At 43.7% G+C, this 288358-nt stretch overlaps 4 protein-coding genes and 1 pseudogene across 9 annotated transcripts; 2 read left to right on the forward strand and 3 right to left on the reverse strand.

Annotated features, from left to right (window-relative positions):
* The first annotated feature begins 18951 nt into the window (after positions 1-18951).
* Positions 18952-47032, forward strand: LOC106576750 (E3 ubiquitin-protein ligase TRIM35). 3 transcript variants are annotated; one of them, XM_014154121.2, is made up of 9 exons: positions 18952-19498; positions 19697-20442; positions 23987-24594; positions 25329-25424; positions 25592-25822; positions 25923-25945; positions 26037-26155; positions 26276-26451; positions 46622-47032. In XM_014154121.2, exons 3-9 carry the CDS (start codon positions 24118-24120, stop codon positions 47015-47017), a joined length of 1518 nt encoding a protein of 505 aa, XP_014009596.1. In that variant the 5' UTR covers positions 18952-19498; positions 19697-20442; positions 23987-24117; the 3' UTR covers positions 47018-47032. The 3 variants fall into 3 exon arrangements, with proteins under 3 accessions (XP_014009596.1, XP_045556710.1, XP_045556709.1); XM_045700754.1 differs by lacking the exon at positions 46622-47032 and having other exon boundaries at positions 18955-19498; positions 19697-19795; positions 19865-20442; positions 26276-27553; XM_045700753.1 differs by lacking the exon at positions 46622-47032 and having other exon boundaries at positions 18955-19498; positions 26276-27553.
* Positions 47033-47772: 740 nt separating this feature from the next.
* LOC106576749 (uncharacterized) lies at positions 47773-53291 on the forward strand. The gene is made up of 3 exons (XM_045700755.1): positions 47773-48042; positions 52322-52420; positions 53002-53291. Exons 1-3 carry the CDS (start codon positions 47997-47999, stop codon positions 53085-53087), a joined length of 231 nt encoding a protein of 76 aa, XP_045556711.1. The 5' UTR covers positions 47773-47996; the 3' UTR covers positions 53088-53291.
* A 3432-nt stretch (positions 53292-56723) lies between these two features.
* Positions 56724-169541, reverse strand: eml4 (EMAP like 4). 4 transcript variants are annotated; one of them, XM_014154117.2, is made up of 24 exons: positions 168968-169541; positions 93377-93559; positions 80819-80960; positions 80039-80260; positions 77492-77632; positions 77113-77138; positions 76693-76728; positions 74957-75080; positions 74562-74711; positions 73759-73828; positions 72409-72519; positions 71412-71507; positions 71144-71278; positions 70697-70832; positions 66948-67099; positions 66575-66700; positions 65820-65951; positions 65526-65593; positions 65302-65390; positions 65097-65194; positions 62778-62865; positions 62453-62551; positions 60944-61074; positions 56724-60618 (listed from the first exon to the last, which is right to left on the reverse strand). In XM_014154117.2, exons 1-24 carry the CDS (start codon positions 168990-168992, stop codon positions 60097-60099), a joined length of 3102 nt encoding a protein of 1033 aa, XP_014009592.1. In that variant the 5' UTR covers positions 168993-169541; the 3' UTR covers positions 56724-60096. The 4 variants fall into 4 exon arrangements, with proteins under 4 accessions (XP_014009592.1, XP_014009590.1, XP_014009593.1 ...); XM_014154115.2 differs by lacking the exon at positions 168968-169541 and adding an exon at positions 115962-116492; XM_014154118.2 differs by lacking the exons at positions 80039-80260; positions 168968-169541 and adding an exon at positions 115962-116492.
* On the reverse strand, positions 116934-120275 carry LOC106576748 (eukaryotic translation initiation factor 5A-1-like; annotated as a pseudogene).
* A 65297-nt stretch (positions 169542-234838) lies between the features above and the next one.
* Positions 234839-269566, reverse strand: pkdcca (protein kinase domain containing, cytoplasmic a). The gene is made up of 7 exons (XM_045700756.1): positions 268507-269566; positions 254533-254655; positions 250488-250762; positions 249962-250041; positions 248200-248307; positions 237154-237327; positions 234839-236634 (listed from the first exon to the last, which is right to left on the reverse strand). The coding sequence occupies exons 1-7, from the start codon at positions 269305-269307 to the stop codon at positions 236549-236551; spliced, it is 1647 nt and encodes a 548-aa protein (XP_045556712.1). The 5' UTR covers positions 269308-269566; the 3' UTR covers positions 234839-236548.
* Between the last annotated feature and the right edge of the window lie 18792 nt (positions 269567-288358).

The following is a 288358-nucleotide window of genomic DNA, read 5'->3' on the forward strand; positions in this document are numbered from 1 at the left end:
TGAAATATTTCCACAGGTACACCTCCAATTGACTCAAATGATGTCAATTAGCCTATCAGAAGCTTCTAAAGCCATGACATCATTTTCTGGAATTTTCCAAGCTGTTTAAAGACACAGTCAACTTAGTGTATGTTAACTTCTGACCCACTGGAATTGTGATACAGTGAATTATAAGTGAAATAATCTGTCTGTAAACAATTATTGGAAAAATGACTCGCCAAAACAATAGTTTGTTAACAAGAAATTTGTGGAGCGGTTGAAAAACAAGTTTTAATGACTCCAACCTAAGTGTATGTAAACATCCGACTTCAACTGTATGTATTGTGATTGCTTCAAAATTAATTGCGTTATTAAGTACATTACAGTTTTCTGATCTGATCGGATAGTGTAAATTATAGTGTTATTGAAACATAGTCATAGAAAAGCATAGTAGGTGAGAGTGGGGTAAGTTGAGCCCTTTTTTACATTCAGCATCACTTCGTCAACTGAAACATAGTATTCTTTCTAACAAATAGATCTACATATATTTCAGAATGTTGAGTATCCCTAGAAATAATCTTAATTCTTGTAAACATTACAGTTTTGAAAACATAGCTTGTCCAACAAAAGTGGTCTCTTGGAAAACGTACCTTGGTTATGGGATAAATTGAGTCGCGGGACAGTGTAAGTTGCCTACACATTTCTGTACTGAATGAAATATTACCACTACCTTTTTAAAACAATGTCAATCTTTACTTCCCAAACACAATTCAACATAATCGCTTTTGTGTCTTTTATTACATTTTAAGCATTTTTTAACACTAGCTTAACACACGTAAAACACGTTTTACTTTTCTTTTTACACTTTTAACATAAGCCAGGCCCTGTTGTTACCTCATATCCCAGCGATAGCGCCTTGCATTACACCTGTGAAGAAAACATTTCAATTGGCTCAACTTGCCATTGGCTCAACTTACCCCAAGGCAAACATTTTGATTGGCTCAACTTGCCATTGGCTCAACTTACCCCAAGGCAAACATTTTGACTACATTAACTCACACAGCTACAACGATGCACTTTCATGCTAGGTTTAGGACCTCATCTTGAAGCTATAGAAACCGCAAATGATGTATCGAACAATCTTGAAATTATATAGCAATAACGATGAGGATCTCTGTGGCAACCCTCCTCTCCTTTCTAAAGACATAATGAAATGGACACCGTTCCCTCTATGTAGGGCAAAACCTCACAGAGAGCAGGATGTCCATTAATACAGTGACACCAAGATGGCCTGTCTCCTCCTGGACACTCCATTGCCATGGTTACCACCCTCATGATTACAGTATGTCACCCATCAGCGACTCTGAGCCAGAGGGGAATCCCCCTGAGGATGCCATAATGCAGCCTCAACACCACCACCACTCTCTGTTCCAGTTGGAACCACAGAAGCTAATTGCTCATCTCATTACTGGCCTGTGAAGAATTGGCCATTCCAGCTAATTAGGATAAAACAGTGACAGTCATTTCCCCGAGCTGAAATGACATCATCGTCGGAGACTCGCCATCTGTTGTCAGTCTGGGACCAAAGGGTCAAAGGTTGTGGGTGAGGATGGGACTGATGATGATGCTGTGTTTATATAGACTCCGTAAGGAACTGACCTACGCTGTGGTATAATACAGTGGGGCAAAAAAGTATTTAGTCAGCCACCAATTGTGCAAGTTCTCCCACTTAAAAAGACGAGAGAGGCCTGTACTTTTCATCATAGGTACACGTCAACTATAACAGACAAAATGAGAAAAAAAATCCAGAAAATCACATTGTAGGATTTTTAATGAATTTATTTGCAAATGATGGTGGAAAATAAGTATTTGGTCACCTACAAACAAGCAAGATTTCTGACTCTCACAGACCTGTAACTTCTTCTTTAAGAGGCTCCTCTGTCCTCCACTCGTTACCTGTATTAATGGCACCTGTTTGAACTTGTTATCAGTATAAAAGACACCTGTCCACAACCTCAAACAGTCACACTCCACTATGGCCAAGACCAAAGAGCTGTCAAAGGACACCAGAAACAAAATTGTAGACCTGCACCAGGCTTGGAAGACTGAATCTGCAATAGGTAAGCAGCTTGGTTTGAAGAAATCAACTGTGGGAGCAATTATTAGGAAATGGAAGACATACAAGACCTCTGATAATCTCCCTCGATCTGGGGCTCCACGCAAGATCTCACCCCGTGTGGTCAAAATGATCACAAGAACGGTGAGCAAAAATCCCAGAACCACACGGGTGGACCTAGTGAATGACCTGCAGAGAGCTGGGACCAAAGTAACAAAGCCTACCATCAGTAACACACTACGCCGCCAGGGACTCAAATCCTGCAGTGCCAGACGTGTCCCCCTGCTTAAGCCAGTACATGTCCAGGCCCGTCTGAAGTTTGCTAGAGAGCATTTGGATGATCCAGAAGAGGATTGGGAGAATGTCATATGGTCAGATGAAACCAAAATATAACTTTTTGGAAAAAACTCAACTCGTCGTGTTTGGAGGAGTTGCATCCAAAGAACACCATACCTACTGTGAAGCATGGGGGTGGAAAATCATGCTTTGGGGCTGTTTTTCTGCAAAGGGACCAGGACGACTGATCCGTGTAAAGGAAAGAATGAATGGGGCCATGTATCGTGAGATTTTGAGTGAAAACCTCCTTCCATCAGCAAGGGCATTAAAGATGAAACGTGACTGGGTCTTTCAGCATGACAATGATCCCAAACACACCGCCCGGGCAACGAAGGAGTGGCTTCGTAAGAAGCATTTCAAGGTCCTGGAGTGGCCTAGCTAGTCTCCAGATCTCAACCCCATAGAAAATCTTTGGAGGGAGTTGAAAGTCCGTGTTGCCCAGCGACAGCCCCAAAACAACACTGCTCTAGAGGAGATCTGCATGGAGGAATGTGCCAAAATACCAGCAACAGTGTGTGAAAACCTTGTGAAGACTTACAGAAAACTTTTGACCTGTGTCATTGCCAACAAAGGGTATATAACAAAGTATTGAGATAAACTTTTGTTATTGACCAAATACTTATTTTCCACCATAATTTGCAAATAAATTCATTAAAAATCCTACAATGTGATTTTCTGGATTTTTTTTCTCATTTTGTCTGCCATAGTTGAAGCGTACCTATGATGAAAATTACAGGCCTCTCTCATCTTTTTAAGTGGGAGAACTTGCACAATTGGTGGCTGACTAAATACTTTTTTGCCCCACTGTATAGTCACAGTCCCCATAGACTATTATGAGAGGAATTCAGGTAATATTCCCCTTATGGTGTTCTGTTTTAATGTTGAAGGCTGGGAAGGCCTGCAATTAAGCAGAAATATTGCATGGGGATAGGGAAGTATACAAAGAGGGAGAGTAAATATGTGGATACACAAAACATTTCGAGCACCTGCTCTTTCCATGACATAGACTGACCAGGTGAATCCAGGTCAAAGCTATGATCCCACCTGTTAAATCCACTTAAATCAGTGTAGATAAAGGGGAGGAGACAAGTTAAAGAAGTATTTTTAAGCCTTTAGCAATTGAGTGAGGGAATGTGTATGTGTGCGATTCAGAGGGTGAATGGGCAAGACAAAATATTTAAGTGCCTTTGAACGGGGTATGGTAGTAGGTGCCAGGCGCACCGGTTTGTGTCAAGAACTACAATGCTGCTGGATCTTTCACGCTCAACAGTTTCCCGTTTGTATCAAGAATGGTCCACCACCCAAAGGACATCCAGCCAACTTGACACAACTGTGGGAAGCATCAGAGCCAACATGGGCCAGCATCCCTGTTGATTAGCTTTCGACACATTGTAGAGTCCATGCCCTGACGAATTGAGGCTGTTCTGAGGGCAAAAGGGGGTGCACTCAATATTAGGAAGGTGTTCCTAATGTTTTGTACACTCAGAGTATGCGTCTGGATGTTTCATGGATTTCAGCAAAGACGAGCTGCTGAAATTTCACCGAGCGGTTGATATGGGGTGCTCAGAATATAAACTACTGTAGCTAGCTAGGTGAATAAAGAAAATGCTATAGACAGCAACATCCCTTTAATAAAGTTTGTTAACTTTTTCTAGTGAGTCAGAAAATCTACTCTAATTGAATGGAAGGTGCTGTCCTGAAATCTGTCTTCTCGACAAAGTAGTTTAAATCCCACACGTTGAGCAATTACTTATAGTCTGAACAAACACACAAACAAACATTTCTCACAGTGAGCCAGCACAGTCTCAACAAGGAAAACCATAGAACGCAATGATGCAGTTCTCCCCGCCTCCCGTGTACACAGAGATCATTTATCACTGCTTATCAGTGGTGAACATAAAGCCTCGGCTGTTGACAGTGTACCTGATGTTTGTGACAAGGTAATTCATCAAACACATCACGGATCGCTTTGTCAGAAAACAAACGAAAAACAATTAGATACCCTCCTGTTCCCTGTCACATTATTCAAATTGATTGGATAGCATAGCAACATAGACAAGCGCACAAAGTAAACCTCTAACCTTGACTACCTCTCTAGTGAGGCTTACCTTGCTTGTTGTTTAAAAGATCAACAACATGAGAATTCAGTGAGATTGACGTAGAACTGAGTGGATATGTGGATGCCACTTACGGTAATAACTACGTTCTTTAAGTGCTCGCTGTCCATTGTCTGTCACGCACCACATCTCCCAAAAGATAACTCCTGCTCTACCTCTCCCTCCCTCCTTTCTCTTCCCGTCCCTCTATTTCTCTCTCCTTCACTTGTTTGAGAGATGAGGTGGATCCAACATTGCATTTTCAAATGTTAATTAATTATCCTCTGTGTCTAACCCATCCAATCCTTCTCTCACACCCCCAAACCTCTTCTATAACCACCCACACGTGTGGGCCTCATTAAGCCTCCATGGTCGGTGGCTTGTCATTCCCCTGTGGAGCACCATGGGTACTTGGAGGTGAGGGAGACACACTTGAGGGATCAGAGAGAATCTTCACACTCCTCCAACCTCGTCTCTCAGCGATAATAGTGTCAGACCATTTTCCTTAACAAGTGACTGTGTATCCTGTGTCCCTAGAGCCAATTTGCAGTTTGCCCTAGTAAAAAAGTCCTATAGGATTCCGAGAAAAAAAATCCTATAGAATTTTGGAACCTATCTAATCTAATTTTTCTATTGGATTCTTGTATTGGAATCCTATAAAATTGTATAGCATAAAATCATATAGGATAGAATTCCATAGGAGTCCAATAGGACTGGTTCCAAAATCTGATAGGATTTTGTTATTGGATTCTTGTATTGGAATGCTATAGGATCCTATAAGATAAAATCCTATAGGATAGAATTCCATAGGATTCCAATAGGACTGGTTCCCAAAATCTGATAGGATTTTTTTTATTGGATTCTTATATTGTAATTGTAACGGCTGCTTCCAACTCACACTCTCAAACACATAGATCCCCTGAACGCAGCTCACTCTCCAGATCCCAATCACCTGAATTCTGATCACCTGTTCACACACCTGTATGTCATTATCACACACTATTTAGTTCAGTTCTTTGCACCCCATCGCTGTGAGGTATTGTTTGTTTTGTGACACGCTTCTATTCAGAGTGCTGGTTTTCCTGTAATTTAATCCTCCCGTGTATGATAGTGTTGGCCTGCCTCACGACGCCTCTTCCCTGCCTGTACTTTAGCCTATCGGATTTCCTGTTATCAACCCATTGCCTGATCTCCCGGATGACGTTACTAGCCTTTTCTCTGCCTGTACTGTTACCTTTTTGGACCCCTCTGCCTGCCCCTGGACCCAGCTACCTTCCTCCTCCTGTTTTCCTTCACAATAAACACCTGCTGTGCCCTGCGCTTGAAACCAGATCTCTGTCTCCTATTGTGTTCATTACAGTAATCCTATAAGATCCCATGAGATTCAATATTATAGGATAGAATCCCATAGGAGTCCAATAGGACTAGTTCCAAAATCTGAGGATTTTTCTATTGTCATACTGCAAATTAACTTGAAGCCTTGACTTATTCCCATATTGTGAATATGGGTTGAAGAGGTTGAGAACCTCAGGGAATTATCACTGGTGTGAGTAGGTAAAGATATGGAGATTGGGCTTTAGAGACCTTGGGAGAGAGGCTGTTCCACAGTTTACTGGTCTTTCATCTTGATTGCAGTTTAACATAAATGTTCCGGTTTCTGTGTGATATTTAGCTGTGAGAACTGTGTTTATCCAATTGTAGTGTCCATACACTGTGGTCTGAAATAACAACGAATAGAATAATATCAGTACTATGGCTTGACAGGTTATAATAACTAAGCAGGGTGAATGAACGGGCTGCTGCACAGTCACTACGGGAGCTCTTTCTAGAGCGGCAGATTAAATTGTGCATTAAAGCATTTTTTACTCTGTAAATGGGTAAACTAGTGAGAAATACAGTGCATTCGGAAAGTACTCAGACCCCTTGACATTTTCCACATTTTGTTACGTTATTCTAAAATGTGTTACATTGATTTTATTCCTCATCAATCTACACACAATAACCCATAATGACAAAGCTAAAACATATTTTTTTTGTAAATGTATTTACATACACTACCATTCAAAAGTTTGGAGTCACTTAGAAATGTCCTTGTTTTCAATGAAAACATACATGAAATGAGTTGCAAAATGAATAGGAAATATAGCCAAGATATTGAAAAGGTTATAAATAATGATTTTTAATTGAAATAGTAATTGTGTCCTTCAAACTTTGCTTTCGTCAAAGAATCCTCCATTTGCAGCAACTACAGCCTGCAGACCTTTGGCATTCTTGTTGTCAATTTGTTGAGGTAATCTTAAGAGATTTCACCCCATGCTTCCTGAAGCACCTCCCGCAAGTTGGATTGGCTTGATGGGCACTTCTTACGTACCATACGGTCAAGCTGCTCCCACAACAGCTCAATAGGGTTGAGATCCGGTGAATGTGCCGGCCACTCCATTATAGACAGAATACCAGCTGACTGCTTCTTCCCTAAATAGTTCTTGATTAGTTTGGAGCTCTGCTTTGGGTCATTGTCCTGTTGTACGAGGAAATTGGCTCCAATTAAGCGCCGTCCACAGGGTATGGCATGGCGTTGCAAAATGGGCCTTCCTTCTTCAAGATCCCTTTTACCCTGTACAAATCTCCCACTTTAACACCACCAAAGCACCCCCAGACCAACACATTGCCATGCTTGAAAGATGGCGTCAAGCACTCCTCCAGCATCTTTATTTTTTTTCTGCGTCTCACGAATATTCTTCTTTGTGATCCGAACACCTCAAACTTAGATTTGTCTGTCCATAACACTTTTTTCCAATCATCCTCTGTCCAGTGTCTGTGTTCTTTTGCCCATCTTAATCTTTTCTTTTTATTGGCCAGTCTGTGATATGGCTTTTTCTTTGCAACTCTGCCTAGAAGGTCAGCATCCCGGAGTCGCCTCTTCACTGTTGACGTTGAGACTGGTGTTTTGCGGGTACTATTTAATGAAGCTGCCAGTTGAGGACTTATGAGGCATCTGTTTTTCAAACTAGACACTCTAATGTGCTTGTCCTCTTGCTCAGTTGTGCACCGGGGCCTCCCACTCCTCTTTCTATTCTGGTTAGAGGCAGGTTGCGCTGTTCTGTGAAGGGAGTAGTACACAGCGTTGTACGAGATCTTCAGTTTCTTGGCAATTTCTCGCATGGTATAGCCTTCATTTCTCAGAACAAGAATAGACTGACGAGTTTCAGAAGAAAGTTATGTGTTTCTGGCCATTTTGAGCCTGTAATCAAACCCACAAATGCTGATGCTCCAGATACTCAACTATTCTAAAGAAGGCCAGTTTTATATCTTCTTTAAGCAGAAAAACAGTTTTCAGCTGTGCTAACATTATTGCAAAAGGGTTTTCTAATGATCAATTAGCCTTTTAAAATTATAAACTTGGATTAGCTAGTACAACGTCCCATTGGAACACAGGAGTGATGGTTGCTGATAATGGGCCTCTGTACACCAATGTAGATTTTCCATAAAAAAATCTGCCGTTTCCCACAACAAAAGTCATTTACAACATTAACAATGTCTACACTGTATTTCTGATCAATTTGGTGTTATTTTAATTGACTTTTTATCCCTTTGTGACCACAAACCTTTGAACGGTAGTGTAAGTATTCAGACCCTTTGAAATTCAGCTTAGGTGCATCCTGTTTCCATTGATCAGTCTTGAGATGTTTCTACAACTTGATTGGAGTCCACCTGTGGTACATTCAATTGAATGTGCATGATTTGGAAAGGCACACAACTGTCTATATAAGGTCCCCCAGGTGACAGTGCATATCAGAGAAAAAACCAAGCAATGAGGTCAAATGAATTGTCCGTAGAGGTCCGAGACAGGATTGTGTCGAGGCACAGATCTGGGGAAGGGTACATAAAATATTCTGCAGCATTGAAGGTCCCCAAGAACACAGTGGCCTCCATCATTCTTAAATGGAAGACATTTGGAACCACCAAAACTCTTCCAAGAGCTTGCCGCCTGGCCAAACTGAGCAATTGGGGCAGAAGGGCCTTGGTCAGGGAGGTGACCAAGAACCCGATGGTCACTCTGACAGAGCTCCAGAGTTCCTCTGTGGAGATGGGAGAACCTTCCAGAAGGACAACCATCTCTGCAGCACTCCACCAATCAGGCCTTTATGCCAGCGTGGCCAGATGGTAGCCACTCCTCAGTAAAAGGCACATGACAGCCCGCTTGGAGTTTCCCAAAAGGCACCTAAAGGACACTCAGACCATGAGAAACAAGAGTCTCTGGTCTGATGAAACCAAGATTGAAATCTTTGGCTTGAATGCCAAGTGTCACGTCTGGAGGAAACCTGGCACCATCCCTATGGTGAAGCAAGGTGGTGGCAGCATCATGCTGTGGCGATGTTTTTCAGCGGCGGGGACGGGGAGACTAGTCAGGATCAAGGGAAAGATGAATGGAGCAAAGTACATCGAGATCCTTGATCAAAACATGCTCCAGGACCACAGACTGTGACGAAGGTTCACCTTCTAACAGCACAACAACCCTAAGCACACAGCCAAGACAACGCATGAGTGACTTCTGGACAAGTCTCTAAATGTTCTTGAGGGGCCCAGCCAGAGTACGGACTTGAACCCGATCTAACAACTCTGAAGACACCTGAAAATGGCTGTGCAGTGACGCTCCCCATCCAACCTTGCAGAGCTTGAGAGAAACTCCCGAAATACAGGTGTGCCAAGCTTTTATCGTCATACCCAAGAAGACTGAAGGCTGTAATCGCTGCCAAAGGTGCTTCAACAAAGTACTGAGTAAAGGGGCTGAATACTTACGTAAATTTCATTTATTTTTATTTTTAATACATTTGCCAACATTTCTAAATATCGGTTTTTGCTTTGTCATTATGGGGTATTGTGTGTAGATTGACGCATAAAAAAAAAGATGTAATAATTTTTAGAACAGGGCTGTAACATAAAAAAATGTGGAAAAAGACAGAATACTTTCTAAATTGCGCTCATTTCCTGTACGTGGACTGTATGTGTTACACAACCTCATGTTTTGACCACATCGAATGGAAGATAATTGCTCATGCTTTTTTTCCTCAGATTGGTAATATTAGTAGAAATGTTTATAGTTATCACAATGACGAAATCGATTGGTTAAAACAGATCAAAATCATTGGTTTTGTTCCTTTGATTTTGTCACGTGCTGACGATCTTAGGAGTTGGCATTCTACTATTATTTCTATCTGAAATGGCAGGGAAAATGTATGGTGCTCTCTGTATAAAAGTCGTTGTCCTCACGCCTATACAGTGCATTCGGAAAGTATTCAGACCCCTTGACTTTTTCTTCATTTTGTTTAACGTTACAGCCGTATTCTAAAATTGATTAAATTGTTTTTTCCCTCATCAATCTACACACAATGCCCCATAATGACAATTAACCACAGGTGGACTCCAATCAAGTTGTACAAACATCTCAAGGATTATCAGTGGAAACGGGATGCAGCTGAGCTCAATTTCGAGTCTTATAGCAAAGGTTTTGAATACTTATGTAAATAAGGTATTTCTGTTTTTAACCATTTGCAAACATTTCTAAAAATTTGTTTTTCGATTTGTCATTATGGGGTGTTGTGTATAGATTGATGAATAACACTTTTTATTTAATCCATTTTAGAATAAGGCAGTATTGTAACAAAATGTTGAAAAAGTCAAGGGGTCTGAATACTTTCCGAATGCACTGTATACAGTATACTGTATATTTTTTTGATACATACAGGGGTCCTAAAATTCCAAATCAAATAGCTTAATAATCCATGATGTGTCCACCTTAAAACAATTCCATATGTTAGCTTAGTAGACTCATTATGTGCCCATTGAATGACAGATGTCATTATGTAGGAAGCCTATTTAAAAACAACAAGTTGTGAAAAAGTCTGCTTACTGTTTTACATTGATCATTTTGTTTAAAATAATTAATCTTCACTGTCCTCTGTTGAACTTAAAAAGGTCAAATCACGGGAATTCTGATACCGAAATCCGAATGCAATGTGTTGGCTAATATTTGAAGCCAATGAATTTTTTTTAGATGAAAAACTGGATATAACTAGGCCTATTATAGGGTTACTGTATGTATTTAATAAACTAGTAGGCCTATCTTCAACAGATAGGACAAACATTCATGCTCTCCTGCCTGAGTTTATGACGACGCTACATCAAACACAGTAACTTGAAGCAACCACATAAAAAGCTTCGAGGCAGGTTTTCATTGGCCAGTCAGTGATCAAGCCCCTCGTTACACCTACAACTTATTTATTCGTAGAAAGCCTGCCTCTTTACGTTAACGCCAGGAGCGTGTCCAGCAGGACACAACGTCTTGGAACATTCAGATAAAAAGGTGTTATGTCGAACGAACATGGCTCTATTGTAATGTGATGAAGTTGGACCCAGGAGCAGAGAAGAGACCAGACGAGGAATCAGTGGATTAGGATAAACATAAATATTTCTGACACACCCACAACTCAACTGTGTTGAGTGAGTGCACTAAGATTTACTGTTGGTTTGTTGAAGTAAAGCCCTGAGACTGTACATTCACAGGAGGGAAACATATTTCAGAGAAACTCTTGCTGCCACTTGGCTGAGGCAAGGATGTCCCAGCTCTGAGTGTCACAGTGAAATGTATACCATATATTAAAGGCCCGGTGCAGTCAAACACTAGATATTGCTGTGCTTTTACATAACTTTCCACACTAATACTGTAAAATTGTGAAAACGATGATAATGCCCTTTTCATGTAAAAGCTGTTTGAAAAGACCTGCTGAAATTTCAGCCTGTTTTGGTGGGATGGAGTGTTGGCCTTTCTGGTACCATCCCCAGGCGGCAAATGAGTTAATAGACCAATAAAAAAGAGAGTTCCAAACCTCTCTGCCAATAACAGCTAGTTTTAACAATAGTCCTAGCTAAATTCTTGCTTGTGAATTTGCTCTTTGCTAAGAAGCTATCTTTGTTAATTTTTTTACCATTTTAATTGAAAACGATCACATTAAAGTACTTAATATTACCCAGAAATGATTTGATGTTGAGATAAAAACAGCTGCATTGGACCTTCAAAGATATACAAACAGTGAAGAGAGACAGGAAAGTCAGAAGAAGAGACGGTTAGCTAGTAGGGCGTGGGCCAGACTCAAACCCACGCCAGCATTGGCGTACATGGGTGCTCTGAAGGCAGCGGCAGTAACCACTAGACCACCCTAGGCCATGGAGATGTGCTTATCTTATCAAACGCCTGTTTTCATGCTGCCATTGTTGAATATGATCAAATCTGAAGCTTTGTAAGTGTGTAACGTGGAGACTGCTCCTTCTATGAACTGTACTGTAACTGCTGTACCAAAACCAACAACAGGTAGAGCAACAGCCATGCATCAAAGTTTAATTACATTTTATTTCCAGTGGCCAGTTCTGCTCCACTTCACCGCTCTCAACCCTGGCAACTGTGAATGATGCATAGCCCAGTCTTGGCTAAACTTAAAGCCTTTCAATAAAATATAACCTCATATTTCACTGTGAATTATTCATGATCTCTGTTCACAAGATCCGGGGGGTTGCGGTTCAGACGTGAGCTGCTATTGAAATTCTCTCCTCTTCCCCAGACGTTGGTAATCTCCATCTATTAGTGAGTGTTCTGCCCAGCCTTTCACCCATGGTCACAATTCATTTCAACGTGTTAATAAACCTCTAGCCAGATTCACAGGCTGAGAAAGAAAACAAGCCTTTCACTTAATGTCGGTTCTATTACTGGCCTGCTGAGAGTATTAAATACTGTGGGGCTGATATTCTATTGAAATGTGATATTAATCATGGACTCTGCTGGGCCACGTCCACAGCACAGTGGCAAAGGACCAGGGACTCCAGGGATTTTATTATTATTGCCATTTTATTCTTTATTGCTTTGTGAATGTGGTGTTTTTTGATGTGTGTGTTGGAGTGGGTTCAGTATGATGGGAAAAGCACAGTGTACACAGCAGTTGGTCGGTGCGGTTTGTTAGTGATTAATGGCTAGTGGGGATATGTGGCAGGTTGACGTTTATTGTCATGAATCTTGCCATGGAGGCAGAACTGAGCGATTTCCACTAGATGGGCCAGCTGCAAAGTCAAAGTTGTCGATACTGTCCCTTATTCATACCCCTTGACTTATTACACATTTAGTTGTGTTACAGCCTGAATTTAAAAAAAATTATAATTCTCACCCATCTACACATAATATCCCATAAAGACTAAGTGGAAACATGTTAAGAAATGTTTAGCATAGAACAAAAAAATGAAATACAGAAATATCAAATTTACATAAGTATTCGCACCCCTGAGTCAGTATGTTGCAGAAGCACCTGTCTTTCTGGGTAAGTCTCTAAGAGCTTTCCACACCCAGATTGTGAAACATTTGGCCATTTATTATTTTCAAAATTCTTCAAGCTCTGTCAAATTGGTTGTTGATCATTGCTAGACAAACATTTTGAGGTCTTGCCATACATTTTCAAGTAGTTTTAAGTCAAAACTGTAACAGCTACTCGGGAACATTCACAGTCTTCTTGGTAAGCAACTACAGTGTAGGCCTTGTGCTTTGGGTTATTGTCCTGAAAGGTGAATTCATCTCCCAGTGTCTGGTGGAAAGCCCACAGTTTTCTCCTATCACAGCCATTACACTCGATAACTGTTCCTGCAGTCAAATGACCAAATCGCCCTCTGGTGGCCTCATGGGTGGAATGTCATTAATATTTTTCATGATTAATAAACATTATTTTTTACAAAAACCCGGTGTTTTTGTGTCAAACGGTTTTGTTATATTTCAGTCTTCTGTGATGTATATAAAGTGTAATATTGGGATGAAACCTCAAAATGTAATACATTTCAACTCTATATCTGACATGGTACAGGTGTCTTCTTTTTTTAAACCTATAACCATATGTGTAAGGTGTATACTTTTGTTTCAAAGTAAAAAAAAATATGAAATTCACTGATTGACTGAGGGACCGTACAGATAAATGTATGTGTGGGATTCAGAGATGAGGTAGTCATTCAAAATGTATGTTAAACACTTTTATTGCACACAGAGTGAGCCCATGCAACTTATTAAGTGACTTGTTAAGCAAATTTGTACTCCTGAACTTATTTAGGCTTGCCATGACAAAGGGGTTGAATACTTATTGACTCAAGACATATCAGCTTTTAATGTGTTATTCATTTGTAAAAATGTCGAATGACATAGTACCACATAATGTCAAAGTGGAATTGTGTGTAGGCCAGTGACAAAAACATCTCAATTTAATCCATTTAAAACTCAGGCTGTAACACAACCAAATGTGGCATAAATCAAGGGGTATGAATACTTTCTGAAGGCACTGTATTGTTGATCTCAACATCAACTGTTCAGAGGAGACTTCGTCAATCAGGCCTTCATGGTCAATTTGCTGCAAAGAAACCACTACTAAAGGACACCAATAATAACAAGAGACTTGCTTGGGCCAAGAAACATGAGCAATGGACATTAGACCGGTGGAAATCTGTCCTTTGGTCTGATGAGTCCAAATTTGAGATTTTTTATTCCAACTGCCGTGTCTTTGTGAGATGCAGAGTAGGTGAACGGAGGATCTCCGCACGTTCGGTTCCCACTGTGAAGCATAGAGGAGGAGGTGTGATGGTGTGAGGGTGCTTTGCTGGTGACACTGTTGGTGATTTATTTAGACTTCAAGGCACACTTAACCAGCATGGCTACCACAGCATTCCACAGCGATACGCCAATATCCACATTTTGTAATGGTACTGTATTTCCAATTTATTTATAGAGTCAGTTATGTAGCCTCTCCCACCGTCTACCAGACAATACAAAGCCTTTCAGAAGACCATATTTGAGTTTACCAACTTTTATTATTGCTTCAGCAATGTAAACATCTGAACAATCACCAGTTACACTCAACCTTGAAAGCGAGGGGATTCAAATCATCAATACAAAGTAATACATCTCCTTGAAATAAACTGCTTTGGTTGTGCCACTACATGACAAATGAACTCAAGTAAGCAGTTATAGATTGGAAAGTGAGTGGTGGACATGAGCAGCTCAGTAGAAACCCCCAAACAGCATGTCTTAGCTTGTTATAGGAGGCCAACGGTGCTTAATGCTGGGCTGCATTCACAGGGCTCTGTCTGGGGCGAACACGCTTCACTGATTCCGAGGAGAAACAGAGCACAAATGAGAAAGACCACAGTCATTCTCTCTCTAAAACTCTCCATTAGTCCTCCCTCTTTTGTGAGTAAGTACTGAGACTGCCCAGTGTGTCCAGGAGCACTATCCACTGTTCCCCATCTCTCTCACATGAGCAATTTGTCTGTCTCCTGGCCACTGTACGGAAGAAAGCTCCACTGTCAAGACGTGTGTGTAGGTGGCAGAGAAGTCAAGCGCAGGAGGAACAAGCTAGGTGGAACTGGAGTAGTTTAATAAAATATAACACCAAAAACACCAAAACTCCAAAAACCAAAGTACAATAAAAAGGAAACATGGGTACCAAAACCCTGTTGCGCACCAAAAATGACAACACGCGCAAAACAACAAACAATCTCTGACAAGGACATGAGGGGAAACAAAGGGTTAAATACACAACATGTAATGAATGGGATTGGAACCAGGTGTGTAGGAAGACAAGACAAAACCAATGGATAATGAAAAATGGATCAATGATGGCTAGAAGACCGGTGACGTCGACCTCCGAGCACCACCCGAACAAGGAGGGGCATCGACTTCGGCAGAAGTCTTGACATCCACTCCATCATTCTCCACTCATTTTGTTAAAAAGAATCCCCAGACCAACACATCAGCTAAAACACAGAGGCACACACACAACTAAACAAGACACGCAAGCGGACTTGCACACGCACACACAGACATACACAACCACACACATGCATGCGCGCACAGACACACAGATGTTGCTGAGTGTAGCTTCACTATCTGGCAGTGCCGCTAACTGTGTATTTCAGATTGATTATTTCTGCGTTGACATGTGTTGATTAAGGGGTTAGAACCTACTGTATGGAGTGACGTTAACAGGTGCTCCACCTGCAGTGGAGGCCATCACTCACGTCACACAGTACGGTACCAACACTAGGCTGTACCAGGTTGGGCTTTACATCACTCCTCAGTCAGTACTGCTGATATCATGATATGAGAGAGAGAGAGAGAGAGGGAGAGAGAGACAGAGAGATAGACAGAAAGAGAGAGAGCGATAGACAGAGAGAGAGAGAGAGGGAGAGAGAGACAGAGAGATAGACAGAAAGAGAGAGAACGATAGACAGAGAGAGAGAGACAGAGAGAGAGACAGAGAGACAGAGAGAGAGAGAGACAGAGAGATAGAGAGAGAGACAGAGAGACAGAGAGATAGAAAGAGAGAGAGCGATAGACAGAGAGAGAGCGATAGACAGAGAGAGAGAGACAGAGAGAGAGACAGAGAGACAGAGAGAGAGACAGAGAGAGAGACAGAGACAGAGAGGGAGAGAGAGACAGAGACAGAGAGAGAGACCGAGAGAGAGGGAGAGACAGACCGAGAGAGACAGACAGAGAGAGAGAGAAAGAGAGAGACAAAGAGAGACAAAGAGAGAGAGATACAGAGACAGAGACAGACAGAGAGAGAACAAAGCCTCACATAGAGCCAGTAGAAAAGGAATAGAATTTCTGTTTAAATCTCAGAACTCCGACTGATAACACCCAGTCAGTCATGTCATGTCTCATCGGCAAAACACTAGTTTCTGATTCTGAAAATCACTCTGCTCTCGGTAGCTATTGGCTAATACGGCAAAGTTGCTACAGCTAGCTCTTAGTGCAAGCTTGTTTGAATGGCCATACGGTAGCTATTTTGCCAGCTTGTTGATGAAGTTGTACGGCACCAAAGTTTTGGGACTGTTAAAAAATCACATGTATCTGACTCTGAAAGCTGGCACTGTGCCTTGCTACTTTGTAATATTTGACCAACGCGATAACGTTGCGGAAAGCAGTCAGCTGTGCTGTAAAACTCAACGCACTACTCACGGCAGAACAGATATAATGAAAGCTAATTCGTGCATTAGCTAGAACGCCCCTACACTAGCTAGCTAGCTAGAGGGAGTATTCAGCATTGAGTGAACTGGCGTTGTTAGCATCACTGCCTTTCATTTCATATGGATTGATTTGATACTGGTTCAGACAGCAAGCAGACATTTTTGTGCACATTTCAAACTTCATAAATACTGATTCTACCACCACAAAACATATTATTTTATATAGAATTAGGTAGACTTGCTCATGAAAAAAAAGTAAATATTAGCTACAGATTAACTCTGACTCTTTTGAGGATCAAAGGGGGTTCAGTGGACGATGTCCCCTTGGTAACATTTTGAGGATGAAAGGAGGTTCAGTGGATGATGTCCCCTTGGTAACATTTTGACGATGAAAGGGGGTTCAGTGGATGATGTCCCCTTGGTAACATTTTGAGGATGAAAGGAGGTTCAGTGGATGATGTCACCTTGGTAACATTTTGACGATGAAAGGAGGTTCAGTGGATGATGTCACCTTGGTAACATTTTGACGATGAAAGGAGGTTCAGTGGATGATGTCCCCTTGGTAACATTTTGAGGATGAAAGGAGGTTCAGTGGATGATGTCACCTTGGTAACATTTTGAGGATGAACTATCAGACAGATCAGTGCAGACGGCCTTCACACTTTCTGAAATATTTTTTTACATGATTGTTTAATTTAAATGTTTTACCTTTATTTAACTAGGCAAGTCAGTTAAGAACAAATTCTTATTTACAATGACGGCCTACACCGGCAAAACCCGGACGACGCTGGGCCAATTGCGCGCCGCCCTATGGGCCTCCCAATCACGGCCGGATGTGATGCAGACATGAGACAATGATGTAGACTCAACAATATGTTTGTCTGATCAGAATGGGGACAGACATTAGTAGTATTAGAACTACTAATAACAAATTGGTCGTCAGCTTATTAATGCCTTCTATACTTCTGACTACTTTAGTCCCCTGTGTCCCAAAACAGGATCCTATCATGATCTCACTAGAACTACTAATACCAAATCCTGTTCAACAAGAAATGATGACCCACACTTATGGAGCACTAATATTACCAAAGGGATCAAAGGTCAACTAATAATAGGCCTACAGGTAGACTGTAGAGAGGTCATACATCACAACGAAGATGGACACAAATCCGAAATAAACTGACCTCACTAATGGTGTCAAATGGAAATGAAATTACCATTTGAGTGGTACTGGTAGCGGAATGAACATACATGGCAAAATCCCTTATGTCTGGATCACTTAGGGAAAGAGAAATTACTCCGGTGTGCAATGTATAAATGGGTATTTCAGACTGTTACAATTAGGTGTCTGTGGCAGAGAATGGAAAATAAAAGCATTTGGGTGAGAGATAAAGAAAAAGAGTATTTGGAAGAAAGTTAGACGGAAGAAGATGGAGCCTGTGATAGATTGCATCAGAACATTTTAAGTATCCCATTTAAAATAATAATGTGACTAGACGCAGTATTGTGTAAAACACTTGATTTGATTAGATGCTCTCATGTCTGCCTAGAGCTGTGCCCTAAAAAGTAACATGGGATTTCATCTGCCAAATAATCAATATTCACTTAATAGCCTCTTAAGAATGGGCCCCAGACATCATCCGTTGTGACTGACTACAATACAGCTGCCATAGCAGTGCTGTACTACCCCCTTTTGGCAGCTTTCACAACTGAAAGTCACAACAGAATCCTGAGGGTCTGCTGACTAGCTGAGGGTCTGCTGACTTGTGAGGCTACTCTGAGCCTGACAGAGCGTGTTCTGCCGGGTTGCAGTTCCTATGGTGCTGGGTTACAAGACGCCAAAGCTTTTTAACTGGTTCTGCTATCAGAATCCATGCGTTATAGCTGATCACAACAGACCAGAATCACCTCTCAGAGTAGAAGCTTTTTGAAGTTGATTTGGCAGTGTGTCAGACTGGCAGTTATGGCTGAGGCTGTTACCACCTCAGTGTCAAATTAGTGCCAACCAGTTATTATTGGTTAATCAGTGCCAATCAGTTATTAGTCCTACAGTAAAAAAAAATAAAAATCCATCAAACATTTTACAAGACAGCAGATACCAGACATCTACACTGCTTTGTTCAGTGCCTTCGATCTGTTGTACATGGCACCTAGTGTGGCTGTTTCTGTCGGGGTGTTGCTGTTGAACGACTGAGGCACTAACACTGACTTGAGATTCAGCAACATGTGCCAAAGGAATTACTTCATTGCTATGTTGTGCGACCTCTGCCTTGGCAGGAATTGGATAACTGGGATAAACTTTGATCACAGGTACAGCCTAAATGTTAATAGGTAATCAAGCAGTGTAAACCTACATTCCGTGTGGTGGGTTGGTGAGCAAGAGGTTGAAAAGGCAGAAAGGGTACGGTTGTAATGACGTATGTACAAGTCGCTAGTTCATACTGTATTCTGAAGAGAAAGGCCTTTACCTGACTCTACCTGAGGAAGAGGATGCTCCAGCAGGGACCTACAGCAGCTCTGGAGGACGAGCTCAGCTGTCCCATCTGCTTTGAATTCTTCCAGGACCCAGTGAGTCTGAAATGCCCAACACAGCTTCTGCCGCGGCTGCCTGGGAGCACCAGCATGGATACAACAAAAGCTGCGCGAATGCCCCGTCTGCGGGCGAAGGCATTCCGTGGACGATTTACATCCCTCCATGTCCAACATGAAACTAAGGAACATAGTGGAGGCCTACCTGCAGAGAGAGGAGAAGGAGGGGAATGAGGGGAGAGCAGTGTGTCTTGTGCTGGGTTCCATACATAACAAGAAGCTCAGGTTTTTCTGTAAGGAGTGTGAGGAACTTGTTTGTGCTGTGTGTGTGGAGACCGAGCTGCATGCCAAGCATACACACCTGTCAGTGAAGGAGGAAGCGCAATGGCGTAAGGTACTGTTCTCGCAGGAATACACATCTACTTGCAGTCTTTTCCACTTGCTAACCAAGTTCCCTTCGGAACTCAATATATTCAATATACTGTAAACACAGAATAGTTGAGAAACTCGTTTTTATTTCCATCCTTCTTCTACTGTAACCCCTCCTTATCTCTCCACCACTATCCCCCACTCTCTTCCGTTATCTACCCAGAGGGAACTCACGGCACTGCTCTACAACCTTCCTGAGAAACTGGAACTGGACATAAAGCAAGCGAGAGCATCAAGAGAGCGTGCAGCACAATACATCAAGGTATGTCGCTAGCTAAATAACACAAAGATATTTACACAGATACATGTCTATCTTATTGTACTGTTCCAGACCCAGGCCCAGACCACAGCAGGACAGATCAAGAATGAGTTTGCGAAGCTCCACCAGTTCCTGAGAGCGGAGGAGGAGGAGGCCAGACAGGCAGCTCTGAAACAGGAGGAGAGCAAGAAGACAGGGTTACTGACTGAGAGGATCAACCGCCTCACCAGCGACGTGACTTCCCTCTCTGAGAGAATCTCAGACGTACAGTACAGGATGTTAAACAGATGATGTCTCATTCTTGCAGGTTCATCTCACATATTTTAACAACGTTCTATATTCATGGTACAACTGTTAAATGTACTGAGGCTTTCTCAAATTATTTTTTTAATTTTTTACTGAGATCCACGTGTTTTTTGTTTCAGATATACAAGGACTTGAAAGACACGTATGCAACATTACAATGATCATCATAAGTCAAATATTTGATCAGTCTCCAACATTATTGACACAAAATGTGTGAACTGTATGTAATTTCAGTACACTGCAGGATCCAGAGCCTTTATCAGGAACACTGATAGATGTGGCCCAACACCTGGGCAACCTGAGGTTCAAGGTCTGGGAGAAAATGCAGAAAATGGTGCAATACAGTGAGTACACAGATTTTATAAGCAACAGTCCACATTTTGAGGTTAACCATTGACTTGCTTCCATGGCGCAGCACATTGATCCATTTATAAACATTACAGTCCAATATCCAGGCTCCAGCCTATAGCACTCTTTCATAGCCTTGAATACCAAGTGAAGCAACAACAAAATGTACCTTTTCTGAGCCAGTCTGATTTCTCACAAAAAGCTGACTCATGTTGGGATTCCTGACTGACCAGTGATGCAAATTCCTTAAATAAAAATAATTTTACTTAAGTCGTATTTTGGGGTGGATGCATTTTTTTTATTGAATCGCATTTATTTTGGTTAACAGACATATACAACAAAATGTACAATGTGAACAAACTTAACAGTATTAATGAAAATGCTTGTCTACAACGTGGTCCTCATTGTTTTTACCTTTAACATACAGTTGAAGTTGGAAGTTTGCATACACCTTGACCAAATACATTTAAACTCAGTTTTTCACAATTCTTGACATTTAATCCTAGTAAAAATTCACTGTCTTAGGTCAGTTAGGATCACCACTTTATTTTGAGAATGTGAAATGTCAGAATAATTGTAGAGAGATTTGTTTCAGCTTTTATTTATTTCATCACATTCCCAGTGGGTCAGAAGCTTACATACACTCAATTAGTATTTGGTAGCATAGCCTTTAAATTGTTCAACTTGGGTCAAACGTTTTGGGTCGCCTTCCACAAGCTTCCCACAATAAGTTGGGTGAATTTTGGCCCATTCCTACTGACAGAGCTGGTGTAACTGAGTCAGGTTTGTAGGCCTCCTTGCTCGCACACGCTTTTTCAGTTCTGCCCACAAATGTTCTATAGGATTGAGGTCAGGGCTTTGTGATGGCCACTCCAATACCTTGACTTTGTTGTCCTTAAGCCATAGTGCCACAACTTTGGAAGTATGCTTGGGGTCATTGTCCATTTGAAAGACCCATTTGTGACCAAGCTTTAACTTCCTGACTGATGTCTTGAGATGTTGCTTCAATATATCCACATAATCTTCCTGCACCAGTCCCTCCTGCAGCAAAGCACCCTCACAACATGATGCTGCCACCCCCATGCTTCACGGTTGGGATGGTGTTCTTCGGCTTGCAAGCCTCCCCCCTTTTCCTCCAAACATAACGATGAACATTATGGCCAACCAGTTCTATTTCTATTTCATCAGACCAGAGGACATTTCTCCAAAAAGTAAGATCTTTGTCCCCATGTGCAGTTGCAAACCGTAGTCTGGCTTTTTTATGCCATTTTGGAGCAGCGGCTTCTTCCTTGCAGAGCGGCCTTTCAGGTTATGTCGATATAGGACTTTTGTACCTAGTTTTGTACCTGTATCCTCCAATACCTTCACAAGGTCCTTTGCTGTTGTTCTGGGATTGATTTGCACTTTTCGCACCAAAGTACATTCATCTCTTGGAGACAGAACTCATCTCCTTCCTGAGCGGTATGACAGCTGCGTGGTCTCGTGGTGTTTATACTTGCGTACTATTGTTTGTACAGATTAACGTGGTACCTTCAGGCATTTGGAAATTGCCTGAGGCCTTGGTTGATTTCTTTTGATTTTCCCATGATATCAAGCAAAAAAGCACTGAGTTTGAAGGTAGGCCTTGAAATGATGACTCATGATATCAATTAGTCTGTCAGAAGCTTCTAAAGCCATTTTTTTGAATTTTCCAAGCTGTTTAAAGGCACAGTCAACTTAGTGTATGTAATCTTCTGACCCAATGGAATTGTGATAGAGTGAATTATAAGTGAAATAATCTGTCTGTACTTGTGTCATGCACAAAGTAGATGTCCTAACCGACTTGCCAAAACTATAGTTAGTTAACAAGAAATTTGTGGAGTAGTTGAAAAACAAGTTATAATGACTCCAACCTAAGTGTATGTAAACTTCCGACTTCAACTGTATATAATGATTAAAAGGCAAGACAAAATTACAAACAACCATAAATACATTCATTTAAATTGACATCCTAAAAAGTGCCACTATTCACTGCACTTTTCCCTATCCTTAAAAATCAACCATATATTAATTTCACATTTCAACCTTAAAAAAACTATTCATTGCACATCATAACTATTATTCAAATACTGTGACGATCGTCATAAGGAGCAAGGTGCAGCGTGTTGAGTGCTCATGATAAATATTTATTATTATACTCAGAACACAATACAAAAACAATAAACAAAGAAACACGAATGTCACGTTCTGCAGGCTTCACTGAGCAATACAAAAACAAGATCCCACAACACCAGGTGGGAAAAACCTACTTAAGTAGAGACAACGATTAGAGACAATGAGGACCAGCTGCCTCTAATTGGAGATCATCCCAAACAAAACCAACATAGAAATACAAAACTAGAACATGAACATAGAAATACAAAACATCTAAAAACACCCCCTGTCACGCCCTGATCTACTCTACCATAGAAAATAACATCTTACTATGGTCAGGACGTGACAAATACATACACCTGACCAGCAGTAGGGGGGGCACAAGGGGCAGTGGAGTGGTTTCTCTTACTTAGACAACCTTGTTCAAATGAAAACCTTTGCCTGCTTTTTAAAGCTATTTTAAATTGTTCTTTGCTTGATCTCCAAGGGGAGGCTATTCCATAGACCAGGTATTCCCAAACTGGGAAAAAATTCTTCACATTTTCAAACAGTATATTTATATTTTCCATCGGGGCTATACATTTGGGTGAGTTTTTTCCCTCGCCTGAGTAGCCTCGTTTCACTGCCAAAAATAAAATTAAACTATCTAGTGTTCAACAAAATAACAACACAATGTCAAATACAGGTAGCCTAGTCCAATAATTAACATCCAATCACATTAACCGTTACTCTCTTGTGGGAGTTCCACTAACAGTCCGTATGTAGCCAAATGTAGCTGCTGCTCATTCTGTTTGCTCGAAAATTGATAAATGGTAAAAAAAAAAAAGTAAGGCCCACGTCCATAGACACACAAACCAGCTCTACTGGTAGTACTGCTACTACCAGCAGTACTACACCTGCACCTGTCAACGACACAAGTTGTTCTGCTTCCACGAGCACATCCAATGCTAGCATCAGTAATTCTACATTTGTTGTTAGCTCAGCTAGCATGGACACTGACAGTTGTGAATCTGATGCAGCTGAAGAGCTACTGCCCCCTTACCCGGGAAAGCACTGAACAGCAGACAGGGACGTTGGACCATCGAAGAGGCGCAAATATGATGAGAACTACATTGAGTTGGGGTTTCTTTTATATTGGGAGTAGTGCCTTTCCTCAGCCACAGTGTGTTGTATGTGCAAAAGTACTATCTCACAACTCGATGAAACCTTCAGTCATGCGCAGACATTTAGAAATAAAAAATGGCAATTTGAAAAATAAGCCATAGGACTTTTTGGAGTGAGAATTAAGATGACTTTCAAATAGTAAGACATATATAAAAGCAACAGTACTACTACTATTGTGGAGGATTTATTGGTGTCATGTTCAATAAAGGTACAAATTCTGTTTACTTCGATTCCATGCCTCAGTCTTTAAGTGGAGCAAATCAACACCAAAACACTGGACCAGTTTGCCAGCATTCCAGACAGCGTCATCAGTCCCTAGCCCAGCCACCCTACGGTAGGTACACCAGCTCAGAACAAGCACACATCTCTCCATCATGGCTGCCACCTGGACCCTGGAGGATGACATGTCCTGCCCTGTGTGCTGCGATGTTTTCACTGACCCTGTGGTGCTGGGCTGCAGCCACAGCTTCTGCAGGAGCTGCCTGGACAACTACTGGAACACTCAGGTCATCAAAAAGTGCCCCGTCTGCCGCCTCCATTCCCTAACCGACGCTCCACCCAGTAACCTGGCTCTGAGGAACATCGTGGAGACCTTTGCGAGGGAGAGGAGCCACAATACCACCAAGCAGGAGGAGACGAGAAAGGGGGAGAAGGAGAGCCAGGGAAGGAGGGAGTCAGGAGGGAGGAGTGGGTTGGTACGGGATGGGGATGAAAGGTGCAGTCTCCATGGGAAGAGGTTGTTGTTGTTCTGTGTGGAGGACCAGGAGGCTCTGTGTGCGGTGTGTCAGACCTCCAGGAGACACAGGAGCCATCAGCTCTGCCCTGTGGATGAGGCTGCTCAGGAACTCAAGGTATGGCTAGTACTGTCTGTCATTTCAGGGCCAGCAGCTGCATGTCACTTCGCTAGGCTGGTCTGGTTGTGTTACAGTAATTCGTCTGTTTACTGTTTTACTGTAGTTTTGCAATTACCGTGAGTAGGTACTGTAAGTCATTTATGATAAACAGATGAGCCCGTGTGACTCACTTCGTAGAGCAGCTTACAACGCCAGGTTGTGGGTTTGATTTCCATGGAGGACAAGCACGAAAATGCATGCACTCACTACTGTAAGTCACTCTGGATAATAGTGTTTGCTTAATGACTTAAATGTTATGTAAAATTCCACCTTATTGGGATTATTCACTACACTGAAACTATAGTTCTGTTTGCTTAGTCTTGTTATTTAGCAATGTGTTGTTCTTTTTCGTGTTCTTATCTGTGCATCAGATGAGCTCATGCGTTTTGCAGGAATGTTGGCATTGCAGTTTCTGAGAATCAATCAAAACGGTTTCGCCGTAGGTAGAACAAATATGATATATTGACATTAATTCTGTCTGTTGTGTCTAATAGCACACAGGCGCCTCAATACCCGAAACTGTATGTGGCCTAAACCCCTTGACTTCTCTCGTCCTCTCTCATCGCCTCCTTCTCAAAACCCATTGGAGGAGAAGGTCCGAGGGGAGGGACCTCTGACTTTCTCGTCCAGTGGAGAGAGGACACGAGGAGTCAAGGAAATGCAATTGAGATTTTCCTCTGGTATGTGGCCAGGAGGAAGTGAAAGCATCTATCATCCCCCTGAGGAGGAAGTTGGAGACATTCCAAAAGTTGAAGGAGGATTGCATGAAAACAGCAGAACACATCAAGGTAAGTACTATGGAACAAACAATTATACGGAGAAATAAAGTTTACTTTACTCTCAACATTTTGGTTTCCTAGCCTTTTTCAACAGTTTTGCACTATGAAACCATTTTCATATTGTATCAGAAAGTATGAGAGGTCACCCACTGACCCTTTGACCTATTGACCCCCAGAGCCAGGTCAAGCAAACAGAAAGAAAGATAAGAGATGAGTTTGTGGAGCTGCATCACTTTCTGCGTCTGGAGGAAGTTGTCCGGCTGTCTGCCCTCTCTGAGGAGGTGGAGATGAAGACAGTTATAATGACAGAGAAGATTGAACACCTGGCCAAGAAGATGACCTCCCTGACCAGCAACATCAGAGAGATAGAACAGAATATAGAGGCAAACGACCTTCAATTTCTCCAGGTACAGAGACACTTACTGTAAACATACACATTCTAAAATACTATACATTTGATTTTCAAATTTAGCCATTTTATCTCACACAACTATGTTCTTTCCCCAGGCTTACAAGAACAACAAAGCAAGGTAAGGTACTACTTTTTCAAACACATTCTGCCTGCTTTGAGGTTACAGTCCTTTACTACAACAGCCACTCCATCTGTATTTTTTGCTTCAGGGCCAACTGTACATTGCAGGATCCAGAGCCTGTATCGGGGGCATTGATCGATGTGGCCCAACACCTGGGCAACCTAAGGTTCAAGATCTGGGAGAAGATGCAGGAGAAGGTGCAATACAGTGAGTAGTAGACCAGAGCAAATGAATGGTTATCAGATCCTAGATGCTCAGAGTACCACACTTTAAAATGTAAATTGTTATATAGCATTGCAGTCATAGCTGTTTGTCTTTCCCCCCCAGCCCCAGTGACTCTGGACCCTAACACCGCGGCCCCCTGGCTCTCTCTCTCAGACGACCTGACCAGTGTGTGCGTCAGTGGAGAGAAGTCTCACATCCCCAACAACCCAGAGCGCTGTGACACGTGTGTTTGCGTGCTGGGGGCCGACCCCTTCAGTTCCGGCAGTCACTGTTGGGAGGTGGAGGTGGCGGGTAAGACCAGATGGGACCTGGGGGTCCTGAGAGAGAGTGTGCGTAGGAAAGGGGTCCTGAGTGTGAACCCTGTCCACGGGTTCTGGGCCCTGTCCCTGAGGGACGGCGGCCAGTACAGCGCCTGCACCATGCCCTGGACCCGTCTCACTCTGAAGAGGAGGCCCAGGAGGGTCAGAGTGTGTCTGGACTATGACGCGGGAGAGGTGACTTTCTATGACCCCACTGACATGTCACTCATCTATACATTCAGGGACAAGTTTAAAGAGCCATTGCTGCCCTACCTCTGTCCCTGTGTGAGTGACAGCGGCCGCAATGCTGAGCCACTAAAGATATGCCCTGCCAAAGTGTCATTGGTTCATGATGTTGGTGATTGTCACGTCCTGACCCTTGTAAGAGGTCATTTTCTATAGTAGAATGGTCAGGGCGTGACAGGGGGTGTTTTGGGTGGTTTTTCTATGTTGTCTATTTCTATGTTTTAGTTCTAGTTTGTCTATTTCTATGTTGTGTTTGTTTGGGTTGATCTCCAATTGGAGGCAGCTGATCCTCGTTACCTCTAATTGGAGGTCATATTTATGTTGATGTTTGTCCCTCCTGTTTTTGTGGGTGATTATCTTTTGAGTAGTGTGCTTTCCTCTCTGCGTCACGGTTTGTTGTTTTTTGGGTTTCAAGTATTTAGTGTATTGCATTTAGTTTCACGGAATAAATAAATGTGTGGAACTACGAACACGCTGCATTTTGGTCCAATCCTTTGAACAGCCGTGACAGTGATAAAGTTTTGTAGATTACAATATGTATTTTTTAGAGGAGACATTGCTAATGCATCCATATGTCTCACTATCTATTATTAACACAATGGATGTATATTTTCTGTATATATATGGATGTATATGTGAATGGAACAATTCTTATCCTATATCATAAGTCATATTTGTGTCATATGTGTCAAATGGCAAGATAAATTAAACAAAAAAGGTGATCATTACTCAACATTAGTGTTAATATTCTGTAAGACTTGTTCTAAATGCTTATGAATGATCATGCTTATAAATGCGTATAAATACAACAATTAAAAACTTTTATGTTTATGAATTACATGATTTATTCATGGTTTATTGTTTATTCGTGAAAGTTCTTAATAAAGTGTTTCTTGTCAACAATGAGCTTTGTCAGCCTCCTGGAGGTGAGTGACAGATGGGTGTCCCAGCCTGTGCCTGATAACGCTGAGCGATTCGACAGCTCAGTGAGCGTGCTAGGCTCTGTGGGTTTCTGCTCAGGCATTCACAGCTGGGAGATGGAGGTGGGGCCTAAGAAGGCCTGGACTCTGGGCGTGGCCAAAGAGGGTGTAGCCCGGAAAGGCAATGTGATGGTCAGCCCAGAGGGCGGGATCTGGGCGATGGGGCTGTGGAACGGGGAGCAGTATAGCGCTGGAACTGCCCCCCTGGGTACCCATTTGGTTCTTAAGAGGAAGCCCAAGAGGATCATGGTCAAGCTGGACTATGAGAAAGGAGAGCTCTCCTTCTACGACTCCAGTGACATGTCACTCATCTATACGTTCGAACACAGGTTCACAGAGAGGCTGTTCCCCTACTTCTCTCCCTGTCTCAACTCTGATGGCACTAACCCTGGAGTGCTGAGGATCTGCCCTGAGAAGGTCTCTGTGACTGTGGCACCTATTCACTGAGGATATAACCTGGTGATTCTATTTCATGATCACATACTGAAGCATCTGTATTGGTAAAGTCTGTCACAGTGACTCCAGTGTATTGATTTTGTCTGTCTATCGTTTTGTATATTGAGGTGAATATCCTCACCTCCACTGGTGACGTGATGTCTGTGACACCAATGTGTATTCCGGAACTTTGTCTGGAGCAAATATAATATTTGCTGTTCATTTATTTATAGAGAACAAGTGTCATAATTTAATTCCCTACTTCTTGGTGTCATGTTCAATAAAAGTACATATTTCGTGTACTTCGATTCCATGCCTCAGTCTTTAAGTGGAGGAAGTCAACACTGGACCAGTTTGGCAGTATTCCAGACAGAGTCATCAGTCCCTAGCCCAGCCAACTTACGGTATGTACACAAGCTCAGAACAAGCACACATCTCTCCATCATCAAATCAAATCAAATCAAATTTATTTATATAGCCCTTCGTACATCAGCTGATATCTCAAAGTGCTGTACAGAAACCCAGCCTAAAACCCCAAACAGCAAGCAATGCATGTGAAAGAAGCACGGTGGCTAGGAAAAACTCCCTAGGAAAAACTCCCTAGAAAGGCCAAAAACCTAGGAAGAAACGTAGAGCGGAACCAGGCTATGAGGGGTGGCCAGTCCTCTTCTGGCTCTGCAGGGTGGATATTATAACAGAACATGGTCAAGATGTTAAAATGTTCATAAATGACCAGCATGGTCAAATAATAATAATCATAGTAGTTGTCGAGGGTGCATCAAGCACATCCGGTGAACAGGTCAGGGTTCCATAGCCGCAGGCAGAACAGTTGAAACTGGAGCAGCAGCACGGCCAGGTGGACAGCAAGGAGTCATCATGCCAGGTAGTCCTGAGGCATGGTCCTAGGGCTCAGGTCCTCCGAAAGAAAGACAGAAAGAGAGGCTGCCACCTGGACCCTGGAGGATGACATGTCCTGCCCTGTGTGCTATGATGTTTTCACTGACCCTGTAGTGCTGGGCTGCAGCCACAGCTTCTGCAGGAGCTGCCTGGACAACTACTGGAACACTCAGGTCATCAAAAAGTGCCCCGTCTGCGGCCTCCATTCCCTAACCGACGCTCCACCCAGTAACCTGGCTCTGAGGAACATCGTGGAGACCTTTGCGAGGGAGAGGAGCCACAATACCACCAAGCAGGAGGAGACGAGAAAGGGGGAGAAGGAGAGCCAGGGAAGGAGGGAGTCAGGAGGGAGGAGTGGGTTGGTACGTGATGGGGATGAAAGGTGCAGTCTCCATGGGAAGAGGTTGTTGTTGTTCTGTGTGGAGGACCAGGAGGCTCTGTGTGCGGTGTGTCAGACCTCCAGGAGACACAGGAGCCATCAGCTCTGCCCTGTGGACGAGGCTGCTCAGCAACTCAAGGTATGGCTAGTACTGTCTGTCATTTCAGGGCCAGAAACTGCATATCACTTCGCTAGGCTGGTCTGGTTGTGTTACAGTAATTCGTCTGTTTACTGTTTTACTGTAGTTTTGCAATTACCGTGAGTAGGTACGGTAAGTAATTTATGATAAACAGATGAGCCCGTGTGACTCACTTCGTAGAGCAGCTTACAACGCCAGGTTGTGGGTTTGATTTCCATGGAGGACAAGCACGAAAATGCATGCACTCACTACTGTAAGTCACTCTGGATAATAGTGTTTGCTTAATGACTTAAATGTTATGTAAAAGTCCACCTTATTGGGATTATTCACTACACTGAAACTATAGTTCTGTTTGCTTAGTCTTGTTATTTAGCAATGTGTTGTTCTTTTTCGTGTTCTTATCTGTGCATCAGATGAGCTCATGCGTTTTGCAGGAATGTTGGCTTTGCAGTTTCTGAGAATCATTCAACATGGTTTCATCATGGGCAGAACAAATATTACACAGTACCATTCAAAAGTTTGGACATACCGTGGAGAGAAGCCTCACACCGACACACGATTGTTACATTGTAGAATAATAGTGAAGACATCAAAACTATGAAATAACACATATGGAATCATGTAATCCTGTGTTTGGCCCCAGCCCCAGTGACTCTGGAACCCAACACCGTGGCCCCCTGGCTCTCTCTCTCAGACGACCTGACCAGTGTGTGAATCAATGGAGAGAAGCCTCACGTCCCCAACAACCCAGAGCGCTGTGACACGTGTGTTTGAGTGCTGGAGCCCGACCAGTGTAATGGGACATTTCTATTGTATGTGACCTCATAACTGAGGATGTGACTAACTTCATGAAACTGTGTGAAACTATCCTATTACAAGTTTCTGTTCTTGGGAGTATCATCCTGTGTTGCAAACCAGCTGCACCTGTGTCCTTGTATAGATAAAAAACAAGAACTAAGAGTTCCGTTCAAGAACCGAAACTATTAAGATATGTGTTTATCACCCAATGCTTCGGAATGCAGACGGTCTGCATTGCGCTGTGTAACTCTGTTATTCTCCTGAACTTAGAAAAGTAAAGAATCGTACAACATCCACCACAATTTGGTGACCCAGATGGGACTGACGTATCGTTGACCAGTGGCTCCTGCGGCTATGAGGGTAAACTGCCGGCAGAGGCTCGCTGCGCTGTGAGTCTAGGGTAAATTCCTCCTCGTCGAACGAGGGAATGGAGAGACCCGCCTGACGTCCACGGGAGTTGAGGGTCAGCGATTGCTCAGTAGATTTTTTACTAAGCTTGTGAGTCACCAGTCGAAGATGCTTTATGAATGAAATCACTTTGCGCTAAGTGATAGAGAAAATGATCATTGAAATGAGAGGAATTGTGCATTCCTAAATCACTTCGCGCTCAGTGATTGAGAGCTCTACCGCATAGTGTGATGCGGGTGGACTGGTTAGGACGTCATGTTAGACTAGAATATCAGGTTAGGGATAGATTAACCAGTGGACAGGAAGAACTGTTTGTCATACAGTTGAAACTGAAGTTCATAGCAAAACTGTGTTTACTTTTTATGCAGGTAAGATACCAATTTGGATTAGTTCTCCAGTGGTTCAATTATAAGGGCACAAGGCGAGACCCAGATGCAGATGGTAGAGTCCTTGTAGTTCATTTATCATACAAAAGGAGTAGGCAAGAGAATGGTCGTGGAAAGGCAAAAAGTCAAAACCAGATTCTGAGTCCAAGAGGTAAAGAGCGGCAGGCAGGCTCGGTGTCAGGGCAGGCAGAAGGGTCAGGCAGGCGGGTACGGAGTCCAGAAAAAACAGGCAAGGGTCAAAACCGGGAAGACTAGAAAAAGAGAATAGAAAACAGGAGCACGGGAAAACACGCTGGTTGACTTGAAAATGTACAAGACGAACTGGCCCAGAGAGACAGGAAACAAAGGGACAAATACACTGTGGAAAATAAGCCACATTGTCAGTGTCAGTATAGTGGAGGTGAGGATAGAGTCAAGCGCAGGACACCGAACTGAGTAAAATAATGTAATTTTCTCTAGAAAACTGATAAGTCAAAATCCACGCAGGGATAAACAATCTTGACAATACACAACTAACACGACGAACAAGAAAACAATAACGCACAAAACATCATGAGAACCAGAGGGTTAAATAGGGAAAATAATCATAACGAGATGAGAACCAGGTGTGAACAATCAAGACAAATGGAAAAAGAAACATGGATTGATGGTAGCTAGAAAGCCGGTGACGATGACCGCCGAACGCCGACCGAACAAGGAACAAGGAGAGGCACCAACTTCGGCGGAAGTCGTGACAGTAACCCCCCCGACACGCGGCGCCAGCAGTGCGACGACACCGGCTTCGGGGACGACCCGGAGGACGAGGCGCAGGGCGATCTGGGCGGCGACGGTGAAATTCCTGCAACAAGGAAGGGTCCAGTATGTCCTCCGCCGACACCCAGCATCTCTCCTCCGGACCGTACCCCTCCCAATCCACGAGGTACTGAAGACCCCTAGCCCGACGCCTGGAGTCCATGATAGTTCTCACAGTATACGCCGGGGCCCCCTCGATGTCCAGAGGGGCCAGGAGAACCTCCCGTACCTCAGATTGCTGGAGAGGACCAGCCACCACCGGCCTGAGGAGAGACACATGGAACGAGGGGTTAATACGATAATTAGGGGGAAGCTGTAACCTATAACATACCTCGTTCAGTCTCCTCAGGACTTTAAATGGCCCCACAAACCGCGGACCCAGCTTCTGGCAGGGCAGATGAAGGGGCAGGTTTCGGGTCGAGAGCCAGACCCGGTCTCCCGGTACATATACCGGGGCCTCACTACGGTGGCGGTCGGCGCTCGCCTTCTGTCGCCTGATGGCCCATTGCAGGCGTACATGGGCAGCATTCCAGGTTTCCTCCGAGCGCCTAAACCAATCATCCACCACAGGTACCTCGATCTGGCTCTGATGCCACGGTGCCAGAACCGGCTGATAACCTAGTACACACTGAAACGGAGTGGAGGAGTGGCGGAGGGAATTTTGGGCCATCTCTGCCCAGGGGATAAACACCGACCACTCCCCCGGCCGGTCCTGGCAATAAGACCGCAGAAACCTACCCACATCCTGGTTAACTCTCTCCACCTGCCCATTACTTTCGGGGTGAAAACCCGAAGTCAGGCTGACCGAGACCCCCAGACGTTCCATGAACGCCCTCCAGGCCCTTGATGTGAACTGGGGACCCCGATCAGACACTATATCCTCAGGCACCCTGTAGTGCCGGAAGACGTGTGTAAACAGGGCCTCCGCAGTCTGTAGGGCCGTAGGGAGACCGGGCAAAGGAATGAGACGGCAGGACTTAGATAACCGATCCACAACTACCAGAATCATGGGGTTTCCTTGTGACAGAGGAAGATCCGTCATGAAATCCACCAATAGATGTGACCATGGCCGTTGTGGAACGGGTAGGGGTTATAATTTCCCTCTGGGCAGGTGTCTAGGTGCCTTACACTGAGCGCACACCGAGCAGGAGGAAACATACACCCTCACGTCCTTAGCTAAAGTGGGCCACCAGTACTTCCCACTAAGACAGCGCACTGTCCGATCGATGCCAGGATGACCAGAGGAAGGTGAAGTATTAGCCCAACAGATCAATCGATCACGAACATCAGACTGAACGTACTTACGTCCAACTGGGCACTGGGTGGGAGTGGGTTCCGCACGTAATGCCCGTTCGATCTCCGCGTCAACCTCCCATACCACCGGTGCCACCAGGCAAAGAGCCGGAATTATGGGAGTGGGATCCATGGATCGTTCCTCTGTGTCATACATGCGAGACAGTGCGTCTGCCTTAGCGTTCTGGGAACCTGGTCGGTAGGATAGAGTAAACACAAAACGGGTGAAAAACATGGCCCACCTTGCCTGGCGAGGATTCTTTCTCCTCGCTGCCCGGATGTACTCCAGATTGCGGTGATCAGTCCAAATGAGAAAAGGGTGTTTAGCCCCCTCAAGCCAATGCCTCCACGCTTTCAGAGCTCCCACTACAGCCAACAGCTCCCGATCCCCCACATCATAGTTTCTCTCCACCGGGCTGAGCTTCTTCGAGAAGAACGCACAGGGGCGTTTAGGTGGCGTACCCGAGCGCTGAGACAGTACAGCTCCTATCCCAGCCTCGGACACGTCCACCTCTACTATGAACTGTAAGGAGGGATCAGGATGAGCCAACACTGGAACCGAGGTAAACAGAGCCTTCAGTTGATTAAAAACCCTGTCTGCCCCAGCTGACCACTGCAGTCGCACCGGTCCCCCCTTAAGCAGTGAGGTAATGGGAGCCGCTACCTGCCCAAAGCCCCGGATAAATCTCCGGTAGGTTGACAAACCCTAAGAACCGCTGCACCTCCTTTACCGTGGTTGGAGTCGGCCAATTATGCACGGCTAAAATGCGGTCATTCTCCATCTCCACCCCTGACTCTGACAGACGATACCCTAGGAAGGAGACGGACTGTTGGAAGAACAAACATTTTTCAGCCTTCACATACAGGTTATGCTCCAGCAGTCGACCAAGCACCTTGCGCACCATAGCCACATGCTCGGCGCGTGTAGCGGAGTAAATTAGAATGTCATCTATATACACCACTACGCCCTGTCCGTACAGGTCCCTGAAAATCTCGTCAACAAAGGATTGGAAAACTGGTGGAGCATTCATCAACCCGTACGGCATGACAAGGTACTCATAGTGCCCAGATGTGGTACTAAATGGCGTCTTCCATTCATCTCCCTTCCGGATACGCACCAGGTTGTAAGCACTCCTGAGATCCAATTTGGTGAAGAAGCGCGCCCCATACAATTACTCAGTCACACTGGCTATAAGAGGCAGAGGGCAACAATACTTCACAGTGATCTGATTTAAACCCCTATAGTCAATGCACGGGCGCAAACCTTCATCCTTCTTCTTCACAAAAAAGAAACTCGAGGAGGCAGGTGAAATGGAAGGTCGAATGTATCCCTGTCCCAGAGATTTGGCGACATATGTTTCCATAGCCGCCGTCTCCTCCTTAGACAGAGGATACACGTGACTCCTGAGAAGTGCAGCGTCTGCCAAGAGATTTATCGCACAGATTAAATCGGGTACGTTTTTTATCCAGCCGTGAAAATACTGCCCCCTAGCCATAACAGGTTAAGGGGGCTAGGGGGCAGTATTGACACGGCCGGATAAAAAAACGTACCCGATTTAATCTGGTTACTACTCCTGCCCAGTAACTAGAATATGCATATAATTATTGGCTTTGGATAGAAAATACCCTAACGTTTCTAAAACTGTTTGAATGGTGTCTGTGAGTATAACAGAACTCATATGGCAGGCAAAAACCTGAGAAGATTCCAAACAGGAAGCGCCCTCTCTGACAAGTTGTTGTACATCTTGGCTCTTTTTATTGAAGACTGAGGATCTTTGCCGTAACGTGACATTTCCTACGGCTCCCATAGGCTCTCAGAACCCGGGAAAAAGCTGAACGATATCGAGGCAGCCTCTGGCTGAAACACATTATCGCGTTTGGATAGTGGCTGGTCAGAGTACTCTGAGACCCACGCTCGTGCACGAGGGCACGAGATGTATTTATTTTCTCTCTCTTTGTACGTATACACGCTTTCCCGGTCGGAATAGTATCGCTTTTTTACGAGAAAAATGGCATAAAAATTGATTTTAAACAGCGGTTGACATGCTTCGAAGTACGATAATGGAATATTTAGAATTTTTTTTGTCACGAAATGCGCCATGCTCGCCACCCTTATTTACCCTTTCGGATAGTGTCTTGAACGCACGAACAAAACGCCGCTGTTTGGATATAACAATGGATTATTTGGGACCAAACCAACATTTGTTATTGAAGTAGCAGTCCTGGGAGTGCATTCTGACGAAGAACACCAAAGGTAATCAAACTTTTCTAATAGTAAATCGGAGTTTGGTGAAGGCTAAACTTGCTGGGTGTCTAAATAGCTAGCCCTGTGATGCCGGGCTATCTACTGAGAATATTGCAAAATGTGCTTTCACCGAAAAGCTATTTTAAAATCGGACATATCGAGTGCATAGAGGAGTTCTGTATCTATAATTCTTAAAATAATTGTTATGTTTTTTGTGAACGTTTATCGTGAGTAATTTAGTAAATTCACCGGCAGTGTTCAGTGGGAATGCTAGTCACATGCTAGTCACATGCTAATGTAAAAAGCTGGTTTTTGATATAAATATGAACTTGATTGAACAAAACATGCATGTATTGTATAACATAATGTCCTAGGGTTATCATCTGATGAAGATCATCAAAGGTTAGTGCAGTATTTAGCTGTGGTTTGGGTTTATGTGACATTATATGCTAGCTTGAAAAATGGGTGTCTGATTATTTCTGGCTGGGTACTCTGCTGACATAATCTAATGTTTTGCTTTCGTTGTAAAGCCTTTTTGAAATCGGACAGTGTGGTTAGATTAACGAGAGTCTTGTCTTTAAAATGGTGTAAAATAGTCATATGTTTGAAAAATTTAAGTTTTTGCATTTTTGAGGTATTTGAATAACGTGCCACGGGATTACACTGGCTGTTGAGTAGATGGGACGCAAGCGTCCCACCTAGCCCATAGAGGTTAAGAGCCTTCTGTTGCCACGAAATAGTGGGGTCATGATAAGCCAACCAGGGAAACCCCAATACCACTGGAAACGCAGGAGAATCAATCAGGAAAAGACTAATTCTCTCCTCATGACCCCCCTGCGTTTTCATGCATAGTGGAACCGTGACCTCCCTAATCAGACCCGATCCTAAAGGACGACTATCTAAAGAATGTACAGGGAAGGGCACATTAACAGGAACAATAGGGATCCCTATACTACGAGCAAACACACAATCAATAAAGTTCCCTGCTGCGCCTGAATCTACTAGCGCCTTATGCTGAGAATTCGGGGAAAAGTCAGGGAACTCTATAGATATATACATGTGCGCAACAGGAAGCTCTGGGTGAGTTGGGTGCCTACTCACCTGGGATGATCCACCAGTACCCTGCCTGCTGCCTCGATTTCCTGGGGTACCTCTCCAGCACCGACCAGCAGTGTGTCCTCTGCGGCCACAGGTAGGGCAGGAAATAGCTCCATAGGTGTAGAATCGGAGGTACTGGGGGATGGAATGGATGGACCCTGATTTGGACGTCCGCGGGTAGCCAACAGGTTATCCAGCCGGATGGATAAATCCACCAGCTGGTCGAGGGTAAGTGTGGTGTCCCTGCAGGCCAGCTCTTGACGGACGTCCTCTCGTAGACTACATCGGTAATGGTCGATCAGGGCCCACTCATTCCATCCCGCGCTGGCAGCCAGGGTCCTAAAGTCCAGTGCAAACTCTTGTGCACTCCTCATCACCTGTCTGAGATGGAATAAACGTTCACCCGCCGCTCACCCCTCAGGTGGATGATTGAAGACTGCCCGGAAGCGGCGGGTGAAATCCTCATAGCGGACCAACGTAGCGTCTATACTCCGCCTATTCCGCGTTGGCCCACTCACGGGCTTTCCCAGACAGACGGCGGACATGCTCTCGTATCTTGAGGGCACTGAGTGAACGGTCGCCAGGTATAGTTTCATCTGGAGCAGGAAACCCTTGCACCCGGCAGCCGTTCCATCATAAGCCCCCGGAAGCGAGAGCCTAATCCCACTGGGTCCAATTGACGGAGGGGTGGGCAGCGGTAGGGGTAGTGGTGTTGGTTGAGGTGATGTGGATGAAGTTGTGGGAAAACCCCCTTATTCCCAACGCTCCATGGTGAGCAGCACGCGATCCATGGCTGTGCCAAGATGTTGTAGCATTGTCGAGTGCTGCTGGACTTGTTCCTCTGCTGGTACCGGAGGAACTGATACGCCTGCTGACTCCATAATATGGTGCGTTATTCTGTCTGTGTCAGTATAGTGGAGGTGAGGATAGAGTCAAGCGCAGGACACCGAACTGAGTAAAATAACGTCATTTACTCTAGAAAAAGTCAAAATTGACAATCTTGACAATACACAACTAACACGACGAACAAGAAAACAATAACGCACAAAACATCATGAGAACCAGAGGGTTAAATAGGGAAAATAATCATAACGAGATGGGAACCAGGTGTGAACAATCAAGACTTAATGTTGCATCACAGCGTGGCGCGAAATACAAAAACCTCAAAAATGCAATAATTTCAATTTTTCAAACATACGACTATTTTACACCATTTTAAAGATACGACTCTCGTTAATCTAACCACATTGTCTGATTTCAAAAAGGCTTTACAGCGAAAGCAAAACATTAGATTATGTTAGGAGAGTACATAGACCAAAATAATCACACAGCCATTTTCCAAGCAAGCATATATGTCACAAAAACCCAAAACACAGCTAAATGAAGCACTAACCTTTGATGATCTTCATCAGATGACACTCCTAGGACATTATGTTATACAATACATATATGTTTTGTTCAATCAAGTTCATATTTATATCCAAAAACAATTATTTTAAGAATTATAGATACAGAACTCCTTTATGCAATCGCTATGTCAGATTTTAAAATAGCTTTTCGGCGAAAGCACATTTTTCAATATTCTGAGTACATAGCTCAGCCATCACGGCTAGCTATTTTGACACCTGCCAAGTTCGGCGCACACTAAACTCAGAATTAGTATTAGAAATATTATATTACCTTTGCTGATCTTCGTCAGAATGCACTCACAGGACTGCTACTTCCACAAGAAATGTTGTTTTTGTTCCAAATAATCCATAGTTATGTCCAAATACCTCCGTTTTGTTCGTGCGTTCAGGTCACTATCCAAAGGGTAACGCGCGAGCGCATTTCGAGACAAAAAAGTCAAAATGTTCCATTACCGTACTTAGAAGCATGTCAAACGCTGTTTAAAATCAATTTTTATGGTATTTTTCTCGTAAAATAGCAATAATATTCCAACCGGACAATAGTGTATTCATTCAAAGAGGAAAAGAAAAAACAGCGTGCACGTGGGACCGCGCATATCCAATCTCTTTGTCCCCAGGCAGACCACTGAGAAACTGAGCTACAATACTCTGCCCGGAGACAGGAGACGGCTCAATCCGCTTTCTGAAGGCTTTAGACAGCCAATGGAAGCCTTAGAAAGTGCAACGTAACCCCACAGATACTGTAGTTTTGATAGAGGATCAAAAGAAGAACTACAAATTCTCAGACAGGCCACTTCCTGCTTGGAATTTTCTCAGGTTTTTGCCTGCTATATGAGTTCTGTTATACTCACAGTCACCATTCAAACAGTTTTAGAAACTTCATAGTGTTTTCTATCTAAATCTACTAATAATATCCATATTCTGGGCAAGAGTAGTACCCAGTTTAAATCGGGTATGTTTTTTATCCGGCCGTTAAAAATACTGCCCCCTATAGCGAAGAGGATAACAAATGGAAAAAGAAACATGGATCGGTGGTAGCTAGAAAGCCGGTGACGATGCCCGCCGAACGCCGCCCGAACAAGGAGAGGCACCACCTTCGGCGTAAGTTGTGACACACATCTGGAGGAGGTTGGTGTCAGACAATCACAAGAACAGGTGAAACAGATCAGGGCGTGACATCAATGACAAATTAGGCAATATTTTAGCAGCCATGCAATTATGTGGTTTAGGTTGTAGGAACTGATCACTCCTCTATTTTGTGTGTGTGTGTGTAAGATAGGAACTCAAGATGGGATCATCCTGGAGAAAAAAGTGTTCTCCAGCCACCACATGCTACACAGGGCCGTTGAAGGGGATGGTAAGCAAATGGGGTCCGAGTGTTGTCGAGGACGTGTCACAATGGCACCGCTTAGCGAATGGAGATTTTCCATCAGTGTCGCTAAATTGAAATTAGTCAGAGAACAGTTGGAGAAAGTAGGGAAAGGCAAGAAAAATAATACACGCTGGGATAAAGTGGGAAGTTGAAGCCGAGACAAGGACAGAGAGTGAGAGAGAGAGAGAGAGAGAGGGGAAAAGTGCAGAGAAGTTTGCAGAGGTAAGGATGAAAGCTGAAGAAAAGGCAAAGCAAGTAGGAACAGACGTAAAGATGAACCGTATCAACATCATCCATCACCCACCTCAACAGCTACCACCTCCACAACAAGAACCCCCAGCAGCAGGAGTACGGGCTGTGGGGGCAGACGGCGGAGAATCTGAGGATGACGAAGAAGGAAAAAGACACGACGCTGGTCACCACACACACTGAGTACCGGGGTAAAATACCAACACCTCAGAGCCGCCCCCGCCGAGACCCTAAGCCTCCCCAGCGACTGGTCACAGAAATGACCTGTGACTTTATCCAGACTTACCCCTCCCCTGTTTTCACACCACCCTCTGTCGCACTGTTTCCCCTCATGTCAATACCAAATCCAGTGGCGGGCCCTGATGTGAACGCCACTCCGACCATCCTAGTCCAGTGGAATTGGGAAATGGGGGAGATGATGCATCGTGAAGAAGCTTCCCCCTCCCTCTCATAGCAGGGCACAGCGGTGGACCCAGTTTACCACCATGATAAAGCATTAGCTGGGCAGTTGGCAGTTTATGAGGGAGGGTACAGAGGGAACTCAGGAGACAGTTGAAGAGGAAGGGGGGCTGGAAGAGCAAGAGGAGGAAGGGGCCGCGGAGGAGAAAGAGGTGGACCATGGAGGTGCTATAACTGCCAACAGCCTGGCCACATTTCAAGAAATTGAAATTGCCCCCAGAACAGGGGTGATGTGGGTGGCTATGATGAAGCTGAGGACAGTGATACATACTATCCACCACCACCACATGTGACAGCATCTAACCCACAGGGTAGAGGGGGAGGCTGGAGATAGGCTGTGGAGGAGGTAGAAGGAAAAGACAGCCAACAATGCCACTTTGGTGAGTACCCGGTTTTATCTTCTAACAGCGCAGATTCACCTAACATGGATGTGTGTGGGCGGTGTGAAAATGTCTTTCCTGGTCGATTCAGGGGCAACCACCTCTATTTTATCTAAATGCAACAATTTAAAAGATCCATTATCAAGAGATGTGTCACGTCTACTCCCACTCCTCCCCTCCGGCGTTCGACGTCGCCGTTTTACTAACCACCGGTCCTGACATTCACCATTATGCGCACCTGCGCTTCATCATTAGGCACACCTGGACTCCATCACTTCACTGATTACCTCTCCCATATCCGTCACCTCCTTAGTTCTATTCCTTAGGCAGTATTTACTATGTTTCCATGTCTGTACACTACTCCTGTGTCTTGTTTTGTTCCATGTTCCATGTTCCGTTTGTTCCAGGCCATGATTGGTATTATTCATGGTATTCCTCTGACCCCTTTGACCTACTGAATGCATTTGCTCGACCAGGCCAAACTAACCCGACCACTTACACTGCACTGCCAGATGTAGTAATGGTCGAAGGGACCATTTGTTTTTATCACTGTGGCATTGTGTGACAGAGCAGGAAGAGTTGACAATAGGTCATGTGTATGAAGAAACTTTGGGTGTGGTAGCTGATGTGAACAGTTTTTCTCTGGGCCCCAATCAGTTCCCCATGCAGTATCTCTATCTCCAAGATGGGGGATACCAAATGGGAAGAATTTGGTACATGCGTGAGGTTTGGCAACAGACTGGGAGGCTCAGCCATACGGGAGAGCATTCTCCTCTGTGGTTGGGGCTCACAGAACGTATGTGAACAGCACGCACACAGTGCACAGAGGGGACAATGAAGCCCCTGTTCCTGTTTCCCTTGCACCTAACCAGCCCGCCCCTGACAGCGCGCTGTTGACTCAGGTTCTGGAATGTTTATGGGCAAGGGCTAAATATGACATAGGGGAAATGAGAGGAGCAACGCCTGTGACCGTCTCTCCTAAAGGCACATATCGGCCCCACAAAGCACTGTACCGCTTGCAAATGGAGGAGGAGCCAGGCATTGGCAAAATCCTGACCTCTCTGTTGAGCAGGGGGGATGTTGTCACATGTATGTCATCACCTTGCAACACGCCAGTTTGACCTGTTAGAAAATCATCTGGTGAATGGAGAATGGTACAAGATAGAGTTGTTAACGACGCAGTGTGTGGCAGGGCCCCAGTTTTGCCAAACCCAGTCACTATCCTTTCTTCTGTCCCGCCAGATTCAAATTGGTTTACAGTTGCTGATTAGGCTGCACTGCTACATTTCCTGGCTGATAATGGCCACAATGCCTCGAAAAACCAATTACAATGTGTCCAACAGACTGTTAAATATTTGGGACACGTTATCACACCAGGAGGCAGAAGGGTGAAAGCTATTTTAAAAGTTCCTAATCCAAACACCAAGGAACATATGTTGTCACTGCGAGGAATGGCAGGTTATTGTAGAGTTTGGTTCACCTCTACGGGATCGGTATTTACCTGGGGGACAATACTGCTTAGCCCTATTTACCTGGGAGACCATACTGCTCTACGAAAGAAAAGAAACGATGTAGGAGAGGCAAGCGGTCGAAGAGGAGACCAGGATCACAGGCCGTGGACACGGAGCTACAACAGGACGCGGTAATTAACCTCTCCACAAAAGACATTACTGACGCTCAAGTCTCAGTCTTATCTAAGGGTCTCTCTTTTGTACCTACATGTACAGATAAACCATTTGATACGAAAGTAGATCTGTTCAAATTCTTCCGTAAGATTAAACTTAAGCATGTGTTTTCACAAAACACTGTTTCGGGCCAAGAAACACATCAACGAACTGGCACACATTTTAAGCCCAAAAGCAAATTCTGTCCCATAGTTAACAACTCTTCGATTAATACCTATTGTAGGTTAGTCGAACAAGAAGCCATGTCAGTGTATACGAGACAAACCAACCACATTCAGAAAAATCTCACTAGAACAGAAGAACAGGCACTTAATGAACTAATGAAATATTCATCGTTGGTTATTAAACCTGCAGACAAGGGGGGTGCTGTGGTTGTTTTAGACTATGAAAAATATAAAGAAGAAATTCAGAGACAACTCAGTAATGAACGTTTCTATAGAAAACTAAGTGTTGATCCCACACAGGTGTTCCAAAGGGATATATGCTCTAGTTTGGAGCAAGCCCTATTAAACCACCTTATCTCAAAACCTGAATATGAATATCTTTGCTGCAAATGTGCCATACATCCATGCCTTTACATTTTACCGAAATTACACAAACCTAAAACACAACAAGGCAATTATCCAGGCAGACCAGTGGTTGCAGGAATAGGCTCAATGCTAGAGCCATTGTCGAACTTTGTAGACGCTTTTATTAAAACTCATGTGCAAGCATTGCCATCATATGTAAAAGACTCTATAGACTTCATAAACAAGATCTCACCAATAACGGGTTTGAAAGAAGACTGTATTCTGGTCACATTAGATGTCGAGAGTCAATATACCAGCATTCCCCATGCGGGGGGGCTGGCAGCACTAGCTCACTATTTGGGAGACAGAGATACTAATGAATATCCACCAACAAACTTTATTTTAGAGCTGGCAGAATATGTTTTGAAGTATAACTATTTTAGGTTTGATGATGAATACTACCTCCAAACGAATGGAACGTCGATCGGCTCCAAAATTCGCTCCGAGCTATGCTAACCTTTATGTGGGTCTATTTGAAGAACGTTTTGTCATTAACAAAAACGAAAATCCATTTTTGAATAAAATCCTGAAGTGGTATCGATATATTGACGACATTTTTTGCATATGGGAAGGAACTGAACAAGAGCTGTCAGATTTTATGGCACTACTCAATGACATGGATCCCAATCTCAAATGTACTATTGAAAGTGACACTCAACATGTTCATTACCTCGATATGTGGATTGAGAAATCAAATGGAACCCTGTTTACAACTCTGTATCGAAAAGAAACAGACAGAAATACTCTACTACAGGGGGACAGCTTCCACCCTGAGCCATTAAAAAGAGGACTTCCTAGAAGCCAGTTTTTCAGACTGCGCCGTATATGCTACTCCAATGATGATTATCTAGAAAAAGCAGCGGAGATGCGCACTAGGTTTCTAAGAAGAGGCTATTCGCCACAATGTGTGGATGAAGCTCTTCATTTGGCATTGGGAAAAACACGAGATGAATTGTTACAAAAAAGACAAGCTAAAGCAAAAGAACAGTCCGTTATGTTCACAACCACATATACTTTGAATTCGCGAAAAGTGGGAGGTGTGGTTAAGAAACATTGGCATATTTTATCATCGGACCCAGCTTTGCCGGCTGAATTTAAGAATCCACCACTCATTGTGTATAGGAGAGGTCGCAATTTACGCGATAAATTGGTTCATGCCAACTGCCAGCCACGAAAGAAAATCAGCCAGGCTCTTTTACGCCCTCTACCAAATGGTAGCTATAAATGTAGAGGATGCGCACAGTGCAACAATATGATGAAGTGTGAATATTTCTGCCACCCACACACAGGAAAACGGTTTCAAATTAACGATATCATCACGTGCACCACCACCCATGTTATTTACATTATTAAATGTCCATGTGGGCTCTGCTATGTCGGTAAAACCTCCCGCTCTCTCAAACAGAGAATTAGTGAACATAAAAGTTAAATCAGGAGAAACGACAGGGATTATCCAGTCGCAGTACATTTTAATGACCGAAAGCATGACATTTCTACCTTTAGATTTTGTGGTATAGAGAAAGTCAAGATATCAGACAGGGGAGGTGATATTAATAATACTCTGAGCAAAAGAGAATGTTTTTGGATTTTCACCCTCCAGACATTATTTCCTAAAGGACTTAATGATGAAATGCCTATGTATGTTATGTTGTGAATTTAAAATATGTTCCTATTTAAGATTACTTTGTTTTTTCGTATGATGTACCCAATGATTAATGAAAACTTGCTATGCCCTCGTTGTGATTTTATGGACGTGTTCGGTGCGTCTTGTCTATACACTTTTGTAATATTTGTGAAATGCATATTGTTATGTTTGGTAGCACTTATTTTTTCTTTGCCTCCAACCCCTTTCCATACGTGGAACGGATGTGGATGGGGCTAGGTCTACATAGAGGTGCTGTTTTCAGAAAATTCACAAAAGCTCTGACGAAGGCCGTTAGGCCGATACGTAAGCTTATTAAATATCAGTGATACTATCAAGAACAGTGTGCGGTTTCCTTTTTCCTTCATCCTGTTTCAACTGTTGCCATGCACCTGCAATAAGATTGCTCAGATGTGCAAGCCACTGCGAGGAATGGCATGTTATTGTAGATTTTGGTTCACCTCTACGGGATCGGTATTTACCTGGGGGACAATACTGCTTACCCCTATTTACCTGGGGGACCATACTGCTTATCCCTATTTACCTGGGGGACAATACTGCTTACCCCTATTTACCTGGGGGACCACACTGCTTACCCCTATTTACCTGGGGGACCACACTGCTTACCCCTATTTACCTGGGGGACCACACTGCTTACCCCTATTTACCTGGGGGACCACACTGCTTACCCCTATTTACCTGGGGGACCACACTGCTTACCCCTATTTACCTGGTGGACCATACTGCTTATCCCTATTTACCTGGGGGACAATACTGCTTACCCCTATTTACCTGGGGGACCATACTGCTTATCCCTATTTACCTGGGGGACAATACTGCTTACCCCTATTTACCTGGGGGACCACACTGATTACCCCTATTTACCTGGTGGACCATACTGCTTATCCCTATTTACCTGGGGGACAATACTGCTTACCCCTATTTACCTGGGGGACCACACTGATTACCCCTATTTACCTGGTGGACCATACTGCTTACCCTTATTTACCTGGGGGACAATACTGCTTACCCCTATTTACCTGGGGGACCACACTGCTTACCCCTATTTACCTGGGGTACCATACTGCTTACCCCTATTTACCTGGGGGACCATACTGCTTACCCCTATTTACCTGGTGGACCACACTGCTTACCCCTATTTACCTGGGGGACCATACTGCTTACCCCTATTTACCTGGGGGACCACACTGCTTACCTCTATTTACCTGGGGGACTACACTGATTACCCCTATTTACCTGGGGGACCACACTGATTACCCCTATTTACCTGGGGGACCATACTGCTTACCCTTATTTACCTGGGGGACCATACAGCTTACCCCTATTTACCTGGTGGACCACACTGCTTACCCCTATTTACCTGGGGGACCATACTGCTTACCCCTATTTACCTGGAGGACCACACTGCTTACCTCTATTTACCTGGGGGACTACACTGATTACCCCATTTACTTGGGGGACCACACTGATTACCCCTATTTACCTGGGGGACCATACTGCTTACCCCTATTTACCTGGGGGACCATGCTGCTTACCCCTATTTACCTGGGGGACCATACTGCTTACCCCTATTTACCTGGGGGACCACACTGATTACCCCTATTTACCTGGGGGACCATACTGCTTACCCCTATTTACCTACCTGGGGGACCACACTGCTTACCCCTATTTACCTGGGGGACCAAAACATGGTTTATGTGCTCAGCTGAGCTACCCTTTAATGCTGAAGACAGTAATGTTTGACCTGTTGCACACTTACAAATGCGCTTGTTGTAGACAGAGGTTTGTCTCAGTGGGAGTGGAATATTGGCTGAACATCCAGACTCTGCGGTGGCCAGGTGTTCTCTCCTAAGCAAACACACTCTGAGAGCAATTGCTTTGCTGAGAAAGGACGCACTTTGCTGTCTTTGTTTTACCTAATCCTTAGCAGAAACGGGCAAGTTGGAACTGTACATGATGTGTGAAGGGTTGAAGGTTTTAAACTCAGTTTCACAAAGGATGAGATTTACATGGAAGAATTGCTACATTTACATTTAAAAAAATTATTGTTAAGGAATTAACAACAGGGAGGAGTGTAAAGGGACATTTTAATTGTATGTGTCCACATAACCGAGGATGTGACTAACCTTGTGAAACTGTCCTATTATAATCTCCTGTTCTTGGGAGTATCATCCTGTGCAGCAAACCAGCTGCACCTGTGTTCTGTCTAAGAACAGAAACTATGAAGACATGTCCAAATCCTTATTTTATAATATCCACCACAAGAGGTGGAGGTGGCGGGTAAGACCAGATGGGACCTGGGGGTCCTGAGAGAGAGTGTGCGTAGGAAAGGGGTCCTGAGTGTGAACCCTGTCCACGGGTTCTGGGCCCTGTCCCTGAGGGACGGCGGCCAGTACAGCGCCTGCACCATGCCCTGGACCCGTCTCACTCTGAAGAGGAGGCCCAGGAGGGTCAGAGTGTGTCTGGACTATGACGCGGGAGAGGTGACTTTCTATGACCCCACTGACATGTCACTCATCTATACATTCAGGGACAAGTTTAAAGAGCCATTGTTGCCCTACCTCTGTCCCTGTGTGAGTGACAGCGGCCGCAATGCTGAGCCACTAAAGATATGCCCTGCCAAAGTGTCATTGGTTCATGATGTTGGTGATAAAGTTTTGTAGATTACAATATGTATTTTTTAGAGGAGACATTGCTAATGCATCCACATGTTTCACTATCTATTATTAACACAATGGATGTATATTTTCTATATGGATGTACATTTTTGGGGTATATGTGAAATGAACAATTCTTATCCTATATAACATCTGTGAAAGGCCGTACCTATTCACTGACGAAATCCTAGGCGGGACAGCACGAAATGAGACGCAGAGACGTGACTTCAACAAAAAGAAGGAAACTGTATTGGGAGTTCTTCTTTCAACTCTCTCCCCCCCCCCCCCCCTCTGCCCCTTCAGTCAGGCCCTTAAGAGAGCACAAACAATAATCAGTCAACTGGCCCCAGGTGAGCTCATCAGTAGTGGCTGTACTGTGGCCCACCTCCAGGAGAGAGCGCAGTCGGACCACTTGATCCGGCTGATCCCTCACACACGTCATATTTTCTTCCTGTGTTTGTCAACGACAACAGAAATTAAACAGAAATGGTGATCATTACTCAACATTAGTGTTAATTTTCTGTATGACTGGTTCTAAATGCTTATGAATTATCATGCTCATTAATGTGTATAACTACAACAAGGAAATACTTTTATGATTATGAATAACATTTATTCATACCTTATGAATGGTTTATTGTTTATTCATGAACATTATTAATAAAGTGTTTCTTGTCAACAATGAGCTTGGTCAGCAAACATAGGTGAAGTCTTATTTGAGTGTTCCAAGACTCCAACTGATAATGCCACAGTCATGTGATGACATAAGACACCATTTCCTTATATGGAAGACATTTTAGACACCATTCTTTAATCCTGAAATCCACCCTTGTCAAAACTGAGTGTATGCCGTGCCTGTCACTGTGTGGGTGTATGTGTTCCTGTCTGATCACACAGTATAAAAGCAGAGGTGCTCTCTGCCCCTCCAACACTTTAAACCTCAGATTTATCCATTGCTAAGAGAAGTCTTCGACTGAGACCAACAATGAGAGCCTACCTGGTCCTGCTTCTGCTGCTCCCTCTGTGCACAGGTAAGTCACACTTACTTACTTCACTTAGTGCGTTGAGTTCCTTGCCGAACATAGGTCATCAACGAACTGCTTCCAACCCCTTCTATCTCACAGACAAACTGCTTCCAACACCTATCTCACAGACAAACTGCTTCCAACCCTTTCTATCCTTAGCCAGTTGTTTGAGTTATTGTTGCCATGTCAGTCGCTCTATCTTAATGCCTTGCTCTGTGAGGATGCGGGTGGAGGAGTAGATAAAGGTGGTCTCGGGCCTTTCTCTCTTGCGTTTAACTTGTGGGCTAAAGGTAAGAGTCTGTTTGTTGATCCACGCAACGCACATTTCTTCTTAGAGTGTTGCCTAACCAGCACCACTTCCTCCTCTTCATTTGTGCTTCAATAGGTTCTTGTTTTTGATTTCCACAGTCAAATGTTGCTGATGGTATCTGATGGTATCTGTCTAAGTAAGCTTTAGAGGCATCGGTTGGTGAATGTTTGTACTTTTTAAAACCTCTTAGATGTAAAGTTCCCTATTTAGGGGAGTTTGAGCGGTTCTGGACCGGTTCCGACCCCAATTGTTGCGCTCCGTGAACGGCGCTCCGTGAACGGCGCTATCTTTGGTTGTCCCACTTCCCATGCTGCTCTTAGCTCTCAGCTGAGATGCAGTATGTGAAATCTGACACCTCATTTTGCATAAGGAGCGACATATCACACTTTCTGGCCGATCCAGACAAAGGATCAAGTTCCTCTGGCTGGGAACCTCGCAGCTCCGCTCTAAACCAGATGGATTTAGAGCTCTCAACGTGAAAGAATATCAAATCATTTCGTCGAATTGAAACAAGACCAATTTCTCATGGTCACAGAGGGACGATCACTTTGTGCTTAAAGCTGAAGTTGTAACGAGGCAGCAGGCATTTGAACGGCGTCTCTGCGTCGCACAAAGTTTGTTGGGCAGAACTCTCTGTGGTCAGTTATATGAAATGGTCCCAATTTTGTACTGTCACCAAGTATGATCATATTTATTTTACAGTTATAAGGTGCAATCTTATAGTTAGTCATTATAATTAATACAATATTTAGAAAGCATTTCAATCCCTATTCACACTTTTATTGAACATTTTAAAATATGATTTTTCATATTTGTATTTGTATAGTGTACTTGAGATTGTGTCCTCAAAAGTGACTACACCTCAGCAATTTATTACTATTTTTACCAGAAAGGTGATATTTTTATCTTTCTGACAGTATAAGAAATGCTAAGACCAATGTTCTCTTTTCCAGATGAGCCCTGTTTAGTACATCAAAATACAATATAGACAAACTACACATCCATATACACATTAAAATACACTTTTATTATTCACAGCAATACATGAAAAGCGAAACACAATCATAGAAAACGGACAAATTCTTCAGTAAAAAACTTTGCATGGTAGGTGTTCTTGAAGGCTTCCCTGGCATCTTTCAATCTATTTACATTTACATTACATTTAAGTCATTTAGCAGACGCTCTTATCCAGAGCGACTTACAAAATGGTGCATTCACCTTATGATATCCAGTGGAACAACCACTTTACAATAGTGCATCTAAATATTTTAAGGGGGGGGTTAGAAGGATTACTTTATCCTATCCTAGGTATTCCTTAAAGAGGTGGGGTTTCAGGTGTCTCCGGAAGGTGGTGATTGACTCCGCTGTCCTGGCGTCGTGAGGGAGCTTGTTCCACCATTGGGGTGCCAGAGCAGCGAACAGTTTTGACTGGGCTGAGCGGGAACTGTGCTTCCTCAGAGGTAGGGGGGCCAGCAGGCCAGTGGTGGATGAACGCAGTGCCCTTGTTTGGGTGTAGGGCCTGATCAGAGCCTGAAGGTATGGAGGTGCCGTTCCCTTCACAGCTCCGTAGGCAATCACCATGGTCTTGTAGCGGATGCGAGCTTCAACTGGAAGTCAGTGGAGAGAGCGGAGGAGCTATTTCAAAGGCTTTCTCAAAGTTCCAATTTATGGGTTGTTTTATGATAATCCTGAGGTTGGCAATTTGGTCTCTGAAAGATCTACCACTTCTCCGGGGTTGGGGAGTAATCTGTTACATGTAAGGGATTACAAAAAAAACGGTATCTGTAATCCGTTACATTACCAGCAAAAATATTGTAATTAGATTACAGATACTTTTGAAAAACTAGATAATGACTTTGAGGATTACTTTTACATTCACAATAGATGTTTGCAAAAAAAATCGGAGACTTCTCTGTTTTCTCAAGGACATTCAAATAAGCATTGAAAAAAGGCGCAAATTTAAGTTTGTTCCACCTGAGCGACTCTGACCACAAGTCAGAGACCACTATGATGACACACCAAATGTGCTTGATGGATCGTGGGAAAAGGGCAAAATCCAAGCTATGTCTTCCAATGGTGCGACTGCTGTCGGCATCCAAAGATGATCCAACTTGAATAAACGTTTGGTAAGGATAACAGCAGTGGTGTAGTCTACGGCAATACGGATATCACTTATTATTGATATTTACATAGCGCATTGATGTGATTGTGAATAACACTGCTACTCTCTGATTTAGCTATTTGCGCCTTACGGATTGTGGTTGTTGAGGATGGCTGTTCACAAATTCAAATGTGTATTTGAACCCAATAATAGTTGAATTCAAGAAGTTTAAGCTGCCTATCAATCATTGTTTTTGAAAACAGTGGACAGCCAGTGAAAAATGCACTCTTGCAACAGATGCATAGTGCGGATCCCAGCCTATGAGCAATGAAAGCCCCACTTTTTTCCCCCAATCTAATTCAGGCTGGTAAACATCAATAATCCATAGATATAATGGACACAAACTCAAAAGGCAATCTGTAGTTGCTTCAGCCATTTTTGGACTTAAATTATATATGATATATATATCCATTGATTCTTGAAGAATATAATTTATGTCTCATGAGCTTAGTTCAACTGTCACGCTCCATGAGAACCCAAAATATAAGCTTGTTTTTCTCTGTTTGTAAACATTGTAAATGTAAACAAACACTGTATAGCCTCATAACATGGTTAAAACAATAATTGTGATATCATGGATGGTCAGTCCTTGCATCTATAGCTCTGTCTGTTAATCCGAGAGTGGTTACATTTCTCCAGGCCCATCACTCTTTACCAAAAAAACAAAACGGTTTCCCCGCCTCTTATCTGTGGATTTGCCCTTTAAACAGCTGCATATTGTCAAGATATCAAAGTGTCACCAACAAAAAGGTGAACAATAGGCCTATAGCAAATGTAGCATATGACATTCACTTTTCACATGTAAATAGCACTTTTCAGTAGTGCTCAAACATGCCATTCCATGAGCGCAGCATTTATTTTTCAACTTGAATCAATGAGCCCAATCAGTCCTCCATGACAACAAGATCATAAACAGAGTAGGGCTGGCTAATAAGTCCTTAGTTTTGAGGTTATCCTCAGGTAAGACAATTAGGCTAATCTATACATTCATATTTCCATGTCCTATTCTTGAAGATCAAGAGATATAACATTTATTGGAATGACTGGAATTCTGACTTTGGCTTTTAATGTGAAGATATAATTTAATCATATTATTATCTGTAGTAGAAAGTGATGGGTTAGAAGAAGCCTAAATTACCAATAAAGTAAAATTTAACATCCATATATGGCCAGCTATGTAAACTTGAACAGATTTATCCTGCAGTAGATGTCGTTCAATTGGTAACATACATTTTTGTCTTCTTCTAATGCCTCTTAAGGGGAAAGTAATCTAAAAGTAACTTAATGTAATCAGATTACGTTACTGGGTCTGGGTAATCTAAAAGTGATGTTACTGATTACAATTTTGGACAGGTAACTGTAACGGATAACATTTAGAAAGTAACCTATCCAACCCTGCACTTCTCAAACCAGCCTAATGTTTTTCATCCACCACCATCCTATAGGAGGATGTGATTGAACACGTTTCCTGGTGTTGTCCAACATTATCCTGAGGTAGCTTTTACACTCCCTTAGGTCTCCTTTCTTCTGTATTTTGAGGTCTAACACATAACCCAAAGCACACACACACACACACACACACACACACACACAGCAGCTCACACACACGCAAGTACAGTACACACATGCACATCTGAATTCCTGCTCTGCATCATTCATAACCGTGCTGGCAAGAGATTGAAGTACTTCCTCAGACCACATCATTATGCCATTACGTTGGTTGTCTCTGGTGATCTGTGAACCAGCCTAAACATACCGTAGTCATTGATGAGACCTAACCCTGACCCTCTTCCCTCTCCCTTCCCTTGTCATAGCCGACTACACCATTGAGTGTTACGGTGAGGACTTCCTGATGCTGAGGAACCAGCTCCTACAGTGCTCAAGCAAAACAAAGCAGGCCTGCTACACCAGGAGTGAGTATCACCACCAATAGTCCTTCACTTGGCTCCCGCTACACAAGGGCCGTGTCCATCCCTCTCTCTCTCTCGTGAGCTCATTGGAGGAGAGGAGAAAAAGGGGCCCACCCCTTGGACTTCCTTCACCAATAACCTTTCGAAAGGGAGGCGACGAATTCAGAAACGAGGACGGCGGAAGCGAGGATTTGACAGCTAGTCACGTTTTCAGACAGCCCAGGACTGAGCAATATTACTTGTTCTTGGCAAGGCTGGTTCTTTGGATCAATTGGTAGATGACATTGGCTATCAGATATGCCCATAATTACGATGGATTGCAAAATACAACAGTTAACACAACGTTTGGACCTTCAACAGGGCAACATCCAATTATCATGGACTTCTGACCATAACAAAATCAGTGACACAATAATGAATTATTCAACTGGGATACAAAAAACATAAGTGATCAAATCCGTAGCCTAACAATAAGTCTTATTGAATAAAACAGTTTGTGATAATAAAATCCTTGATCCTAGTACATCTTCTGATAAAGACCTTCATCCTACTACATCTCCTAATATGTTGTGCCTCCTCTACAGAGTCTGGGGAGAAGGGCTGTGCTAGGCTGGAGTTATGCTCTCGAACAGGCTGGAAGTGCTGCCATCAGAACCGCTGCAATGCCTAGAACTGATTCAAGGGGACACTAACTCCACGGCCCAGGACAGGCAGAGGAAGAAGAGCAGGACAGATGAGAGAGGATCTGTGATATCAGCTGACAGTGACTTGCTGTTTAGCACTTGGTGATTGAATGCGGTTGTATAAATAACTTGAGAAAAATTACTTTAATTTGATGTAAAGTCACATGAAATAAAGTCTTACGAAATTTTAACAACATATCTCGGGTCTGAAATTCTGCTATAGTATACATCATTTCATCAGTGTTTTGTAAGCATGCAGAACTATTCAAGCAGGACTCACAGGGTCACTTTACTCAAGTTATTCTTTCAAATGTGGCATGCTGAATCACGCTGCTCATAGGGACGCTCTTGCATCCTTCCCTTTAGCGGTACAGAAAGACAGAATTTTCTCCTGTGTGTGTGGTGCCTGGCAGTCTGTGTGGTAGTCAGTCAGCAAGATCTGCTGAATCAGAACGACACCACTCCTCGGTTTACCCACAGAGTCTAATACCACAGCCAGAGAACTGTCCACTGTTTACCCACAGAGTCTAATACCACAGCCAGATAACTATGTCCACTGTTTACCCACAGAGTCTAATACCACAGCCAGAGAACTCTGTCCACTGTTTACCCACAGAGTCTAATACCACAGCCAGAGAACTCTGTCTACTGTTTACCCACAGAGTCTAATACCACAGCCAGAGAACTCTGTCCACTGTTTACCCACAGAGTCTAATACCACAGCCAGAGAACTCTGTCCACTGTTTACCCACAGAGTCTAATACCACAGCCAGAGAACTCTGTCCACTGTTTACCCACAGAGTCTAATACCACAGCCAGAGAACTCTGTCCACTGTTTACCCACAGAGTCTAATACCACAGCCAGAGAACTGTCCACTGTTTACCCACAGAGTCTAATACCACAGCCAGAGAACTCTGTCTACTGTTTACCCACAGAGTCTAATACCACAGCCAGAGAACTCTGTCCACTGTTTACCCACAGAGTCTAATACCACAGCCAGAGAACTGTCCACTGTTTACCCACAGAGTCTAATACCACAGCCAGAGAACTCTGTCCACTGTTTACCCACAGAGTCTAATACCACAGCCAGAGAACTCTGTCCACTGTTTACCCACAGAGTCTAATACCACAGCCAGAGAACTCTGTCCACTGTTTACCCACAGAGTCTAATACCACAGCCAGAGAACTCTGTCCACTGTTTACCCACAGAGTCTAATACCACAGCCAGAGAACTCTGTCCACTGTTTACCCACAGAGTCTAATACCACAGCCAGAGAACTCTGTCCACTGTTTACCCACAGAGTCTAATACCACAGCCAGAGAACTCTGTCCACTGTTTACCCACAGAGTCTAATACCACAGCCAGAGAACTGTCCACTGTTTACCCACAGAGTCTAATACCACAGCCAGAGAACTCTGTCTACTGTTTACCCACAGAGTCTAATACCACAGCCAGAGAACTCTGTCTACTGTTTACCCACAGAGTCTAATACCACAGCCAGAGAACTGTCCACTGTTTACCCACAGAGTCTAATACCACAGCCAGAGAACTCTGTCCACTGTTTACCCACAGAGTCTAATACCACAGCCAGAGAACTCTGTCCACTGTTTACCCACAGAGTCTAATACCACAGCCAGAGAACTCTGTCTACTGTTTACCCACAGAGTCTAATACCACAGCCAGAGAACTCTGTCCACTGTTTACCCACAGAGTCTAATACCACAGCCAGAGAACTCTGTCCACTGTTTACCCACAGAGTCTAATACCACAGCCAGAGAACTCTGTCCACTGTTTACCCACAGAGTCTAATACCACAGCCAGAGAACTCTGTCCACTGTTTACCCAAAGAGTCTAATACCACAGCCAGAGAACTGTCCACTGTTTACCCACAGTCTAATACCACAGCCAGAGAACTCTGTCTACTGTTTACCCACAGAGTCTAATACCACAGCCAGAGAACTCTGTCCACTGTTTACCCACAGAGTCTAATACCACAGCCAGAGAACTGTCCACTGTTTACCCACAGAGTCTAATACCACAGCCAGAGAACTCTGTCCACTGTTTACCCACAGAGTCTAATACCACAGCCAGAGAACTCTGTCCACTGTTTACCCACAGAGTCTAATACCACAGCCAGAGAACTCTGTCTACTGTTTACCCACAGAGTCTAATACCACAGCCAGAGAACTCTGTCCACTGTTTACCCACAGAGTCTAATACCACAGCCAGAGAACTCTGTCCACTGTTTACCCACAGAGTCTAATACCACAGCCAGAGAACTCTGTCCACTGTTTACCCAAAGAGTCTAATACCACAGCCAGAGAACTGTCCACTGTTTACCCACAGAGTCTAATACCACAGCCAGAGAACTCTGTCTACTGTTTACCCACAGAGTCTAATACCACAGCCAGAGAACTCTGTCCACTGTTTACCCACAGAGTCTAATACCACAGCCAGAGAACTCTGTCCACTGTTTACCCACAGAGTCTAATACCACAGCCAGAGAACTCTGTCTACTGTTTACCCACAGAGTCTAATACCACAGCCAGAGAACTGTCCACTGTTTACCCACAGAGTCTAATACCACAGCCAGAGAACTCTGTCCACTGTTTACCCACAGAGTCTAATACCACAGCCAGAGAACTCTGTCCACTGTTTACCCACAGAGTCTAATACCACAGCCAGAGAACTCTGTCCACTGTTTACCCAAAGAGTCTAATACCACAGCCAGAGAACTGTCCACTGTTTACCCACAGAGTCTAATACCACAGCCAGAGAACTCTGTCCACTGTTTACCCACAGAGTCTAATACCACAGCCAGAGAACTCTGTCCACTGTTTACCCAAAGAGTCTAATACCACAGCCAGAGAACTGTCCACTGTTTACCCACAGAGTCTAATACCACAGCCAGAGAACTCTGTCTACTGTTTACCCACAGAGTCTAATACCACAGCCAGAGAACTCTGTCCACTGTTTACCCACAGAGTCTAATACCACAGCCAGAGAACTGTCCACTGTTTACCCACAGAGTATAATACCACAGCCAGAGAACTCTGTCCACTGTTTACCCACAGAGTCTAATACCACAGCCAGAGAACTCTGTCTACTGTTTACCCACAGAGTCTAATACCACAGCCAGAGAACTGTCCACTTAACGGACCCAACTAGAGACTGAAACATCCAGAATTGACTAGGGAAGACCGTGAAATGAATAACCTCTCCACTATACAGACATAGACATACACATGGACGCATGCGTGCGTGCCCACATACACAGTCAGCAGGTCAGGTATCAGAGGATTCAGATTGTTTTGTGTCAATCTCGTCACAGTTTGGTTTTCAGGATCAGTGACTTGTCGTCAGAGCTTGACAAAGTCCACATTTAATCCTTCCTCAAACATCTATGTCCCTGAGCCTGTTTCAGGGACATAGAGATGTTTGAGGAAGGATTAAAAGGTGGACTTTGTCACGCTCCGACAACAACTCAATGTTCCTGAAAACACAACAGTGACTCAATGTAAACTGAAATTATGTATTGAAGCGAACCCTTTCATACCACAAAACATTCACACCAAGATCAACACATAGATCAGTGGAAATACTCAAACATAAAAGCGTCTCTCTGTTTTAAAATGTTTATTTGCATTTTTTTTTTTTTAAATCTTCAGTATTTTTCTAGAGACAGAGCGTCTCAAACATTGTCACGTGAAACATGTTTTTTTTTGTTTTTTGTCGTCATTCATACAGTATCTCATCACCATCAAATCATTTCAACATTTCATCAGTATCCCCGTCATCGTGGATGGTCACAACCATGTTTATTTTGAATATCACAAAAGGTTGTACATGTCTGTGTCCCACCCCCCCGCGCTCCTTTATGCCCTCCCCCATTCCAACCACGGTGTCCCTACCTCCCCCATCCCCCCCCCAGGACACTTAGACATTCATTCACAAGGCTGAGGTTTCAGACCAGTCAAGGAGCTTTGTGTTTTCAACTCACTTCTCTCCTTCCCCTTTTTTCCCTTTGTGTCTTTTGGATACTAGCCATCTAACTCAAAAAACATGGTTCTATACAAGCCCTTCAGAAAAACTTCCTCTAAAAAGATGGTTGAATAGAAATAATGGCCCTCTACCTCTCAAAATCCTTAGATCCTTGTCAGGGCCCAGTACACGGGATGCCCTGGTGTCCAAACCCTCCACACCTTACTAATCCTCCCTATCTTCAAAAAAAACATTTCCCCTCCCTTTAACCAACACAGGCAAAACCTACCGAACCCCCACCCCCGAACCCCTCTCAACGTGGACATTATGTCAAGGCCATTCGTCAGAGCAACATTCAAAGTACATAACGGCTGTAGGCCCCCCGATTGGTAGACCACTAACCAAGTCTACAAGGGCGAGGTGATTGGCCATGAATACACTGTAAAAACAAGAGGAGCGACACCCCCCGGAAAGCCAGTTCACTGTCCCCACCATAACAACCTGTCATGGTAAGAAGAGCACATTATGCGGACTCGAGAGAGACATTATTTCACACTGTATTGTACGTGCTTGGCCTGTGGATGAGCTGGAGGAGTGTGCCCCCTAGTGGTAAAAGAAAGCAATGAAAAACGGTTCAGAGGATCTATCTATATCTCAAGATGAAGAGACCAGATATATACACACAGGCATACCATTATATACATAAAGTAGCCACACCTGAAAGTACAAAATGAATGAGTATGGGAGGGGAAGATCTAGCAAGACCACATGCCCCCCCCCCTGGGAAAACTGCTTTGTAGCGTTCCGGAAAGACTCCAGATATCGTAAGGTACGAGTTAGTTTATAGATTGACACCTGTAATTGAACGAGGTTCAAAAAGCGTGTTCACGTTCCATGCACTCAGCATTCTGGGAAGGAAATCCCATGTTCACTACAACCACAGAACCACAGGGGGAAACAAACTACAGGACCAACTACAGAGAAAATCGACCTATAGAAAAGCATTCCCAAGAAGGAAAAAAAACAGTTGATTTGCAAAAACAAAAGAAATCTGAAAATGCTCATAATATAAAAAGAGAAAGAGGTTCTTTGTGGGCCAGCTGGAAGTCTACATATTTGAGGGCAACGCTAGAATAACATCGGCATAACATCGACACAACCATGCCCTCATGCAGTCTTTCACTACGATTGATAACGTCTCTACCTCTTCACTGCAACCCTGTCAATGCCACATTACCGACTTTAGTACACCATTACCGACATGCACTTTACCTTTCACAGTCAGTCCCATGTTCACTACAACTACACCGTTCTACACCACATACCTTTTTACAAAGTCCTCCCGCTTCCTTCTGATAATGACAAACCTGGAAAATGACTGTACTTACTATCAAAATCTTTACTGTGCATTGCCACATAGGCCTTAGTCATGGGTATGCATATCCCTTCTATCGTCCTTCAGTCTTCCTTGCTATAGAAAGCCTCCACTTTCTCTCCCTAGTCACGGACGGACAATTAAAACGCAATCTCTCAATTCTCTATCCTCTACTTCCAGGCGACAAACAGAAGAGTCTCCCTCTCTCTCTAAATGTACCAGCGCATTCCCACCGAAGGGAGACAGAGAGGGCTGTGTAGAAAAACACAGAGGGGGCTCTCTCCCTCCCTCTGCTGGCTGTGTATTCCTGTGAGAGTGATCCAGTCCTGATTTCTGCAGAAAGGGGGGGGGGGGGGGCGATGAGCCGGAATGACACAAATGTAGAAAACGGCGGTTCGCAGACTTTTAAGACTTTTTTTTTTCAAATCTTTTTTTCTTCTTAAATACATCTCAGTCCATTCCAGCAGAGAAGGAACAGTCCCCAGGATAAGATTTTAAAAGGTATAAATCCAAAAGGGAAATAAAAATAAACAGGAAAAAAATGGTAGCATGTTATTGTAGGGCGAGCAGGTGAGAGTCTGCTGGGCACTGGTGGCTGGTGGTTCAGTGTGGTCATTGTGTCCATGGTCACAGGATATCCTATGGCTCATTTTTAACCTTTCTGGCCACTACGAGGCTGGATGGATGAGTTTCCTGCAGGGACTCTGCTAGAGAGAACAGCTTATTGCCATGGAAAGGCAGTCTGCATGCATGTCAGCCCTTACACACACACACACACACACACACACACACACACACACGTCTTGCGCAGCTAACCTTGTGGGGGACATACAATTCAGTCCCATTCAAAATCCAATTTTCCTTAACCCCTAACCTGTACCCTTACCCAAAAACCTAACCCTAGCTGCTAACCCTAGCTGCTAACCCTAAACCTAATTCTAACCCAGACACTAATTCTAACCTTAACCCCCTAGAAATAGCATTTGACTTTGTGGGGATCAACAGTTGTTCAAATGTTTGTTTGTTTACTAGTCTTGTGAGGACTTCTGGTCCCCAGAAGTATAGTTAAACACGCGCGCGCACACACACACACCTGTTTGAAAGCCCAGAGTGATGGAGTATGTTTTCATCAGCTGTATGTGATGGTATATGTGATGGTATATTACTGGTTGTATGTGGTCGCAAATGATGCTATGGTGTGTTATTGCAGGTTGTTGCATTCTCGAGTAAGGATTAGATGAGTATACGTTTCTATGGCAACATAGCTTAGACATGTGATCAATATTGAATAAGGGCTGGACTGAGGAGTGAGCATTAGCAGACACGACTTAACCGTATGAACCAGAACAACCACAGCATTCTCTCCTCACACTCTCACAACGTCGGGTGATCATCTTTAAAACAACATAAACCACTAATATCACTGCCTTGTCTCACGTACACCCTCCATCCTTCTCCAAATAACGCAGACATCAAAAAGAAACAAAAAGAAGAGCATGAAGATAAAACTAAAACTGAAAACAAAAAGAGACCTGAACAGAGATGGAACCCTCCTGAGAGACGCAGCGACATCGAGGCGCCTCCAGGGGGGAGCGCTGAGCAGGTGTGAGAGCTGGGCTGCGTCACAACTGAGGCTCTTCACGAGGGTGGGGTGAAAGGGCGGCCCTCGTCGCTAGGCGTGGCCGTGTCGTCGCTGGGGTCCAGGCTGTCCTTGAGGCTCAGCGTGCTGTCAGAGGGGGGCGGGGTTAGCTCGGCGGGGGGAGGGGTTTCGGGGGAGCTCTCCTGCCGTCCGTTGGTCGTGGGGGAGGTTGGCGTGGGGGGAGGTGTGACAAGAGCCACTCCCCCGCAGTGCGCCGCTGTGGGGTCAGAGGTCAGGTCGAGGACGGTGGGCGGGGTAGGGGTTGGCGTCGCGGCCGGCTTGGTGGGGGTGGGCGTCAGAGGCACCGCTGGGATGGCGGCACGGAGGATGGAGTTATGTAGGAGCCCCTCCCCTAGAGAGAGGGAGGAGTCACTGGGGACCAATGAGGGGGTCTTCTCCACCAGACGCCACTGCATGACACTGGTATCCTTCCCGCCCGTGGACACCAGGTGACTGTCGTTGTGCATGAAGGTCACATTGGTCACGTGACTGCTGTGGGCGCTGTATTTGTGGCTAGGTGCCTGCGGAGGAAGGAGCCATGTGAGCACATTATATTAGGATTTGAAGCCAATATTACAGTAGGCAATACTACATACAGTATGTATACCACAGGAGGTTGGTGGCACCTTAATTGAGGAGAACGGCCTTGTCGTAATGGCTGGAGTGGAATGGAATAAATGACATCAAACACATGGTTTCCATTATTTGATGCCACGCCATTCGCTCCGTTCCAGCCATTATAATGAGCCATCCTCCCCTCAGCAGCCTCCACTGATGTATACCGGGACAGTACTGTTGAGTAGTAAGGGGACTCTGCTGGTGCTTAGGGGCCAGGGCCTGGCTTACCTTAGGTCTTGCGCAGGGGTACTGGAAGAGGTGCACTTTGCAGAAGTCATCAGCCAGAGCGATCACCTTCCTGTTGTGGGACCTGATCAGGGCGTTGATGTCTGTACCATCGGAACCCTCAGGCCACACTCCTGGAAGACACACACACGGGTTGTTTTGACCCGCTATCGTAGCAGTGAAACCTGCCCTGAACTTTAGCCTCTGTTACTAGCCAGCTATCAACTGGTACTCTACCCTGCACCTTAGAGATATGTACATAGTCATTGAACACTGGTCACGTTAATCATGTTTACATACTGTTTGACCCACTTTATATGTAGATACTGTATTCTAGGCAAGTGTTATCGTATATAACTACTGCTGTACACAGATTTTCTATTCATGTACTGTCCCTACTGTCTATACACACCATCATACACATTTATATTCAGGACTTTGACATTGCTCATTCTAATATCTGTATATTTCTTATTTCCTTTCTTACATTTTCGGGGATTTGCGTGTATTGTTAGGTATTACCGCACTGTTGGGAGGAACATAAAGATTTCACAACACCCGCGATAACATCTGCAAAATGTGTGTACACAACCAATTTGATCGGATTTGATTTAGTGTCCTATCCACATGTTCAAGTACGTGAAGCCATGTGAAAAGCACACCACCAGGGGGCAGACCAACACTATAGGGGCCTTCATCCACACTAACGTGCACAGTAAACACTCCCCATCTTACCTTCTCCCTCTCACAGGGAGATACAGGTACATAGAAATGAATAGTGATCCCTTTACACACATATGCAATCTCTATTCTCAGGGGTCTTATCAGTTCCAGCATAAGCGAGGGACAATCTACTGGCTGAGAACTGAGGAATCTGACAGTTGAGAGATAACTATTTTTCCAGCCTCCTAAAGAACTAAAATATGTGGAGTCGGGGGGGGGCTGGTGTCGGGCTCTATTTTTTTGCTGGGACTGTCCCTCCCGAGACAATGAGAGAAGAAAGGGGCGGGGAGCGATAGAAAGAGATGGACAGAGAGAGAGAAAAAGAAAGAGGGAGGGAGGCAGACAAATAAAGACGGAGCTAGGGAAAGATGTGGGGAAGCACTGCGACGCGCCGTACTGCAGTGGGACAAAACCTGTAGTGAAACAGAGCAGGGTGAATTCTGGTAGCAGAGTTCAAACGGAAAGGACACGCGTTTGCTGCTATGCGCCGTTACAAACTTGCGTAATACGGATACTTTTTTTTTTTTTTTTTGAAACAGATTGAGAAAGAGAGCAGAGGAAGACAGGATGAAGAAGAAAAAAAATAGGGAAAAGCAGAAAGTCAAAAGTGCGTAGGGCGAGTCCCAAACCACACTTTCTGTTCAGTAGCAGGTCTCACAGCCACAGAGGCTTTATCCACCCACAGCAGTGAAAATAAAAACACACAGTCTACACAGATCCGGCATAGCACAGCCACGAACAGAGCCAAAGCATTCCTGCCATATCCCTATTGCCCAAGTAGATACTGACCGAAGACATGGTAGCCCAGCACACAGGTATAGGTGGTCCAGTCGATGTCCTTACACTCTGAGCGGTTACGGATGTACTTGCAGCCGTTTGGAATGTCCCCTGCAAAGAGGATAGAACCAGGGCATAGGTTAAGGGAAATCTTCACAACAGCAGCGTTGGCTATTACGTAGGCTGTTTAAGAAAAAGTTCATGGGAAAAATAATCATTTGTCTGATTGCTAAACATCCCTTCGTGGATCACTAATTTAGCACCATGCTCCATCAATGAAGCTGCTGCTGCAACCTTACTAAGGCATGACACTCATTCGAAGGTGTGTTTTACGCACAGTAGAGGATCTCGTAGTCTCCTGAGTTGGACATGATGAACTTGTTGTCGGGGGACCAGTCAAGATGTGTGATGTAGCTGGAATGTCCCTGTTAAACCACACAGAAGGCTGGGTAGGTGATTTTAGGAGGAGAGATTGAAACAGTTCACGGTACATTCATGGAGCTAGAGACAGGTACAGCATGCGCAGCGCGGGCTAGCTTCGTTTTGCTAATCGTTTCAGAGGAGATTGTTTGCCTTTATTAAAACTAGCCCACGCAGCGGTTAAGTGCACTATCCTGGGAGCGAGCTCCAGTCTTCCATCACAGCCCATTGGAGGAGACACTGTGTGCGGCTGTCCTCCCCCCACACTCAGAGTCAGGGAGGGAATCTCTGTTTGCCTATCTTGGCACGTTGTTTGATTTCCTTCAGGTCTGCAGGCTTCCATCCAACACACAGACCCATACACACATGGAATCATATCATACACACAACATGGAGTCATACACACACACACACGTCTCTGACATCCTGCCAAGTTAAGGCTAGTCACTCCACAGCTGCTGAGCTCACTTTCTCACACAAACGCATACAAATCTGAATCCCATACTGACCGAAACACACACACACACACACACACACACACACACACACACACACACACACACACACACACACACACACACACACACACACACACACACACACACACACACACACAGAGTAGATGTATTTCTGTCTTGATGCATTTCCCTAATTATACATGCAATCCTAGGCACTTCCTTATCTGAACTAGAGGACTCGTATACATATTTGCATGTGTCCCTAGAAATCCCTACAAATAACTGCATATACTTATACTGTATATCTGCTTGTCTCGCTGCTTTGCTGTGGAGCTGTGGTTACAGACAGGGGCCCGGTCCTCTGGCAACGCCAATAAAACCTCAAACCAACCTTCCCACAATGTCTTTATTCCCTCTGGAGCCCTGAGCCTTTGAACCGTACCAAATGAGAATCTGGCTTTAATGCTCTCTCATGCAACCCCAAGCTTGTTTTTCAAAAATCTAAAATGTAACTGCTGTGCTCCTGATCTCTGATCTGTTATTAAACTACCCAACCCAAAGCGCTATACTGCCGCATGCTCTGCTGTGGCTGCCAGGCTATGTACGGTAAGTTGCCTGGGGGTTAACATTGGTAACGTTACGTCCCACAATAGGGTACCAAGACCATAGTGGTCAAGCACCAGAAGCAATGACCGTGACCACAACCTGAGCACCGTGGTCCTGGCCATTGGCATCCAACGCACAGATGACCAGAACTCCACAGGCATGGAGAGGGGGGAGAGAGAGAGAGAGAGAGAGAGAGAGAGAGAGAGACGGACGAAAAGAGAGACTACATGAATAACGGGGACATGAAAGAGAGGGAGAAGAGTGAAACGGGGGAGAAAGAGCGCGAGAGAGGCGGGAGCCACGAGTGAGAGACACTACATACAGAGAAAGAGAGAGGAGAGAGGGAGGGAGACCACATTGAAAGAGAAATAGAGAGGTCGCAGACTGAGCAGCAGCCAAGCGGAGGCTAGAGGAGGTGTAAAACAACAGTGGAGTGATTCACACGGGCCCTGTGGGTCTCCAGACCGCTGTAGAGTTGACCTACTGGAGTCCCAGCACAGCGTACTGATCACCCTCTGTATACAGCCACCTCTACCCTGCTGGGGGTCGCGTCTTTCTCTCTGTGTATGTCTCGCTCTTTCTCGCTCGCACTTCAAAACAATTCAAGTCAATTAAAACGAGCTTCGCTGGCATAAAAGGAGCAACCCGACGGTGCCAAGGCAATACAAAATGTGTTAATAATTCATACTCTCTCTCCCTCTCGGTTTTCTCTCCTGTTGCTTTTCCTGTGATTAATACACTGTGAAAGCACTGATCAAATCCATCTCTCCAGCTGCAGGGAGACAGCACTCCCCAGGGCCCCCCCAAACACACACACACACACACACACACACACACACACACACACACACACACACACACACACACACACACACACACACACACACACACACACACACACACACACGTCATTCAACACACCACAGCAGTCTGCATAACTCACTTTGATGAAATGCCTTTACTGTGGCTATATTTCTAAGCTAAAGGCCTCTTCCATGCTGGGTACTGAACTACTCCATTTCCTGTCATCACAGGTTCACTGAGGAGGTCAAATATACAGTCAGTAGACAAAGACAGAGTCTCTTTGAGGAAAATTATCTTCACACATGCATATAGGCACACACACACAGAGACACACACACACGCACACACGCAAATGGTGCTGTACTCACAATGCACTTCCCGCATCTGGTGTACTTGCGGCCTTTCTCCGACACGGTGTGGAGGTAAATGAAGTTGTCATGTGATCCCACTGCCAGCAGGGTGCCATCTGAGGAGGGAGTGAACAGGATTGTGGGTAAATGATCCACCGCGTTCTATTATCCTCCCAAATCCAATGCTACAGTTTGGATAGGATGTAAGACCAGCTCCACCCACCTACGGAGAAGCGCATGACTGACAGCTGCTCGTTGCCGTCTGTGTGAATGGCCACCAGGTCTCTGGTCTCTGCATCCAGAGCGTACCACCTGGGACACACGGGGGAGGGGAGAGAACAACACAAGAGGATTCAGAAGAAGGGACTTTTCCCATACAGGAGGAGAGATGGGACAGATAGACACTAATGTGCTTCAGAGTTAGAGATGGGGTTCAGCTGAACTTACTTTCCTGAGTGAGTACCGATGGCCACAACAGCACCACTGGGGTGAAAGTCGGCACAGTGGCCATGCTCCTGAGGGAAAGAAAGAGCAAGGGAGAGAGAGAGAGAGACACAAAATAAATGTACGTTTGAAATGTAAGGCCTGACTCCTAACTTGAGATTTGTTTGCATCTCAACGGAAAACTTAGATCAACATTTCAATTTTGTCTGTGAATAAAATCAAAAGGGTAGTGGATGAGTGTGGATTCTTAAATCTGATGTACAGAATAGTTCCCGAAAGGGAGGTATAAGTTCTTACATCCAGGAGCCTGTTCCATTCCAGGGAGTGGTCCACAGAGTTCCACAGGCACACCTGCCTGTCCTGGGCACAGGTTAGGAACAGGTCCTTGAAGGGGTGCGACGCCAGCCCCCATAGCTCGTCTGTGTGTCCCTGGGGGCGAAAGGTCAGAGGTTAGAAAATAATGCTGATGGGGTTATGCTTTCATTCAAAGTGACTTAAGTACTTAACACGACCTACTGAGAAGTAAACACATATTCTGCATATTCTGTATGTTGCCCATTTAAAGTGGGAATCAAAACCCAGATGGCCTCCTTCCCACGGGGCTAGCGTGCCTCAGAGGACAGAAGAGGGCGGGATCAGTTGGGTACCCTCAAAAGACGGGAGAAATACCTCCGCCTAGGCTGTTTATACAGCGTTCAAATCACTGGGAATAAACGAAGACAGTTATACAACACGGCTCTCTGGAAAATAGCAGCGTCTCGCCCGCTCTGCTCTCTGGGAAAGCAGCTAGTGAGGTGGCCGACACTGGCATCCTTACAACAGGGCTGGTATAGCAGGGCCCTGCAGTCCTGAGATGCCTTTAGCTATGTAGCTAAAGGCCCCGGATGTTTCAGGCGTGCCACACCAGGAATATTTAGCGGTGGTGGTCAGCTAGTCAACAGTGAGAGATAGAGAGGACGAGAGAGAGAGAGAGAGAGAGAGAGAGAGAGAGAGAGAGAGAGAGAGAGAACGAGCGAGCGAGCAAGAGAGCGACATAGAGTGAAACCTCTCACCTGCACTTCCACCTGGAAACCGTCATTAAATGTCCCCCTCAGGATGAAGTTACGCGAAGTGCCCACCAAAAACTGCTCCCCCTTGCCCTCGGCCACAGCGCGAATGGTTCCATATTGATCGGGGACCTGCAGTGGAACAGATGCACCGAGATGTATAACAAACATCTTCCCAAAACAGTTCCCAAATCTGATCAACATTGAATGATAGGTTTATCATCCTATTGAACATGTGGTATTTGACATATATGATACACTGTATATCAGTAAGTATATATGTTTGTGCATAATCCATGGTGTTCTGGTGTATATGTGCCTGTGTTGTATTCTGTATGGCTGTGACTGGCAGCATTATGTTCTGTGTGGCCCACTGCACCTCTATGTCCCTCTCTGGGTTGAGGTCGTGGTCCCAAAGAATGATCTTGTGGTCCTTGCCCCCTCCGGTCAGCAGGGTCCCGTTCCTCATCTGACACAGAGTGAACACACTGCCGTCATGGGCCTTGATCTGACGGCTGATCTGGTACGCACCTACAGGGGGGACGAACAGAGGGGAGGGGAGAGAGAGGGAGAGGGAGAGGAGAAAGAAAATTGCCCAGAAGGAAAGAAGAGGGAGAGAGGAATGAGAAAGGGAGTGAGGGTGGTCGTAAAACAGCTCACAGCGGAGAATTCTGGGAATAGGATACAACAGATATTTGACCTTTGCTAATGTAGTTTATGTGCCACGGTACAGGCCAGCTCATTGTTCCCTCTAAAACTCGGTTGCTCAGTGACTTTCAACGTGGCACAGTCATAAGAACAAATCAGTTCGTCAAATTTCTGCCCTGCTAGAGCTGCCCCGGTGAACTGTAAGTGCTGTTATTGTGAAGTGGAAACGTCTAGGAGCAACAACGGCTCAGCCGTGAAGTGGTAGGCCACACAAGCTCACAGAACGGGACCGCCAAGTCCTGAAGCGTGTAAAAATTGTCTGTCCTCGGTTCCAGCACTCACTACTGAGTTCCAAACTGCCTCTGGAAGCAACGTCAGCACAATAACTTTTCATTGGGAGCTTCATGAAAGGGGTTTCCATGGCCGAGCAGCAGCACACAAGCCTAAGATCACCATGGACAATGACAAGCATCGGCTGGAGTGGTGTAAAGCTCGCCGCCATTGGACTCTCTGGTGTGATGAATCACGATTCACCATCTGGCAGTCCCACAGACGAATATGGGTTTGGTGGATGCCAGGAGAACGCTACCTGCCCCAATGCATAGTGCCAACTGTAAAGTTTGGTGGAGGAGGAATAATGTCTGGGGCTGTTTTTCATGTTTCGGGTTAGGACCCTTAGTTCCAGTGAAGGGAAATATTAATGCTATAGCATACAATGACATTCTAGACTATTCTGTGATTCCAACTTTGTGGCAACAGTTTGGGGAAGGCCCTTTCCTGTTTCAGCATGACAATGCTTCCGTGCACAAAGCAAGGTCAATACAGAAATTGTTCATCGAGATAGGTGTGAAAAAACTTGACTGGCCTGCACAGAGCCCTGACCTAAACCCCATCAAACATCTATGGGAAAAATTGGAAGGCAGACTGCGAGCCAGGCCTAATCGCCCAACATAAGTGCCCGACCTCACTAATACTCTTGTGGCTGAACGGAAGCAAGTCCCTGCAGCAATGTTCCAACATCTAGTGGAAAGCCTCCCCAGAAGAGTAGAGGCTGTTATAGCAGCAAAGGGGGGACCAACTCCATATTAATGCTTGACGAGCAGGTGTCCACATACTTTTGGCAATGTAGTGTACTTGCAGATTATCACTCCTCCTGTAATAATACTAAATTCTATGCTAATAACACGAACAGATGCACAGCAAGAGGCCCATTCCTCGAGTCTAGCCAGACTGAAACTGAGGCAGTGGAATTCTCAATGGAGGTAATATTGAGTGGCAGAGGGAGGTTATGTGCTAGAATGAATATGCATCAGACAGCGTTTCAGTCTCCGTATCGCTTCTGCTCCCCCACGTTGGCATGACCTCCATCCCTGCAGAGCTCAGACAGATGTGGACACACGCACACACACACTCTCCCACCATCTAACCAGCAGGAGGCACTGTGGCCCAGCTCCACTACAGCAATTTGAGCAGAGTTGGTCAATAAAGAGATGAACAGTTTATCCCTGGCATCTGGCCAAAGTTCTGTTCATCCTGTTCTGCAGCATGCCAAGCAAAACCATTACTGCTCAAAACCCCCAACACCCCCCCCTCCCCAGGCACTCTGGCCTGCCAACAATCACACCCACTATTCTTCTCCTCTACCCCACTTTTCTTTCTACTTTTCTTCCCCGTCTTTCTCTTTCTGTGTCTCCTTCCAGGCGGTATTTCTTTTCTCCGATCTCGAATCACCTCTTTCAGTTGCTCTTCTCCGTGTCTTTGAGACTCACTGAGAAGGTAAAGCGCTTGGTATTACTCATTTGGGTATGTCTGATACGGTCAGACGGTTCTACCAAAGTGACTAAGTTGAACACAAATATTCATATGTACGTGGATCATGAGGGACAGCGCCATGGTCCAACCAACTGTGCCATCAGTGGCACTATACGGGCGGGTGAAGGGATTGTGTGAGGAATAAATTACATTGTATTGTGTAAGGTGCTGGCTCCACTACGGGCTGGCTCTATTAGGTCTAGAGGCCTGTTTGTGAGGTATAAATTACATTGTATTGTGTAAGGTGCTGGCTCCACTACGGGCTGGCTCTATTAGGTCTAGAGGCCTGTTTGTGAGGTATAAATTACATTGTATTGTGTAAGGTGCTGGCTCCACTACGGGCTGGCTCTATTAGGTCTAGAGGCCTGTTTGTGAGGTATAAATTACATTGTATTGTGTAAGGTGCTGGCTCCACTACGGGCTGGCTCTATTAGGTCTAGAGGCCTGTTTGTGAGGTATAAATTACATTGTATTGTGTAAGGTGCTGGCTCCACTACGGGCTGGCTCTATTAGGTCTAGAGGCCTGTTTGTGAGGTATAAAGTACATTGTATTGTGTAAGGTGCTGGCTCCACTACGGGCTGGCTCTATTAGGTCTAGAGGCCTGTTTGTGAGGTATAAAGTACATTGTATTGTGTAAGGTGCTGGCTCCACTACGGGCTGGCTCTATTAGGTCTAGAGGCCTGTTTGTGAGGTATAAAGTACATTGTATTGTGTAAGGTGCTGGCTCCACTACGGGCTGGCTCTATTAGGTCTAGAGGCCTGTTTGTGAGGTATAAATTACATTGTATTGTGTAAGGTGCTGGCTCCACTACGGGCTGGCTCTATTAGGTCTAGAGGCCTGTTTGTGAGGTATAAAGTACATTGTATTGTGTAAGGTGCTGGCTCCACAAGGGGCTGGCTCCATTAGGTCTAGAGGCCTGTTTGTGAGGTATAAAGTACATTGTATTGTGTAAGGTGCTGGCTCCACAAGGGGCTGGCTCCATTAGGTCTAGAGGCCTGTTTGTGAGGTATAAAGTACATTGTATTGTGTAAGGTGCTGGCTCCACTACGGGCTGGCTCTATTAGGTCTAGAGGCCTGTTTGTGAGGTATAAAGTACATTGTATTGTGTAAGGTGCTGGCTCCACAAGGGGCTGGCTCCATTAGGTGTAGAGGCCTGTTTGTGAGGTTTAAAGGTCGAATGCAGCCATTTTTATCTCAATATCAAATCATTTATGGGTAACAATTAAGAACCTTTATTTCTATTTTATTACAATGATAAAACCTTAATAGCTTCTTAGCAAAGAGCAATTTCTCAAGCAAGAATTTAGCTAGGACTGTCTGGGAGTGGTCTTAGTGTGGAAGGGAAAACTGAAAACTAGCCGTTATTGGCAGAGAAGTTTGTTACTCTTTCTTATTGGTCTATTACTATTAACTAATTTCCCGCCTGGTGATGTCACCAGGCAGGCCAAAACTCCATGTCACCAAAACAGAATGACATTTCAGGCAGTCTTTTCAAACAGTTATTACACTAAAAGGGCATTATCATAATTTTCACAATTTCACAGTATTAGTCCAACCTCATAGTGTGGAAATATCAACAAAAGAAAACACAGGAAAATCACATTTTTGACTGCAATGGGCCTTTAAGGTAGTGTAAGCTAGAAGGTATAAAAGGTGTGTAGTGTACCTTTGGGTCCCTTCCCTGGGGTCGGCTCCACTGTGCTCCTGCTCCATATCAACATGACGCCTCCAGAGTCTCCAGTCAGGATGTCCCCGTTGTTGAGGAAGGCCAGACACTGAACAAACTTGGGTTTCTCGTATTTCTGAGCAGGAAGAGAAGTTGAACGAGTTATTTCATAATAATTGCATTGTGGATGTGTTTAAGGGAGACTAGAGAAAGAGCAGGTGTACGTGTAATGTTATATTACGTAAGGGATGCATCCTTTTCTGACATCACACCATTATTCAAGGCACTTAAGGTGACACGGTTATTGTGACGCCAATCTGTGAAAACAACCGTTAAGTGTACTTCTCTGTTTTGCTCGGCTCACGCAGATCTTTACGCGCTTTTAAGTCCTGAACAAGTGAAATACTATACAAGTCCTTTTTAAAGAGTATTAAGGTGTGTCCTCACCCCGAAGATGCCCTGCTTGCGTGCCAGCGAGGTGCCAGCCCAGGTCCAGAAGAAGATGTGGGACTTGCCACAGGTTACTATGGTGTTGGCATCAGTAGGGTGGAACTCCACCACAAGCACCACCTCATTTGTAGACTAGAGAAGGTGAAACAGAGATCGTATACAGTTAAAAAGAAGATCCATTTTTATAACCCAATCGTCAAAAAGGCAACGATTGACGTATTTTACGCAGAATTACACAGTATAAAACACCCCAGGTATCTCTGACCTTGATTTCAGCGATCTTGGATTTCTTCTGCCAGTCCCAGACAGTCAACATGTGGTCGTTGCAGTCATCAATCACCGCCAGGTGTGTGCCGGAGTCCTGTAGGAGAAAGCCAGGAGGAAGCAAGGTGTCTTCATGTCAGTAAAGCTTGTACCAAACACAGATCCTATTGTCTGCAATTCAATAAATCTGCCATAACATAATTCCAGTTTATGCCTGCAACTCTTTGATAGTGCATATTAACTGTTATATAGTGTAGGTCGGTGAGAGGGCATGGAAGATTCTAAACATGAATCAACCTGTTGCATAAATGGCCATAAAGCTAGCAGGAATAACCAATAAACTTCTGAGCGGTTAACCATTAAGTCGACTTGGCATATGGTATCAGCAACGACATACGATGATGGCTCATCATCCTTCATTCAGGATGTACTCGTCTTTAACAAAGCAAATCCACTGCTTAGCTAGACCTCCGATAGCATAACAGGATAATGATTCACTTAACCTAGAATGTGTGTGTGTGTGTGTGTGTGTGTGTGTGTGCTCGTTTTTATGGAAATGGGTCATGGCGTATGCGTGTGAGTGTGTGCGTGCGTAGTTCGCTTGTGAAGGGAGCCAGACAGTAAAAACAGAGTCCTGGAATGTGCTAACGGAGGACAGGGAGAGAATAGTAACGGTAAACTACTACTGATTAGAGAGCATATGAGGTGCTCAACACCACAACGACACCACTCGGGACCCGCGAGCCTGATCACGAAATGGCTCGGTTCAGAAACACATCCCCCAGAACCCCAGACCTGATTCTAGAACAGCTTATCTAGACCCACTAACCACTGGCTGCGATGTGATTATGTTGAACTATGATATGTAGGATCTGTACACATCCCAGGATGGGGTCTCACATGAATTACTACACTATCGTACCCATATTTCCCATAATGACTAAAACGTCCTGGATTATATCATTAGAGGTGTTAGGATTGGTGCTAGTGGTGCCCACCGCTTTGGAGAAGGCCAGGGAGCCCACCCCTCTCTCGAAGGTGCCCAGGCCGATGACCTGCAGGGTGGACAGGCTGACCGAATCCCACACTCTCACATGGGGCTGCAGTGGCTGCAGGGGGAGAAGAAGAGAACGCACACGTCATTGAACTCTCAGTGTAGCCAAACTCAGACCCTATGGTTGCATTTAAAGTGTATTCTTCTTGACAGCATCCTTTCCTTGTTTCCTTCCCTTCACAATCAGTGGCAGATGAGGAGAGGCCAACACAACATTTGACCAGCTCTCAGCTTTTCACTGTGTTCCCTAATCAGAAACGTGCGTGTCTGTGTCTCGGTTGGGTCGCGATACTCCTTTCCAACTTCCTTTGCTTGTCTCCTCATCTTCACAAGCACTGGTAGATAAAATAACTGGATTGAATCACACCCAATTGCTTTTTACCTATCGCATCCTCTAAAGATCAGTGATCATTAAGGAAAAGTGGAAGGAGGTGAGGAAAGGAAGCCATTTTGAAGTCTTGAGAAAGCATTCAACAGTTATAGTCAGTTAGTTGTAAAATATCTGGCTCACTGACAGACAGGATCCTCGCCTAGGGAATCATTCGAGGAAGGTTAGAGCCAGTTTGACATGTTTACACCCAGAGAGCTTAAATATAATGAGTTGCATTAGAGAATGGATTATTGGTATGCTTGAGTAAACATGAGGTACCGGTGTCTGGATGTGCCCGTCAAAGACATGAGTGAGCCTGATTGTGCAACGCAAGCAGAAATACTCATACTGTACACAAGAAGAGACATTGTGCAAACAAGGATTATGTTTTTAAATATGACCACAGAGAGACATGTCATTCTGTATTTGGCAGGCTGGTATAAGACTACTTAAAGGACTGCTCCCATTTATTTGGGTATTTGTTTCGTTCGTCCATTGTTGACATAGTCCCAAAATGTTTTGCTCGTCTGCATTCAGGTTTTCAAGATATGTACGTTTCAATATGATGTAAAATGCATCATACAGGGATGATTTATGTATTTGCGTATTTTGAAACTTACATATCTTGAAAACTTGAATGCAGACGAGCAAAACATTTTGGGACTATGTCAACAATGGACGAACGAAACAAATACCAAAATAAGTGGGCGTTTTCCTTTAAGTTCCTTGGAAAAACCCCTTGGTGTCACCTAGGTGACATGTGAAGCCCTGTGACTTGCCCAGTTGCCTGTGTGGATGTATGACGGGGAAGAAAACAGGTTGAACAAACATGAAACGTCACACTGCCGATCATATTACTAAAAGACTTAGCAAGCAGAAAGATGAGGGGTGAGGAATGGGTGAGGAGGTGGGACAGTGACTCACCCGCCCATCCTTATCCACTCCTGCAATCTGTCCCGTGGCAATGCGGATCTTATCAGGGTGAACAGCAAGGCTGAGAGAGACACAGGGAGAACGAGATCAACAACAAAAAACAACGAGACATGTCTCGTGCGGAGGAAACTACCTCCCCGTTGAAAACACCCACAGTCAGCAACAATCAGTAGTGATAAGTGGAGCACGTCAGGTGTAAAACGAAGCCAGATGAGAGATAGCTGTTTGACTGAGCAGGCCTGTGTGCATGTCTGGCCCACGGCCTGATGGGAAGAAGCGAGGCGTATCGTTTCAAACGTAACACAGGTCTGAGTCAGCGCGCCGCTATCGCAGAGACTCATTTGACTCCCCCCCCACTTCTCGCTCACCTGGACAGAAGACATTTACATCTCATTTGCATAGTGTGTTTATCTGAAGAGGCTCCTGAGAGGCTGGGAGCCGGAGCCGGTGGAGCTGGAGGTGTCAGTTACACGGGCGGTTAGTGTAGGAACCATTGTGTCTGTGGCAGGTACTTGCTTAATCCGGATGAAAGGTTTTGTATGAAGTGTTTATACAATATTCAGACACTTGGGGACATATCATACTACCTTCTGTATCTAGCGTCTCTTATCTACTGTCTCCAGGATACGCAGCCCATGATACCGCGTAGGTTACCGTATGAAATGGACACCATACTGCACAACCGAGTCTGACCAAAACTCCCAGTTGCCACCAACTCGCCGTTTTGTGTAAAAACAATTCAAAACAAAACAAACCAAAAAAGGAAATGACAGTGGAACAGGATACCAGCTCACCATTTGACGCTGTCTGTGTGGCCGAGGTAGTGGCGCTGTGTCCTCTCCTCACAGTTGAAGAGCACTACCACAGAGGCAATAAAGTAAACACTCTCCCCTGTAGGGAGCAGGTACACGTTGGCTCGGCAGTCTTTCCCCCTGTAGCCATACCTGACATAGGGAGTCAAGGAAACACAAGGGGCCTCAAACGGGACATCTTAATAGTATAACTGGCTCATTCTACTAGTCTCCTTTTGTTCATCTGCAATGTGAAAACAACTGGAAAGGTGAAAGTGAAGACCTAGAAGACATCCACCATTTTGTTTTGATCCACAGACAGACAACAGAAGGACCGAGGTCAGGGACATACAGAGTGAGAGCGTTTGGGACCAGACCCTGCTGAGACGAAAGGATACACCCACTCCAGTTTGAGTCTCTCCGGAGGCAGCTCTGTGCGCACGTCCTCATAGTTCTCCACGTCGGCGGGGATGAACATGGTGATGGGTCGACCTCGCATGAACATCTTGATGTAGTCTCCCTCTGCGGAGGAGACCGACAAAAGAATGTCGCTAGCTTGCTAAATCACGACCGCCATTTTGACTTGTTACATACAGAGGAAATCTGTTGGTACTAAACCCATGCTTTCGCACACACATTCAACATTCAGTATTCGGCACAGGTAAACATATTAGCAGGGGCAGACCTGGGTTCAAATACTATCTGAAATGATTGAAAATACTTTTGAAGTATTCAGGCAGGCTAGAGCAAACACTCAAATAAGTATTTGAACCCAGGTTGGGGTGGTATTTCTCACACAAGAAAACGCTGTTAAGGTAATAAAGGTTAAAATGTCATGAGACCGAGACTGTATGACATGAGTTTAGTCCATTAACAGAAGAATTTCAGCAGCCTGACTGCTCACCACTGCACACATAATCACTTGGTTTGAGAACACTTTTTTTTTTCCTTTTTTTTTTTTTACATAAACACCTCAAAAAGCCTAGAAAAAGCCTTATGAGTTTGGTATATTTCTTTTTTGTATTATTATTTGATATACTGTTCAGTTAGTGTGCAGCACATGCTTTCCACTCGTCGAGGGATGAGATACTGTACAGACAGACGAGGAGACAGACATGGACAGACTGAGAGAAGCGGTGGGTGCCGTGCACCGGCGCAAAGCAGTGAGTCAGCAACACCAAACCCAGCTGAAATAAGAAAACGTGAGAGGGGGATAGAAGAACGAAGAGAAGAGGAGGAAGACAGAGCAAAAAGAGGGGTGGGGGGGGGTAAGATTTGTGGGAGACTGGGATCAGTGGAATGTGTGCGTTTCCCTCGTCCGCTTTTCCAGCTCTGTGGGGTTAAGGCTCTCCTCTCCAAGTGAGAAGACAATAGGGGGGAGAGGGAGATTTGGTGGAGAGGCACAGAATTTCAACATTGCTCATAAAATAGTGAGGGCTTTCTTCCAGTTTTCTCAAATTGAGGGGGAGGATACAGTAGAGCCCAGCACTGAAGGATCAGAATCTATCACAGGAATTACGTAGTTATGACCAGCTAGCATTTACTGGTACAAAGGGACACAAATAAGTGTAGCCATGGTCTGCGATATTCTTATTTAACTGATGGTTTCCCCTCTATATCTGTGTCAATTAATGCCGGTAAAAGGCCCGAATTAGCTGAATTTTAGTCCTAAGTGTCGGTCTGTCTGTGGAGCTAATCGAGTTAGCTAGCGCCCAGCCCAGCCATCTCAGAACCAACCACATTCCTCACATGACCTGCCTGAGCCAAGAGAAGGACACTTTTAGCCGGACGACACTATGTTAAGTGGCAACGGGGCACAGTGGGGCGTGGCATACTGGCAAAGCTATGCCCTTTATTTAGGCTGGGCATCGCCTGAGGACAATGGCATGGAGGAGGGTGAGAAAGTATGGGGGGGGGGGATTTCTGTATTTGAGGGAGTGATAGAGGACAGAGAAAGATGGAGAGAAATAGGCGAGTGAGGGTGCAGAGGGGAGCGAAAGATAATGTCTGTACTTGACCCAATGAAGGGGGTGGCAAAGAAAGGTAGATGAAGAGATAAATCAGCCGAAAAAGCGGAGGGTGGAGAAGCGCTCGCTCCAAGGGTGCTAGCTCTCGCTCGCTGTTGTCAACTTACCAGCTTGGCTGTTTTTCTCACGGGTTGACATTTTGGCTGGTCATGAGACAGAAACAACATCACTCAAAACACACACGCACACAATGACGAGCTCGAATGATCTGAAGAAGACAACGATGACTAGTTGGGTGTACACAATAGGATAAGGACACGCTGGAAAGAACCACAAGACTCTTTGAAATACAGCTCGTCTTACCTAGAGGCACTCTAAAAACAGAAATACTACAGTGTAGCATTTTCATAAAGGCCAATGAGAACATACTTTAGTTCACTTTGTATCATATTGTACAAAGTTCCAATTGTTCCAAAAAAGTGCCGAATCGTGTGGCTATACTACAGTGCATAGGTCTCGTGCTTCCATTATGTGGTGGTGGATGGTTTACATGGAAAAGACAGTAAACGATATGGGAGTGTATTCACCTTGGCTGATCACTGGGTCTTTATGCCTGGAAGAGAATGGAGAAATAGCAATTAGGTCAGCCCATGACTTGATGTCGACAAAAAACAAAGTGACCGGTTGACAGTCTGGTCAATTTAGCAGCATCTTATATTAATAAGGGACTTTGGATGAAAACAATATAGGGAATGAAGGGGTTGTCATAGTGATTCGAGGATAGTGTCATGTCTGAAAGGTACAGCACTCTCATATACCCCATAAAACGAATGCAGGCCAGTATCAGCTCTTGATTCAAAACATGACCAGAATTCAATTCTGATGTACCACTGTATTTGGATTACGCTGCCACACATGCGTTTACACTGTATAAGAGTTGTGAAGGGGGTCCCATCAGCCACTCACTTGTCTGCGTTCTTCACCACCTTGGCCAGCAGTTTGGAGGTGGAAGCAGCCTTCACCAGCTTGTTCCTGCTCTCCTCGCCACTCTCCCACGTGCTGCTCTGAGAACGCTCTATCCCCGTGCCCCGCTTCGCACTGTGACCCCTACACACACACACACACACACACACGGAGGAACGCACATGAAAACCAACAGCTGTATACCACACAGATGGATCAAGAGAGGAAGAGAGAGAGAGAGTTAGCTAGACAGAGAGAAAATAAGGAGTATGGAGGAGTGCCATGGTGATAAGGGAGACTGGTTTGAATTGGCTATTGCTACTCATTTTCGATATGTTAAACTGGAAAAAGTGCATTGAAGTGTGTAACTGTGTTATTTTTTGCAGTCTACATTATACTTACGGCCCAGAGTTTGAACTTGACCAGGCCCCCATGTAACCCTGACAAGGAAAAACTCTGTACCCTTAATGAACATTCATTTCACCCATGACAACCCTCCTGTTGGGTTAATCTGAACCTGAAGCACCACACACAAACACAGAGAGATGGCACCCAGGTACGCATTAACGCAACCCCTCAGTGCTACAATCACTGCACCCCAAGCACAGGTTAGTACACATTGGCTGGCCGTCCAACTCAAGCCCCAGGGTTCAGGAGACAGAGAAGGCCGAAATGTTAAGAACCACACCGCAAGTGTAAAGTTAGAGGAGGAGGAGGTTGGGTAACATTGCAGAATGAAAGGTTTTGGAGAATGGCTAGAGAAGAGAAGAGAGAGAGAGAGAGAGAGAGAGTGAAGAATACCACTCCTCGTGCGAAGCTGTGAGGAGGAAGGGTTATTTGCAAGACGTAATGTTTTGGATCACTTCTGCGTGGCGTCTGCTCAACCTCCAGGGGGCAGTTGTGACGCTGAGGGGCAGATGGTACTGCGGCAGACGGTTGGGGGGGAGGGGCGGTTTAATGATGCCTTACACTGCTACTTTTACAGAGTCTGTACTCTGTCCTTATCTACACTATACCATACGTGATTTAGCAGCCGATTTGATCCAAAGAGACTTACAGTCATGCGTGCATACATTTTACATACGGGTGGTCCCGGGAATCAAACCCACTACCCTGGCGTTACAAGCGCTGTGCTCTACCAACTGAGCTATAAAGGAGCCTGGAGACGGAGAGACAGGGACGGCGAGGGAAAGACACCTAGGCATCCTCTGCTTATTTTAACTGCCTGCATGGAATTTGACAGGAAAAGAACAACCTGGACTGAACAGAAGTGATCCATAACCCCACCACAAACACATGTGTGCGCACACACACACACACACACAAAGGCCTGGGGCGGGCAAGAAGAGCACACACAGGAGTGAGGGGCGAGCGAGAGGAAAGCTAACAGTCCCACAGATGGATCTGGGGGCAGAGCTGAAACGCTTCACTCTAAAGGGGGGTGTGTAGGGGGGGGGCAGGAGCGGGTATGTCAATAGATATGGGGAGAGAGAGAGATAGAGAGAGAGCGGGAGGGGTGACAGATGGATGGAGTGGTAACTAAAAGGAAGGATCCATAAAGGGTAGACGAGTGGTATAGTATCATTGCTATACAGCACATACGTAACGTTGGTTAAAAGCCCTGAATGGTGCACTCACTGCATCTCAAGGCTTTATTCTAGCTAAGCGAGTGTGAATAGAAGCCTATTTGAGACTACCATGCCATCCATTCCTCTGGTTGGATTGGAAAGGGACCATTTAATAGGTCAAAATCACCCTAAAATACTCGCATGCCTCTCCTGCCCAGCAAGGGCCCTGCATGTGCACTGCGCTGCTCAGAAGCCTGGTCCATTTCATATTGGGTGGACACGCACAATTGCTAGCAGATGAGCTTTCCAGCAAATGTGTCTGGCACGTCAGCGGTCCTGACTAATAACCTGATACTGCCCAGTCTAATGGGCAGGGATGGGTTCCCAGAGTGCTCTTTGTAAAACTGAATTGGTTTTCAATGTTTCTGAGAATAATTGATGTTGATCTATGGTATGGGTCATGAGTGTGAGGCTGACCAGTGCTTTGATTAGTGAGTGCAGTCGGTCTATGGGCTGGAGCTTGTGTATGTGTGTGTGTGTGTGTATCCTGACTGGTACGGAGCACAGCTGGTACATGACAGACAGGGCCTCTCCTATTCCGAATGATACAGTGAGAGGGCTCACACTGTTGCGGATGAGTGCAGAAGGGACATCTGCAAACCGTTCCACTCCTCTCTTCTATTTTCCTCTCGTCTCGTCTGAATGAAAGGGCTGTGCTACAAGTAGCCTAAAAGGAAAAAAGGTAGGTAGTGTTGAAAGCAGGTGGAGAAGCGAAGGTCTGCAGTGGCGGAGTCTGTACGTGGAAAGATAGCTGAGCGTACAGGTGAGAGACGGCGACAGACGGGAGGCGGTTAATAACGTGAGTGATCTGAGAAGCAGGCCGACCCCGCCCCCAGTGAAAGGTAAGCTAGGGTCAAGAGCGTTCAGAGTGTCGGCAGGGCATTGGGTTGGTAAGGGAGATCAAAGTGTGCGTCGGCAGAACCTTTTGGCTGGGGAGGTGCCCTTGCTCTCCTGGGCCTGCCTTTGGGACTGAGGGGGGTGTGGGGAGAGTGGGTGGCTGGAGCTGGAGGGGGACGGCGAGGGCTGCATGGGGCTGGCAGGGGGGGCTTTATCGTTAGCCTGGTTGGGCTGGGAGGGCCCCTCCTGCTTCTCCTTGATGCCCTCCATCGGAAGGGTGTCCTTTTTCCTCTCTGCTGTCTGACCGCTGTGGAGACAACCAGGGGGTTAACAAAACAGGGGACACAACCAGTGAAGACAGGGGGACAGAAACTCTTCTAAGAGGACAAGCTGGTCCTAACTCTGTGCCTATGCGAGCAACTTCACTACTGCGAAGACTTGCAAAGCCCCGACTTCCTCAATAGGCAGTGTAAAGCCGACTCAGCATATTTGATTAATGTCTAGTTACTCATTGAGGAAGTGCTCAGCCACAGGTGTACATACAGGCTGTGACAGGTACCCAATCACAACATTATTATCCTGAAAGAACCAGGGTAAATGTACAGGCTTTATTCTGTTGAAACACTGCAAGTGTGAACACGTGATGAACATTAAAACAGGTTGACAAATGAGATTAATGTGGCGTTTCAGAGCAAAACATCATGTCAACACAGGCACTTCATCAATGGCTGCCCATCTGATATGAGCAGGTCTAGAGTTGAGTAATGACTGTTTTTGAATGGGAAGTGTGTGTGTGTGTGTGTGTGTGTGTGTGTGTGTGTGTGTGTGTGTGTGTGTGTGTGTGTGTGTGTGTGTGGTACAGTACCTCTTGGCTGCTGAGGAGAAGGTATCCTTCCTGGCGACGGACACTGTGGAGCTATCTCGGTCTCGATGGCTGGGCTTACGGCTGCTGGAGCTGCCGTTGGGGATGCAGGACATCGAGTAGGCCTCGCGCAGGGGATTATGGCCTACAGGGAGCAGGAGAGAGCACATTCAGAAGGGACAACTACAAGATATACACTGAGTGTACAAAACATTATGCTCTTTGCATGACATAGACTGACCAGGTGAAAGCTACGATCCCTTATTGACGTCACTTGTGTAGATAAAGGGGAGGAGGCAGGTTAAAGAAGGATTTTTAAGCCTCGGGATGGTTGAGATGTGGATTGTGTACGTGTGCCATTCAGAGGGTGAATGGGCAACAAAAGATTGAAGTGCCTTTGAACGGGGTATGGTAGTATGTGCCAGACGCACTGGTTTGTGTCAAGAACTGCACCGCTGCTGGGTTTTTCACGCTCAACAGTTTCCCATGTGTATCAAGAACGGCCCACCACCCAAAGGACATCCAGCCAACTTGACAGCTGTAGGAAGCATTGGAATCAAAATTGGCCAGCATCACTATGGAACGCTTTCGACATCTTGTAGAGTCCATGCCCAGACGAACTGATAGCTGCCCTGAAGGCAAAAAGGGGGGGGGGTCAAGGGTCAGAATCTTTCATTGCTAGGTATTACTGCACTGTTGGAGCTAGAAACACAAGCATTTCGCTCCACCTGCAATAACATCTGAAAATCTGTGTACGCGACCGGTAAACTTTGTTTTTGATTTGAGTAAAGGGGAGACGAGTATAGGGGATGGGGAGTGGTTGAACAAGGGAGTATGACTGCTCGACAGACAGACAGACAAACAAGGGTCTGATCTGAGGGAGGACAAAGGAAGGATTAGGGAGAGCAGATTCCTGGCTAATCCCATCTCACCCCCCTCCCTCACCCCATTAACCAGACAGCCTAATTGGATAAGGAGGGAAGAGGGAGCTCATAGGACAGAGAGTAGGCGTCTCGGTGAGATAAACCATTGATTAACGGTCCTCATGCAGAGAGCCGGAACACACGCTAGATACACTATAAACAGCGGTACGGACACCGTGATGCAACACACCGTAGGAAACACACTCATATGAGTTTCCTAAGTAAAGTGAATGATGAGTATTTGATACAGCCGAGATTCTAATGGATGACAACACAAACAATGCCATGCCATCTCGGAGAGAAGACGAGATGAACGCACTCTTCTTCGGTGGGGTTTTAATTGAAGAAATAAACTCAGTCCTTTCGAAGCACTTCTGTAAGAAGTACTGTGTGTGGAGTACGTCTGTGCCCTGACTGGAGGACGGGTGAGGGGCGGGGTTATGTTCGGGGGCGCGTGGTGTCCCAGGAGAGGCCTGATCCCGTGTCGGCGACACATGGCCCAGTTTCACGGCCCATTACCCCCCCCCAGTTCAAACACACACAGCATGGTGGAGGATCTGGTCTCCCTCTGCAGGGCCGGGTTAGGGGGATACCCCATCCACCAACACCCCCCACCGCCACCTCCCTGCTCTCTCCTGTCTCATCCCCTCCCCCATCGCCATCAAGGCCGAAGACAGCCGGAGACTAATTAGGAGAAGACTGGCAATGCCGGTACACAAGGCCTGAGGGAGAGTCAATGAGTCTGATGAATGAATAGTCAAGCAAAATCAACCCTGGCCTATTCTAACGGCTGTGTATTAATAATGATTGATGCCTTGCAAGAGGCAGAGTCTTCATCCATCAACCTGGCTTCCTGATCTGATAGACCTATTTATCTCTCCCATCGAACTGCTGTGATTGACAGGTGTGTGTGCGTGTGTGTGTGTGTGTGTGTGTGTGTGTGTGTGTGTGTGTGTGTGTGTGTGTGTGTGTGTGTGTGTGTGTGTGTGTGTGTGTGTGTGTGTGTGCGCGCAGAATGAGTCTCAATGCTCACACAGTCTTACAACAAGAAAACCTCCCTATGGATTGGCTTCCTCATTCCTGATAATAAATGATTTGGAAAAGAGGAAGAAAGGGTGGGAAATAACTGGAGCTGGAAAGTTAAAGATAAGGGTCAGGAAAAAGAGAAAAGTGAATGAGAGAAAGGGATACAGTGCTGAGCAGATCAATCAATCAAATGTATTTATAAAGCCCTTCTTACATCAGCTGATGTCACAAAGTGCTGCACAGAAACGCAGCCTAAAACCCCAAACAGATGTCAGATGTCTGATAAAAACCCAAGAATGTACGTAGTAGAGGGGAAAGAAAGACTGAACAAGAGACAAAAAGAGAGGAAGAGATTTCTGGTAATTGAGTAAGGAAACGGGGGTCTCAGGAGCAGGAAGGGGCCCTGTTTGGGGGGGGGGGTGGTTTGCAGACTCTCTGCAGAGTTGGCCTTGCAGTCAGAGAGCATGGGTGTCTGAAGAGAAACTGAACTGAACCACGTGATTTCCTTAGCTTCCTGTCTGCTTCAGTCCCGGATTACTGCCCACGTCACTGAGAGAGCAGGGCAACAGAGCTAAAATATTCAAAGCACCACCGTTGTACGTGTCAAACTGCCAGTGCTGTAACACATCAGCTCAATAACCTCTTAACTGCATCCATGTACATTTCCCAGGAGTGCTTATTAACCCACTACAACAGACTTCACACACACAACAGACTTCACACACCACACACACACACACACACACACACACACACACAGCAGGGGTTGCCAGCAGCCATCGCTATGGCAATAGATGGTATTAAATAGGAGAGTGATGTCATAATGAGATAAAAAGGTGACCAGCCAAATAAAGAGCTGACCGGAACGAGGGATCAGAGGGTGTGAGAGGGAGGAGAGATGGATGATGGATAGAGGGATGTGCAACGAAAAGGCTAAGCAAGGGTGACACGGTGAGCACTTCAATTAGGGCTGTGGCGGTCATTACATTTTGTCAGCCGGTTATTGTCATGCAAAAGACTGCCGGCCTCACGGTAACTGATCGTTAATCAGCATTAACACGTTTAGCATTTCCAGGCCTCCCCACATACAAGCCGCTGATGCATGCCTTTGGAACATCTGTACTGAACCAAAATAAAAAACGCAACATGTACAGTGTTGGCCCCATGTTTCATGAGCTGAAATAAAAGATCCCAGAAATGTTGCATACGCACAAAAAACGCATCTCTCTCAGGTGTGGCATATCAAGAAGCTGATTAAACAGCATGATCATTACACAGGTGCACCTTGTGCTGGGGACGATAAAAAGGCCACTCTCAAATGTGCAGTTTTGTCACACAATACAATACCGCAGATGCCTCAAGTTTTGAGGGAGCGTGCAATTGGCATGCTGACTGCAGGAATGTCCACCAGAGCTGTTGCCAGACAATTTTATGTCAATTTCTCTACCATAGGCTGCCTCCAATGTTGTTTTAGAGAATTTGGCAGTATGTCCAACCGGTCTCACAACCGCAGCCCACTTGTAACCACGCCAGCCCATGTCCTGGCTCCCAAGAGGGTGGGGCCTATGCCCACCCATGGCTTCGCCCTTGCCCCGCCATGTGAAATCCACAAAGGTCCTATTTTCTAGATTTAAAGTTATTCGGCAACTTTAGTTGTGAATGATACAAACCTCAGAATGTCTTAGAAATCAAAAGATATATGGGCTGCATGGTGCGACTACAGTCTATTGAGGATTTGAACAAGCAGCAAAAACAAAAAACCCTGCGCTCCGTTCCTTGCCTCAGGCTGCACAGCTGCTCTCTCATCAAGTGATCATATTTTCACCCATCATTATTCTCAATTTAACTATTCTCAATTTAATCTGGTCTTCACTAATATGTAAAATTAGTTTATTAGTAAAATAACAATTTTAAAATGGGCAGGAACAGAAACAGGAGAAAAAAAAGTGCAGTGCATTCAGAAGGTATTCAGACCCCTTGACCTTTTCCATAGAAAACAAATCGTTGTTTTTTTCTCGCTCATCCATCTACACACAATACCCCATAATGACAAAGCGAAAACAGGTTTCTTTACATTTTTGCACATTTATAAAAAATACAAAACTTAAATATAACATTTACATAATTACTCAGACCCTTTAATGAGTACTTTGTTGAAGCACCTTTGGCAGCAATTACAGCCTCGAGTCTTCTTGGGTATGACACTGCAAGCTTGGCACACCTGTATTTGGGGAGTTTCTCCCATTCTTCTATGCAGATCCTCTCAAGCTCTGTCAGGTTGGATGGGGAGAGTCACTGCACAGCTATTTTCAGGTCTCTCCAGAGAAGTTTGATCGGGTTCAAGTCCGGGCTCTGGCTGGGCCACTGGAGGACATTCAGATACTTGTCCCGAAGCCACTCCAGCATTGTCTTGGCAGTGTGCTTAAGGTCGTTGTCTTGTTGGAAGGTGAACCTTCGCCCCAGTCTGAGGTTCTGAGCGCTCTGGAGCAGGTTTTCATGAAGGATCTCTCAGTACTTTGCGCCGTTCATCTTTCCCTTGACCCTGACTAGTCTCCTAGTCCCTGCCACTTTTTATTTGTTGTTTACTTAACCTTTATTTAACCAGTTAAGTCAGTTAAGAACAAATTCTTATTTTAAATGACCGCCTACACTGAAGAACATCCCCACAGCATGATGCTGCCACCACCATGCTTCACCGGAGGCATGGCGCCAGATTTCCTCCAGACGCATTCAGGCCAAAGAGTTCAATCTTGGTTTTTATTCAGACCAGAGAATCTTGTTTTTCAGGGCCTGAGTCCTTTAGGTGCCTTTTGGAAAACTCCAAGTGGGCTATCGTGTGTCTTATATTCAGGAGTATCTTCCGTCTGGCCACTCTACAATAAAGGCCTGGTTGGTGGAGTGCTGCAGAGATGGTTGTCCTTCTTGAAAGTTCTCCCATCTCCACAGAGGAACTCTGGAGCTCTTTCAGAGTGACCACCGGTTTCTTGGTCACCTCCCTGACCAAGGCCCTTCTCCCTCAATTGCTCAGTTTGGCCGGGCGGCCAGCTCTAGAAAGGGTCTTGTGGTTCCAAACTTCTTCCACTGAAGAATGATGGAGGCAGCTGTGTTCTTGGGGACCTTCAATGCTGCAGACATTTTTTGGTACCCTTCCCCAGATCTGTGCCTTGACCGAATCCTGTCTCAGAGCTCTACGGACAATTCCTTCAAACTCATGGCTTGGTTTTTGCTCTGACATGCACTGTCAACTGTGGGACCTTATGTAGACAGGTGTGGGACTTTCCAGATCATGTCCAACAAATTGAATTTACCACAGGTGGACTCCAATGAAGTTGTAGAAACATCTCAAGGATGATCAATGGAAACAGGATGCACCAGAACTCAATTTTGATTCTCATAGCAAAGGGTCTGAATACTTATGTAAGTACGGTTTTTCTTTTTTTATATACATTTGCATGCCATGGACTCTGAGATCTTGTTCCCGTACCTACCTAGTGCTTAATTTTGGAAACAAGTGAAATCTGTTCGGGAACATCAATAGTAACGTTTTCGCAACTAAACATATTTCACTAAACCGTCTACGCACTGAAGAAAGGAATATAGGAGATTGCGGAGATGGAAACGCTCGGTGGCGAGATATTATGCACAGATGAAGGTAATGTGTCACTCACTTCATTACGAAAAATTAAAAAAATATCCTGATTACTAGGATATTCAAAATCAAATGCAAATTCACTAACTGTAGGCAAACTTTAAACCGCCAAGCATCCTCAATGAAGCAACAGCATCGCCTAGGGCTATATGACCTCTCCCAGACTCATGGATAGACAGTTTGGAGTGTAGCATAAAGTAACCAGTCCATCCAGTATGCATAATAATACAGTCCACACTCAACTGCGATTACTTGAGTTGGTTTAATTTTGAAGTATAGGCTAGACCAATTATGTACCAAGACATCTTAAATCAGTTTTGTTTTATGTTTTTCTTCCATGCATAATTTGCGGTAGGCAATGTATTGTATAACGGCAGAATCGTCATTTGAATTCAGGGTTTTTTCGGGCTTGGGCTCAGAAGCATTTTGATTGAATCATCACCGTAGAAAGCGCTGTCCATTTCGTTGTGTTAGGCTTTAAAACAGCATCCACAACAACCATGTTTTACACTGTTTTAAAAGTATGATAGACCTACTGTTCTGATGATAAGTGTTTGATGTGATTTTCCATTGTATTTGCATTGATGTTAGTGGTTAGAGGGACAATAGAGAACTGAGTACCAGCCCATTAGGACCTGATGGTAACAATAGAGCCCTGAGTACCAGCCCATTAGGACCTGATGGTAACAATAGAGCCCTGAGTACCAGGCCATTAGGACCTGATGGTAACAATAGAGCCCTGAGTACCAGGCCAGTAGGACTTGATGGTAACAATAGAGCCCTGAGTACCAGGCCATTAGGACCTGATAGTTAGCAAGTTGGGTACTACCAAAACATGTTCAGAGTGCATAAAAAAGGGGATTACCGTGACTCAAAGGTCACGTGGAATTTTACTGCAGTCATGGGCCGTGACTCATGACTGCCGGTGTGGTGGTAATACAGTCACCACAACAGCCCTACTCCAATCCTACCATTCATACAGTAAAGGGTTCAGTTTTTTTGCCTTTTTTTATATAGTAAGGCACTTTTTAAATGCATCCTTTGTTTCCGGGTTGGGAGTCGCTGGTATCACATATCCGGTATACATTCTGTATATTTTTTAATTCATTCCGGATTAAATACATTTTTGGCCATTGGTTAGTTTTGTGGCGCTATATTATTTATCATATATATTGCTCTTCCATATAAAACCCACTGAAGAAGAAGAAGACACACCCTCGTCCACTTACCCTTGCTTTATGCCCTTGGAGGAATCCCCGTCACCATCTTGGTGGGCGGTACAAATGATTAGCCAAGCAAGGGAAGTTTGCAACATAAGCCCCTCAGCCCTCGTTTTTAGTGGGCTTTGCGGGTGTACAATTATGTTCACCCCGGGGCCTGAAACTCCCCATAATTCAATTCGCGATGATTGTACACCCACTAACAAAAGTCTACGAAAACTTCAAAACATCATCAATAGAGAAGTCAACATACAAGTGTAAGTAAAAACAAATGTAAATAAGTTAGAAATTGTGCTACTAATGCACATGATGGCACAAACACGTCTTGTAAAAAGCTGTTTTTGTTTGGAAATTGTAGAAATAAAACATTTCCCTTCTTCAAGTTCCAGCTAGGCAGGCTAACGTTAGTTAGTTAATTTGCAAGCTATCATACAGTAGGCATATATTAATAATTATAAAAATCCCAAAAACTTCACAGATCTTCATTGTAAAGGGTTTAAACACTGTTTCCCATGCTTGTTCAATGAACCATAAACAATTAATGAACATGCACCTGTGGTACGGTCATTAAGACACTAACAGCTTACAGACGGTAGGCAATTAAGGTCACAGTTATGAAAACTTAGGACACAAAAGAGGCCTTTCTACTGACTCTGAAAAACACAGAAAGAAAGATGCCCAGGGTCCCTGCTCATCTGCGTGAACGTGCCTTTGGCATGCTGAAAGGAGGCATGAGGACTGCAGATGTGGCCAGGGCAATAAATTGCTATGTCCGTACTGTGAGACGCCTAAGACAGCGCTACAGGGAGACAGGGCAGACAGCTGATCGTCCTCGCAGTGGCAGACCACGTGTAACAACACCTACACAGGATCGGTACATCCGAACATCACACCTGCGGGACAGATACAGGATGGCAACAACAACTGCCCGAGTTACACCAGGAACGCACAATCCCACCACTAGTGCTCAGACTGTCCGCAATAGGCTGAGAGAGGCTGGACTGAGGGCTTGTAGGCCTGTTGTAAGGCAGGTCCTCACCAGACATCACCGGCAACAATGTCGCCTATGGGCACAAACCCACCGTCGCTGGACCAGACAGGACTGGCAAAAAGTGCTCTTCACTGACGAGTCGCGGTTTTGTCTCACCAGGGGTGATGGTCTGATTCGCGTTTATCTTCGAAGGAATGAGCATTACACCGAGGCCTGTACTCTGGAGCGGGATCGATTTGGAGGTGGAGGGTCCGTCATGGTCTGGGGCGGTGTGTCACAGTATCATTGGACTGAGCTTGTTGTCATTGCAGGCAATCTCAACGCTGTGCGTTACAGGGAAGACATCCTCCTCCCTCATGTGGTACCCTTCCTGCAGGCTCATCCTGACATGACGTTCCAGCATGACAATGCCACCAGCCATACTGCTCATTCTGTGTGTGATTTCCTGCAGGACAGGAATGGCAGTGTTCTGCCATGGCCAGCGAAGAGCCCGGATCTCAATCCCATTGAGCACGTCTGGGACCTGTTGGATCGGAGGGTGAGGGCTAGGGCCATTCCCCCCAGAAATGTCTGGGAACTTGCAGGTGCCTTGGTGGAAGAGTGGGGTAACATCTCATAGCAAGAACTGGCAAATCTGGTGCAGTCCATGAGGAGGAGATGCACTGCAGTACTTAATGCAGCTGGTGGCCACACCAGATACTGACTGTTACTTTTGTTCAGGGACACATTATTCCATTTCTGTTAGTCACACGTCTGTGGAACTTGTTCAGTTTATGTCTCAGTTGTTGAATTGTCACGGCTGTCAAAAGGAGAGGACCAAGGTGCAGCGTGTGTGTAGTTCCACATTTTATTTACTCTGTGAAACTATGCAATACATAAAATAACTGAATAGACAAAACAACAAACTGTGACGCAGAGGAGAAACAAACACTACTCAAAAATAATCACCCACAAAACTCAGGAAGAAAAACCACTACTTAAGTATGATCTCCAATTAGAGTCAACGAAGACCAGCTGCCTCTAATTGGAGATCATCCCAAACAAACCAACATAGAAATACAAAAACTAGAACCTAAGAACATAGAAATAGAACACATAGAATAAACCAAAACACCCCCTGTCACGCCCTGACCTACTCTACTATAGAAAATAACATCTTACTATGGTCAGGACGTGACATGAATCTTGTTATGTTCAGACAAATATTTACACAAGTTTGCTGAAAATAACTGCAGTTGACAGTGAGAGGACGCTTCTTTTTTTGCTGAGTTTATATTTAATATTAGTAGACATGCACTCATAATTGACTGTTGCGCATATAAAGCACACACAAGTTACCGATGGCTGAAAACACAATCATCGCGGGATGAACGACTGACCAATTTCCAGCCAAGGGTGGTCCATTTAAAAATCATTCCTTCCTCCCTCGCCCCGCAAGTGTATACTCATCAAACATCATGATACGTCATCAGAAGTGTCCACTTAATTTGAGGGCTGAGGGGATAGGGTGTGTCTTTTAAGTGTTTGGACCGCAACAAAGAAGATGAAGAAGAAGGAGACAAAGAAGAAAACGAAGAAGACGAAGAGGACGAATGTCAGAGATAAAGTATTTCTGAAGAGGTGCACACCAATGATACACAATTCTTTCCCAGTTACTGAGTGTTGGTCCCATTAGCCAATCGGATGGAATGCAAGGGGAGGGAGCAGGACGAATACGGATAGCCAGGGGAAGGAAGTTGAAGCTCAGGAGAATTTGAGTGAGAGGCAAAGGCGAATGCAAACTTTTGTACATATGTTTTAAAACAATCCCCCAATCGTTTACTTTTCCAACCTTACCAGCCAGAGTTGGTTAGTTGTGTGCACTATTTAGTAGGATGTGATTGTTGATGTAAAGATGAGTGAGCGAGTTGTAGTTCTCTCGTGAGTTGTCATGTGCTAGCTAACCTGTCAGTAAACTACCTAGTTGGACGGGTAGCTATCACCAGCAGGTTGTTTTCCACGAGGACTGTGTGCACCAAGCCATTTATCCCTCTACGAGCTAGCTAGGTAGTGTAAATAATCTCAGTAGTTTCTATATTTGGGACTTATTGCCAACTGTCCTGGGCAGTAACCGCTTCCTCTATACATTTTTCACAAGGAGACCAGTTAGATTGCGTCCACATCCCTGCACGCTGATTGGGTTCCTCTGAACCGAAGGGAGTTTTTCCTTTGGAGATCAGACAGCCACGGCCCCGCGAGCAGCTAGGTTCCTCTGAACAGAAGGGAGTTTTTCCTTTGGAGATCAGACAGCCACGGCCCCGCGAGCAGCTAGGTTCCTCTGAACAGAAGGGAGTTTTTCCTTTGGAGATCAGACAGCCACGGCCCCGCGAGCAGCTAGGTTCCTCTGATCAGAAGAAACGTAACATTGTGAGTGAGGAGCAGGTGTCAGTGCGTATCTTGTTTTTGGTGGGCTGCGTTCAGCCTGACTACTTCACCAGTAGTGTCAGGTCTGCAACGTTAAAGGGGTATACCAACTACTTTGTACCGGTACATTTCTTTCGGGTTCTTTTACACTTTCAATTGTGTATTTCTCATTGTGATTTTATAGTGTACTTACTATTCCTGATTTAGTGTCAGTAAGGTGATAATTATCTGCAAGAGTATACCAGTTTAACTGTATTTATCAACTTTGATAAGGTCTTTTAGATAGATGTTCACCACGGGCAACAATAACTGGCGACTCATTTCCTGGTGACTCGTTTATGGATAAATATGTTCCACTCATCATTAGTTTATCCACTAACCACTGCATTTAGACTCATTACAGTCCTTTAACGGTTTTGAGAAAAAATTGTTGCTGCGTTCAAATATCGCCGCACTGTACCCGTCACTGTGTCATCCTGTGAACCCCATCAATGCTGCTCGCAGCTATATTTATGAAACACATTCTCTTCATGGTGACATATCCTGAATAGGTAGAGAAATGGGGACGGGATCTCTCTTTACCAAGGAGCCATGGCTTCCCAGCCAAGACACTTCCCGAAGAGAGAGACTTCCACATGATCATACAGTAATTGGTTTCATTAGAGAAAGTGAAATGTCAGGACAAGGCTGCCCAGTCACCACACACAGATAATGTTCGACTTCCCAGAATTAGGTGCACGCACGTGAATGTGCGTGGCCACAAACACACACACGGGCTCACACACACATGGGCTCGCACACACACGGGCGCGCACTCACACACACGGGTGCGGACACACACGGGCGCGCACTCACACACACGGGTGCGGACACACACGGGCGCGCACTCACACACACGGGCGCGGACACACACGGGCGCACACACACACACGGGCGCACACACACACACGGGCGCACACACACACACGGGCGCACACACGGAGCGCACGCACACGGAGCACACGCACACTGAGCACACACACAGGGAGCGCACACGCACAGGGAGCGCACACGCACAGGGAGCGCACGCACAGGGAGCGCACACGCACAGGGAGCGCACACACGAGTGCGTGAACACACACAAACACACACACACACACACACACACACACACACACACACACACACACACACACACACACACACACACACACACACACACACACACACACACACACACACACACACACACACACACACACACACACAGGCCCAGGAGACAGATGGTCTTATTGTGTGCAGATGGACAGCTCTGGAGTCAGTTAGCCAGGATACGGGTGAGTGGGTGGTGGTTATTACTGAAGCGTGATTACAGAACCCAGACGCTCGCCAATGACTCTGGGCGCGACACATTTTATCGCTCTCCTTCTCTCCTTCTCCCTCTCTCTCTCTCTCTGAGAATGTCATCTCTTTCTCTGCCTCTCTCTGAGAGTGCATTCAATCTCCCTCTGTCTTTCTCGCTCCCTCTTTCTCTCTTGCCCAGTCGGGGAATGATATTCCTGACAGGGACAGCCACAGGAATTCCCTCCCCCTCCTGCTGGCTGGGCATACGAGCCTCTACTTTGTCACTGAGCTCAGAGAGGACCTCAGTTTGTTATAGTGTGAGAGAATGGAGCGGGATTTATTCCCCACCGACAGATTTCATTCCCAGTGAGAGACTGGATTGTGATTATGTTCCTGTGTTAGATTGTGATTGAATTGAAGTCGTCAGCACGTGTTGTGAAGGTGTGTGAAGGTAGAATAAGCACGTTCCTTGCTGTGACCTCTCTGGTAGACGGTATTAACCGTGGTATTGCAACACTCCATACTGGCCCTTCCGCTAGCCCCAAGCACGCGCTCACACACACGCATAGGCCTACACAGCTGCGATCTGAATGGAAACGTTTTGCACCGGGAGTCAAGGTCGGAGTGAAACTGTTAACAGATCCAGGTTCTGGCGCCGCTCCAGAACTTCCTTTGTGTAAACACAAGCGGAGGAATACAAGATAGCTGACTCTCACAACTACGACCTGGCGAAGGAATCCAAGGGAGAGGGGCCAAACGAGCCATTGGGAAAGTGGAGATGAATGGAATTTACAGTGCTAGAGCATAGGTATGGTAAGTTGTACAGAAGCGAGTGCAGATGGATTTGACAGTGCACGATCATCTTATGGCGGAGAGATGATGTTTCAAACTGTCCCGTTGTAGGGTTTCTAGAGGGTTTAAAAAATGTAGAATCATGAGAGCACATCGGATGGTGACAGTGATGGTGACTGGTGGTTTCGGTGAGAGTTCAGGGGTGGGGGGGTGGGGGCTGAGGTGACCGACTACCTTTGGCGCTGGTCTGTTTTTTGCCGGTGGCGGCCGTGTCCTCGGAGAGCGCTAGGCGTCGCAGCACGTCGGCCAGCGCCGCCTTCATCACGGTGATCTCATCCTCCTGCTGATGGACACGCAGCTCCAACGACGACAGACGATCCTGCACGTCAGACGCACTCGCCGCCGAGATACTGTCATCTACACAGAGAGAGAGAGAGAGAGAGAGAGAGAGAGAGAGAGAGAGAGCGAGAGAGAGAGAAGGAGGAGACTGGGTTAGATACTGTAGACAACAAACATTTAGATATCTACCCAGCAAAGAGACCCACGCCCGCAAACACAGAGAAGCATGAACAGTAGGGCTGGGACGATACCCGTATATAAAACCTGCTGTATGTAAAATATTGCGCGCTGTAGTTTGGAAAATAAATAAATGTGACTCTGGATGACAACATAATGATGTTTGTTTCCAACATTAGGGCTGTTTATCTAAAGAAGTTAAATCCGCTTCGTGTTTTGCTTCCTTGCCACGATACTAACGAGCATTAAGATGCTGGTATGTATATATGCACCAAACACACACAGGCTGTGATAAAACTTCCATGGGTGAATTCTGAACACAGGAGTGTGTCACTGTGTAGGCCTACTTGTCGCAAACTGGTGACTTCCTGAAGACCCTACTGTGAAACAGAATGGGAAGTGAGAAAGAGTGCAAAATACAGGCATGATACTGTAAGCAACAGAACCTACTGGACTCTGATTTCTTAATGGACAGTGTGTGTGTGTGTGTGTGTGTGTGTGTGTGTGTGTGTGTGTGTGTGTGTGTGTGTGTGTGTGTGTGTGTGTGTGTGTGCGTGTGCGTGGGGGGCTCTACCTCTAAATACAGGGCACATGTTCAACTGCTCAAAGTATTTGTGGGTTGGGGCTGCTGCCAAGCCTAGCTGTGGTTTAGGGCCTGATTGCTGGACGGGATGGGGGTAATTTGGCAGTGGAGAGAGTGAGGGGGCCTCAAAGCCAATGTTGGCCTGTTAAAGGGGTACTGACAACCCCCCCCCCACCTCCCTTTCCCCAGAAGACCCCCGTCAGAGGAGTTTGAACCCCCTTTCCACATGACACAAAAAACAAGCATCAGACACACTCACAATTTAAGAGTGGTAAAGAGAAAACAGACACCGGCATAATAGTTCAGAGCAAACTATTAACAAGTTAAACACATTTCTGTCTAACAGCTCAAGCCTTGAGAGCACTTAACCCCGAACTCAAAAGTGGATTATGTTTGTGGCACTAACAGATCAAGCTAACTTTTACTGTAAGCCCAAAGCACCGTTTCTGGCCAACAAAGTTCACGGTTTTTTTCTTCTTCATATTGTGGCTGTAAGGAAATGCCTCACCCCTTGACTATGTGCAGAGAATGATAGTAATATGGCACATGCCTGGGCAACGTAAACAAGCCTGTGCAAGGACACAGTCAAGGGGTGAGGCATTTCCTTACAGCACCGAGAGGTCAGTGAGGGCAGAGGTGGTGAGGCAGTGCCTGATAGCAAGCCCCGGATGGCTGGGCAGCAGTAGACCGGAGGGAGGGAGAGAGGGAGAGAGAGCGCCCAGGGGAAGACTTAACCCACCACTCTCTCACTAAGCACACACACACACACCACAAACAACACCACACTACAGAACAATGGGCCTCTGTACACTGAGGAGACCTGAGCCAGGAAAACTAGCCCAGCACAGAACCAATCTACTTCTACAGGGAATGTAAATCAAACACAAAGCCATCAGATAGACAAAGCCAGGGAAATTAGCTCAAAAGGATAACGCCACCACTTTTAACATATGGGTTGCTATTATTTGGTATTTTATTAGGATCCCCATTCGCTGTTGCGAAAGCAGCAGCTACTGTTCCTGGGATCCACGCAAAGCATGAAACATGACGTAATACAGAACATTAATAGATAAGAACAGCTCAAGGACAGAACTGCAACAATTTAAAAAAAGAAGAAGCGATGCACTCGTAGCCAACGTGTGGAAAGCGTTCTACAGGCATACTGACCAACGTTGACTCCAATTCTTCCCACAGTCGTGTCAAGTTGGACAGATGTCCTTTGGGTGGTGGACTATTCTTGATACACACGGGAAACTGTTGAGCGTGAAAAACCCAGCAGCGTTGAAGTTCTTAATACACTCAAACCGGTGCGTCTGGCACCTCCCACCATACCCCAGTTCAAAATCACTTCAATCTTTTGTCTTGCCCATTCACCCTCTGAATGGCACTCATACACAATCCATGTCTCAATTGTCTCAAGGCTTTAAAATCCTTCTTTAACCCGTCTCCTTCCCTTTCATCTACACTGACTGAAGTGGATTTAAGAGGTGACATCAATACGGGACAATAGCTTTCACGTGGATTCACCTGATCAGTCTATACATTGGAAAGAGCAGGTGTTCCTTATGTTTTGTACACTCAGTGTATATTTAGATTAAGCTTTGTCTGGGCTTGATAGCCAACTAAGCTGCAGGCTAACTAGGCTGGGCATTGCATCATGGGAGACTAAATATACCCCGGGAATCATATTATGCTGTAGAAGAGGGGAATAGAAAAGTTTCGGCCACACTTTTACTTGACACACAGCGTCATAACACGGTCATAACCATGTCATAACAGCTGACATAAGCTGTCATAATATGGCGATAATACTGTCACGAAACATATTTAGCCACGTTATGACATATATTGCTTTATTTTATGGCTGGTTATGACACCTACATAAGAGTGTTAAAACCCACAAACCCTACCACACAAGGCAAAACATTCCATTACACCATAGCCTACTTGTCAACAGTATGTTTGTTATATAACATTTTCTGAAATTGAACATATTAAAGTATCATTGTAACTGCGCACACATTGATGTCGGACATGCACCTACCCCAATGCTCTGTTGCTGATGACTGGGATGTATGGAGAAGCATATTTAGCAGCAGGACAAGACACCTTCTTTGTGACTGATGACCGACATAAGGGCATGTACGTGATAGGCCTATCTGGCTTATATGATTATGATGGTCATAATGCTTCATGACAGTGTCATAAAGTGTATGTCCTACAAGTTATTTAAAATATGATGAAATGTGACTGTAAAGAATTCATTACAACAACGACAAAGGACTTAAGGAACTAAAGGAAACTTCTTGGCAGGGAAAAAACACATTTGAATAAATGTGGGTTTTGAGATGTCATCACCAGCCATAAAACCATACAACATATGTCACAACAGGTTGGTCATGACAGTGTTATGACATATGACATGGTTATGACCGTGTCATAACGTGTTATGACGCTGGGTGTCAAGTAATGTGTTACCGAAAGTTTCAAAAGGACAAAAACAAGGATTCGTGCAGCATGACTAACAAAAACAATAAAACAGAAAAATGTGTATAATCTCACAGTTGTGCACATATACAAACAGCATAATAACTGGCTAGAAAGTGGTTTAATTGTCCCTTAATAAAAGCCTTAGTACATAACTGTCAATCAACTGACTGTCAGACAGAGCCAGGAAAATTAGACCATCATAGAGCTAATCAACCAGACCACCATTACAGACTAGCTGAGCGCCGAGCCACCACCCACCAGAACGCCCAACTCAGTGAGTCCAATCAATACACAGGCTCCGGATGTAGTGTCCCGAAGCTAGCAGGTGCCCAGACTCAAACACGCACACACACACACACACACACACACACACACACACACACACACACACACACACACACACACACACACACACACACACACACACACACACACACACACACACACACGGTTGTGATAAGAGTTCAGCGGGCGAATCCTAGGCACAGAGGAGCTTTGTCTGTCTCTCTCTCGCTTTCTCTCTCGCGGTCTGTCTGATAATACTGTACTGTTAAAACATGTGTCCCTCTCTCCTCGGGTCTCATGTAATACACAATGTCATGCGCATAAAGGACAGACAGTGGTGACTTACAGACAGCGGTGACTTACAGACAGTGGTGACTTACAGACAGACAGTGGTGACTTACAGACAGCGGTGACTTACAGACAGCGGTGACTTACAGACAGCGGTGACTTACAGACAGCGGTGACTTACAGACAGTGGTGACTTACAGACAGTGGTGACTTACAGACAGCGGTGACTTACAGACAGCGGTGACTTACAGACAGTGGTGACTTACAGACAGTGGTGACTTACAGACAGCAGGCCTCAGTGTTGGCTGCTTGCAGTGTGAAAGGCTTTGCCTTCATAATGCGTCTATCCAGATTTACTGAATCGCTGCTTAGATGTGACACAGGGCTGGGGGAAGCAGCCAGAGGGTCTGTGAGATTGTAGGCTACAGTGTATTCTCTAGTCCTCCTTTGATACTGACTCCTGACTTTGATGTGAAACAAAAGCATGTACTACAGCATATACTACAGCATGTAGTACAGCACTGTGCAGGTGGCACACAGACAGCGGTGACTTACAGACAGCGGTGACTTACAGACAGTGGTGACTTACAGACAGTGGTGACTTACAGACAGTGGTGACTTACAGACAGTGGTGACTTACAGACAGCGGTGACTTACAGACAGCGGTGACTTACAGACAGTGGTGACTTACAGACAGTGGTGACTTACAGACAGCAGGCCTCAGTGTTGGCTGCTTGCAGTGTGAAAGGCTTTGCCTTCATAATGCGTCTATCCAGATTTACTGAATCGCTGCTTAGATGTGACACAGGGCTGGGGGAAGCAGCCAGAGGGTCTGTGAGATTGTAGGCTACAGTGTATTCTCTAGTCCTCCTTTGATACTGACTCCTGACTTTGATGTGAAACAAAAGCATGTACTACAGCATATACTACAGCATGTAGTACAGCACTGTGCAGGTGGCACACAACACACATAGAGAGGGAACAACCCCCCTAACACACACACAAAAAAAAACACGCACAGCCAGATTGTTCTAGCAACTTCATTGGGGGGGAAGGATGTTTGAAATTCTTTTTACATTTGAATCACAAACCATTTTTGAGAAAATCATGATGAAAGTGGCCATTTTAGACCTATACATGCCTCCTGTAAGACATTATGATCTGCATACATGATACAGACAACATCTTGGTGTCATTATACTATTTATAGTGTGATTCTGAAATAGATTTCTCACATTTATTTATTCATTTACATTCAATAAAAGTACCCTTTTTGATTTTGTTCATTTTTAAGACGTAGAGTGTATTGCTCCAAACAGTATACACTACAAGTACATAACATTTCCAGAGTGGACTCTACTAATTATGAAGGGATGATACATGTTATGAGTCCCGCCAACACACTGAATGGGAAAATGGATTCAAAGGAAACTCCCTCTGCTGGTGACTTGCTGAATGTGCAATCCTAAAGGAGGGCTGTGATGGGTTAATAACCTGTAATGTCAATTTCTATGTAGAAAATGGGTCATATTATTAAAAGTACCAGAGAGCCCACTGGAAATGACATGTTTTGAAGAGCATATTGTTACGAACAATATGTCTAAATATAAGATCAATCAAAAAGGATCGTTTTTATATATTCATATTTTCAATGTTGAATAAATTAATGTGAACATTTATTTTTCAGAATCTATACATAGTCCATATGTATGGTTCACAGGTCATATGGTCTTACAGGAGGCATGTATAAAAACCACCTAAAATGGGTAATTTCATCATGATTTACCACCCAAAAATGGTGATACAAATGTGAAAAGCAAGCAAAACATTCTTCTTCTGAGTGAAGTTCCTATGCGAGAATTGCCAGAACAATTTGAGATACCAAACATATTTTACACTCCCACTGGCATGGAATCGCCCTACACCCAGACTCTGCTGTCAATCACTGACATCTTGTTAATAACGAAACACCATAGTTACACCAATACCTTTATCAAATATATTTATAGATCAAAGACACAAACTAGAAATGCAAGACAAAAAAGGTAGAGAAGTGCCTTGTTGGCTAACTAACTGGATACAAGAAGCAACATATCAGTCACATCGAGTTCACAGTGATGAAACCATGAGCTCATTTGTCCTCCCTGACTCTGCTCTTTTGTTTCTTTCGCCTCAATTTCCCCTCGGCTAAGTCTAGCTTCAATAATGTAATCTTATCATAACCTCTCCACAGCTTGACGAAACACTCCCTTGAGAAAAGAATACAGTAGAGCTGCACTCTGCAAGGCAACGTTCAGGTGCATGAGTAAGTCGGTGTGTGTGGGGAGGTTGCGTGACTCGGGTACTTGGATTTGTGTAATAGAATATACATCAGACGAGAGGTGGCATTAGGTTACCGTTCGATTGAACGTTAGAATGGGCAAAACGAGTGACCTAAGCGACTTTGAGCATGGTATGATCGTCGGTGCCAGGCGCACCGGTTCCGGTATCTCAGAAATGTCCTGCCTTCGGTGCTTTTCACGCACAACAGTGTCCAGGGTTTTACCGAGAATGGTGCAACAAACATCAAATACCAGTCAGTGGCAGCCCTGTTGGCGAAAACAGCTCGTTGGTGAGAGGTCGAAGGAGAATGGCAAGAATCGTGCTAGCCAACAGGCGGGCCACAAACAGGAAAATAATGGCACCGTACAACAGTGGTGTGCAGAACAGCATCTCAGAACTCACAGCTCGTAAGTGCTTGTCACGGATGGGCTATTGCAGCAGACGACCACACCGGGTTCCACTCCTATCAGCTAAAAACAACAAGAAGCGGCTCCAGTGGGCCAGAGTTCACCAACACTGGACAACTGAGGAGAGGAAAAATATTGCCTGGTCCTATGAATCCTGGTTCCTGTTGCGTAATGCTGAGTGTAGAGTCAGGATTTGACGTAAGCAGCATTAGTTCATGGCCCCATCCTGCCTGGTGTCAGCCGTACAGGCTGGTGGAGGTGGTGTAATGGTGTGGGGAATGTTTTCCTGGCACACGTTAGGTCCCTTGATATTGAGCAATGTTTCCATGCCCCGAAGAATTCAGGCTGTCCTGGAGGCAAAGGGAGTCCCGGTACTAGACGGTGTACCTAATAAACTGTGTATATATGTAATACAATAGGGTAGAGCTGGGTGATAAATTGCCTGAATTAGTGCGATAACGATAAATAGAACGATACATTTATAACATTACAAGTGCACTACAGTTTTAATTGATTTATTATCCTTTAAACCAATACAACTAGGGTTGGGCAGTCTATTGTATATAACCGTATCCCAGGGTATTTTTGAAATACTCTTGGTATGATTTTCCAATACCGTAAATAAAATAACTTGTGCACTAGGTAATTGATAAAGCAGTTCACGTTCATTATGTCGCCTGTTAGATCATTTTTCATTATAAAGTTTACCGGTACTGGTTTCCAAAAACAGTTGTTTGAGGCATTTGTTTACAAAGAAACATAACGAGCAGAACGGGCTTGGTGAGGTGAGTCACTCCTGCGGCAGCGCAACTTAACACTAGAACCGCCATAGGCCAACAGCCACCGACGTTCGATTTTGTAAATAAATAAAAACTCTGTCCACATTTTTTAAAAAGGTATGTCCTGAGTTTTCATAAAATGTTTGTATTTTACATTGGTCATTTGTCTGATAAGAAAACAGAAAAGTATTTAGAGCCTTTTTACAGCTTTTTTCCCACAACTATTCAGAACTTAACCCGCTAAGAGAATGTGCTGTAGGATGTAGGTACCCAGCCAGACGCTAATGCGTCTCTCTGTCCCCACTGAGTGAACGAAAATAAATGGGCGATAATTGTGCCCCTTACTTCATAACTGAATTTAGTGACAATATTAGGCTTATCAGTTGTCAAATTGTACATGAAGCGTTGGGCGCATCTTGTAATTGACAGATGCCGGGAAAGGGGAATCACATTATCAAATCCTCCTTCAGAGTCACATGCAGGTAAAACATTTTGACTTCTATATAGTATCAAAAAGAGCATATTCTGCAGTTTCTATGACACTTACCTTTGTCAAATAAAAGGTGCAGCTCTATTTACAGATTTCACTTTTTCCAAGAATAACCGTGCTGTCCATGCATTCAGCACGACTGGGAAATGCAACTTTTAAATTGACACATTACCTGTTAGCAAAGGTGTCAGCTAGAGACGATGTGCAGGAGCTTGCAGGGATATGTAGTTTTGGATGTCTACTTTGATGCTAATTAGCATTTTCGAATCTGAGAGTAAATAGAGCCGAATATATTGATAAAAGTCACCTTTTCTTAGAGAGTTTTACACAGTTATCAAAATGTCACGCCAGGGTAAGCCTACACGAATCACAGCCCATATTTTAAGTGTTTCTAAAATCTCCTATGGGAAAAATGAATGGTGGAAAAACGATTGGAACGATTTCCCTGTTTGACCGCTAGGTTTTATGGGTAGTATGACTAATACTGTGGTAGTCTATACAGCGTCTGATACAAACAAATGACTCTTTTATATCTTGTCATGAATATATTTCCACTAATTTTTCTTTAAGGAATTCATCCATTTCAATTGTTCATGCACAAATGAAGTTGATCAAATGGATTACACTGTAATGTTTTTATTGCAAGGGAAAGGAAAATAGGCTAATAGGCCTACGTTTTTTTCTAGGACTTCGTAGAATTATACAAAACATATCCTTCACTCTATCTAAACAAATAACTATTATTTGTATTAATATATTTCCACTAATATTTCTTCAAGCAATTAATCCTTTACAAAAGTTGATGCACTATGTATCAAGTGCTGGTGCTTATGATTGCGCACCTTGCGGGTTGATATGCATATGCTAAAGGTAAACAACCCAGAAACATTCTCTAGCGGGTACTTATAGGCTGTAAGGCTAGGTGGTTCTAGTGTTTAGTGAGGTGATCAAGTTACACTTATGAAATTCACTAGGCTACTAATGTTTGCCAGCCATATATATACATATATACAGTTGAAGTCGGACGTTTACATAGACCTTAGCCAAAAACATTTGCACTCAGTTTTTCACAATTCCTGATGTTTTATCCTGATAAAAGTCCATGTCTTAGGTCAGTTAGAATCACAAGTATACTTTAAGAATATGAAATGTCAGAATAATAGTAGAGAGAATGATTTCTTTCAGATGTATTTTCTTTCATCACATTCGCAGGGGGTCAGAAGTTTACATACACTCAATTAGTATTTGGTAGCATTACCTGTAAATTGTTTAACTTGGGTCAAGCGTTTCGGGTAGCCTTCCACAAGCTTCCCACAATAAGTTGGGTGAATTTTGGCCCATTCCTCCTGACAGAGCGGGTGTAACTGAGTCAGGTTTCTAGGCCTCCTTGCTCGCACACGCTTTTTCAGTTCTGCCCACAAATTTTCTATAGGATTGAGGTCAGGACTTTGTGATGGCCACTTCAATACCATGACTTTGTTGTCCTTAAGCCATTTTGCCACAACTTTGAAAGTATGCTTGGGGTCATTGTCAATTTGGAAGACCCATTTGCGACCAAGCTATAACTTCCTGACTGATGTCTTGAGATGTTGCTTCAACATATCCACATAATTGTCCTCCCTCATGATGCCATCTATTTTGTGAAGTACACCAGTCCCTCCTGCAGCAAAGCACCCCCACAACATGATGCTGCCACCCCTGTGCGTCACGGTTGGGATGGTGTTCTTCGGCTTGCAAGCCTCCCCCTTTTTCCTCCAAACATAACGATGGTCATTATGGCCAAACAGTTTTATATTTGTTTCATCAGACCAGAGGACTTTTCTCTAAAAAGCACAATCTTTGTCTCCATGTGCAGTTGCAAACCGTTGTCTGGCTTTTTTATGGCGGTTTTGGAGCAGTGGCTTCTTCCTTGCTGAGCGGCCTTTCAGGTTATGTCGGACTCGTTTTACTGTGGATATAGATACTTTTGTACCCGTTTCCTCCAGCATCTTCACAAGGTCCTTTGCTGTTGTTCTGCACTTTCACACCAAAGTACGTTCATCTCTAGGAGACAGAACGCGTCTCCTTCCTGAGCGGAATGACGGCTGCGTGGTCCCATGGTGTTTATACTTGCGTACTATTGTTTGTACAGATGAACGTGGTACCTTCAGGTGTTTGGAAATTGCTCCCAAGGATGAACCAGACTTATGGAGGTCTACCATTTTTTTCTGAGGTCTTGGCTGATTTCTTTTGATTTTCCCATGATTTCAAGCAAAGAGGCAATGAGTTTGAAGGTAGACCTTGAAATACATCCACAGGTACACCTCCAATTGACTCAAATGATGTCAATTAGCCTATCAGAAGCTTCTAAAGGCATGACATCATTTTCTGGAATTTTCCAGGCTGTTTAAAGGCACAGTCAACTTAGAGTATGTAAACTTCTGACCCACTGGAATTGTGATACAGTGAATTATAAGTGAAATAATCTGTCTGTAAACAATTGTTGGAAAAATTACTTGTGTCATGCACAAAGTAGATGTCCTAACCGACTTGCCAAAACTATAGTCTGTTTACAAGAAATTTGTGGAGTGGTTGAAAAACGAGTTCTTCTGACTTCAACTGAATATATATATATAATATAATATAATATTATATTATATTATATATATATATATATATATATATAAATGCATCTTATAACTATTAAGTTAAATAGCTAAGAAATTCTCTCCAGCTGGGTTTTACTAAGTTGCTAATGTTAGCTAAGTGGCTAACGTTAGCTTGCAAGATAAAGCTTATTGTAACAGCAGCAGAGACAACCCCTTTCTGGATTAAGAGCACTGCTGTCTAATATATGTATTGTGTGTGCCGCACACTGGGTTTTGAGATAGCTACTTGCATAACTTTATGAGCTGGGTTGTCTGTCTTAGTAAATGTTCACATGCGCTCGTTAGCATTTACCTAGCAACCAACCATGGGAATTGCTTAGTACTTGTTAGCATTCTGCTAACTGAGATTTTTGGGTCATTTTTTGGGGGTGTGTAAAAAAAAAAATTGCCGGTGATATTGTATATCCCAGGGAGGCACAGACACGGTATGAAGGTATGTAAATCTGGATACCGCCAAACCCTAAGTACTACTAGTTTGATGGTTGTAGCCATCAATTGTTCCATTAACAATCACCCATATTAGCAAACGTATTTCATTTCAAACATAACAATTCCTCTAGTATAGGCTACTGCAAAATGCTCATGATAAGTGATTGGTATGGCCGGTGTCGATTCATTTTGGTTTATCGTCCCAGCTGTAAAATAGGACACAATGTATAGGATGGGCTGAATTTGCATTTATTGATACAGAACGTTTTTAAGGCCCTGTGTGAATCCCCAGCCTAGCCCAGGAAGGAGGAAACCTTGAGAATTACTCAGGAAGAGATATGGTGAAAGAGGCCGGATGTGAATGGTGATATCCTTCTCAGTAATAGATGCCACAATCTACTGTGTAACCCACTCCAGCACGATAACACACTTGTTGTTATCATTAGAGCATTGCAAAAACTCTAAAGACTGATTGGAGGATAAGTAGACTATTACACAACACCCTGTCAAAACATATCGTAGAGAAAATGTGCAATTCAAAACCTGACTCCTCTGCCTCTGCTACCTATCCTGTTGTAGTCTGTGTGTTGAGAACACATTTGGTGTTCTCAAGTCATGTGAAAGTGATTACTGAGTAATAAGCACATGAGAAGTGAGTAATTGCACTTCCGAATATCTTTGTGAATGTTTTCTGTGGGATGATATGTTCAGTGTGTGAGTGTGGAAAGTTGTTAAGAGGCTGAGGGACTAGAGAGAACAGATGCTGCTAAAGGACAAGGACACTAGCTGGGACCTGCTGGAAGTGGCATCACAAAAGGAAGTGAGGACACGCAGGAAGTGAGATCACACAGGCTACAATCAAAGCTGGAGAAAGAAGGAGAAGAGTGAAGCAATCAGCAGTCTGAAATAATGATTTCTTAAGAGGGAGCATAAGCACAAAACACACATCCTGTCAAACAGGAAGCAACACTATACAATTAATCAGAGTTGTTTTGGTTTGAACACTGAATGGCTGCTCGAATGGTTGGTGTTGACACTAACAACTAACCAGGGTCTTTCCAATGCTTGCCTCACTACTGATGCCTTCCTCAACTACTCTGTGTTTCCAGACATGCTCCAGGGCCCACATTCAAAAACTGTAGGAGTGCTGATCTAGGATCAGGTCCCCCCCCCCACGTCCATATAATCGTATTGATAATTATCTAAAATGCAAAACTTATTCTATATCAGCATTTATAAACTGAGACACTTCATGAACACGGACTTATGAAGATGGTCTCCCTCTAACTGAGTAAGCCTGTATTTATCCATGTTAGTCCCATTGACAGGAGGTTTAATACAGCTCAACACTTCACCCAGGAGGTCATCATCTCCAGTTAAGGATCTTACTGGGAAGACTGGTTCCGGTTGGCTCCAGCTGCACATACTGACTTTGCAGGGTAAAGGGTCATGACATCTGCTCTCTCCCAGCCCAGGTCGCCGTCCTGTCAGTGTTTGACAAACAGGTTGCTACTGGAGGTACACACTCGTCTCCCTCGACCTCCCCTTCTTCCATCTCTTCATCGAACTCCTTCTCACAGGTTTTAATGAAGGAGGCACAGCAATGCTGTATTTACATATTGTAATGGAATTATGTGTGCTTCTGTCCCCTGGGGTATATCTGCAAGAGTACAGACACACACACACACAGTGTGTGTTAAGACAGTGGCAGAGATCAGTACCTGTTCTAAAAATGGGACTGGGTTAGAGAAACCACACTAGACTCATGCATTCAAATGCACACATAGGAGCCATTTCAGGCTTATTTCCTGTCCTCACACACTCTGGAGGCCTGGTTATTCAGATTTATTACAGCAACTCACTCCATTAATACTTAATCACCATTACTGATGCCCGGTCTGTAGTATCTAATCCTGTTAATGAACAAAGACACTCTCTCTCTCACACACACACACACACACACACACACACACACACACACACACACACACACACACACACACACACACACACACACACACACACACACACACACACACACACACACACACACACACACACACACACATCAAGGAGAGGAAATAGGAGTGTTGGAAGAAAAAAAAGATTATTTTTTTAACCTTTATTTAACTTCTTTGGGATAGGGGGCAGTATTTTCACGGCCGGATAAAAAACGTACCCGATTTAATCTGGTTACTACTCCTGCCCAGAAACTAGAATATGCATATAATTAGTAGATTTGGATAGAAAACACTCTAAAGTTTCTAAAACTGTTTGAATGGTGTCTGTGAGTATAACAGAACTCATATGGCAGGCCAAAACCTGAGAAGATTCCATACAGGAAGTGCCCTGTCTGACAATTTGTTGTCCTTCTGTTGCATCTCTATCGACATTACAGCATCTCTGCTGTAACGTGACACTTTCTAACTCTTCCATTGGCTCTCAGAAGGCGCCAGAAAGTGGAATGGGGTGTCTGCAGTCTCTGGGCGAAGAACAGCAGGAGAATTTGTGAGTGGTCAGCCTGGGGACAGTGACACTGGAGATGCGCGTCCACGAGACTACTCCATTTTTTTCTTTCAGCCTTTGAATGAATACAACGTCGCCCGGTTGGAATATTATCGCTATTTTATGAGAAAAATTGCATAAAAATTGATTTTAAACAGCGTTTGACATGCTTCTAAGTACGGTAATGGAATATTTAAAAAAAAATTGTCACGAAATGCGCTCGCGCGTCACCCTTCGGATAGTGACCTGAACGCACGAACAAAACGGAGCTATTTGAATATAACTATGGATTATTTGGAACCAAAACAACATTTGTTGTTGAAGTAGAAGTCCTGGGAGTGCATTCTGACGAAGAACAGCAAAGGTAATCCAATTTTTCTAATAATAAATCTGAGTTTAGTGAGCACCAAACTTGGTGGGTGTCAAATTAGCTAGCCTGTGATGGCTGAGCTATCTACTCAGAATATTGCAAAATGTGCTTTCGCCGAAAAGCTATTTTAAAATCGGACATAGCGATTACATAAAGGAGTTCTGTATCTATAATTCTTAAAATAATTGTTATGTATTTTGTGAATGTTTATCATGAGTAATTTAGTAAATTCACCGGAGGTTTTCGATGGGTATGCTAGTTCGGAACATCACATGCTAATGTAAAAAGCTGGTTTTTGATATAAATATGAACTTGATTGAACAAAACATGCATGTATTGTATACCATAATGTCCTAGGAGTGTCATCTGATGAAGATCATCAAAGGTTAGTGCTGCATTTAGCTGTGGTTTGGGTTTATGTGACATATATGCTTGCTTGGAAAATGGCTGTGTGATTATTTGTGTCTATGTACTCTCCTAACATAATCTAATGTTTTGCTTTCGCTGTAAAGCCTTTTTGAAATCGGACAATGTGGTTAGATTAACAAGAGTCTTATCTTTAAAATGGTGTAAAATAGTTGATTGTTTGAGAAAATTGAATTGTGGTATTTTAGTTGGTTTTGTATTTCACGCCGTGCGATGCCATTGGCTGTTGGCTAGGGATTCCGCAGGCGGAACGGCGTCTGTCCTTAACAGGTTAACTAGGCAAGTCAGTTACGAACAAATTCTTATTTACAATGATGGCCTACTGGGGAACAGATTTGTACCTTGTCAGCTTGGGGATTTGATCCAGCATCCTTTCGGTTACTGGCCCAACGCTCTAACCACTAGGCTACCTGCCCCACCCGGCCAAACCCTCCCCTAACCCGGACAACACTGGGCCAACTGTGAGCAGCCCTATATGACTCCCGATCACAGCCAGTTGTGATACAGCCCGGGTTCGAACCCAGGTCTGTAGTGACGCCTCTATTACTGCGATGCAAATTCCTTAGACCACTGCGCCACTCTGGAGGCCTTGTGTAAAAGCATAGTATCATGTGTAATGTACTGATTTATGACCCCAGTCTCCGGCAGTATATAGTGTCACACTAAGCAAAAAAAGACGCATGCAAAAACACAGACAAGCTAGCACGCACGCACGTACGTACACACACACTGAAGTCTGAGGTTTTAGCCTCCATAATGAAATGTGGAGCACAGCCATGCTTTGACAAAGTCTATCATCAATCTCCTCTCATCTCTCACTCTCCTGCACTTAGTCAGTTCCTATAAGCCTTGCCACTTGCTCTCTCACACTCATGTTTGGATGGTATCCATTGATGACAGTGATCAAAAACGTCTTCTTTTTGCAAACTAACTCAATGCTATGTGTATGAGCAAACAAACAAAAAAACATCTGTCTGCCATTTTATGAATTAATTTTTGCTGGGTGTGCGTAAATGAACTGTATGGGCAAGTACAGTGCCTTCGGAAAGTATTGAAACCCCTTGACTTTTTCCAAATGTTGTTAGGTTACAGCCTTATACTAAAATGTATTAAAAAGTTGTTTTCCCCCTCATCAATTTAACACAATACCCCATATTGAGGAAGCAAAAACAGGTTTTTAGAACAGGAAATATCACATTTACGTAATTATTCAGACTCTTTACTTAGTCCTTTGTTGAAGCACCTTTGGAAGCAATTACAGCCTCGAGTCTTCTTTGGTATGACGCTACAAGTTTGGCACATCTATATTTGGGGAGTTTCTCCCATTCTTCTCTGCAGATCTTCTTGTCCTGTTGGAAGGTAAACCATCACCCAGTCTGAAGTTCTGTGCACTCTGGAGCAGGTATTCTTCAAGGATCTCTCTCTAATTTGCGCAGTTCATCTTTGCCTCAAACCTGACTAGTCTCCCAGTCCCTGCCGCTGAAAAACACCCCGACAGCATGATGCTGCCACCACCATGCTTCACCGTAAGGATGTTGCCAGGTTTTGCCCAGAAGTGACGATTGCCATTCAGGCCAAAGAGTTGAATCTTGGTTTCATATGACCAGAGAATCTTGTTTCTCATGCCCCGAGAGTCTTTAGGTGCCTTTTGGCAAACTCCAAGCAGGCTGTCATGTGCCTGTTACTGAGGAGTGGCTTCCATCTGGCCACTCTCCCATAAAGGCCTGATTGGTGGAGTGCTGCAGAGTGTGAGTGTGCTGCAGCAGTGCTGCATGGTTGTCCTTCTGGAAGCTTCTCCCATCTCACAGAGGAACTCTGGAACTCTGTCAGAGTGACCATCAGGTTCTTGATCACCTCTCCGATTGCTCAGTTTGGCCGGGCTGCCAGCTCTAAGAAGAGTCTTCGTCCATTTAAGAATGATGGAGGCCACTGTGTTCTTGGGGACCTTCAATGCTGTAGACATTTTTTGGTACCCTTCCCCAGATCTGTGCTTCGACACAATCCTGTCTCAGAGCTATAAGGACAATTCCTTCGACCTCATGGCTTGGTTCTTGCTCTGACATGCACTGTCAACTGTGGGACCTTATATAGACAGGTATGTGCCTTTCCAAATCATGTCCGATCAATTGAATTTACCACAGGTGGGCTCCAATTAAGTTATAGAAACACCTCAAGGATGATCAATGGAAATAGGATGCACCTGAGCTCAATTTCGAGTCTCATAGCAAAGGGTCTGAATACTTATGTAAATAAGGTATCTGTTTTTTTCTTTTAATGCATTTGCAAAAATGTCTAAAAACCTGTTTCGCTTTGTCAATATGGGGTTTGTGTGTAGATTGCTGATGATAATAAAAAATACATATATTTTAGAATAAGGCTGTAACGTTACAAAATGTGGAAAAAGTGAAGGGGTCTGAATACTTTCCAAAGGCACTGTATGTGAGTACACAACAGTGTATATGTACAAGAGTGTGTGTGTATAAGTGGAGTGTTAATCGTAATGGTGCTCAGATTCCTGCGGGCTGCTCGTAGGGGCTTTTAATTGTTTTCTGCATGCGGCAACATGTTTGTTGTAAGACATTAGGCTGTGCGGCCAGGCCAAGTGTGTGTGTGGGGAGAGGGGGGAGAGAGAGAGATCGAGAGAGAGAGAGAGAGAGAGTGACAGAAGCAGGGATCTGATGATGGATGAGATTGGATTAGCAGAGAGAAGCTGCACACACAGCCCAGCGCTCAACTGTAATTTACAACTCTATCACTGTAATACACTCCGTGTTACTAAAGACACACGTTACAGCCTTGTCAAAGGACACTGCACATTCACTATGCACCTACATACTTCACGGCTCGATCAGAAAATTCTATACACTAGCTAGTCGCCATAAACACACACTTTACAGCTCTTTCAGTGCACAAACACAAACACACACTGGGGAAAGAACTGTAAAGCTCGAATCAGGCCATCTGTGAATGCTCTCAGAGTGGTGATTCTCCCAGATGGCAGAGAGCCTAACACACAGCACCTCCTGCTCTATTAAACCCTAACTCTTATACACCACACAGATACATAGTGTGTGTGTGTGTGTGTGTGTGTGTGTGTGTGTGTGTGTGTGTGTGTGTGTGTGTGTGTGTGTGTGTCTATAGACCTGTATCTGCATATGTCAGAACATATGTCTGCCTATTAGTATGCATGTGTAAATCTGTGTGTACGATAAAGTGAGAGGGGAGAAGAGAGAAAGACAGAGGTAAAGTGTATCTGTAATTGTTGACTGCCTTTGTGTTTTCTCCTGCCTCTCACTCAACACCACTATTTTTCTTTCATTTATTTTTGTTTGTCTTTAATTTGAGGAGGGTGTGTGCTTTGAAGGAAGGTGGCATGGGGGAGGGGGGTACGAAGAGCGAGATCATTTGCCCAAATGAAGTGTTCTAACATCTCCCACAGCCCTAAAGGCATCCACCTGCTTCCAAATCCAAAACACTTCGGAACAGTTTGTGCATATATTATGACAACCTTTTGTGCCGTTTTTGTTCATTTTGGTCTTCGGCAGTTTCTTTTAGGACTGTTCGTGCACACAAAATGTTTTCTTGAGGCGAGCCGAAGTCTGTAGCTGAAGTCTACACTAGGGATGCACGATATATCAGTGAACATATCGGAATAGGCCGGTATTAGGTAAAAATGCCAACGTCGGCATCGCCCCGATGTCTAGTTTAACGGCGATGTGCAAAACCGATGTCAAAGCTGACGTGCATACCAATATAATGTAGGTAGATGCAGCATTCCTAACCTAGCCCACAATGTCTGCTGTGTGGATCGAGCAGTCAACAAGTCGAGCAGTCATTTGAAAGAGTAAGAAAATTTCAGCCAGACAACTCAAAGGTCGAAATCCATTAACGCCAAGATAATGGAATTCATTGTCCTTGACAATCAACCGTTCTTTGTCGTGGGTGATGTTGGCTTTCGCTGACTGGTAGAGCAACAGTACACACGTGCGAGTGCACCAAGTGTGCTATTCTTCAGATGTTGCCCTACCGGAGTTACACAGTAATAGCGTCACTGCTATTAGCTTCACGACTGATATTTGGACCAGCGATATCAGCCCCATGAGCATGTGGAGTCTGACAGCACAGTGAGTCGTCGAGGATTTTGTACTGAGGAAAGTTGTATTGCATGCTCATAAATGTGCTGGTTGTCATACCGCTGCTTCCATTTCAATGGCATTTGAGAGCATGTTTGAAACTGGAACACACTAGCTAGCTCCATTCGAACAACTGACTCGAGAAATAAGCTCATCAACTGCGCCTGCAGCAGATGTGATACCCTCTGTCATGGCATCGAAACACCTGCTCCACAAAACTGCCAACACAGGCTGTGAACAAGCGATTCGGTGGCATTCTCTCTTTACTGTGTCACCACCATGCTCGACGCTAGGTACAAGGACCGCTACTTCGATGCAGATAAGAAACAGGGTTTACGTGAAATGTTACAGACCCAGCTGGACAAGATGGAAACGGACACAGTGACAGTGCGCACCAAGGAAGAGGCCACGGACAGACAGAGCTGAAACTTCACAGCTTGACATGTATGATGAAATCCTGGTTGAGAATGAAACGACTGAACAAATGAACAACGAAACAGCACACCAAGTAGTGAAAGAAATAGGTTTTGATTATGTTTTACGGGTAACGGGGACATACGTAAATGCCACCAAAATAACTTTTTGGTCAGTGTGGTGTGGTGTAGAGGTTGACCGATTATGATCTTTCAACACCGATACCGATTATTGGAGGACCAAAAAATGCCGATACCGATTAAATCGGCAGATTTTTATATATTTGCAATAATGACAATTACAACAATACTGAATGAACAATGAACCCTTTTATTTTAACTTAATATAATACATAAATAAAATCTATTTAGTCTCAAATAAATAAAGAAACACGTTCAATTTGGTTTAAATAATGCAAAAACACAGTGTTGGAGAAGAAAGTAAAAGTGCAATACGTGCCATGTAAAAAAGCTAACTTTTAAGTTCCTTGCTCAGAACATGAGAACATATGAAAGCTGGTGGTTCAATATTCCCAGTTCTTCAATATTCCCAGTTAAGAAGTTTTAAGTTGTAGTTATTATAGGAATTATGACGCGTCGACTATTTCTCTCTAAACCATTTGTATTTCATATACCTTTGACTATTGGATGTTCTTATTGGCACTTTAGTATTGCCAGCCTAATCTCGGGAGTTGATAGGCTTGAAGTCATAAACAGCGTTGTTCCTCAAGAATTGATAAGAGCTGCTCGCAAACGCAGGAAAGTGCTGTTTAGTGCTGAGTCAATTGGAGGTGTACCTGTTGATGTATTTCAAGGCCTACCTTCAAACTCAGTGCCTCTTTGCTTGACATCATGGGAAAATCAAAAGAAATCAGCCAAGACCTCCGAAAAAAATTTGTAGACCTCCACAAGTCTGGTTCATCCTTGGGAGCAATTTCCAAATGCCTGAAGGTACCACGTTCATCTGTACCAAAAATAGTACGCAAGTATAAACACCATGGGACCACGCAGCCGTCATACGCCTCATGAAGGGGACGCGTTCCGTCTCCTAGAGATGAACGTACTTTGGTGCGAAAAGTGCAAATCAATCCCAGAAGAACAGCAAAGGACCTTGTGAAGATGCTGGAGGAAACAGGTACAAAAGTATCTATATCCACAGTAAAACGAGTCCTATATCGACATAACCTGAAAAGCCGCTCAGCAAGGAAGAAGCCACTGCTCCAAAACCGCCATAAAAAAGCCAGACTATGGTTTGCAACTGCACATGGGGACAAAGATCGTACTTTTTGGAGAAAAGTCCTCTGGTCTGATCAAACAAAAATAGAACTGTTTGTCCATAATGACCATCGTTATGTTTGGAGGAAAAAGGGGGAGGCTTGCAAGCCGAAGAACCCCATCCCAACTGTGAAGCACGGAGGTGGCAGCATCATGTTGTGGGGGTGCTTTGGTGTAGGAGGGACTGGTGCACTTCACAAAATAGATGGCATCATGAGGGAGGACAATTAAGTGTATATATTGAAGCAACATCTCAAGAAATCAGTCACACCAGCTCTGTCAGGAGGAATGGGCCAAAATTCACCCAACTTATTGTGGGAAGCTTGTGGAAGGCTACCCGAAACGTTTGACCCAAGTTAAACAATTTAAAGGCAATTCTACCAAATATCCTATTGAGTGTATGTAAACTTCTGACCCACTGGGAATGTGATGAAAGAAATAAAAGCTGAAATAAATCATTCTCTACACTATTATTCTGACATTTCACATTCTTAAAATAAAGTGGTGATCCTAACTGACCTAAGACAAGGACTTTTTACTAGGATTAAATGTCAGGAATTGTGAAAAACTGAGTTTAAATGTATTTGGCTATGGTGTATGTAAACTTCCAACTTCAACTCTATATATACAGTAACAGTCCAAAGTTTCATAATACCTAATCATTCAAGGGTTTTTCCCTTATTGTTACTATTTTATACATTGTAGAATAATAGCGAAGACATCAAAACTATGAAATAACATATGGAATCATGTAGTAACCAAAAAAACTGTTTGAGAAATCAAAATATTTTTTATATTTGAGATTCTTCAAAGTAGCCACCCTTTGTCTTGATGACAGCTTTGCACACTTTTTTGGTTCCTACATGATTCCATGTGTTATTTCGTAGTGTTGATGTCTTCACTATTATTCTACAGTGTAGAAAATAGTACAAATAAAGAAAAACCCTTGAATGAGTCGGTGTCCAAACTTTTCACCGGTACTGTATATATATAATTTATAAGTCAAAAAACGGATGTAACAAATACAGATTGCCCCTTTAAGTCTATCAAAAGTGTGCGAGTTTGAGCATGTGTCCATTAGGCCTATTGATTTTACCAGCAGGAATTAGATTGAGGAATAAAAGCCCCACTTTTATTCCATAGGATGGGATCCGCACTATGCAGCTGTTTCAAGTGAGCATTTTTCACTGGCTGTCCATTGCTTTTAAAAACAATGATTGATAGGCAGCTTAAACGTCTTGAATTCAACTATTGGTTTTAAATACACATTTAGATTTGTGAACAGCCATCCACAACAACCACAATCCGCAAATAGCTAAATGAGAGAGCAGCAGTGTGATTCACATCAATGCGCTATGTAAATATCAATAATAAGTGATATCCGTATTGCCGTAGACTACACCACTGCTGTTATCCTTAACTCCAAGCATTTATTCAAGTTGGATAATCTTAGGATGCCGACAGCAGTCGCACCATTGGAAGACATAGCATGGACTGTAGCCTAAAAAATCCGATTTATTCCTGCTCTTTCCCGCAATCCATCAAACACATTTGGTGTGTCATCATAGTGGTCTCTGACTTGTGGTCAGACTCGCTCAGCTGGAACAAACTTAAACTTGCACTTTTTTTCAAAGCTGATTGAATGTTATTGAGAAAACATCCTTTCTGAATTTAAAAGTAATTATCTAGTTTTTCAAAAGTATCTAATCCGATTACAATATTCTTTGCTGGTGACGGATTAAAGTTACCGTTTTTTTTGTAATCCCTTACATGTAATCCGTTACTCCCCAAACCTGGACACACCGCTATGATCTATGACACTCCCCTCCTTCTCTCTACCTAACTCAGTCACACTCCATCTACAGCCACGTGCTCTCTCACTCTTCACTCTCGGATTCATATCCTCCCTGCTATAAAGACAGACATCTAGATGGCTCTACTTCCTCAGACCTGTCCTCAGTCAATCAGAAGCAGTCTCACTGGGGTGTGCTCTCTGAATAAATAGTGAATGGACTGGAGAAAAGTCATACTGGTCCCAAACACAGACAATCGGGGGTGCAGAGGTAATCGTATGAATGAGCAGCTGGTCACACAGACCGGTAAACAGCCGCACACACAGGGGAACTACAGCGGGTTGTGAAATGGGCTATTCTCTTTCACAGTAATCTACAACTATCTACCTACCTACTTCTATAGTTTCACTATGACCCACACAAGCTAAGAAAGTCATAAAGGTATTGTCTGTTAAAACCACTTGCATGTAATTTCTGGTAAACCACACAGATGGTATTGCAGTAGAGAGATTCTGCAGCAAACTCCACTTCAAGTGCATAGCTGGGGGAAACCCCATAGAGTGCACACGCCAATGAACCACATGGAGCTGGCACACCATTAACCTCCAAACATCTCTCTCTGGAATAGTACTGAAAGCAATTCTACGGTTATAGTACAGTACATTACCGGTGCAGTGGTTGTTGAGCAAGGCGCTGGTGGTTGTAGAGTTGCATGCTGGGGCCACAGACAACAAGCCCTCCTCCATTCTCCTCTCACTGCAGACACACACACCCGCAGACGGATACACACACCTCTCCCTTGACAAGATCCAGGCAGCTTCCTGCCTTTTTTTTACTGTCCGAGAGTGTGTGAGTGAGTACCCTTGCCTCGCTGCTACACGCCTGCTGTGTTTGTGACTGTGTATACGTGTGTGTGTGGTAGACTATTCTTCTCGTCGTCTCAGGCAGTCCTGTTTTTCCTCGCTCGCTCTCTTTTTCTAGAGTCTATTTCCTTTCCTTCTTCTTTTCAATCTGGTTCTAGTCTTCCTCGACTGCAGTCAGAAGGATTCCTGGTTGTCTGTGTGCAAACAGAATGCTTTTAGTCTCCCCCTATTTCTCTCTCGTTTGTGTCTGCTCTCTCTGGCATACACTCACACACAGTGCCACCACTGCACGCTCACACAAAGCCCAGAGCGAGTGAGTGAGCGAGAGAGTGAGGCAGGAGGAGGAGATCAAGATTTTAAAACAAAAATCCTTGGCTGGCTCAGGGAGTGGCTAAAGCCGAGCTGCGCTGCTGCTGTTGGCTCACAGAGCTTTAACCCCTGGAATGCCGACAGCAATAAGGCTCCTGTCAACATAGAGAGAGAACGAGGAAGAGGAGGAAGAAAGAGGGGGAGGGGAGAGCGCGTAGAGGTGACATTATAGCGCGAAGAGAATAGTTCCTGCTTCACTTACTCATTGATTTCTACAGCTGTCTGGGCTGCATCGTTAGGTCTCCAAACATGCCGACTGCGAAGCTGTTAGTCACCAAAAAACGTTATTCATTCACGTCTCCCTCGCCACCAAAAACACGTTCATTAGATTTCAGAGAGACAAAGTCAGAATCCTTTAAAATAATATATTATTATTATTATAATTTGTTGTTGTTGTTGTTCTGGATTATTATCATTCTTTTAAACATTCAGGGATGTATGTGGTAAGACCAAGACATCTCGAAGGAAAAAATAAACAGAGGATTGAGGAACAAGTAAAACATTTTTTATTTTTTTTTATCATTATTTTCAAAAGTACTTTTCTTTATTTAGTAGACTATGTATAACTAAACAAAATCTTAGTGATCCAGCAGAATGCCATCCAACACAGGGAACGAGCCACGGTAACGGTGGAACAGTCCGGCACAGCATCGGAGAGAGAAACTAAAAAAACAAATATAATCAAAACAGAATGATTGAGGCTTTCTGTGAAGGCCGTCGCTAATAGAACCAATACGAATGCTAGAACCTGATTGTGGGTGGAGTTTGTTGCCTGGGCTGTCAAGCCCTTCTATTTGCCGGTCATTTGCTTAGCTGCCACCGCATACTCCTCCCCCATAGCGGACAGCACAGAGACTATGATATCCTCAGAGGTGGCAAACCTCTGATTTATTTCCTTGCCCTGGTTTGAATCACTCGCCATTGTCACTCATGAGGGACATGAACCCATCAGTGATGTTCAACAGCTGGAAATCGGTCCTCTTGACGTGGGGCCACATCCATGTTGTGGGTGGAGGGACACAAGTCCTCATACTTCTTGTTGGTGAAGATGTCAATGCCCATCATGTTAACCTTGGCGTGTCCGTGCTTTCCGGTCTTGGAGGTGGACATTTCCACAATCTTGCAGGGGTGGCCCTTCAGCAGCACAAAGCGGTTCTTTCGCAGGGCAGGGCATTGCATAGGAATGGGGGTGGAGGCGCCAGAATCTCCAGTGGTGAAGTCAAGTTTGGGGTCTGCCATGGTGTGACAGATTAAGAGCACTTCCAAGAGAAAGAGGAACGGGACTGCGCAAGCGTGGCCAACTTTACTCGCAAAGTCAGATTACACAGCTACGATATGCCTCACAAATTATGTCATTACTATCTTAAAGAGACAGCGCACAATTTAATAAAAAGAGATTGCTTCCTCTATGCAAATGTTGTTGATCAGTACAATAAAATAATACGTTCTCCTAGCAGTTGCCAATAAAATAAGTCCTAAATAGAAGGGAATGTTTGTCATCTGTAGCCCCATGATATCAGCAAAAACAAGCTCAACTCAATGCATGCACACGCTCCTTTTGAATAACATCCATTCATCTGTATTGTTAACAGTCATTTAGCAGACGCTCTTATCCAGAGCAATTTACAGTAGTGAATGCATACATTTCATATATTTTTTTTTTCTTCTCCGTACTGGTCCCCCGTGGGAATCGAACCCACAACCCTGGTGTTGCAAACACCACGCTCTACCAACTGAGCCACACGGGACATTGTGAAGAGTCCTTGGCTACATTTTGATTTACCCAGTTTATCAATAGACATGTACCTTTCAAATAAATGATGACCATTGTTTTTTTTGTTTTTTTGTAGTTCGATTGATAAAAACAAAGTCAAATTGACCGTATGATTGATTCATTAATGCATACATTGCTGTCTCAAAAGCATTGACATAAAAATATTAAAATGTGATGATATTGAACTCAAAAGATGGCCAACGATTGAACAGAGCAGTAAGCGGAGCCTGTCTGGATCAAGTGCCATTCTGGGACTTTAGCTAATACTTGTTCTTTTGTGGTATCGTTTTGGAATTGAGTATCATGATGGTGTCAAGCATCACAATACTAAACCTGGTGTCGAAGTCAGAATTCTCGTATCGTGACAACACGAATACTTACGTCGAGGTTATAACATCACTAGAATTGATTTCTTTATTTTACCTTGATTTAACAAGGCAAGTCAGTTAAGAACAAATTCATATTTTCAATGACGGCCTAGGAACAGTGGGTTAACTGCCTTGTTCAGGGGCAGAACGACAGATTTGCACCTTGTCAGCTCGGGGATTCGAACTTGCAACCTTTCGGTTACTAGCCCAACGCTCTAATATAGGTTTGTTGTGAAAAATATAAATGTTCCTTGTTGAAAAAAAATTCATTTTAACTGTCTAATCTAAACTCCATGATCAGCACCTGGTCTGGTCGAAATGAAACCCACTGTTCCACACGGCTGCAGGAGCACAGCCAAAACACTGGGCCTGAGGGGGAGACAGAGAGCACAATGGTAGAAATACACATTCCGTAAAAACACCCATTCTCACTAAGATTTTAGCAACGTTTGGATGGAACAGCGCGCAGTATGTATGTAGATAGGTATTCTGTTGACGTGCGCGAGGCTCTTTAAGACCGCAGGCTACTCCTGCTGGATACTTAGCAGACGGTTGAAACTGGACCCTCTTCCCTCGGCTAGTATTATTTTTTGAAATCTGAGGCTCGCAGGGAGAGCAGGTCCCAGCCGATGGCAGGGATTTCAACCAGAGAGAACCATTTTACTCTCCACTGTTTGAGAAAGACCGAGAAAGCAAGACAGCGAATTATTTCAAGGCAGCACTCTACCAAGTTGGAAGGAAAACTCTAAACAGAAAGGGGACTGGTGGCTAGCCAGGAGGAAGAGATGGGGGGGGGGGGAGAGAACGAGGAGAAGCCATTGCCACCATACTGTACATCTACAATGGGCTCTACAATGACTCATGGTATGGGCAGTGAAGTCCAGTATGGGTAGCTGAAGCCCAATATGGCGACCAGAGCATGGGCGCATGGATGTGTCGAAAGGAGTGGGTGTACGGAAAGTGAATCAGCTATTTTGGCAGATTTGTTGCCACTCAATATTGTTTTGCGAGGCTGAAAGGGCTGTACTACTGCGGTAGCTATGTGGCAATATTTTTCTCTCACATAGTTTTATTTCAAGTAGGATAGCAGCCTACACAATAAATAATATTGTTCACCATGTAGATGTCACCTTGATACTTACATACAGTCTACTACTCAATGGGGAGGGAATGAACGGCAACAACACGGCAACAACACCAGGACACAGTGCCCTTCGCTCCCGCTTGACAAGCACTACTGTCCGTGGGAAGTAGCTACCTAGTAGCTACTTAGGGTGACAGTCACAGTAAACACTCGCATACAACGCACGAAGCATAAAAAATAAACAATCCTCAGTTTTATAACTGAAAATGTACAATTATTTGTGTAAAACTAACAATGAAATACGACCCAGACTCATCCTCTGGCTTAAAAACAAAAGTCCAAACTCTTGCGGACAGTAGCTCAATGTACGGCAGTTGCATGGTAAGAAATGGAAGGGGAAAAAACAGAGCTCAATCAAAACTGTTTAAGATATAGCAGACACTTTCGATACACCCACTCCTTTCAACACACCTACTCCTTTCAACACACCTACTCCTTTCCCCACACCCACTCCTTTCAACACACCTACTCCTTTCCCCACACCCACTCCTTTCCACACCCACTCCTTTCCACACACCCACTCCTTTCCACACCCACTCCTTTCCACACACCTACTCCTTTCCACACACCTACTCCTTTCCACACACCTACTCCTTTCCACACACCTACTCCTTTCCACACACCTACTCCTTTCCACACACCCACCCCTTTCCACACACCCACTCCTTTCCACACACCCACTCCTTTCCACACACCTACTCCTTTCCACACACCTACTCCTTTCCACACACCTACTCCTTTCCACACACCTACTCCTTTCCACAAGCCCACTACTTTCCTTTCAACACACCCACACTCTGGTCGCCATATTAGGATGCAGCTACCTCCTTATCAGTAAAGTGGTTAGGGTACGGCAGGGGTCGGCAACAGGCGTCCTGTGGGCAAAAACCGTACCGCCAATTTTTGGGGGCCCCCAAAAGTTTGTTAAATCACCGGGAATTCAGCTAGAAATTTGTTTAATTTAGGAAATCTGTTGCCAATATTCCCCCAAATAAAATAAATTGACATTTGTTCATGTCTCAATGTAATCAAGGTATGAAATGAATATTTGAAAATAATACATTTTTTGGCTTAGTGGTCAATTTGCAGTGTACAAATTATAATTATTTTCCAGCCCCCTGGCCATTCACTCTGAAAAAAATCGGCCCGCGGCTGAATCTAGTTGCCTACCCCAGGGGTAGGGGTGTATGGCTAAAGCAGGTGATAGGAGGAAGGGACCAGTTTCAGCAGTGTGAAAGGTGAGGTAGCCAACTGTGACACTGAAGTTGTCCTCAAAAGATGTAATGAGCTTTAACAGTTGTCAGTACAAATGACATTAGCACAGTGACAGACAAGTAAACTGTTGTGAGATCAAAAGCCAAGAACACAGAGATCTAGGGAGGGGACATTTCATCTCATACCTAAGCACAGTCAAATCAAGTCAGCCTGTGAGGCCCCTCAAACATGTAACACAACTCCCATTATGCTTGGGGAGAGAGATAAGGAGTTGTGATCTAGTTCACAGTCACCCCCCCCCAAAGAAAAATGAAAATATGTGTTCCTGCTCTCTACTGAAAACGCTCGTGCCACACCAGGGGTTAACGGCCATCTGAAGGAAGATGAAACCTAGACGTTACACCCTGTGTAGAGAGGAATTGCAGTGAAGTCACAAAAATAGAGCTGACAGGAAAGAGGAGGGTGGCAGGAAAGCAGACAGGGCCTGACACACACTTAAAACTGAAACACTGCAATCAGAACACTTAGGGTACTCTGCTACTCTCTCGAACAAAACTCTTCACCGTGTCGGAGGCTAAAAGGGAGTTCTGAAACAAGGACGTCTTAAGGGGTGACTGGTGGCGTAAAAACAGCCTCTTCAGTCCTCATAGAGTTAAAGGGAGAGTTGGGGATTTTGGCAATGATGCCTTCGATCTACTTCCCCAGAGTCAGATGAAATCGTGGATTCCATTTTTATGTCTCTGTGTCCAGAATGAAGGAAGTTAGAGGTAGTTTTGCAAGCCAATGCTAACTAGTGTTAGCACAATTAACAGAAGGCTAATGGTGTCTGCTAGGGATCTGGAAAAGTTATAGGAGGAAAGGTCCCATAGCCACAGGGGCATATATATGTTAACTGAGAGGTACTAGTGGCAGATTTTAAATACCTCAAATTCAAATTTGGTTGGGTGAGACTAGCAAAGGCGCTGAAAAACGCTAAACTACACCATCTCTTCCTCTTTAAACCAATTCTTCTAGCGTTCTTGTTATTTGATCTCTCCTGATTCGCCCGCTCTCCTCCTCTTTTCTCTCCTGCTCGCCCTCATCTACGCGTCTTAATCCGCCTAATGGTTTTTTTCGACGGGGCATGTCGGGGCATACGGGAGGAATAAAACACTATCTGCTAATCTTCCTCGGTAACATAGTGTTACTTAAGAGGAAATCACTGCCAGTGCCAGTCTGATGAGTTTACCCAACCTGCGGGCTCTGTTCTGGCTCTCTGTGGCCCCAGGGAGCGGCGCCAGCTTCCCTATCTCCCACACAGGCTGCATTATAAGAGGCCAGAGTGCAGCGCCTTGGTTCAATGAAGTGTCATGGCGCCCTTTCAAGTGACACACTCAAGCGCAGAGGAGGAAGCACCTGGCATGGAGTCACGGCACGGACGTCCATCAACTACCCCGTGGATAAGGTACTGTATACTACCATTTATGTGTGAGAGTGAACCTATTTCTTTTTTGTATTAAAGTCAGCAGCCAGTGTTTACACTTGTGCATGTTTCAGACAGTAATACTACACAGAAAGCAAAGGGGAAATCACATACTAGACAGTGTGAGGGAAAAACAGGGGGAGTGAAGAAAGGCGAGAGAGATGAAGAGACACAGAGAGACAGACAGGTGGCGTCTGAGGCAGATACATGATGGCTCCCTAAGGACGGAATGGGGTCAGAGGTTAGGGTCGCAGGAGGGAAGGATGGAAGGGAGGAAGAGTGGGAGGAGAGGGGAAGGGGAGGAATGTGTGTTGAAAACCACAGAGCAACGTGTTGGACAGAATGAGACACGTTCTTAGGAAGCCCGCCACATGCTAGGAGAAACACATGTCTGTCTGTCTGCCTGTCTTGCAGGATTCCACACGTTGACAGACAGCAAGCCAAGCATTACAGCATTATATAATACACACAGTGTTATACAACCCAACACGATGCAGCATAATATGCTGCAGTATGACACATTAAATGAACGACGCAGCGCAGCAGAGTGACTGCTAACCAGGAACAACAATGGAAGGTAATGTAGGACTAATCAGCATCTTTCCCTCAGGACTCTCAGCCTTGGTTCACCAGTGTGCAGCTCCCTTCAGGCACCAAGCCACTCTCTAAATCTGTGTTAACAGAGTTGACAGAAGGTATATATTGATGTGAGACATTCCAACAGGGTAGAATATGAAACACGCAGTTTGATGAGCTGTGTGCGTAAGGGGTTTGTATCTAATGTCGGGGTTATTCGAGGCTCGGCTATGCTTGATATGTGAAATGTGTGTGTGTGTGTGTGTGTGTGTATGTGTGTGTGTGTAGGAGGTAGACATAGCTGATACTGTTGTGTTATTCTAAGCCCCTGTTCAGTAGTGTTAAGCCCAAACTCCCTGACCCCCTCTGGTACACCAGCAGCGGATGGATGGGGGGGGCTCGCCATGCTATGCCCACCACTCCTGGCCCTTGGCAGCTTCGCCCACATTCCTCACGGCCCTGTTTGCAATTAGACTGGCACTGGACCCTCAGACTGCGGGAGCCATGACGACCTGCCAGCTAACGCAACCACGCACCCATGGTACAACAGAGTAGCTACACCCATGGTACAACAGAGTAGCTACACCCATGGTACAACAGAGTAGCTACACCCATGGTACAACAGAGTAGCTACACCCATGGTACAACAGAGTAGCTACACCCATGGTACAGAAAAACCTACACACTCAACCACCCAGGATACCTAGCTACTTTAAAAGCTACATTGTATACAGAACACCAGCATGTGAAGTTCATAGGAGTATGTCAAATCTGGTGTCAAATGAAAGATAAGAGTCTATATTTTTATATGCATTTTTTAAAAACATTTTCTGTCCTAAATATTAGGAATAAGCAAACAGACAGAAAAGGGGTCTTAGAAAAAGTCTTAAAGGGATTTGAAATATATCAAAAACACAGAATAATGCTGAAGAAAAGACCCCTGACAACTAATATCAACACTTATATTTCGTTTTTTTGAAAGAATTTGCCTTGTGTAAATTTAAGAAACATTACCCTGTGCCTTGAAATTCTGTTACCCAAAACCCTGAAATCATTAACTTCTTTGCTTTATCTTGGCCAGGTCGCAGTTGTAAATGAGAACTTGTTCTCAACTAGCCTACCTGGTTAAGTAAAGGTGAAATAAAAAATAAAATTAAGATATTTTCTCATTTCTCTCCCTCATGAGGGAGGAAAATGAAAGTTCACAGAAGTGACAAGGTAGAACTACCAATTCGTTATTGTAATTTTACTGATATCTATTTGGATTATGAATTATTAATTACTATCATTTACGGTATTGTATTTTTCTTTATTGTACTGTACTCTACTATACTGTGCTGTACTCTACTAAGCTGTACCTTGATGTCCAAACTTGTGAAACATACGTCTAAAATTGGTTCAGATTTGGTCTTTTCCGGACCAACCAAATTTGGTCATTAAGATAACAGCCAGTGTGAAGAATAATACGCAGATATGCAAAAGTGGATATTGCATATTTAGGGTACATGACCACGAAGAGAATGACATTCATATCCATGATAATGCATTTCTGTATAGTACAGATCAGGGACCCATGATGAAATTTCATTACCGCAATTCTGTTAGCAGGTATAAATCAGTGGAGGGGATAACGTCTCATAATATTGGCCAGAACGGAGCAAATGGAATGGCATCAAACACCTGGAAACCATGTGTTTGATACCATTCCACCAATTCCACTCCAGTCATTACCACGAGCCCGTTCCCCCCAATTAAAGTGCCACCAACCTCCTGTGGTGTAAATCCACTTCACTTACTGTAGTTCAATAACCAGTGCTTGACTTGGGCCACTGCTAGTCTGTGAATCTGTGAGTGACAGTAGGCTGTTCGAGATTGCTCAGATTGAAAAAGGTGCATGATGCGCGGTTCCAAATTGTCAAATTAAGGTTTGTAAGGTCATGAAAAGTCATGGAAATTAGTTTAATAATTTTTGTTGATGGAATTCATGAAGGCACACTTTAAAACATCATTAGAAACTTAAAAATCCACATCAACCATCATCGGAATGACACTTCGGTGCATATCTATCTGTGCTGCGTGTGCCGTTGCCCATGGAGAGAGAGCGCAACAATTCCGCAGGTTGCTGATGTATCCCGAGGGGTCCGTGCTGATTGGACGGAGATTGTGACAGCCGGTTAAATGGCGTCCCTTGACAAGCCAAGAACAAGATGTCAGGAGAAGTGCAGTATTATCAGAAGGAGAGGTATACTTGGAATACAGAGGAGGAATGGAGGGGAAAAGAGAGGCAGAGGAGGTCTAAGAGAGAGAGGGAGGAAGAGGTTGAGCTTGAGTCGGTTAAAAATTGTGGGGGAAAATGGAGATGTTTGTTAAAGAAGAATGGTAGAAAGTGTAAGTAGAGTGAGCTGAAGACAGGAGGAGAAATGGAAGTGTATGAGGGTGAAGTATCGGAGGTGGTAGGTGTGGTGAAGGGTCAGGATAAAGGTGAGTCTGTGACAGTAGGAGTGAAGTTTTTTTTAAGTGGACTCTTGCCTTTAGGCTGATCCATTTGTGGTTTCAGGGTAGGTGAAAACAGAGTTGGGTGCTGTGGAATCGGGGAGGGTAACCAGAAGTGTTCTTGTGATAATTGTTTGTGTTTCTGCTGGTCAGAGGGAGAAGGCGCTCCGTGTTAAACGAATGGGGACAAGAGATGTGAATTGTTTTTCTCTCAAGAAAAGGGCCCCATTGAAAGGAGTGGTTACTGGGGTAGCGGTAAATGTAGAAGTTCACCAACTGAAGGGGAGGATTCCTTGTGTTTGTGATGTTTGTCGTTTGCTGCGACGCAGACAGGGTGGCATGAGTGGTGAAACAGAAGTCATTGTCTGTTCTTTTGAGTTTTGATGTTGAGTCTTTGCCCGACAAAGTGATGTTAGAATATATAAATTATCCTGTACAAGCTTTTGTGCCGAATACATTACATTGTTCCAGGTGTCAAGCTTATGGGCATGTGGCAGCAGTGCGTAGGAGTGTAGTTTCTAGGTGTGAGAAGTGTGCAGAAGGGCATGAGACTAGGGTTGCACATTTTGGGGAATTTTCAGAGGTGGAAACTTTCTGTGGAAATGAACGGGAATATGGGAATTAACGGGAACATATGCAAATTAATATTAATACCATTTAAATGTAGATGTTTTTTGCACTGGATATATTTACCATATCATATGGAGACAGGAACAAACCTTTTACCTTATAAGTAGACATAATTGCAAATGATTAAATCTTTTCAATAGAAATAAAAAAAACAATTTAGTTACGAATTGAACTTTAATTAAATGAGTTGACTCTTCACATTGGATGATTTCACTGAACAACAAAAGGTCATATTTATTGACCCCCAATGATCCATCGGATCTCTCAAAAACGTTTTGAACATACATCTGTAAAATGATAGTCTAGAAACGAAAGCTTTGGTTGTCTTCCTCTCAGGCTTCCACATCTTCTCCCTGGACCTCCTCAATGTCCACCTCTTGAACATCAGACACTGAGGCCTCATCTTCACTGTCACTTTCCAATCTTGTTGAGGAAGGCTCGTTGTCAGGCTCAAAAAGCCTCAAATTTGCCCGGATGGCTACCAATTTTTCAACCCTTGTATTGGTCAAAAAACAAGGACCAGTTGTGCTCTGAGGCGGCTGATGTTGGTGGGATTTGGATGATGATGGAAGCAACAGGGGAAAGAGCCTCAGATACACAAAGTCCCTTCAACCAGGTGGCTGATGAGATATCTTGGCACGACTACCATATTGCATCTCCATCCCAAAGCCCTTGCTTGGAAGTGTTCTTTGCCAGACTGCCAAGAACCTTGCCCTCATCCAGACCAAGGTGGCGAGACACAGTAGTGATGACACCATAAGCCTTGTTGATCTCTGCGCCTGACAGGATGTTCTTGCCAGCATACTTACGGTCCAGCATGTACACTGTGCCGTGTATGGGCATCAGGCAGAAGTCTTCACGCTTTTTGAGGTATTTCAGAACTGCAGTTTCCTCTGCTTGGAGCAACAGTGAAGTGGGCAGGGCAGTACAGATTTCTTCTCTTACATCTGCAAGCAGAGTCTAAACATCAGACAGGATGGCATTATCTCCCTCAATCCGTGCAATGGCTACTGCTATAGGTTTCAGGAGTTTCAGGCTGCTTACCACTTTCTCCCAAAATACATCATCCAGGAGGATCCGCTTGATGGGGCTGTCCATATCGGCAGACTGTGATATGGCCATTTCTTGGAGAGACTCCTTCCCCTCCAGGAGACTGTCAAACATGATGACAACACCACCCCAACGGGTATTGCTGGGCAGCTTCAATGTGGTGCGCTTATTCTTCTCACTTTGCTTGGTGAGGTAGATTGCTGCTATAACTTGATGACCCTTCACATACCTAACCATTTCCTTGGCTCTACTGTAGAGTGCATCCATTGTTTTCAGTGACATGATGTCCTTGACGAGCAGATTCAAGGCATAAGCAGCACAGCCATTGGGTGTGATGTGAGGGTAGGACTCCACTTTAGACCAAGCAGCCTTCATGTTCGCAGCATTGTCTGTCACCAGTGCAATTACCTTCTGTGGTCCAAGGTCATTGATGACTACCTTCAGCTCATCTGCAATGTAGAGACCGGTGTGTCTGTTGTCCCGTGTATGTGTGCTATTGTAGAAAGAATACTGGATGAGGGGTGGAGATGATGTAGTTAATTATACCTTGCCCACAAACGTTCAACCACCCATCAGAGATGATTGCAATACAGTCTGCTTTCTCTATGATTTGCTTGACCTTCACATGAACTCTGTTGAACTCTGCATCCAGCAAATGAGTAGATAAAGCATGTCTGGTTGGAGGGGTATATGCTGGGCGAAGAACATTCAGAAATCTCTTCCAATACACATTACCTGTGAGCATCAGAGGTGAACCAGTTGCATACACAGCTCGAGCAAGACATTCATCAGCATTTCTCAGACTATGTTCCTCCATCGAGTCAAAAAAACTTCTGATTCCAAGAGGACCATGAGCTGTTGCTATCGATAAGGTGTCTGAGTCATAATTTTCACCTCGAATAGAAGTAGAGGCACTTTTGTCAGAGGTTGCTTGTTGTGAGCGCTGACGGACATTTACGCACTTGGCCAGATGATTCTGCATCTTTGTTGCATTCTTCACATATGATTTGGCACAGTATTTGCAAATGTACACAGGTTCTCCTTCTACATTAGCTTCTGTGAAACATCTCCACACATCAGATAGTGCCCGTGGCATTTTCCTGTAAAGATTAGAATAAAAAAACAAAAAAAACAATACAATTCCATGTACAGATAAATAGTTCACCTTATGTTGTCTTAACTTGTTGGGGCTAGGGGGCAGTATTTGCACGGCCGGATAAAAAAAACGTACCCGATTTAATCTGGTTACTACTCCTGCCCAGAAACTAGAATATGCATATAATTAGTAGATTTGGATAGAAAACACTCCAAAGTTTCTAAAACTGTTTGAATGGTGTCTGTGAGTATAACAGAACTCATATGGCAGGCCAAAACCTGAGAAGATTCCATACAGGAAGTGCCCTGTCTGACAATTTGTTGTCCTTCTGTTGCATCTCTATCAAAAATACAGCATCTGTGCTGTAACGTGACACTTTCTAAGGCTCCCATTGGCTCTCTAAAGCCGCCAGATAGTGGAATGGGGTGTCTGCTGTCTCTGGGCGAAGAACAGCAGGAGAATTTGTGAGTGGTCAGCCTGGGGACAGTGACACTGGAGATGCGCGTTCATGAGAATTCTCAATTTTTTTCTTTCAGCCTTTCAATGAATACAACGTTGCCCGGTTGGAATATTATCGCTATTTTACGAGAAAAATAGCATAAAAATTGATTTTAAACAGCGTTTGACATGCTTCTAAGTACGGTAGTGACCTGAATGCACGAACAAAACGGAGCTATTTGAATATAACTATGGATTGATTATTTGGAACCAAAACAGCATTTGTTGTTGAAGTAGAAGTCCTGGGAGTGCATTCTGACGAAGAACAGCAAAGGTAATCCAATTTTTCTAATAGTAATTCTGAGTTTAGGTTGTCCCAAACTTGGTGGCCGGGCTATCTACTCAGAATATTGCAAAATGTGCTTTCGCCAAAAAGCTATTTTAAAATCTGACACCGCGATTGCATAAAGGAGTTCTGTATCTATAATTCTTTAAATAATTGTTATGTATTTTGTGAACATTTATCATGAGTAATTTAGTAAATTCACCGGAAGTTTGCGGTGGGTAAGATAGTTCTGAACATCACATGCTAATGTAAAAAGCTGGTTTTTGATATAAATATGAACTTGATTGAACAAAACATGCATGTATTGTATAACATAATGTCCTAGGAGTGTCATCTGATGAAGATCATCAAAGGTTAGTGCTGCATTTAGCTGTGGTTTTGGTTTTTGTGACATATATGCTTGCTTTGAAAATGGCTGTGTGATTATTTTTGTCAGGGTACTCTCCTGACATAATCTAATGTTTTGCTTTCGCTGTAAAGCCTTTTTGAAATTGGACAATGTGGTTAGATTAACAAGAGTCTTGTCTTTAAAATGGTGTAAAATAGTCATATGTTTGAGAAATTGAAGCTATAGCATTTTTTAGGTATTTGTACTTCGCGCCACGCAATTCCACTGGCTGTTGACTAGGGTGGGACGCTTGAGTTAAGGGTAAAAAATGACCCACCACTATGTTAAACAGCAGAGAAACCCCCCTAAATGATGTTTTTTAAACTAGAAATTTGATGACTTTTTCTAGATTGAGCCCAACATTAGAAAAAGTGAATCATCGCCTTTGTTCATATTTCCATGAAAGCTGTACACGACAAGGGTACAAAGATTGTCTTAGGGTCATTTTTGACTCGGCAGTTATAAAATTAAAATCACACACACACACACACACACACACACACACACACACACACACACACACACACACACACACACACACACACACACACACACACACACACACACACACACACACACACACACACACACACACCTACTGATTGAACTCTAAACTAAAACGTTCTTGGCATGTGCAGCATCTCCCCTCCACGACCCCACACGACTCAAGTTCACAGACAAAATAAACACAATTTCTGACAAAATAAACATTTCTTGAAAGCACTGTTTACTAATGGGGAATGCAGTCAGACGCTATAAAGGTGCTGCAGATGACAGTCCCCCAAGTTCTCTCTTTGCTGAAGCCATGAGTGCACGTTTCAGTGCCCAACAGGTTGTAGATCAGATTTTTTCAGATGTCCAGGAGGAACAAGAGAACAATGATTTAGAATAAGAGGAGGTATCTGAAGAAGAAGATGGGGAAGAATACAACCCAGAGCACGATGCATCATCTTCAGATGAAGCCCGGAGAAGAACCAGGGGATGCGGGTTGTGCTTGATGTGACAGATGGACTGAGGGGGCACAATGTCACGTGTGACTATTTCATCACCTCTTATGAACTCAGCCAGCAGCTCCTGAAGAGGAAAATCACCATGGTTGGCACAGTTACAAAGAACAAGCCTGAGCTCCCCCCTGCACTCCTCGCAACAAGGGGGAGAGAGGCGTTCTCATCAAAGTTTGCCTTCACCCCCACCACCACTCTAGTTTCTTACCTCCCAAAGAGGAACAAGAATGTGTTCCTCCTGAGCACACTACACACTACACACACGGCTGAGATCAGTGATCGTGAGGACAGGAAGCCAGCCATCATCCTGGAATACAACCACAAAAAAAAGGAGGCGTAGACAACCTGGACAAGGTGATTGGAAATTACAGCTGTAGGAGGATGACTGCCTGCTGGCCCCTGGTCATCTTCCATAACATCATTGACGTGTCCTCATAGAATGCCTTTGTGAAATGGAACAAGATCAACCCTACCTGGATGCCTGATAAGCGGAACAAGAGGAGGGTGTTCCTGGAGCAGCTGGGAAAGGCACTTGTAACCCCACACAATCAAAGAAGGGAGCACCTCCCCCGCACAGCAGCCTCTGCAGCGCTTGTGAAAGCTGTTCAAGAGGCTGAATCTTGTCCTGATCCACCTGAGGCTGCAGCTGGGGCAGGCAAGAGGAGGAGATTAGAGGTCGACCGATTAATCGACATGGCCGATTAATTAGTGCCGATTTCAAGTTTTCATAACAATCGGTAATCGGCATTTTTGGGCGCCGATTAATAGTCAAAGGTAAATTAAATACAAATGGTATAGAGAGAAATAGTCCTATAATTTCTATAATAACTATAACCTAAAACTTCTTAACTGGGAATATTAAGACTCATGTTAAAAGGAACCACCAGCTTTCATATGTTCTCATGTTCTGAGCAAGGAACTTAAACGTTAGCTTTTTTACATGGCACATATTGCACTTTTACTTTCTTGCTCAGAACACGAGAACTTTTTATACTTTCTATTTTAGCAATATTTAAACCAAATTGAACATGTTTCATTATTTATTTGAGACTAAATTGATTTTATTTCTGTATTATATTAAGTTAAAATAAAAGTGTTCATTCAGTATTGTTGTAATTGTCATTATCACAAATATACATATAAAAATCGGCCGATTAATCGGTATCTGTTTTTTTTTTGGGTCCTCCAATAATCGTTGTCGGCGTTGAAAAATCATAATCGATCGACCTCCAGAGGAGATGCCAATTCTGCCCCCAAAAGAAGGAGAGTAAAACAAATACTACTTGCTGCACATGTGAGAAATACATCTGCAGGGCCTCCCGGGTGGAGCAGTGGTCTAAGGCACTGCATCGCAGTGCTAGCTGTGCCACCCAGAATCTCTGGTGGCCACCCGGGAGGCCCTGCAGATGTATTTCTCACATGTGCCTTAGACCACTGCGCCACCAGAGATTCTGGGTTCGAGACCAGGCTCTGTCACAGCCGGCCGCGACCGAGAGGCACATGGGCCGGCGCACAATTGGCCCAGCGTCTTCCGGGTTAGGGAGGGTTTGGCCGGCAGGGATATCCTTGTCTCATCGCGCACTAGCGACTCCTGTGGTGGGCCGGGCGCAGTGCACGCTGACCAGGTTGCCAGGTGTACGGTGTTTCCTCCGACACTTTAGTGCGGCTGGCTTCCAAGTTGGATTGCATTGTGTCAAGAAGCAGTGCGGCTTGGTTGGGTTGTGTTTCGAAGGATGCATGGCTCTCGACCTTCGCCTCTCCCGAGTCTGTATGGGAGTTGCAGCGATGAGACAAAACTGTAACTGCTACCAATTGGATACAACGAAATTGGGTAAAAAAAAATTACAAATTTGAAACACATCTGCAAAATCCATGCACACACACTTGCATACTGTCCTGCATGTGCTAATTAGAGTTGATTGATTTATGTTCTTCACATTTTTGTTTGTATCTATTATCTTACTTATTGTTGTTGTTAATACACCTTGTGGGTGGGGGCAATGGTTAAAAAAATGTGAGAAGACTAGTATTTTATAGTTGAATTCCTCACTGTACAGTATATAAGAATATATCACTATGTTGCCAAAAAGTTAGATTTATTGTTTCCCTTCAATAAAATATATTCAAAACTACTTTCTGCACATTTCTGCTACTTTCTTAGGCTATACAAGTGCTATCTCTTGCTAAAAAAAAACATGTTTACACCTATGCAGTACCTTTAGCAATAATAATAATAATTCTCTACTTTAGTAAAGAAAACAATTATGACAGCTGTGTTGTAATAAAAATGAGTGGTGTCCACAGATTAAATGCAGTCTTTCTGCATTGTGAAGAGGGAAAACCCAGATATTCACAAAGTTTGTGATGAATGACAGGTTGTTTCTTCATGCAAAATAGATTGGGTTTAAAATTCAATTAAGCTGCTTTATTTTAGGGGTTTAGTGAAGGTGGGTCATTTTTGACCCTTGGGACAAGGGGCGTATACAGAATTTTAGGACTACACAAGGGTTAAGCATAAGATTAAACAACTCCTTTGTCAGATACATGTTTTAAAATGAAACATGTATGGAAACAGGTGAATTAACACTCCTCAGTTAGCAGGCTCAAGCAAGCTAAAACCCACATGGTAGCAAAAACTAACTAGCAGAAATTGTTAACAAGTTTAAACACACTTCACTGTAGGCTATTATTTACTAGTTTACTAGTTAACAAAAAATAATGTATGTCATATAAAATATATTCACCTCACCCAGTATTGTAATCAAAACTAAACCAGAAAGCATGTAGTCCTTGGCTCAGACAGTGTAGTAGTGTGGTATCTCATTAGTGTGCAAGATCTTGAGAATCAGCTGTATATGTGTTGGAAGAGTGCACTGCACATGTGATGGAAGAATGCACTGTGCATGCAGAGGGTTGCAATTCCATTGAATTGGGGATAGTTTAACCAAAATATGCCATATGACCTATAATTGCCTTATGTGTATACCACCAAAAAAAAGTTCCCTGTTATTAGCTAACTTTTTTGATGAATTTAAGCAAAATTCCTGGGTTTAACTTCCCATGGAAAATTTCCGGAAACTTCCGGAAATTTACCGAAAAGTTTCCGACCCTTTGCAATCCTACATGAGACAAAAGGAATGTGTAGCATGTGTTAACTGTAGGGGTGCCCATGGGACTGGGGATCAGAAATGTCCCGTGCGAGAGACGCAGGATGTGGTTTCCAGTGTTAGAATAGTGAACAAAGTAGATGAAGATGGGTCTTGGGGGAGGGATCCTGAGAGGAGTGGTGTGAGTAGTAGATCTGTACCAGTACAGAGGGATAAACCAACAAAGTGATAGATGTTTCAATAAGATTAGATTTTTCGGCATTTATAGCAATGGTTATCAACTGTACTGCAGGGATGGAATGTAAGTCGCAGAAAATTGAGGTTGTGGTGGCAGCTGCAGAGAGATATTTGGGTGTGCGAGATTTGACGTCAGAAGAGTTACAGGGTGTGTTGAGTGGTGGTGGTGATGTCTAGGTTGATAGGCTACTTCAAAGCAAGGTATCTCATCTTTTTGATCCCAAATTCATTGAATGAGGGAATAATTGTATTAAGACAAAAGTACTTGGTTGTAATGTTGTAATATTTTATATCAAGCGTCGCGGGCAACCATTCTCCAGGTTAGCTAGCTACTGGGTGTGCAGGCTTTTGTTCAAGCCCTGGTCTAACCACATTGTAGCCTAAACATCAGCTGCTCAATAGGACCTTGATAAGCAGACTTGGGTGTGCAGGCTTGGCTTTTGATCCAGCCCTGAAACACCCAGGAGCTTTCCAGACTGAGTGTTGAACACATGTTGACAACATGTGACTAACAGTGCAGTTCTACTCTGTGGGGGGTTAAGTGCCTTGATCAAGGGCACAATAGCAGGAGATGGTACTGTAGGCCTACATGGGATCAAACACAGCGGCCTTCCAGTGTCAATAATGGTTACTTTTTCATGTCGGCTATAATAATAGTCATGGAGAAGTAATAGAAAATGTGGATAAACACTTAACAGTGAATAATCAGAGGTCTATAGCATAATGTAATTCGTGAAGTTTGGTGAACATATGTGGCTCAGTTGGTAGAGCATGGCGTTTGCAACACCACGGTTGTGGGTTTGATTCCCACGGGGGACCAGTATGGGGGATTTTTTTTTTTTTAAGTATGAAATGTATGCATTCACTACTGTAAGTTGCGTCTGCTAAATGACTAAAATGTAAAAAATGTAATTGACTGACTTGGAAAAAGACAGCTCCTGCACTTCTTTCCCAAGTCAATAACAAAATAGATTTTTTTTCAAAGTCAAGGTGTCATAGCATAGCTGACACCCCATTGTTTCTGCAGACATCTTTGACTCTTAATATTTAACAGAGTTTTTGGAAAATGTGGTCACATAGAAAACTCAAGGAGATTTTACAAAACTTTGCATCTGCACAGTTCTTCCAGTAAATGTGTTTTCGTAAAATTTTCTGTGGAAACTGTTAAAAGTACTTATTGTGCAATGAGTTGTATGGTTTATTAAACTTAGAAATCAAATGGTTTTTATAGTGAAATCTGTGTCTCAGCGCAATTCTGTTACTGTGAAATTGCCCCCAAAAAACGTGGGATGCATGCCAGCAAAGCCACTACACAACACTAAACAATACATGAATTGCACTATACCACTGCTACACCTGGCCATCAGCAGAGCCTTGTCTGGCAGCGAAACTGTTCATTCAGCCTCATTTACTGCCTTTTAAAAAAACATAGCTTATATGGCTGACTTGCTTAAACAAATGTGGTTTCTACTGACAATTGAGATATACAAACTATGGCATAAGGGGACGACAAGCGGATCAAAGGCAATCTGTAATTTCGATTAACTTCTCTAGGGTAGGGTGCAGTATTTTGATGTCCGGATGAAAGGCGTGCCCAAATTAAACTGCCTGCTGCTCAGACTCAGAAGGTAGGATATGCATATTATTAGTGGATTTGGATAGAAAACACTCTGAAGTTTCTAAAACTGTTTGAATGATGTCTGTGAGTATAACAGAACTCATATGGCTGGCAAAACCCTGAGAAAAATCCAACCAGGAAGTGGGAAATCTGAGGCTTGTAGTTTTTTCAAGTGATTGCCTATCTAACACACAGTGACTTAGGGTTCATTTTGCACTTCCTAAGGCTTCCACTAGATGTTAGCAGTCTTTAGAAAGTTGTTTGAGGCGTCTATGGTGAACAGAGAGTGAACAAAGGAAGTTGGAAGTTGTTGACTCAGGAAAGGACATGAGTTCATTGGCGCGGGTTCACGTGATGATGTAGCTGTGTTCCATTACATTTTTCAAGATATTGGAATCGTCCGGTTGGAATATTATTGAAGTTTTATGTTAAAAAGGCCCTAAAGATTGATGCTATACATCGTTTCATATGTTTTTACGAACGTAAATAGAACTTTATTTGACTTTTCGTCGTAAAATTTTCGGCGCGCTTCCTACATTTGGAGTAGCTTAAAACCTCTTACATCTAGACGTTCCGCTAGCGGAACACCTGCTCCAAAATCCAATGATGGGCGTGGCGCGAAATACAAACTCCTCGAAAATCCGAAAACTTCAATTTTTCAAACATATGACTATTTTACACCATTTTAAAGACAAGACTCTCCTTTCTCTAACCACACTGTCCGATTTCAAAAAGGCTTTACAACAAAAGCAAAACATTAGATTATGTCAGGAGAGTACCCAGCCAGAAATAATCACACATCCATTTTTCAAGCTAGCATATAATGTCACAAAAAACAAAACCACAGCTAAATGCAGCACTAACCTTTGATGATCTTCATCAGATGACACTCCTAGGACATTATGTTATACAATACATGCATGTTTTGTTCAATCAAGTTCATATTTATATCAAAAAACCAGCTTTTTACATTAGTATGTGACGTTCAGAACTAGCATTCCCACCGAACACTTCCGGTGAATTTACTAAATTACTCACGATAAACGTTCACAAAAAGCATAACAATTATTTTAAGAATTATAGATACCGAACTCCTTTATGCAATCGCGGTGTCCGATTTTAAAATAGCTTTTCGGTGAAAGCACATTTTGCAATATTCTGAGTAGATAGCCCGGCCATCATGGCTAGCTATTTTGACACCCACCAAGTTTGGCACTCACCAAACTCAGATTTACTATAAGAAAAATGTGATTACCTTTGCTGTTCTTCGTCAGAATGCACTCCCAGGACTTCTACTTCATCACCCAATGTTGTTTTGGTTCCAAATAATCCATAGTTATATCCAAATAGCGGCGTTTTGATCGTGCGTTCAAGACACTATCCGAAGGGTAACGAAGGGTGACGCGCCCGGCGCGTATCGTGACAAAAAGAAATCTCCATTACCGTACTTCGAAGCATGTCAAACGCTGTTTAAAAACAATTTTTATGCGATTTTTCTTGTAAAATAGCGATAATATTCCGACCGGGAGTCGTTGTTTTCGTTCAAAGACTGAAAATGTAAACATGGAGTCGTCTCGTGCATGCGCGCCCCCGTCTCATTGTTCTCAGATCGACCACTTACCAAATGCGCTACTGTTTTTCAGCCAGAGACAGCAGAGTCATCATTCAACGTTCTGGCGTCTTCTGAGAGCCTATGGGAGCATTAGAAAGTGTCACGTTACAGCAGAGATCCTTTGTTTTGGATAGAGATGGCAAAGAAGGCCAAGAAATGGTCAGACAGGGTACTTCCTGTACAGAATCTTCTCAGGTTTTGGCCTGCCATTTGAGTTCTGTTATACTCACAGACACCATTCAAACAGTTTTAGAAACTTTGGAGTGTTTTCTATCCAAAGCTAATAATTATATGCATATTCTAGTTTCTGGGCAGGAGTAATAACCAGATTAAATCGGGTACGTTTTTTATCCGGCTGTGAAAATACTGCCCCCTATCCATAACAAGTTAATGAACGCGCAAACAAGGAGGTATTTGGAAATAAATTATGGACTTTATCGAACAAAACAACATTTATTGTGGACCAAGGATTCCTGGGAGGGAATTCTGATGAAGATCATCAAAGGTAAGTGAATATTTATAATGCTATTTATGATTTTCGATGACTCCAAAATGGCGGGTATTGCCTGATGTTGTTTTCTGAGTGCCGTACTCATATTATTGCAAAGTGTGCTTTCCCCGTGAAGCTTTTTTGAAATCTGTCACAGCGGTTGCATTAAGGAGATGTTTATCTATAATTCTTTGAATAACAGTTTAATATTTTATCAACGTTTATGATGAGTATTTCTATAAATTGATGTGGTCATTCACCAGAAGTTTTTGAAGGAAAAACATTTCTGAACATTACGGGCCAACGTAAAATGGGGGTTTTGGATATAAATATGAACTTTATCGAGCAAAACATCCATGATTTGTGTAACATGAAGTCCTATGAGTGCTATCTGATATAGATCATCAAAGGTTAGTGCTTAATTTTAGCTGTATTTCTGGTTTTTGTGACGCCTCTTCTTGCTTGGAAAATGGCTGTGTGGCTTTTCTTGTTTAGGTGGTGTCCGAACATAATCTAATGTTTTGCTTTCGCCGTAAAGCCTTTTTGAAATCGGACAATGTGGTTGGATTAACGAGAGTTATCTATAAAATGGTCTATAATACTTGTATGTGTGAGAAATTTGAATTATGAGATTTTGGTTGTTTTGAATTTGCCGCCCTGCTATTTCACTGGCTGTTGAATAGTGTGTCCTGCAGGTGGGAAGGTCACGTCCCACATACCCAAGAGAGGTTAAGACATTAATGAGCAAGCTAGGACGGACGTAGTCAATACAACTATTTGTTCAGCACTTTTGAAATGTACAGCGACCTAATTCAGAACATGGGCCGTTCTTACAGTATTCTCCCTGTACACCAAGTCAGAACCGTAGGATAATTAAAGGGGGCATATAAGCAGACAATGAAAGCTCTTACAATATTCAATGTTTACATAACTAAATAAACAGGTTACAGGCTACATGTGCACCACCAAGTCAGAACAGTAGTGAAAAATACCAAATTATTAGGGTGAGGCACATGGGCTACTAACACAACATACACTTAATATTACCTTTTTAGCTACAGTATACATATCTCCCTGGCATTTTTCATAATTTATGCAACAGCATACAAGACATTTTTGGACTCACCTTCTGCTGTGCTCACTTGAACAGGAATGTGGTGCGGCGGTCCTTTGTGGGCAAATTTTGTCAAAGTCTGGCATTCTCTGGATTTATGGTGTGTTCAAGACAGCTGGGAACTGGGATCATGATGACGTCAGTGATCTTCAGGTCATAGCTCTAGAAAGAGGCCTGAGTTCCCGATTTACAATTCCGAGATGAATGAAAGTTCAAAACGCATTTTCCCAGGCGTAGTTCATTTTTCCCCGAGTTCCCAGTTGTTTTGTACTCACTGAAGTCAGATTTTGCAGTTCCAAGTTAACAGTTGTTTTGAGCATGGCACAAATCATGCTTCATTGACAGTGTGGCAAATGTTGAATGTTTTTCATTTTAAACTAGGAAGAGAGAACCTTAATCTTAGACTTGGGACCACACAGCCACAGCGACTCCACTGAATAGAAGGCTAATGATTGCTTTGCAATGCTTGCAGTTAGCCACTGATTCCTTCCAAACCACTCTTTGTTGAATTTGCGAATTCCAACTTGTGTAATCTTTATGTCCAATGGCCGATGAGCACAGATATGTTTTATCTATAATTTATCTTCATATAACAGGGCTCCCGAGTGGTGCAGCAGTCTAAGGCACTGCATCTCAGCGCTAGAGGTGTCACTACCGACACCTTGGTTCGAATCCAGGCTGTATCACAACCGGCAGTGATTGGATGTCCCATAGGGCGGAGCACAATTGGCCCAGTGTTGTCCGGCTTTGGCCGGCGTAGGCCAGATTTTCGAGGTCTACCCTTAGACTTGGCAGTGATGTAGTGTCCCCATGAGTGACAGAACACTCAGCTAATCACGGAACAAGCTCCGTATTTTCTGCTGGCTTGCCCCACCACCACAGAAAGCACTGAGCTAGGCTGAAACACCTGCATTTTGGAGCTGATTTACTCAAGAAAACAACAAAAAGAGACCATGTTTGTTTGCGGCTTTATTAACTCAATTATATATTTTTTTAAATGACATTGTTTGCAAACTGATATGTGACACGTATTAATGCCAAAATTACATGCAAAACAGGCAAGCCCCCCCTCCCCCCCAAAAAACAGCCTCTGCCCCACCTGCCCTGAATGACAGGTCAGCACTTGCCCGTACCATACTTTAGCACCTCATGCTATCTATTGTTATCTTGAACTCACAGGTGCATTGCAACAGTTTTATTTGCAGTTTTACTTTACAGCTATATCCTGCTTTGACATTCCCCCCCACGCACACAAAGAGGTAGACTCACCATAGCTCTATGCCTAAAGTAACAGGCCCCATCCCTGCCCGTGCCCCCTGGCCCTGCCTGAGCCAAATCACAGGTGTAGAACCATTTTGTGTCTGAGTCAGGGGGAAACCGATTGAATGAGCCCGCTGAACGCAAATCTGAGCAAACAAATGAAATACTGCGGAAATGAAACTGGAAACATGCCAATGTTGGCAGACTCATAAAACAGCCATGGAGTATATTGCTCTGTGGAATCGCTCCATGGATTATTATACAGTGCTGTGTAATAGTTGATTTTGACCTCCTGATCCTAGCCCGGGTGTCTGGGTCTCAACCCTTATAATCAAATGTGCAGAGGGCATTGAGTCTCTATCACAACGGCAAACTACAAAGTCCCATAGCCTGTTAACAAAACATATGGTAGATGTGATTTCATGTCCTTGTGAATATGTCTGGTCTTTGAGTAGTGCGGGTGCTTACAATACACAATGAAGTTAATCATTAACTTTGAATAAGGCCCATAAAATCCCTCCTTTTGTAAAACTATCACAAGCAGCTGAAAATGGGTTTTACTATCCCTCACTAGGATAACGCAGTTTCACTACACACACGCACACAGTCCAGTGCTCACATATCCTGTCATGGAACAATTCACACACACACACACACACACACACACACACACACACACACACACACACACACACACACACACACACACAGGGTCCACCAAGAAATCAAAGCCGCCACAATGTAATTGTAGTAGTAGAAATTCATGTTTAAATGTAAAAACTGTGTGTAAGACAGTGAGGGAGATCTTGATCAAATCCAGTGATTCCTCACAAAACCCAGACAAAAGAAGACCATGATTTGGGGGATTTTCATGAAATGTAATCCATTATTAATAAAACATGGAAAATACTGTATATGGACTATTCTATGGATTACATTTTGTGAAAATCCCCCAAATCATGGTATTTTTGTTGTTGTTGTCTGGGTTTGGTGAGTAAACACTCTTCTATAACGAGGTTGTTCTGAATCTGAGCCTTATTTTCGGTTTTAGACCACCCTGCAATTGGCTGAAACACACATACACACATGCTGGGTCTGTTTATCAGTATGCATGAACATATGCATGTACGTACATAAGCAGGTGTGTGTGTGTGTGTGTGTGTGTGTGTGTGTGTGTGTGTGTGTGTGTGTGTGTGTGCTTGCAGGAGTTTGTGTGTCTGTGTCTTCAGAGGGCCCTATATTACAGCCTTTTAAAAGCAGCAGGAGCCTGGATTCAGGCCTGCAGTACAACTGAAACATCACTAACTGACACTTACTGACAAGCCAACACTCATCTGTCTCTGACTTACTGCAGTACGCAGACACCAGCTTTTTCACCTAGTTTAACTGCTGGAATCTTGGGCCTTTGTGCCTTTCCAACCCCAGTAATAAAATAAAAAAACAAGGGGAAAAACAACAATTACGCTAAAAACCTGGGCAGGGAACGGAAGAGAGAAGCAGGGATCTGGAAGCTGTGTGTTCCTGCTTGCCTCCCATTCCCGGAAAAGCAGCATCTGGACCTAGGGAGCTTGGAGAGGGAGGGAAGGAGAGGGGTGGTTGAGGTCGCATGGACGACCGAACATCAGAAAAACAGCCAAAGTAAGACAAGGGCTCCACAGAGAGAAAGAGCTCTCTTCTCCTAGCCTGAAGAGTTGTTTGTGAGTGCTGTGACAACCTCCATAACTCTACCAAAAACAGCTGAATATCTGCAATAAGCCCATTAAAACACGAAAGTGTGTAAACATTATTTAAACATGATGTAAAGAAGCAATTCCCCCTTGCCTATGGCCACAACACCAATGTGCCACAGTATTTCTGGGTTAAACAGAGGCACAGGCATGGTCTTTTTTCCAAGATCCAAGCTGTAGTATGTGTTTTAAATGTTAAAGCCAACTGACTGTTGCAAGTAATGGATATAATACCAGACTGATTTTCAAAGTACTCTCAAATCAATTTGTTCACTTTAAAATGCATAGCATGGGTTTTATCCGTCCAAGGTCAGTTCATGGGGCAAATAGAGATCTAAATGCTAAGTGTTAGGTAGTTTGAACCCCTAAGGCCTCCAAAACCAGCTCTGTATCCTTAACCATAGAACTTTAGCACCTATTTCAACCTCTCCACAATATGTTGAGACACTCCACAGGCCCCAAGCTATCAGTCAGTGAGACAGCACCACCTATCTGCCAACCAATGACACTCCACCATCTGCACTCCTCAGGACTACGGCGAAAACCTCCACTGTGGTTGGGTGGGTGACAAGAAGACACACCCTTCCCCCACACTGCTCACCTGGTCATAATGTAAATACCTCTCTCGTTCTCTTGTCTGTCTGCCCAGTTGCCATGGAAAAGTACCATAGGAAAGTTGGTCTTACTGCAGCAGAGGTCTCCCCCTCCTCTCTCGGTCTGTCTCTGAAATATTCCCCATTCTGACTTAGCATTACTGCACTGAGCAGGAAGACAGAACCGGTTAAATCACTGTGGGGCAGAATAAGGTCATCACCCTGCACCACTCTACCGCAGGGCACCGCCGCATTGGGTTCTAACACAGCAGAATCAGTTGCTCTAGTGGTGTACCGTGGTCCTGTATCTAGTGTTAATAGACTGAAACTGTATATTCATGTATAGTCTATTCAAATGTTGAGCGAGTGCTAGGCAGTGTTGAGGTAAATGCACTACGCAGTACATTCATCATTTATTGGTGATAAAAGCAAAAAAAAATAAGCATCTGCAGCACAAAGTAGTCATAGAGAGGGACAGAACAGGGGAAATTCCACAGAACGAAATGACGCTAACTCCAATTTTTCACATTAAAATATCCCTCTGTTTTTTTTATGAGACCATGTTTTCTAAAAACTCTTAAATATCTTCTTCTGAATTAAGATTCAAAGATGTCTGCAGAAAGAATGGCGTGTGAGCTATGACATGACACCTTGAGTTTGAAAACATCTCTTTTGGTTATTGAGTGGATTTAGACCTGGTAACAACTTACGGTAACATTATTACATTATGGGTCCCTGATCTGTACCACACAGAAATCCATAATTATGGATATGAATTGTAATTATCTTAATGGTGATGTATCCTGAATAGGTATACAAAGGTAGAGATTTGCAATATAATATACAGTACCAGTAAAAAGCTTGGACACACCTTCTCATTTATTTTTACTATTTTCTACATTGTAGAATAACAGTGAAGACATCAAAACTATGAAATAACACATATAGAATCATGTCGTAACCAAAAAGTGTTAAACAAATCAAAATATATTTGAGATTTGAGATTCTTCAAAGTAAACACCCTTAGCCTTGATTACAGCGTTGCACACCCTTGAAATTCTCTCAACCAGCTTCACCTGGAATGCTTTTCCAACAGTCTTGAAGGAGTTCCCACATATGCTGAGCACTTGTTGGCTACTTTTCCTTCACTCTGTGGTCCAACTCATCCCAAACCATCTCAATTGGGTTGAGGTCGGGTGATTGTGGAGGCCAGGTCATCTGAGGTCGGGTGATTGACCTTAGCCCAGACAACTCTTGCCAGCCTGCACAGCGTGATTCAAACCAGAGCATATCGGACTTATTTTTCTCCATATCTCTGGATTCCTACCGCAAGCTCTGAATCTTTTCACCTAGATCATCGCAGCTAGCTAGCTGCTATCCGAGTGGCCACTCCTGGCTAACGTCTCTGTCCCGAAGCAAGCACCAATTAGCCTGGAGCTAGCCTATGCTAGGCCCATCTCCCGGCTAGCTGAAGAGGTCCATCAGCCACTCCTTGGGCCACTATACCTATTTTGCCAATTGGCCTGGACCCTTTTACTAGATGTCTGAATCGCCATGTCTCCAGCCTGCCTAGCCACTCACTGGACCCATATGATCACTAGGCTACGCATGCCTCTCCCTAATGTCAATATGCCTTGTCCATTGCTGTTTTGGTTAGTGATTATTGCCTTATTTCACTGTAGAGCCTCTAGCCCTGCTCAATACACCTTAACTAACCCTTTAGTTCCACCTCCCACATATGCGGTGACCTCACCTGGTTTCAATGCTGTTTCTAGAGACTATATCTCTCTCGTCGTCACTCAATGCATAGGTTTACCTCCACTGTATTCACATCCTACCATACCCTTGTCTGTACATTATGCCTTGAATCTATTCTACTGTGCCCAGAAACCTGCTCCTTTTACTCTCTGTTCCGAAAGTACTAGACGACCAGTTCTTATAGCCTTTCGCCGTACCCTTTTCCTACTCCTCCTCTGTCCCTCTGGTGATGTAGAGGTTAATCCAGGCCCTGGAGTGCCTAGCTCCACTCCCATTCCCCAGGCGCTCTCATTTGTTGACTTTTGTAACTGTAAAAGCCTTGGTTTCATGCATGTTAACATTAGAAGCCTCCTCCTTAAGTTTGTTTTATTTACTGCTTTACCACACTTTGCCAACCCGGATATCCTAACCGTGTCTGAATCCTGGCTTAGGAAGACCACTAAAAACCCTGAAATGTCCATCCCTAACTATAACATTTTCCGACAAGATAGAACTGCCAAAGGGGGCGGAGTTGCAATCTACTGCAGACATAGCCTGCAGAGTTCTGTCTTACCATCCAGGTCTGTGCCCAAACAATTTGAGCTTCTACTTTTAAAAATCCACCTTTCCAGAAACAAGTCTCTCACCGTTGCCGCTTGCTATAGACCACCACCTGCCCTCAGCTGTGCCCAGGACACCATATGTGACTTGATTGCCCCCCATCTATCTTCAGAGCTCGTGCTGTTAGGTGACTTAAACTGGGAAATGCTTAACACCCCGGCCATCCTACAATCTAAGTTTGATGCCCTCAATCTCACGCAAATTATCAATGAACCTACCAGGTACAACCCCAAATCCGTAAACACAGGCACCCTCATAGATATCATCCTAACCAACCTGCCCTCCAAATACACCTCTGCTGTCTTCAACCAGGATCTCAGCGATCACTGCCTCATTGCCTGCATCCGTGGCGGGTCTGCGGTCAAACGACCACCCCTCATCACTGTCAAACGCTCCCTAAAACACTTCAGCGAGCAGGCCTTTCTAATCGACCTGGCCCGGTAATCCTGGAAGGATATTGACCTCATTCCGAATAGCCCCCGCGATATGCAACTTTTCAGGGAAGTTAGGAACCAATATACACAGGCAGTTAGGAAAGCAAAGGCTAGATTTTTCAAACAGAAATTTGCATCCTGTAGCACAAACTCCAAAAAGTTCTGGGACACTGTAAAGTCCATGGAGAATAAGAGCACCTCCTTCCAGCTGCCCACTGCACTGAGGCTAGGAAACACTGTCACCACCGATAAATCCACGATAATTGAGAATTTCAATAAGCATTTTTCTACAGCTGGCCATGCTTTCCGTCTGGCTACCCCTACCCCGGTCAACAGCCCTGCACCCCCCACAGCAACTTGCCCAAGCCTCCCCCATTTCTCCTTCACCCAAATACAGATAGATGATGTTCTGAAAGAGCTGCAAAATCTGGACCCCTACAAATCAGCCGGGCTAGACAATCTGGACCCTCGCGTTCTAATATTATCCGCCAAAATTGTTACAACCCCTATTACTAGCCTGTTCAAACTCTCTTTCGTAACGTCTGAGATCCCCAAAGATTGGAAATCTGCCGCGGTCATCCCCCTCTTCCAAGGGAGAGACACTCTAGACCCAAACTGCTAGAGACTTATATATATCCTACCCTGCCTTTCTAAGGTCTTCGAAAGCCAAGTTAACATACAGATTACCGACCATTTCGAATCCCACCGTACCTTCTCCGCTATGCAATCTGGTTTCCGAGCTGGTCATGGGTGCACCTCAGCCACGCTCAAGGTCCTAAACGATATCATAACCGCCATCGACAAGAGACAATACTGTGCAGCTGTATTCATCGACCTGGCCAAGGCTTTCGACTCTGTCAATCACCACATTCTTATCAACTCAACAACCTTGGTTTCTCAAATGACTGCCTCGCCTGGTTCACCAACTACTTCTCAGATGGAGTTCAGTGTGTCAAATCAGAGGGCCTGTTGGCCGGACCTCTGGCAGTCTCTATGGGGGAACCCCACTGGGTTCGACTCTCTTCTCTGTATACATCAATGATGTCACTCTTGCTGCTGGTGATTCTCTGATCCACCTCTACGCACATGACACCATTCTGTATACTTCTGCCCTTCTTTGGACACAGTGTTAACTAACCTGCAGACGAGCTTCAATGCCATACAACTCTCCTGCCGTGGCCTCCAACTGCTCTTAAATGCAAGTAAAACTAAATGCATGCTCTTCAACCGATCGCTGCCCACACCTACCCGCCCGTCCTGCATCACTACTCTGGATGGTTCTGACTTAGAATATGTGGACAACTACAAATACCTAGGTGTCTGGTGGACTGTAAACTCTCCTTCCAGACTCACATTAAGCATCAACAATCCAAAATTAAATCTAGAATCGGCTTCCTATTTCGCAACAAAGCATCCTTCACTCATGTTGCCAAACATACCCTCGTAAAACTGACTATCCTACCAATCCTTGACTTCGGCGATGTCATTTACCTAATAGCCTCCAACACTCTACTCAGCAAATTGGATGCAGTCTATCACAGTGCCATCCATTTTGTCACTAAAGTCCCATACACTACCCACCACTGCAACCTGTATGCTCTCGTTGGCTGGCCCTCGCTTCATATTCATCGCCAAACCCACTGGCTCCAGGTCATCTATAAGTCTTTGCTAGGTAAAGCCCCACCTTATCTCAGCTCACTGGTCACCATAGCAGCACCCACTCGTAGCACGCGCTCCAGCAGGTATATTTCACTGGTCACCCCCAAAACTAATTCCTGCTTTGGCCGACTTTCCTTCCAGTTCTCTGCTGCTAATGACTGGAACGAACTGCAAAAATCACTGAAGCTGGAGACTCATATCGCCTCACTAACTTTAAGCACCAGCTGTCAGAGCAGCTCACAGATCACTGCATCTGTACATAGCCCATCTGTAAGTAGCCCATCCAACTACCTCATCACCATACTGTTATTTATTTTACTTATTTTTCTCCTTTGCACCCCAGTATCTCTACTCGCACATTCATCTTTTGCACATCTATCACTCCAGTGTTTAATTGCTATATTGTAATTATTTCACCACTATGGCCTATTTATTGCCTTACCTCCCTTATCCTACGTCATTTGCACACAATGTATATAGACTTTTTCTATTGTATTATTGACTGTATGTTTGTTTATTCTATGTGTAACTCTGTGTTGTTGTTTGTGACGCACTGCTTTGCTTTATCTTGACCAGGTCACAGTTGTAAATGAGAACTTGTTCTCAACTAGCCTAGCTGGTTAAATAAAGGTGAAATAAAAATTAAATAAAATTGATGCAGCAATATACTCTTGGGCATGTCACCTGAAAATACCTGTGCAGTGACGCTCCCCATCCAACCTGACAGAGCTTAAGAGGATCTGCAGAGAAGAACTGGAGAAACACCCCAAATACAGGTGTGCCAAGCTTGTAGCGTCATACTCAAGAAGACTCGAGGCTGTAATCACTGCAAAAGGTGCTTCAACAAAGTGCTAAGTAAAGGGTCTGAATATTTCAGATTTGTATTTTATTTTTTATACATTTGTAATTTTTCTAAAAAGCTGTTATCGCTTTGTCATTCTGGGGTATTGTGTGTCGATTGATGAGGGGAAAAAACAATTTAATCAATTTTAGAATAAGGCTGTAACGTAACAAAATGTGGAAAAAGTCAAGGGGCTTGAATACTTTCCAAATCCACTGTATACACAGAGTCATATTCACACACTGAAACCGATTATACATTATAGCCCTACTGACACACATTAATCAATGCTGTATCATGTATTAACTGCCCTTACAAAAAAAGATTTCAGTCAGAGTGCAGTATAACTGCAGTATGCTGCAAATACTGCATCGAAAATACCACAGCTGACTGCAGTTGCTGCAGCTTCAAAACAGCAGTCTCTTTTTAGTAAGGGTGTTTTTTTTGCTTGACTGCACTGACCCACCAAGGTCTAGGCAAGAAGCAAGGAACTCGCAACTATATTCAATGTGCGGGACAAAATTTAGGCTATGATTAAGAAGTTGGCGCTCTTCTCTGTCTGCATTAACAAGGACAACACACAGGTCTTTCCATCATTGTATGATTTTTTTTGTGAGCAAATGAACTCAAGCTTACGGACAATGTCAATGTGATATAGCGAAGCACCTGAGTGAGTTGGGTGCACAATTACGCAGGTACTTTCCCAAAACAGATGACACAAACAACTGGATTCGTTATCCCACCATGCCCTGCCTCCAGTCCACTTACCGATATCTGAACAAGAGAGCCTCATCGAAATTGCAACAAGCGGTTCTGTGAAAATTGAATTTAATCAGAAGCCATTGCCAGATTTCTGGATAGGGCTGCACTCAGAGAGAGTATCCTGCCTTGGCAAATCGTGCTGTTAAGACACTGATGCCCTTTGCAACCACGTACCTGTGTGAGTGGATTCTCGGCCCTCACTAGCATGAAAACTAAATACAGGCACAGACTGTGTGTGGAAAATTATTTAAGACGGAGACTCTCTCCAATACAATACAACATTGCAGAGTTATGTGTATCCTTTCAAGCACACCCTTCTCATTAACCTGTGGTGAGTTATTCACAATTTTCAGTGAACCAATCAAGTTTTATATGTAAGATGGCTAAATAAAGAGTAAAAATATTGATTATTATTATATTATTATTTGTGCCCTGGTCCTATAAGAGCTCTTTGTCACTTCCCACGAGCCGGGTTGTGACAAAAACTCACACTCATTCTTATGTTTAATAAATGTATCATATAGTGTGTGTGTGGCAGGCTTACAATGATGGCAAAAAACAACATTTGAGAGTGTGCTGACCCTGGTGCTAGAGGGGCTACGCAGCTGGAGGTTGAATGTTTGAAGGGGTACGGGACTATAAAAACTTTGGGAACCACTGTTCTAAGGTAACTTTAATACGGTAGCTAGTGTCAGCCTAAGAGCTCCCATCTAGCTATGGTTCAGCTAAACGTCAACATGTTTATGTGAAGAAAAGGCGCAAATTCTGTGTGAAGAATTCTATGAGAAACAGTGATACACTGAATGAGCAAAAATTATAAATCCCATATTAGTTTTACACATTCAGGCCAACTCACAAGCTGTATTGTGCAAGTAGGCTTACTATTGAAACAGACAAATGAGTCAGAAATTCACAGGTTTCAGATTTGTCTTCCAAGTTTTTACCCTTTTAAATCAAGTACACAGGCACCTAGCACTGTTTGCAGTAGAGGCTGCTGAGGGGAGGACAGCTCATCATTTTTTTGTATTTAACTAGGCAAGTCAGTTAAGAACAAATTCTTATTTACAATGACGGCCTAACCCGGCCAAACCCGGATGACGCTGGGCCAATTGTACGCCGCCCTATGGAACTCCCAATCACGGCCGGTCGTGATACAGCCTGGAATGAAACCAGGGTCTGTAGTGACACCTCTAGCACTGAGATGCAGTGCCTTAGACCGCTGTGCCACTCGGGAGCCCAATAATAAAAGCTGAAACGGAGCATTTTAGAACAAATTGCCTTTTGGAACATTCACACATAGGCCTACTGCTGTATGCACATTTGAAGAAATAATAGTTTATCAACATTTTAAGCTAAATATTCTGATCTGTTCCACCATTTCCACTATGGTGAAATGCATCGTGGGGATTAAGAAGTGAGTATACGCAATGCCCACTGATAAATAAGTGGGTATACGCCACGTACCTGTGTAAACCCTCCACTACACCACTGGTTTGTGCCTACTGGCTTGTGGCTACTGTGATATTTAGGTTCAATTTGAGCTGCGGACCAAAAATGACGCTTTGCCAGCCACGGATGTCAAAGTAGAAATGTTCAACATTCCGTTCCTCAGACTCTCTCCTCAGACTCTCTCCTAGTGCAAATAGGGCCTTACACCCACACTGTTAACTGCTCTAACCGTCAGTTACACACTAATATAGTTGTCACCCAGGCCGCCGCGGGGTGCCAGAATGCTCTCTGGTTCGCTGGTACATAAAGTGTTGTCTAATCCTGGATAAATGGCTTTTAGGATTGCCCTGCTTTGTCTGGATGTACAGAATTACTGATACAAACAGGAACACAGGGAACACCAGAAACCACCGCAGCACCGCCATCAATTAAGACTAAGGCAAACAGACAGTAGAACAGTTATGGATGGGCCAACCCAGTGCGGTACTGAGGAGCTTTGGAACCCATTTTCAGCCTGGATTGAATTGATGACCTCAAAGAGCTGCACAGTGCACACACACACACACACACACACTCACGAGTGCACACACACGCACACACGGTGGAATTAATTGAATGACCTAACAAATAATATCAGTGTAATGATGTTAATCCTAATGTCTAATGTGCATTTACAGTAACCATGTGGAAAATGATCTGCATTACTGGAAACAGAGAAACATAACATAATTATTGATGTAGTATCATTTTCATATGACTAAAACTCATATTAATGCCTTCAATGGTGAATACTACTGATACTGTACACTAACGTATACTGTAGTCTTACCCTAACCCCCTTTCCTGTAACCCCAAAACCCATGCATCGCCCCTTATCCTGCAGCCCTCCCTGTGATCTGGCTCCCTCTAATCCTACCCCCCTTTCTGTTATCTGCACACACACACACACACACACACACACACACACACACACACACACACACACACACACACACACACACACACACACACACACACACACACACACACACACACACACACACACACACACACACACAGCTCCCTCCTCCACTAGCATCACATCCCTGCCTAATCCTGATAAGAGATACCCCACAGAGAATCACCACGCGCCCCGCAAACACATAACCTATCTGGACCCCTCTACCCTTCCCATCTACCCTCCCTCCATCCCAGCCCCTCCCATCCCCTTCTCTCTGTCCTGTCCCCTCCTCCACATCCTGGCTGGTCTTGCAAGTAACTGAGGGGATCAGAACCTCAAGGCCGCATTAAGAGGGGACTGGGGTGACGTATATCCAAGGCTTTAACCTTTCGGTAGCGTCCCACCTGGCCAACATCCAGTGAAATTGCAGAGCGCGAAATTCAAAAATACTAAATTCAAATATTTAACATTCTTGAAAATATATGTGTTAAACATCAAAAATAAAGCTTAACTTCTTGTTAATCCAGCCACCGTGTCAGATTTCAAAAAGGCTTTACGGTGAAAGCAAACCATGCGATTATCTGAGGATAGCGCCCCGCATACAAACACATGAAAATCATATTTCAACCAGGCAGGTGCGACACAAAAGTCAGAAACAGCGATATAAAAAATGCCTTACCTTTGATGATCTACTTCTGTTGGCACTCCAAAAGGTCCCAGTTACATCACAAATGGTCCTTTTGTTCGATAATGTCCTTCTTTATATCCATAAAAACTCAAATGCATACAAAATGAATCCCAAACGTTACTAATACAAACAAGTCAAACAACATTTATAATCAAACCTTAGGTATCCTAATACGCAAATAAACGCTAAAATTTAAGACGGAGAATCGTTATTGTCTTTACCGGTGAAGAATACCAAAGAACGTGCTTTCTTCCACGGGCTTGGAAACACTACAGCCAAAATGGGAGCCACCTAGAAAAACGACAATTTCTGGGTCATTTTTCCAAAAACCAGCCTGAAACTCTTTCTAAAGACTGTTGACATCTAGTGGAAGCCCTAGGAACTGCAATCTGGGAGGATTTGGCCTTATAATTAAAGTAATAGCCATTGAAAAAAGTGGTAAGCTGAATTTATTTTGGGGGGGATGGTTTGTCCTCGGGGTTTCGCATGCCATATCAGTTCTGTTATACTTACATACATTATTTTAACATTTTTTGAAACTTTAGAGTGTTTTCAATCTAAATCTACCAATTATATGCATATCCTAGCTTCTGGGCCTGAGTAACAGGCAGTTTACTTTGGGCACGCGTTTCATCCGGATGTCAAAATACTGCCCCCTACCCCAGAGAGGTTAAATTAAACATGTTCACTTAGAAAAGTTAGGAGCACCATGAAATGTAGGAGCACCAATAAGATAGATGTTTTAATTGATTGAGATATAGCCTACATTGGGCCTATATGAATCCTACAATTTTTGAAGCACTTCTCCTGAAGAAGATATCACTTTACCTTTTTTTCTGTGCCACCACATGCTGGCATATACTGGTAAAGTTACCAGGTTGTTAGTAGGGCTGCACAATATGTGCAAAATATCTCATTGCGATTTTTCAACCAAATATTGCAATTTCACCTGCAATACAGATTTTCAAAACCTTAGGTGAACTGTTGGAATTATATAAATAGAAAGATTATTCTAATTCTATGGTTGGTGTTGTTGGGCATGACAACAAATAAAAAGGTCAGGAAGGAGTTACGACAGGGTAGGAACATAAGTGATGGTCAGTTTTTCCCATCGGATCCTTTAAAAAAATTTTTTTACATTTATTTAACTAGGCAAGTCTGTTAAGAATTCTTATTTACAATGACAGCTTACACCGGCCAAACCCGGACGACGCTGGGCCAATTGTGCGCCGCCCTATTGAACTCTCAATCACGGCCGGTTGTGATAAAGCCTGGATTCGAACCAGGGTGTCGGTAGTGACGCCTCTAGCACTGAGATGTAGTGCCTTGGACCGCTGCGCCACTCAGGAGATAGATGTTACATTTAGGCAAAGATTTTAGAATAGGCCATCTGATTCAGAACATGCCGTTGATTCATATTTAGAAGCAACGTGGAAAGCAGCATCATTCTTGTTGAGTGCATGAATTGACAGCTTGTTGAGAGAATAAATAGCGCCAAGGAACTGTGTTCTTTGCCGATGACACAACAGTGGTAGTAGGCCTGATCACCGACAACAACGAGACAGCCTATAGGGAGGTGGTCAGAGACCTGGCCGTGTGGTTCCAGGACAACAACCTCTCCCTCAACGTGATCAAGACAAAGGAGATGATTGTGGACTACAGGAAAAAGAGGACCAAGCACGCCCCCATTCTCATCGACGGGGCTGCAGTGGAGCAGATTGAAAGCTTCAAGTTCCTTGGTGTCCACATCACCAACAAACTATCATGGTCCAAGCACACCAAGACAGTCGTGAAGAGGGAACGACAGAACCTATTCCCCCTCGGGAGACAGAAAAGATTTGGCATGGGTCCTCAGATCCTCAAAAGGTTCTACAGCTGCACTATCGAGAGCATCCTGACTGCTTGCATCACTGCCTGGTATGGCAACTGCTCGGCCTCCGACCGCAAGGCACTACAGAGGGTAGTGCGAACAGCCCAGTACATCACTGGTGCCAAGCTTCCTGCCATCCAGGACCTCTATACCAGGCGGTGTCAGAGGAAGGCACTAAAAATTGTCAAAGACTCCAGCCACCCTAGTCATAGACTGTTCTCTCTGCTACCGCACGGTAAGCGGTACCAGAGCACCAAGTCTAGGTCCAAGACGCTTCTAAACAGCTTCTAACCCCAAGCCATAAGTCTCCTGAACATCTAGTCAAATGGCTACCCAGACTATTTGCAGTGCCCCCCCCCCCCCCCCAATCACCCCCTCTTTACACCACTGCTACTCTCTGTTGTCATCTATGCATAGTCACTTTAATAACTCTACCTACATGTACATAATACCTCAACTAACCGGTGCCCCCGTACATTGCCTCTGTATCGGTACCCCCCCTGTATATAGTCTCACTATTGTTATTTTACTGTTGCTCTTTAATTACTTATTCGTTTTATCTCTTATTCTTATCCGTTTTTTTTTTTTAACTGCATTGTTGGTTGGGGGCTCATAAGTAAGCATTTCACTGTAAGGTCTACACCTGTTGTATTTGGCGCATGTGACTAATACAATTTGATTTGATTTGCTGCCTGCTTGTGTGGCAGGGGGCGGGGCATGGTGTGTGTGGCCCAGGAACTTTTATTGGATTTTCTTTTAGTCGCACTGGTGTGTGTGTGTCTGTGTCTTCTATTCTTGTGGGGACCTAAAATCCTCAAAAGTCCCCACAAGGACAGTTAAACAACGACAATTCTCCCTTGTTGGGACATTTCCCACCTTCCCATGACGACAAAGCCTATTTTAAGCTTAGGGGTTAGGTTTAGGGTTACAATTAGGGTTAATGGTTTGATTTTAGGTCCCCACGAGGATAGAATAACAAAATGTGTGTGTGTGTGTGTGCGCGCGTGCATATGCATTAGTTTGTGAGTATATCCCTGGTGAACTGTGGGCAGGAAATCTGCACTAGATGCCACTGGGGGAAATCACTCTACTTCCTGGTTCTGGTTGTACCTAGCGATCACTGGAGGATATTCAGTACCCCTAATGAGCTAATTCCACACACACACACACACACACACACACACACACACACACACACACACACACACACACACACACACACACACACACACACACACACACACACACACACACACGAGACAGCCTACAGGGAGGTGGTGAAGGCACTCGGAGTGTGGTGTCAGGAAAATAGCAGTAGAGAAGGTAGAAAGTCTTAAGTTCCTCGGTGTACATATCACCGACAAACTGAAATGGTCAACGCACACAGACAGTGTGGTGAAGGGGGCGCAACAGTGGTACTGCATATCCTCCAGTGATCACTAGGTACAACCAGAACCAGGAAATGTAGCTTGACACCGAAAACCCTCACCCGCATTCTGTCGGGCTATAGCACTGCCTGGTACGGCAACTGCACCACCCACAACCGCAGGGCAAACAACCTGCCCCACAGGACACCTACAACACCCGATGTCACAGGAAGGCAAAAAAGATCATCAAGAACATCAACTCCCCAAGCCACTACCTGTTCACCCCGCTTCCATCCAGAAGGCGAGGTCAGTACAGGTGCATCAAAGCTGGGACAGAGAGATTGAAAAACAGCTTCTATCTCAAGGCCATCACATTGTTAAACAGCCATCACTAGCACAGAGAGGCGGCTGCCTACCTACGGACATGATATCATTGGCCACTTTAAAAAATGGAACACTAGTCACTTTAATAATGCCACTTTAAAAATGTTTACATATCTCGCATTACTCATCTCATATGTGCAGTTGAAGTCGGAAGTTTACATACACCTTAGCCAAATACATTTAAACTCAGTTTTTCACAATTCCTGACATTTAATCCTAGTAAACATTCCCTGTCTTAGGTCAGTTACGATCACCACTTTATTTTAAGAATGTGAAATGTCAGAATAATAGTAGAGAGAATGATTTATTTCAGCTTTTATTTCTTTCATCACATTCCCAGTGGGTCAGAAGTTTACATACACTCAATTAGTATTTGGTAGCATTGCCTTTAAATTGTTTACCTTGGGTCAAACGTTTCGGGTAGCCTTCCACAAGCATCCCACAATAAGTTGGGTGAATTTTGGCCCATTCCTCCTGACAGAGCTGGAGTAAATGAGTCAGGTTTCAAGGCCTCCTTGCTCGCACACGCTTTTTCAGTTCTGCCCACAAATTTTCTATAGGCTTGAGGTCAGGGCTTTGTGATGGCCACTCCAATACCTTGACTTTGTTGTCCTTAAGCCATTTTGCCATAACTTTGGAAGTATGCTTGGGGTCATTGTCCATTTGGAAGACCCATTTGCGACCAAGCTTTAACTTCCTGACTGATGTCTTGAGATGTTGCTTCAATATATCGACAAATTTCCCCCCCCTCATGATGCCATCTATTTTGTGAAGTGCACCAGTCCCTCCTGCAGCAAAGCACCCCCACAACATGATGCTGCCACCCCCATGCTTCACGGTTGGGATGGTGTTCTTTGGCTTGCAAGCCTCCCCTTTTTTCCTCCAAACATAACGATGGTCATTATGCCCAAACAGTTCTATTTTTGTTTCATCAGACCAGAGGACATTTCTCCAAAAAGTACGATCTTTGTCCCCATGTGCAGTTGCAACCCGTATTCTGGCTTTTTTATGGCGGTTTTGGAGCAGTGGCTTCTTCCTTGCTGAGCGGCCTTTCAGGTTATGTATATAGGACTCGTTTTACTGTTGATATAGATACTTTTGTACCAGTTTCCTCCAGCATCTTCACAAGGTCCTTCTTGTTCTGGGATTGATTTGCACTTTTTGCACCAAAGTACGTTCATCTCCAGGAGACGGAACACGTCTCCTTCCTGAACGGCATGACGGCTGCGTGGTCCCATGGTGTTTATACTTGCGTATTATTGTTTGTACAGATGAACATGGTACCTTCAGGTGTTTGGAAATTGCTCCCAAGGATGAACCAGACTTGTGGAGGTCTACAATTTTGTCCTGAGGTCTTGGCTGATTTCTTTTGATTTTCCCATGATGTCAAGCAAAGAGGCACTGAGTTTGAAGGTAGGCCTTGAAATACATCCACAGGTACACCTCCAATTGACTCAAATGATGTCAATGAGCCTATCAGAAGCTTCTAAAGCCATGACATCATTTTCTGGAATTTTCCAAGCTGTTTAAATGCACAGTCAACTTAGTGTATGTAAACTTCTGGCCCACAGGAATTGTGATACAGTGAATTATAGGTGAAATAATCTGTCTGTAAACAATTGTTGGAAAAAATACTTGTGTCATGCACAAAGTAGATGTACTAACCGACTTGCCAAAACTATAGTTTGTTAACAAGAAATTTGTGGAGTGGTTTAAAAACGAGTTTTAATGACTCTAACCTAAGTGTATGTAAACTTCCGACTTCAACTGTATCCATCACTATCTTGTCTTTACTATCTATTGCATCTTTGCTGCTCTGTCACTGCTCACCCATATATTTTATAGTTATATATTCTTATCCCATTCCTTTACTAGATTATGTGTATTAGGTTTTGTTGTGAAATTGTAGATATTACCTGTTAGATACTGCTGCACTGTCGGATCTAGAAGCATAAGCATTTCACTACACTCGCAATAACATCTGCTAACCATGTGTATGTGACCAATAACATTTGATTTGATTTGACACACACACACACACACACACACACACACACACACACACACACACACAACTTTTAGTAAAACAAAGAACAAACTCCCAGCAGTCGGTCTCTGGGAAGCGCTCCAAGCTGTCCCTCCTTCCTCCTTTCCCTCCCTCCCTCCATCTTTCCCCTCCCTCCTCCATCATCTGTTCACAGTAAGAGCGGAGACATGTTGAAAGAAAGGCAGAATCAAAGGCTGTGCAGGTCTCTCATTCATCTGCACAGATGTTTACAAACACCCAGCACATGTACCATGCCACACACATACACACAAGACACACAACCCCTGTAACAGACAGGACCTCCAACACGTGCCCTGCAGCTGCATAAACAAATACATATGCACACAATCAAGTTAGAAAATACCACAAAAACATCCTCTAAAACCATGGCTAAGAACACCATGTATATAAAAGTATGTAGACGCTTCAAATTTGTGTATTTGTCGATTTCAGCCACACCCGTTGCTTACAGGTGTATAATTTTTTTTAGCACACAGCCATGCAATCTCCATAGACAAACATTGGCAGCAGAATGGCCCATACTGAAGAGCTCAGTGACTTGCAACGTGGCACCGTCCTAGGATGTCACCTTTCCAACGAGTCAGTTCGTCAAAGTTCTGCCCTGCTAGAGCTGCCCCGGTCAACTGCATGTCCATTTGGTGGTAGCATCTGTCTGCCTTTAAGTAGCGCAGACAAGTCTGGGGCAACTGACTGAGTGTCTGAGTGTCTGTCCGTCCACGCTGCTCTCGGTCTCATATAACCACTCAAAGCCTGACAAGGTTGAGCAGGAGAGTCTTGTTTATTTTAATTCCAGCAGTAATGTAATACATTGTTATGGAGAGGGAAAAAATGTGGGAAGTTGGGAGGCGACATTCCTGCATCTGGAACCGCTCTGGAGTATGTGCATCCCGCTCCGGATCTTTGCTCTCTCTCCCTCCTTCTTTCTCTCCCTGCTCTTTCTCTCTCCCTCTCCACTTTCACCAGGATGGAATTCCGTAACCTGATCCTCTGGTTGTCTTTAGTGCAGCTACCAAACACACAAAGATCCTGAGGCACACACACACATGGGTTCAGTGTAGTGGGGCAGTGAGCAATGCCACACTGACCCATATTCACTCAGAGGGAAAATATTTGATGTATTATATTTTACACTGTAGGTGTAAACACATATACCACAAGTACAGCAAATGTCAAGAACACACAAGCGGTGCTGATTTTGTCCCAAAATATGGTCTTAACATTCACATAATAGATTTTCCCCAAACACAAACACTAGTCAGCAGCATGTGAATGGGACAGGGGGCAGGGGGCATGGGGTAGGTACAGGGCAAGGGAGCAGGGAGTGAACACTAGCACCTGGCTCCTGGAGGATCCACATTTAACCTCTTTAACCGCTTTCAGGCTTACACTCTTAGAAAAAAAGGTTATTTGGGGCTCCATATAGAACCTTTTAGTTCTTTGGACGAGATTAAAGAACCCTTTACTAAAAAAGGTTATACAGTGCATTCGGAATGTATTCAGACCCCTTCCCCTTTTTTACATTTTGTTACGTTACAGCCTTATTCTAAAATGGATTAAATACAAAAATGTCCTCACCAATCTACACACAATACCCCATAAGGACAAAGCAAAAACAGGTTTTTAGAAATATTTTCAAATGTATTAAAAATGGAAAACTGAAATAGCTTATTTACATAAGTATTTAGACCCTTTACTATGAGACTCGAAATTGAGTTCAGGTGCGTCCTGTTTCCATTGATCATCCTTGAGATGTTTCTACAACTTGATTGGAGTCCACCTGTGGTAAATTCAATTGATTGGACATGATTTTGAAAGGGCACACACCTGTCTATATAAGGTCCCACAGTTGACAGGGCATGTCAGAGCAAAAATCAAGCCATGAAGTGGAAAGAATTGTCTGTAGAGCTCCGAGACAGGATTCTGTTGAGGCACAGACCTGGGGAAGGGTACCAACTAATTTCTGCAGCATTGATGTTCCCCAAGAACACAGTGGCCTCCATCATTCTTAAATGGAAGATGTTTGGAACCACCAAGACTCTTCATTATTTAGAGAGAGGCAGAGCTGCATGTGAGCTCTCACATTTTTCAACATGTCTTTTACAAAAGGATAGATTTGGAGTTAGATAAACCTGGACTTTTTGGCAGGGACATATGCAGGATGCTACCCTCCACAGCATGGCCTTCGCTCCAGATCAAAACTCCAAACCTACAACCTAATTTTGGCCAAAATTAACCGGATAGATTACTGCTACCAAGGTTTCCTGTTTCCAAGCTATACGGAGTGTGCTCTAGCAAACAAACAGCAGAGACCTGAGGACACCCTCCAAGCTGGAACTGATTGCGTAGTGTTTGGTCTGATGCTACATTGAAAGCCAAGAAGAAAAAGAGAAATGAAAAATAAAGTACATTACAATGATAGATTTTACTTTATGGGGACTGAATGCTGAGTTAAGGCTGCCAGGCTTGATGGGACAGACCAAATACAACTTCAATTAGCACTTATGTGTGAAGTGAAAGGTGTCGAGGCCTTTGGGCCCAACAGGTGGCAGGAGTCTTTGAAGTCCCCTCCTGTCTGGTACAGGTACCCCCACCACCCTCCCCTCTCTCCCGAGCTTTCGCTCTCCTCCAGCACACACGCACTGTTGGGGCGAGTGACTCTGACGTTACAATGGCTAGCCCCAAGTTGTTATATATTTCATTTTTTTCTTGTGCATTTTGCTATTTGCCTCATGTCTCCTGCAAGCTTTGATGACTATGAACTTTCTTTACCCAACCGTGGGACAGACTTAGTTCCAACACTCGGGAATATGACTCTCCATTGGTTACACTGACTTTTGGCCTCCCATCCTTTTCTAACCACCTCTCGCCAGCTTTGTATTCATGTTACCTGATGAAATTGTTGTACAATATGATCTTGTTGCCATCTGATGCACATTCAGATGTCATAAATCAGCACTGCAGAGCTCTCCCTGTCCTATGCCGTGCCTTGATTGTATTACTGTTGATGATATCTGGAAATGTGCTTGTACACCCATCTACTGTTGCTAGCCCCAATTCTGACTTGTGCTCGATCTGCTTCACTGACTTCTGCTCTCGTAAAAGCCTGGGTTTTCCGCACGTTAACACTAGAAGCTTATTACCTAAAATGGATCAATTGAAAGTGTGGGTTCATAGCTCCAAACCAGATGTGTTGGTTATTACTGAGATGTGGTTAAGGAAGAGCGTTTTGAATGCTGATGTTAACCTTTCTGGTTATAACTTTTTTCGGCAAGACAGATCTTCCAAAGGTGGTGGAGTGGCAATCTTTACAATGGATCACCTTCAGTGCTCGGTTGTCTCTACCAAGTCTGTCCCCAAACAATTTGATTTGCTGGTTTTAAGCAATTATTTAAAAACGTTCAAATAGCTCTTTGTTGTCAGTTGCTGGGTGCCATCGCCCTCCATCAGCACCGGCCTGTACCCTACATGCCCTAAGCTCTCTCCTGGCCCCTTACACTTAGTCTGAATTTGTCCTGCTAGGTGACCTAAACTGGGACATGCTTAAAACCACCTGACCAAGTCCTAAAGCAATGGGACTCCCTAAATCGCTCAGATTATTACCAATCCCACAAAGTATGACTCCAAACACCCAGAAAAGGCTACTCTCCTCGACATTATCCTCACAAATAATCCTGATAGGTATCAGTCGTGTTTTCTGGAATGACCTTAGTGATCACTGTTTTACAGCCTGTGTTCGTAATGGCTGCTCAGTGAAACGACCTGTCCTGATTTGTCATAGAAGCTTGCTAAGAAATGTTATGAGCAAGCCTTCCTTCATGAACTGGCCTCTGTAAAAAGGTATAGAATCAGCTTGATCCCCTCTGTCGAAGACGCTTGGATCTTCTTTCTTTATATTTCCAGTGGTATTGTTAACAAATATGCCCCCATAAAGAAAATTAGAATTAAAAACTGGTTTACCCCCTGGTTCAACCGTGATCTTGCAGAGTTACTCTACCTCAATTGCATTTGGCAAATCGCTCGGCACATGCATACTCAGGCTGACTGGCTCTCGTTCAGGCAAATGAGAAATAAGTGCACTCAGGCTATCCGGAAGGTCAAAGTTAGTTACATTCAGGAGCAGTTCTCTCTCTGGGTCTAACCCCAAGAAGTTCTGGAAAACGGTTAAAGATCTGGATAATAAACCCTCCTCCTCACAGCTGTGCCTTAATGTTGATGATGTGGTTGTTACTGACAAGAAGCACATGGCTGAGCTCTTTAACCTCTCTGGGCTAGGCGGGACGAATTCGTCCCACCTACACAACAGCCAGTGTAATCCAGTGGCGCGATTTTCAAACACCTTAAAAATCCTATTACTTCAATTTCTCAAACATATGACAGCTATTTAAAGACAAGACTCTCGTTAATCTAACCACACTGTCCGATTTCAAAAAGGCTTTACAACGAAAGCAAAACATTAGATTATGTCAGCAGAGTACCCAGCCAGAAATAATCAGACACCCATTTTTCAAGCTAGCATATAATGTCACAAAAACCCAGAAGACAGCTAAATGCAGCACTAACCTTTGATGATCTTCATCAGATGACAACCCTAGGACATTATGTTATACAATACATGCATGTTTTGTTCAATCAAGTTCATATTTATATCAAAAAACAGCTTTTTACATTAGCATGTGACGTTCAGAACTAGCATACCCCCCCGCAAACTTCCGGGGAATTTACTAACAATTTACTAAATTACTCACGATAAACGTTCACAAAAAGGATAACAATTATTTAAAGAATTATAGATACAGAACTCCTCTATGCACTCGATATGTCAGATTTTAAAATAGCTTTTCGGTGAAAGCACATTTTGCAATATTCTAAGTACATAGCCCAGCCATCACGGGCTAGCTATTTAGACACCCGGCAAGTTTAGCCTTCACCAAAATCAGATTTACTATAACATAAATGTTATTACCTTTGTTGTCTTCGTCAGAATGCACTCCCAGGACTTCTACTTTAATAACAAATGTTGGTTTGGTCCCAAATAATCCATCGTTATATCCAAATAGCGACGTTTTGTTAGTGCGTTCCAGAAACTATCCGAAATGGTAAATCAGGGTCGTGCGCATGGCGCAATTCGTGACAAAAAAATTCTAAATATTCCATTACCGTACTTCGAAGCATGTCAACCGCTGTTTAAAATCAATTTTTATGCAATTTATCTCGTAAAAAAGTGATAATATTCCGACCGGGAATCTCCTTTTCGGCAAACAGAGGAAAAAACACAAAGACGGGGGCGGCCAGTGCATGCGCCTAAGCCCACAGTCCCTTGATCGGCCACTTGAGAAAGGCGATAATGTGTTTCAGCCTGGGGCTGGAATGACGACATTTAGGTTTTTCCCGGGCTCTGAGAGCCTATTGGAGCCGTGGGAAGTGTCACGTTACCGCAGAGATCCTAAGTTTTTGAAAGAGATGTCAAAGAAAGACAATAAATGGTCAGACAGGCCACTTCCTGTAAAGGAATCTCTCAGGTTTTGACCTGCCATTTGAGTTCTGTTATACTCACAGACACCATTCAAACAGTTTTAGAAACTTTGGAGTGTTTTCTATCCAAAGCCAATAATTATATGCATATTCTAGTTACTGGGCAGGAGTAGTAACCAGATTAAATCGGGTACGTTTTTTATCCAGCCGTGTCAATACTGCCCCCTACCCTCAACAGGTTAAATCACCACTTCATTAAGTCAGGATTCCTATTTGTTTCAGCCATGCCTCCTTGCCAATCCAACATTTCCTCATCTCCCACCCCTTCTAATACGACTATCCCCGATGCTCCTCCCTATTTGTCCCCCGCTACAAAGTTTCTCCATGCAGGAAGTCACTGAGTCCAAGGTGCTAAAGGAGCTCCTGAAACTTGACCCCAAAAAAACATCTGGGTCAGATGGTTGACCCTTTCTTCTTTAAGGTTGCTGCCCCTATCATCGCTAAGCCTGTCTCACCTTTTCTGGGGAGGTTCCCATTGCTTGGAAGGCAGCCACGGTTCGTCCTTTATTTAAAGGGGGAGATCAAGCTGATCCTAATTGTTATAGGCCTATTTCTATTTTGCCCTGTTTATCAAAAGTGTCAAACTTGTCAATAATCAACTGACTGGCTATCTTGATGTCTATAGTATTCTCTCAGGTATGCAATCTGGTTTCCGCTCAGGTTATGGATGTGTCACTGCAACCTTAAAGGTCCTGAATGATGTCACCATTGCCCTTGATTCTAAGCAATGTTGTGCTGCTATTTTTATTGACTTGGCCAACGCTTTTGATACAGCTGGCTAAGGAGTATTGATTTTTCTGAGGGGTCTTTGGCACACAGCAGACAACACAGGAGTGGCTTCAGGACAAGTCTCTGAATGTCCTTGAGTGGCCCTGCCAGAACCCGAACTTGAACCCGATCGAACATCTCTGTAGAGACCTGAAAATATCTGTACATCAACTCCTCATCCAACCTAACAGAGCTTGAGAGGATCTGCAGAGAAGAATGGGAGAAACTCCTCTAATACAGGTGTGTAAAGCTTGTAGCATCATAGCCAAGAAGACTTGAGGCTGTAATTGTTGCCAAAGGAGCTTCAACAAAGTATTGTGTAAAGGGTCTGAATACTCTTGTAAATTGGATATTTCATTATTTTTATACATATGCAACAACAACAAAAATTCAACATTTTTACTTTGTCATTATGGTATGGTCGGTGCAAACACAACCCATCACCTAGTACCACTATTCCAATTTTCAAGCATGGTGGTTGCATCATGTTATGGGTATGCTTATCATCGGTTTATAAAAATAAACAGAATATCACTAAGCACAGGCAAAATTCTTGAGGTAAACCTGGTTCAGTCTGCTTTCCAACAGACACTGGGAGAAAAATGCACTTTTCAGCTAGACAATAACTTAAAACACCAAGGACAAATATACACTGGAGTTGCTTACCAAGACGACATTGGATGTTCCTGAGTAGCCTAGTTGCAGTATTGACTTAAATTGGCTTAAAATCTGTTGGAAGAGTTGAAAATGGCTGTCTAGCAATAATCAACAAACCAACTTGACAGAGCTTGAAGAATTTAAAAAAATAATAATATACAAAACATTGTACAATCCAGGTGTGCAAAGCTCGCAGAGACTTACCCAGAAAGACTCACACATGTAATCACTGCCAAATGTGATGACATGTATTGACTCAGGGGTGTGAATACTTATGCAAATTTGATATTTCTGCATTTCATTTTGAATTAATTTGCAAAAAATTCTAAAAACATGTATTTACTTTGCAAAGTTGTTGCTGAGGTCTGATTGGCAAACAGCACGGTTCATACACACCTGTGCTGTTGCAACGTAAATGCTATTGTAGCTAGAATGAGAAAAATAAAGAAATGTGTTTCATAAAAGCAGACACTCTTAAAACCTGTTGGGGTGTAGGGGCAGTATTTTCACGGCCGGATAAAAAACCCAAATTAAACTGGTTACTACTCTTGCCCAGAAACTAGAATATGCATATTATTAGTAGAATTGGATAGAAAACACTCTGAAGTTTCTAAAACTGTTTGAATGGTGTCTGTGAGTATAACAGAACTCATATGGCAGGCAAAAACCTGAGAAAAATCCAACCAGGAAGTGGAAAGTCTGAGAATTGTAGTTCTTCTTTTGATTCTCTATCAAAACTACAGTTTCTGTGGGGTCACGTTGCACTTCCTAAGGCTTCCATTGGCTGTCAACAGCCTTCAGAAAGTTCTTTCAGCATTCTCCTGTCACTGGGCAGATAATAGGAGCTCAGTCAATCAGTGGACTGCCTGTGGACAAAGGGATTGGATATGTGTGGTCCCGTGAGTGCGCCGTTCCTTCTTTTTCTTCTTGAATAGATATGCTATTGTCCGGTTGGAATATTATCGCAATTTTACTTTCAAAATACCATAAAAATTGATTTTAAATAGCGTTTGACATGCTTCTAAGTACGGTAATGGAACATTTGGACTTTTCGTCTCTGATACCGCGCTCAAGCGTTATGCCTTTGCATAAGTGATCTATACGCACGAACAAAACGGAGGTATTTGGACAAAAATATGGGTTATTTCAAACAAAAACAACATATCTTGTGGAAGTAGCAGTCCTGAAAGTGCATTCTGACGAAGATCAGCAAAGGTAAGACAATATTTCAAATACTAATTCTGAGTTTAGGTTGCCCCGAACTTGGCGGGTGTCTGTATAGCTTGCTGTGATGGTTGAGCTATGTACTAAGAATATTGAAAAATGTGCTTTCTCCATAAAGCTATTTTAAAATATGACACAGCGGTTGCATCCAGGAGTAGTCTATCTATAATTCTTTAAATAATTGTTATATATTTTGTCAATGTTTATGATGAGTATTTTTGTAAATTGATGTGCACATTCACCGGCAGTTTTGGTGGGAATACATTTTCTGAACATCACGCGCCAATGTAAAATGCTATTTTTGGATATAAATATGAACTTTATCGAACAAAACATACATGTATTGTCTAACAATGTCCTAGAAGTGTCATCTGATGAAGATCGTCAAAGGTTAGTGCTTCATTTAGCTGTGTTTTGGGTTTTATTGACACATGTCCTTGCTTGGAAAATGGCTGTGTGATTATTTTTGTCTATGTACTCTCCTAACATAATCTAATGTTTTGCTTTCGCTGTAAAGCCTTTTTGAAATCGGACAATGTGGTTACATCAAGGAGAAGTGTATGTTTGAGAAAGTTGAATTATGACATTTTGTTGTTTTGAATTTGCCGCCCTGATATTTCACTGGCTGTGTCCCACAGGTGAGACGCTAGCGTCCCACGTAGCCCACAGAAGTTAAACCCTTCTTCCATAAAAAAATAACCCGCTAGAACTGATGTACATCAACAAAATAACGGCGACAAACGCACTGGAAAACCGTTTAAATCAACTTTGGGCGCACTAGAGCGCATTAGATAAATTCACTTGGAAGAGGTATGCCAACTTTGCTTATGGAAAACCGTATCAAGCGAGTTAAGGGATTTGCGCATGCTCAGTTGTTGGGTCTCGAGCGGAAATTTGAAATGGAACTCCTTTGCGTGCTTCTGTTATGGGAAAAGTTCCCAATGAAACTGACATTAAAAATGTGGAGAATGATACATTTGCATCTATGCTATTGTAGGCTACTGTAGCCTGCATTTGATGCGATATCACTGGAGTCATTGCAAATCAATTTGTGCCTCTTGTGTAGACTACCTGGACCTGGAGAACAGATTTAATAAACCAATAACTTCAGTTTATTGCTGCTGTAGCCTTTATTATTCAGTTATTAATGTTTAGTTAATTAAATTGAAAGTTATGAATTGTGATCATGGTCGCAGCTTACCGCAATTGCGATCAGCTCAGCTGTTGTTAGAATGGCTGCATTAGATTGTTGGTAACAGTCCGTCAGATTAGGCTACAAGCTAATTCAGTTCATGTTATTAACGCATCCTCAGTAGCCTATTCCAGCATGAACCTATAGGCTATTGGGCAACACAAACACTTCCTACCTCGAAATTGCCTCAAGCTGAAGAAATGACAAGTCAATCACCCAAATAGGCCTAATCATTTACATTATCCATTTAGAACGTTCTAAATGGAACGGTTACTCAATTATATTCATAGCTCAATATTACTATTTAATAGTAGTAGCAACAATTCATAAATGGCATCATGTAGGGTTCTATATGGAACCATTTTGGTTCAGTAAAGAACCTCTAGGGTTCTGATCATTCTATAAGGAACCTTTTTTCTAAAAGTGTAGGAGCCCCGTTAACTGCCTTGGCATTGACCTGGCACAGTGACACTGCCATCCACTCACACCCAGTACATACAACCACATGAAGTACTACTGAAGTACATTTATGATGCTGCTTATATCAATAACTAAGTCCTCTGACTTTATGGGTTTACAGCAAAGGTTACCAACCAGAGCTTGATCCTATTTTAGCAGTGGTGTGAATCTTTGATTTAATTCAAAAACAATATGACACACTATCAATACACAGTTAAACAATACATTACAGCTGCACCCATATCTATCACTGCAATTCCCCAGCAAACCTCGTGCTCTGTCACTTCTGTTTACAAATGTCACAGTAAATTATTGTGCAAGAGAGATCCTTCCTATGCAGGCAGAAAATCAATCCCATAAAGTAACATTACATATGTTTGAAAGGGTCAAGCAGATACAAAGTTTCTTTACACTGTGGGCGCATATGTGACATGGTGTTGTTTATGCTTTAGGGCAGTGTGTATATGAAACTACGTGGCGTATGTCTGTCTCTACTGTAAATATATCATAAGTGATTGCATAATAGTACTTATGTAAAGCAACGTGTGTGTGTGTGTGTGTGTGTGTGTGTGTGTGTGTGTGTGTGTGTGTGTGTGTGTGTGTGTGTGTGTGTGTGTGTGTGTGTTGCACTGACTAATTCAGCACTACAGTAAGCGTTGAGAACAGGCTGGCACAGCATACGGACACTGCAGAGCGGGTATGATGACTGAGCATGTATGCCGTGGCGTGCTATGCACCCAAAGCCTCATAGGCTGCGTGGGAACCCTCTCTCTCACACTCTCCTCCTCCTCCTCCTCTGCAGTGCTCTAGGGCTTGGCTAAAGTCTGCATCCTTTAACTTTACTGCATTCAAACATGAAGGTTGAGGGAGGGAATGAGAGCGAGAGAGAGAGAGAGAGAGACTCTTACCGCATTTAAATGGGTAGGACAAGGACAGAATGACACTACCACCACTCACTCTATATCAAGTGTGCATAAACACACACACTGACTCCCACTGCCACAAAAAAAAACTAACTATGCACACATGTGTAGCCCAACAACAGCAAGAATGTAAGTGACATCGAGAGCAACTGACGCCATGCATGGTGCATCATCGCTGTAATCAAAGAGAAACACTGTCGGAAGTCACCTGCAGTTAACTCAGAGGTGTTTTATAGACCATCTGTGACTATCTTTCCTATGGGGTGTGCAATTTACAGAATTGACAGTATTCTGTGGGATATTGTATTATTGTTTACATAGCCGATCAGTCTTTGAGATTCATAAAAATGTGATAATAAGGAAGTTGGAACACACACCTTATTTGTGCATATTCTAATCATAATCACTGCCTGGTACCATGAAGAGGAAGTTTAAGTCATTTTGTTAGAATATCAGTCAGTTATAATGTCATTGTGTAGGTCTATATTAGAACCTTTAGACGACCCCCTTCTTGGACTGCCACTCATCTGACACGTCCCTTTGCTCTCTCTCTCTCTGTCTGGCTCTCTGTCTGTCTCTCCGTCTCTCTGTCTGTCTCCGTCTCTACACACACACACACGACCCTACGCGCACTGGCAGACTGACTGGATAAATAAATAATTTCCTGTCGAATCGTTTCTTCAACCCACAAGTCTTTGTTTCGGGCGGTTTCAAAGGACTCCTTGCCATAGCAATAAATGGCAATTGACGTAGATACAGCATGAACTCACAACCGAATGCGTATGAGAGAATAGCACAATATCCCTCGCATTGTTTAGAACCCTATTGCGGTATTTGGTAGCCTATGTCAAGTGAAGCCTACTTGCGATATCCAGCACAGAAAAGCAAAGCAATAAAATAAGGACACTCATAAACGTTAATGTTTTGCACTTTAACACATTGCAGGCAACCTCTGTCTGGATGTCAGAATTCCGGTTGTTACAACGTTAACATCTGTTACAACGTTAACTCCATTGGTTTAATAAAGCACTGACACGTGTAGCCTGTACATTAAGATAGGAGACTTGGATGTACTATAGACTATGTGAATTCTATTAATAGGCTAGACTTCGTCTTTAACTTACCCAAACTGCCGGCGAAACCGTCCATTTCTGGGAGAAATAGCCGAGCAGACGCCGATAAATATTCCTGTTATGACGGGTCCTATTCTGCAGTCGTTTCCAGTCCTGTATTTGGCAAGTAGTGGGATGTCGGCCTCTATGCGGGCTATCCAGACAGGCGGTCAAGGCGGAGATTTCTCAAGCCAACTGTTCTCGCAGTGGTCGCGGCCGTCTCGTAGCAAACTTGGGCTCTGCCGAGTCGCAGTGAATTCTCAGTCCGGAGCAACACCGTGGTTCTCTGGCCAGTTAATCACGCTCTCTTGCTTGACTCCACGATCGTACACCTCCGCCGGGGGAGGGAGGATAGGGTTTCCACTAGTTACCACCGTCACAACGTCAGTATTGTCCGTTAGGCTATCCTAAAAATTCATCAAAACTATAATTAGCTTTTTGGTCTTAATTCAAGGTTAGGGTGTGGTTATCAGTGTGGTTAGGTTTAAAATCACATTTTGAGAAGATTCCTTTTAGAAATAAACGAGGTTTATGACCTTCTGGCTGTGGTAACTAAGAACGACCGGAGGATAGGCAGAGTTTATCAGACTCCGCCCGCTTTGGCACGGCTTGCTTCCCTTCCAGACCGGAGCCGAGTGGCTAACTGGCGCGCCTCAATTTGACACACAGCTGAGTGTAATACTGTTTGTGTAATGGCGTTTTTCTTAATCGCATACAAGCGTTTTTTAGGTCAGTGATGGGCAACTGGCGGGCCGAACTCCCTTTTCTTTTTTTCTACCCGGTCGGGGTCTCAATATACTGTTGGCAGTGGAAGCTGCTGAGTGTAGAACGGCTCATAATAATGCAGGGAACAGAGTAATGGAAAGGCATCAAACAGCTGGAAAACATGTGTTTGACGTATTTGATACCATTCCACTAACTCCGCTCCAGTCGTTACCACGAGCCCGTTCTCCCCAATTATGGTGCCACCAACCTCCTGTGCTGTTGAGAGTGAGAAAAGTACGATGCAAAAGGTGCAATTTAGACATTTCGGTTGTTGCTGAGGAGTTAGAAGCAGAGCTGCCATATCTGTCGGCGCCATCTAAAACCCGCTTGTGCATCAGCAGTTTTTCTCTTATTATTTCAGTCACTGACAGTCACTCAATTGGCCCATGTCAGCTAACAATTTTTAGTCTTGTCAGCTATCTAAACGTGTAGTAATCATGGTTGAATCACCGACCAGGACTGTCAGTGAACACATGCATCTATGTTGAATCTAAGCTAACAAAGTAAGTTACTCTATCATTTAAAAAATCCCAGTGAACAAAATATTTTCTTTGCAGTCACTAATGATGATCAAAATACAACTATCAAAAGGTGCAGATGTATGGGAAATTACTCTCCTTTTATGCATATTTCACAAAACAATTGAAATGGGTTATAATTCAGTTAATAAAGATTGTGCATTATAAACCATCAATAAATAGTGTTTGCCAAACAGTAAGCCAATATTTACCTTTAGTTATTAACCATTTATAAATGCACTTACAAATGATTATAAGATTAACCCTTCCGTATCATCATGCAACCTTATATTCAATAGTTGAACGATAGTTATTTTCACTTTTGGTTGTGAAGCACTGGCGCTGTCCCAGGAACAGAAGAGGTTGGTTTTCATGTGTTTTTCATCCTGGGAAAAATATGATTTGTCCCCCTCAATATATCACTGAAACTATGTAATTTAAATAATATTAATAATACGCAATGAAAGCAATTGTGCTGATTATAGACACTTATAGCGCGTTGTTAAGTTTCAAAAGATTGCAACCCCCCCACTCTTTGCCTCACAGTGGTTTGATCCACTGCCAGTTCCTTAGCTTGCTAGGTAACAGAGAGGTCGTATCTACTGTCTGAAAGGCACTCAATGCACGTAACTGGTGTGAGGTTAATCCAGTCAATCGCGCACACACACTAGCTGAATATGCAGAGCTAGCGCGCAAATATTAACTATTAAGCTAGCTAGTACCTATTCCATTTATGTGGCGTCGTCAAAGATGGAATCAGCATGCAGATGATGTAAATTAGTGCTTCAAAGTCCCTGTGATAAGGTTAGCGATAAACTGAAATCCAAACTGAACAGAACTACACTCTCTTCTACCATTGTCTTAAATATATTTAATGGTCTCGTTGCAAAAGCTAAATTGTCGCAAGTGAACTTTTATTTATTTAATTTCACCTTTATTTAACCCGGGTAGCAAAGATTATAGCAAACACCACTGAAACGGAATTGGTGCTCTCTAGCTTTGCAAATTCAGCTATTGTTGGAAGCCAGCCAATATGAAACAAACTATTAAAATTACAAAAGGTTGCAGCATATGTTGTGTAAATGGTGAACTCATACAGCTGTCAACTCTTGTCATTTTAATCCGTTTCACATTTGCTAGCTACCTTTTAGATCGAAGCCCAAATAGAATGATAAAAGATAAGATGATAGAAGCCCATCTCCTACTGTAAATAACCTACACACTGTGTGTGTGTGTGTGTGTAGCCAGCCAGCCAGGTAGAAAAATGGCAGAAAAATAAAAGACGGACATCAGAGTATTTTTCAGTACACCAAAACGCATAGTAAGAACCCTAGTAGCCTAATATCTCAAAGACTAGTTGATAAAATGTTCATAAGAAAGAAATACAATTCTAATGGAAATGTTTCACAATGATGTCCTTAGGCAGAGCAGGCAACAGATGGCACACAGACAGCAGAGTTGGGGACAGATATGCAGGGTCAGACTGGCAGAGACAGGAAGTCTCAGGTAAGTTTGTTGAGTCTTTGTTTGGCAACATTATGAAAGGTTCTACATTTTTTTGACTTGGAAAATAGGAACATAATTGGAAAATGCCATGGATACCCCCACTCTCAACTTAAACTGGTGACTGAACTAAGATTTGTTAAAGGCAATGGTATTGCTGTTGTGTAGTTTTGGGTACCGGTAGTTAGGAGTACGGCAAACACCTTATTTCTTTGGTTCCTCAATATACATTTACCATATTACAATGTAGGCTATGTGTTACAGCACTACTTTTGGTGTCCCCCTCAGGAATTGCTCTTGAGAAAATTTCATGTAATTGTCCCCTCCAAAGTTGATATCAGATTTTCGCCCCTGATTTTACCCCTGACCAGATTATATCAACACACATCACTTTTCTGTGGTAGTCCAAGTATGGTGAATACTCCTGTGTGAAATGGTAACCGTAATACCTTTGGTTGGTGAAACAGTGGAGGTATCCTCTCACAACGTTGAATGTTTTGGTCTTCACACCCACCATTAATTGACTGAACATGTTTAATTAACAAAGTGTTAAATCTTCTCTCATGTATGTAGTGATGGGTGCTCAATACTGACTATAAGTATGTCTATGCTCTGAGTGAACTCTCAAATCATCTATAAATAATTTACCCACATGTGTAACTGCTAAAGGTATACCTTATTTTAAAGTGACAGACCTATTAACATTTAACTGAGTTATCAACATCTATAAACGCTAAAATGATACCTTAAATGTGGGACCCCGCCAACAGCCAGTGAAATACCAGAGCGCCAAATTCAAAACAACAAAAATCTCATAATTCAAATTTCTCACATATACAAGTATTATACACCATTTTAAAGATAGACTTCTCGTTAATCCAACCACAGTGTCCGATTTCAAAAACACTTTACGGCAAAAGCATAGCATTAGATTATGTTAGGACAGCACCTAGACAAGAAAAACCACACAGCCATTTTCCAAGCAAGGAGAAGCGTCACAAAAACCAGAAATACAGCTATAAAATGAATCACTAACCTTTGATGATCTTCATCAGATGGCACTCATAGGACTTCATGTTACACAATACATGTATGTTTTGCTCGATAAAGTTTATATTTATATCCAAAAACCCCATTTTACATTGGCGTGTAATGTTCAGAAATGTTTTGCCTCCAAAAACTTCCGGTGAATGAGCACATCAATTTACAGAAATACTCATCAGAAACTTTGATAAAAGATACAAGTGTTATGCACAGAATTATAGATAAACTACTCCTTAATGCAACCGCTGTGTCAGATTTCAAAAAAGCTTTACGGCGAAAGCAAACTTTGCAATAATCTGAGTACAGCGCTCAGACATCAAAACAAGCCATACAGATACCCGCCATGTTGTGGAGTCAACAGAAGTCAGAAATAGCATTATAGATATTCACTTACCTTTGATGATCTTCATCGGAATGCACTCCCAGAAATCCCTGTTCCACAATAAATGTTCGTTTTGTTTGATAAAGTTCATCTTTATGTCCAAATACCTCCATTTTGTTTGCGCGTTTAGTCCTGCACTCCAAATTCACTAAGCACGCGAGTTTAGTCCAGACGAAAAGTCTAAATAGTAACATTACAGTTCATAGAAACATGTCAAACGATGTATAGAATCAATCTTTAGGATGTTTTTTTATCATAAATACTCAATATTCCAAACGGACAATTCCTTTGTCTTTAGAATTGAAAGGAAAGGCAGCTCGCTCTCACGGCCATGCGCATGATTGAGCTCATGCCAATTTTCCATACACCTGACTGAATCATCTCTTATTCTCTCTCCATTCACAGTAAAAGCCTGAAACAACATTCTAAAGACTGTTGACATCTAGTGGAAATCAGTCAGGTTTCAAGGCTGGTCATTCAACTGAGACTGCTCTTCTCTGTGTCACGGAGGCTCTCCGCACTGCTAAAGCTAACTCTCTCTCCTCTGCTCTCATCCTTCTAGACCTATCTGCTGCCTTTGATACTGTGAACCATCAGATCCTCCTCTCCACCCTCTCCGAGTTGGGTATCTCCGGCGCGGCTCACTCTTGGATTGCGTCCTACCTGACAGGTCGCTCCTACCAGGTGGCGTGGCGAGAATCCGTCTCCGCACCATGTGCTCTCACCACTGGTGTCCCCCAGGGCTCAGTTCTAGGCCCTCTCCTATTTTCGCTATACACCAAGTCACTTGGCTCTGTCATATCCTCACATGGTCTCTCCTATCATTGCTACGCAGACGACACACAATTAATTTTCTCCTTTCCCCCTTCTGATAACCAGGTGGCGAATCGCATCTCTGCATGTCTGGCAGACATATCAGTGTGGATGACGGATCACCACCTCAAGCTGAACCTCGGCAAGACGGAGCTGCTCTTCCTCCCGGGGAAGGACTGCCCTTTCCATGATCTCGCCATCACGGTGGACAACTCCATTGTGTCCTCCTCCCAGAGTGCTAAGAGCCTCGGCGTGACCCTGGACAACACCCTGTCGTTCTCCGCTAACATCAAGGCGGTGACCCGATCCTGTAGGTTCATGCTATACAACATTCGCAGAGTACGACCCTGCCTTACACAGGAAGCGGCGCAGGTCCTAATCCAGGCACTTGTCATCTCCCGTCTGGATTACTGCAACTCCCCTGTTGGCGGGGCTCCCTGCCTGTGCCATTAAACCCCTACAACTCATCCAGAACGCCGCAGCCCGTCTGGTGTTCAACCTTCCCAAGTTCTCACATGTCACCCCGCTCCTCCGCACACTCCACTGGCTTCCAGTTGAAGCTCGCATCTGCTACAAGACCATGGTGCTTGCCTACGGAGCTGTGAGGGGAACGGCACCTCCGTACCTTCAGGCTCTGATCAGGCCCTACACCCAAACAAGGGCACTGCGTTCATTCACCTCTGGCCTGCTGGCCCCCCTACCTCTGCGGAAGCACAGTTCCCACTCAGCCCAGTCAAAACTGTTCGCTGCCCTGGCACCCCCCCCCCAAAAAAAAGGATATAGATGTACTATTGTAAAGTGGTTGTACCACTGGATATCATAAGGTGAATGCACCAATTTGTAAGTCGCTCTGGATAAGAGCGTCTGCTAAATGATTTAAATGTAAGCCTTAGGAAGTGCAATATGACCCCCACAGACACTGTATATTGGATAGGCAATCACTTGAAAAACTACAAACCTCAGACTTCCCACTTCCTGGTTTGATTTTTTTCTCAGGTTTTTGCCTGCCATATGAGTTCTGTTATACTCACAGACATCAATCAAACAGTTTTAGAAACTTCAGAGTGTTTTCTATCCAAATCTACTAATTATATGCATATTCTAGCAGGCATTTTACTTTGGGAATGCTTTTCATTCAAGCTACTCAATACTGCCCCCCTTTCCTAGAGAAGTTTTAAAGTGGTAATCCACTGACCATTAACAAATGACTTACCAACATATATAAATGCTGAAAGATATACCTTTAAAGGTTGTGGAAATCTACTGACCATTTATTAACGAGTTAGTCCTACCAATATTTATAACTTCTAAAAATATACCTTAAAAGAAAGTGGAAACCTTCTGGCCATTTATTAATGTGTTGCAAACATTTATAAGCACATATAATCTCCTCAAACATGCAATACGTAGTAAGAACAAAATGTAATTTAATAGAAACATACATTGGGAATTTGAATTGTAGCGACTCAAATCTGTAGCCTATCATTGGTCTAGTGAGTAGCCTAGCTAATTCAGATGAACACCCCTTTTTTTAACATTACAAGTCAGAATAGAAATTCACAACAGATTAACTATTTAAAACACAACATAGGGTCTCATGGTCCCCTTCTCTGTCTTCATCTGTTTGTTTCTTGTTAAGCATTTTCCCATCCTGGAGTCTGATACTTTATGGGAATCTATGGGAGAGAAGAGACATTTATGACAATTTAGCATAGACACTACTATAATCATTATCATGCTTTCCACAATTTAAGTTTAGCTAGTTTTGTTAATAGATAGCTAGTGTTTAACATTACTTGCTAACACTAATAGCTAGCTACCACAGATTAAAGAGGTTAGCTAGTTATCAACATTTTTGCTAATACACTAGCTAGTTAGCTAGCCAGCTAGCTGGTTAGATAGTAAGTTAGTCTTAAAATTGGACCCACTAGTGTGCTGACAAAGGATTGTAGCTAGCTAACTTACCAGTTACCTGCTAGAGACAGTACCTGAGTTCAGAGGTTAGATAACTAGCTAGCTAGTGTGCTAATCCCAAAAAAGTAGCTAAACAAATAGACAGGTTGGTTGTTTAGCAACAAAAACATGGGGCAATACAGATGGGGTTGGCTTAGATTGTTGACAACTTGTAAGCAACATTTTGTCTCCAATGTTTATTGAAACCATAAACACATTTACACAATGAGCACTTTCTCCAATACATCGTTATAGTTCTTGGTTAGCTAGCTAGCGGATGTTAGCCATATTAGCAATGACATGAAATCAGTCAAAACACTTCAAAACAAGACATGATATCAATAACAAGATGAAACGAGATGAAACGATCCACATAAGATTCCCCACATGGGAGTATCTTGTCGTTCTTCTTAGCAATCTGGCCATCCAGAATCACAACAACACGCTGACTTCTGCCCCATTGAAGCGTGCACATTGTTTTTGTGATGTTGTCAGTTTACCCATCTATTGAATGGAAATGTAGTTATCTTGCTGGCAGCTAACGTTTTCTAGCTAGTGAGCGAAGCTAATTAGCCAGCAAATGTGATCGATTTAGCTAGCTAACTATATCATCCCAAAGATTATCGCGTGCTAGCAAAATTTCGATATAAAAAAATACGTTTTAGGTTTTGCCTAATTCTAGCTAGCTAGCTAACCTTTCCTAGGTAGCTAGGTAGGACAGAGGCAAAGATATTTACAACTAACCCAAAATATACGTACCCAAAAAAGTTTATTTGTGTCATTTACAGTGGAAGCAAATTAAGCATAGTGGACAAGCAAGGAGGTCCGCAAAGCCCAGCGAGAGCTAGCGAGACCTTATTGGCGTGTTGTAGCATGAATTTGCATATTTCCGTTAGGGAATACCTTCTCTGAAATGCGCGTGTGCACAAAATTAATTAGACCTTGCACTCTTTCTAAACAAAGTATATTTTTTGGGGGGCGCAAAGCGTCAAGTCTATAAAACTTGTATTGAGATCAGATGTTTCATCGATGAGCAAAATTAGCAGAATGTCAGCCTAATTTCAACTAGTTCCATCCTCTCCCACTACCTACGACGGGACTTCCTCTCACTACCATATTTGGTGGTGAGAAAACGTTCTAAATGGATGCTTCAGCTTTATAGCACCTGTGACGCGTCTGGATTAGTCCTTCTGTCTGTGACAGAGGTGCTAGCAAACGTTAGTTAGCTAGCTACAGAATTGCAAAGACAATGTACCCTCTCTCCTCTGTCAACATTGTTATCTTGTGAACAACATTTCTTTCACATAATCTCTTCTGTCCGGCCTTTGCACACTTCTCATAGCCACGTCCATCCTGATTCTTCTTCAATGAGGTTTCACGGAGGTTGACGTCCCAAAAATATTGCATTACCGCCACCAACTAGACTGGGGTATGAATCCCTTATACTTTGCGTGGAAAAGGGGACAAAGGGAAAACATTTGAAATAAGTAAACAAATAGACTACCATCTTAACCACCACTCATTAAAAACCCACCACCCTACTCCACTATTTATCGCGTTGTGCAGACCATGGACCACTGGGAGAGACAGGAAGTCTCTCCAGTGCCTCGACCAGCGCAACAGGGGTTACCTCTACCCGTCCCTCCCCGATCCAGTCCCAGTGGGATGCGTCTCTTCCTTCCCAGGGAGTATGATGGGACGGCAGCACGGTGCCAGGGGTTCCTATTACAGCTGGACCTATACCTGGCCACCGTTCACCCAGCTCCCTCGGGAAGGGAGAGGGTGTCCGCCCTCGTCTCATGCCTCTCGGGGAGAGCTCTGGAGTGGGCAAATGCCGTGTGGGGAGAAGGAGCCGCGGCATTGGACCACTTCGAGGAGTTCACCCGCTGCTTCCAGGCCGTCTTCGACCATCCACCCGAGGGTTTTCCTGAGTTTTCCCCGCAATCCCAGCATAAGGCGCTCGTCGATTCAGGCGCGGCTGGAAATTTTATCGACAGAGCGTTCGCCCTTAGTTTAGGGATCCCCATTATTCCTGTGGTTAGACCTTTCCCGGTACACGCTCTGGATAGTCGACCATTAGGGTCCGGGCTAATCAGGGAAGCCACCATCTCCTGGCCATGGTGACGCAGGGAGGTCACAACGAGAAAATCAGTCTCTTCCTCACTGACTCTCCTGCATTTCCCGTGGTGCTAGGCCTTCCCTGATTAGCTCATCATGACCCCACCATTTCATGGCAACAGAGGGCTCTCACGGGGTGGTCGAGAGATTGCTCAGGGAGGTGTGTAGGGGTTTCCATTGGTGCTACCACGGTGGACCAGGTCTACCAGGTCTACACCGTGCGCACTCCCCCAGAATATGCCGATTTGGCTCTCAGAAGGCGACTCAATTACCACCCCATCGATGGGGGGATTGTGCGATAAATCACCTGGTAGACGCTGCACTTCCCAGGAGTCACATGTATCCCCTGTTGCAAGCGGAGACGGCGGCTATGGAGACACATGTCTCTGAATCCCTGCATCAGGGGTACATTCGGTCCTCCACCTCACCCACCTCCTCGAGATTCTTTTTTGTGAAGAAGGAGGGAGGTCTGCGCCCGTGCATTGACTATCGAGGTCTCAGTCAAATCACTGTGAGGTACAGTTACCTGCTACCTCTCATCGCCACGGCGACTGAGTCAATGCACGGGGCGTGCTTCTTCACTAAACTGGATCTCAGGAGCGCGTACAACCTGGTGCGTATCCGGGAGGGAGACGAGTGGAAGACAGCGTTTAGTACCACCTCAGGGCATTATGAGTACCTCGTCATGCCGCACGGGTTGATGAATGCTCCATCAGTCTTCCAATCCTTTGTGGACGAGATCTTCAGGGACCTGCACGGGCAGGGTGTAGTGGTGTATATCGATGACGTTCTGATATACTCCACTACACGCTCCGAGCATGTGTTCTTGGTGCGCAGGGTACTTGGACGACTGTTGGAGCATGACCTGTACGTCAAGGTTGAGAAATGCCTGTTCTTTCAGCAGGCCGTCTCCTTCCTAGGGTGTCGCATTTCCACATCACGGGAGGAGATAGTGAGTGACCACATTTCAGCCGTGCGTAATTGGCCGACTCCCACCACGGTTAAGGAGGTGCAGCGGTTTTTAGGGTTTGCCAATTACTACCGGAGATTTATCTGGGGTTTTGGCCAGGTGGCTGCTCCCATTACCTCACTGCTGAAGGGGGGTCCTGTACATCTGCAGTGGTCGGCTGAGGCGGACAGGGCTTTTGGGCATCTAAGAGCTCTGTTTACCTCGGCTACCGTGCTGGCCCATCCGGATCCTTCTTTGGCGTTCATAGTGGAGGTGGACACGTCCGAGGCTGGGATAGGAGCTGTGCTCTCTCGGCGCTCGGGCACGCCACCAAAGCTCCGTCCCTGTGCTTTCTTCTCGAAGAAGCTCAGCCCGGCGGAGCGGAACTATGATATGGGGGACCGGGAGCTGTTGGCTGTGGTTTAACGCTTTGAAGGCGTGGAGACATTGGCTTGAGGGGGCTAAACACCCTTTTCTCATCTGGACTGACTACTGCAACCTGGAGTACATCCGGGCAGCGAGGAGACTGAATCCTCATCAGGCAAGGTGGGCCATGTTCTTTACCCGTTTTGTGTTTACCCTGTCCTACAGACCAGGTTCCCAGAATATGAAGGCAGAGAGGAGACACAGAGGAGCGGCCCATGGATCAGACTCCCATACTCCCGACCTCCTGCCTGGTAGCGCCGGTCGTGTGGGAGCTCCCCTCCAGTGTCCCGTCGGGCGTCTGTGCGTTCCGTCTGCTGTCCGTGACCAGTTGATCTATTGGGCCCACACGTCACCCTCCTCTGGCCATCCAGGGATTGGTCGGACGGTGCGCTGTCTGACTGGGAAGTACTGGTGGCCCACCTTGGCAAAGGACGTGAGGGTTTATGTTTCCTCCTGCTCGGTGTGCGCCCAGTGCAAGGCTCCTAGGCACCTGCCCAGAGGTAAGTTACAACCCTTACCCGTTCCACAGCGGCCGTGGTCGCACCTATCGGTAGATTTCCTGACCGATCTTCCTCCCTCACAGGGTAACACCGCGATCCTGGTCGTTGTGGATCGAGTCTTGTCGTCTCCTCCCTTTGCCCGGTCTCCCTACGGCCCTACAGACTGCGGAGGCCTTGTTTACACACGTCTTCCGGCACTACGGGGTGCCTGAGGATAATGTCTGATCGGGGTCCCCAGTTCACGTCAAGGGTCTGGAAGGCGTTCATGGAATGTCTGGGGGTCTCGGTCAGCCTTACCTCAGGTTTTCACCCCGAGAGTAATTGGCAGGTGGAGAGAGTAATCCAGGATGTGGGTAGGTTTCTGAGGTCCTATTGCCAGGACCGGCCGGGGGAGTGGGCAGCGTTCGTGCCCTGAGCAGAGATGTCCCAGAACTCACTCCGCCACTCCTCCACTAACCTCACCCCAATACACACTGGAAGGGGGTATCAGCTGGTTCTGGCTCCTTGGCATCAGAGTCAGACCGAGGCTCCTGCGGTGGACGACGGTTCCGGCGTGTGGAGGAAACATGGGACACCGCCCATGTCCACCTTCAGTGCGCCGTGCTGCGCCAGAAAGTGGGCGCAGACCGGCCCGCAGTGAGGCCCCGGACCGGGTCTGGCTCTCGACCCAAAACCTGCCCCTCCGCCTGCCCTGCCGGAAGCTGGGCCCGCGGTTTGTGGGGCCATTCAAAGTCCTGAGGAGAGTGAATGAGGTTTGTTACAGGTTACAGCTTCCCCCCGATTACCGTATTAACCCCTCGTTCCATGTGTCTCTCCTCAGGCCGGTGGTGGTTGGTCCGCTCCAGGAATCTGAGGTGCGGTTCCTCCGCCCCCTCTGGACATCGAGGGGGCCCCGGCGTACTCTGTTCGTTCCATCCTGGATTCGAGGTGTCGGGCCGGGGGCCTTCAGTACCTCGTGGAGTGGGAGGGGTACGGTCCGGAGGAGAGGTGCTGGGTTCCGGTGGCGGATGTGTTGGACCCTGAACTGCTGTGGGAGTTCCACCGTCGCCGCTGGAGCCGCGCGTCAAGGGGGGGTACTGTCACGACTTCCGCCGAAGTCGGCTCCTCTCCTTGTTCGGGAGGCGTTCGGCGGTCGACGTTACCGGCTTTCTAGCCATCGCCGCTCCATTTTTTTCATTGTTCCATTTATTTTGTCTTGTTCCCTGCACACCTGGTTTACATTCCCTAATCACACTGCATGTATTTATTCCTCTGTTCCCCTCCATGTCTTTGTGTGAAATTGTACTTTGTTACGCATTTCGTGTGTACGCTCCAGGCTCGGTTTTTCCCATTATTCCGTGTTTTTTTCACAAACTCTTTCGCGCCTTGCACTTTTACCTTTGGCTGGAGGTTTTGACGCAGTGGCGTCTGTGTATTTTATTGCCTCTGACTAAATAAAGTGTGCGCCTGTTCACAACTCTCTGCTCTCCTGCACCTGACTTCTCCACCAGTAGCGCACACCGTGACAACATGTCAATGTTTCCTATGGTCTGCCATAAGGAACTCTACTTCAGCCCTTCTGTAGCCGTAGAACCTCATACAGAGACAAACCAAAGATAGTTAACCCCATCAAACAACAGAGTCAAAATGACAAGTAACATCATAAGGGACCATTAATCAAAGTAGGCCTAAAAAAGTATACACTTAATGGTACTCTACAGGGTGCTATTGAAGTGGAAAAGAAGAAAGAAAAACATTGTGTGGACTGACATATAGGCCTACAAGTGCTTGGACTTTTCACAATTGACAATTACAATCCAAGATCTGTGGTTAATTGGTGGTTGTCCTTTCCCAGTAGAAGTCATGAAAATGACATCACAACATCTCAGTCTGGCGCCAGACACTGACCCATCTGACCTTCTGACCAAAAGACACTTGTTCCATCCCACTGACCAGCTGGCAACATCAGGAGGTAAGCCCTCAACCTTTGACAGAGCCAGTCAACCAAATGCCAGAGTAGAGAGAGATGTCATAGTGAGAAACTGAGGGGGCTAACTCTGACAGGAGTGAAGACTGTTTACAGGACCACAAGCCAATAAAACCTTTCTCTCTCCACATGCTCTGTTAGCAGATATAGGTCATGACGTGCGTGTGTGTGTGTGTGTGCCAGTAAGGAATCCTGTCGGCAGCTTCTATCTCAGTGGAGTAAATGAGTCTCAGCAAACACCCTCCCTCTCACCCCTTCATCCCCTGTTTCCTGGCAGTGTGCCCCCCCCCCCACCCGCCGTGCTCAAACACACCTACCACAAAGCCCCCCTTTCTTCTGCTTTTCTGAAGGATGGAGGGAGAGAGGAGAAAGGACAGGACCCATCATTCATCCTCTTCCAGGGTCCAGAGAGAATTGACACTTGGGGCCTGCCTGTGGTTTCTCCAGTGGGGTAATGATTGTGGGGCTACTTTGAAGGCAGACAGATGATGAGTCATCACAAAGCCAGCCTGGCAGGCTGCACAACCAGCTTCTTCACTTTGGCTTGATTGGAACTGACAGGGACCGTATTAAATGTTTTAACATTTACGATGAGTCACTCAATGCATTGTACTACTTTTAGCCCAGTTATTTTTGCTGTCACATGTATTTTAGAGGCACATTCATAGTAACTAATACTCTAAAGTAGGCTAAACTGTACAGTATGTGTAAATGTCAAAGAGACAAGTTCAGTGGGTCTGTGGCTGCAACTGGTGTACATGCTGAGGTCTTAGTGGAGGTTTTGAGGCAGAATTGCAGATCTCTAAATCTGCCTCTTTCTTATGGGGCAGAGTACCATTAAAGTTTCTGCTCAGCGAGATGTTCGAGAGAATGAGTGATAGAGAGAGGCCTCTAGGAGGGGGGCTCTCCCAAGGATAAATATTTGTCACTGTTTCAATTCACAGTAAATCTATAATCCACTAGGTGGCCCTACTCCACACACTATTGTTTTTGATAATGACTCAGTAAATCACTGCAAGTAAGACAATTACAGTGGCAAGAAAAAGTATGTGAACCCTTTGGAGTTACCTGGATTTCTGCATAAATTTGACATACATTTGATCTGATCATTTGATTTGATCACATCTAAGTCACAACAATAGACAAACACAGTGTGCTTAAACTAATAACACACAAATGATTGTATTTTCTTGTCTATATTGAATGCATCATTTAAACATTCACAGTGTAGGTTGGAAAAAGTATGTGAAGCCCTAGGTTAATGACTTCTCCAAAGCTTATTGGAGTCAGGAGTCAACTAACCTGGAGTCTAATCAATGAGACAAGATTGGAGATTTTGGTTAGAGCTGCCCTACCCCACAAAAAACACTCACAAAATGGTAGTTTGCTATTCACAAGAAGCATTGCCTGATGTGAACCATGCCTGGAACAAAAGAGATCTCAGAAGACCTAAGATTAAGAATTGTTGCCTTGCATGAAGCTGGAAAAGGTTTCAAAGGTATCTCTAAAAGTCAGTCCATGGTAAGACAAATTGTCTATAAATGGAGAAATTTCAGCACTGTTGCTACTCTCCCTAGGAATGGCCATCCTGCAAAGATGACTGCAAGAGCACAGTGCAGAACGCTCAATGAGGTGAATAAGAATCCTTGAGTGTCAGCTAAAGACTTACAGAAATCTCTGGAAGATGCTAACGTCGCTGTTGACGAGTCTACAATAAGTAAAACACTAAACAAGAATGGTGTTCATGGAAGGACACCATGGAAGAAGCCACTGCTGTCCAAAAAAAACATTGCTGCAGGTCTGAAGTTCGCAAAAGAGCACCTGGATGTTCCACAGTGCTGCTGAAAAAATATTCTGTGGACAGATGAAACTAAAGTTGTGTTGTTTGGAAGGAACACACAGCACAATGTGTGGAGAAAAAAAGGCACAGCACACCAACATCAAAACCTCATCCCAACTGTAAACTATGGTGGAGGGAGCATCATGGTTTGGGGCTGCTTTGCTGCCTCAGAGCCTGGACAGCTTGCTATAATCGACAGAAAAAATGAATTCCCAAGTTTATCAAGACATTTTGCAGGAGAATGTAAGGCTATCTGTCCACCAATTGAAGCTCAACAGAAGTTAGGTGATGCAACAGGACAACGACCCAAAAGACAGAAGTAAATCAACAACAGAATGAACAGAAGAAAATACGCCTTCTGGAGTGGCCCAGTCAATCCTGACCTCAACCCGATTGAGATGCTGTGGCATGACCTCGAGAGCGGTTCACACCAGACATCCCAAGAATATTGTGGAACTGAAACAGTTTTGTAAAGAGGAATGGTCAAAAAATTCCTCCTGACTGTTGTGCAGGTCTGATCCGCAACTACAGAAAACGTTTGGTTGGGGTTATTGCTTCCAAAGGAGGGTCAACCAGTTATTAAATCCAAGGGTTCACATATTGTTTTCCAACCTGCACTGGGAACGTTTACACAGTGTGTTCAATGAAGAAATGAAAAATTATAATTGTTTGTGTGTTATTGGTTTAAGCAGATTGTGTTTGTCTATTGTTGTGACTCAGATGAAGATCAGGTAAAATGTTATGACCAATTTATGCAGAAATCCAGGTAATTCTAAAGGGTTCACATACTTTTTCTTCCCACTGTACAATATATTCCTCATAGATGTTTAATATTGCCTATTTGTGTATTATAATGAAATGTGTTTTTAGTGTAGATTGGTGAAATCCTGCAGAGAATATATCAATGTATGATATTAATGTTCAGTAGTACTCATTTACAGCCTGTTGAGATGTTCTGATCAACTTTTACTTGAGCAGTGGCTCGCTCTAGTGGTTGTTGTAGATCATTTCACTGAAAGAACTTCCAGCACTTAGAAATCTTAGTTTGGCTTACTGTGTAGTCTCCCTAGGCAGACGGGTTGCCTCACACAAAGGTCTTAGATTTCCAAAACTTCCTGTGGGATTTCAATTGGGCTGAGAGATTGTGTGATTGCAGCCATTCTGATCCATCAGTAGGTCTATGATCTCAAGTTTATGTTAAATAACATACAACTGCACTTTAACCATTATACAGGACATTCGGAAAGTATTCAGACTCCTTTACTTTTTCCACATATTGCTACGTTAAAGCCTTATTCGAAAATGGTTTAAATCATTTTTTCCCCTTATCAATCTACACACAATACCCCATAATGACAAAGTAAAAACTGGTTTTTAGATATTTTTGCAAATGTATTAAAAATAAAAACTGAAATAATACATTTACATTGGGTTCAAGTCCGGGCTCTGGCTGGGCTACTCAAGGACATTCAGAGACTTGTCCCGAAGCCACTCCTGTGTTGTCTGCTGTGTGCTTAAGGTTGTTGTCCTGTTGGAAAGTTAACCTTTGCCCCAGTCTGAGGTCCTGAGTGTTCTGGAGCAGGTTTTCATCAAGGATCACTCTGTACTTTGCTCCATTCATCTTTCCTTCGATCCTCACTATTCTCCCAGTCCTTGCCGCTGAAAACATCCCCACAGCATGATGCTGCCACCACCATGCTTCACCGTAGGGATGGTGGCAGGTTTCCTCCAGACGTGACGCTTGGCATTCAGGCCAAGAGTTCAAACTTGGTTTCATCAGACCAGAGAATCTTGTTTCTCATGGTCTGAGAGTCCTTTAGGTGCCTTTTTGCAAATTCCAAGTGGCCTGTCATGTGCCTTTAACTGAGGAGTGGCTTCTGTCTGGCCTCTCTACCATAAAGGCCTGATTGGTGGAGTGCTGCAAAGATGATTGTCTTTCTGGAAGGTTCTCCCATCTCCACAGAGGACCTCTGGTTCTTGGTCACCTCCCTGACCAAGGCCCTTCTCCCCCGATTGCTCAGTTTGGCCGGGCGGGCAGCTCTAGGAAGAGTCTTGGTGGTTCCAAAAGGCCACTGTGTTCTTGGGGACCTTCAATGCTGCAGAAATGTTTTGGTACCATTCTCTACATCTGTGCCTCGACACAATCATGTCTCGGAGCTCTACAGACAATTCCTTCGACCTCATGGCTTGGTTTTTGCTCTGACATGCGCTGTCTACTGTCGGACCTTACACAATCAGGTCCATAAATACTTGGACATTGATCAAGTTATTATTATTTTAGCTGTCTACCACAGCATATTGGAGTTGAAATTAAATAATGAATATGAGCTGAATGTGCAGACTTTCAGCTTTAATTTGAGGGTATTTACTTTTTATATGTGGTCCTCCCTTTTTAAGGGACCAAAAGTAATTGGACAATTGGCTGCTCAGCTGTTCCATGGCCAGGTGTGTGTTATTCCCTCGTTAGTTAATTTACAAGTAAGCAGATAAAATGTCTAGAGTTGATTTCAAGTGTGGCATTTGCATTTGGAATCTGTTGCTGTTAACCAAAGTCCAAAGAGCTGTCGCTGCCAGTGAAGCAAGCCATCATTTTAGGCTGAAAAATAAAAACAAACCCATCAAAGAGATATAGCAACAAAAAAGTGGTGTGGCCAAATCAACTATTTGGTACATTCTTAAAAGAAAGAATGCACTGGTGAGCTCAGGAACACCAAAAGGCCCGGAAGACCACGGAAAACAACTGTGGTGGATGACAAAATAATTATTTCCCTGGTGAAGAAAAACCCCTTCACAACAGTTGGCCAGATCAAGAACACCCTCTAGTTGGTAGGCGTATCTGTGTCAACAATCAGAATACAGAGGGTTTACCACAAGATGTAAACCAATGTTAAACATCTAAAACAGGAAAACTAGATTGGAATCAGCCAAAAAAACATCTAAAAAAGCATGTACAGTTCTGGAACAACATCCTATTTACAGACAAAGATCAACTTGTACCAGAATAATGGGAAGAGAAGAGTATGGAGAAGGGAAGGAACTGCTCATGATCCAAAGCGTACCACCTCATCTGTGAAGCATGGTGGAGGTAGTGTTATGTCGTGGGCATGTATGGCTGCAAATGGAACTGGTTCTCTTGTATTTATTGATGATGTGACTGCTGACAAGCAGCAGCAGGATGAATTCTGAAGTGTTTAGGGCTATATTATGTGCTCAGATTCAGCCAAATGCTGCAAAACTCATTGGATGTCGCTTCACAGTGCAGATGGACAATTACCCGAAGAATACTGCGAAAGAAACCCAATACTTTTTTAGGCAAAGAAGTGGAATGTTCTGCAACGGCCAAGTCAATCACCTGACCTGAATCCAATTGAGCATGCATTTCAAACGCCCCAAGAACAAGCAGGAACTAAAGACAGCTGCAGTAAAGGCCTGGCATCACCAGGAATGATACCCAGCATCTGGTGATGTGTATGGTTTCCAGACTTCAGGCAGTCATTGACTGCAAACGATTTGCAACCAAATATTAAAACTCACAATTTAATTTATGATTATGGTTGTTTGTCCAATTACTTTTGAGCCCCTAAAATTGGGGGGCTATGTTTAAAAATGGTTGTAATTCCTACATGGTTCATACAATAATTTTGACAAAACCCTTAAATTAAAGATGAAAGTCTACACTTAAAGCACATCTTGATTGTTTCCTTTCCAATCCATTGTGGTGGGGTACAGAGCCAAAATGATGCGAATTGTGTCACTGTCCAAATACAAGCCTGTATAGACTGTAGGTATGTGCCTTTCCAAATCATGTCCAATCAATTGAATTTACCACAGGTGGACTCCAATCAAGTTGTAGAAACATCTCAAGGATGATCAATGGAAACCAGATGCACCTGAGCTCAATTTCGAGTCTCATAGCAAATTATCTGAATACTTAAAATATCTAAAAACACTTTTTACTTTGTCAATATGGGATATTGTAGGTAGCTTGATGAGGAAAATATTTTATTTAATCCATTTTAGAATAAGGCTGCAATGTAACAAAATGTGAAAAAGGGAAGGGGTCTGAGTACTTTCTGAATGCACTGTATGATTTTCTATCCTAACCCCCCCACCACCCACACACCAATGTGTACCTCCTCGTACATACATAACCAGCTCTAATATGTAGTCTACACTAGTTCCTTCTATGGGAAAACCAATCTCCTCCAAACGCTATTACCATGCTACTCTGAATGTAAAGTTACCACGGGACTGTTGATGAATTCTTTACCATAATAATATCAATAAGGGTGATAATGATGATTACCGTGGACATGGCAGCCAGCTGTTGCGCTGTGCTGAAAGGCCTGTTTATGCGGTGGGGCCCTCATTAGCCATGTTTTCATAACCTCCTTATAACGTAATATTTCTTACGCCGTTTTAATTGCCCCAGAGTTGGGCTGCTGAGAGATTGTGATAATTGTCCACGCTGCTGTTACTCCATGGTGTGATGGAATGTAGAGGCAGTAACCTACATTAAGCACAGCAGGCAAGGGAGAGGAGAGGAGGGGGTCAGTGAAGGGGCTTTTCTCCTATCCTGATAGAGCTCATGCAAATATGTTTAATTTATCTCTGGCTCAGGCCTTATTTACACGAAACATCTAACACTGATTCTGCACTGAATGTCGCTGGATCTGGTTTTGACACAATATTGTATCTCTAGCACTGATATGTATTGTTCCTTTGTTACTGAGTGTATGATTTAAGTAGACGGCAGTCGCCGCCGATTCTAGGTATGTGGTCTTTCTCTGGTGTTTCAGTTATTGACTACTGTGTCTATTGTACGGTAACTAAACAGTAAACACTCTATTTGGTTTGAGTGTTGGTACAGTGCCCACTGGAAAAAAACTGGTTGAATAATTTCTACCCCAAAAAATCAATGTGATGACATTGAATCAACATGGAAAACTGATTGGATTTGCAAAAAGTCATCAACATAGGGGCATTTAGTATTTTAGTAACTTCTAACCTGAATCCAATGACATGGTGACATTTGTTGTTGATTTCACATTGAGTTCAAGTTAGTTGGCAATTCAACCAAATGTAAATCAAAACTAGATGTTGAACTGACGTCTGTGCCCAGTGGGTGAGCTCAGTATTCTGGGTTATAGTTGAGGCTAAAATGGTGCAGGGGCGGAAATCCCGGGGGGGACGGGGGACACACGACCCCCCATCCTGGGAAAAATATGATTTGTCCCCCCCAATATATCACTGAAACATAACTATGTAATTTAAATAATATTAATAATACGCAATGAAAGCAATTGTGCTGATTATAGACACTTAATAGCGCGTTTTTAAGTTTCAAAAGATTGCGACCCCCACCCTTTGCCTCACAATGGTTTGATCCACTGCCAGTTCCTTAGCTTGCTAGGTTACAGAGAGGTCGTATCTACTGTCTGAAAGGCACTCAATGCACGTAACTGACGTGAGGTTAATCCAGTCAATCGCGCACACACACTAGCTGAATATGCAGAGCTAGCGCGCAAATATGAACTATTAAGCTAGCTAGTACCTATTCCATTTATGTGGCGTCGTCAAAGATGGAATCTTTGCTATCGTCAATTTATTCCAAGATCAGCATGCAGATGATGTAAGTTAGTGCTTCAAAGTCCCTGTGATAAGGTTAGCGATAAACTGAAATCCAAACTGAACAGAACTACACTCTCTTCTACCATTGTCTTAAATATATTTAATGGTCTCGTTGCAAAAGCTAAATTGTCGCAAGGGAACTTTTATTTATTTATTTTATTTCACCTTTATTTAACCCGGGTAGCAAAGATTATAGCAAACACCACTGAAACTGAATTGGTGCTCGCTAGCTTTGCAAATTCAGCTATTGTTGGAAGCCAGCCAATATGAAACAAACTATTAAAATTACAAAAGGTTGCAGCATATGTTATGTAAATGGTGAACTCATACATCTGTCAACTCTTGTCATTTTAATCCGTTTCACATTTGCTAGCTACCTTTTAGATCAAAGCCCAAATAGAATGATTGAAGATGATAGAAGCCCATCTCCTACTGTAAATAACCTACACACTGTGTGTGTAGCCAGCCAGCCAGCCAGGTAGAAAAATGGTAGCCTAATATCTCAAAGACTAGTTGATAAAATGTTCATAAGAAAGAAATGAAATTCTAATGGAAATGTTTCACAATGATGTCATTAGGCAGAGCAGGCAACAGATGGCACACAGACAGCAGAGTTGGGGGCAGATATGCAGGGACAGACTGGCAGAGACAGGGAGTCTCAGGTAAGTTTGTTGAGTCTTTGTTTGGCAACATTATGAAAGGTTCTCAATTTTTTTACTTGTAAAATAGGAACATAATTGGAAAATGCCATGGATACCCCCACTCTCAACTTAAACTGGTGACTGAACTAAGATTTGTTAAAGGCAATGGTATTGCTGTTGTGATTAGTTGTGTAGTTTTGGGTACCGGTAGTTAGGAGTACGGCAAACACCTTATTTCTTTGGTTCCTCAATATACATTTACCATATTACAATGTAGGCTATGTGTTACAGCACTACTTTTGGTGTCCCCCTCAGAAATTGCTCTTGAGAAAATGTCATGTAATTGTCCCCTCCAAAGTTGATATCAGATTTTCGCCCCTGGCATGGTGTGCACCTCAGTGTCACACAGGGAGCCCAGGCCCATGTTAGTAGAGCTGAGAGACCCCTGGCCAGGTTTCCTGCTCTCATCACTCTCTCCCCCCACTTTCCATCTCTTCAAAGTTCATACTCCCTTTACACCCTATGTACCCCCCCCCAGACCCTATGGTCTCCATGTGCGACAGCAGCCCCATGACCCCCACTCTCAACCAGTAATAACACTCCCCTCTCTATTCTCCCCTCTGTCAGAGAGTGCAGCGGAGGGAAATGCCGACGTCAAATCCGAAAGAGAAAGCAAAGCACGATCACTCTCCCAAGTCTCTGTTATTCCACTTTCCCCACATCCCCCTCTTCCCCCTGCCCTCGTCTTCTCCTCCCCTTCTCCCTCGCTCAGCGGGCCTGTTGAGAGAGTTACATTAGCGAGCCGAGAGATGGAGCGCAGATAAACTCACGCTGGCAGAATGGAGTCATTAAGGAAGTGTTGATGGAGGGGGGACTGAATTGCAGTGAGGAGGAGGGCTGGAAGAGGAGAGGAGAAGAGGAGGAGAGGGAAGTGCCAGGAGCCTCATTCACAGCTTTTTACACTTCGGTTTATGTACATTATGTACGTTTCACAGGGCTTTTACCATTGAGGGCTCATGATGTGAATGAACAGAGCCTGTCTCTGTGTGCCCTGCGCTTTCACTTTCAATAAATACTGTCAACATTGAAATATTCAATTACTGCTCTTCGCTCACTCTGAGTCTCAGAACACAGCAGACTGTCTGATGCCCTCTAGGCCTTGTGAGGGGCGACAAGAGACTACATACTCATTCACGCAAGTCCCCTTTGACAATAAGATAATAAAAGGTCTGCGAGGGAGCATGAATTTGATTACTCTATCAAAGAGCATGGATTGGATTATTGATTGACAGAATATTGTGTGTGAAATTGCAGTTGGGCAGTATAGCTATTCATGTAATCACCGCAGCGAGCCAGCCGTTTTTGGATAAGCTGAATCACCAAGGCATTGGCGAGCAACGCAACCACTCTGTCATGCTCTGCCTGGCACACACAGCCCTTTCCCTCTCCCTACCAGCCTGTCTTGTCTGTCTGTGAGACTGTCAACCCTCTGGATTAGAGCAGGGAGCTGACAAACCACAGAGAACTGAGAGAGCTCCACTTCCCTTTCCATCTGAACAAACACACAGGGTGGGAGAGTGGGTAGACAAATCCACACACACACACACACACACGGACACACGCATATGCATGTTCGCGTACGCACACACACACACTCCACAGCTCGTTGCTCTGATATATACATTATTCCCATAAATATTTAAGAACGCGTGTAATGGAACATACCAAAGCTAGGAATTCTTTTCTCCTCCATTCCTACTTGATGTGAGAATAACCAGACCCAGGAGTGGTGTAGAATGACGTCTCTCCACTAGATGGCGAGAGGGGGCTGTATAGTTAACCATGATTGCAGGGTTGGAGTGGGTGTGTGTGTGTGTTGTGTTTTGGGTTCTTCTGCTCTGTATTACAGTTTTTTCCAACTGCTTACACACGTTTTCAAAACTGTCTCCTTTTTTTAAAAACTCTACACACAATTCCCTAAACGGCACACACAAAATGCAAAATGCCTGACATCGCCTTCAAAATGTAACACTGCGTTCAAAATGCCATAAACACATGTCAGGTTGAAGCATTTGCTTCGAATGGCAAACACTGCTTTCATAATAGTACATTTTAGGATATACCATGTAAACACTGTTGTTCTAAATCTAAAGCTCTTTGGTCTTTCATAGGCTTATATCTACATTTCAATACAATGTTCTACAGTGAAAGTAATCTGCTGAGAGGGGTAACAAGTACACTGTAAACACCAATGCAATGTAGAAACAGAAAATATTTATTAGGCCAAACATTACTGTTGTATACAGTAGCATACAACAAAACCAAAAGTATATTCTTTAGAATACAGTAAAGAACACAATTGTGTGTGTGTGTGGGGTCCCGGGGGGGCAGTCCAGGAATTGGTACGGGGGGGGGCAGTCACCAGTGCTAAGCTAGGCTTCATCTCTTCTCCGGGCTGGGTCTGGCCACAATACTTCGTCCACATCACAAGATACGTTTTCTCTTGCCAAACATCGAGGGAAGTATCTCCTAGCATGGCGTATCCAACCTTGGACAGAGGCAACCTCTATGTCCCCACATGCATCCTCCATTGCCTATGCGGGCATAGGGTTGGCGATCATACACTTTCCAGCGCCAGGCTGAGAATAATTCCTCTATGGGATTTAGAAAAGGTGAATATGGGGGTAGGTACAAAACTACAAATTGTGGATGGGTGGCAAACCAGTTTTGGACCAGAACAGCCCGGTGAAAACTAACATTGTCCCATAAAACCATAAATCTAGCAGGCTCCTGATCTGGATCAGGGACAAGTATTGTGTAATTTGCATCCAGAAAAGTGAGCATATGGCCGTTGTTGTACGGACCCAGTGTGGCATTGTGATTGAGGACCCCGTTTTGAGTGATGGCAGCACACATTGTTATATTACCCCCACGCTGTCCAGGGACATTGGTAATTGCCCTCTTGTCCTATTGTGTGTGTGACCTGGTGAATAAGTGTAGCATTTTGATTGGTTGTGTTTGGAAAAGGAAAGCAAGTCACTTCCTGGTTGATTGTTGTGTTTTAGGTAGAGAATTGTGTGTAGTGTTTTGAAAAAAGTGTTTTATGCAATTGACAACTGAGTCAAAGGCTGAGAAATAGCTCATGGTTTTGGATATTTGGTGTGTAGTTTTGCACTTTGAGTGAGAGGTTTCAAAAATCGTGTGACATGAAAAGATTTTGTGTGTAAGAAAAAACTGTAAGTCCTAGTCCTAATTACCCCTACCATCCAAGACCTCAACTCACACCCTCGGGCACAGAGCAACTACCTTCACCACCCCCTCTCCCACCCTCAGTCCCATACCAGCAAGGTTATTATAGTTTTGTGTTTTTATATGAGTTTTTATTTCTGTTTGTTTTAAAAATGTGTATTTGAAATTCTGCTTAGTTTCAGTTAGTTTTCAGATTTGATTTAGTCTTTTTTTTTTTTTCATTTGAGTTTGATAAAAACATTTTCTGTCGTTTCAGTTCTAGTTTTAGTGTTAGGGACAGAAACTAGCCTCTGTGTAGAAGGCTAGGAGCCGTTTATGTCTTGTAGGCCTAAAGTTTGTGTTTTATGCGGATGACACGTCATACTACTGGTGATGGTCATAGGTTTGGTTAGGCTTCAATTCTAAATCAATCTTAGGCTACATTCCAGAGCTTAGACTTTGATTACGCCTGACAGATCTTATAATGCCTGGATAGGTATTTCAAGTATCAGCTAACCACATCATATGTTATAACAATCTGTCAGTCAATGACACAGTCGATGACGTGGCACGCAACCATTGGTTGATGCATGCAACGTCCGAGCAGGGGAGCGCAACCATTGTCTGCTAATTGCCCCCGCAGTGCCAAGGTGGTGCCCCAGAGCGAATCATCTCACTGGAAAATTCTGCTTATTGCCCCTGCCGCGACCAGGAAAAAATTGCCAGTGAGTTGTTTCGCTCTTGGGCACCCCCTTCACCAGACCAGAGTGGCCCCGCCACGATCAAATCAAATCAAATCACATTTATTTATAAAGCCCTTACATCAGCTGATATCTCAATGTGCTGTACAGATACGCAGCTTGAAACCCCAAACAGATCAGGATAAAAATGTGATAGCAGATGAAAATGCATGTCATCAAAGACGGAAGGCAGGCGGCAGGAGACGAGATCAGGTGGGACCATTCTATCCAATGAGAGGGCAGATAGGCGTGTGAACAACAGTCACAACTAAGTTGTTTTTCTCAAAGTTGCCGAATGCCACGTGCATACACCTACATCAGTACATTTGTAACAGTCTAAACATGAATCTATTTGATCAAATAAGCCTCAAGTAATTTGACACTCTCTCATAGGTCTTCTTATCTCACGGGGACAGATTTTGCGCGGGGGTAATCCTCTCGCTTTGCCTCTTCCTCTCCGGTGATAGCTCACGATAGTGATGCACAAGGTTTTACAATGTTTTTTTGTTGTTTCATTTTTGTTCGTATTGCAGTCTAAGATAATAGTGTAGTGCAGATGGCCTAGCCCTTGTTCCCCCATGTGTTCCACGGTGCAGGTTCTGTGTGCATGATAGCCGCTCATTGGTTAATGGGTGTGCCATGTTCAGGTTAGCCAGTTGTCTAGTTTTTCCCACAGTTGAAGTTTTGCTGGCATGTTCATGGCATGGACGTGGACATTGTTCTGTGCCCGAGCAAGAGACAGAGCATGTGTTATCACACTTTTGTATAAGAACATCTCCTGAATGCCAGTATCTTCATGTGGATCCCCATCGTCATTATACTATATCATTTGAGAAGACCTTGTTGCCGTGGCCCTTCTTCACCCACGCATCAGTAGCTAGGAAGAGCTCTATCCAGCAACACCACAATAGTTTTCTTCATTATTTTACTTCACTAAATGTTTTGTTTTAGTTGACAACGATAACCTTGCGTACCAGATCCCTCTACACTAGCTACCCCTCGCTCCCTCGCCGTCGACCTCTCTCAGACATACGTTCTTATTCTCTCTGCTCCATCTCTCCTACGTGTCTCTCCTTCAGTTGTCATCTCCCCTCAGCCCTCCTCTACCCTGTGCCTGCTCATTCCTCTGCTTCACCCCCCTAACCATCAGTCAAGCACAATATGCCAAGATGTGCGAACGGCCCATGCCAACTTTTTTCCCCCCATGATAATCTGAAAAATTGAAATTTCCACCACAAACATTTCAAATGATTGTCTAACTGCTCCCAGCTGTGTTGTCGAGGCGGTGGTCCGGTGCGGCACGGCGTTGACAACTGAGTGAACTGAGAAAAATGAATTAGCAGGCCTGTTTATAAGTTAAAGATGTGACCCTACCAACAGAATACAGTACAGAACTATCAGCACTGAGCCTGGAAAGCCACAGCCTGCCTGTAGTTAATAGCCACCCTGTTAGACAGCTCTGATAGCTAATTATAAACTGGGTAGTTCGAGCCATGCTCTAATTACGTTGGTAACAAGTTTATAATAGCAATTGAAACCTCTGGGGTTTGCGGTATATTGACAATATACCATGGCTAAGGGCTGTATCCAGGCACTCCACGTTGAGCCGTGCATAAGAACAGCCCTTAGCCGTGGTTTATTAGCCATATACCACACCCCATCGGGCCTTATTGCTTAAATATACAGTAGTCAGTAGCATGCATCAACAGCAACTTAATCCTACTGTTAATGTACAGTAGAATTACATTGCGGGTCATTCTACAGGTGTGGTGTGGTTTGGGTTGGAGAGGTGCCCTGCCAATTGATCATGGAGGAGTTGAAATGTGTCTGTCTAGTGTAACTGTCCAGATTTCTGATATACTATGTGTGTGTTTACCACATCATTACCTGATCATTTGTTATCAGGAGACCTTGGCATTCACATTAACCTTCCCTGTGACCCAACATCCCCTAGCCCCCCTGTCCACCCTCCATGCAGGATGCACCAGGAAATGAGGAGTGTGCCGATGTGTGTGGAGAGATGAGGGGCTGCAGGCTGCTGGCAAGGGCTGCTAAATGCTGCAGAAGGGTGTGGTGCTGGACCCACATGGGCGATCACACAGCCACCCCTCCGGACCCCCACCCCACACCCCTCCCCAGACCCCTGATCAAAGACCTGGCTCACCCCTGGCTGCCGTGACAAAGTGCCCCCAACGTAAACAGGAAGGCCTGCGTACATGAAAACATTGAATCATTTTCCATTTTCCTCCCCGAACAGCCAGTGGAGCAGACACTACTCTTAGGCTCACTACAATCAACAGCTTGTACTTAGAAGTGTTGAGTTAGTGTTTACAGGTCGTGCATATGTTACTTCCTCACTGTCTTCAGTTGAATATAATGAGGGTCATTTCAGCAGTGTGATTATTGTCATTTAATGAAGGTTTCCACTTTCTTCACGATACTTATATAGGAGATTATTAGTTGTGGAGGAAAATGCATTGACATCAATCTAACTATCTGTCCTCTACTGTACCCTTTAAATCCCTTTCCCAGGCTCGCTTAAAGTCGGCGGCGGTAATACAGGATGTCAAGGTATTTGTGGTCAATCTTGGCTAGACGTGAGGGACCAGATCAGATGAGCAGTAACAGGTCGGGTTATCTCACTAAAACATGGGGTTTTCAAAAGTACATCTACTGTAACATCTGAGAGAGGGTAGGATGAGAGAGAGAGACTAACAGCAACATACAGACAGTGCCTGGTCTATCTCAGAACGGAGAGTGTGTGTGTTGTTGATCAGGTTCCCAGTTATAGAGACAGAACTACTGTATAATTTCTTCATTATATCACAGACCCACCAGAGGCCTGGAGAGGGGATCAGGTCCAAATCCACAAACGGATTTGGCCACTCTGCAGTAATCAGGCAGCCTTAAATCCTTCCCAAGTGTGTGTGGAGATAATGTACAGCATCGTACCATGGCATTTGATCAAATTCTCTCCGCTAATTCAGCAAATGTACATGGGAAAGCAAACACAGCCACAACTCAAAAGCCAGTTTGACAGCATTTGGCGGTGGTTTCATGGAGCTTGTCCCGTGTGTGTGTAAGTGAGACACACACACACACACACACACACACACACACACACACACACACACACACACACACACACACACACACACACACACACACACACACACACACACACACACACACACACACACACACACACACAGCCTGTATTGAAAACAAATATGCTTGGCTTTGGGAAAATACAATAAACTTTCCCTGGATTGGAGTGCTTCCACTAAGCAGGAATTGAGCGTGAGCCCAGTGTTTAGGTGTTGAGTCTGGACTGAACCTCTGTCCAAAACCTGCTGTTCACATTATTGGGCTCCGAACCCCTGACTGTCACAGTTAAAAGCAGGGCTGGACTACCGCTTTTGGGGCCCCGGGGCATCGACCGCCAGATTTTTTGAGGGGAAACAGCTAACTTCCTGCATTTCAACACGTGTGTAGGAAACAAATGCAGTTTAAAAGCACATTTCCTCAAATTCTACACTTTTTGCCATGGGACAAAGATGTGCTTTGTTATAGCTCATCTCATGCTATTGTTCACATTTTGCCATGAGGCTGAGAGAAAATGTTGCTGAGCTAATATCCTGCAATGAATTATTTTTCTCTCATTTGGCTGAGAGATCATTTTACCCTTTTAAAGCTAATTTCCTGCAATTCTACATATTTTTCTATCATATTCCAACACAACTCCCCCCACAAAATGTAAATAATAATACTAATTTTGGTTGGGAGGACCCCTGGAGGTCGGGGCACGAGCCCTGTGTGCCCGTTCTATAATCTGGCCCTGGTCAAAAGCCTACTAACAGTTTTATAACACTTTTGGCCTGATGTAGTTTTTAATTTATTATTCGTTGTGGAGATAGTTCTGTGGATCTCTGAAATTCAAAGAAACATGCCATTGAATACACCAAAGAGGCTTTGAATTGGAGTAGCGATAAGGGTGGAGACTGGTTTATAAAGTACAACAAACAGAGGGGAGGATGTATCGGGTTTGTGTGAGATGAATAAACAAGATGAACGGGGGATATACACAAGGCCACCCAGTGGACATAAATAAAGGAATAAAACAGGCCAAGGAAGAGACAGATGGAGGGAAGGGAAAAAATGATACAGACAAGAAGCTATAAAAGCCACTGCTGGACTTGCTACTGGAAACATACTCCCACTCCAAGCGATATACCAGTAATTGCGCTGGAGGGGATGGCTGCCGTTTTACAGGCTCCTAAAAGCTTCTTAGGGATAGCACCCTTTTATTCAATTTTCGCCTAAAATGGCATACCCATATCTAACTGCCTGTAGCTCAGGCCCTGAAGCAAGGATATGCATATTCTTGGTACCATTTGAAAGGAAACACTTTGAAGTTTGTGGAAATGTGAATTGAATGTAGGAGAATATAACACAATAGATCTGGTAGAAGAAAATAAATAAAAAAACTATTTTTTTTACCATCTTTCAAATGCAACAGAAAGGTCCCACTTCTAGCCATCACTCTGGTTGTAATTCTGATGGTGTCCACAAGATGGCAGCAGTGTATGTGCAACGTTTCAGACGGGTAACTTAAAGTATGAGCGAACTACATGACATTTAGTGTGAAGTAACCCAGGTACATTTGGGCAAAGGAGACTTTTGCATTCATATTACATTTTTCTGCAAGAATATCATCAAATCTGTATACTTGGACTTTGATTAAGCTTTTCCAGTATGAGTAGCCATATTATAAGTTCAACATTTGCAAAACAACCAGTTTTCATAACTTCATAACTCTGAATATTCTTATAATTTTTGTCCAAAAGGAAAAGGCATGCTGTCGCACAAGGTTAGCAGCTACATTTTGCGACAGATACAGGGTTTCCTGTAGATAGCTCATTGGCTATCTAGCTAGCTTTGTTTGACCCCGATTGGTGCTAATTTGACAAAGTTAGAGTTGATCACGCCCGCGTCATCGGCGTGTCATGAAGGCGTCGCTCTCTGACCAAATTTGGTGTCCTATAGGATATACTACACCCCTAATGATATAGTGAAGTCTAGTTACATTCTAGGATCTCTGAGTAATACAAACAAATGTGATTTGACTGGTTGAAACAACGTTTAGGGTTAGATTTTCACAGATTCCTTTCTTTGCAAATTGAACGAGTGGAAATACAAAATCGATCGTGCATGCTATATGGACTTTTTTAGGATATGAAAAATGATTTTATCTAACAAAACAACACTTCATGTTATCTCTGGGACCCTTTGGATGATAAATCAGAGCAAGATTTCAGAATGTAAGTACACATTTCACCTTCAGAGGTGAATTTATAAAACCTATTGCGGTGAAAAAAGTGTTTTGTTGTTAGGAGCTCTCCTCAAAAAATAGCATGGCATTTTTTCGCAGTAATAGCTACAGTGCAGTTATATTAACAAGAATTTAAGCTTTCAGCCGATATAAGACACATATGTACCGACATTTGTTGTTTCTCTAAAATCTGCGATCGTTACACAAGGCGCTGCATGATTTACAACTGTCCCGTTGATGGGACACCGATCATAAGAGGCAACTGTGCTATTTTGTTAGTTTTTCACATTGTTTGTAACTAATTTTGTACATAATGTTGCTACTCCTGTCTCTTATGACCGAAAATAGCTTCTGGGCATCAGAACAGTGATTACTCACCTCAAACTGGACAAAGATATTTTCTTTAATGAGTCCAACGTGAAGGATATACTGCTTTGTCAAGACAAGGCCCAAATCCCCATCATCAGTTTGAAGAAAAGACAGAGGAAAAGGGGGAGGAGGGCGGGGCGCCTTGTAGGAATTCGCCGACTAGTAGGTAAACCACCACTTCCCTCTGTATTATTGGCCAACATGCAGCCATTGGAAAACAAACTGGACGATCTACGATTAAGAATATCCTACCAATGGGACATTAAAAACGGTAATATCTTATGTTTAACCGAGACGTGGCTGAACGACAACATGGATAATATAGAGCTGGCTGGCTTCTCCGTACATTGGCAGGACAGAGTAGCTACGTCTAGTAAGATGAGGGGTGGGGGTGTGTGTCTATTTGTCAATAACTGCTGGAGCGCGATGTCTAATATTAAAGATAGTGTGGTCTACAATTTATCTACCAAGAGAGTTCTCATCTATATTATTCGTTGCCGTCTATTTACAACCACAAACTGATGCTGGCACTAGAACCGCACTCAACGTGCTGTATAAGGCCATAAGCAAACAACAAAATGCTCATCCTGAAGCGGCACTCCTAGTGGCCGGGGACTTTAATGCAGCAAACTTAAATCTGTTTTACCTCATTTCTACCAGCATGTCACATTTGCAACCAGAGGAAAACAAACTTGAGACCACCTATACTCCACAGCAAGAGACACATGTATACAAAGCTCTCCTTCACCCTCCATTTGGCAAATCAGTCCATAATTCTATCCTCCTGATTCATGCTTACAAGCAAAAACTAAAGCTGGAAGTACCAGTGACTTGCTCAATACGGAAGTGGTCAAATCAAATCAAACTTTATTTGTCACATGAGCCGAATACAACAACTGTAGACTTTACCGTAAAATGCTTACTTAAAAGCCCTTAACCAACAGTGCAGTTCAAGAAGAGTTAAGAAAATATTTACCAAGTAGACAAAAATAAAAAGTTAAAATAAAAAATAACACAATAAGAATAACAATAATTAGGTTATATACAGGCGGCACCGGTACTTCCCTCTGTAGCGCCTTACGGTCAGATGCTGAGCAGTTGCCATACCAGGCGGTGATGCAACCGGTCAGGATGCACTCGACGGTGCAGCTGTAGAACCTTTTGAGGATCTGGGGACCCATGCCAAATCTTTTCAGTCTCCTGAGGGGGAAAAGGTTTTGTTGTGCCCACTTCACCACTGTCTTGGTATGTTTGGACCATGATAGTTTGTTGGTGATGTGGACACTAAGGAACTTGAAACTCTCGACCCGCTCCACTACAGCCCCGTCGATGTTAACGGGGGCCTGTTCGACCCGCCTTTTCCTGTAGTCCATGATCATCTCCTTAGTCTTGCTCACATTGAGGGAGAGGTTGTTGTCCTGGAACCACACTGCCAGTTCTCTGACCTCCTCCCTATAGGCCGTCACATCGTTGTCGGAGATCAGGCCTACCACTGTTGTGTCGTCAGCAAACTTAATGATGGTGTTGGAGTCGTGTTTGGCCACGCAGTCGTGGGTGAACAGGGAATACAGGAGGGGACTAAGTACACACCCCTGAGGGGCCCCATTTTCTTTAATTTGATGTCGGCATGTTCTGAGCCCGAGTGAGTGGACGTCTCTTTCCCTGCCTAGTGGTGGGGAGTAGGAGGCTCCGGAGGCTGCAGCCAGAGCCGTGTGCTGTGGGCCTTCCTTATTACAGCTTTTCCAATGGCTGCAGTACAGCATACAGAACTCAGACTGACTCCACCGAAGTCCCAGATTCCATTCTCCCTGCCCCACAGATCATACCAACCCGACCTGCGGAGGAGAAAGGGAGGGTGGGTGATAATTAAACCAGCCAACATTCCAACACTATCTCACTACTGTGGTGGGTGAAGCTGTCTGTCTATGAGCAAAGACAGAGCACTTGATGATTAAATATCTTTGACTGTGTATATGCTTACCAAAATATTATCTCCTTGTAGCGCCATGAATATATACTGAACAAAAATATAAACGCAACATGCAACAATTTCAAAGATATTACTGAGTTACAGTTCATATAAGGAAATCATCAATTAAAATGAATTTCACGACAGGGGAGGGGCGTAGGGGCGTGGATCAGAAAACCAGTCAGTATCTGGTGTGACCACCATTTGCCTCACGCAGCGCAACACATCTCCTTTGCATAGAGTTGTGTCAGCGTTCCATCATTGTTAGAACCATTTCCATAGTCTAACCATCTGCACTGTTCAACTGAACCAGTCTGAGCACCTAGCTAGACGGTTGACATCTGCTCTCTCCTTCATGCTAGGAGTTTTTGTTGCCACGTTTAAAAGCCATATCTGACAGTGGCCACAGCAAAGGCAGTAAAAAAAATATACAACACACAAATGCTAGATTGAATTTCATGTAAAGAGACGATCTCGCATTGAAATGCACTTCCATTGGCAGGCCTTTCTGCTGTCAGTCCACTTCTGGTTGTGTAAGAGCCAGTTAAGGACTATAACATATGGGGAGAGAGGAGAAGTCTGTCAGTGGTTGACACTTTAAATACCTGCTCGTTAAAACTTTACACCGGAGAGGACAGAATGTATTAGAGAGAGGCACAAAGTACACATCAAACTGATCCTAAACATGTCCTCTCATCTTTGTCTGTTCCTCTCTTTAGGAGACTGAAATGACCTTGGTGACGCACTTGATACATTTTCATGCACGCTGTACCCAGTAGTGCTCTGTGACGTCAAAATATTTGGGGGTAATTAATAAAATGTCTCACTATTGTCTGAAGCAGGAAAGATCATGGACAAATGATATAAGAGGACAATGAAATATTGTCCTTGCCATAACATTTTCACAAAAGATGCTGCTGTGAACCCTGCTGTTTAATCAACTGTAATCTGAGTTTACGGCAAACACATATAGCAAGCCTCACCAAAACCGCTCCATACTTTCTCTTAACTCTTGACCTTTGCCTTCAGGTTGGAATTCAGTGTAGTTAAACCGCCCCGTGTTTCCTGAGCACTCCAGACGTCAGCTAGACAGTTCGGCCATATTTCTAGAGGATGAAACAAACCCAAATCGTCATTATAAACATTTTTCAGTGGCAGGATTAAACTATTAGGCCTGTCTCTAGGGCATTGTCGTGTTGGTTTGAAAAAACGGCTGCGTCTGCTGTGAGTCAATCATGTGGGTGTTCTCTGTGGCTTCGCCGGGAGGCCTGAAAGGCTTGTAAAATAGCAGCACGCAAAGCAGCAAACCTCCCGCCCATCTGTCTGTCTCTGAACTCATCGACTACGAGCTCTTCATTATTCAAAATTTAGTTTGAGTAGAAGTAATAAGGGAGGCTCTATTGTACCTTAATGTCAATGTACCAGATATATCTGTCATGGTCTAAAATCAACTGGCATTGGTTGTTGTGTTTTTCATGAAAGCGTTTCCCTTTGTGTTTGTTTGACTTAGAGGCTTTGTGTGTGCATGTCTGTGCCTTTTTTCGCTTGCATGCATGTGTGCACGTGTGCATGTGTGAACGGCTGTGTCTGGGTGCGTGACTGTTTATGTTTTATATGTGTGTGCGTGTATGCGTGCGTCTGTATGTGTGTCTGGCGATGTGTTAGTACAGCATGGCAGTAATTAGTGTGTACAGGAGGGGTTTTACTGTGGTGTGATGTCACCCCTCCAGTGGAGGCTCCCAGGCTTCTACCAGGGAGAAGGGTCTAGGCCTGACTCAAGGAACTGCTACTCCTGGAATTGTAATGGGATCGTTCATGTGGGGAGTAGAGGCCTTGCAGATTGGTAACCACTAAACAGCCAGCACACAGCAGAAGACATTGAACTCACAGGTATCACACTGGGATCCTATACTGGAGTGAGAGGAACTGAGACGGTTTTGAGATTGCATCCAAAAGATGTAAGTTAGTGTGTGTTTCTCTCATTAATAAACCCTCATTCTTCTTGGAATGGGCAGAGCAGACCTAACACTGCTGGCAACATTCTGTGTACTGTTGTTGACAATATCAACAAGGAAGAGGACAGTACATTTAAGGCCCTATCCCCTGTAGTAACTCTTCTGATGGAGGCATTGATCCATCAACTGCCGTGGTGGACCAGTAAGCCAGTGTCTCACACTCTCTCCCCATCTGGGTCAAGGTTCAGTTCAGAGGGACCAGCCCCTCTCTCTGTCTGTGTGCCTGGCTCCAACCTCTAGAGTGTGCTCTGCTCTGCACACACGTGTTGGCCTGGAGTAGCTATATCCATCACAGTCACAGCAGAACCATGCCGGGCTGCTCTGGTGAGCCTTAGGGCGGGCCGATCTGTCAGGAGCCTGGCTCACATCAAAACAGCCAAAAAGTGAAACTAGCGCAAAGGGCATCGTCATGGCAACATGACAGTAACCAATGCACTAGGTCAAAGGTTGAGTGTCTGGAGGTGAAGCTTGAAAGGCCAGAGGAAAACCATGGTTTTACTCCCACACCTCTTGCATTAGTGTTTAGCATAGAGCTGTGTTTAGATGTATAGATCAGCAGGAGTTGTATTTCCTATGAGGCTACCTTAATGTCTGGTTATGCTTTTCTGTATGTCCAACCAAACTACCCCATCTGTCGTTTTCACTTGATCTCTTAATTGATCAGTGGGCTTGAACTTCCATTGCTCAATTGATGTCATCCATCTCCCCTACTGATAATGAATTACAGGGATTGAAAAGGCATACTTCTGGTTACTTTCATGTCACTTCCAGAGGGATCAATGTGAAAGTCATTGCTTGAGAAATTTTGTGAAAATATTGGCCTCGTATTTGTCATTCAGTGGGAGGCGGGTTGTCATACAAAAATACTCAATATTTTTACACACACGCATGGGTGCACACATTCAAACACACACACACACACACACACACACACACACACACACACACACACACACACACACACACACACACACACACACACACACACACACACACACACACACACACACACACACACACACACACACACACACGAAGCCTCACCTCGTCTCAGCAGTACAGCTTATTTTCCGCTACATTAGGAGCTCTCCAGCAGTATCTGTCTTGCAGATGGACTGCATTAGAATCAACCAGCCCTCTGCTGCACTATCTGCCTCTTTCCCCAAATGTACACAGCATATGGCCCATAAGCAAATCATTTTCCCTTCTGTGGTGGGACCTGGGAGAGGGGAGCAGGATGGAGGGGGCAAGGCTTGGGTGTGGGCTAAGACAGACCATCTGAAGCAGCTCCCTCACTCAGAAAGCTAAGCTGCTCTCCTCGACTGATCTGGGCTGTGGTCTGTCGGATCTCACTGAAGTTTTATTTCACCTTTTAGCCAGAATACTGAGAAGGAGAGAGAAGGGGAGAGAGCAGAGCCCTGTAGCATCTCCATTTGAAAATAGCAACACCTGGAAAATAAACAGATGAGAAGGACCTTTGTTTGTTTTATTTCTTCCCTAATCTTGATGGTTAATTACAGAACGTGAAATAAGGGGGAGGAGAGTGTTGACAGCAGTCAGCGTTGTATAGAGACCACACTACAGTAAACAACACTTGAGGTTTGACATGAGCTGCAATTTACAGAGAGAGAGAGAGAGAGAGAGAGAGAGAGAGAGAGAGAGAGAGAGAGAGAGAGAGAGAGAGAGAGAGAGAGAGAGAGAGAGAGAGAGAGAGAGAGAGAGAGAGAGAGAGAGAGAGAGAGAGAGAGAGAGAGAGAGAGAGAGAGAGATCTCCCAAGGATAAATATTTGTCACTGTTTCAATTCACAGTAAATCTAATCCACTAGGCGGCCCTACTCCACACACTATTGTTTTTGATGAGTCAGTAAATCACTGCAAGTAAGACAATTACAAGATTGATTGGTTAAAGCCTGAAGTGAACATATCAATATATGATATCAATGTCTGTTGAGATGTTCAGATCAACATTGTGTCCGTCCCACATTGACGTTATTAGCCACATTAGTGTCCTGATTATCCGTGGAATTCACCCAGGAAGTGACCTTTTGAAGTTTCTTGCTGGACCAGATGTAGTTTGCGGCTGTCTGTCCTCAAAATGGCCGTTATCAGAAGGACCGGTCTGCGTCTAGACTGAACCGAAGGAGCAGACAAGCATTCTCAGACGGATGATGAGACAACTCTGAGAGTTCGAAGTGGAGTGACTTCGCAGTCTTGAATTGATCAGATAAGAGCGAGCTGTTAGGTCTGCGATTCTTTCTGCTGACATGGCTTTTGTTCCCTGTACAGATCGAGGACATCAGAAAAGATTCGAACCAGATTTAAAAGTGATCACCAAATGGCATGATATTTGAGCGAAGCTAAGAATAAATGGTCGGAGTAGGAGCAGCAGAAAGAGCATTAGAAACAGTACCAGCGTAGCACTAAGGTAGTACAGTAGAGAGTGCGTTAACAAGATCTTCTCAGTGAGGCAGGGCTCCTAGGACATGTTCCCTTGTGCTCAGGAGTGGACATTCCCCTTGCATGCAGTCTCTGTGTGTGGAGCTCTCTGTGATCCTACCTGCCCCAGCTAGCCCCGCGCAACGTGACACACGATTTTGCCTGCCGTTTAGAAAACCCCAGTTAAGCTCTAAGTGAACTCGGGTGGATTATCGATTGGATCCGAAAACAAATGGTTATTTCTTCACACGTTCGCCTATGGTCCTGCTGCACACACTGGCACACACTGACTTGATTTACTGTGGATTAGAGAGGTGACATGAGGATTACAGCACAGCAGACCTTTTTTCCCCTTGTCTCTTCCACGACACATTGCACAGGGATATGTTGGACAGGTGTTCTGCATTGAAGCGAGGCCTACGGTAATCTGCAACATTGGCCTTACCCAGACTCTTCCCTGCTACTCCTTATATGTTTGGTCAGGCAACCGCACTCTCTCTTTCTTGACTTTCTCCCCTTTTTAATCTCTCTCTCTCTCTCTTTCTCTCTCTCTCTCTCTCTCTCTCTCTCTCTCTCTCTCTCTCAATATCTATTTTCTCTATCTCACTGGCTCGCTCGCTCGCTCTCTCTCTCTCTCTCTCCCTCTCTCTCTCTCTCTCAATATCTATTTTCTCTATCTCTGTCTCACTGACTCGCTCGCGCTCTCTCTCTCTCACTCTCTCTTTCTCTCGCTCTCTCCATCCCTCCGTCTCTTTTTCTCTCCACCTCTGTCCTCTCTCCCTCCTCTGTCATCTCCAATAGAAATATTTCTAATGACGGTGAGTGATCCCGGGTCATAATTAGCAGAGTATTTATTGGAGGGTGGGGAGGTCAGGGGTCAGTATTTAGACAGGCTCTCGTTACTCCCTGATATTAAGGCTAATCGAGACGACTCTGTGTGCTGCTCTGTCCTTCTCTCCCTGGTGCCGGCTGGTCTTTGGCCCGTGAGCCTGATTGCTCCCAGCTCATTCCCAGCCGGGATCATGGTGCAGTCAGTCAGTCATTATGGAGCTATTTGAAATAGGGTGGGTCATCAAGAGGATTCAAAGATGACTGCTGGGGTTATGTGTGACTGAGAGGGAGTGGATTCAGCGGTGGTGCTTTTAAAGGAGTAGAATAGACCTTTGTGTATTCCAGTGTTATGTGGAGGGTTTTTGGTTCCAATTGTATGTGGATATTTGGTATTTGTCATTGATTGACATCAGTGCTGATGAGAGACTTGACGTGATGCCTCAAGTAGAGAAGGCCCCTCCTCACCTCCAACAATGTTATTCCATAGACTCCTTTCTGTCAAACTGTGTCAAAGCAATGTATTTTACTCATTCAGACTCGTCTTACTTTCCCAGGGAGGACAGGGCCGTTAAAGGGGACAGACAGTGCCCAGTGTGACCACTAGAGGGCAGACCCAGTATGGCAAGCAGACTGGCAGACGGCCTACTCACTCACCACTCACCATACCTGTACCAGACCTGTTTCACTGGCTTCACCTGGGACTACAGATACTTCCTTTTTTAAAGTTTTAGTTCACATTTTCCCAATTTGTATAAAATGGCCCATTTACTCAAGTTATGGTGTTCCCCCTCAAAACCCATCTACGGCAGGGAGCCATTGGCCTCTCATTCTGTCTACACTTGGATGGTGGTGAACATAGCTCAAAGAGGTAGCACATCAGAAACAGGACGCAACAGAGTTCACAACTCTGTCATTTTCAGCCGAACAATATTCAGCCTCATTCTTTGTGGAATGTTTCTAGAGATGAGAGGGATGGGATGGGGGGCTGGCGGTCTGAATGGAGACTGTGTTTCAGACGACTATCCTATTAGTCTCTGATGTAGCTAATAAAGTCATACGCTATCATTTACAGGGGCCTGCTTTGATGTTGTTCTAACCGCCAGGAACGATTGAGTCATCTCCAGGGGCAACGGACTCTGTCCAAGCTTGACCTAGTCAGGTGACATAGGAGTAACACTTTCACCAACATCCAATGGAATAGAATAGAACAACTGCATTGTCCACACAACGTGGAAATAATTGAGTCAGTAACAATGCATCGCCGTTGCATATTCTACTATGCGAGTGTATCTCTTTGATTCCGTCATTTAGGACTATGGTTTTATGATCTCGGACCCGCCGTGGCCCCAGTATGTGTTTGATCACTTGTCTGCTGCAGCTCTGAAAGGACATCTGCCCTCATGGCTTGACGATGCTCTTTGAAGTTGGCTGAAGTAAAATAAAAAAATAAAAAATAAAAAACACGAAGACCACATCAGAACGTCTGTCTGTCTGTCTGTGGGACAGGAAAGACTTGCTTCATGTCATGGTCAATTACAGGCCAGTCTCCATAGCTTGCCCCCTTTAATTAAAGAGGTTGCTCTCGCACACAGAAAGCCTTTTTGTTCTTCTCTGGGTGAGGCTTATGGTCAAGGGTTCTGATGTCATTGCATGGTCAGTTCCCTGTTGCTGCTCTCCTTACGCCTGGGATGGGATGTCTCCTTTCATCTGCTCACCTCCATCTTTGTCTTCATTGGTAGCCCTGCTTTTATATCAAAGGTGCTGGTGTGGCTGGTTCCCCTATACCAGCCACTGATATGTACATAGCTACCTCAATTACCTCGTACCCCTGCACATCGACTCGGTACGACCCTGTGTGTATAGCCAAGTTATCGTTACTCATTGTGTATTCATTCCTTGTATTATAATTGTTCTATATTTTTCTCTCTCGTTTGTTGGGAAGGGCCCGTAAGTAAGCATTTCACTGTTAGACTACACCTGTTGTTTACGAAGCATGTGTCAAAGAAAATTATATTCTGTCTTTTTATTTGACTTGATCTTCTGTTTTGCGAGGCAGGTCTTCGAGACAGGATGCTGCCGTCTCAGTGCTGCTCAGCACACACACACACATCTGTTATTCCTCCAGCTGTCACCACGGCAACAGAGCTGGACTGTCTCAAGGTTCTGAAGGTTCCAGGTGAAAATAAACAAAGTCCAGGAGCAGAATCGACCCGGAGGGGAGGGGAGGGAGAGCGAGAGGGAGGAGAAGTTCTTAGTTCTCACCAAGGATTCTCCCCACATACGTCATACGTGACCTACCATATTGTCATGCATTCCCTTATGACAATAGTTCTCTCTTTCATTCCATCTACCGTTTCAGGTGCAACAAATGAGCTGTGTCCCTGGTCCTCCCAGATCCAGAGTGTGTTTGCCCCGCGTCTCAGTAGCCTGAGCTGATTACTGGGGAGCCTATGAAACACTCAGCAGACCTCCCCGTGTTGACAATACTGGTCTTTGTGGTTCGTCCCTGGCTGGAGTCAGAGCCTTCTGTAACCAGAGCAGAGCGGTGGAGGCCATCTGGCCCGTTTAGCCCTACATTGAGCAGACGGCACATACAGCACAGCACTACAGTTGGTTGTGTCAGGGGATGGATGCCCTGCCCTGGGTCCTGTGTGTGTGTGTGTGTGTGTGTGTGTGTGTGTGTGTGTGCGTGTGTGTGCGCGCGTGCGTGTGCGTGTGCGTGTGCGTGTGTGTGTGTGTGCGAGCGAGCGCGAGCGTGCGCATGTGGGATCAAACGCACCGTGATAAATTCATTACAGTGAGGCTGTTACTGTACAAAGAACACAGGGCCTGAATATAGCCTACAGTAAACACACTAAGCCACCGACACTCAAATACACGGAAAAAGAGATAGCGAGAGAGTTAGAAAAAAATGCTGTCGCTTCTGGATTTCATTTTCAATAATCCTCAAGCCTAGTCAATTCATCGCTTTTATACGCGCTCATATTTTTCACTCCAATGTAGCATAGCCTATGAAACAAAAATGCCTGTGATAGACAAAATGTATTTATTAGGTGTATCATGAGAAAGGAGTTGTTGTGGGTTTCCTCTAATTTAGTCTAAGCTTTTATTCGGTTCTAGGCGCTTTTGTTAATACTCCACCATGCGCAGCTCCTCATCGCGGGCCCGGAAGATACTTCCTGTATCTAACTTTGTTGGGGGTTATCTATGATATTGGCTCGTCCAAGCGGGGCTTTTGAGCAATGACTTGTATATATAAATAGACAAAGCCATCGATCACATGACACCATTCCTTCCTATGGGAAGACTCAACGGGGCATTGAAGACGAATGAAGCCGGTTAAGATGGCTAAGACATAACATGAGTAGTTTGAGCTACTCCAGGAAGTGGCGTTGCAGGCTAGCTCAGTGCTGCCCCCTCTCACTGAGTACCTCAAGTTGAAGGCCGACTGGGCTACTGCACGCTGCCATTAGCAACTAAATGATCCTTATAACTTCTTCTGTGTGCGATTTTTTAAATAATCCGTTCAAGGACATATGTCTCTTGTATTAGAAGCAATTATTGGTATCATGATTGTCTTAGTAGATTGACCACAACCATTTTTTCATTCACTATAATGGGGTATCCTGTTTTCTGCAATCAATGCCTGCAGTACCGCGGTCAGCATTGGAGTCGAAGGGAGTTAAATGAGAGGGGGTAGTAGTTCTCCCCTGCTTTTGTGTCATTGGCAGTGTTCCCGACCAGTCATAGAGCTATACATACACTGAGTATACCAAACATAAGGAGTGGATTCAGTGGTGGTGCTTTTAAAGAAGTAGAATAGACCTTTTTTTATTCCAGCGTTACGTGGATGGTTTTTGGTTCCAATTGTATGTGGATAACAGGTACATTTGGAACCATTTGCCCTCGAAACGTCGGGGCATGGACTCTACTTTGGTGTTGAAAGTGTTCCACAGGGATACTGGCCCATGTTGACTCCAATTCTTCCCACAGTTGTGTCAAGTTGGCCGGATGTCCTTTGGGTGGTGGACCATTCTTGATACACATGGGGAAACTGTTAAGCATGAAAACCCAACAGCTTTGCAGTTCTTGACACACTCATACCAGTGCACCTATAACCCGTTCAAAGGCACTTCAATCTATTGTCTTGCCCATTCACCCTCTGAATGGCACACACACACAATCCACGTCTCAGTTGTCTCAAGGCTTAAAAATCTTTCTTTAACCTGCCTCCTCCCCTTCATCTACACTGATTGAAGCTGATCTAACAGGTGATCCTAGCTTTCACCTGGAAAAAGCAGGTGTTCTTAATGTTTTGTATACTCAGTGTATACTTACCTCGCCTTGTCGATGTGCAGTGTTGTATCACTATGCGTACCTTATTTCCCCACATATTACTGAGCTTGCTGTGTAATCACTGAGGGTCTTGCTCCACGTACTGAATATATCAGGAGATTGCTTTGGATCACATATTGTTTCCAGTGTCTAATCACTGCATGTTCTCTTGTAGGCTGGTATGCCTCCCCCTCTTGACTGATTTTAACCTGCAACCAAATGATTGTAATAAAGGAAAAGCACATGAACTGCTATTGTAGTCTGCTTGGTTCATGGCCAATGGTTGCTACCCAAATCTAAGAACCTGAGGTTTTTTTACACACGAGTGCATCTCATCCAAAACAGATATTGTAAATCAAGAAATCGTGTCAATAAAAAAAATTGTCAGGCTATTAGTGCGTGTGTGTGTCTGTTTCTGTGGGTCTGTTTTTCCTCTTCAATTCCCAGGTTATTTCTCGCCTTAGCTTGAAGCGGTATTTCCCTGATCGCTCAGAGGTCAGACTGGCCCGCTGCCAGGTTGTAGACATGACGATAGAGTATAAAACACAGCCCTTAGGACACCAAGAAGAGGTGGGCGTGTGTGTGTGTGTGCGTGCGTGCCTGTGTGTGTGTGTGTATATGCAGGTTAAATGAAAATAAAAATAACAGATTGGCCATGCCTGCACGCCAGTGTCCAATTAGTTATCTGCAATGATAAATGCCTGTATGGGTAAGTTGGGACTAGCGAGATGACTGCTATCTGTGTAGTGGGTGATGTCCGGGAGGCAGGATAGGAGGGTGTTTGTGTGGACAGCTGCTGACTCCTTAGTGTGTGATTTATGTCTCCATGTTGCAGAGTGCTCTCTCTCTCTCTTTCTCTCTCTCTCTCTCTCTCTCTCTCTCTCCCTCTCTCTCTCCCTCCCTCTCTCTCTCTCTCCCTCCCTCTCTCTCTCCCTCTCTCTCCCTCTCTCCCTCTCTCTCCCTCTCTCTCCCTCTCTCTCTCTCTCTCTCTCTCTCTCTCTCTCGCTCTCCCTCTCGCGCTCTCTCTCTCGCTCGCTCTCTCTCTCTCTCTCTCTCTCGCTCTCCCTCTCGCTCTCTCTCTCGCTCGCTCTCTCTCTCTCTCTCTCTATTGAGCTGTTTCTGTCCGGCTCCGTGTTGGATGAGAACTGGCTGTGCTGCGTCATAAATCAAACAACCCCCTCTTTCCCAACCGAAAAATCTCCTCTGTCACTTTTTACATTTTGGATGAAGTGTTCTTTATGCCACGTTATGCTCGCTACAGTTCCCATCCCTCTGAATCTCGAGTCTTGACACAGTGCTTTCTCAGTACATTTTAGATCATTTGCATTTTTTATAGCGTTAGAATGAACAGGGCCATAAACTATGAGGAGCGATCATACATACAGCCACGTCTGAACAGGGCTTTGAAAGGTTCACATTCAGTAAATGGATGCCGTGAAATAGTCAAATGACTGTGCTTCATGGTCTATTGATTATTTGACATCCGCTGTATGTCAGTGCATTTTGTTTTGGTGTAAATTCACCCATAGGTCATCATTTCCCAGGCAACAGAAGGAGAGAACTGAGAAAGTCCATTGCAGTTGGACAATTGGACAGCGTTTTCAATGGACAGTGTTTTCCTCGTTGAAACAAATTGCCTACATATGTGGGATCTTAATTTGACCAGTTTCGTCGCAGCTCTAAAATAATCCTGCAGCAGGAGAATTTAATTATTCAATAAATTAAAATCATAATTTCGAACATGAAATTTGTTTTGATACAGTGCGCTATAGTATGGATGTAGTCTACGGCTGTATTTCGGATACACTTGTATGTCGTAGTGAAGGCCAATATCTATCTTGTGTTATTAAGCTATATAAAATGACAGTTGTTGATGGTGTTGGCTGCATTTCAGTTAGATTTTTGAACAATTTAATGTCACATTAGTAGCAGCTACTGTGGTAGGACATGTATTATGTCTGGTTCTTTAGCGTTTGAGCGAGTGAGAGAGAAAGAGAACTGGTTTAATTGAATTTCCCGCGGCATAAGAAAATTCTCATCGACAACAGAGTGATCAAATTAAGATACTATATCTGTAAGTCAATTACTGTGTCTGGCTCTCTAATATTGATTTAGCTAACATCCTGTCCTTTGTGGAGTTGTTGTGTGGTTAATGAGGGACATTTTGTATTAAGGGGACTGAAAGTGGCTAGCAGGCCAGATTCCCCTTGCTAACATGCCTAACTGAGCGGGTAGAGACCAGAGCCTTTGGCATGAGGCCGATGTGGGCTAGGCTAGGCTATGTGTTACGAGGACCACAGATGTTCCTGTAATCTAGTGGGTGTCCTGCCCTTCGCATAGTGAGAGCCCTTAACAGGACATGAAGCAAGATGAAATGAAACAGATGTCTAGCTGTTGCCTGTGAGAGGGGAAGAGCGTGGACACACACACACACACACACACACACACACACACACACACACACACACACACACACACACACACACACACACACACACACACACACACACACACACACACACACACACACACACACACACACACACAGGTCCAACAGGTCCATCATCACAAACACAGATATGTCTCTCTCTCTTTCTCTCTCTCAACCACACACACACCCACAAAATGTGTTTTTACAATAACACTTTACATCACCAGCAAACTTCCTCCTGGAGCCGTGTTGGCATGAGACAGGAAGTCGCCGTGCTAATATACAAGTGATATTCAAGAGTAGAAAAGAGGTGGCATGGCGGGGTGAGAAGGCTATCCCAGGTGCCCCAGCTGCCCTGGAGATTAGAGAGAGATTAACAAAGGGGTCACAGCTCTGGCGTGGGACACACAGCTGGGGAGACAGACTCCGGCTGGCCTGGATGGGCGGCAGTTTGGATAGTACTATTATGACTCCATTACTGCATTTGATGTAAGTAGAACAATAGTACCAGTTAATGCATCTGATTTGGAGAGACATACTTTACTTTTGAAAGTAATTGTTTAGCCATGGATTTGGCGTAATTCCATCAACCACTTACAAATTTAACATCAAACGCTTCAGCTGCTGGAAACTTCCTCACATCCTCCTTGGACAGACTCCTTCGCACCCTCTCTCCTTCTTCCCCCTTTCACTCTCTCTCTCTCGTCTCCGTTCTCTCTCACACACATCCCTTCTGTGGCGTGGTCAGTCTTGGCCTTCTGTTTCCTGGGGCATGTGTATCACGGACAGACTTCCTCTCACTGTCAGTCACAAATCACAGACAGAACACACTGGTCAAAATCACACTGTTTTATTATCACACTGCGGCCCTGTTCGGCACCGGTGCTAAATCTTTGGGCCATCAACTGAAGACTTGGTCTGTGAGAATGAGATCTTCAAAAGAAATGGCAAACATAGCTTGTAGTAGAACTGTTGGTCATTTGTGATGAATTCATTTGCATAGGAGCAGGACTAAGGCTAGATTCTTCCTCCATGGTAAATAGACAAGAGGAGAACATAAGAAACCAGACAGTTGATCCAGAGCCCATTCACTCCAAGTTGAGTTGTTTGCTGCAGTCATCTGATCGAAGGTCTCCTACGGCACAACCCACACACGCTCACAAAGAACTCCATTCACCATTGATTATCACTGACAGTGTTTTCACTGTTTAATTGAGAATCATCCCTGCTAATACTGGCTCCTGACTTCCTCTCTAAACCACATTTGCATCACTCCAATCACCTCTTCCCCTTTTTCCGCTGCCCTGTCCTCCTTCTAGTGAGAGCAACCTAGTGCCAGCTAAATGGCCTGAATTGCACAAGACAGCAGACCTTATTAGGAAGCATGGAACTTCTTCTTCCTTTCCGCGACATATCATGTGCAGAATGATATCTTACAGCTTTAGTCGTAAATCCACGCACATCCATCTTTCTTGAACAGGGCAAATATTTAGACATGCATTCAGCAGCAGTTCCTGATTCAGGGCTGCTGGAATCTGGAGACTAGGGGAGAGTTGTGGATGTGGTAGATGATACAATATGTCGCTGATGTATAATGGACTAAGGTACATAAAAATAGATTTTATCTCAATGGGACTAAGCTGGACAAATATTCCTACAAGTCCTACATTTTTGCACATACAATATCACTCAGTGACGTCGATGCATAATTTACACCAATATCTGAGTTACTCACTTGTTGCTCAAGTTAAGGATTTGGCGTGGAGTTCACATCATCACATAGCCTCTGTTTGGGCAGTCTTCGCTTTATTGTCAATGTATGTTGAAAATGAGCGAACTGGTGTTGGTTGAATTATGCCCTGAGCCCTGTGGTGCAGCTCTGAGCTGAGGACTGCATGTAACTTTGAGCTCTGTGAAGGAGAGCTTACCATTCTGTGTCTCTTGGAGTTCTGTTTGAGCACTGGGGATTTTTTCCGCTCTGTGAGAAACATGAAAAGGCCTCAACTGGCAGAGGATGGAGGGTTTTCTGCTTCGGAGTAATCCTGAGTAATCCTCTGAGACTTTGTGGCCAGTCTCAAAAAAACTTCACCCAGATCCACTCGGTATCTTAGCAACCGCATGCCAACAACACCTCATTATGCCGTGAAGACTGGAGACAGGGAGTGTGATAGAATGAAAGAACCAGTAAGAGAGGGAGGAAGAGAAAGAAAGAGATGTCTTTAGTCAAGAATTTTAAATGGACTCTCTCACAATTGACACTAGCCAGTGTTTAGGTGCCAACGGCGGAGCGAGCGTGTCAGCCCATTGGGGAAAAGCAGCCAAATATCACCTTGTGTCAATAATTTGTTTATTTTCATTTGCGTTTGCTGGCGTCCCATCGTCTGAGGCTAAAGCATTTCAACACATGCTCACGCTCTCACCTTCCACAGAAATGCAATCCCAATCACGCACCACCACCACACACACACACACACACACACTCACACACACCACTCTCAGAGAATGTGTTAGATTATATTCCTGTGCTATATACAGTATGTGGACTTGCTGCAGTAAGTTGAGCTGAGGGAGGGCTGGCTGTTAGTAGTGCTGACAGGGCGTTTGACTGTACCTCCACTCAGGCCTGGTGAGGAATGGGCCTGTCACAGCCCTAGAACCGGGCCCAGCTGTGGGCCTGTGTGCATGAGACGCAGGGCTCTGGTAACTGGGCCTGACACATAGCAAGGCGAAAGCTTTCAGAGCCTCATCCATCATGCTGTAGCCAGGCTCTGCTAGCCACCCTGATCACGTCAGCAATGCAATGCTCCACTCACTGCCTGGCCTGCTAAGCCCACCACCACATACCGTTCACTACCATTTAGACCTATCCTTCAGCTCCAACACACAGCTGCTAATGTACTGCTAAAACACTTCACAGGGCCAGGGAGAGTCCCCAGCATGGAGCTCACCCAGGGGGCTCAACAGGGGTGAGGCTGAGCTGGGGAAGTACTTGTCAAGATGGCCGGTATGTGTTCACACTGGTGGACATTCTGTAAATGTATTTCCCTATGTTTACTACTTGAGCCTGAGGCTGTTATTCACCCAGACCCAGGCCAGATAGGAATTAAACCAGCAGACCGTCCATCAGAAAAACACTCTGGTTCCTGTGTTTGACGGGCGTCCTGAATACGGAGGGCAGGGGAAGGTAGGGCAGGATGGGCAGGATGGGCAGGATGGGCACCCAGGGGAGAGATGAGACTGCCCAGTGAAAGAGCGGCAGCAATGAGGAATTTCACGCCTGCTGGTTGGGAGTGGAGCCCCCTGAAAGAGGCAGTCTGTGCGAACATCGGCCCCCGTCTGGGTGGGGGGGTGGGGGGGTCACCATTGTGGGGGTCCGGAGAGGGGATATGGGAGTGACATCATCATCGTTAATGCCAATGAGAACAACAGCTGTCTCATAGAGTGCATATGGAAGCCGCTGTCTCTTCTATTCATACTTTTCTGGTGTTAATTAAGTCTTGAGAATAAGTTATAGTTCGTTTATTACTGCTGTAGCATATTGTCAACTATCACAAACAATATCTAACCCTTGGCAATAACTGAAATTGAGTCACCAAAAGTTGTTTTGTCTGCTTGAATGGTGATCTCTCTCTCCCTCTTTTGCTCTATCGGGCACTTGGTCTCTCTCTCTCTCATTCTCTCTTTATTTCTCTCTCTCTTTCTCTGAAAGGATGAGTTGTTGTAAAGAAAGATGTTTTACTCTGAAAAAAAGCATCTGTCCCTTTCTCTGAGCTACAGATTCAAACAGACCTTGGGTTCTTTTGGGTCACTGCTGCCATTCTCTGTCCTGTGCGCCAGTAGCCTCATCAGCCAATCAGATGCCTGCTGTTTGAAGATCTTTACCACAAAGACATTCTTTGAAGTTATTCATTGTGACAGTGCTCAGCTGACATCTTTAAACCCAACGCACTAAAGCGCAGCTTATACTTTAACTCCAAGGTAGGCTATACAGTATCGTGGCGGGTTTTCTTCTTTTCAGTATTGGAATTGCTCTCAGATCTTCTGGACAGTTTCCTTTCAGACTTGCTGCCATGCGTTCAACCGAAATGCAGATTCCACTTCTCCATTGAATCTTTGTTTCTTTCCTTTTAATGTGAGCAGTGGGTGAAGTGGCGGAACGGGCTGATCAAACGTGGACTAGCCTGGGTGCTTGGAACCCTTTTGTCCCGCTAGCTTGTACAAACACAGTCCCCTCTGGCTCACTCAGAAAGCATAAGAGGAGGAAAAGATGGCGTGGATATATATAAGGTGTAAGGATATATAAGGTACAGAATATCATGATACACTATATGTTGATAAAACTGTCAGTTTGGTCTACACAGCCATAAAGGTGGCCAATAATGGATAATACGACACTGTATATTTTTCTGTTTTCTTTTTGGGTCCTTGCTTTGAATATAATCATGGAATAAATCAGAATACATCTGTTCATGTACATTATTCTTTTCAGAGATTATTTTGTTTTATTTCTGGCATCAAACATATTCAGGTATTACACAGGGACACAAAAAGATGGAATACTGATAGCGAAAGGTGCCGTGAACATGCAATTATGATTATTGTCATTGTAATTTGCAAGACATTATCAAAACCTGGGGAATGATTCTTGCTCTTGCTTTGCTAACAGTTAAAGTCACTTACCTGACTGTAGAACTCGTGCTGGACAAACACTCCTCCCCGCCCTCCCTTCGGCAAATCAGATCACAACTCAATTTTGCTCCTCTCTTCCTATAAGCAGAAACTCAAAACAGGAAGTACCCGTGCTAAGGTCTATTCAACGCTTCTTTGACCAATCGGAATCCTTAGATTTTTTGGATCACGCTGACTGGGATGTGTTCCGGGATGTGTTCCGGGTAGCCTCTGAGAATAACATTGACGTATGCACGGACACAAGTTCATCAGGAAGTGTATGGGGATGTTGTTCTTACTCGGACTATTAAAACCTACCCAAACCAGAAACCGTGGATAGATGGCAGCATTCGCGCAAAACTGAAAGCGCGAACCCCCGCATTTAACCATGGCAAGGTGACTGGGAATATGGTTGAATACAAACAATGTAGTTATTTCCTCTGTAAGGCAATCAAACAGGCAAAATGTCAGAATATAGACAAAGTGGAGACGCAATTTAATGGCTCAGACACGAGACGTATGTGGCAGGGTCTACAGACAATCACGGATTACAAAGGTAAAACCTGGCAAAACACTGACGTCTTGCTGCCGGACAAGCTAAACACCTTCTACGCCCGCTTTAAGGACTGTGGGCTCTCGTTCTCCGTGGCCGACATGAGTAAGAAATTTAAACACCCCTCACAAGGCTGCCGGCCCAGACAGCATCCCTAGTCGCGTCCTCAGAGCATGCGCAGACCAGCTGGCTGGAGCGTTTACGAATAAATTCAATCTCTCCCTATCCCAGTCTGCTGTCCCCACTTGCTTGAAGATGTCCACCATTGTTCCTGCACCCAAGAAAGCAAACGTAGCTGAACTAAATGACTATCGCCCCGTAGCACTCCCTCCTGGCATCATGAGAGGCTAGGATCATATCACCTCTACCTTTCTGACATCCTACTATTACTTCAATTTGCTTACTGCCCCAATAGATCCACAGACAATGCAATCGCCATTGCGCTGCACACTGCCCTATCCCATCTGGACAAGAGGAATACCTATGTAAGAATGCTGTTCATTGACCATAGCTCAGCTTTCAACACCATAGTTCCCTCCAAGCTCATCATGAAGCTCGAGGCCCTGGGTCTGAACCCCACCCTGTGCAACTGGGTCCTGGGTAAGAAACAACACCTCTACTTCGCTGATCCTCAACACAGGGGTGCGTGCTCAGCCCCATCCTGTACTCCCTGTTCAACCATGACTGCATGGCCACGCACGCCTCCAACTCAATCATCAAGTTTGCAGATGACACAACAGTAGTAGGCCTGATTACCAACAATGATGAGACAGCCTACAGGGAGGAGGTGAGGGCCCTGGTGGAGTGGTGCCAGGAAAATAACCTCTCACACAACATCAACAAAACAAAGGAGCTGATCGTGGACTTCAGGAAATAGCAGAGGGAGCACGCCCCTATCCACATAGACGGGACCGCAGTGGAGAAGGCTTCAAGTTCCTCAGCGTACACATCACTGACAATCGGAAATGGTCCACCTATATTGACAGTGTGGTGAAGAAGTCGCAACAGCCACATTTGAGTATAGTAACTAATACTATTCCATACTTGGCCCGTCTTACTGGTTTGATTGTTCTCAGTGATTGTCTGTTCAACAAGCTCTCACAGTCTCACTGCAGAATTAGACATTTATCCACGTTGCTCCAAAAGTCCCATTTCAAAGTGTTTTTGACACCCTGGGTTGCCCTTCCTGCTCTGTAACATTTCATTTCTCCAAACGTCAAATTTCAAAGTTAAAGGTGATGTTTAGGCAGTCATTCCGAATGGTTGAGGTAACCTAAGGGTTAAGATTTGGGATAGGTAAAAAATAAAAACGATTACACCCATGTGCCATGCCCATCCACAATGCCATCGCAAAACCCAAGTCTGCTAGATGGTAATAGTGTTGCCCTTAGTGTCTGGTTTTGGAGGCACTGTGTGTGTGTGTGTGTGTGTGTGTGTGTGTGTGTGTGTGTGTGTGTGTGTGTGTGTGTGTGTGTGTGTGTGTGTGTGTGTGTGTGTGTGTGTGTGTGTGTGTGTGTGTGTGTGTGTGTGTGTGTGTGTGTGTGGATATCACAGGTGTGTGACTGATTCTGCTATAATATTTAGATTTACCTGCGGCAATGCACCAAATTCAGGTTTCAGCAGTGGATCCTTTCTTGATAAATCGACCTGCTGAAGGACAAACAGAGTTGTCTGGGCTTATCGCCATACAGATGGCTCTGAGTGTTCAGTGGGGTTTGGCGGTGGCTCGCGCCTGGACGTGCCACGGTGGTGATGAAGAAATGCTGGCTGATCCCCAGTCAGGGAGAAGCAGTAACTGAAAGATGGGAGAATATAGGGATTATAACCTCTCCAGTGGGAGAGAGATAAAGAGAGAGGGGGGGGTTAAGGCAGGGCTCTAAGGTGTGTTGATGAAAAGCAGGAGGGTGATATGCGTTTCCTAAACTTGATAACCAGTGCTGTGCTCATTTCCATATCTATGTGTTTAGGATCGTCCTTTAACAGTATGTCTCCTCAGGGACTACCTGACGTTTAAACATATCCTGGTACATAGAAATGGGTCTGGTCTTCATTTACTCCTTTCACGTGGGTAGGTATATCCACATTTCATCATATGTTCGAATATTACATCAGCTGTGTTTGTTACTTCTAGACAGGAACGAAAGACTGCACAAAGATTGGCCACCGCTGTTTTTGTAGGTCAAGACTCACGGCATGGGAACATGGCCATCTAAACCTATACAATCCAAGTTGCTAATTTATTGGTGCTTGGGAGATGTGGTCCCACTATTCCCTTTTGGCTTATGTGGACATCTCAGACCTAGAAGTAGCATTCCATTAGTGGCTCAGTGAGGGTCAACTGACTTGGGCCCGTATCCACAACGTATCTCAGAGTAGGAGCGCAGATCTAGGATCTGTCCATTTAATCTTATCCATTATGTATTTTTTTTAAAAGATCAGCGCTCCTACTCTGAAACACTTTACTGTCCCACAAGTCCCCACACCCTCCCTCCCGGAACCAGACCCCAGACCCTAGATCCCAGCGTCAGATAAACCAGGTCTGAAGGGGTTATTAATTAAAGCCTGAGAGAGTGGCCGACCAACTGGCCGCTCCACTGCTTGACCTCTGACCCTGACCAGCTGCCATGACCTTCCTAACCACATTCCCCTGATAAGACAGGAAGATAAAGAGAGAGGGGGGGAAGAAAGGGGGGGGGGGGGTGTCCAGAGCTGTGGAAAGGGAAGATAGAAGGGGTGAGAGAAGGGGGAGGTGTGCATAGAGAAGTTGAGGTAAGGTAGGGGTGGAAGAGGGAGAAGAGAGTAGGGTGGAGAAGAGAAGAGAGACTGAGTGGGTGAGATAGGAGAGAGGGAAATAGACGGTGGGTGAGAGATAAGAGAGGAAGATAGATGAGTCAAAGAGGAAGAGAGAGAGAGTGGGTGAGAGAGAGGGGAGAGGAAGAGAGGAGGTAAGGGGAAGGAGGACAGTGTGCATCTCAGCTTTCAGGCGGGCTGCCCTGGAGGCAGTGTTATCAGACCTGTCACTATACACTGATAGGACACAGTGTTCTGGTTGTCCCCGGCTCCAAACAACACATGTAAGGACTCAGCATTTGTGCCTCCAGTGATAGTGAAGAAGATACTGGAGATAAGAGTGCTGGATTAATTAGTGTGTCACTCACATGAACTCACACACTCAGACACACACACAAACACACACACACACACAACCACACAAATTCACAAATACATTCAGACACACACACACACACACACACACACTCCCCAGACATACCTCCCATATTCCCACACACTGACCTCACAAACAGACTCAGAGAGCCTCCCTGATGTATCATGCATTGTGCAACATTAGGAGTGTACTGTATCACCGTGTTAGTCCAGAGGAGATAGAGTCATGAAGACAAAGGGAATGCAGCCAGTGGTCTCTGACAATTCCATGTGAGTTATTGCAGTTGAGATGATTGTAAATCAACGTTGTTTCCAGGCCTGTGACGGAGTTAGGAGTACAGAACTGTATTTGCCAGGGAATGCATCGGTCCAGTACAGGGAGTTAAAATATGCTCTGGTGTCTTGGCTTGTACAGAAACACACACACGCACCCAAAGCACACACGCATACACACACACACACACACACACACACACCAGTGGTGGTCGTTAATGTTTAAGATAAGAGAGGAAGATCTTTTTTTAAATGAGCATGGCCTTGTTTCTGTGAAAGCATATTGGATGACTGTCATTCATATTCCGTTCACTCGGCTCAATGTAACATCGACAGGTTTAGGCTGCTACATGATACTAGAATTTCCATGTACCCATCATGAGCATTTCGCTACACTCGCATTAGCGTCTGCTAACCATGTGTATGTGACCAATAAAATTGATTTGATTTGATGAGGACTATACAAATGAAAGTTTATAACGTAGGTGCGATAGGTCGAGAGACAAATTGGAGTAATCAAGGTGACAGACAGTGACACGTTCAATATCGCCTTGCACGCTCTTGCCTGCATCTAGCTAATCTAGGGTGTAATCATTAGTCCAATAGTTGCAAATAAGTGTTTCTATTGGACAAATTCAGTTATGTTTATCCCTGTTTCGTTCTGTTTGATTCCTTTTAAGGAACATTTTTCAACAGAATCGGCGGAATGAATACACCCCTGATCACACGCAAACTCAGTTCACTTTCATAGCAGCCACATACAAACACCATGATCATTTTGCTTGTTGTATAAATTCTTTATCTCATCTACGTGCTCTCCTCCTCTTACCTTTTCCCTTTGCTTGTGGACTTCAGTGCACAACACATCAGATCTCTGTGACCAGGCGAAAAAAACATTCCAAGCCAAACCTTCCTATCATAACCTCTAATCGCTACACACAGCCTACATCGTTGTCACCATATTTGCTAACGTCATAGTAAACCCGCTACAATCATGCAGTACAGTGTACAGTCAGCAAGAAGTTTAGCAGTTACACTGGCAAGCCACGTGGTAATAAATGTATAAAAGCTTACCTTGACTTGGAAGAGTTCCATTGTTGGATAGCCATAGCCATCTAGCTAACATAGCATCCCTCTGTGTTCAAGCCAGCTAGCTACATTCATTAGCTAAGTGAAAGTTAAAAGAAATACTACGAAATATAGCTATCTCTCTTTCTCTCTCTTTCTCTTGTTTCTCCTTCATTTTAAAAGAAATGTATTTGTTCAAAACTGTTTTTCTCTCTTTGAGTCAACTACTCACCACATGTAATGCACTGCAGTGCTAGCTAGCTGTAGTTTATGCTTTCAGTACTATATAAATTCTCTGATCCTTTGATTGGGTGGACAACATGTCAGTTCATGCTACAAGAGCTCTGATAGGTTGGAGGACGTCCTCTGGAAGTTGTTATAATTACTGTGTAAGTCTATGCAAGGGGGTGAGAACCATGAACCTCCTAGGTTTTGTATTGAAGTCAATGTACCAAGAGGTGGACGGAAGCTAGCTGTCCTCCGGCTACAACATTGTGCTACCCTACATACAGAGTGCTGTTAAGGCTACTGTAGACCTTCAATGCAAAGCAATGTGTTTTAATCAGTTATTTGGTTACATTAATATATTTAGCACAGTTTTATCTAAAAAGGATAACTTTTTTCATGTTTCACTTTTTTTTAAATGAAATTCAATCAGGAGGATGGTCCTCCCCTTCCTCCTCAGAGGAGCCTACACTGACACACACACATAAACACACACACAGATTGAAATGACTGTAAGTAAGGTTACACAGCTCATTTCGCTACATACTATATGACACACACCCCCGGAAAGAGGAGAATGTCCATTTTCTTGCTTATCCACCCATGACATCGTATTGTAATGACACCTTGCATTTCCAAGGTTTCACTGGAAATTCAAACCACAAAACATTACCAAGGACCTAATAATTTATAGGACAGATTTATAAAACTCAGTAAAACTAAACACGTTTCCTGACAGCTCAGTATGAGTTTGAACCTGAGGTACAGTTTGAAGCTTGGAGTTGTTTTTCTTCCCAACTCACCCATACCCAAGCCCTCTCTGTCTGTCAGGCAGGCAGACTTCCTTCCCTAGTTGGCACACTGGGCAGTGTGGGCACAATGAACTCAGATGTCCTCGCCCTGGGTGGCATGGTTGCGTGTGCTGGGTGCCCAGACAGTGCCTTGCATGCCCACGGCGTGTGCTGATTACTTCCTTGTCAAGAGCCAGTCACCCACAATGCCCTCTGATAGCATCAGGACTGATGGGAATCTGGTGGGATTTTTCCCGGCTCCATGCTCCTCTATGGCATTCCTCTTTCCTAAAGAAAAGGCTCTTTTTAGGTTTGTTTAAGAATTGTTCAACGCAGTTGTTCCATGAACAATGTTTTCTTTGTCGTCAAAAACTTGTTTAGAATTGCTTTGTGATAATGACGTCTGTGTGTGTGTGTGTGTGTGTGTGTGTGTGTGTGTGTGTGTGTGTGTGTGTGTGTGTGTGTGTGTGTGTGTGTGTGTGTGTGTGTGTGTGTGTGTGTGTGTGTGTGTGTGTCCTCCCTCATTCTGTAGTATCTCTGTGTGTGTGTGAGTGTAGAATGCAGGGCCGTATAGAGAGCTGGGGAAAGGGGGGGAGTCAGGAGAACCTGGGTGACTGCCAGACAACCTTGGAACGACCCCTGACTACATCAGACAGAGAGACAAACAGAGAGAGCAGGAGGGAGGAAGCGAGAGAGGCAATTCAGAGCTTCCATTCTACTCCCCTCTCCCTCGTCACCTTCTCTGTGCCACACACGTGTTGCAGCCTTGTAAGCCTGGCGCCTTGTGGGCCCGGGTATTAGGGCATTAGGGATGAAAGGGCAAGGGCCGCCACCCTGACTCCCTTTATTTGAGTCTGTGTGTCTCTCTATCATTGCCTCAATCTACCCTGAATCCAGTCAGTCTGTCTGTCTGTTTGTCTGTACCTCTCTCTCGCTCCCTGTCTCTCTCCCTCTCTCTCTCTTTCTCTCTCAATTAATCAAATTCAATTTATTGGCATAGAAAGTATTACCAGATACATTGCCAAAGCAAATATATAGAAACTTATCAAATAAATGAGTAATAACGATTAAGAGGACAACACAGTAATATTGAATGTGGACAATAATTCACTAATGATCGAGGCAAAGGTAGCAATGTTATTGCCCTGGCTGGTCATTCCACTTGCTGTCCCTACACTCACAGAAAACAAAATGCCATCTAGAATCTAAAAGGAGAAGCCTTTGAAGAACACATTTTGGTTCAGGGTATAACTTTAGATTTTTTTTTTGAAGAACATATAACCCAAAAGAGCTCTACCTGAAACCAAAAAGGGTTCTACCTGGAACCAAAAAGCATTCTCCTATGGGGACAGCAGCGGAACCCTTTTGGAACTTTTTTTTGTATGAGTGTATGAGTGTGGCAGGAAGCTACTTATTTACATATACTCTCTCTGCTCTCTCTGTATCTCTTTCTGGCACCACTCCCCATATTGGGACTATGCAGTCCTATCTGCAAAAAAAAAATATTCTGAGATAATTGGTTTTAATGTTCCGAACCCTCACTGGTTTGAGTAACGTCAGCAATTTCTATATCATTTTCTTTTGAATTTAACAATATGAATTGGGGTATTTAGCGTACTATATAGAACATTGAACAGAACAAGGCTATGTCAATAAGCCTTGTTCAGACTGCAGGCCTTAATGCTCAAATCAGTTTTTCTTTTTTTTCTCCGTTTTGGAATACTGACTGTCCAAAACAGCAAGTTAACAAGTGACCACATCGGATGTGTGTGTTCAGACAGCAGTCATTTGCTGACATGGCTACGCTAGTTGTCATAGTAACGACTGGTGTGAGCGCAGTGGTGTAGGCTGATTGGTGGTGGTGCTCTGCTTCCTATCACTCAGCAGTTATGTAGCAAGCTAAGCTGAGAACAACGCCTGCCATGGACGTTTCCTGGTTGCTTTGAATGTTCAAAGTCATAGTGTAGGAACACTCTTAAAACCTCAAAGGATAAGATGATCTGTCTTTCAAAGTAGTTATTTTTTGGCAAGCCACAGCAGTCATTTAGCTAGCTAGGTAGCTGATTACCTTTCTTGTACATTCACTAATTTGTTTGTAAATAAATAACAAACTAGTTAGCTACCACATATCCTTGTCAAACTGTCAACAGAGTAGCTAGCAAGCAACAAGCTATGCCAACAGTATAAAAACACCTTGAGGGCAAATAAATCAGTTACATGGCCAAGAATCAGATTTGTATGTAACTTCAAACCACCTACGAAGGTGGTTTAAAATGTGGCTTGAAATAGCCAATTCCATGTGCTTTTTGACTGTTCAGACTGCAGGAAAAAGAACAGATTCGAATCGGATATGCAAACATTTTCGATTTGAGTCACTTCAAACTGCCAATGTGAAGAAGTCTTTACTCTTGACAAAAATGCAGATAGAACAGTACAGTCCCAAGCTCTTGCATTGGCTCTCACAGACTCTCATCTGTGATTCTGCCCCCACGAACACCTACCCTGTGTGCCTTTGGAACCACTGTCCCACTGTCACATTCACTCACTGAAAGAACACCATCAGTCATAAATGACAGTAAATGGACAATTACGGGATGGACATAACCAGAAGATCAGTTCCCTGCTTGTCAGCTGCTAGCTATCTATTGGCTCCATAGTTAGGGGTCTGTCTCTGGGGACACACTTGCTCTCTCCCCTCCCAAGGTGTTGACAGTCTGTTGTTAACACAGTACACAGTGGGGTTCCTGGTAAGACATCTCTCTCTCTCTCTCTCTCTCTCTCTCTCTCTCTCTCTCTCTCTCTCTCTCGCTCTCGCTCTCTCTCTCTGCCAGGCTGTGCTAGCTTGCCACACTGTCAGCTGAGCTAGACTATACCCCTTAGGCATCTGGCTCCATGTCTAATGCAGCCAAAGTCTGTTTACATTGGTTGTGAGTTAATCACATGATATGTGGCTTGTTCTCCCATTGGATAAAGTCTGTCTCGTTTTGATTACATAATATTCCAGATATGTAGAATGGCTTGTGTGTGTTTTCTAGTTGGTGATGAGTAGGTATAACCTTCACTTCTCTATGCCTGAGAACCACAGTAAAGTGCACCACGTCCGGTGTCTCTCTGTCTCTCTTAGGTTTTTAACCATTTTTACAGACTTCTAAATCACTTTAAAGCTACCGGTTGAAGTGAATGTGTGTAATAGTTTGGTAGTTGTGTAATCAGGTGGATTGTTTATGAGGAGAGATTTCTGGGAAGTATAAACAGTCATTGAAGTGCTAAGAACACACTGTAGAACTCAGAGCTGGCCAGTAGCAGACCACAGGACGTTTCATACCAGCTTCTGGTTCTGTTTCTTCTCTCCCATCAGAGATTCTAAGAACTACCATGCGAAGCAGCAATCCAGATAATTAGCCTTTGCCCAAGAGTGAGCTGAGAAAAGTAAGTGTTACTCAGTGGAAGCTACTCAGAGGAGGAAGGGGAGGACCATCCTATTCCTCTAGCATTAAAAAAGTTGTCCTTTTTACATAAAACTGTACTAAATATATTCACGTCACCAAATAACTGATTAAAACACACTGTTTTGCAATGGTCTACAATAGCCTCAGCAGCACTCTGTAGGGTAGCACCATGGTGTAGCCGGAGGACAGCTAGCTTCCTTCTTCCTCTTGACGGTGCATTGACTTCAATACAAAACCCAGGTGGCTCATAGTTCTAACCCCGTTCCATAGACTTACACAGTAATGATGAAGACTTCCAGAGGACGTCCTCCGACCTATCAGAGCTCTTGCAGCATGAACTGACATGTTGTCCATCCAATCAAAGGATCAGAGAATTGATATAGTAATGAAAGCATAAGCTACAGCTAGCTAGCAGGGGAGTGCATAACGTGTGGTGAGTAGTTGACTCAAAGAGAGAGAAAGACAATAGTTGAACAGTTTGGAACAAAATCATTTCTTCAAAAATTAAGGAGAAGCAGCAGAGAGAGAGAGAGTTGAATTGTATGTTTTTCTTCTTCTTAGCTTGCTTGTTATTTACTTAGCTAGCTAATGCAGCTAATTTAGCCTACTCAACAACCTGACTCAAACAGAGAGGAATGCTATTTATGTTAGATAGCTGGCTAAGGCTATCCAACACTGCAACTCTTCCAACTCAAGGTAAGCTTTCGGTTTTATTCATTTATTGCCACCGGGGCCCACCAGTGTAACTGCTAAACTGCTTGCTGTACACTGTACTGCGTGATTGTACACATGGATTGGATTGTGTGTTTACTAACGCGTTAGCTGTGTAGTGGTAAGCGGTTATGGTATGAAGGTTTGGCTTGGAGAGGTGTTTTTGCCTGGTCGCAGCCAGCTGTTGTGTTGTGCACTGAAGTCCGCAAGTGAAGGAAAAAGGTGACAGGAGGAGAACACGTAGATGCGAGAAGGAACGAGCAAAGTGCCAATGCTGTATGTGGCTGCTATGAAAGTGAACTGTGTGTGTGGTTGATCAGGGGTGTATTCATTCTGCTGATTCTGTCGCAAAATATTTCTTAAAAAGGAAGCAAACGGAATGCAACTGTTTGAACTAGTGATTACCCAGATCAGCTAGATGCAAGCCAGAGTGTGGAAGGCGGTATTGAATGTGTCACTGTCTGTCACCTTAATTACTCCAATTTGTCTCTCGATAAACTTTCATTTGTAGGCAGGGTTGTAGCAACCTTATGATGGGTATAGGAAACATTTTAGCATCATGTGGTAGCCTAAACCTATGGATGTTCCATTTCGCTGGGTGAATGGAATGTGAATGACTGTCATCCAATATGCTGTCATAGAAATGGTCATAAATGCTGTAATAGATCATGCTCATAAAGAATAGTCTTAAATGGCAGCGACCGCCACTGGAGTTACTGGTTCTTGGAAGTGTTTGTGTGTGTAAGGCGGGGGTGCAATGCGCGTGCACGCGCGTATGTATGACAGCGAAAGAGAGTAAGTAAGAAATGTTGAAAGACCAAAAGAAAAAGAAAGACCGTGCAGGTAATACCACTTTCCTCTATATCCCTCCATCCCCACTCACCTCCAGGCCACTTGATGCCTAGATTGAATATCATGTCCAGACGTTCACATGTAGTCACCACCAACAATTGCTGCCATTGTTGCCTCTCTCAACAGTGCTAGACAGAGAGACACAGGATAGCTGAGACAAAGGCGGGTTTTGAGAGCCCCTGTGACAGAGGACAATGCTGCTACTGTTGTCGGCCCTTAGGGCCACAGTTGGGCCTATGGGGCAAGTGCAGCCAGCAGCCACTGTGAGGTGCAAATCAGTGGAGGCTGCTGAGGGGAGGATGGCTCATAATAATGGCTGGAACAGAGTAAATGGAGTGGCATCAAACACCTGGAAACCATGTGTTTGATGTCATTTATACCATTCCACTCCGGTTAGTACTACAAGCCCGTTCTCCCCAATTAAGGTACCACCAACCTCCTGACACACACATGCACACACATACATGCATGCAGGCAGCCACAAACACATAACACACACACACACTCCGACTGATGTTCTGCATTGAAGTGTGATTCATATGGTGATCTGCAATAATGCCATTGCCCAATGCCTAACTTCCTTCTAGATCCAACCTGCCTATAGCTGCCATGTCCCTGTCTGTCTCTGACATATCTGTCTGTCTCTCATTAGCAGAATTTAGCACCGAGGAGGCCCTCTGGCCCTCCCTGCCCCTGCCCCTCCAGCCCCACTCTAGTCCCCCCTGGCCCCCAGGCTCCACCCCAGGAAAGGCCCTAATCCCCCGGGCCAATAAAACACAGATGCTGCGCCTCTCTCTGGAGACACTCACCTCGCTCTTCCTGTCCCTCACACAAAAAACGCTAGGCCAGGGGTAAGTCTCTCTCTCTCTCTCTCTCTCTCTCCCTCCTCTCGTTCCCTCTCTTTCTCTATCCTCTTTCTCACTTCCACCCTCTCTCTCTCTCGCTGTCTCTCACTCTCTCACCCCTCCCCTCACTCTCTCTGTCTCTCACTCTATCCCTTTCCTTCTCCTCCCCCATTTTTAACTGGCACCGAAGCAACAAAGTTTTCCCTCTAACGTGAAATCAACCAATTTCAGACCTGTCCCTGTTGATATGAAGCACTTGGCAGGTGTCTTCTTATTTGTTTAGTGTCCAGAAGCAAGAAAGCGGTCTTCCCACCAGCTTATAATACACAGCAATCACACACATTCACGCATCAACAGCCGCAAACAAGCTAACACATACAAGCTCAGATAGACAAACACGCTCTAAACAAACCGTTAGCGTCACCACACACACGCGCACACACGCGCACACACACACACAAAAACACATGTACAGACACACAGTCTCTACACAGACACATTTCGTTACATATTTGCTGGTTGGTTTGTTTTGGAGCGATGTTTTTTTGGGGGACGGCTGGCCCTGGTTTACTGGACTCCCAGGCTGTCTGTTATACGGAGAACAGCTGCTGGTACACTGGAACACACCAGTCTATTAAACAGCACAACCAGTGGTTCCATTCCAGGGGGGACTACATGCGTGACCACAGCCCTATACCTGCTGTGAGTGGGGTCGGTGGGGAATGTGTGAGAACGTGAACGTATATGATTAATAATGTCTACAGTGTATCTACTCACATTGATTTACTCACATTGCTCCCCTGGGACAGGTGAGGTAGATTTAAGCAGTAAGGCCTGAGGAGGTGTGGTGTATGACCAATATACCACGGCAAAGGGCTGTTCTTAAGCACGACGCACCGCGGAGTGCCTGGACACAGTCCTTAGTCGTGGTATATTGGCCATATATCACAAACCCCCGAGGTGCCTTATCGCTATTATAAACTGCTTACCAACGTAATTAGAACAGAACATTTTTTATGTTTTGTTATACCCGTGGTATATGGTCTGATATGCCACGTCTGTCAGTCAATCAGAATTCAGGGCTCGACCCACCCAGTTTATAATGTTGTGTAGCTCTGTGCAGGTCAACTTATGTTAATGACAATCACTTTAGTGTGTTGTTTCAGTAGATCGCTCCATGCTTTACCGAGACTCCTCCATTCTTTACCCAGTCCTCCTTGCCACTCTTCTGAAAAGGTCCTCCACATTTTGTGTGTGTGTGTGTGAGTGTGAGTGTGAGTGTGTGTGTGTGTGTGCGTGCGTGCGTGTGTCCGTGTGTGTGTGTAAATGTGCATATGCTTGTCACTCCCTGTTTTTCTGCCCCAGTTACCCTGTGACCAAAATCTCCACTGATTAAGTTGTAGAGAGTATGTGTGTGTTGACACAAGCAGCCTTTGAACACTCAATGGGAAAAAAGGATTCCCCTCTATAGGATGCTCCCAGAGTCCCATGGCCTCCCTCTCTCACTGTTTAACAGCCTTTCCCTTTGTCCTGCCCACTCTGAGGTGAAAAGGTCAGGGGCCAAGGGTCACACGGACTCATTTCCACTGGAACGGTCAGACAAAGAGCCTCACTCACTCACTCACACACACACACACACACACATATACACACACACACACACACACACACACACACACACACACACACACACACACACACACACACACACACACACACACACACACACACACACACACACACACACACACACACACACACACACGAACAGGCCCTCCCTACATGCACACTTCATGAAGAGTTGGGAGGAGTAAACCAAAGAGTGTGTTCTCTTCATTAAGATGTTGTTTTCTTTCCTGGGTGCTTGAAGGGCCCCTTCAGGACTTCCATTGGGGGCCCTTAGCCCCACAACCAGGCCCCCACTCCCCCACTCCCCCAGCCCCCTGGCTCTGTGCAGCTCTTTAAGCCAGTGACCCAGAACCGGTCCAGATGGGCTGCAGGCCCATGCCAGCTTCAAGGGCCTCTTTAACTCGCACTCCGTCCAAATAGTTCCATGATTGTAAAATGATGTTTATTCTCAAAACACACACACTCTCTCTTACTCCTTTTTTTGCAGACTTTTTCCTTTGCATTATTCCCTCTTGCATTTTTCCCTCTCTAGAGGTGAAGAATGAGAAACCCATCTCCATGTGTTTGTGTGGTTTTTCTTCTTTTCACAATGGGGCCAGTACTTTGGGGTGATTCCAGAGAAATGTGTCCTCAATCATTTCATCAGTTGACAGGTACATCAGATGGGATGGGCATTCACTAGGCCAATCAACACCATCACAGGCTGTACTGTACCCCTACAGTAATAATCTGTACTGTTTACTAATCCATTATCTATCATCTATATACAGTGCATTTGGAAAGTGCTCAGACCCCTTGACTTTTTCCACATTTTGTTACGTTACAGCTTTATTCTAAAATGGATTAAATTGTTGTTTTTTCCCCTTCATCAACCTACAAACAATACCCCATAATGACAAAGCAAAAACAGGTTTTTAGAAATGTTTGCAAATGTAAAAAAAAGTATTCGAATTAAATATCACATTTACGTAAGTATTCAGGCCCTTTACTCAGTACTTTGTTGAAGCACCTTTGGCAGTGACTACAGCCTCGAGTCTTCTTGGGTATGGCACTACAAGCTTGGCACATCTGTATTTGGGGAGTTTATCCCATTCTTCTCTGCAGATCCTCTCAAGCTCTGTCAGGTTGGATGGGGAGCGTTGCTGCACAGCTATTTTCAGTTCTCTCCAGAGATGTTCGATCGGGTTCAAGTCAGGGCCACTCAACGACATTCAGAGACTTGTCCCGAAGCCACTCCTGCGTTGTCTTGGCTGTGTGCTTAGGGTCTTTGTCCTGCTGGAAGGTGAACCTTCATCCCAGTATCAGGTCCTGAGCACTCTGGAGCAGGTTTTCATTAAGGATCTCTTTGTAATTTGCTCCGTTCATCTTTCCCTCGATCCTGACTAGTCTCTCAATCCCTGCCACTGAAAAACACCCCCCACAGCATGATGCTGCCACCGCCATGCTTCACCGTAGGGATGGTGCCAGGTTTCCTCCAGACGTGATGCTTGGCATTCAGGCCAAAGAGTTCAATCTTGGTTTCATCAGACCAGACAATCTTGTTTTTCATGGTCTGATTCCTTTAGGTGCCTTTTAGCAATCTCCAAGCGGGCTGTCATGAGCCTTTTACTGAGGAGTGGCTTCTGTCTGGCACCTCTACAATAAAGGCCTGATTGGTGGAGTGCTGCAGAGATGGCTGTCCTTCTGGAAGGTTCTCCCATCTCCACAGAGGAACTCTGGAGCTCTGTCAGAGTGACCATCGGGTTCTTGGTCACCTCCTTGACCAAGGCCCTTCTTCCTCGATTGCTCAGTTTGGCCGGGAAGCCAGCACTAGGAAGAGTCTTGGTGGTTCCAAACTTCTTCCATTTAAGAATGATGGAGGCCACTGTGTTCTTGGGGACCTTCAATGTTGCAGAAATGTTTTGGTACCCTTCCCCAGATCTGCGCCTCGACACAATCCTGTCTCGGAGCTCTACGGACAATTACTTTGACCTCATGGGTTGGTTTTTGCTCTGACATGCACTGTCAACTGTGGGACCTTATATAGACAGGTGTGTGCCTTTCCTAATCATGTCCAATCTATTGAATTTACCACAGGTGAACTCCAATCAAGTTGTAGAAGCATCTCAAGGATGATCAATGGAAACAGGATGCACCTGAACTCAATTTCGAGTCTCATAGCAAAGGTTCTGAATACTGTAAATAAGGTATTTCAGTTTTCCATTTTTTATAACTAAAAAAGTTTTTGCTTTGTCATTATGGGGTATTGTGTGTAGATTGATGAGGGGGAAATCTATTTAATCAATTTTTAGATAAGAATGTAACGTGACAAAATGTTTTCCAAATGCACTGTATATACTACATAGGGTTTTTCTGTAATTAAATAAGAATATCTGTAACTCAAATAATCACTGACACACACACAGAGACACACACACACACACACACACACACACACACACACACACACACACACACACACACACACACACACAGAGACACACACACACACACACACACAGAGAGAGAGAACACACACACACACACAGAGACACACACACACACACACACACAGAGAGACACACACACACACACAGAGACACACACACACACACACACAGAGAGAAAGACAGAGAGACACACACACACAGAGACACACACACACACACAGAGAGAGAAAGACAGAGAGACACACACACAGAGACACACACACACACACAGAGAGAGAAAGACAGAGAGACACACACACACACACAGAGACACACACACACACACACACACAGAGAGAGAGAAAGACAGAGAGACACACACACACACAGAGAGAGAGAAAGACAGAGAGACACACACACACACACAGAGAGAGAGAAAGACAGAGAGACACACACACACACACATACACAGAGAGAGAGACAGAGAGACACACAGAGACACACACACGTCTCATTTGCCACAAGTTTTGTATTTTTCCATATAAAAATAGCCATCTCATCATTATCATCATTATATACATCAATGAACAGCCTACACAGTGTTAAAGCTTTTGTAGAATTCACTTTTGGTAATTTTTTTCTCACAATGTTCTGCTTTCACTGAAAGCAAGAGCTCTTTTAATACTTGTCTGATTATTTATCTAAAGGTTCATGTCACATTTCCTTAGGAAATTAGAATAGATGGAGATTACTTCCTGCTGTGTTTGCTCTAAACCCAGGGTCATATTCATTAGGGCAAACCATTGCAAAGCATTTTGCAACAGAAAACGAAAATGAGAATGTCTTATTGGACAAGTTTAGTCCCTTTTCTTCCGTTTGGTGCCTAATGAACGCGACCCAGGAGTGGGACAGGAGCCAACACACACTGTCCTCAATAAATACAACATGATCAAAAAAGTGACCCTCGCAAGGAGGTCACTACACTACATTACATTTGGTCAACATGCAAAATCAGCAATGACACAATATTCTAAATAAGTCTGTGATTTTCCCATACGAGAACAATTTCTTTGTTTTCATCAACATAGGATTGAAATAAAAGATATTTGATCTGATAACTCAGCTGTTACAATCCTCTGTTCTATAAGAACAGATTCTTCAGCCACTAAGACGTGGAAATCAATCACTTGTTGAGTTGCTTTTTGAAAGCATAGAGAACCCCTGTTTGACTTCATCGAAAGTGCTGTCGATCTAACACAAGGCAGAGGAAGGGAAAGGAAATAGAGAAAGAGAGACAGGGTCAGGAAGGAGGGAGAAAGTCTTAGCAACGCTCAGCGTCAGAGAATAAAAAAACAAGAGCTTATTCACTGATTAAGACGTCACAGTAACACTGGGACATCAGTCCTTTGCCAATACCTTTGTTTCCACCTAGAATAAAGCCTGAACATTGCATGAAGACGTACTATTGAACTAGTCCTAGGGCTCGATTCAGTCTGTATCGCTAAAACGTCACATTGCACAAACGAAATGTAAAGGTCATTTCCGATTGAGCCAACATGGGCAGCTTTTACCGGGAATGCAATCTTCGCTCACGCGGGAACATTACCTTTAAATTTAAATCACGCTATAACACTGACCTTCAGTGATACAGATTGAACCCAACCCTAATTTGGACGTTTTTTCAGATATGTTTGTTGAGTACCTTTCCTATTGTTTGATGGTTGGCTGATGGTTCGTACTGAGGCCGCCTCGAAACCTTCCCAGAACAATGATTAAACACTCTACAGTACCAGAAGGAGATCCTTTTGACCAGATATGTGAAGGTAGTTTAGGGGGCACAGGAGGGGCATCTGTCCACAGGGATACATTCTCACCCCTCTCAGCTAGGAGGGTAACCTCAGCATACCCTGAGCTAAAAGCCTGCACAACTGAAAAAGAGTCACGTTTAAACATTGAATTCGAGGACAGATCATCAACATCTATGTTACGATAAATGTTCTCCTTGAGTTATTATTGCACTTCAGCAGGAGCTGGTTTGGTTTAGCCTTCTTTACGGCCCGTGGAGGTTCATACTGGAGGGTGTGGTCTAGGATCCATCTTACCCTCCCTCTGTCTGACCCATCCAATGGGGTGGCTCACTATGCCGTGAGGGCCCGCCCCAGGATCAGGTTAGCCAATCAGAGGAAGGTTTGGTAGTTAAGTCTGCTCCCTCTCCTTTGGTTCAGCTGCCCACTCTGACGTAGGTGACTCGTCCCTTGGCAGAGTTTAGACTGGCAGGGCCCGTCTTGAAGAATACAAGCTGGTGACCTGTAGACAGAGAAGAAGAAAAAAAGTAAACTCGTGAATAAAAAGTACAAAAGTAGGAGAGACCGTAAAGTTGAAGACATTATGTTAAATGAGCAGAATGTACCCTAGCACGTGCTTCCCTTCTACAATGTATTATTGGTTAATTGCATGAATGCGATGACAATCGTACAATGCCAGAGATGTACAAAAAATGGAAAAAGACTGAAAAGAAAGAACTGCGGTGAGAGATATACTGTATGACAGGGGAGGAGAGGATGAAGAGTGAAGAGAATTAATGTGAAAGTGCTGGCCTGTTTCAATAACGATTAGTGATTGCCATGCTGATGTGCTCCCTTCAGACTGCTCTCCAATTAAGTTTGTGTGTGTGTGTGTGTGTGTGTGTGTGTGTGTGTGTGTGTGTGTGTGTGTGTGTGTGTGTGTGTGTGTGTGTGTGTGTGTGTGTGTGTGTGTGTGTGTGTGTGTGTGTTTGTACAATACAATGATAACACTGTGGCGTGAACACATTCATTTAACTCTTACCTGTCCAGGTTGTCTGATTGGTCAGTACAAATGCTCGGCACTGGGCGTGGCTCTCACATACACCAATAGCCTCTGTGATGCTGTAGACTGACAGCAGACATCCATCGTGCTGATAGGATGGCCAGCAGCGGTAGTTCTCCCCAGGAATAGAGGCATCCACTACACGCTTATAGTCTGGAGAGGAGAAGGAATTTAGTTAGCAAGGAAGGGGTGTGTGTGTGTGTGTGTGTGTGTGTGTGTGTGTGTGTGTGTGTGTGTGTGTCTGTCACTGGCAGGGTGTAGATGCACTGAGGGTCCTGCACGCGTGTAATGAGGTAGGTCATTGTGTGAGCGTGGGGGCTCTGTTTTGTCTGTCTGTCAGAGGGAGTGTCATGGAGCTATTGAGGAGTGAGAGGCTGACATGTCTTCTGTGATCCTCGACGCCACCCTCCCACCACACACACACACACACACACACACACACACACACACACACACACACACACACACACACACACACACACACACACACACACACACACTCCCCTTCTCCTCTCTCACCCTCCCTTTGCCCCACTAACTGTGACACACATTGTAAAGGCCGCTTTTCTACAATGGTTGCCACGGCAACCGCGACACTGAATTCAGGAGTGACAGAGAGAGCAGAAGAGAGAGAGGGGGGAGAGAGTGATACTAAAGGGAGAGTGATGTGAAGGGCCCAGGAATGAGGACCACACTAGAATACCTCTACAATTCTTTCTCTTCTCTCTATTTGTCTTCTCTGTTTTAATCATTCTAATCCTAAATCTTAAATGGGACCACTTTTAAATATGATTATAAATACTGTATATATATTTTTTTTACCTTTATTTAACTAGGCAAGTCAGTTAAGAACAAATTATTATTTACAATGACGGCCTTTTGTAGTGACGCCTCTAATACTGCTATGCAGTGCCTTAGACCGCTGCGTTACTCAGGATCCCTAAAATAGAAAAGGGCGATTGATTTAAAACATACAAATCAAATGAGATTAAATTTCGATGTAATACATGTGTAGACCTGAGCAGTTGCAATTTAAATGTACATTTACCATGGCAATATAGTAACATAACTTTCATCAAATTGTATAATAGAGTGAATGAAAAAAATATCAAGATTGTTTTAACCAGATTCAGAGTTCCCCTGAGGATCCACTAACAATATACAGTTGAAGTTGGAAGTTTACATACACCTTAGCCAAATACATTTAAACTCAGTTTTTCACAGTTCCTGACATTTAATCCAAGTAAAAGTTCCCTGTCTTAGGTCAGTTAGGATCACCACTTTATTTTAAGAATGTGAAATGTCAGAATAATTGTAGAGAGAATGATTTATTTCAGCTTTTATTTCTTTCATCACATTCCCAGTGGGTCAGAAGTTTACATACACTCAATTGGTATTTGGTAGCATTGCCTTTAAATTGTTTAACTTGGGTCAAACATTTCGGGTAGCCTTCCACAAGCTTCCCACAATAAGTTGGGTGAATTTTGGCCCATTCCTCCTGACAGAGCTGGTGTAACTGAGTCAGGTTTCTAGGCCTCCTTGCACACACACGCTTTTTCAGTTCTGCCCACAAATGTTCTATAGGACTGAGGTCAGGGCTTTGTGATGGCCACTCCAATACCTTGACTTTGTTGTCCTTAAGTCATTTTGACACAACTTTGGAAGTATGGTGTGGGGTCATTGTCCATTTGGAAGACCCATTTGCGACCAAGCTTTAACTTCCTGACTGATGTTTTGAGATGTTGCTTCAATATAGCCACATAATTTCCCCCCCTCATGATGCCATCTATTTTGTGAAGTGCACCAGTCCCTCCTGCAGCAAAGCACCCCCACAACATGATGCTGCCACTCCCGTGCTTCACGGTTGGGATGGTGTTCTTCGGCTTGCAAGCCTCCCCCTTTTTCCTCCAAACATAATGATGGACATTATGGCCAAAGACCAGAGGACATTTCTCCAAAAAGTAAGATCTTTGTCTCTATGTGCAGTTGCAAACCGTAGTTTGCCGTTTTTATGGCGGTTTTGGAGCAGTGTCTTCTTCCTTGCTGAGTGGCCTTTCAGGTTATCTCGATATAGGACTTGTTTTACTGTGGATATAGATACTTTTGTACCTGTTTCCTCCAGCATCTTCACAAGGTCTTTTGCTGTTGTTCTGAGATTGATTTGTACTTTTTGCACCAAAGTACGTTCATCTCTAGGAGACGGAACACGTTTCCTTCCTGAGCGGTATGACGGCTGCGTGGTCCCATGGTGTTTATATTTGCGTACTATTGTTTGTACAGATGAATGTGGTACCTTCAGGCATTTGGAAATTGCTCCCAAGGATGAACCAGACTTGTGGAGGTCTACACATTTTTTTTTAGGTCTTGGCTGATTTCTTTTGATTTTCCCATGATGTCAAGCAAAGAGGCACTGAGTTTGAAGGTAGGTCTTGAAATACATCCACAGGTACATCTCCAATTGACTCAAATTATGTCAATTAGCCTAACAGAAGCTTCTAAAGCCATGACATAATTTTCTGGAATTTTCCAAGCTCTTTAAAGGCCAGTGTGTGTAAATTTCTGACCCACTGGAATTGTGATACAGTGATTTATAAGTGAAATAATCTGTCTGTAAACAATTGTTGGAAAAATTACTTGTGTCATGCACAAAGTAGATGCCCTAACCGACTTGCCAAAACTATAGTTTGTTAACAACAAATTTGTGGAGTGGTTGAAAAACGAGTTTTAATGACTCCAACCTTCGTGTAGGTAAACTTCCGACTTCAACTGTAAGTTTGTCGAAGAACAATAAATAAAAGCAAAAACATCAATCTAAAATACGAAACAAATGAACAGTCACTAGAATTAAATAGTTTTCCTTTGCCAAGGCCCATATCAAACTACTGCTGGTAGCCAACTGTTAATAGCTGTATGTTGTACAAATTCAAAGTATTTTTCTCTATTAGAATAGCCTGTTTTGTGTCCTGGGTTTTATGCTCAGTAGAGCAAGTCTTATTTCTCAGAGTGTTCTCGCGTGGAACAATAACTACATAGACATACTGTATAACCAGAATATATTACTGATTAAGCCCGGCCAGACATGGTTAGCTGGATCTGAGATGGAAAAGATAATATTGAGTGCATGGCTCCCTGTGGAACAGTCTTTGCAACTTAGATGCAACTAACCATATACAAGTATCAGTAAGTAGTTTGAATGATAAGACTTCAACAATGTATATGATGCCTTGGAATATGCACAGAACAACACAGTCATGCTCTGGATTTTAGTGTGCTAGGGTCTTATGTAGGATCTTAGTTTGAAAATAATCCTGCAGCAACAGTAAATGTGAATTATTATGTGGATTATATTAATGGACATTTTTGTAGGGGTTGATACATGTTTTTGTGAGGGAAAATCAAGTCTGAAATTTCTAAGGGGAAATTACAAACTTCAGAAGCCTTTTTAAACCTCAAATACACAACAAGTTTTAAATTCCCTGAAAGTTCTCCTGCGACAGGGTGATCAAATTAAGATCCGACATATGTAGCTTGATTGATGTGTGGCAATTGTCATTCTCACGAAGTTTAGTAAAATAAAACACAATTGTTCTGTGCTACTTTTTCTAGTGGTTAGAAACATTACTGACTATGATTACCGGCCATTGTTATGCTGATCTTTGGATGCTAATAGTGAGGTTTTCCTCTGTCTCATCCCAAATGGCTATGATTACACTGTGGTTCTAATGGCTAGAAACCACACTCTACACAGTCCAGTCAGCAGGATAGCCGTGTGTGTGTGCGTGTGTGTGCACGTGCATGTGTGTGTGAGTGCATGTGTGCGCGTGTGTGTGCTTGTATGTGTGTGCTTACATGCTTGTGCATGCATGTACAGTGCCTTGGGAAAGTATTCAGACCCCCTGACTTTTTCCACATTTTGTTACATTATAGCCTTATTCTAAAATTGATTAAATATTCATATTTTTTCAGCAATCTACACACAATACCACATAATGACAAAGCGAAAACAGGTTTTTAGACATTTTTGCAAATGTATTAAAAAGAAATAACATAAATACCAAATTTACATAAATATTCAGACCCTTTGCTATGAGACTCAGAATTGAGCTCAGGTGCATCCTGTTTCCATTGATCATCCTTGAGATGTTTATAAAAACTTGATTGGAGTCCACCTGAGGTAAATTCAATTGATTGGACACGATTTGGAAAGGCACACCTGTCTATATAAGGTCCCACAGTTGACAGTGCATGTCAGAGCAAAAACCAACCCATGAGGTCAAAGTAATTGTCCGTAGAGCTCCGGGACAGAATTGCGTTGAGGCACAGATCTGGGGAAGTGTACCAAAACATTTCTGTAGCATTGAAGGTCCCAAGAACACAGTGGCCTCCATCATTCTTAAATGGAAGAAGTTTGGAACCACCAAGACTCTTCCTAGAGCTGGCCGCCCGGCCAAACTGAGCAATCGGGGAGAAGGGCCTTGGTCAGGGAGGCTCACTCTGAAAGAACTCTAGAGAACCTTCCAGAAGGACAGCCATCTCTGTAGCACTCCACCAATCAGGCCTTTATGGCCTTTATGGTAGAGTGGCCAGACGGAAGCCGCTCCTCAGTAAAAGGCACATGACAGCCCGCGTGGAGTGTGCCAAAGGTCACATAAAGACTCTCAGACCATGAGAAACAAGATTCTCTGGTCTGATGAAACAAAGATGGATCTCTTTGGCCGGAATGCCAAGCATCACGTCTGGAGGAAACTTGGCACCATCCCTACGGCGATGCATGGTGGGGGCAGCATCATGCTGTGGGGATGTTTTTCAGCGGCAGGGACTGAGAGACTAGTCAGGATCGAGGGAAAGATTAACAGAGCAAAGTATCGAGAGATCCTTGATGAAAACCTGCTCCAGAGCGCTGAGGACAGACTGGGGCGATGGTTCACCTACCTACAGGACAATGACCCTAAACACACAGCCAAGACAACGCAGGAGACAAGTCTCTGAATGTCCTTGTGTGACCCGAAGTTGAACCCGATCGAACATCTCTGTAGAGACCTGAAAATATCTGTGCATCAACTCCTCATCCAACCTAACAGAGCTTGAGAGGATCTGCAGAGAAGAATGAGAGAAACTACCCAAATACAGGTGTGCCAAGCTTGTGGCGTCATACCCAAGAAGAATCCATGCTGTAATCGCTGCCAAAGGTGCTTGAACAAAGTACTGAGTGAAGGGTCTGAATACTTATGGAAATGTGAAATTTCAGTTTTTTTGTTTAATAAATTAGGAAGAAAAAAAACTGTGTGCTTTGTCATTTTGGGGTATTGTGTGTAGATTGATGAGGGAAAAAAACAATTTAATACATTTTAGAATAAAGCTGTAACGTAACAAAATGTGAAAAAGGTCAAGGGTGTTTGAATACTTTCCCGAAGGCACTGTATGTGTATGATAATTAATGTATATATGTGTGTACTGGTTAGTATGGCTCCATGTATCAGCAAATAAATCACTATTTCAATAACCTATAGGTTTTGATTTTAACTGAGACAGCATTCATGCTGTACATGAAGCAGTTTGAGCATCTGTACTTCCCCTACACAATCAGGATCCACTTTTCCTATCTTCTGTGGGTTTAACTAAGCTTCACAGGACTGTGACAATGGGCCTAATGAGAAGGGCAGCTTCAAAGCAAGTCCCCCCGCTCCTTTAAAGCCTCCCAGCCTATGAAGCATGAATCATTGAGTCCAGCTTTCTCTTTCTTTCACTTTCTCTCTCCCGTTAGCTACTATGTTTCTCTACTACTCTTCTTTTTTTTTTAAGTGTCATGCCTGGCTGGACCAGGAGTACTCCTGGAGATTTACAGGGAGGGTTTACACGCCTGTTTGAAGTCGAGGAAGAAAGATGGCCTTTAAATGGAGGGGGGGGGGGGACAGTATGTCTCTCCGGACAACCTGTCCGCGATTTATTATGTGGAGGTACACATACGCGCACACATACACACACACACACACACACACACACACACACACACACACACACACACACACACACACACACACACATACGCGCACACACACACACACACACACACACACACACACACACACACACACACACACACACACACACACACACACACACACACACACACACACACACACACACACACACACACACACACACACACACACACACACACACAAGCTGGCCCCCTGCATGCGTGGCAGCAGACAATCAATAACTACAACTATCGTTCACTTTATGTCCATAATTAAAGCTTAACGTAGCTCTCGCTTTCTGCAAATGCAGGACTTAAAAGCTCCAGGAATGGCATGACAGGGAGAGGGAAGGGGAGGGATAGAGGAATGAAGGGAAGGAGGGTGCAAGGAAGTAGGCATGTCCCTGTGTGTAATTGCAGAAAAATCACATGATGCAAGGCCACATTCCACAGGGAAGCCCTGCATGGGCGAACACTTCCCCAGCTAACACATAACGTTCTGAGAACCATATGTTTCTTAGAGCTTGGTGAGAGTGTGGTTGTCCTATGGTTAGTTTGTATACATCTAGGGCTGTGGCGGTCACGAAATTTCATCAGCTGGTGATTGTCAAGCAAATAACTGTCAGTCTCATGGTAATTTACCGTTAATTAACATATACACATTTAGCACCTCCTGGCTTCCACCTCAAGCCACTGATGCAGACCTTTCGAACATCTACATTTTAGAAAGTCTAATAAATCCATGTAATGTAGCCTACACCTTCATAATAAATCCATTATTTATTTTAGACAGATCTAAAGAAACATGATATGAAGAAAATATAGTATATTTCAGAAGAACAGAATAAGATACTGTGAGTTGTCCTTATGTTAGGTCCTGATCTGGCTATGCCATATGGCTGTGGGCTACACTAGTTAATTTAGTAGACAAGATTTGCTTAGAATTCCGTGGCTTTATTTAATATTATTTTATAGTATGAAGAATACAATTTAACAAAGCTGAATAAAATAGAAAGGATATTTTCTCCAAACAATTTGAGGGAGTGCGCACATGTGGCTATTCTGTGTTGAGCGGTTAAAAAATAAATAGGTATTCCAATATGCTTAATTTAGAGTTATTAATGTAACTTTAGTTGTTTTACAAACGTTGGGCTATATGTTTTGATTTTTAATACATTGTAAGGCTGCATGATGACATTCTAATGACGATTTGAAAAAAGTCACTTGAAAGGCATGAGCTCTGCTTAGTTTTTTGCGCCAACTGTACACACTTCATCAGTCTCTCATTCACATTTTGAGAATTTCCCGGTGGCATCCCCTTTGTGTGGCCGTAATGCACCCCAAAAAAAATCCATGCCTTTTGCAGCCCTTCTCCCTGAGAGTTGCCCCGAAGCACCTCTCACTCACATGGCTCCCCATCACGTGTACAGGTCTTTCTCACAGGCTACAAGTGAAGATAGACACATCGGGAATGCAACTGCGCGCATCCTTATCCAATTCCGAGGTGCATATTGAAGATATTGGAAGAACTGTCCACATTTACTTTTCGTCAGCCAACAAGATGATTAGGCCTAACGAACAGCAAAAGCACTAGCCTATGTCAATCTACTATCCCCCATAGTACAAAGGTTGACCTATTCTGTGGGAGAAATAAATATTCCAAACATACTCTGGGACAGTTGTGGGATGCAATACATCCCAAATTAATACAACCACTAGCATCAAAAACCTTTTTCAAGCAATGAGGCTGACGCAACAGATCAGAACGTTTAGCTTAAAATGTTGATAAACTATTAGGCTATTTATTCACATTATAAGCACAAACACAAGGGAGTAGGCTATAAGCGTGAAAACACCATTATCAAAAGTGACTATAAATGTGATTATGCATGTAATGTTTTTATTATAAAGGTGCATTTTTAAGGTGAAAATGATCTTCCCCAAACTTGAAACTCACACGCTGCTTATGTATGCCAGTTAAGCTCTACACCGTTTGTAAAGCAGATTAATGTGCTTAATTTTAAGAAGTTATTTGGCCACTTTAGTTGTGGTACAAACCTTATCAAAACATATAGGCCTATGGTCTAGGCTACATGAGGTGTGCGGCTATGATCCAATAAAGTCACAAAAAAAAGGCATAGTTTCTTGCCTTACGCTGGACATCATTCACAAGTGATAATATATCATTCACAAGTGATAGGCTAATATTGTCATCCATCAGACTATTCTTGTCTTTACATATACTAAATAATAGATTTAGAACGGACCATTATCATGCACCTGTTTCGAAACAGGGGCAGGGGAAAAAAATACATGTAATCTCTGCACTTAAATAGCGAACGGAGGACGCTTTCCCATGGTTTATTTTCATGCCAGCCAGGTAGGCTATACTCCTGTTGTAAAGAGAAGCAATGTGCTTAATATTAGGAAAGTTGAGAAATAAATATAGTAGGCCTAGCGTATAGAAAGCTGATGGAATCCTCCTATTTTTAATAGAGGCCATCAACTGTTTTCTTGCGCAATTGCATAACCTATAGAAATGTTGCGCAACATGAGCTCATGGGCTCTCATGAAGTGTTTGATTAGATTTCCGATTACATTTGCATTGATGTCAAAGTGATTAGAGAGTGCTGAGTGCCAGGCAGTTAGCAAGTTTGGTAGGCTACTAATGACCAGCAGCAGCATCAGAGCTTGGAGAAGCCTAATTACCGTGACTAAACGGTCACGTAGAATTTGACTGCCTTCAGGTGTAGCAGTGATACGGTCACCGCAACAGCCCTACATACAACTTTCCCACAACTTTCTGGGAATGGTGCAGGATAGTTGCTTGGCTTTGGAACATTCTCAGTTTCTCTGTATTTCATTACTTTAACAGAACTTTTCCTAAAGGTTCTAGGAATGTTCTCCAACTGGTTTGGCATTGGGAATGTTCTCAAATAGTTCAGAGAATGTTAAGAAACAACATTCCTCTGTGGGAATTTCAGTTCTTCAGCATAACGTTTCCTACAGGTTCCCTCATGGTTCTATTCAAAGTCATGCTCTCAAATTGTTACAAGAACGTTAAGAAGCAACGTTCTTCTGTGGGAATGTCAGTACTTCAGCATAACGTTTTCCTACAGGTTTCCTCATGGTTCTATTTAAATTCATGTTCTGAGAAAATACACAAATGTCCATAAAAACCAAAAGGAAACATGAGTAACTTTCAGAAAACGTGCTATGCGTGTTATTTAAAAAAATAAACTTACTTTCTCCATCTTGTTAGGGGTGTTCAAGTGTGTCGGCCACACCTGATCTTAATGAGCGCTTGTTTCATTTGAAATGGGGTATGTTTGAATAGACTAAAATGAACAGCGTAAAATCATGGCATGCTAGCTCCATCCTGGTGGCGCAGTGTACTAATTACATGGATAGAGAACAGAAGATTATAGGTTTGACTCTCACTGATGTCATGTAAAAATAAAAATGTGTTTGCATGATGCCTAAGGAAATTAATTTCTATGTGTCCTATCTGTGAGTTCAAAAAAGTTAACCCAGAATAAGCTATCAGTTCAAGGAAGTTATTAAAAAACCTCCAAATAACCTAGAATTAAGTTTTCAGAGCGTTAATAAAACCTCACAGGAAAACGTTCAAGGAACCAGAGTAAAACATTCTCAGAACCTCCTGGCAACCTAAAAATAACGTTCCCAGAAAAGGCAAAATTGTCACTTCTGTTCTCAGAACGTTTTAAAAACATTCCGTTTTATCGGTCAGTAAATTAATGGCTTTGTCCTCACAACCAATGTGAAACCAAAAGCATACGTTCCCCCAACTTCCAAGGAACCAAATGTGATAGCTGGGTAGCCACTGAGAAAGACCCTACCAGTGTTCCTGTGTAATAGTTATAGTCAGAGTGAGAGAAACCACAGCACTTTTGTTCCGTGTCAGTGAGAGAGGAGCTCAAGGTGGGGACTGGGGAGTGAGAGGCCTACTGGAGCAGCAGTCTCTTTGTGAATAGCTAAGCAGACCCAGTTGTGTTCGGCCCTTGGGCTGCGAGCACTCGTCAGTCAACAACTGTCTGAATCTGCTTTACACTGCCAATGGAGGGAGGCGATTCGACACGAAGGAAGGGAGAGAAAAAGAACATTTGAAAGTAAATGAAGAAGAGCAAGGGACACCAAGTGAACATTAGAAAGTGAAAGCTGACGCCTCCAGATAGAGGAATGGAGAAAGGTGAAAGGATAGAGAAGGAAAGCTTTCGAACATACAGTAAATGAGAACTGAGCGGGAGAGAGGGAGAGCTCACTGAGTCTAACCCCCCCCCAAATGCACCCTGGGATTAGCAGAGCTGTGAGTCTCTCCCATCCCTCACTGAGTTCCCTCCCGTTATATGAAGTGTAATCTTTTTAATCTCATTCCATTTGTCCGGAGCATATCTGATCAGACCCCTCTATCTCTCCTTACTTCACCCCCTGGGCCTCTAGGTGTACTCACCTACACACACACACACACACACACACACACACACACACACACACACACACACACACACACACACACACACACACACACACACACACACACACACACACACACACACACACCAGCCCCTCTAAGGGCAGTCCATATATGGCCATCTTTATGGGCCCTCCAGTCTGTTATGTGGCGGTTCCAACCCCAGACTTAGGCATTAGTGTGTCAGTCGAGGAGATAAAAGCCAGTAGCCCAGACATATAGCCAACTGAAAGGGGTAGTCCAGGACACAGAAAGTCCAGGGGAGACAGCCAGTTATGTAACTATATTACCGTATGAGCTGATATCTAGCACAGTGTGTGTAGGATTCACTGCTGGGTTTAATTACATTAGACTGTTATCTTACACAGGAATGCATGGGAACAGAGGAATGATGTACTGGATCTGCTGTGGTATGACAGTGTGTATGCGTGTGTGCCTGTGCGTGTGTGTGCGTGTGTGTGTGTGTATGCGGGTGGGGGTGGGGGTGTATGTGCATGCGTGCACGTGTGTGTGTGTACTGTATGTATGTATTTGTGTTTGCATGCATATGTACCTGCTCTGTGCGTCTGTGTGCTGTTCTGTAGGTAAAATCCATTTCTGTACAGGTGCAACACTTCCTCCAACTGAAGTAGTGTCTCATCTATCCCCCATATCAGCTCTCCTGAAACCAACGCAGGAAGAAACATTCAGATAGTGCAACACAGTTTAAACTCTACACCTTCAAACAAAATTCCACAAGACAAGGTTAGGGCTCATTGTTATACAGACATTAAAGCATACAATTGAACCAAAAAAATGGTTTAAACTAGGGTGCAATAGCACAAACAAAACAGGCACAGCTCAGTCTTTGAACGTCAAGGGACATGGGGCAGTGCCTGTGTTGGCTATTCTTATAGCAGGGGTTCTTAAAGTGGGGTCTGCGGAGGTACTGCAGGGGGTCCGCAGCCAGATCAGAAATATTTAAAAAAGAAAATTACTACTAACAACAACAGATTAAACCAATTTTGGAATTGGTTTAAAGGGTGTAATACAAGACAATATAATGTCATATTAATCTAAAATGTATGTTCTTAACCCTGGGCAACATGGGCCTGGGAAGCTCACAGGGATATTGGTGTCCACACCAATTATGCACTCAAAACTTTGTGAATTCCTCCCAAAAAATGTTTTTTTTCATAATGCAGTGTAATTTAAGGTTTAAATAAAACTGAAATGTTTTCACTCTGCCTTATGGCAAAATGTGTAGAATTGCAGCATATTAGCTTTCAAGCTGCAACAACAAAAAAATCTCTCTACCCCATGACAAAATGTGTAGAATTGCAGGACATTTGCTTCAAAACTGAAAAATGATCTCTCCGATGCCAAGAGGCGTGCCTTTTAATTGTTCCTTCCCGTAGCTCGAGACTTGGTTCATCAGGCCACGGACTCCCAAAGTCATAGTAAAGTCTTAGTAAAAATCATTTTATGCACAAAAGAAAAATCTCACTCGAGTTTTGTTCTAATTATGAGGTGGTCCCTGATGAATTGGCTATCACAAAAGCAGTCTCTGGCCCCAAAATGTTTGAGAACCCCTGCCTTAAAGGAAAAGCTGCTCAGAGGTCGTGAAGCTGTCTATCTGATAGGCTGACTGGGAGAGATAGGATCACCTGACTCATTCCCCAGTTCGCGCACACACTCACAAACACACAGATGCATGCACACACACGTGCACGCAGACAGAGACACACACCGCCCGCCCACGCGGCCTGCGCCTTCACGGCCTGTTGTGTCCCAGAAAAACAGATCTCAAACAACCGGCTGACATACCATTAACCTGAGGATAAGCCAGATAAGGAGGAGGGAGGGGAGAATGGAAGAGGGAAGGGTAGAGAGAGGGGGAAGCAAAGAGAACGGGAGAGAGAGATAAAGAGAGGGCAGGGTGGATAGAAGGGGATCCAGCTGAAGCAGATAACGTAGAGAGCACTGAGGCAGACTAGGTATACTGGTAGCTAAAGTGGCTTAATCCCTAAACCAAACAGGAACTAGTGAGAACTAGAAAGAGAGAGAGAACAAACACCCACCAGGCACAAACGGGTTGAATCAAGGTTGTTTCCACATCATTTCAACAACAACAAAAAGTGTGATCACGTTGAATCAATGTGGAAAACTGATTGGATTTGCAAAAAGTCATCAATGTATGGGAATTTCAGGATTTGGGGTATTTCTTTCACCCCCTCCAATGACGTGGTTCAAAGTTCACGTTAGTTGACAACTCAATGAAGTGTATATACAAAAAATGTAAGTTGAACTGACGTCTGTGCCCAGTGGGCACTCACCTGTGGAGTTAACTATCTTGTCCAGTAGGGGTCTTAGAGAGGGCGGGGCACTGTGAGGCAGCAGGTAGGTGAAAAAGAACCTGGAAATCAATGCAGTTTCAAACACCACAGCCAAGGTTCCTTAGACTCCAACAAATCCACCCCCACATTCTGAAAAAGGCATTTTTGTCCCCCCCCCCAGGTTTATAATTGGAATGTGATACAAAACGAGGCCCCGGTGTGCTTAAGGACCATGCAGACACCTCCGAGCGGTCAGGTAGGCTGTTTGGAGTGTTTACCCGACTAGATAATTATTTTTATTTTATGCGCCCCTGACTCTCATCATACGACGACGTAACTAATTCAGAGGAGGCTGGTGGCCGCTTAAATCGAAAGAGGCAGTCATTGTCATGGCTGAAACGCAATGAACCCAACCAATCCTCGGATTACTCCTTCCCCACCAGCCTTCGCTGAACTACTTGGATGATCCTCTAAAATGGCGGGGGTCTTGATTCTTCTGTCAAATGGCCAAACGTTTGCTCCTCACCTATATGCGTTGTAGAGATTGCGCTTCTCGTTGATGCCCAGGCAGCGGCCTCTGCTGCAGGGGAGGGTGAAGTTGCGGGCGGGAAACTCCATGACACAGTCTGAGGTGGAGGAGGGTGAGCAAGGGGCCTCCTCGGTGCTGGCGTCGTCCAGGTCGGTGACTTTGAGCTCGCCCGCCACCAAGACAAACTGGCGTGGTCTGAAGTCCAGCAGGGTGACAGAGCCTAGAGGAGAGTGGGCCAGGTAGTGGAGAAGACGTACCAGACTCAGACAGATCTACAGCAGAGAGAGAGGAGAGAGAGAGGAGAGAGAGACAGAAGAGATAAAGAGAGAGGGGGAGAGAGAGAAATCAAACGTTAACACACATTTACATCACGTCGTTTACAACCCATTCAACTCATCGTTTATGCAAGCAACTGCACTTTCTTTATGTGGTAATTCTCTAAATCCCTGAGAGGACCCTGTGTGTGTGTGTGTGTGTGTGTGTGTGTGTGTGTGTGTGTGTGTGTGTGTGTGTGTGTGTGTGTGTGTGTGTGTGTGTGTGTGTGTGTGTGTGTGTGTGTGTGTGTGTGTGTGTGTGTGTGTGTGTGTGTGTCCCTCTGTCATTGTGTGTGTCCAGGGGGCAAGGGTAAGGGCTGAGAGTAGCAAGAGGACATGTGAAAGGGGGACTTGAGACCTATAGAAGAGATACTATAAACCACACAGAGAGGGGGATTGAGACGGAGAGAGACAAAAGAGGTGAAGAGGATGAGCTGAACAGCTCATTTATTTTCAGGCGAGACAAAATCGTTTTTTAATGTACTGTGGATTATTAGTAAGTGGGAGAGGTCGGACTCAGAGCACTGAGGCGTGAAATAAGTCTCTTTCTTAACCTAGTGAAGGAAGAGTAGTGCTGGAGGGATGCAATACTATGTCACACTATGCTGAAATGCTGGGTCATGGTCCACATTTGAATGTGGGTCCTTCCCTGTGTACAATGATGAGGCTAAAGCTGGAATTTAATCAGACTAGTCATAGGATTGTTGCAGTGTCTTTGCTTACAAACTTCTCGTAGACTGCAATCTTCTTTTTTTAAATGATTGATTTGATTGATAGTCATAGGTTTTTTTAGTACCCAAAACTAATTTTGTTTGACCATGGTGAAAAGTACTACTGTGTATTTTAAATTCTACAAATACAGGTTTGATTGAATTCAGCCATTAGTTCATAATATTCATACATGTAAATGAGCCTGACCTGAAGGTTGACAGACTGCTGGGTGGGAGTGGTTGGTGAGGGAGGGGCTAAGGGGGACATGGGTGTGTCTGTCTCACTGACAGGGGCCGCAGGCCGAGGCCATCAAAGCCTTCATCAACGCTCACAGGAAATGGCTACAGACTTACGGTAAATGGAGCATTTGAAATTCAGTGGGTTTACAGCGGGCCTCCCTAGAGTCTATTAATGTCTCATGTGAATTGCAAAAAAGCTTCTTTTTTTTTTTCATTTTGCACTCCACATTTCAAGGGAAGGATCTTGGGTGAGAAGAGGGAAAGATACATGATAGTTATGTTGTGGGGAAACAAAGGAGCAACCAAAAACAGAACACACTGATGCCTCCACAAACACACACATCAAGATCCATAGACAGTATGTGGTGATACTCCAGTCAAATATTATTATTATATTAAAGCTGAAATGTCAGTTACAAATCTGTATTTCTCATTGAAAGCAAGTCTAAGAACAGGTAGATCTGTTCTATATGTGCTATTTCTACGCTTCCCATTCCATTTCTATGCGTCTTTAACTTTCTGTTTTGTACACCAGCTTCAAACAGCTGAAAATACAATATTTTGGGTTATTGAAAATATATTTCACAGCGGTTGAGATGGTACAATGATTCTCTACACTATAAATTGCTTGTTTTGTCACATAAATTGAAATGGGGCGAACTATTTAAATTTTTGCAACCAGGAAATGACGGAGCCATTTCCGCATATTGTACCTTTAAGTAAAAATATTTAAATGATCATCTCATTACATTTTTCTAACCTCATGCTCTGATATTGCATTACGGTAAAATCGAGTTACACAGACAAAAAAAAAACATTTTTTAAATGCATAGTTTCTCTCAAAGGTAGTCAAAGCTTTTTCCAACTGAGCCTCCTCACATCCAGTGAGTGAACCGCAAAGACATTAACAGAGCCATTTAGAGAAAAGCAACATTTTTATGTGCAAATGAAAGTTATTTGAATGCTGTTGCTATCCTACTTACAAAAAGGAACAAGCACGAGGAAGGAGTCTTAAAAAGCAGGTATTTCATGGTCGCTGTTTAAAAGGGGGAATTTATTTCACTTTTACTTCAGTGGCTTAGAAACATTTCTGGCTATCATTCAAGGCCCAAGAAATCAGTGGAAAGTTACCTCGATGTATTTACCAGAAGGCTGATGTATTTGATGTGTCTAACTGCACTATGGAGCTCTGAGAGGGAGACAGCTCTGACTTTGGTTAACCTTTTACTGCAGTGGGCTAAATCATTGTCACACAGAGTGTTTCTTGGTAGTCTTAAACAAATCTGCTTTGAAACAAAAGTATACACCTCACACACATGGTTATGGGCATAAAAAGAAGACACCTGTATCATGTCAGATATAGAGTTGAAATGTATGAGAAAAAAATGTTTGCATCCCAATATTACACTTTATATACATCACAGAAGACTGAACTATAACAAAACCGTTGACATAGAAACACTGGATTTTGGGCATTTAAAAAATATATATGTTTGTTAATTAGGAAATGATGAAAAAGATAAATAACATTCCAACCATGAGGCCACTAGGTCATTTGACTGCAGGAAAGGGCTAAAGTTCGCCTCTCCTCTACAAATACAGTGTTGATTAAGGGATGAAACAAATAATGCTTTAGGAGGTCATAGACTAGTGTGATGACATGTAGATGGGCGTAGTGTGTAGTGTTATAAATGACAGTGATGACACATCCAAGGACGTGTTGAGCCGTGCATGTGTCAATGGTTACACTGGGAACTCTACAACTAACTCCCCCATGCCCAGTTCCCAATCCACCCCTAGCCCCTACACCCTAGTCCCTACCCCCCAGGCACTTATTCAAATCTGAAAGGACTGGGTAGATGTAAATGATATGGAAGCCCAAGACACTTAAGGAAGCCCGATGTCTTTCAGAGGGCAAGGTAAAGCTAATAACACATTTTGCATATCTATCTGCATATCTATCCATTCTATGTTTTGTATATCTATCCATTCCTTTCAGATCCATAAGTGCCTACAGCTATACGATTTGGAATTTGACAAACAATCTCAACTGAACTTTCCCGCCCCGTATTCATCACTACACTTTTCCGTTGAAGGAAGTCTCTCAGTAGAAGAGCTGCCTGTCTCAGGAAATCTCCTCCGGTGTTGCCAGCGAGGGAAGGAATAGAGGCAGAGAGCACTTGCTGGTGATTTCATGCACTGGAGCTCTTCCATCCTCTGTGCAGCAGGCGGGTGGACACTCCCAGGCCACAGGAAGCAATAGGGAATAATTAGAGTGTGGCGCTGTAGCGATAGTGATCGGCAGACCAGGCCGAGCAGCCCCAGCGGCCCAGTGGCACACAGGCCCATGCTGCTAAGCTAGGGAGGCAGGAAACTGGGCAGGCTCTGGAAATACCATCTGCTATACCAGTAGTGTCCCTATAAACCAAGTCAAGCCAGCCAATGCTACAGCCAATTCGCTCTGCACTCAGACAGCCTGTAATGGGTTTGAGTCACAGGAGGCTCAGTAAGGCCTTAGTATCGACTCATGCATGTGATCCACCCTCAGTCCCTCAGTAACCCCAACCAGCATTCAGCCTACTCTGCTGACTCAAACATTTTGCACTCTGTTCAGTGAGAGACAGAGAAGCACAAGAAGCTCACAAGAGAAGTGTTAATGTTAATGGTGCATTAGATGAAATACTGGTAGTGCTTTAAGTGAGGGTCTGTGTTTAAGTGAAGTGTGTGTGTGTGCGTGTGCGTGTGTGCACGTGCGTGTGCGCGCATTGTAACACTCACCCTGAAGCGTTCCTCCCAGGAGGTCTGCAGTAGTTGGATCATCTCCAGAGGACTACCGAGCTCTGTAATGGCTGTCACTGTGTCCTGGATGTCATTGCTGTCCTGGTAGCAGTAACCGTACAACTGGAGGGGGCCAAAGAGATACACTGGTTATTCATCTATACATACTGTCCATGGTATAAATCTGAGCGGTCAAATGCCAACAATCTCTATCAGAAGATGAACATTTTTGTATGTCAATTGCATGCATTCGGATTCCGAAAAGGCAATGACACACGAGATAGCTTTGGCACTGATGAATGTTTCTTTCGGTCGATTCCAGTTGTTTACTCTACTCTGTATTACCATGGCGACAGCCTCCTAGAGAATCTGGCTGGAACCTTTGCTTGCAGAAACATTTACATAAGGTGATTTGTGCCAGAAGAAGTAGTTTGAAATTAGAGGGCATGAAATTCAATCTAAAAGCTAAGCAACCGACCTCGCCGTCAAGCACACCACCAAACCAAATCAAGGGAAAACGTTGACTATGCAAAACAGAGAAGGTGGCATTGCGTGTTGTTGTTTTGGTTAATAAAATGCTTCACAAGTGAATGATGTGAGAATGTAGCGTGTCGAAGTGTAAAGTAAAGGGTTCATACACTTGGAGTCTGACTAATGTTTGTTGGCGGTTTCGGTGCATCTGTGAAGGGCAATGTGAAGAGCGATGCATAGACATTTATAGCAGTGGTGTGTGATAGGAAATGTGAGGTGCCCAGTGGGTGTCAACCCTGTGGGAGGAAAGGAAGGGCCTGTGGGCAAGGCTGCCAGAGTGCCACCTCACCCCACTCATGGGTGCTGCACGAGAAATACGTGGAGAAGACTTCACCCATGCCTTCTTTGCACTCGCACTTGTCTTTTCCTACCAGCACTAACTTTCCTGATAATGACTTTATTAAGGGAAAATGTACACTATGACTGTGATATGTAAATATGTAAAATGTAAATATGTGGTTGTCTCATCCTGGCTATCTTAAGGTGAGTCGCTCTGGATAAGAGCGTCTGCTAAATTACGAAAATGTAATGTAATGTAAGTGTACACTTCTGGAGCTTTATTCAGGCCTCCAGGATAAGTCCGATTCAATATTTTCCTTGTGCAGTGAGAATGCGTGTTCGAATTGAGTTTAGTTGAATGGGGTTGAGTTTTCTAGTTTTGCGGTCTCTTTATTTCTCTCTATAAATAGTGTTTTGTTGAGTACATGAATCCAAAGTGCATTTTTGCAGCAAAGATTTGCTATCTGAGATTAAATTCGCATTAATGACTATTATCGCCGCACGCCATCTCCCTCTGATTCAGAGAGGGGTTGGGTTAAATGCATTCAGTTGTGCAACTCCCTTCCCAGATTGTGTGTGTGCGCACCACATCTGCAGCCAGTGCTGAAGTTGTTGGTATCGTGCAGCAGAGGCATTCTTATGCCAACATGACTGCATCTGGGCAGTGTTGCTCCTCCGTGGCCGACTAGACTCATCGGCAGCTCAGCATGCCCTGAGTGAGATAGCAGCTGCACGCACGCTGGGGCAGTGTTTGTGTTGACTCTGAATGTGGTGCCATTTTGTCTGACTGGAGTTCAGAGGTCACTCGCCTCGGTAGTTTGCTAGCGTCTTTCTACTGAGAAAGGCATCACTGAAATATTTGAGGGAAGTGTTGTTGTTTTTTTTACTGTTCTATTGTGAGTTCAGGTTTTGATATGTCTAGTTTTTTTCTGGAAGAAGAGGTTTATCTATGTACATTGTTGGATGGGTGTATATGGAGCATGACAGAGTGTGGCTTACAGTGAAAAGGCTGAGAAACTGTGAGGTGAGGTAAGTATCAAAAGGCAGGTACGTTAGGAACAAAGCCTAGTACGCCAATCCCCTGGCAGTCATCCCCTTTCCTGGCCACAGGCAGGAGTGAGTCGGGATGGCACGGCTCGGCATGGCCTCACCAGGAACAGAGAGGGGACCAAGGGCCAGGGCCACAAACACACACCAGCCCAGGGACCAGATACACTCACACAGGCCATACACTGGGTTTTAACCCCACTGGCCAATTGGCTGTACACACAGGAAGTAAGTTGAAGGAAGGAAGGTCTCTCTGTTCTTACTAAACCGAATGTAGGGTAGTGGGAATGAACATTTCAACTGAGACAGTCGTATAGAGATATTATAGAGAAGTGAGAGATGAAGATGGACAAAGAGAAGGAATCCATGCAGGTTCTGCTTAAGGTGGGACTGGGTAGTGGTCAAAGTGAGACGTTTCAAGCAGCCAAGAGGGGGTGCTGCTGCTGGAACAGTTGCCCCGCTTGAGAAGCAGATGAAATAGTCGAGAACATATGCTATACGAGTCATAATATGCCAACACATCAGCGCTCCACAAAAGCATTTCTGTGTGGGACATTATTAATGTGTAAATAAACGCGGGGGCTGGCAGGGCAAGCCGAGCTGGCTGTTACCCCATTCACCACACTTTCTTTAACGAGGGCCTCCTGGTCCCTGATCAAACCGGCCCCGGGGCGGACATGTTTGTCCAGAGATGAAATCCCCAGCATCTGCCAGAGCCCAGAGCACACTGCTGCTATTCTGTTGGACAGGGTCACTGCAGGACTGAGTGTCAGGCAAACAAGAGTACCTCTATCATACGAATAGGATTCTCTCTGGATCTCTGCTATGGGCTGGTGGGGACTTACTATAAGCCCAGGTCAGGTAGTAAGCCCAATAAAAAAGTTGAGATTTTAATTTCACTCACAAATCATGTAATAAGGAACATACTTTTGATTATTATCATGTGGAATTCATCGAATCTATGTGTGAAGCGTATTCATGTAGAGTATACGGGTTTAACTTAGCGCTCCTGTGTGTGTGTGTGTGTGTGTGTGTGTGTGTGTGTGTGTGTGTGTGTGTGTGTGTGTGTGTGTGTGTGTGTGTGTGTGTGTGTGTGTGTGTGTGTGTGTGTGTGTGTGTAAGCCTGTGTGTAAGCCTGTGTGTAAGCCTGTGTGTGTGTGTTGCGTGTGTGTTGTGTGTGTATCGCATGACGTTAATGGTTGAATTTCTTACGCCTTGTTTTAATCAGAGACTTGGGCCAAGTGCCACTGGCAGAAAAACCTCTAATGTCATTTTTATTTTCCATCTGAATTGATCCTAGTACATTAAATGGATTTGAGACTTATAATGCATTAAATAAAGGAGGGTGAAATTGTAAAAACCATACGTTTGGGTAAATAAAGGGGTTTAAAAGTTTTGAGTTTTGATGATTAGACTCCGTTTATTACATTTTTCCCCTTATATAATTTGCATGACTTCATAGGGTTGAAAACACAGAGTTTGGGAGAAAGCGTTCAGGCAGCAAAGACGTATGGCTGCTAACTTAGGGACTGGACTGTGCGTTATTTATAATGAGGGATACCCGGAGAAAATCGGGCCTCAAATGAAAATGGATGGCCCACCCTTCAGTGAAATATATTTTTATCCGACCATCCCTGAACGCTTAAAAAAACAAAAAAACATAACGTGGATAGCAGAGAACATGCCTACCATTTACCTTCACTCCTAGGACAGATATGCAGTCTTAGAAACTGTTCTTCGTTTTGTAAGCATTTCATGGCAAAGTAGCCAGAAGGTTGTGGATTCGCAGACCACCGCGGACAAGAGTAGGGGTGAAAAGATATCCATTAAAATCTATCAACTTATTTGCGGTCAGAGAAAAAATGTCCTTATTTATATAAACACATTTCATTCCATTTTAGGTCATTTTACATGATTGGAGACAAGCATAACCTTTTTTTATACCACGACAGAGCATGACAACAAATGAGTGCATGCTGCAGCACTGGAGACGTTTTGATTTCTGTACAGGCTATTGTTTAAAAAAAAAAGAGAGGATAGTCTAAGTTTGGAACAGTGTTGAAGTCGTCTGCAAGCTGTAAAAATGTTGCGCAACAGAAGCGTTTACAACTGAAGTATATCTGATCGTCAGTGGTTGTTTACTACAGCTGCCGCATATGATCAGGATATGCATTTGGGAAACTATCACTGTGTTGACTGTGATTAGGGCCTGGGAATACAAGAGCAGCTGCTATGGTAAATGAACAAACTAGGCATGCATAGCTCACTGCATGATCCTCAAACCAATGACTGACCAAACTCTTGTTTCTAAAAGTGATTTCAAAGGCACTGTAGAATGACTGTACAGCCTAATAAGGCATTTTTTTCGTTTCATTATTATGTAATTCGAAGTAATTATCTTTTCAATGACATTTTAGGCAGCCTAAATGCGACATTTATAGGCATGTTGTTGAAGTGCGGTTGTTGATTTGTTGTTGAAATACTGAGCGCTCCTGTCGGCCTGTATCATGTCACAAATGCGTCACAATCGATTTCCTAAATTGCAGGCTATAGCCTTGAAATAATAACAATATAGTCTAAATAATAAAATGTTCATTCCTTCTTAGGCTACCTGGCTTGCTCCTGACTGATTTAGAGTTAGTGTGTTGTTTAATAGCCTGGTGAAATGTCGAACGTCAATTGATAGTGACAGAATAACACATGACTTCCAAAGCAAAGTGACATTTTTGTCTCCTCGGCTATAGAAGGTTGTAGTGCAGCCTCTGAATGTCATAGAGACAAACCAAAGACATCCCAAAAGATATTCCCCCAACATTTTATAGCTTGTTTCTAGTGTAAAGCATTGCGGACAAACGCGTTGTTTTAGATCGCTGTATATGATCAGGTCCATTAAAAGCTTAAGCTAAGAAGGGGTAGGCCTATGCTTTTAGCCATTTTCTTTAACAAAAGCCACAATGCCCTCACATACCCCCTCAATTCAAGCCCTCGTTTTAACTTAGCAGACCGAGCTCTTCGGTGACACTGAGATATTCAAGGAGTGCATGGTGACTGAAGCAATTGTCTGACAAAATCTATGGATAGTAGACTATAATTTCATCTGTCAAAAAAGTAGGCCCACCTCTTACTTCTTGAATAGGAAGAAATAGGCAAAAAAATAAAGCCCTCTTGTTGTTAGAAGCCTAAAGTCAAATTAAGATGAAGACTGTTTAAATGAATTAGGCCTTCTCGAATTAGCCTACTACTTCAGCACCCATGCGCTGTCTATTCCCGCGGCTGCCGCTTCATAGTAATGTAAGTTATGTAAATGACTTGACTATGGCTTATTGTGAGTTCAACAATTCTAATAAATAGACTTCATTATGGGCTACGAAACATATAGTTTTTATTCAAATAAATGATAACAGTAACAAGCTTACATCCGGTCCTCCTTCTCATCTTCCGCGCTTTCCCTCAAACTGAACAGGACATCAGTAGGCCTAGTCCACGCGCAGAGATATTGCAATTTGGCAGGCCAGGGCTTATGATTGGGAACGCCTATCCATTTCAGTGTGTAATGCAGTGTAACGTATTTTCATATATATACCATCCCAGCAGCGCCCATCAGAGAATCAGGGATGAGGGACATCATCGGGGGGGAAAAAAAATCGAGATTCTACAATAAGCAACTCATTCTCAAAACCTGAGCAATACAAATCAAATCGTATTTGTCACACGCACCGCATACAACAGGTGTAGACCTTACCGTGACATGCTTAGTTACAAGCCCGTAACTAACAATGCAGTTTTAAGAAAATAAAAGTAACACGATAAAATAACAATAATGAAGCTATATACAGGGGGTACCGGTACCGAGTCAATGTCTGGGGCCACAGGCTAGTAGAGGTAATTTGTACATGTAGGTATGGGTAAAGTGACTGTGCATAGATAATAAACAGTGAGTTGCAGCAGTGTAAAAACAAAGGGGGGTGGGGCACTCTGTGACTTGGGTGACTGGAGTCTTTGACATTTTTTTCGGCCTTCCTCTGACACCTCCTAGTATAGAGGTCCTGGATGGCAGGAACCTTGGCCACAGTGATGTACTGGGCCATACGCACTACCCTCTGAAGAGCCTTAAGGTCGCATTCCATACCAGGTGGTGATGCAACTGGGAAGGATCTTCTCGATGGTGCAGCTGTAGACTTTTTGAGGATCTGGGGACCCGTGACAAATCTTTTCAGTCCCCTGAGGGGGAAAAGGTGTTGTCGTGCCATCTTCGCAACTGTCTTGGTGTGTTTGGACCATGATGTGTTGTTAGTGATGTGGACATCAAGGAACATAAAACTCTCGACCCGCTCCACTACAGCCCCGTCGATGTGAATGGGGGCCTGTTCGGCCCTCCTTTTCCTGTAGTCCACGATAATCTCCTTTGTCTTGCTCACGTTGAGGGAGAGGTAGTTGTCCTGGCACCACACTGCCAGGTCTCTGACCTCCTCCCTATAGGCTGTCTCATCATTGTCGGTGATCAGGCCTACAACTGGTGTGTCGTCAGTAAACTTAATGATGGTCAGTGGAGGAAAAAGTACTCAATTGTCATACTTGAGTAAAAGTAAAGATACTTTAATAGAAAATGACTCAAGTAAAGGTGAAAGTCAGCCAGTAAAATACTACTTCAGTAAAAGTCTAAGAGTATTTGGTTTTAAATATAGTTGTCACGCTTTGACCTAGGAGAGCTGTGTTTTCTCTGTTTAGTTAGGTCAGGGTGTGATAGGTGGGTGGGCATTCTATGTTTTCGTTTTCTATGTTTTGGCCAGGTATGGTTTCCAATCAGAGGCAGCTGTCTATTGTTGTCTCTGATTGGAAGCCATACTTAGGCAGCCTGTTTTTCGTGTGTTGGTGTGGGTAGTTGTTTTCCGTTTTGTAGGTATTACCTGACGGAACTGTTGGCTGTCGTTTTTGTTGTTTTCTGTTTAGTGTCATTATTAAAGACAATTATGAGCACTCTACACACCGTGCCTTGGTCCCCTTTATACGACCCTTGTTACAATAGTTAAGTATCAAAAGTAAAAGTACAAGTATAAATTATTTACAATTCCTTATATTAAGCAAACTAGACAGCGCCATTTTATTTTTTATTTACGTATAGCCAGGGGAATACTCCAACACTCAGACATCATTTACAAACGAAGAATGTGTTTAGTGAGTCCGCCAGATCAGAGGCAGTAAGGATGACCAAGGACGTTCTCTTGATAAGTGTGTGAATTAGACAATTTTCCTGTCCTGCTAAGCATTCCAAATGTAACGAGTACTTTTGGGTGTCATGTATGGAGTTAAAAGTACATAATTTTCTTTAGGAATGTAGTGAAGTAAAAGTAAAAGTTGTCAGAAATATAAATACTAAAGTACAGATACCACAAAAAACTACTTAAGTAGTGCTTTAAAGTATTTTGACTTAAGTACTTTATACAACTGATGATGGTGTTGGAGTTGTGCTTGGCCACGCAGTCGTGGGTGAACAAGGAGTACAGGAGGGGACTATGATGTTGAACGCTGAGCTGTAGCCAATAAACAGCAGTCTCACATAGGTGTTATTTTTGTCCAGGTGGGAAAGGGCAATGTGGAGTGTGATTGGAATTGCGTCATTTGTGGATCTGTTGAGGCAGTATGCGAATTGGAGTGAGTCCAGGGTTTCCGGGATGATGGATTTCAAAGCCTTTCAAAGTACTTCATGGCTACCGACGTGAGTGCTACGGGGCGGTAATAATTTAGGCAGGTTACCTTCACTTCCTTGGGCACAGGTACTATGGGGGTCTGCTTGAAGCATGTAGGTATTACAGACTCGGTCAGGGAGAGGTTGAAAATGTCAGTGAAGACACTTGCCAGTTGGTCCACGCATGTTCTGAGTACACATCCTGGTAATCCGTCTGGCCTTGTGAATGTTGACCTGTTTAAAGGTCTTGCTTACATCGGCTATGGAGAGCGTGATCACACAGTCGTCCAGAACAGCTGGTGCTCTAATGCATGCTTCAGTGTTGCTTGCCTCGAAGCGAGCACAAAAGGCATTTAGCCCATCTGGTAGGCTTGCGTCACTGGGCAGCTCGTGGCTGGGTTTCCCTTTGTGGTCTGTAATAGTTTGCAAGCCCTGCCATATCCGACGAGTGTCAGAGCCAGTGTAGTAGGATTGAATCTTAGTCCTGTATTGACGCTTTGCCTGTTTGATGGTTTGTCTGAGGGCATAGAGGGATTTCTTATAAGCGTCCAGATTAGTGTCCAGCTCCTTGAAAGCCGCAGCTCTAGCCTTTAGCTCGGTGCAGATGTTGAATTTACTCCAATACTCTGGTGTTATCTTCATTTTCTCATGTCCTTGTTAAACACATCTAATGGGTTCTCTAGCCACAAATCAATGCCTGAACTTCAGATTACCAGTTAACAGGAGCTGAAGATGTTCTCAGGGTCCAATAAAGGGAAGAAGTTACAGAGCTTTAACTAATGCAAATGATGTGGGAGACTCGCTGGCCCTATCAAATAGTGTTCCGCACAAATTGATCGTCATCTGATCAAATCATTTTTCATGTGTCTGTTTTAAGACTGGGGAGATATCCATAGATATTCTGTGAGCACTTCTAAACGTGTCTTATCTTTCCTTTACTTCAACTATTACTTTTGAATTGATGACATGTATGTATTGCATATTCTTTGAAAGTTTCAGAACAGGAAGAGAAGCAGAAATGGCTTGTGTTTATGTGGTGAGGGTCTAGGGGTCTTGGGGTCTACCTGCAGAGTGCGGGGGCTGCAGGGCTGTTGAGCCCCAACAGACCCAAACCCACAGCAGGGGTAGATCAGAAACAGGACTGAGGGCTGAGCGAGGTATTGCAGGCAGAGGAGGCCTTGGACCACATTTGTGTGGCGTTCCATTTCCCCCTCAGCTTCCTTCCCGTGGAAGTCGGAGGTTAAAGTGTTAACCCTGGCTTAATTGCAACTCTGTCTCCAGCTCACGCCCCCTCTGCACTCCCCCCACCCCCCTTATCCTCAAACTGACCCCAGGGCCTCTGTGGCCCGGGACACCCAGCTTTCACATTAACACAACCTGGTTACTGATTCCCCAACTAATGGAGGAGATCTACAGAGCAGGCCCTGGGGGAGAGAGGGAGAGGTTGACAGAATGACACGCTCGTGTAAATATAATCCAACTACATGGCCAGAAACAGGCCCAGACCCCTGCAGCAGCCCAGAGGTCCCACCACTCTCAGATCATCTGTATCCACCATACACACATGCAAGTGTGCGTACGCTGACACACACACACACACACACACACACACACACACACACACACACACACACACACACACACACACACACACACACACACACACACACACACACACACACACACACACACACAATTTCTCGGAAGGATAACCCTTACCCTTCCACCTCCCTCTCCTCCTCCCCTCCTTCCCTCCCTCACCCTACACACACTCAGGCAGCCAGGCCGGCAGCCCCTCTCGTTATCTTACTCTCTGATCAGCTCAAATTCATCTTGTTCACACTCGCTCTAACATGGACGAGGGGAGAGAAAGGCGGTCCGCGCCTGCCGTGCGTGCTGGTGTGAAAAGACGTGTCCACAATCCACCTCCAACTTCACCGCCCAGTCAGTCACCTACCCCTCCTCTCCTCTCCCAAGGAGAGTCCCCCATCTACCCTGGACAAGCAGTATCAGTCAACATGGCTATTGACACCACAAGTGTGCTGAGTTAGGAGAACAGAGATGAACTGCTTTGGTTTCTACCTCTGATCCCATCTGTGGTAGTTTAAGGGGTGTGAGTCCAATAAGATCCCACTCTCTCTAGTGAGAGAAAGCATGGGCCTCTGTCTCTCCTCTCATAGCGAGGGACTGGACAGAGGCAGACACTAACCAGACAGTGTGTTGGACACTGTTTTGCTCAGACGGAGCCAGACTTCATCACTCTAACAGGATGTATTGGATCGGCGGAGCTGGACATGAATTGCTCTTTGTGACATTAAAACACGCTAAATAACGGTTAAATTTTTTTGTTATACAGACAGATTTCAAGTTGCGATTCTAGTAAGTCAAGTTAATGTGGACCTAGGTCGGCTAAAATAAACATTCCTTTTTTCAAAGTGACATGCCGCTGTAATTCAGTTTTAAAGTTAATATATTGTTCATTTCTACAGGTAGTGGAGCATGTCAATAGAATTTACCAGAAGTCATTCAGGCATTTTTTTCCTGGTGCACAAAAAAAGTGCCTGGATTAGCCTTAAGGCCAGTGTGCTGTTTTAAATTCCTTGCATATTCCTCATGTTCATAGAGGGATGAACAATTAATAATAGTTTCCCTGTGATTAGAGAGAGACATCTCAAACCCTTTTCAGTATATGTTAACATGTTCTAAAGCAATTCCAGTAAACCTTCAATATATCTTCCATGCCAGAAAATGAATTTTGTTATTTTTTTGGATGTTTATCCTGAAATAAATAATATTGCTATTATTTGCTTATGACAACGATGAGAGAGTAGGATAAAGCCAAAGTCCACTTTCTAGTCACACAATGCTAGCGTGTACATGTGTGTGTAGAACTATGTGTGTGTGTGTGTGTGTGTGTGTGTGTGTGTGTGTGTGTGTGTGTGTGTGTGTGTGTGTGTGTGTGTGTGTGTGTGTGTGTGTGTGTGTGTGTGTGTGTGATGGCATGATGGACAGAAAAGTCTGAGTGGACACAGGGAATATGTGTCACCTCTGACCCTGACTGAGTCCACTCCCACACAAACCAAGACTCCAGTATCACAGTCAATATCAATGTAAACATATACCTAGAAAGTACACTATCGCAACATGGACTAGTACGACAGCGATGAGAGATGGGCCGCTGCTATTGGCTCTGCTCCCCCTTGACTCCACAATGGAACTTATATAAAGAAAATAACTTCCCATCAATGAACAAACCAAGTAAAAGTAGAAGACACGGGGATGTGTAATAACGTAGAAGAAAAACAGCCCATGTAAAAGTAGAAGACACGGGGATGTGTAATAACGTAGAAGAAAAACAGCCCATGTAAAAGTAGAAGACACGGGGATGTGTAATAACGTAGAAGAAAAACAGCCCATGTAAAAGTAGAAGACACGGGGATGTGTAATAACGTAGAAGAAAAACAGCCCATGTAAAAGTAGAAGACACTGGGATGTGTAATAACGTAGAAGAAAAACAGCCCATGTAAAAGTAGAAGACACTGGGATGTGTAATAACGTAGAAGAAAAACAGCCCATGTAAAAGTAGAAGACACGGGGATGTGTAATAACGTAGAAGAAAAACAGCCCATGTAAAAGTAGAAGACACGGGGATGTGTAATAACGTAGAAGAAAAACAGCCCATGTAAAAGTAGAAGACACTGGGATGTGTAATAACGTAGAAGAAAAACAGCCCATGTAAAAGTAGAAGACACTGGGATGTGTAATAACGTAGAAGAAAAACAGCCCATGTAAAAGTAGAAGACACTGGGATGTGTAATAACGTAGAAGAAAGTAGAAGAAAAACAGCCCAAGTAAAAGTAGTGCTCTTTTTAATGCTGTTGTCAAAAAATTATCTCTGGTTATAGTTAAGTTATAACTTCAGTGGTCATCAAGTTTTGATGAGAGTTTTGATATAGTTAATATTTTGAAATATCCCAAATATTTAATGTGTTTTGTTGTAGGCAAGTCAGTTAAGAACAAATTCTTATTTACAATGATGGCCTACACCGGCCAAACCCAGATGATGCTGGGTCGATTGTGCACCGCCCTATGGGACTCCCAATCACAGCTAGTTGTGATACAGCCTGGATTCGAACCAGGGTGTCTGTAGTGATGCCCCTAGCACTGAGATGCAGTGCCTTAAACCGCTGTGCCACTCGGGAGCCCAAGTTAAAATATGTATTTTTTTCAATGACATAAGCCTTACTAAAGTCTACATTTTATGTACATTATCATCTTGGTTTTATGTTTTCATTTGGTAATTTAATTCAATATTAATGTAGGTTTAACATTGTTTGACAATTAGATGTCGTTTGCAATACTACACATAAGACGGTGATATTTCTTTATTGTATGCAATTTAAATCTTGATAAGAATGTAAGCTACATGAAAAGCTTTAAAAGGGTAAATAACTTGATTATTGCCAGATATTCTGTTATATCCTCGGTTATCATACATTATTATCTTAAAATTGTTCTCCATTCACCATGCACAAAAAAATGTAAAGGCTGATAGAATTTATTCAAAGTAAGTGTGACACGTTTCGTTTTCTCAATGTTTAAACAGATAACTTCCCATTCGAATGTGCTAACCAAATACTGATGCGTAGAAATTCTGATCAAAAGGTCACAGACGTATAATATTGTCCAGAAAATGATTTTAGGGAGTATAATTGATTACATTTGCACACACTGTACATAGATTTTTCTATTGTGTTATTGACTGTACGTTTGTCTATCCCTTTTGTAACTCTGTGTTGTTGTTATTGTCGCACTGCTTTGCTTTATCTTGGCCAGGTCGCAGTTGTAAATGAGAACTAGTTCTCAACTGGCCTACCTGGTTAAATAAAGGTGAAATTAAAAAAAAACAAAAAAACATTTATTGTATTTTAATAAATGTTCTGTATAGACTATTTGGCGGCTGTCTTGGTTCCTTTGTACCGTCCTAAAAACAGTATAGGCCTATCTTGAAAACATACCACTTTTTACTTGGTTAAAGTGCAACACTATTTCTTACCTTAAATTACCCCATATTTATTAAGTTATAATAACTATCCTAAACTTTATTTCAGAACATAAAGGCACGTTTTTCACTTGTTTGGTGGCTACTTATCTATCCATTCTACAAAGGTTGCAGTGAAGGCATGAAGTTCCCTCAACAACATCGTTTGGATATTTTAATTGGGCCTCATGCGGTGCATATTACAAGCACTAATTTAGGCTTATACTGTTGCCTAGAAATGCCACTATAACCAGTACTTCAAGGCCATATATTTTTCTCAAGTATTAGCAAAACATGTGAAACATTAGAAGAACATTTTTCAAATATATGCTCTATAGGCTATTGTAAATTTGGACATTCGCGAGTATAAAGGCTTGCAAATTATGTTATAGGGATACTTGTACAGGCATAACGATTTGTAGACCTGTATTGCAGGCTTAGATGAAATATAAATTATTCGTGTGGATATTGATAAGGTCATTTGGCCGACTTATCTCGGTCTGAATTGTAAAATCGTCCTTTACGCATTTATTTAGAATATGCCGTAAAACGTTACCAGGCGCTTCTTGAAAATACACGAACAAAAACGTGCCCAGGTGTAGAAAGATTAGCTTTTATATAATTGCATTAAAGGGCCTTCTTTCTTGTTTACAGAACGTGTCTAAATGCAAAAAAATACGAGGTAGAACGCGACAAAGCCTCGGGCATCTCACCGGCTGGTGCGCCATGCAGAGCCAGCAATCTGCTGATCGGATTTAATCAACAGGGGTAACAATGGAGCGATGGCGCTCATTCAACTGTTTAGCCACAGAACGCACAACACAGCATCCAAATAGCACTATTAAACCATGCCAATCATGCACTTATTTCATGCTGACTATTTTGTTTTCACTGCACGCCACATGAATTGATTTCTCAAGGAATCTCATGGAAATGGAATACACACCAGTGTTCCAAGTGTTCAACCCATGTGTCACTTTTGAAACGCTGAGAGTAGAGTTTCACACCTATGGTTATTCAGTCATTAGGGAAAGAATGATTCATGGTTTGGCTGTTGGTATAAGACAAAATGGCTATTAACCGTAACTTCGATATGTATAACAAGCGCAAATTAAGTTAAATTTGAAGTCAAACTGAAATGATTTATAAGGCCACAGTTGTAATGACGTTATAATTAAATTAATGGATTTCAGATAAATATCCTGTCGTTTTTGGTCTGTAGGCAACATAAAACATATAGGTTGCGTCTTAAATGTGTGTGGAATAGGCCTATAGCTAAATAAGTAATTGTGCTGATAATTTACAGAAATAGGTTAAAACACAGATTTAGAATATACAAAAATTGAAATCATTCATCATCAATTTGTTAGCTAGCCTAGATATATATTACCTTTAGAATGTTGGGGTGCTGTAGCCTTTCCATTAGCGTCATTTCTTTCACTATTTTGAAGGACGCCAGTCTGTAGCAGTCTCCAGGTGAACCATATTTCTTTACGCAATTTTCCATATCGTGTCCCCCGAAATCCACCGATTTCAGAGCCACCGACAAGCTGTTGTTGAGAGCCGCCTTGTAGACAGCCTTTGTGTAGCCTGAGCCGAGGTACTGAATATTGGTCACGTTGTCTATGCTGCTGCAGTCAAGCATCGGTGTACTGTTAATGCTCCTCGAATTCAGAGTTAAATCTTTCCGTGATTTTGTCTGCATGTATGAGGAAGGTGAAAGCCGATTTTGAAAATGCTTCTGTTGGTTATCGGTTCGCTCAATGACTTTGATAGGGTCCCAATTGTCCCCTGGCTCTGAATCCATGAGCCTCCTTCTCTCCAGCGGGCGGACAGGGTCCCCGGTCCCAGACCCATGTCCTTGGCGCCGACGGTACCGCACAACCTCATCGAATCTCTCTCGTATCTGCAGTAATAAGTCCTGGTGATGCCTGCTTCCCGCGGCGTTTTTACTATTGGACTCGGCCACAGCTTTAGTGTCCGACTCGCCGACGTGAAGCTGTGAATCGCCTGTAACCCGCTGCTGTTTTTTGTGGTAGTACCGATGTACTCTATTGTCGTGGTTCTGATGGTGCTCGAACCCTGGTATGTACAGCAAATTCATCAGCGTACCGAGGAAGAAAGAGAGGCAGAAGCCTGCTGCAACCACAATCTTTCTTCGCTTCATTGTGATCAGTTGTATTAATAGCATAAAATATATTTGTCCGTCTTCAGCTCCAGCCCCCGCCTATGTGTCTACCACCTCTGCAGCGGTGCCCGGCGTTCAAGGTTCTATCGTGCGCGACAGAACTTAATGGGATTCCGATGCCGAATGCGCTATGATCACGTCTTCATCTTGAATTATATGATTTATGCAGCCACGCAGGTTTAAGATCCTCCCCATATAAGGTTGACCATGGTGACACTTGCCTTCACACACTGCAAAGCCCACCACTTCTGTAGCCTATGAGCGCATCAGGCAGGGGTCCTCTAGCCTACTAGAAGCCCCTTGAGCGACTAAACAGCCGTGACGCCACTGTGATTGACAGCATACGTAGGTCATGCATCTGTGAGCACTGTAGTTTTCAGGAAGTCCATTTCCCCTTAGGGTACGTTGAACATAGAAAATCTTAAAACCACACTACCCATGGTGCAATGTAAAAATCCAGACAATTCCAGCAAACCAGCAGCTGTGGAACAGTGTTTGAGGTTTCTTAGAACTGCCGTTTTGAGTAGACCTTATGGCACGCGCAAAATCTGCCCACTGACGTTAGTGATGAAAGCACATGAGTTGATGGACATGAATTATAATATCTACTATCTAATGTTGTTTTATTTCAATTTTGTTAATGGCCAGGCTTATATGTGTTTTAAATATAGCCTTAATTGAACGTTTGCAAAGCCTTTCTAATAGGCCTATACGCCTTAATATGCCAATTTGTTGTCATCCGGATTATTAATTATTACCTTTGCGCATAGTAACATTATGTAGCCTAGCCTATCCAGTAGGTTTTCTGCTGATGGGCTATACACATCATGGAAAGTAGGCTAAATTGAAATGTTTCCAATGAATAATGAACATTGCGTTATGAGACAACTGTGCATACACATAAGAACGCGTCATGCTTTCAGCAAGTAGGTTATTCCATTTAGCTAACACTTTTGGATTGCATTAAATCTTCCACCTCTGTTTTAAATTGGTTGAGAAGTCCAGACTCCTTGCAGGCTGAAGTTCTGCGAGCCCCTCTGTTACTTGGAAAGAAAAATGTGTATAATTATGTCTCTGGGGTCGGAGAAGTAAAACTCTAAATTAAAAGCAGACATTACGAAAAAAGGGAGTATAAATAATCAAATAATAGGCTCCAGTACGGCTTTGTTAAACTCGGCAGAGATAAGCATTCCTTGACTGGAATCTCATGTTAGCCAGCACCCCCGTCCTCCCAAATAAATCCCGTCGTGTTTGTCTGCTGTAAATACACTATAGCAGTGCCAGCGACGTTTTAAAAAATGAGCCACCACGACCCCTTTTAAGTGGGCCCAAACAGAGTTCACCACGGGGTCTCGCTCTCTATTGTGGTAGGCTAAATGATGATGAACTTTAAAATAATGTTATTAATGCTCTCATTGTTTATCGGATTACTTTAATAATGACACATTAGTTATTTCTGGTGCAGCTGAGGCAAGACCAAGCGGCCTCTATACCTTCATTAGGCCAACAAACCAGAAGGATGACGCGGGGAGTCCGGCCTGAGCCCTGCTTGAGATCCGGATAGTGTAGACCTGAATGCTAGTGACATGGCTATCCATCAAACCGACATTACCATGTAGTTAGCAACTAATTAACAAATACAATCAACCTGGAAACTGAAAAGCGGAGACAGCGGGGCTCAGCCGCACGACGGCCTGGGGTCGAGGGGCCAGACGCAGGGAGAATTTGTACAAAAGGCGCGCGTCCACTCCTTTTAATAACTTTGGTAATATTTTTTAAAAGGTCAAAGTAGTGTAAATATAATTATATTATATTAGCCCTATATTATATTATACTATTGGAACCATTTTATTGGCCCTTTTTGACAGGAAGGATCATTTTGGATGGAACTGCTTTGGAGCTGAAGCATTTCAGTAGCCTAACTATAGCCTACCTCTCGCGCTGAAATGGCCACTGTATCCGACACCAACTGTTATCATATCTGGAACTGCTCCTGTCACTTTGAGACTGCTTTATGTCCACACATTTGATAAGTGGCATGGTTGTGGAGTAGCTTAGCTCCATCTCCTGGACAACAGTCTTTGATGATGATAATTATAAATTGTGACAATAGTAATAATTGATCATTATTATCCGATAATTAACAATTTGTGCATTTGGTGATTATTTTTCTTACATTTTTAAGCACGATGATTGGATTCAATTATTGTTATCTCTTCAGATTAATGGTCATTAGGGTTGATTGTCCGTCATTATATAGTCCAATAAACATCCGAATGATTGATTACACTTATCTTGCCCTATTTAGCAAGTTATCTATACATTGTGGTGTAAATTATATAATATAAATATTTAGGGTACTTTTGCAACCCAACTGTCAAGAAGTTTTGACAAGATAGCCTAACCCAAAACGTAGAATTAATTATTTGGCTGCATTTTTTTAAGTAACAGAAGTGATGTGTAAGGAAACGGTATTTACCTCGTCAGTGGTGCAACTGTTGCTTTCATTTCCGATTTGTTACTATGAGAGTGGAGTGGTCATTTGCATGGCTTAGTTTGGGGCGGACAGCTCTGCGGGAGAGGAGGCTCAATGCGCCTCGGGGGAGCTAACACGCATTAATCCCACTTAAATAACTTCATTTTCTCTAGGATTATTAGAGACAATAGGCAAACAGTGTATTCTAACCACTGTGCCGGGGCCTTTCCATTTGACCAGCCGTTTACATGAGAATCCGGGAGTGGCAGTTGGCTGGCTCGGGGGTAACGGATTAGCCCGCTGCAGCGCAGGAATGTTACCTTTGCTGTGCCTTTGTGATTGGCTCAACCTACGGCCGTATATGACTGAACAAATCCTTTTACACTTCTATTTTCTGAGGGGGATAATTATATGCCTTTGTTACTGTAAACCACACATGAATTAAAATGGGGGCGAAGGTTGGCCATTCATTGGCAATGTGCGCTTTAGTAGGCCAAATACATTATCTCACCCGAAGTAATGACGTGTCAATTAATCAAGTTTGAGCTGAAAGTATTTATCGCAATTTGCAACCTGCAGAAGTGAATGCCATGGAGAGAAGGTCTCAATATAGAAGTTGTAAACTTGTGCATGAATGAGAGATATCCCTATTGCCCATTTTATTGCAAGGACCAAAAGGCTAAAAAGAAACTGGCTATGTATCTTGAATAAGACATTTTTAGTCAGAGCCATTTCTGAATCAGAGCTTAAATATACAGTGGAGTCAGTGAACTTGAGATGTTTTTAATGAGTTAAAGACATTTCTGAACTGTATCTTGATGTTGTCCAGTATCTAATAAATGTGCTGTGCATCGTGGTTTTGATTTTGGAAATGCACTGTTCATGTATTTCATTTCCCACTTAGGTGCCAAGCTTTTTTATGTTCCGTTTAAGTTGAAATGGTCTCTTTTTCCATCTGAACCTTTAGTCAGGAGGTTTGTGTGGTATTTGTATTCCTCTCTTGCTGGCTGCTATAGAGAAGTGGAGTAGACCCATATCAGTGTCTGAGACAAATGGGTGATAAGGAGAGCGTTCTCTACTCCATAAGAGTTAAGTTTCTAGAGAGGAACTTCTGGTTCTGTTTAGTTGAGAAAGGAGGGAGTTGGCGAGAGAGGAGGAGAGAGAAAGACTGGGGGGAATCTCAATTGCATACTCCTCGCGTCCTCTCTCCTCTCTCCTCTCTCCTTATCTTCTTCTCAAAAACCCATTGGAGGAGAAGGTCAGAGGGTAGGGACGAGGAGTGGAGAAGAATGCGATTGAGATCTTCCCTTGGAGGGAGGCCTGTGCCGCCAGCAAACACTCAGTCACACTCTGTGAGTTTATGAGCCTCAGACTAGTGTGGATATGACCTTGAAACAAGCACGTGCGTTGGTTGGAGCCATTAGGAAACATGTCAGTGTGGCCCAGGCTCGGGCCACCGTATGCCTGCGTGTGTGTGTGCGTGTGTGTATCCATAACCTGCCTTACCTAACAGCCCTGGCTATCAGTCAGATGTTAAATGCAATGCAGGTGATGGCAGATACTTATCTCAGTAAGACAGTGCAAATGTATGCGTTTAATAAACCGTGCTACTCCCCAGGACTACTACCAGCCACGGGGGCCAGATACACCTCACCGCATTTATCCCATTTAGCACTGAATAGAAGCTGCATGCAGCACTCCTGTTTTCTCTCCAATCTTCCAATTTAATGGTACATTAGCATATCTAATTAGTTGTAAAGTGGATCATGGCTGTGCATAATGGGACACTTGTCTGCGTTTTGCCAATACGATGCTAATTAGTTTGAGAAATCTTGTGGCCGGAGAGGTGAAATACAGTTGAAAAGAGAAAACAAAATTCCTGGACTGGGTCTTACTGTGAGATCTCAGGGGCCAGCAGAGAGAGAGAGAGAGCACTGGCATTTGGGTGTGTCTATATCTGTGTGTGCAGTGTTGCAAAAAGTACCCAGTTGTCATACTTGAGTTAAAGTAAAGATAGAAATAGAAATTTAGTAATAGAAATTGACTCAAGTAAAAGTGAAAGTCTGTCACGTTCGTTTTGAAAGACGGACCAAGGCGTGATTAAAGTTTCACATCTTTTAATGAACAGGGAAACTCCTACAAAACAATAAACCAACAACGAAACGTGAAAGTAGTGGTGCTACATACACAAAACAATATCCCACAACCCAGATGGGAACAATGGAGAACTTAAGTATGATCCCCAATTAGAGACAACGAACATCAGCTGCCTCTAATTGGGAACCAAACCAAGAGCATCAACATAGAAATGAAAAGACTAGAACAACCCCTAGTCACGCCCTGACCTACAACACCATAGAGAACCAAGGGCTCTCTATGGTCAGGGCGTGACAAAGTCACCCAGTTTACTACTTGAGTAAAAGTCTAAAAGTATTTGGTTTTAAATATACTTAAGCACCAAAGTAAATGTAATTGCAAAAATATACTTAAGTATATACTTAAGTAAAATTATAAATAATTTCAAATGACTTACAGTGCATTCAGAAAATATATTCAGACCCCTAGACTTTTTCCACATTCTAAAATGGATTTTAAAAAGCCTCATCAATCTACACACAGTACCCCATAATGACAAAGCAAAAACTGTTTTAAAAATATTTTTGAAAATGTATTAAAAACAAAAAAAACTGAAATATCACATTTACATAAGTATTCAGACCATTTACTCAGTACTTTGTTGAAGCACCTTTGGCAACGATTACAGCATCGAGTCTTCTTGGGTATGTCACTATAAGCTTGGCACACCTGTATTTGGGGAGTTTCTCCCATTCTTCTCTACAGATCCTCTTAAGCTCTGTCAGCTTGGATGGGGAGCGTCTCTGCACAGATATTTTCAGGTCTCTCCAGAGATGTTCGATCGGGTTCAAGTCCGGGCTCTGGCTGGGCCACTCAAGGACATTCAGAGACTTGGCCCAAAGCCACTCCTGCATTGTCTTGGCTGTGTGCTGAGGTTCGTTGTCCTGTAGCAGATTTTCATCAAGGATCTCTCTGTACTTTGCTCTGTTCATCTTTCCCTCGATCCTGACTAGTCTGCCAGTCCCTGCCGCTGAAAAATATTCCCACAGCATGATGCTGCCACCACCATGCTTCACTGTAGAAATGGACCCAGGTTTCCTCCAGATGTGATGCTTGGCATTTAGGTCAAAGAGTTCAATCTTGGTTTCATCACACCAGATAATCTTGTTTCTCATGGTCTGGGTCCTTTAGGTGCGTTTTGGCACACTCCAAGCGGGCTGTCATGTGCCTTTTACTGATGAGTGGCTTCTGTCTGGCCGGTCTACCACAAAGGCCCGATTGCAGAGATGGTTGTCCTTCTGGGAGGTTCTCCCATCTACATAGGGGAACTCTGGAGCTCTGTCAGAGTGACCATTGTGTTCTTGGTCACCTCCCTGAACAAGGCCCTATTGCTCAGTTTGGCCAGGCAGCCAGCTCTAGGAAGAGTTTTGGTGGTTCCAGGCCACTGTGTTATTGGAGACCTTCAATGCTGCAGACAGTTTTTGGTACCCTTCCCCAGATCTGTGCCTCAACACAATCCTGTCTCGGAGCTCTACGGACAATTCTTTTGACCTCATAGCTTGGTTTTTGCTCTGGCATGCACTGTCAACTGTGGGACCTTATATAGACAGGTGTGTGCCTTTCCAACTCATGTCCAATCAATAGGATTTACCATCGGTGGACTCCAGTCAAGTTGTAGAAGCATCTCAAGGATGATCAATGGAAACAGGATGCCTCTGAGCTCAATTTCGAGTCTCATAGCAAAGGGTCTGAATACTTATGTAAATAAGGTATTTCAGTTTTTTATTTATAAAACATTTTCAAAAATGTCTAAAAACCTGTTTTCGCTTTGTCATTATGTGGTATTGTCTGTAGATTGATGAGACAAAACATTAATTTAATCAATTTTAAAATAAGGCGGTAACGTAACAAAACGTAGAAAAAAGGGAAGGGGTCTGAATACTTTCTGAATGCACTAAGCAATCCAGATGCCACCATTTTCTTTTTTTATTTATTTATTGATAACAGGGGCACACTCCAACACTCAGACATAATTTACAAACCTTAGCATGTGTGTTTAGTGAGTCCAGATCAGAGGCAGTAGAGATAACCAGGGATTTTCCTGTCCTGCTAGTCATTCAAAATACTGTACTTTTGGGTGTCAGGAAAAATATATGGAGTAAAAAGTAAAAAAGTATTTTCTTTAGGATGTAGTGATGTAAAAGTTGTCAAAAATATAAATAGTAAAGTCAAGTACAGATACCTCAAAAACTGCATAAGTAGTACTTTAAAGTACTTTTACTTAAGTACTTTACACCACTGTGTGTGCGTTTGCCATGCAGCTGAGCAGCGGCATGCCAGCTATGCCTTGGAGTGGTGATGCTAGTATTCTGCACTCCTTCTGTGTTTCACATCCATCTGACATCAGCCTGCTTGCACATCACCGCATTCCACCAAGAGATTCCTCATCAGATCAAAATATCTACTTCCTGGACAGAGTCACATTGTAGGCAAGTAGGTCACATGTACTGAGTCAGTATTTACACATTGATTCAGGGTCTCAAAAGTAAGAAGTTTGGAATATCAAAAAAGTACAATATACAATTGTAAATTCAATCTACCTTTATACCTGTTATATCTCTCCTCTCCAGGGCTTTATTCAGAGGTGTCATGCCCATAGGAGGCACAGGGGCACGTGCCCCATCAGATTTGTCCTGTTTAAAAAATATCAAACATTTAAATAATAATTTTAATTTTAATTTTAATTTCTTTGTAACACTACTAGCCACCTAGCAATTTTATGAAGTTGGCTTTAGCTAGCGCAGATAGGTTCCCAATCTCCCAACCTCATAATCAAATCAAATACAGTTTTATTTGTCACATGCTCCGTAAACAACAGGTGTAGGTAGACTAACAGCGAAATGCTTACTTATGGGCCCCTCCTAACAATGCAGAGAGAAATATTTACATTTTTGGGAAAAAATTATGACACATAAATACACACAATGAGTAACATTAACTTGGCTATTTACACAGGCTACCAGTACCGAGTTGATGTGGAGGGGTACTAGGTAGTTGAGGTAGATATGTACTGTGCATATAGGTAGGGGTAAAGTGACTAGGCAACAGGATAGATAATAAACAGTAGCAGTATGTGTGATGAGTCAAAGAATTTAGTACAAAACGGGTCAATGCAGATAGTCCAGGTAGCTATTTGGTTAACTATTTATCAGTCTTATGGGTAGGAGCTGTTCAAGGTCCTGTTGATTCCAAACCTGGCACATCGGTACCGCTTGTCGTGTGGTAGCAGAGAGAACAGTTTATGACTTGGGTGGCTGGAGTCTTTGACAAATTTTAGGGCCTTCCTCTGACACCGTCGAGTATAGAGGTCCTGGATGGCAGGGAGATCAGCCCCAGTGATATACTGGGCTGTGCTCACCACCCTCTGTAGTACCTTGCAGTCGAGTGCCTTGCAGTTGCCATACCAAGCGGTGATGCAGCCAGTCAAGATGCTCTCAATGCTGCAGCTGTAGAACCTTTTGAGGATCTGAGGGAACATGCCAAATCTTTTCAGGCTATTAATCAAGTTAGAGTAGCTAGCTTGTCTAGCTATCTTGGCTGGCATGCCTGATGGCAAGGTTGGTAGACTTTAGCAATAACTAAATGTACTGAATAAGACTCACATTCCTTTCAATCTTTCGCCCAGATTTTTGCAGAGCTGTGGAGAAGAATATTTGGTTTCTTTAAAAAAATAACCACCAGTCAGGAGGATACAGAGAGCAGAAGAGGTATGCTTAGATAGACAGAAAAATGGACATATTTTGTTTAATATAGAATTAAGCATAATGATTATGGCTCTAGATTGCAGGGAAAAGCCCAAGCCCCTGTCTGGACGACACCCCAACCATCCACATGTACTTTGTGGTCCCTCAGACTTTTGGGGTGCGTGACGCCCCTGGCTCTATTTAATCTGCGTCTGAGCCAACATATGCAGCGTTTAACATAAATGCAGCCTCCGCTAACGTGGAAACATTGTCTTTACATTTTAATCATGCTGTAACGCTGAACTTCCACGATACGGATTTAATGCTGTTTAACACACTTTTTATGGCTGTGAAAAACAGCAGATAAAGCAACACTAAAACGTGACCTTCAATAAGCAGAAAGTACATGGGAACTAACATCAACCAACAGACCCTCAAGGTCTTGACTTAGACGGATAGCCCTTGGTGCACTGGCTTGGATGTGCTCCAGTCATGACCACGGTTTGTAAACAGTGTTGACCGAGCCATGTTTGCCATCAACTGATAGCCCTGCTGGCTGGCATATAAAGACACATCAGTTGAAATGCTGGGGGCTGATCTGGATGGTTATCTGGCCTCAGCAGTAGATGGGATTGATATGTAAGGAGAGCAGGGGTTAAACTGATTCTCTAGCTCCTGGCCCTGTGTTGCAACACAATCTTCATTCAAATATGTACAATTGTATGTACAAATATGTACAATTCGTGCAAGTATGTACAAAAAGTATTTCAGCAGATTTTGTGCGTTTTGTACGTTTTTGTGTAGCTTAATTCATGTGAAAATACACACATTTTTGTGCGACTTAATTTTTGTGTGACACAAATTCATAGGAAAATTCAACTTCGGCACAATCTTTTGAAAATTATTGGAGCAATGCATTTTGCTTTGCCGAAGTTTAATTTTCCTATGAATTTGTGTCACACAAAAATGAAGTCGCACAAAAGTGTGTGTATTTTCACACAAAAATGTGTTATATATATATTATATTATATATTATTTATATTACATTTTGTTAATCATCCAGGTTGTCATGAAATACTTGTAATATAATAGTAGCCTTACATTTGTTTTAGTTTTTATTAATGCCAATGCTGTTTTAGATGCTTGTTTTCACTACATACTTTGGAATACTGGTGCTATGAATGATTTTGAGGGTTGGGATTGGAGTAAAAAGCTGTATTTGTCTGTTTTTGTTTGTGGTATTGATGAAGGTATTTGATTTGGGAATGGGGATACATTTTCATAATGGGAAATTAATTCATCAATAAATGTAGGGAAACAGAAGACCTGCAAAAAAAAATCTGTTTGGTTTAAATTCCCCTGTTGCAACTGCATGGTATTTGCCACTATAAGGAGTCTGGACTATGATCAATTAAACCATATCAATGCAGCTAGACGGGTTAAAGTTGTGACAGCGTAGCCTAGTGGTTAGAGCATTGGACTAGTAACTGAAAGGTTGCAAGATCAACTCCCCAAGCTGACAAGGTACAAATCTGTCATTCTTCCCCTGAACAAGGCAGTTAACACACTGTTCCTAGGCTGTCATTGAAAATAAGAATTTGATCTTAACTGACTTGCCTGGTTAAATAAAGGTAAAAAAAAAGTTAAATAATGAATTATGTTGCTTTCCATTTAGGGCTCTTCCAAGGCCGTTTCATGTTTATTACGATCGTGTCAATCATGTTATTTACTAGGTCTGTAGGTCTGCATTGTAGACCTACTGCCCCTGCCCAGAGGCCTACTAAGCTTTAATGACAACGGCCGTTAGAGTTCACTTTGTCACGGATGAGCCCTGGTTAGAGTCCCTGTTGCAGCTTTCACTTTCTAAAGCTACATTGGTGGCAGCGTTGGGATCACATCCAGCTCACGTCTAGTTATGTGATCTAGTGGCGGGAAGCATTCTGTTTTTCAACATTGTGTTGGGTGTAGTTACATTGATATATCTAGTGAACAATGGAAAAGAAACAATGGGTGTGACGGATAGAAGTAGTCACTACAGGCGGGATCAAGCCTTTACATCCAAGTTGCCTGAAGCTGAATGGAAAGTGCTATGCCCTAAATCCTCTGTGACTGTCTAATTTACATAAGTTACCCAAAACAAACACATTCTACACATTTACAAACTACCTGTTTAAAGTGTTACTACAACCATGGTGTTCTGTTGTTACTAAAGCTTATACATCTAATAACCTGACAATGATCCACATCATATGGGTAGACAAATGACGTAAGTGTGTTATGCAGCAAAACACAACTATCCTTTTTATAGGATGCAAACCAGTAATATGAACCACTGTTGATCCATCCTGTTCTGATCTAATGAGATGGATGGAGGATTTTCTGCAGCCTAGAATCGAGGCCTTTCCCTTGGCATAAAGGACGAAGCTAGGCCCCTCTTGGTTCTCATTGGCGAAGACTGAACTCAAATTAGGGGTTATATATTTCAAACTCTCCTATACCACTTTGCCCAACATGTTATACCCCAGAGGTTGTGAATAACCCATTTTTAAGGTGATATCACTTGTCTCAGTGATATAAGACTGTGAAACCCATAGCCAAATGGCTTCAGACGGAGCATTTCTTACTGGAAATTGCTGCTGACATTGAACATAGCTTACGGTTAGGGTATTTCATTCATTTCAGACTCTCCTATAACACTATTTCCAACATCTTATACCCCATAGGTTTTAAATAAACCTTTTTAAGGTGATATAACTTGCCTCATTATCATAGGGCTGTGAAACCCATAGCCAAATGCCTTCAGACTGAACATTTCTTACCATTTATTTATGGAGAGCAATTTTCATTTTATAACAGGTGGTGTCCATTTATTTACAGTAGTGTGTTGATTAGTTATTGCTTTCTTCAGTGGAAATACAGAATATGTATAAAAATGCCAAATATACCAAAAGCTAAATCTAGCAGAGATTTACAACTATTTAACCATGTTAATCATAACTGAAACAAGCACACTACAAACATTTAAACAATTAAAGATAATGAATACATGACAAATAGATACAAATCTTTTATAAAAAATTATTCATACAAAAGTCAAGAGTTGGCTATAACATGAGTACAAAGTGTTTTTGTGCATCTGTGGTGTGTATTATCATTTCCCATCTTAAAAATGTATCCCCATTCCCCAATCAAATACTTTCACCAAAAAGAAGAATCTGTATTTTTTTTCCAATCTGGCAACCCTCATAAAATTCAACATAGCCTTGTATAAAATGCATTATAAAATAAATGGTGTAATGTACACAAAGTGGAGCCTTGTATTAAATGCATGATGAAGAGAATTGTGTAATGTAGGCTCCACGAACTATGAAAAGCGTTATGAAGAAAATTGTATAGACCTACTGTTGACTACACAAAAAAGGGCTTTTCTGCACCAGTATCCCAAAGTATTAACTGAAAAAAAACAAAAAAACAACATAAGACTACTATCATATTATAATTATTTTGGTGACAACCTGGTTAATGAACAATATTGGGTTGTTAACACGTTTTTTTTAATATATATAAATAAATGTGGGACACAAAAAAGGTAGTGTAGAACACCATTGCCCATCATGCATTGCTCTAATAACTTTGAAAAGATTGTACTGAAGTTTACCCCCTAAAAATGTATTTTCCTATGAATGAAGTCACACAAAAATGTGTATCTTCTCCTACGAATTAAGTCACACAATTTTTGGGGTCTTTTCACACAAATTAATTAAATCTGCTGAAATACTTTTATTAATTTTTTTAAACATATTTGCACGAATTGAGTGTGAGATTGTGTTGTGTATTATAAGTAGCTAGGCAGCTAGCATTTGCATATCCCCCTGACAACCCCACTCAGCACCATGTAGACACCACCCAGAGTGGCCCAGCAGAAAATGATCTGGCCCGAGTGCTGAAAGACGGACGCGGTGCACTTTACGCTGTCAGATGGCCCTGATCACTGGGCCGCGTCGGGGGCCTCCGTCTTCCTGGGACAGTGGCTGGTTGGAGGACCAGGCGGCGGAGAGGGTGAGGGAACCCGATCTGGCGGGATGCTTTCCAGTGTGGAGCGTGAGTGCGGGCGCCTGGAGAGCAGAGGCCTCACAATGGAGCTGTTCAGTAGAGAGATGGGAGGACGTTCCAGCCCAGGGCCCAGGGAGAGAGAACCATTGTCACCCAACGCACAGGCACTCAGAGAGAGAGAGAGCGAGAGAGAGAAAGGGAAAGAGAGAGAGGAGACTAAGGAGGGAGGGAGGAGAGAGAGGGTGGGGTAATGATCACAGGTTCGTAGGGAGCACTTGTGATGAAGACATTGGGTGAATAAGCATGGATGAAAATAATATAATATTTAGAGAGATACCAAGAGAGAAACTGGTCAAAGTGAGAGGCATCACAAGGATAATTAATCTGTCCGTCAGTCTGTCGCTATGGGAGTCAGTGGGCGTAAAAGAGCAGGATCAGGGCAGGCAGATGGCCCCTTCTACCTCGTAGTCTATATAGAAGAGCTCTCCCAGCTAGCACATAACGTTCTGAGAACCATATGTTTCTTAGAGCTTGGTGAGAGCGTGGTTGTCCTATGGTTATTTTGCGTACAACCTTCCCACAACTTTTTGGGAATGGTGCAGGATAGTTGCTTGGCTTTGGAACATTCTCAGCACATTTAAGGAACTTACTTTTCTTGGAATTTCATTACTTTAACAGAATGTTTCCTAAAAGTTAAAACATTGTTACATTTCATTTCATTTCAATTTTGGTAATTGTCATGTCTACTCCCGCTCTCCCGCTCCGATTTACTAACCACCGGTCCTGGCAACCCCTCATTATGTACACCTGGCAACCATCATTACGCACACCTGCACCCCATCATCATGCACACCTGGACTTCATCACCACCTTGATTACTTCCCCTTTGTCTAGCACTCTGTAGCCTCTCTCATCAGGCAGTATTGGTTCTGTTTTCATGTTCAGACACTTCTCTTGTCTTGAATCGCACCACGTTCATTATCATTAAATGCACCAACTGCACCTGCTTCCTGACTCCCTGCGTCTCCATTACAGTACTGTTCTAGGAGTGTTCTCCAACTGGTTTGACATTGGGAATGTTCTCAAATAATTCAGAGAAGGTTAACACCTTACACTTGTGGGAGTTGTCCTGTATGGATAAGGCTAAACTGAAGTTTGTAGCAGAATAAATATGGAAAGCATATGCATAACCATGGTAGCAATAAAAAGGGAACAGTTTGGAGATGATGGGAACATTACTAGAATGAAGGTGAGGACACAATGGTTCACCTGACACTAAACTCAATCTGAATATTACACTGTTGATTTTATGTGCGTTTCACTTTTACTGTACTTTTCACCGCATTTGTTGTTAACGGAATATGAAAATACTCTGGATACATTCAGCAACACGATAAGAACATTCCTAGAAAATGTGGGGTAAGTGCAACATAAGACCAAAAAAATGACAAGGGTTTGAGTGAGAGGACTAACTGGTCTCTCCTTGTGTCCACACACCTCCCCAAAGTGTGCAAGTAATTCCAATGCACTTTTATGACTCAAAGAAGAGTCTTCAACTACACCTGTAGTTGTTTTGTTTGGGACACAGCCCTGCATCCTCGCCTTTACATAATTACTGTTGTTTACGCACTCCAGAAAAACAGTCCATTATAAATCGCAGTGTGGGTCATGTTGGCATCATTTGAAAGTGTATTCTATTGCCGACATGACTAGCTAAATTATAAAATGTGCTCTTACAGTGTCAGGCTTTCAGAAGGCAGATCTTAATTCAGTTGCGTATCGAGAATGGAGTCGTGAATGCATTCAGATGTGAGGTCTGCAGCAAATGTTCCTCACAACACAACAAACACAGGCTCGTTTTGTTCAGGACAACCCAGGGTATAACGCCGTGTCATCTTGTAACTTTACATCAAACATAGTGATCGGAAATGTGGACACTGTATATTATATGAATTTTATGATATGAAATTGTGAAGTGCACATTTGGACTCACGGGTGTTTGGCTTGCTTGTATGACATTAAAGCTGTATTTATTATAATCCTCTGTCTCATCTTTGAAAATACGTCAAATCCCTGTCATTTACAGCATTTCCCTCACTCAGTCAACAAAAATTGTGCAACAGTTGCCAAATTATAGGCAGGGATTGGGGAAACTTCTTGTCGCATGCAGTGCTCAAGTTCAAAATGTCAGTCAAAATCCACACAGCCCTGTGAAGCTCAGAACCAGAGCTCTGACGTCATGTATAGCATGTTACTGTACAGCCACTACATTCCAATTTAGGCACTTATTAGTGCCCAAATCTACCATTTTCAACCTGTATATGGGTATGAGTATTAAAGGCTACAAATTAACGTTCTTCTGTGGGAATTTCAGTACTTCAGCGTAACGTTTCCCACAGGTTTCATCATGCTTCTATTTAAATGAGAGATATACAGTGTGGTATCTCTCAGGGCAGTTGCCTTGGGCTGTTACTCTTCTCTATTTTTACAAATGATTTGCCACTTGTCTTACAAGGAGTTTAAATTGCTATGTATGCTGATGATTGCACACTTTACACTTCAGCACCTACAGCCAGTGAGCTCACTGAGCCTCTTAGCAAGCAGTTACAGTCAGTGTCCGAATGGGTAATTATCAATAAACTGGTCTTAAATACATCTAAAACCAACAGCATTGAAAATGGTTCAAAGCATTCTCTTAGAACTAAACCTCAACTGGAGTTGTGTATAAAGGGTGCGGTCATTGAACAAGTTGAAGAAGCTGAACTCCTAGGAGCAACATTGGATGGTCCGTTATCGTGGTCAAGTCATATTGACAAAGTTGTTGTGAAGATGGGGAGTAGGTATGTCTGTTATAAAAAGATGTTCTGAGTTTTTGACACAGAGATCAACTGCACTAGTTGCTCAGGCTTTGGTCTTGTCCCATCTTGATTACTGTCCAGTAATATGGTCAGGTGCAGCACAGACAGACCTAGCAAAGCTGCAGCTGTCTCAAACCAGTGCAGCACACCTTGCACTTAACTGCACACACAGAACTAACACCAACAACATGCCCGATAGTCTTTCACGGTTGAGGGTCGAGGAGAAGTTGACTGCTTCTCTTCGAGTCTTTAAAGAAACATTTGTGTGTTGAAAATGCATACCCACTTATATAATCGATATACATTCACTTCAGACATACACACCCCACCAGACACACCACTATGGGTTTCTTTACGGTACCCAAACCAAAAACAGATTTTATGCGTCGCTCAGTTATATGTAGAGTCATGTCATCGTGGAATGCCCTGCCACCAGAGGTTACTCAGGCAAAAACCAAGCCTAGCTTTAGAAAAAGGGAAAAAACCCATCTTGTGTCACATCTTGTATTTCTAAAGACCTAATTTAACTGTACTGTATATAAGATTATGAATATGTATCTATGAATAGTGTATTTGTGTATTTGTATTTTTGTTGTCTCTTGGTGTCTTTCATATATACATATACAGGGCATTCGGAAAGTATTCCGACGCCTTGACTTTTTCCACATTTTGTTACGTTACAACCTTATTCTAAAATTGATTAAATAAAAAAAATGGCCTCATCAATCTACACACAATACCACATAATGACAAAGCAAAAACATGTTTTTCTAAATGTTTGCAAAAAATTTTTTTTATTAAAAATGAAATACGTTATTTACAAAAGTATTCAGACCGTTTGCTATGAGACTCGAAATTGAGCCCAGGTGCGTCCTGTTTCCATTGATCATCCTTGAGATGTTTCTACAACTTGATTGGAGTCCACCTGTGTTAAATTCAATTGATTGGACATGATTTGGAAAGGCACACACCTGTCTATATAAGGTCCCACAGTTGACAGTGCATGTCAGAGCAAAAACCAAGCCATGAGGTTGAAGGAATTGTCCATAGACGGAGCAAAGTACAGAGAGATCCTTGATGAAAATCAGCTCCAGATTGCTCAGGACCTCAGAATGGGATGAAGGTTCAACTTCCAACAGGACAACAACCCCAAGCACACAGTCAAGACAACGCAGGAGTGGCTTCTGAAGTCTCTGAATGTCCTTGAGTGGCCCAGCCAGAGCACGGACTTGAACCCGATCAAACATCTCTGGAGAGACCTGAAAATAGCTGTGCATCGGTGCTCCCCCTCCAACCTGACAGAGCTTGAGTGGATCTGCAGGGAAGAATGGGAGAAACTCCCCAAATACAGGTGTGCCAAGCTTGTAGTGTCATACCAAAGAAAACTTGACGCTGTAATCGCTGCCAAATGTGCTTCAACAAAGTACTGAGTAAAAAGTCTGAATACTTACATACGTAAATATGATATTTAATTTTTGGGTATTTTTTTATTTGCAAACATCTAAAAAAAGATATTTTTATCAATTTTAGAATGAGGCTGTAATGTACCAAAATGTGGAAAAAGTGAATGGGTCTGAATACATTCCAAATGAACTATATATATATATATATATATATATATATATATATATATATATATATATATATAGCTTCATGAGGAATGCTTTTCCAAAAGTCTTGAAGGAGTTCCCACATATGCTGAGCGCTTTTTGGCTGTTTTTCCTTCACTCTGTGGTCCAATTCATCCCAAACCATCTCAATTGGGTTGAGGTCGGGTGATTGTGGAGGCCAGGTCATCTGATGCAACAATCCATCACTCTCCTTCCAACAAGCTTTCTCTACCCTTAACCTTGATCTGAACACCTCCAAAACAAAGGTCATGTAGTATGGTAAGAAGAATTCCCCTCTTCCAACAAGTGTTATTACTACCTCTGAGGGTTTAGAGCTTGAAGTAGTCACCTCATACAAGTACTTGGGAGTATGGCTAGGCAGTACACTATCCTTCTCTCAGCACATATGAAAGCTGCACGCTAAAGTTAAATCTAGACTTGGTTTCCTCTATCGTAATCGCTCCTCTTTCACCCCAGCTGCCAAACTAACCCTGATTCAGATGACCATCCTACCCATGCTAGATTACGGAGACGTAATTTATAGATCAGCAGGTAAGGGTGCTCTCGAGTGGCTAGATGTTCTTTACCATTCGGCCATCAGATTTGCCACCAATGCTCCTTATAGGACACATCACTGCACTCTATTCTCCACTGTAAACTGGTCATCTCTGTATACCCATCGCAAGACCCACTGGTTGATGCTTATTTATAAAACCCTCTTAGTCCTCACTCCCCCTATCTGAGATATCCACTGCAGCCCTCATCCTCCACATACAACACCCGTTCTGCCAGTCACATTCTGTTAAAGGTCCCCAAAGCACACACATCCCTGGGTCGCTCGTCTTTTCAGTTCGCTGCAGCTAGCGACTGGAACGAGCTGCAACAAAGACTCAAAATGGACAGTTTTATCTCAATTTCTTAATTCAAAGACTCAATCATGGACACTCTTACTGACAGTTGTGGCTGTTTAGTGTGATGTATTGTTGTCTCTACCTTCTTGACCTTTGTGCTGTTGACTGTGCCCAATAACGTTAGTACCGTGTTTTGTGCTGTTGTGTTGCTACCATGCTGTGTTGTCATGTGTTGCTGCCTTGGTATGTTGCGGTCTTAGGTCTCTCTTTACGTAGTGTTGTGTTGTCTCTCTTGTCGTGATGTGTGTTTTGTCCTATATTTATATTGTATTTTTTTTATAGAATTTTTTATCCTAGGTCCCTGTCCCGCAGAAGGCCTTTTGCATTTTGATAGACCGTCATTGTAAATAAGAATTTGTTCTTAACTGACTTGCCTAGTTAAATAAAATCCTTCTTGGTCAAATAGCCATTACACAGCCTGGAGGTGTGTTGGGTCATTGTCCTGTTGAAAAATAAATGATAGTCCCACTAAGCGCAAACCAGATGGGCTGGCGTATCGCTGCAGAATGCTTTACCATTCAAAGTAAATCACAGACAGTGTCATCAGCAAAGCACCCCCACACCATCACTCTTCCTCCATGCTTCACGGTGGGAACCACACATGCAGAGATCATCTGTTCACCTACTCTGTGTCTTACAAAGACACGGCAGTTGGAACCAAAAATCTCAAATTTGGACTCATCAGACCAAAGGACAGATTTCCACCGGTCTAATGTCCATTGCTCGTGTTTCTTGACCCAAGCAAGTCTGTTCTTCTTATTGGTGTTCTTTAGTAGTTGTTTCTTTGCAGCAATTCGACCATGAAGGCTTACTTCACGCAGTCTCATCTGAACAATTTCTGAGGCTGGTAACTGTAATGAACTTATCCTCTGCAGCCGAGTTAACTCTGGGTCTTTCTTTCCTGTGGTGGTCCTCATGAGAGCCAGTTTCATCATAGCGCTTGATGGTTTTTGCGACTGCACTTGAAGAAACATTCAAAGTTCTTGAAATGTTCTGTATTGACTGACCTTCATGTCTTAAAGTAATGATGGACTGCTGTTTCTCTATTCTTGCCATAATATGGACTTAATCTTTGACCAAACAGGGCTTCTATATACCACCCCTACCTTGTCACAGCACAACTGATTGGCTCAAATTCATTAAGAAGGAATGAAATTCCACAAATTAATTTTTAACAAGGCACACCTGTTAATTCAAATGCATTCCAGGTGACTACCTCATGAAGCTGGTTGAGAGAATGCCAAGAGTGCAAAGCTGTCATCAAGGCAAAGGGTGGCTACTTTGAAGAATCTCAAATATAAAATATATTTTGATTTTGTTTAACACT

Source organism: Salmo salar, chromosome ssa18 (assembly GCF_905237065.1).
Source record: "Salmo salar chromosome ssa18, Ssal_v3.1, whole genome shotgun sequence".
NCBI classification, from domain to species: domain Eukaryota; kingdom Metazoa; phylum Chordata; class Actinopteri; order Salmoniformes; family Salmonidae; genus Salmo; species Salmo salar.

What these genes read in the sequence shown, in the direction of transcription:
- LOC106576750 (XM_045700753.1), top strand. Translation starts at nt 24,118, where the DNA reads ATGGCTGCCACCTGGACCCTGGAGGATGACATGTCCTGCCCTGTGTGC. An exon ending in AAACAGCAGAACACATCAAG is followed by an intron (nt 25,425 to 25,591) that starts GTAAGTACTATG and finishes ATTGACCCCCAG; the next exon opens with AGCCAGGTCAAGCAAACAGA. An exon ending in GCAGGAGAAGGTGCAATACA is followed by an intron (nt 26,156 to 26,275) that starts GTGAGTAGTAGA and finishes TTTCCCCCCCAG; the next exon opens with CCCCAGTGACTCTGGACCCT.
- LOC106576749 (XM_045700755.1), top strand. Translation starts at nt 47,997, where the DNA reads ATGAGAGCCTACCTGGTCCTGCTTCTGCTGCTCCCTCTGTGCACAG. An exon ending in GCTGCTCCCTCTGTGCACAG is followed by an intron (nt 48,043 to 52,321) that starts GTAAGTCACACT and finishes CCCTTGTCATAG; the next exon opens with CCGACTACACCATTGAGTGT. An exon ending in GCAGGCCTGCTACACCAGGA is followed by an intron (nt 52,421 to 53,001) that starts GTGAGTATCACC and finishes CCTCCTCTACAG; the next exon opens with AGTCTGGGGAGAAGGGCTGT.
- eml4 (XM_014154115.2), bottom strand. Translation starts at nt 116,040, where the DNA reads ATGGAGGAGGGCTTGTTGTCTGTGGCCCCAGCATGCAACTCTACAACC. An exon ending in GCTCAACAACCACTGCACCG is followed by an intron (nt 93,560 to 115,961) that starts GTAATGTACTGT and finishes CTCTCTGTGTAG; the next exon opens with ATGACAGTATCTCGGCGGCG. An exon ending in TTCTCCTCAGCAGCCAAGAG is followed by an intron (nt 80,261 to 80,818) that starts GTACTGTACCAC and finishes TTGTCTCCACAG; the next exon opens with CGGTCAGACAGCAGAGAGGA.
- pkdcca (XM_045700756.1), bottom strand. Translation starts at nt 269,307, where the DNA reads ATGCTATTAATACAACTGATCACAATGAAGCGAAGAAAGATTGTGGTT. An exon ending in AGCACCCCAACATTCTAAAG is followed by an intron (nt 254,656 to 268,506) that starts GTAATATATATC and finishes GGCCCCCTCCAG; the next exon opens with TTGTACGGTTACTGCTACCA. An exon ending in CACACAGACGCACAGAGCAG is followed by an intron (nt 237,328 to 248,199) that starts GTACATATGCAT and finishes TCTCCTCTCCAG; the next exon opens with ACTATAAGCGTGTAGTGGAT.